Below are 254,807 nucleotides of genomic sequence, written 5' to 3'. Positions count from 1 at the left end.
ATGGTTTTCGTGGTGACAGTGGTCCCAGCTGCCTTGAGATCATTGACAAGTTCCCCCCTTGTAGTTGTAGGCTGATTTCTAACCTTCCTCATGATCAAGGATACCCCACGAGGTGAGATTTTGCGTGGAGCCCCAGATCTTTGTCGATTGACAGTCATTTTGTACTTCTTCCATTTTCTTACTATGGCACCAACAGTTGTCTCCTTCTCGCCCAGCGTCTTACTGATGGTTTTGTAGCCCATTCCAGCCTTGTGCAGGTGTATGATCTTGTCCCTGACATCCTTAGACAGCTCCTTGCTCTTGGCCATTTTGTAGAGGTTAGAGTCTGACTGATTCACTGAGTCTGTGGACAGGTGTCTTTCATACAGGTGACCATTGCCGACAGCTGTCTGTCATGCAGGTAACGAGTTGATTTGGAGCATCTACCTGGTCTGTAGGGGCCAGATCTCTTACTGGTTGGTGGGGGATCAAATACTTATTTCCCTCTGCAGAATGCAAATAAATTCATATACTTTCCACAATGTGATTTTCCGGATTTAATTTGTGATGTGCTATCTCTCACTGTTACCAATAACCTACCCTTCAATTATGGGCTGCTCATGTCTTTGTCAGTGGGCACACTTACAAAATCAGCAAGGGATCAAATACTTATTTCCCCCACTGTATATTGGCACATGGAGTCCCAGGCCTTCCTTTGTAGCACTATCTTTTGTGCTGTCTCAGGCCACTCTGCTAATCTGTTATTTTATGCAGCAGGAGAATGCGTCCCTCTTGGTAGGGAATTTTAAATGTGTTGGAGTCTTAGGATGTCATTGATTTAGCTGTATGAATAAAGCAGAAGGTGTGAAGTGCTGTTTGCTCTTTTCTGTCTCATTCAGGTGCTGTGTTGAACAAGTGTATGCCTCTGGTCTTATTCAAGCTGTGTCACTGACCCTTTGACCCCTGTGACTCAGTTGTAAACAGAGAAAGTGACAATAGGCAAGGATTGCAAGGTCACATGAGTCTGCCCATTCCTCCTGATCTCAGGCTCTACCCTTGTACCTAAACTGTACCTCAGGCTTTACCCCTGATGCTCGGGCATCCTCTGTGCTTAGCTGGGGTTTTACTCCTGATGCCTGGGCATCCTCTGTGCCTAGCCCGGGTTTTACTCCCGATGCCTGGGCATCCTCTGTGCTTAGCCTGGGTTTTACTCCTGGGCATCCTTTGTGCCTAGCCCGGCTTTGCTCCTGATACCAAGGCATCCTCTGTTGTTAGCCCGGGCTGACACGGCCTAAGTCTGTAAAATCAGGTTCACAATGTAGAATAGTGTTTCATGCAGGGCCTGTTTTGTCCCTACAAAATAATTATTGATCCACTTCTATTGACATTTCTTCCTGTGTGTGGTGGTAAGTAAATATATAAATAATGTAACTCTGCCTACAGTGACATACAGAAAAAGCACGGAGTAAGTAGACACTTGAAGTTTAGGAGAATTTGTCGTGGTTGTTACTCTTCAATTGAAAACATCACAACCATTCATGCAGTCCGATGTAGACAATATCATCTGAAAATGTTAGAAAGTTTGTTTTCAGGATCTATTTATTTCACACAACTTCCACTGCGTATATCTCAGAAAATTATGCATCAAAAATTGTAAATTATGTAAAAGGAATTATATATTTAATACAGTATAATAGAAGATGATAAGTCCCCTTTAGCAGTAAGGGGTGCAGTAAATGTGTGCTGCTTCAGTAGACCCCCCCCCCCCCTCAGGACTGACAGTGGCAGCCCGGGGTGCCTAGCTGGAGCTGGTGTAGGGTTAAGGCACTATTTAGCTCCTACAATCAGAGCGCAGTGCTCTGATTGTATGGGCGGAATATCGCAGAGCTCATGTAAATATAATTTAAATGAGCCCTGCGGTATTCCCTGCGCACTCGCGTCAGACGCTCTATGATCACGGACGCTGTGTAAATGTGGGTGGTAGTGGCTTCTACCACCGTCATTTACTTTTTTTAAATTTTTGTTACATTTGTACCCTGCGCTTTCCCACTCATGGCAGGCTCAATGCGGCTTACATGGGGCAATGGAGAGTTAAGTGACTTGCCCAGAGTCACAAGGAGCTGCCTGTGCCTGAAGTGGGAATCCAACTCAGTTCCTCAGGACCAAAGACAACCACCATAACCACTAGGCCACTCTCATTGAGGCCTAAAACACTTCACAAAGCTTAGTTAATAGTGGGCAACAAGCCATTACTTTTATGGCTCCACAACTGTCAGATAATGCTCTCTTGCCTTGGTCCTTATCAGTGAAATACCAAAAGCTGAAGGCAATTAGTTTACCTAATCAAACATATAAACGGCAAGTGACTGACTCACCTGCAAATGCGCCTCCACCAGCAGTATAGCCCAATAGGGAGGAGGGCTTGGACATGGGTGTGGAAATTGGAGGGGGAGGGGGCGGAACTGAGGGAAAACAGACGCTGGGGGGGGAGGGCAGGGGAGAGAGCAGGGTTGGTGGAGGGGGGGGGGGCAGGCCATAGGAAAACAAAAAACTAGCCCGTTGTTACGGGCTTAACGGCTAGTCAGGGAGTTGAGGAAGGAAGCAGGCAGCAAAGCTGCGATGGCAGATGGTTGGTCAGCAGGTAACCTCTCCCCAGCTGGGCAAGAGCATACGAGCAGGTGATGCCATAGATTAAGGGGCCTTTATCACAGGGGCGTAGGTACAGGTGGGCTCAGGCCCACCCAGAAGTACAGTCCCCCTGCAGTTCCAACACATCTGTGTCTCCCGACTCCCCCTCCCACACCTGCAGCGCTTGCACTTTGCTATCGGCACTGCCTGGAAGTTGCATCAGTGGGGCAGAGGGAAGGCCCCAGAGTAGGACGCTGCGTCTGTGAGTTGCTGCCAGGCAGTGTTGATAGCAAGGTGCAAGCGCTGCGGTGGGAGAGGGTGAGTATGACTGCAAAAGGGTGGCATCCACTAGCTGCTCGATGGCCTGTGGCAATGATATAATTCTTAGAAAGCAGCGTGGGACCTCCCAGTCACATTATTATTAACATTTGTATAGCGCCATGCACACAGCGCTGAACACCTGACACAGAGAAACAGTCCCTGCTCGATAGAGCTTACAATCTAAAAATACAGACAGATGACAATTAAGGGCGAGGAAAGTACTGGGTGAGAAGGAACAAGGATAGGGGAATTGAGTAGTGGTTAGGAGCCAAAAGCAGTGGTGAAAAGGTGGGGTTTCAGCATAGATTTGAAAACTGCCGAGACTTCCTGCTAGACAGCCTCGTACGGTATCCAGTTCTCTATATAGCCTCCCAAGGAGGTTTAATAAACTGGACTGGCAATGAGCCTATCTAGCCCAGTGTAAGCAAGGAAGCCAATTAGGGCGGTATGACTTTTCCCTTCCCAGCCGTCATCCCTGTTTACACAAAGCAAGCAAACATATGAGCTGCTGCATCCACATTGTTGTTTTATTTTATTGTTGGTCCATCTGTAACAAGTCTAAAGCTGTTTCAATTGGATAGGCAGTGCCTTAAAAGGTGGAGGACAAGTTTTTTTTTCCTTATTGGACAGCTTTTTAATTTATTTGAAAGTTTCCCATATGTAGACATAAATATGAAATAATTGAATATCACTAAAACAGCTTAAAAATTATTATAGCTGGTAGAAACAGCAATTTTAAACTGTATTTTGTGCTCATTTTTATACACTAAAAACTAAATAAATACACTGTATACAATACAGATGGCCAAATTTCAGTGAGGATATCCTGTTGCCTGATGGGTTCATCTTACTACAAATCATTTCTACAGCGCTATCAGTCGTATGCAGCGCTTCACAATTGAACATAAAGAAAAGAGTCCCTGCTCAAAAGAGCTTACAATCTAAATCAGGACAGACAGACAGGACAATAAGGGATAAGGGTAGAGCAGACAGATAGGACACATAAGGAAAAGGGGACTATTGAAGAGAGGAAGACAAGATAAAGGTTGTAATCTGCCTTTGGAAGCATGGTGATATAAAGGTGATGGAATATGTTGAAATTAAATGGAAGTAGAATTAAACTCTCCTTTCATTGGGGCACATATAATCACAGACCGTACAGGTCTTTATCTGCTGTCATTTACTATGTTACTATGTTAAAGTCATAAACAACACAGTTTATACCAACTTGTTTAACCACACTTTGGTTTTAATAAGCAATACCATATGCATGTAAGATCTAGATAAACATATGTAAGGTATTAAGGCATATGCCCTAAATATGCAATACTTGGTAGCAATAATTAAACAGTGATGGAATATTGGCATAGCAGGCAGCCAACAGATTTATTTTCCACTGATAATAATCAACTTTGTATAAACTTGGCGACTAATACTATGGTGTTTGCTATTTTGTATTTTGGCGGTGTATTGTTTGCCTGCATAATAAAATCGCACTTGCAAATATTTTTCTGACACGGCTTTAATTAACAAAAGCTACCAAAAGAGGCAGACACAATCATATAATTAACATAATTTTATTTGTATTTGGGTAATGACTGAGAAAAATTACATTACAAAGCATGAAGTTGGCTTGGTTAACTTCTGCTGTATATCAACCAGTAGTAAATAATAGTAATAAACAATATTAAGTGCATTTTATAATATACCACTGCATTCTTCAAAACAGAAGGCGCAAGTTCCCACAAACCATCTAGGCACAGGCAAAAAAAAAAAAAAAAAAAAAAAAGCTTTCAAATTCTCCCAGGTTTCAACCTAATACCAGTTAAACGTGGGGTATCAATGCCATAAATAAATAGAAACTCTGAATGTTAAGCACCTGATTCTCATAACATGATATCTGTTATAGTGGCCCATTACCAGAAGAAAACAATCTCTGCACGAATATAACACTAGGGTGTCCTTGTAACCAGCCCCTCCAATGACTTCTGATTTAAGATTTATAACAAATTACTACTCTACCTATGAAAAGTTATCCCATTTTTATGCTGCACAAACTGGCATGTTTGAAAATATAAGTGAGATTAAATAAAAATGCTGCCAAGTAAAGAAGGACAACGTAAATGCAGCAGCTGATAGGTTTGCTTGCTTTGTTTTGAGTATAGGGGGATGACGGCTGTGCGGGGAAGGGAAAGGTCAGACTAACGTACTTGGTTTCAACGTTTTGACGTCACTTCATCTTAAACCGCCTTGGTAGCACCATCACGTGCCAGTCAAAAGCCATGGGACCGCCCTCTCTGACGTGTCTGTAACGTTATAATTACAGGGGAGGGGGCGGGGTCTCGCAAAGGAAGAGGGAATGTCGCACCCCCTCCCCTCCTCCACCGCCGACAGCAGCAGCAGCCGGGTCCCGGCCACCCTCCCCCTCGCTCCCGGGGTGTGAGAGATGCCGCCCCCTGAAGCCGCCTCTGTCGCCCCCACCGGTGACCTGTTCTGTGACCCGGATTTCCCGGCCCTCAGCGCATCGCTCTCGCGCCGTCTGTCCGGACCTGTGGCTCAGCTGGACTCGGACATCACGTGGCTCAGACCGCAGGTGTGTCCGAGAGACTCATAAGGAAAAGGGTGACCCCCCCCAGGCTGATTGATTAGCACCTTTAATAATAATAATAATAATAATAATAATAATAATAATAATAATAAAGAAAAGGGTGACCCCCCCAGGCTGATTGATTAGCACCTTTAATAATAATAATAATAATAATAATAATAATAAAGAAAAGGCTGACCCCCCCAGGCTCAGTCTGCAGCGCCTTTAATAATAATAATAATAATCATAAAGAAAAGGGTGACCCCCCAGGCTGATTGATTAGCACATTTAATAATAATAATAATAATAATAAAGAAAAGGGTGACCCCCCCAGGCTGATTGATTAGCACCTTTAATAATAATAATAATAATAATAATAATAAAGAAAAGGCTGACCCCCCCAGGCTGATTGATTAGCACCTTTAATAATAATAATAATAATAATAATAATAAAGAAAAGGCTGACCCCCCCAGGCTGATTGATTAGCACATTTAATAATAATAATAATAATAATAATAATAAAGAAAAGGGTGACCCCCCAGGCTCAGTCTGCAGCGCCTTTAATAATAATAATAATAATCATAAAGAAAAGGGTGACCCCCCAGGCTGATTGATTAGCACATTTAATAATAATAATAATAATAATAATAATAAAGAAAAGGCTGACCCCCCCAGGCTCAGTCTGCAGCGCCTTTAATAATAATAATAATAATCATAAAGAAAAGGGTGACCCCCCAGGCTGATTGATTAGCACATTTAATAATAATAATAATAATAATAATAATAATAAAGAAAAGGGTGACCCCCCAGGCTCAGTCTGCAGCGCCTTTAATAATAATAATAATAATCATAAAGAAAAGGGTGACCCCCCAGGCTGATTGATTAGCACATTTAATAATAATAATAATAATAATAAAGAAAAGGGTGACCCCCCAGGCTGATTGATTAGCACATTTAATAATAATAATAATAATAATAAAGAAAAGGGTGACCCCCCCAGGCTGATTGATTAGCACCTTTAATAATAATAATAATAATAATAAAGAAAAGGCTGACCCCCCCAGGCTCAGTCTGCAGCGCCTTTAATAATAATAATAATAATCATAAAGAAAAGGGTGACCCCCCAGGCTGATTGATTAGCACATTTAATAATAATAATAATAATAAAGAAAAGGGTGACCCCCCAGGCTCAGTCTGCAGCGCCTTTAATAATAATAATAATAATAAAGAAAAGGCTGACCCCCCCCCCCCCAGGCTCAGTCTGCAGCGCCTTTAATAATAATAATAATAATAATAATAATAAAGAAAAGGGTGACCTCCCTCAGGCTCGGTCTGCAGCGCCTTTAATAATAATAATAATAATAAAGAAAAGGCTGACCCCCCCCCAGGCTCAGTCTGCAGCGCCTTTAATAATAATAATAATAATAAAGAAAAGGCTGACCCCCCCCCCCAGGCTCAGTCTGCAGCGCCTTTAATAATAATAATAATAAAGAAAAGGCTGACCCCCCCCCCAGGCTCAGTCTGCAGCGCCTTTAATAATAATAATAATAATAATAATAATAATAATAAAGAAAAGGGTGACCTCCCCCAGGCTCAGTCTGCAGCGCCTTTAATAATAATAATAAAGAAAAGGGTGACCCCCCCCCAGGCTCAGTCTGCAGCGCCTTTAATAATAATAATAATAATAATAAAGAAAAGGCTGACCCCCCCCCAGGCTCAGTCTGCAGCGCCTTTAATAATAATAATAATAATAATAAAGAAAAGGCTGACCCCCCCCCCCCAGGCTCAGTCTGCAGCGCCTTTAATAATAATAATAATAATAATAATAATAAAGAAAAGGGTGACCTCCCCCAGGCTCAGTCTGCAGCGCCTTTAATAATAATAATAATAATAATAATAATCATAAAGAAAAGGGTGACCCCCCAGGCTGATTGATTAGCACATTTAATAATAATAATAATAATAAAGAAAAGGGTGACCCCCCAGGCTCAGTCTGCAGCGCCTTTAATAATAATAATAATAATAAAGAAAAGGCTGACCCCCCCCCCCCCCCCAGGCTCAGTCTGCAGCGCCTTTAATAATAATAATAATAATAATAATAATAAAGAAAAGGGTGACCTCCCTCAGGCTCGGTCTGCAGCGCCTTTAATAATAATAATAATAATAATAAAGAAAAGGCTGACCCCCCCCCAGGCTCAGTCTGCAGCGCCTTTAATAATAATAATAATAATAATAAAGAAAAGGCTGACCCCCCCCCAGGCTCAGTCTGCAGCGCCTTTAATAATAATAATAATAATAATAAAGAAAAGGCTGACCCCCCCCCCAGGCTCAGTCTGCAGCGCCTTTAATAATAATAATAATAATAATAATAATAAAGAAAAGGGTGACCCCCCAGGCTCAGTCTGCAGCGCCTTTAATAATAATAATAATAAAGAAAAGGCTGACCCCCCCCCCCAGGCTCAGTCTGCAGCGCCTTTAATAATAATAATAATAATCATAAAGAAAAGGGTGACCCCCCCAGGCTGATTGATTAGCACATTTAATAATAATAATAATAATAATAATAAAGAAAAGGGTGACCCCCCAGGCTCAGTCTGAAGCACCTTTAATAATAATAATAATAATAAAGAAAAGGGTGACCTCCCCCAGGCTCGGTCTGCAGCGCCTTTAATAATAATAATAATAATAATAATAATAATAAAGAAAAGGGTGACCACCCAGGCTCAGTCTGCAGCACCTTTAATAATAATAATAATAATAAAGAAAAGGGTGACCTCCCCCAGGCTCAGTCTGCAGCGCCTTTAATAATAATAATAATAATAATAATAATAATAAAGAAAAGGGTGACCCCAGATAATGTAATGACTGCGTCATAACAACACTCTGTAAGCCACATTGATCCTGCAAAAAGGTGGGATAATGTGGGGTACAAATGCAATAATAATAATAAAGAAAAGGGTGACCCCCCAGGCTCAGTCTGCAGTGCCTTTAATAACAGTAATAAGAAGAAAAGGGTGATCATCCCCGGCTTAATGCACAGCACCTTTACTAACCTTAATTAATCCCCCATTATATAATGGAGATCACTAAACTGATGGGAGCCCCTCCGTAGAAGCTCTGGGGGGAGGGAACTGGTTAAAAAGGCAAAATGCGAAGTCCAGCCCCAAGGGGAGTGTTGATGGGAAAGTGCTGAGGGTAACATTTCTGGTTGTTGAATGACAGTAGGGGTGGACTTTGGAGTTTTTAAACGTTGATGGTGAGACCACATGGTCTTTGGTTGCCTCTACCCCTGCCGGGACCCATGCTGAGAGGGGGTGCCTGAATGGGCTTAATAAACTAACACCTATCTTTACTAAGTGGTGCTATGGGCGCGTTAGTGTTTTTAACACGTGTAAATTATTATTATTATTTATTGCATTTGTATCCCACATTCCCCCACCTATTTGCAGGCTCAATGTGGCTTACATAGATTTGATAACATTGTCATAACAGGATATCGGATACAATTAGTAATGTGTAGCGCTTAGGAAGGGAAGAGACTTGTTAGGGTAATTGTAGGAGGGGTGCGCTCATAGTTGAGTGGACTTAGTGAGGTTATAAGTTCTCATTATAGGCCTTGTTGAAGAAGAATGTTTTCAGAGAATGTTTACGTGCATTTAACGCTAACGTGCCCATAGAAATGTATAGACATGTTAGCGTTTAATGCACGTTAAAAGTACTAACGCACCTTAGTAAACACACCCCTAAGGCTGAACCAAGGAGGGTGTTCTCCTCGTCCAAGCAGTAATTGTGAAGTGGAGGAGTGCTCCAGGTAGGGAGCAGGAACAGGGAAGAGCCTGTTGAAGCCAGAAGCCTGCACCAACCCCAACAGTTCAGCAGGCTGCCTCTGAACTTGACGCTCCAGCCTTTCCAGACGTCAGCCCTCAATGAGCACATCCTGGCCAGTTCTCCATGAGCACCTGGCGGGGCTTATCCAACAGAGTGCATCGGCATCTGGGGTGCTTGCACCAGCCATGCTACTTCTTGCTAGCCCACAAGTCCATCAGCCTGCAGTGAGCTCTCTGATGGTGGTGCCATGTGCGATTCTGGTGTCAGCCACCCATGATGGCATCCTCTTGACTATCTGGGCAGAAACCCAAATCGTGGCAACACTCTGTACTACAAATCCCAGGGCAAGCAGTTACTTCCTATGTCTGTCTCAATAGCAGACTATGGACTTTTCCTCCAGGAATTTGTCCAAACCTTATTTTAAACCCACACACACTAACCACTATTACCACATCCTCTGTCAAAGAGTTCCAGAGCTTAACTATTTGTTGAGTGAAAAAATATTTCCTCCTATTTGTTTTAAAAGTATTTCTGTGTAACTTCCTTGAGTGTCCCCTAGTCTTTGTAGTTTTGGAACAAGTAAAAAATAGTTTTTCTTCTACTCGTTCAACACCAATCAGGATTTTGTAGGCCTCAAACATATCTCCCCTCATCTGTCTCTTTTCCAAGCAGAAGAGCCCTAACCTCTTTAGCCTTTCCTCATACGAGAGGAGTTCCATCCCCTTTATCATTTTGGTTGCTCTTTGAACCTTTTCAAATTCTGCTATATCTTTTTTTTTTGAGATAGGGTGACCAGAATTGAACACAGCACTCAAGGTGAAGTTGCACCATGGAGCGATACAGAGACATTATCACATGACATGACACTTACATCCCACACATACCATTGAAGTTCAGTGTGGCTCGCCAAAAGAGGAAAGTAGGTCATCTCCAGGAATTGTACCAATAATAATGAACCATATATTTATAAACTATGACTCGTACATTTTTAAAAACTTTTAAAATAACGTTTTCAATGGTTTTTGAAAAATCATGTAGTTCAACTGCCTTCTAATATCAGTTGATAATTCATTTCAGTGGCTGCCAAAAATGGAAAAGTACTAGCAAAAACCTTCTTATACACCACTTTTTTTGGTTCCGGATGTTTTAATATTAATTAACACCTTGGTCTTATTTTGCATCCCTTTCCTAATAATTCCTAGCATCCGGTTTGCTTTTTTTGGCCGCCGCTTCCCAGTGTCCAGAAGATTTTAGCGTATTTTCTACAATGACACCTGACTCCTAAGGTGGACCCTAGCATCAGGTAATTACGATTCGGATTATTCTTCCACGTATGCCTATCAAACAACACAAAAAGTACACAATTTTCATTAAATTTTCATTCTTGTTAAAATGAAACTTTGAGAAGGGTCTGTATTGCACAGTTTTTTTGATAAAATCCCCTTTTGCTTGGTTGCTGTACATTGAGAGTCAAACTTCTCTAGTTCAGGTTGCCATCTTCCTTTTTAAGATTTCATTAAACAACTGATAGCATTAGCCAGTAGCCTGAGGACTTAATTTCAGACACACACACACAAGCACCAGCTACACATACTACTACTACTAAACATTTCTAGAGCGCTACTAGGGTTACGCAGCACTGTACAATTTAACAAAGAGAGACAGTCCCTGCTCAAAGAGCTTACAACCTAATAGACAAGTGAACGGTCGGTCCGATAGGGGCAGTCAAATTGGGGCAGTCTGGATTCAGTGAACGGCAAGGGTTAGGTGCCAAACGCAGCATTGAAGAGGTGGGCTTTAAGCAAAGACTTGAAGACGGGCAGGGAGGGGTCTTGGCGTAAGGGCTCAGGAAGGTTGTTCCAAGCATAGGGTGAGGTGAGGCAGAATGAGCGGAGCCTGGAGTTGGCGGTGGTGGAGAAGGGTACTGAGAGGAGGGATTTATCCTGTGAACGGAGGTTACGGGCGGGAACGTAAGGGGAGATGAGGGTAGAAAGATAGTGAGGGGCAGCAGACTGAGTGCATTTGTAGGTAAGAAATATTTTTCTGACACGGCTTTAATTAACAAAAGCTACCAAAAGAGGCATACTGTACAGGACATGTTTATCCACTTCTACTCTATTTGAGATAATATTATAAGCACCTCTCTGACTGCGCGTTTAACGTTCTTTAAATTAGTTACCTTATTTTCTCCCTCCTCTTACTCTCTTACATATTTCTATGTTCCGTCTTTGCTTATACCCTACGCTGTCTATTAAAATGTTTTATTACGTATTGTGTTCACATTGTAAGTAGTATACTAGACCATACTTTGTATTATTTGAATATTTTTATTGCTGAAATTATCTATTGCTTATATTTGACTTATTCTTGCTGTACACCGCTTGAGTGAATTCCTTCAAAAATGGCGGTAAATAAATCTAAATAAACAAATAATCTTTGAATTAAGTGTACATGCCAAGAAATATTTTTGGTTTTGTTTTGTAGGTTGTGTTAACAGAGCACATATAAAATCTTCATTTGATTTCAGGAAATTTGTTCTGCTCCTCGATTATTTCCGGCTAACCCCCACGATGGGCAGGTGAAGCAAGGGATTCTGGGAGACTGCTGGTTCTTGTGTGCTTGCTCTGCTCTGCAGAAGAGTGAATATTTGCTCAACCAGGTAAAATCAAATAGACTAGGTGGGTGGTTGTTCTTTTTTTGTCATCATGTACTATGAACCTAATTCCCTCCACGTTGGGGTTTGATGATAGCTCCCAGGCAGCCACCTACACTGTGAGCTCTGTGCACAACTAACCCACAATCTCTACGGCCTTTCCTGTAGACTGTACCAGCCCACAGCCTCTTCCTGCCCTACCGGGTTGTTAAGTAAGTCTGTACTGTGGGCAGGCCTGTAGTCTATACTGCCAGTCAAGGCTTCTGTAATTTTTTTGGTTTTCCAAAGATGTGTACAGATAACAGACAATAAGCATAATTAAATAAACCCACTTAGCTTTTATTTATAAACTGAAGATTGATGTATCTCTGCAAACAGGTTCGGTGCAGCTCATTTTCCTGGAATCAAATGGACAGCATATTAGGTACAGCAGACTTCAAAGTCCATTCTGTCTGTCCTTGGAATTCCGCACAGCTTGCAGGATGACCTTGTATAAAAAGTCTGTAGCCAGAAAGCTAGGAAAAAAGGAACTGAAAACTTAAAATGCTCCAAAGTAGATTCAGAAAAGTAAAAAGCAGAGAGAGAGAGAGAGTTTTCTACAGCCAAAGGTACTGTAATGTAAGAAATATAACGTGAAGAGAAGTTCACAGCAGCAGGAAGTGCTGACAGTGATTAATGCAACCTCCCCCCCATGTCTTGAATGTGCTGCAAAACGGGCAAAAGGCGCCTGACTGTCTATAAGAGAAAAAGAAAAGGGATAATGGGAACCAGATGCAGCATATGTTCTGCTTTAAGTTAAAGGATTTATGGTATGGTACAGCTTGCCTGCAGCATGCACGTGATGTCAGGATTTATAAAACTATATAAGCAAGGTAGAACAAAGAGGTATAAGCATTTTGAATTTTTCTTTGTCTGTATATAGCATTTTTTGATTTGCCTTAAGCTTGCTGTATATTGCTTGTGTGTGTAGATATGCTTTGAGTACAGAAATGCTTCCTGACTACCCCTATTGATGGTAATCAGTTTGTAAACTAAACAAATGAGTAAACTTTTTATATTAAATATGAAATTCGTCTAGTCGTCTCTTCAAGTGGCGAGCCAGCCAGGAGCAGGCCGCACACGGAAAAGAGAAGGCGAGACGAATGACAAATTAAGTGTTTGTTGTTAATGAAGTTTTTTACAGGATTGAAAGCAAAGCAAGCGTTGTTTAAACCTGATTTCTGTGTACCACGTAAGTGGACGTGATCAACCTACTGACGTGGACATATAGGCTACGACTCCTGAGCTTGCTAAAGAGAAATAAGAAGACGCGTGAGTAAGCTTACATTGTGGACTTATTAGTGGTATATTTGTTTAGCTTTGTAGTTTTCTGTTTTGTATATTTTCTTTGTTTAGGTGCAGTAGTATATTTTTGTAGATTGTGGCTTTATAGGAGAAATTTTAATAGTCAGAATAAAATGGAAGGGAAAGGGGCAGAGAAGAAAGAAACTCCTGTATTTTCTTTGTATTTAGATTTACATAGTTCAAAAAAATGCACCCCTTTGCAGCATGTCATAGAATTATTCCCATTAGAAAAAAAACAGATTGAAAAAATACATGAGAAATGGATCAAATATGATGCAAAAGATTCTGTTTTGAGCTGGTCTCAGTATGGATCGTTTGATCGTCCAAAATTATTATCTCTCCTGACATATATACAAGAGAATAAGAAAAAGAAGAAAAGTTTAGAGAAGCATCTTACAATTTGGAATTTATTTTCTGTAGCAGCAGATCTTTTTCATGCTGATGTAGATAGGATACAAAAAGAGGCAGAAATGTATAAAAGAAATAACCCCCCGTCGTATGAATCAAGCAGGGACACGTTGTGCCCCATAAGGGCGACTGATAAAATGAAGGAATTAAAGTCAAAGCGCTCTGTGCCATGCGCTGGGTATTCGGCTCTTGATGACCCCCCCCCAGTGATTCAGAAAGTGAAAAGGGAGGGGATAATGAGGACAGTGATGTGGGGACTAGGGAACAGAAAAAGGAGAAAAAACGGGTAAGACAGAAAGAAAAGGAAAATCTAGTGCAGAATCAGGCACTTACCCTGATTTGAAAACCCTAATTACATCAGAACAATATGACCTGGCAACACAATTTGAAATTGAGGGACGGCTTCGGCTATGTACCGAGTCATCCCCTGAACCTTCCCTTAGAGTGGATCCTCAGACACCCACGTTTAAAATCAGGGAAACACCGCCCAAATTGACACCCAGACCGTCAAAGGCAATTTTTAAGGAAACCTATGTAGCTGCAGAACTTGTGAGATTGGATAAAACTAAATATGGGGCAGAATGGTGGGGAGTTACTAAGAACCTGTTGGAAGTTAAAAACCTCCTTTTCCCCTGTGATAAGGGAGGACCTACCTCACATGAGGATGTACAGAATTTGACAAAAGTAATAAATAAATATTGCCCCAAGGCGGGAAGCTTGGACTTTATTAAAGCAGGGCTGGAGTACTGGGACGATTGGTTTTACAAAATGAAACAGGCTGAAGAAGAGGTGGAAGAGGAAGGTAAACAGGAGATTTGCAGTGCTTTAGATAGTAGTGCTTTACACATGCCAGTTATGACGCGCTTAGACGCAGCTGGCAATCGAATACGTCATTACAAACCATACACCCCCGTAGATGTTACAACTTTAGTTGCAAAAATTCCCAGTATAGTGAAAGGAGCTCGTATGTGGTTAGATGGGATAGAACAGGCAACTGCAGGGACTCAATTGACTATTGGAGATTTTAAAGCCCTGTGTGCAGCATCAGGTATTAGTATATCTCAACTGGCAGTGCAGTGTGGATATCAGCGCCTGCCATCACATACTGTGGATGGGGATGTATACGCAGGGAATAGTAAGGCTGCTCTTTCTGCAGCTCTGCATGTGATGTATCCAACACCGATTGATTTTTCAGCCATAACAGCAAATAAATGGGACCCTAAAACTGATTTTTCGGCACATTTGACAAAATGTATAAATTTGTATAAGGCTCAAACAGGGCAAGATGCAGATGTGGATCATAATGTAGCAGTATTTTTACACCTATTCATGTCCACACTGCCTGATAATATGCGTAAGAATTTAGATGCTGTCATTGCCCTGTCCTCAAAGCCATGGCCAGAAATAAGAGAGACATTGATGCATTTTAGTAATGTGCATCGTAAACTGATAGAGACCCCACAGAAAGAACAGGCTAAATTAACTTCTAAGTTAATGACTATGCAGTTAAAGGATTTGGAAAGCAAGGAACAGGATAGAAACAAAAAACAGGAAACAATGGTAATGCCCTCTGCCTCACCTCCACAGGTCATTTACTATGTACAACCGGGATATAGCCGGCCGTACCAACCAAGGGGACGAGGCATGGTTAGAGGCAGGGGTAGAGGTCGAGGGATGCAAGGATCAGGACCATCACCTAATAGAAGGACGCATGTACAATGTTGGGGCTGTAATCAATTTGGTCACTATGCTTCAGAATGTTATCAGAATGCAGGAATGCCCCAAGTACAAATGCAGACACAGCAAGGATTAATGCCACAAGTAGGGATACCTGCGAGTGCCCCGCAGACTGCAATACAGCAGCCGGCAACGCAATCACAGGGACCAGGAGCGGCAGTACAGAGACAGGGTACTGTGAATGCCTTTCCAACTTGGCAGAATATTCCAGACCAATGCTATTGACTGGAAGCAGACCAGTGTCAGGAGGAGGGAATGATTTTCAGGTTAGACACAAGGGAGCCCTTTATTACATTGACAATTGGAAAATATGGAACTCCTGTGAGATTTTTGATAGATACAGGGGCGAGTACCTCTGTGTTATGTGCAAAACCACTGGGAGTTAAGCTTTCAAATCAGTATAGAACAACAGTGGGATTTACGGGGATAGAACAAAGAAAAAGGCTAACAGAACCCACTCTGGTGCGACTGGAATGCCAACCGCACGGTTCAAGGGAGGCTGTGGTACCCTTTTTAGTGGCACCTGATTGCCCAGTAAATTTGTGTGGTAGAGACTTGTTGTCTCAATTAGGACTGTGTTTAGATTTTGGAAATAAAGAAATACCAAGCTTGCTCACCATGGTTCAACAGTTGAATAATGAAAATAAAGTAAGGGTTATGGAAGAATTACCACAACATATTTGGAGTACAAGTGATTCACCATATGGACTAGCCGTAAATGCAAAACCCCATAAGATAGAATTAATAGAAGGGGCAAAGGGGCCGAAGCAAGACCCTTACCCCATACGACCTAAATTAGTATCCAAAACCCTGGAACACATTGGTAAATTATTGAAATGTGGTATTATTGAACCTTCAGTATCCCCGTACAATACCCCATTGTTTCCGGTCCCGAAAGGGGAAAACAATGTAAGGATAGTACATGATTTAAGAGAGCTAAATGAGATTACAAGAAATCAATTTCTGATTTGTGCAAATCCTGCTACTCTTTTGCATACCCAGAATATATATGCATATAACACTGTTATTGACTTGTCTAATGCATTCTTTTCAATACCTCTTCATCCAGAGTCTAGGGATTTGACGTCATTTATAGTACAGAATGAGGCATACAGGTGGACTAGGATGCCTCAAGGCTTTACTGATAGTCCATCGGTATTCTCAAAACAACTAATGATGGATTTAAAGGATTTCAGGAGTCACTTGCCTGACACAATGTCATTGTTTGTCTATGTAGATGATATTCTACTGTCTGCTGAGACTGAAACAGAATGTCTAGAATGGACTAGAAAATTATTTTTGTTATTAGGAGAGTTAGGATATAAATGTAACAAGGAAAAATGTGTTATAGCTCAGTCTACTGTCACCTTTTTAGGACAAAATGTGTCAGCAGAACATAAGGTCATTATACCGGAAGTTATATCTATTTTAAATGAGACTCCGGTACCGCAAACAGTTACCCAGTTACGTGCTGTTTTGGGAATGTTAAATTACTGCAGACAATGGATACCAAATTATACACAAAAAGTAATGAGACTTTATAAACATTTGAAACTGCCCGCAGCTACACCAAAGAATACTCTGATTGTATTGGAAGAACAGGATAAGATGGTACTGGCTAAGATTGTGAGGGATTTGTTATCTCCAGGACCTTTAGCAGTAATAGATATACAATCACCTGTGCATTTGTGGGTAAAAGACATGGGAAACAGTTGGGCAGCTATGATTAATCAAAATAATGAAGTAAATGCACCAGTAGCTTTTTTGTCAGGCTCTTTTAATCATGTGGAAAAAGGAATGAAAGAAATACCAAAGTTACTGACAGCTATAGTGGCTGCAGTAGGCAAATGGAGAGCACAAATGCCTTTTGTTCCTATTGTAATACATACTAACCACACGATTAAAACGCTGTTGAGCCCTAGCCAGACGGCATTGACAGCCACTAGATTTGGAAAATATCAAGCAGTACTTTTAGGACAAGATATAAGAATAATACCATTAACTAAAGAACAGAGAAATAAGATAGATCTGCTTTTTCCTGTTGATCAAGAGATTGAGATTGATACTATAGAAATCCCTACATTTCACTGTCTTACTTTTGAACCCTTATCTGATGGGTTAATATGGTTTACAGATGGAGCTTGTGAAAGGACTGTTGCAGGCTTTGCCTGCGTGCAGGTAGATGAGAATCTAAGAAAGATAATGCAAGTACAATATAAAACCCCTCCTGATCATACTGCACAGCATGCTGAACTTTTAGCCTTTATTACGGCCTTACAACACACTGATATGACTCAAAATGTCACTATATATACTGATAGTGGTTACGTTGCAAGTTCACTACAGTATCATATATTAAAATGGCAACGTAGGGGGATGATAACCAGTGCAGGTAAAAATCTACAACATTACACATATTGGAAATTGCTGTTTGAAATTTTGGCAAAAAGGGAACGTGAAGGTAGAAAAACTGCAGTTGTGTGGACCCCGGCCCACACTGAAAGGCCAACCTTTGAAGCACTAGGTAATGCAATGGCTGATGCAGCAGCAACGGAGGTGGTTAAGCAAAGTGAAAAGATTTTGTATAATACTAGACAGACATAGGAAGGGCCACTTACGAATGTAGATAAGATTGAAATGTGGCAGCCAGAGGGACAGGAAAGTGAAAAATGGTTGAAGAGAGGATGTATGAAATTGGGAAGTGAATGGTTTAATGAGGAAGAAGGATTACCTTGTATGCCAATGAGCCAGGCGATTAAGGTATTGACTGGGTGGCATACAACCATGCATTGGAATAAGGAAACAATGAGGCAACAATTTGAGCAAAGATTTTGGACTTTAAAAATTGATAACTTGGTTCAACAGGTTGTGCAGAATTGCATGGTATGCAATATTAACATACCTAAACGAGGTCCTAAAATATCACCTGGGACACTTCCAATACCAGAAGGCCCAGCAAAAGAATGGTATATTGATTTTACCGATATGATTGTTCCAGTGCAGGGAAAAAGATATTTGCTAGTTTGGGTGGATGCTTTCTCAAAGTGGATAGAAGCATTTCCATGTAAAAGGGAGACAGCACATGAGGTGGTACAATGCCTGATAACTCATATTATGCCAAGCCATGGGTGTCCGTCTAGAATAATTTCTGATAACGGGACACATTTTAATAACAGTGTTTTGAAAGAAATGGAAACGATTATGGGTTTAACACACAGGAAAGTATCAGTGTATCGCCCCACCTCCAATGGTTTGGTGGAGCGCTACAATGGCATTTTAAAAACAAAGTTGAGAGTCTTACTAAAATCTTTCAATAAAGAAATGGTGGGAAAATTATATACATGGCTTGATGTATTGCCATTAGCATTAATGACAATAAGGGCCCAACCTAATGGGCGTACAAAATTGTCCCCATTCCAAATTCAGACAGGACGTCATTTCTTCCCGATGCAGACAGCAAGTACTGATAATACAACTCAGTACTGGCAAAAGCTACAACCGATGTTGAACCTGACAAGTGATATGATCCGAACAAATGTAGCATCACAGGCAGGGATTACTAATGATGTTTGTGCTTTTAAAGTAGGTGATCTAGTACTGCGAAAGAACTTTACACATAAAACATGGAAGGATCCTGTGTATGTAGGACCTTTTGCTATCACAGCCCTTACTCAGACCGCTGCCCGTCTGGAAGGTCATACTTCTTGGATACATTTATCAGATATTCGACGAACTAATAATATTGAAGTGGACGAAGAATAAACGTGATGGTATTGGACTGTTGTTGTTTGTTAATGGACAATGAACACATATGATAATAGACTTGTTGCAGCGGCCAAGATGTTGAATTTGACTGATTGTATCATATGTGCCCACTGACTGACATCATCCTTGTCCTTGCCAGCTATGATATATGGGACTACAATGATAAAATCATGTCTGTTATCCCAATAATACTTGTGTAAGGGATGGTGGAAACCTTCATTGGACAAATGAGACTATTTATAAGCAAGCCTTGCTTATGGACAAGTACCCACAGACATCATGTTGGTGTCTGATTAATAGTATGACAACTGAACACATTCCCCCGATAAAGTGCACTTACATGCAGAATGTTGTAACAACTGATTCAATGAATGTTATGCTTTTAATTTGTGTAATTTTTAATGCCACATCAGCTAATGAAAAGTAAGAATGAATGACAGTGTATTCCCCTGTGATGAAGCTCACTGTCCTATAAATTATATACCTCAAGAGATATAAATTTTGTACCCTAGTACAATTGAATCTGTTTAATGCAACATGTATTAGCATGTTTGCAAAGATGTGCCAGGATGCTTTTAAAATGATAATGGTAACTGAAATCAAGAATGAATAGAACTTTAATATGTCAGAAGAAAATATTGAAAGACGTATGGTAAAGATGATGAAAAGACAGAGCTTGCAGGCATAGCATGCCATAAATAATGAGGGGGTGGATTAGAGGAGGTATGTATATGAATGTCCTATTTTCTAATCTCGCAGACAAAAGGAAGCCAGTACCAGACCCAAAAGAATACTTGCACGCACATAAGAAAGTGTGAGATCTGACAAGTCAGATCTCACAAGGGAGGATTGTAAGAAATATAACGTGAAGAGAAGTTCACAGCAGCAGGAAGTGCTGACAGTGATTAATGCAACCTCCCCCCCATGTCTTGAATGTGCTGCAAAACGGGCAAAAGGCGCCTGACTGTCTATAAGAGAAAAAGAAAAGGGATAATGGGAACCAGATGCAGCATATGTTCTGCTTTAAGTTAAAGGATTTATGGTATGGTACAGCTTGCCTGCAGCATGCACGTGATGTCAGGATTTATAAAACTATATAAGCAAGGTAGAACAAAGAGGTATAAGCATTTTGAATTTTTCTTTGTCTGTATATAGCATTTTTTGATTTGCCTTAAGCTTGCTGTATATTGCTTGTGTGTGTAGATATGCTTTGAGTACAGAAATGCTTCCTGACTACCCCTATTGATGGTAATCAGTTTGTAAACTAAACAAATGAGTAAACTTTTTATATTAAATATGAAATTCGTCTAGTCGTCTCTTCAGTAAGATATACCTTCAGTTCTAATTTTCTAGGTTGGCAATTAGCCGATAGGGAAATCCTGGCTATCGGCCAACGGAGAGTGCGTAACCATGTAAGGAATAGAGGGGGGGAAACCTGCATTCCTCAGCGACCCTCCAGACCGGTCAAGACGCGTGGGTTATGCACTCCTACCAGCAGAGGGAGACTGAGAAAACACTGAGCTTTGGATACTGTATATATAACCTGTGCAGTACACCCACTAGCCAGTATTTTCTCAGCAGAGGTAGAAGGACAGCCTGTGCAGTCTTCACTGGTCTGGTGAGGTAGTTTTCCTCATAGGAAGTAAGAATTGGGTGTTTGTTCCAATTTGGTTCATTCTGTGTCTCCCTGTACGTGGATAATTAAAAAAAAAAAAAAAGAAGAAGTAAAGTGTGCTTCGGGGCCCTGGGTCCGGTGGGGCCCAGTGTTTCCCCTGGGGTGTTACACCTGTGTTGCAGGTCCCTCCCCCTAAGCTGCTCTCCATCTCTGATTAAGTGGCAGCTCTGTGCCTCGGCTGCTTTCTCTGTACTGGAGCCTTGAGTGCCTCACAATTTTCAGCTGCCAGCAGTGTTCTGGGCCTTTAAGAGCCTTTTATTATTTATTTAGTGCGGAACGGAAGGGGAGTTCGGTTCCCTGCACTAGACGGGAGAGCAGTGCGAAGTTGCTTAACAGAATATTCCTTAGCGTCCCTCCGGACCGGACCAGGATTGGACTGATGGGTTGTGCTCGCCTACCGGAGGGACTAAAGGAAAGGAAATTAGCAGGTAAGATCTAATTTCTCCTTTGGCGCGAAGGCGGACTGTGTGTGTGTGTTATTATGGCCGGCAAGCTGCTTCGATGTCGCGCCTGTTCGCGGCGGGGGTTGGAGACGGCGGGCGGTCAGTGTCGCCTCTGTGGTGAGCCTAAACAGGCGATTTCGGCTCCCCCCGTGTTGGCCGCGGAAGTTCCGACGGGATCGCCGGTGTTGGTGTCAGCAGGATCGCAGGCAGGCGCGATGTCGGCGGGTGCAGTTTCGGCGGGAACGGCCGCCATTTTGAATCAGGCGCGATCCGTTGAGGCGCCGAGTGTGGGGCCAGCTTCCTCCGGTTTAGGGCAGAAAGTTCCCTCGGAGGGCTCAGGTAGTGTTGGTTTTCCGCCAGATTTTGTGTGGACCCTGTTCCAAGCCTGGAAGGCCGGGCCTCCTCAGGTGGAGGAGGGTCATGGCTCTATGCTGACTAAAAGACCAAGGTTGGAATGGTCAGAAGATGGGGACTGTTTGTCTCAGCTGGGTTCGGATGACCCAATAGGCATTGAGGAGGAAGTAGAGGGGTTTGAAGACTCTCTTAACCTTATTGATGCCTTACCTGGTGAGGACCCCTCTGTGGTCAGAATCTTCCATAGGGATGAGCTTGCGGAACTCATAGACCAGGTCACGGTGACACTTAAGTTTGAGCCTGAGGTGCCCGTGGGCGAATCTGGACAGGACCCTTTGGTAAAGGGTATTCACAGTAAGGCGCGGTCCTTTCCTATGAACAAGGACCTCCGGGAGATGATTTCCCAGGAGTGGAAGTCACCGGATGCTCCATGCAAGGTCTCTAAGGCAATGGCGCGGCTCTATCCTCTTCCTCAGCAGGACAAAGATTCCTTGAAGGCCCCTACGGTAGATGCAGTGGTTACAGCAGTGACTAGAGCGACGGCTATCCCGGTAGACGGCGGAGCCGCTCTCCGCGACCCCCAGGATAGGAGGGTTGATGCCTTCCTTAAGCGTAGTTTTGATTTGTCGGCGCTCGCGCTCCAGGCCTCTGTATGTGGGGGCCTGGTAGCCCGAGCATGTTTTCGCTGGGCCGAGAAACTCCTGGATGAGTCAGTGGAGGTGGGGGCCTCCGGAGTTCAGGAATTAGCCAAGCTAGAGATGGGTTCGTCTTTCTTGTCGGATGCCCTTTATGATTTGTTGAGGGCGTCGGCCAAGAATATGGCTATGATAGTTGGAGAGCGTAGGGCCCTATGGCTGAGAGGTTGGGTCGCGGATGCGGCTTCTAAAGCGAAGTTGTGCTCTCTTCCCTTTAAGGGAACCATGCTCTTTGGAGAGGATTTGGACAATTTGGTGAAAGGCCTTAGTGATGCTAAGATTCCTCGCCTGCCGGATTTACGTCCCAAGTCGGGCACCAGGGGGGTGTCTGCTCGTGGGCGTTTTGCTGAGGCCCGGCGGTATAGGCCGGGGCGGACTAGCGGGTCTTTTAGAGGACGTTTTTTTCAGCGCACCCAGTCCTTTCGAGGGAATCGTCGCGGAGGGCGTGACTTTGCCTCGAGAGGACAGTCTTCCGGACGGAATGTGCAATGAAGGTGTGCGGACCCAGGCTCTGGTACGAGTAGGGGCTCGGCTGAGTCGGTTTTACCAGAGCTGGGTCCAAATCACGTCCGATCAGTGGGTTCTCGAGGTGATTCGAGATGGTTATGCGCTGGAATTCGAAGAGTCGCCTCCCGAGAGGTTTCTGGAGTCCCCGTGTCATTCAAGAATCAAGAAAGCAGCAGTTCGAGACACATTGCGTCGCCTTCTTGCCCTGGGAGCAGTGGTTCCTGTTCCTCCCGCGCAGAGATGCTTAGGGTGCTATTCGATCTATTTTGTAGTACCAAAGAAGGAGGATGCCTGGCGTCCGTTATTGGATCTCAAGGGAGTCAATTCAGCGAATTCAGGGAATTCAGGGAAATCCTGGCTATCGGCCAACGGAGAGTGCGTAACCATGTAAGGAATAGAGGGGGGGAAACCTGCATTCTGACATGCATGCAAGAGAGCCTTTTCCTGACCAGGTAGGGGCGGAGAGTGGAAACTTGCCTTCAAGCATGTAGGACTTTTAAACAATGGAGCTTCTTTCCCCTTCTCAGTAGGAAAGCAATGTAAGGAATCTGGGTTTTGCTTTGCCTGTTCAGGGTTTTATAAAAGTATTCAGTTTTAAAAGGAAATATATTTCATACTATTATACTAATGATAACTAAAATAATATAATACACAGGAATACAATGTCATGCGTAAGCAACTACCTGGGCACCTTACAAAACTAAGCTAATAACATGGTATAATAATAGTACATGTATATAGATAGAATGATAGATAGATGTATGCATAAGCCAAAAACGGATAATTTGATATTACTTAGAACAGTGATGGGCAACCTTTTGAGCTTGGTGTGTCAAAATTCGCCAAAAAACCGAGCATAACTCGGGTGGTGTGTCACTTCGAGAAAAATCACTGCTACTAGGACTGCCCCCGGCCCCCCCCTACCCGAGATCGCTGCCCACCTGAGGTCACCGGGTCCCCCCTCCACCCGCTACCGGGCCCGGAACTAACCTTAAAGCCTTCTTTCACGTCGCAGCAGCAGGGCAGACCGCTCCCCCTTCCTTCTGTGCTCCGCCCTTGCGGACGTTACATCAGGCGAGGGCGGGACACGGAAGGAAGGAGTGGCCTGCCCTGCTGCTGCGACGTGAAAGGAGGCTTTAAGGTTAGTTTCCGGGAGCGAGGAGGGAGGGCAGACCACACTGCGGCGGCGCCACGTGTCATCGAAAATGGCTACGCGAGTCAGTGCTGACACGCGTGTCATAGGTTCACCATCAGGGACTTAGACGATTGCACTGACGAAGAACTGGGAATCACTCCTCTCAGTGCAGGCTGCACCAAAGAAAGTGGATACACAGTATCGTATCCTGAAGGCTCCTGGATTCGAGAGAGCCCAGCTGCCTCACCACTTTTTGGTTGTCAAATCCTCCCTCAAACAAGCCAGGAGTTCCAGGACTTGTGCCTCGGCTCCCCCAGGTAGAGAGGCTTGGACACTAGATTTGTTTGGGAGCAAGAGTTTTCAGGCCTTGATGCTTATTGCACACATCTAGTCATACCAGCTCTATACAACCTTTACTTCAAATCTTGCAGATTGTCTCCCTCAGGAGCAGGCCACAGATTTATTCCAGTTGGCCAAAATGCAGCTGGAATGTAAGAAGTATATGGCCAGGGGTGTTTACGAATCATTTGATATTGCATCTAGACCCTCCGCCATGGGTTTTGGGATGCGCAGACTCTAATGGCTGCGTGTCTCTGTCGAGAAGTTGGCAGATGTACCTTGCTGCGGAGACAATTTTGGGGGGACAAGGTGGAAGAGGTTGCTGACCTGATCAGAAAACATACCTCAGCCTCTTCTTCTAGGAGGTTTACGAGTGGGCCTAGACAGCGACCCTACTACTCTCAAAGGCATAGGCTTCCACCCCCTTCCCACTCTGCCCAGAACCCCCTGGCCCAACATTCTTAGCCTCATCAGTTCCAACCTTAGAAGCCCCAACAGGCTGTCCAGTCAAAGCAGGGGATGAACTTTTGACTGGCTCCAGGAGAACAAAGTGGCAGTACAAATAACTGTCCTGGACGGCCTACTGGCAGGGAGGAGGCTAAGTTTTTCCATCAAAGGTGGGCCCCTATAACCTCTGACCAGTGGGTATTCAAATAGTCCGTCTTGGCATCAGAGACTACCAAATTGCCCACCGAGCATCTTACATCAGCTTTCAGAACAAGCAGGTACTTGTAGAGGAAATCTCTGCCCTTCTGCAGACCAATGTGGTCAAACTCGTGCCACCAGGGGAAGAAGGGATTCTATTCCAGGTACTTCCTTGTGTCCAAGAAAATGTGAGGATTTTGTCTCATCCTAGACCTAAGGGCCCTGAATAAATTCCTGGTCAAAGAAACGTTTAGAATGATTTCCCTGAGCATCCTTCAACCCATGATTCAGGAACGAGATTGGCTGTGCTCTGTGGACTCAAAGGATGCCTAGACCTACATTTCAATACTTTCCAGTCACAGGAAATATCTCAGATTTCAAATAGGAAAACACCACTACCAGTACTTTTGTTTTGGGGACATTAATTAAAATAATTGGCTTTCTATATGGGACGGTTATATCCAATCGCTATCACCGAGGGCACGCAGTTTCATGTTAAATAGATTATGAAGGATGTCAAGAAATATATATATATATTAAAAAGTTTTTGTTTTTTTTTTACTTTTCTTTTCCTGGGGGGGGGGGGGGGGGGTGAGGGGGTGGCGGATTTTGGGGGGGGGGGAGGGGAGGAAAAAGAGGAACTGTTTTGTATAAAACTTTGCTGAAATGATAAGGTGCATTGTTATATCGAAAATTGTTCCAAGTTCTACCTGGTTGTTTTGAACCAAAATGTTGTACCTGTTTAATTAATAAAAGAAGATTTAAATTAAAATAATTGGCTTTCTTCTTTGTCTAGGTAATACCCTCAGGGCAGCCCTGCTGGACAGAGATTGGATACAGAGGTTCCTTTACCTGTCGGATTTGGCAGTTTGGCCAGTGGTTGGAGATCACTGTTGATGATTATTTACCATGCATTGGTGGGAGACTGTGCTTTTCTCGGTGCCAGTCCCAGGATGTCTTTTGGCTTCCGCTACTGGAGAAGGCTTACGCAAAGTATGTACTGTTTAAGTTTGGTGGTCTGGGATACTGCTTTAATTTTGAAGTCAAGGATGCAGAGCACTTCCTTCTGGTGTAGACACTTCCAAAGCAAAGGGGTAATGGATGCGTTTTCCTGGGGCAGAGATTTTCTAAGCAAGGGGGTGAATGCCAATTTTTTCAGAGCCTAAAGGGTGGAAGCTGCTTTGTTTGCCCATGGTCACGTTTTCCCAGGTCTTGAATATTTTCTCAAAAAAAAACTAAAAATCTGCTTCTTTGACTATATTCCTGGGTGTTGTAAATCCAGACTGTTACGCTAGGCTGTGCAGCTTTTTGTCGCTTGCTGGCCCTGTGGTTCCTTTGTACCCTGTGCCCTCAGCTTGGAAAAGTCTTGATTGAGTTGTGCTTTATTCTGACAGGCTGCATGGGACATATGAGCAGCTGTGGGCAGGACAGGTGGAACACGCGTTGGTTGATTTGACAGGAGGCCTTGCTGAAAGATGGACCCTGAGAGACCATACCGAAAGCTCTGAAAGCCAAAGAACTATTCCAGAAAAGATGGTATTTGAGAAACTGATGAATCTGAAAGATCGATGTGTTATAAGCTGTTCTGTCCTCAGCTCCAAAGAAGGTAACAACAGGCATGACACAACTTTTGATCATCCACTACAAGGAACCATCAGCATTTCTGGTTTTTTTTTTTTCTTTCACTTTCTGTACCTGTGGAGATATATACAGATATGCAGTAGAAATGCCAATGTGAACTCCTAGCCAGCATTTTCAGTTTGTCTTGGTTCTACTATGGGGCCCTGGGCAAACTTTTGAATGGATGCTCCCAACCTCATCGATCCCCATTCCAGCAGTGCCTTTCCTCCCACTGCCCCCCTGATCCAAAATTGGCCCTGCTTTCTTACCTCCCCTTCCTCCTTTTCACCCACTAGAGGCAAGTTAAGTACTGGAGGGTACAAGGCAAAGCGATGTTTCTGTACATAGTGCCCCAGGGAGTTCTCTCCTCCCCCTCCTCCACCAGCTACTGTGAGCCACCTAATAAAATTACCAGTGTGATTGATAGCATCGTTTAGAATCATGTCATATCGACCAACAGAGAAATATCCATTCCCTCAACAGTGGAGATCGGAATCTCTACACCTCATTGCTCAGCCTCCCTATCAGCTCAACCTGATCCCTTTACCCTCCTGTTGGAAGCAGGTGAACACTGAATGAGACCTCGGCTCCTGCTGCCACATGACTAATTTCGCAATGAGATTAGAGCTTTTATTGTGGGACTTTTCATTAAGCTTTCTTGCTGTAGCCGTGAATGAGGCTTGATGGTGGGTAGAAGGATTGGGTCAGGGTGATAGGGAGGCTGAGCAGCAGGAAGAGGGATGAGCGAAACAATCCAGGGCAAGCAAACCTTTATGTATATTTATTTGAATTTGATATGCCACCAGAGGTACAAATAGGCCACAGTGGTTTACCAAAGAGAATGGGAAGAGCATAAGAAAGCCCTATCCAACATGCATTAGAAGGTATTTCCTCCTCCCAGTGGGTACCCCCACCCAACCCCCCCCAAACCTCTGAAATAGATGCTATTCTCTTGTGTTTCCTTTTTACCTTTTTTTTTTGCATTGAACGTTTTATTGGTTGGGATGAGAATGTCCCAGTTGATCACAACTTTTTCTTTCTCCATAATTCTGTCAGGTTCATCATCCCAGTGCTTTTGTGGAACTGTGGTGCTATCATGTTTACCTAGTTTCCAGTGGATGAGATGTGTCACCTTATTATGTCTTTGTGTATAGAAGTTTTCTCCCATTAGAACTTTGCAGTGACAAAAGGGGGGGGGGGGAGATAACCATTTCCATCTTTTTGTTAAAGAATCTACATTTGTCTGTTTTTCTATGCCCTCTGTAAACCATCCCATCTGTATTCTGTTATCCTGTCCTGCAACTGTCAATCTCTCATCCCTGAGCTTAAGTTCAACTGTCCTTTAGTTCTCTCAGAGGCAGTGTCTGGCCTTTTCCAGTGCAAATCTTGTTCAGACACTTCTATTTTCTATGCAGGAGCCAGTGAACTGGGAGAGTTCCACGCCTTCGTCATCATAGACATTCAAGATCTGGGTCACGTCTCTGGTACAGAGTTGTTATTGCTCCGTATACGAAATCCCTGGGGGAGGCGTTGTTGGAAAGGACACTGGCAGGATGGGTGAGTCACAGGTGGCACAGAGGGAAGCCATCTCTTGGAGGGGTTATTGAGTCATGGTATTCAGAAGAGGGTTATTGTGCAGGAAGGGTGAGTCACTGAGGCATAGATGGCGGAGCTGGAAAGGTGAAATACTAGATACTGTAGTAGCCCAGAAGGAACAGTGATTCCCTTCCTCTCCCCTCAGCATGGTAGCAGAATTAATGGATAACCAACACTGACTTCTATGTGTGAAAAGTAGAAGTTAAATCCCAAAATAGTGTGGTATTATAAGTTCAAAACTAGAACTAGCCAAAATGTCTTTCTTCTAGAACTAGGAAACTTGGAGGTCCTGATATGGTCCCCTTCTTTCTCCTTAATTGAGCCCTTCAGAGCAAAAGTGATCCATGTTCACATTTTGCATTTCTAAGCAGAACTTTATCTTCACTTTTAGAAAAAGTGTAGATTGCTGACACATTAAAGCCAATTCAAGCATTGCTTTTTCATTTTACTGAAAGTTTGTCGTAAGGTGAGTGTTTATGGTTTCGTGTGCCCTTTGGGAGTATTCCTTTTCTATCATTTTTTTTCTTTGAAGATGGATTCATTTGCTGTGACTAAAGGAAAGAAAATTATCAGGTAAGGCATGATTTTGTGATTACAACAAGGTGGTATCTAGAGGGGAATGTTATCAATTGGTACATGTATCTTGAATATTTAGGGTATGTAGTGGGAAAGGGTAGTAGTGTGTGTGTGGGGGGGGGGGGGGGGGGGGGAAACCACTGATGTAAAAGAAAATCTTTGCATCTATTTGGCTGATCTGATTGTGTCTGTATGTCCAGGAGTTGTTCCTATATGTTTGGCTCTGTTATTCAGCATGTTCATTTATTTTTGGCTTTAATAAACTGTTCTATACTAAAGGCAAACAGAAAAATATCTTATGATTTTTCTAAAAGCAAAGGTAAAGTTCTGCTTAGAAATGCAAAAAGTGGACATGGCCCTCTTTTGCTCTGAAGGTCTCAGTTCTTTTCTTCCAGGCTCTTAATTGGAGGAGTTTTCATTTGGAATTCTGTCTCTTCCATATTATACCAGCAAACTCCTTAAGTCTCATGGAATTCGTTGCCAGAGAACGTGGTGAAGGCGGTTAGCTTAGCAGAGTTTAAAAAGGGGTTAGATGGTTTCCTAAAGGACAAGTCCATAAACCACTACTAAATGGACTTGGGAAAAATCCACAATTCCAGGAATAACATGTATAGAATGTTTGTACATTTGGGAAGCTTGCCAGGTGCCCTTGGACAGGATGCTGGGCTCGATGGACCTTTGGTCTTTTCCCAGTGTGGCATTACTTATGTACTTATGACTGTGCCTCCAGTCCTCAATGCCAACCCATGATTTTGCAGAGCTCTAATAATAATTTCTCTTTCATTAGCAGAGGACAGGCTTCCGTGTACCTTCTTATGTCAATTCTATGCTCAGGTATAGAAAGAGACCCAAGAAGGAACAATGGTTACAGTGATGTTTAAGAGTATCTCTGTTTATTTTAGATATTTATTAGCTACACAATCCTAAAGTACTTGGTTGAATTTCTCTACAGAAAATGTCTTTACCTTGCAGTTGTCCTCTGATACATTCTTCATTAGGTTTGTGAGAAAGTTAATTCCTATATATTAACTTCGCTGTATTTCTGGCAAGTTGTTTTATCGCTTGTAAAAATTTAAATGGTTATAAATAAAAAAAAAAAAAAAAAAAGGTTTGTGAGAAAGTGGAGCTCTGATTTGTTTTTTTGTTTTTATTTTAGTGGCGACAGGTGGAGGAAGCTGGATCCCGCAGTTGCTTCCAGACTTCTTACCCAGCTTGAGGAAGGAGAATTCTGGATGGAAAAGGCAGAGTTTTTGCAGGAGTTTGATGAAGTCACTATTAGTTATCCAGTCAGCAAAGAGGGCCATGTTCAAAGCATCCATTCAGGCATGTGCTTTATTCTAGATGGATATAGATGAATCACATACCAATAACATCCCCCCCCCCCCCCCCCATTTCACTGCTTTTACCATATTCCAGAACAATTGCGGCTGTTCTACATGTTGTGAATTAGTGGACACATAATGCTCCTTTCTCTCCTGGAGATATTTTTGAAAGTCCATGTGATGTGCAAAATAAGCAGGAAAACGCTATCCTGAGGTCGATCTATAGTGAGAGGGAGCCTCCAGAGCCTCCAGTTCTATCCAGACCATGGAGTGGTCTTACACCACTTCCAGGCCCAGGACAACTTCCATTACAGGAGGGAAAAGCATTCGACTTATCAGTATATAGTTGTCTTGTCCGCAAGGAAGGTGAGCCCTTAGGTCCCACAAGGCCCCGAAGGACCTCAAAGAACAGCCGTGCAACCCCAAGTCTTCACCCACGGCGACCGCCGTTCACCAAGGGTTGAACCCCCAGCTGCAGGCGGTCAGCGGGACTTCTGGAACCGCGGGGTTGACGAACTGACCCAGACTGGAACCAGGAGAGAAGAGGGCAGATGGAAAATGGAGACGTCCAAAAACAGGCAACAGGTCAGGGCAGGCAGCTAGCAGAGTAAGCCAGGAACAGTCCAAAAGTCAAAACCAGTAGAGCAAGGAAACCAACTGAGAACAGGAACAAACGGAGACTGGCCTCGGGAAACAGAACCTGAAGCAATGTCCTATCTCAGGCCTGCTCCTTAAATACTATCAGCATTCAACCGCCCAGCCCCCGTAAACATAGCCGGCCAATCAGAACCTGGTTACCGACAGAACCCTTCTGATTGGCTCTGTCCGACCTCCCAGGCGGGACTACAGCACTGGCCTCCCAATCTAACTCCTCTGAGGCGGAGCTTCGGGTTCCTGCGCCCGAAAGTGAAGGAGACGCCGGCCATCGCGCCTCGGCGCCATTCCCCCCACTGGCGCAAGCACAGACCCCATAGCCGGCGATCGAGAGTCCGGCAGCCGCGATCGCCGGCCCCCGGCCTCGGCGGCCATCACCGCGGCGAGCCCCGGCTCCCCGCCGCGGCCTCAAGAAAGCCAGCCTTCGCCGTGGCGGACGCCGGCTCCTGCTTCCCGTGGAGGAGCAGCTGGAGGGAGTGACGGATGTGACAATAGTCTAAGCAGGACGACATATGTGCTCGGGATCTGTGTGTAAGCTCACTCCTCAGGGTGTAGGAGTCTACAGGGGTCGACTAAGTCTAATGTCGTGAGAAAAGATTGAAGGACCCCCCCCTCCCCCGTAGGAGTGAACCTATGAGCAGTAGGGGCAGTAGTGCAATCAAGGGAAGGATCCAAGGTGAGATTTAAGTCCTCCAAAATCAGGAGTGGTGAGCTGGAATAGGGAAGGAACCATTTGAGCAGTGCAGGATAAAAGGAGTCTTCAAAGAGAGTGGGACCAGATATCTACCCCTCTCATCCTTAAAAAGTTCTATCACCTTATAACTCAGGTGTTTATTAAAAAGTACTGCAACTCCCCCCTTAAGACCACCTGAAGATGCATAATAAACATCCCCCACCTATTGCCTTTTAAGCTTCTGATGTTCAGCATTGGACAACCGGGTCTGTTGAAGACATGTGATGCCCATCTCTTTGCACGTAAGCGTTGCCAAAATTTTTATGCACTTAATAGGAGAAGTAATACCACCAATATTCCAGGGTGTAACGTGACAATGAGGAGCAGTCGTGGCACTTTCCAGGAAGCCCAAAGCCTGTTGTTTTGTAAACTTATATCCGGGCACCTGGGACACCTAGCCTTCACCCCAAGTCTCCCACTGAATAAAACTAGTGGACAAGTGGACTGCTGATCTAATTCACACTGAAAACATGTCCCCCTTTATGAGCATGACGCCCTGTTCCCATCTCCCTTTTCAAACTTAGTCCCCTTCAAACTGCCCTCTGCCCCCACCTACCCTCCCTCCCTCATCATTACCCCAACAATAAAGAAAATTAATGTCTCAGTCTCTATTTCTGACCAACGCACTAAGGTCGCTGCTCATCAAGAATTCTAACAAATAGAACAAAAGTGTTCCCCGAATGAACAGGGTAAAGTCAGTATTTTGCACCTGTATCTCTTATCATATGAAAAGTACCAACTATACAACAGAGAATACTGGGCACATTATTACAGAAGTCAAATTACAGCAGTCATCACTGTCCATAGTCTATAGTTAATCAGGTGATGTTCCTGATGGAGATGTGTAGAAACTCCTGCGCCTGATCCACTGAATACAACATATTCCACTTACTCTCATAGTAAATTTTGATCAGTGTGGGATAATTAAGCATAAAACGGATATTTTTATCTGCGAGTGCTGAACGTACAGGACCAAACTTACAATGTTTTTCAAGCAGGTCTGTGGAATAGTCCTGAAAGATTGTTATAGGGAGAGTGTCATAAGTTAATGAATCCCGCTTTGCTCGATATTAACGCAGCATCTCCAGGCAAAGTGATGTTGATGGCTGTGAAATTTTGTGATCGCAATGTAATTTCTAGTGGAATTACTCTTATGACAACCCACGTGGTGTGCTCTGTCAAGTTGCATTGGGCCCATAGCGTCACGCATCAGGAACTGGTTCGCAATCCGTTCTTCTAGTGCAGGTAAAATCCTGGAGTCCGGGATGGTTTCTGGAAAGCCCAGAAATCTCAAATGATCTCTGCGGGACCTATTTTCTAGTTCCTCTATATGGTGATGGTGTTTGAGAGCCTGTACCTGCATGGCCTCCACCTCTGCTTTCAAGGAAGTTGCTTTGGCCTCCACAGTGGACACACGGGCTTCTAAATCCGAGGTGCGACTAGCAACCTCTGACAAAAGCATCTCAAGGTGTGACATGTGCTCCGAAATATGTTCCAGTTAAGGCTCTAAGGGCCCTGTTTACTAAACTTCGCTGTAGGCGTGCTAACGTTTTAGCGTGTGCTAATGATGGAGACACCCATTATATTCCTATGGGTGTCTCTAGCATTAGCATGTGCTAAAAATTAGGACACACTAAAAGGTTTGCATGCCTACAGTGCAGCTTAGTAAACATGGCCCTAAAATCGTTGCTATTTCTGCTGTAAGCTCCAAGAGCACGATAGTTGTGAATTGAGAAACTGCGGTTCCTGCGCCGTCCGCCATGTTGCCTTCCGTGGTTTTCAGCCAGTCCTTCTCCTTATGAAGACATTTGCCTGCCATCAGTACTCCTGTGCGGGCTAGATATTTGTCCATGTGTTCTCATGCACTTAGGAGCGAAGAAGGGTATGTGCGAATCAAAATGGTCATGTTTCCAGTTATTTTTAGTTGAAGACTTGCTGTATCTACTACTACTACTTAACATTTCTAAAGCGCTGCCCGGGTTACGCAGCGCTGTACAGTTTAACAATGAAGGACAGTCCCTGCTCAAAGGAGCTTACAATCTAAAGGACGATATGTCAAGTTGGGGCAGTCTAGGTTTCCTGAGTAGAGGTATGATGGTTAGGTGCTGAAGGCGACATTGAAGAGGTGGGCTTTGAGCAAGGATTTGAAGATGGGCAGGGAGGGGGCTTGGCGTATGGGCTCAGGGAGTAGACCACTACTTGCTGGTAATTGCGGTGTATAAACTATTGCATTGTGGTGTTTAAACTGGTGTAGCAGTCCATCCCCCTCATGACCACAGCATCCGCAGTCTTTGCAACTCAAATGGCTTATTTTCACTTTTCTTAGTCTTCAAGGCTGACACATGATTTTGTTGAAAATTTAAATTTTGCCTCTGATTAGGAGAGGCCTTTGTGTCGTATGAAGAGAAATAGACTTGTGGCTTAAGGAATTCACAGATCTGGTCATTGTGTGATAGAAAGGAAACCCTTACCTTTCAATCTTTGCCCACTGTTATGGTTAGAGATACGTTTGTTGCATCTCTTTATAAGATGACAGTCTATGTATCTCTGTGCTCGGGAGAGGAGGACTAGCCTAATGGTTTAATGTGGCAGGCTTTGAGCCTGGCGACCTGGGTTTGATTCCCACTTCAGCTGCTTGTAACCTCCATTTCCCCAGGTACAAAAACAGATTGCGAGCTTTCTAAGGACAGAGAAAGTACCTGCATATCAAGTGTACAGCACTGCGTACGTCCGAGCACACCACCCGAACTCTCATCCACTCTCTCATCACCTCTCGCCTTGACTACTGCAACCTACTCCTCACTGGCCTCCCACTTAACCATCTATCCCCCCTTCAATTCGTTCAGAACTCTGCTGCCCATCTTATCTTCCGCTTGGACCGATATGCTCATATCACCCCTCTCCTCAAGTCATTTCACTGGCTTCCAATCAGGTACCGCATACAGTTCAAGCTTCTCCTACTAACCTACAAATGCACTCAATCTGCAGCCCCTCATTACCTCTCTACCCTCATCTCCCCTTACGCTCCTACCCATACAAATCCCTCCTCTCAGTACCTTTCTTCGTCAACTCCAGGCTCCGCCCTTTCTGCCTCGCCTCACCCTATGCTTGGAATAAACTCCCTGAGCCCATACGCCAAGCCCCCTCCCTGCCCATCTTCAAATCCTTGCTCAAAGCCCACCTCTTCAATGTCGCTTTCGGCACCTAACCGTTGTACCTCTATCTAGGAAATCTAGATTGCCCCCAATTTGATTGACTGCACTTTTTTGTCCTTTAGATTATAAGCTCCTTTGAGCAGGGACTGTCCTTCTTTGTTAGATTGTACAGCGCTGCGTAACCCTGGTAGCGCTCTAAAAAATAGTAGTAGTAGTGCTATAGAAATGAGGAGGAGGAGGAGTAGTAATTATTCTGTGATCTTCCCAAGCATACAGGCAATGGCTAACCGTTCCCTTTTGACCATTCCTTGCACCATCCAGCTCTACACAACAGACCCTCTGTGTGTCGCATTCTTGGTGCTGCCCAATGTCTAGAGTTGTTTGCTCTGATATCCCATAATACCATTAAATGGAATTAACACCAAAGCCACAGGGTCATCACTTTGCTGTTCTTTATTTCCCTACACTATTGTTGTATAGTGTACTTAGATTTTAGCAAAGCCTTTGACACAGTTCCACATAGAGAACTTATAAATAAGCTGAGTGCCTTTGTTATCGGCCCTAAAGTGACTGGCTTGGTTAGGAACTGGATGAGTGAAAGGCAACAGAAGGTAGTGGTAAATGGAGCTTATTCTGAGGAAAAGGATGTTACCAGTCATGTTCCACCACTTAAGGTTCAGTTCTTGGGTTAGTTCTTTTTAACATTTTTGTGAGCAATATTGTGGAAGGGCTGTCTGGTAAGGTTTGCTTCTTTGCAGATGATACCAAAATCTGCAATAACATAGACTCTCCAGACGGTGTGGATAACATGAAGAAGGACCTAGGAAAACTTGAAGAATGGTCCAGAATTTGGCAGCGTTGAGTCTATTGCTAAAAAAAATGCATGGTCATGCATTTGAACTACAAAAACTCAAGGAAGCAGTACAGTTTAGGGGGTTAAGTATTTCTGTGCACTAAAGAGGAGCAGGACTTGGGTGAGATGATATATGATGATCTGAAGGTGGCCAAACAGGTAGAAAAGGCGACGGCAAAAGCTAGAAGGATGCTTGGGTGCATAGGGAGACGAATGGCCAGTTGGAAAAAGGAGGTGATGATGTCCCTGTATAAGACTCTGCTGAGACCTCATTTAGAGTACTGTGTACAATTCTGGAGATGCACCTTCAAAATATATAAACAGGATGGAGTCAGCCCAGAGGGCGGCTACTAAAATGGTCAGTGGTCTTTGTCGTAAAGCCTATGGGGACAGATTTAAAGATCTCAGTATGTATACCTTGGAAGAAAGGTGGGAGCAGAGAAATATGATAGAAACATTATGCGGCATAAATGCACAGGTGGCGAGTCTCTTTCAGTTGAAAGGAAGCTCTGGAGTGAGGGGGCATAGGATGACGGTGAAAGGGGATAGATTGAGGAGTAACCTAAGGAAAGGGTGGTGAATATGTGGAATGGCCTTTGGTGGAGATGAAAACTGTATCCGAGTTGAAGAAATTTTGGGACAAGTATATAAGTATCTGTAAGGGAGAAGAAGGGATGGTATGGATGGGCAGACTGGATAGGCCAAGTGGTCTTCATCTGTCTTCATTTTTCTGTGTTTCTGTAGATAAAGTCTTGAGTCATGTGCAACAGCTCCCTGGATCCTGGGTGAAAGGTCAGTCTGCAGGAGGCTGTCGTAACAACAGTAGTTTCCCAAATAACCCTAAGTTCTGGCTGAGAGTCTCGGAGGACAGCGAGATCTGTGTGGCCCTTCTGCAGAAACATACCAAGCTTGAGGAACTTCAGGCAATTACCGACCAGAAGGGCAGAGTTCGTTGGCATCACTGCACAGAGCCTGGACAACTGTCCTCAGCCACAGACCAACAGAGGAATTCTTCCCAAGCTATTGGCCTGCACATCTGGAAGGTAAACAAGGGGAAGGCAAAATGGTTGCAGGAGACAGTCATATTAGCTTTATTTTTGAAAAAAATCATATGTTCAGCCTGTTGGTTAGCTCCTGCTGAAGGCTCAACCTTAGCAAAGGAGGTAAAAGGATTTCTGTTTCATTTTATAGTTCAACGTACTACAGTTCCAAATTAGGAGCAGATTATTCCAGAGCACTCCGAGGTTTACAGGATCCATTTTTCCAGCGTGCAAATCCTAGAATGATTTGTCTAGGGAGTTTGTGTGCGAGACTCTTATGTAAATGTAAGGCCTGTCTCGCTACAGAGAGAGCCTGAGAAATCCAACATTCATAGTGTAGTGTAATGTTCACTGGCTTTCCCTCTGTTCATATTTCCAGTGCCAGAATTAGGCAGTTTATGTATTGGGTCAGTATTGAGAAGCACAGCTGCCGTTCAACTTTAAACATATAACTTATGCATTTAAAGTTAAACAGTTCGAGTGGTACTATCTATTGTAAGTACCAGTAGTGAAAACCTATGTTTAAGTTTACCTATAGGTGCCTAGATGAATAATTTATATGTTCAGCAGAAAGTGTAAGTTTTTATTTCTTGCCAGCTCAAAAACACTCCTCGTTTTCAGTCACTTGATTGTGACCATTTTGGCAATAAAATGGCTGGAGTTTTATGATGAGACACCAGAAATTTAAAAAGAAATAAAAAAGCACTTTTAAGTGCTTTTGCATATTGGTCTCAAGTTTCTAGATAACTCTCTTGACTAAAAACAAGCTGCCCATAGCAGCTTACAAAATCTGTAAAAATATAAAACAGAAATCGTAACATGCAAAAGCAAAAATATATAAAAGAAAACAAACCAAAAGGAGGGTGGCATGGATGTTTTTTGGAGGGGGGGGGGGGGGCTTCTTTTGTAAAAAGGGAACTTTAAAACAATAGAGGAACGTAAGACCTTTGAAGTCAGAATGATTAAATATTTTGACACCCACCAGACAGGACTTAACAAAGATCTGGGTTTTCTAGCCCATTACAAACCATAAAATTGTACTGCTTTGTTTGGCACCCTCCTGTCTCCATGCATATCTCCCTGTCCCTCATCCACCCAACTCTTCCTGTCTCTCACCTATCCACCCTCATCCTGTTAGACTGTTACTGAAATGCTTTGATGTTTCACTTACATATACTGTCATCTACCAACATTTGCTTATTTCCGATCTGACGAAGAAGGGCAACCTTCGAAAGCTAATCAAGAAATGTATTAAGTTATGTCCAATAAAAAAGGTATCATCTTATTTTCTTTTCCATGTTTTATTTTGTTTGATTTCTATAGATTCTACATGGAATGTTGCTATTCCACTCGCAACATTCCATGTAGAAGTCGGCCCTTGTAGATCACCAATGTGGCCGCGCAGGCTTCTGCTTCTGTGAGTCTGACGTCCTGCACGTATGTGCAGGACGTCAGACTCAGAGAAACAGAAGCCTGCGCAGCCTTCTACATGGAATGTTGCTAGTGGAATAGCAACATTCCATGTAGAATCTCCAATAGTAGCAACATTCCATGTAGAATCTCCAATAGTAGCAACATTCCATGTAGAATCGCCAATGGTATCTATTTTACTGTCATAGTAATGCTTGAATGTTTTCACTTATATACACTGTCAGCTAGCACATTTGCTTATTTCCGATCTGACGAAGAAGGGCAACCTTCGAAAGCTAATCAAGAAATGTATTAAGTTATGTTCAATAAAAAAGGTATCATCTTATTTTCTTTTCCATGTTTTATTTTGTTTGATTTCTATAGATTCTACATGGAATGTTGCTATTCCACTCGCAACATTCCATGTAGAAGTCGGCCCTTGTAGATCACCAATGTGGCCGCGCAGGCTTCTGCTTCTGTGAGTCTGACGTCCTGCACGTACGTGCAGGACGTCAGACTCACAGAAACAGAAGCCTGCGCAGCCTTCTACATGGAATGTTGCTAGTGGAATAGCAACATTCCATGTAGAATCTCCAATAGTAGCAACATTCCATGTAGAATCTCAAATAGTAGCAACATTCCATACAGAATCTCCAATGGTATCTATTTTACTGTCATAGTAATGCTTGAATGTTTTCACTTATATACACTGTCAGCTAGCACATTTGCTTATTTCCGATCTGACGAAGAAGGGCAACCTTCGAAAGCTAATCAAGAAATGTATTATGTCCAATGCAAAAGGTATCATCTTATTTTTTTTCCATGTTTTATTTTGTTTTATTTCATTTGTAAAAACAAAAATCAAGGTTCCAAATTGTGCCATTTGCTGCGTTGAGGAACTTGTTTTGCATTGCCTTTGTATGATTCATGTTGCTTGTTTAGTCGTACTTCACGTTTTAGTACTTGTATCCTTCAATAAAGAGACTCTTGAAAACAAAGAAAAAACACGACCGAGACTAACATTGATTATATGCAATAGCAACGATGGAACCCTCCATAATCTGTAATGCTGTTGCAGGTAGAGAAGCAGCGATTTAATATGCAGAAGACCCTCCAAACACTCCCTGTGGCGAGCACCAGCTGCCATTCTTATAACCGAGAAGTCCACCTGTGCTGTGACCTTACACCTGGATTTTACCTGGTTATTCCCAGCACCTTCCTGAAGGATGTGGAAGGGCACTTCCTCCTTCGTGTCTTCTCCACAGGGACAGTCTCCTTGAGGTGAGCAGGAGGAGTGGGAGGTGATGTGCTGTCTGAAAATGCATGAGAGGGGATCCTGTGGTCTGACTGGGAGTAATGTTTTTACGTCAAAGAGGTTTCCTATGGCAGATGGCATTTAATGTGAGCAAGTGTAAAGTGATGCATATGGGGAAAAAAAAGGATCTAGGTGTCATCATTGATGATATTTTGAAACCCTCTGCTCACTGTGCAGTGGCAGCAAAGAAAGCAAATAGAATGTTAAGAATTATTAGGAAAGGAATGGAAAACAAAAATGAGGATGTTATTTATAATGTTATAATGCTCTTGTATCACTCTATGGTGCGACTGCACCTTGAATACTGTGTGCAATCCTGGTCACCACATCTCAAAAAAGATATAGCGGAATCAGAAAAGGTACAGAGAAAGGCGATGAAAATGATAACGGGGATGGGACGACTTCCCTATGAAGAAAGGCTGAAGCATCTAGGGCTCTTCAGCTTGGAGAAGATGTCTATAAAATAATGAGTGGAGTGGAACGGGTAGACGTGAATCGTTCGTTTGCTCTCTCCAAAAATACTAGGACTAGGAGGCACATAATGAAGCTCAAATAGTAAATTTAAAACAAATCAGAAAAAATATTTCTTCACTCAGAAGTGTAATTAAACTGTGGAATTTGTTGCCAGATGATGTTCTTTTGACAATAACTTCATTTTGTTGACATATTTAATTATTTTGGCGACTGCTCGCTAATCCTCTGAAGCAGGTCATGAAGACCTATAAGCGACAGGTGTTTTGAATGAGCCTCACGGCGCTGTTTTCCAAAAATGTGTATAAACTAGTCACTTGTTTTGCTTTTGCTCTGGACTGTTAGTTTTTTGCTGTTTAAAAAAAAAAAAAAAGATCCTGCAATAGCTCCTTTGCTTGTTCGTGCATTTGTATTTTATTAAAAGAAAATGGAAAAAAATGAATATAATAAATAAGACGTTTGAGGCAAGTAATTGATGATGCTCTAATGAGCTTGGATCTGAAATAGTTGTGGGCTATAAGAGGTCTGATAGCTCACCTTTATAACTATCTGATGCCTTTCTGTGTTATATATTTGTCATGCTTTGATGTATTAAGCACAAAACATTTTGTTACTAAGATTTAGTCATTATATAATTTTGTTGCCACATTTGTACTACTCCTGTTTGCTTTTTGATAGAGAATGTGGTAAAAGCAGTTAGCGTAGCAGGGTTTTAAAAAGGTTTGGATAATTTCCTAAAAGAAAAGTCAATAAGCCAGATGGACTTGGGGAAACCCACTGCTTATTTCTAGGATAAGCAGCATAAAATATATTATATTGTTTGGGGATCTTGCCAGGTAATTGTGACCTGGATTGGCCACGGTTGAAAACAGGATACTGGGCTTGATGGACCTTCGGTCTGTCCCAGTATGGCAACACTTATGTTCTTATGGATAAGTGGGTGTTTACCTGTAGAGAAAGCCTCTTGCACACTCTTTCCAACACATTGCAAGTAAAAGAGGCAGGGCTAGGGGCACATCAGGGCTATCCCACCTTAAGTGTTTTTTAACTTCTCATGGGTACTTCCAAGTGGGGAGTTTGTACTGGGCATTTGAGCCCCATAAAAAAACAAAAACATTGAAGGAGTTGTCTAATGGTTAGTGCAGCAGTTTGAGAACCAGAAAAGTTTGCTTCAAATCCCACTGAAGCTCCTTTTCATGTAGGGTAAGTCACTTTAACCCTTCATTGTCTCAAATCTAAGTCCTCCGTGGATTCACCCCCTCCCCCCCGGTACCTGAATGTAACTGGCCTTGAGCCACTACTGAAAAACTAAGTGTGAATTCAATCCAAATACAGTTATGTAGTCAGACGTGTGGCTGTTGGCTGTGTAAGTGCTTTTTCATTTCAATTTTCTGGCACAAACAATGTTCCTGTTATATCTCCTCAACACCTATTATAGGTTCGGAGTGGATCACAATTCAACTGTGTCCAATCAATAGGCCTGAGAGCTCACATTTGTAAAGTAGAACAAAAATAAACATAAAATGAGAAAATCACAGCAGTGTTTACCTATATTATGCAAATCTTCTAAATAGCTCTGTTTTTAGAAGTCTACAAAAAAAATCAAATGACAAAATTGAGATTTCACCAAAATTGGTAAAGCATTCCGGATTTGAGAGGCTTGGTATGAAAGTAAAGCTGTAAAATACACTGTTTGATCAAAAATATCTTATATAATAAAAAAAACTCACCCTCAACGTTCTGAGGACACAGACGTCACTTCTGTCATCAAAACGGGTTCGAAGGGTTCGTGGTGGTGAAGCCACCGAAATCGCCGTCTCGGGGCCCCGCCCTCGCGTCAAACGTGATGACGGCGAGAGCGGAGCAATGGCGTCACACCGAGGGCGGAGCAATGGCGTACCGTACGTTCAGGAGCTGCGAAGCAATGGCATCAGAACAACGAAGGGGTCGGTAGGTAGATAGGGAGGGAGGGGGTGTTGGGGAGGAAAACCTTGCTAGCGCCCGTTTCATTTGCTCCAGAAACAGGCCTCTTTTACTAGTATCTATATAAAGTGACTATAATTGGGGGCAAGGCCAGAGGTTGTATTCAGCTGCTCTCTGTATAATTCATACATTCAATAGCAGGTCTAATTTTATAACGGTATGCTGTCATATTTAGCGCTCAACTGAAATGCATATGCGCTGGAAATACCCAGAAAGGTCTGTATATCTGTTTGTGGTTGCTGGACTATTGAATATTGCTGTTCTTTCTCTTTGGAAAGTGTCCGGCAGTCCTGTCAAATGTACTCCAAGGCTCTTCCCTGCCGACCCTTCAGCCCAGGTGGTTGTATTTATTTTTGAGATCTTCTGGAATGCAGTGGAGGTCAGAGTGGGACTGCAGCCGGATGTTTTCGCTATTTTTAACTGCATATTCATTTTTCCCCTGTGGTTTTGAACAGTGAGATGAAAACACCTCTGCATCAGCTTTCCTGTGGGCAGAAGAAACTCAGCGGTGTCTGGGAGAGTGTGCAGCTGAAGGGGCGCTGGGAGAGCGGGTACAGTGCCGGAGGCTGCAGGAATTCCTCCGCTTATCATTGCAATCCCCGCTTCCCTCTCTCCGTTCGTTCTGATTTTGGAGACAGCAATGTTAAAGTTACTCTGCACCAGCATTGCCAGGATCACCCTATTGGCTTCCATATTTTCCAGGTACCATTTATTTGAAAGCTCCCTTATTTATTTATTTATAACACTTATACCCCGCGCTTTCCCACTCATTATATAACAGGTTTACAAGATAACACAAAAAGGATAACAGCTGTAATATAGTGAATAAAGAGGTGGATATGTAAAGTGGGTAAGGGAGGAAGGTGGTAGAGGTATGGAGTGGGAAGATGGTGTATATTGTGAAGTGTGGTGTTAATTAAGGAAGAATGTATGATGATGGCTGGAAGAGGGATAATTCAAGAAGGGTAAAAGGGGAAGGCATATTTCAGGTTGTCATGTATTATTATTATTATTATTTATTGCATTTGTATCCCACATTTTCCCACCTATTTGCGAGTTCAGTGTGGCTTACAGTATATTGTGAATGGTGGAAATACAGTTTGTTACAACTCGGTTATGGATTACATTGTGAGGGGTTATGCGAAAACAAAGTTAAAGTGTCGTTAAGGGAATAGAACAATGGAGAAGAACAATGGAACAATGGAAAGAGACAACGGGAACTGATAGGGCAACTAAACAGTAGTAGGAGAACAATTCGGTATAACATTTTTCTTTGAGTAGAGGTATAAATGTGGTAAAAATTACGGGGGATGGGAATTCAGAAGAGAATGTATTGTTGCATTACTAACAGTGTGTGCGGACTTAATGTGTTTTGATTCTTTCAGTAAATTTTATCAAAGAGATGGGTTTTCAATGATTTGCGGAAGTTGGTTAGTTCGTAGATCGTTTTCAGGTTGCATGGTAGTGTATTCCAGAATTGCGTGCTCATGTAAGAAAAGGTTGATGCGTGTAGCGTTTTGTATTTTATGCCTTTGCAATTGGGGAAGTGAAGGTTGAGGAAAGTTCGGGATGATCTTTTAGCGTTTCTAGGTGGTAAGTCTATTAAGTCAGACATGTAATCTGGGGCTTCACCGTGAATGATTTTGTGGACTAATGTAGTCAAATCCGGGTAGCGCATATGGACTCCAGTTTAAGTCAAGTCATTTGTATAGGCTTGCTTGAAGAGGTAAGTTTTTTAGCAGCTTCCGGAAGGGTAAATGGTCATTGACTGTTCGAATAGATCTTGGTAAGGCGTTCCAGAGTTGGCTGCCCATAACGGAGAAATTGAATGCATAATATGTTTTGTACTTGATTCCTTTACAGTTGGGAAGATGTAAGTTTGGATAAGTTCGAGAAGATATAGAACGATTCCTGGTTGAAAGGTCAATCAGATTGTACATGTAGTCTGGGGATTCTCCGTAGATAATCTTATGGATCATCGTGTGTACTTTGAAATTAATTCATTTATCTGTCGGAAGGTGCTTTGGGGGTTTTGGGGTCTGGGATATGATGATTTTTTTTTGTTACATTTGTACCCCGCACTTTCCCACTCATGGCAGGCTCAATGCGGCTTACATGGGGCAATGGAGGGTTAAGTGACTTGCCCAGAGTCACAAGGAGCTGCCTGTGCCGGGAATCAAACTCAGTTCCTCAGTTCCCCAGGACCAAAGTCCACCACCCTAACTACTAGGCCACAATTCAAGATGTGGCAAGGAATCTTGTTTTGGTGTGCGGCTCAGGTGCATATTAGTGAAATAGGTCTATGGTGGGGCTTTCAGGGGATGCAGAAGCAAAAGAGTAGGAAGAGTTGGCTCTTCTCAAATACCAGAGGAGACGTAATACTAACTGTATCTGATATCCTGGAATGACAATACTAACAAAACTATGTAAGCCACATTGAGCCTGCAAATAGGTGGGAAAATGTGGGATACAAATGCAATAAATGATGGAAATAAAGTCCTTTATTGCAAAAAAACGACTCAACACAGCAGCCGTGTTTTTCTTCCTCAGGAATCTTATGATGTACAGCTGATTATGAAAAAAAGATGTCTTTATTAAATCAATACACACAAAGCAATATAAATTTAATCTGAAGTTCAACAGGGAATAACATTGGACTGTCAAAATAGCTTCAGTGAAGAAACAAAGGGGCTTTCGGGGGTTCAGCACTGGGTGTATGATGGGTCAGTAGTGGCATTTGGAGAAATGTTGTGGGTATCGGTATGGTGACATTGCTAGAGAAATTGGGGGCAGCTGGAGGAGACTCGCATTTCTTTTCTAACCCCTTACAGGTGATGTACAAGTTCAAGAGTCTGCTCAAACCATTATTTATTTATTAGGATTTAACTGCTGTTGAAGAAATTAACACAGCAATTATACTTGTTGCTTCTTGTTATTATGCTCTAATGCTGATTTGTCGAAGGAACAATGCAAACTGATACGGTGTTTTTTAAGCCTTGAAGCCTAACGAAAATCTTTCTTGGCCATTGTTGGAAGCAGGATACTGGGCTAGCTGGATCATTGGTCTGACCCAGTAGGGTTATTCTTATGTTCTTATGAAAGCTTAATATATGGAGGTACAATTGAAGGTCCTAGTAGGTTGATATACGCCAACCCCTGTGTATTTCTGTCCCTTAGCCCCCACAGGGAAAGAAAGCACTACAGCCCCAACAGCTGGAAAAATAAGAAAGAGAACTTAGACTCCATTAGGCGCAGCCAGTAATTACCTTTATTATCACAGAGCCAAAAAATACAAACAATAGTTCTCTCCCTGAAGCAGGTTGTCAGTCAGCAAATGCGCATCCTGAAAGACAAGGACTGCTCAGCTAACACCTCCCGGACATCACATATATACTGTTGCAAATTCCATTTCTCATAAATCATGTGGTTTCCCATAAACTAGCACCATTAGGTTGCTTTATACCATATATGGATTGGTCTGTATTCTATCAGTCTCTCCTGATGTGTTTGCACGTGAACAGTCTGTGGCCATTGGTTAGTCAGTTATCAGTATAGCGTACAGTTAGTCACAGAGCAAAAAAATTACATAGAACAATACCCTTGTGTCCTCTCTCTACCTCCCTTAGCACTCACACTGTGTCCTCAGCCTGTTAGAAAAAACTGCCAAGGTTACCTTAGAAGAAAGGCATGATCTCAGCTCCCAGCTCCTGAGAAAAGCACTGTATGTTGCAAAGATGACTTGTTAGGCCATCTTGTGAGAACCAAACTGACAGTACAGGCCTTAGGCCTAGCCCTTAGTAACAGGCCTAAAAAGAGGAAAGAATAGACACCCCAAAATAATGGGAGCTCACTAAAAGCCTGACTTTAAAGGGGTGGAGACCTCAGACCCTATGTGGTAGTGACTTCCCATTACATTGGAAGGACAGAAGTTCTCTTAAGCCTCAGTAACACATCCCAGAATTCACCTTGTATGAAAAGGGCACTGGGTCATCTGGGGACTGTGGTAGAATTTAACGAACTGCAGGATCAATTACAGCTGAAAGGGGCCGAATATGTTCAATACATACAATTTCCTGAGAATTAGAAAGGTATGGAATGATTTAGTAAAAGATGCAACAGTGTGTGAGCGGGTCCTGCTGTTGGGGAAACAAAGGGGGGGGGGAGGAATCACAGCCCTTTACAGCATGCCCAATACTTCTCTGGAAGGGGAAGCAAAGCATTTATTAGCATGGAAAACAGATTTTGGATTCCCGCTGATGAGAGGATTAGCAGAGAATGAGTTCAAACACTTTATTGCTGGTATGATTACACAGATTGTGCCCCCCCACCCCCCGGTAGATGATCGTTTTTGGAGGGGACATAGAAGTAAAGGAACTTCCTATTTGATGGAAATAAAATCATACTGGTACCAAGCAGGGAAATTCATTACTGAATTGTTGTAAAAGGGGATCCCCTCCCCCCCCCCCCCCCGATAGTTTTTTTTCTAAACCATGGGACACCAGGAATCCAGAGGAGGTGGAGAGACTGATTGCCTTTCGTTGCACAGCTTATAAGTTGTGGAATCTTTCAAGTCATCACCACCAGTGACAAAAACCCAGCAAGATTTTTAGTTTGGCTTATCAGAGGAAAAGGCCTCAGTTATTGCTGTGGGTTCACATCTTTTAGATTCTGGAACTCTTAATGGTGTCCAGTCTTATCACCCAGCCATTCTCTTACAGTCACTGGCCAGAAAAACCTCTGTTCAATTTTAACAAAGTCCAAATCTTGCTTAATTTAATTTATCCACTTTTTGTTTATTTCATACTTCAACTTCTTTACTTCACTTTTACGTTTTTTTCAATTTTTGAAATTTTCAATAAAATCTACAATTTTTTTTTTACTGTAATGTTTATTCAACAATTGAAAAGTACAAATTTCCACAGAGGAGGTTTTCACCTCTGAGGCGTAAAGCTTCTCAGAAAAGGCCTGGAATTCTGCTGCAATTTCTGAATTTTTAACCACCTGCCCCTTAGAAGAAATCTCAAGCTGACTAATCCACTGGTCCATCCTTTTTTTTTTTTCTTTAATTGCCAAGCTAGCAACTTGTTGGCCTTGTTCCCATGTTACATATATCCAATATCCAGTTCTCTGCGTTTGGCCTGTAACTGAGAGAGAAGCCTCCTCCCCCCCTCTGAATTTTATGCTGAGCTTGTAAACCCTCAGTGGTTTCCAGTAAAGAATGCCTAATGGCTTCCCGCTGCTGCTTGCAAGCCTCGAAGATATGCCTTGCCCTCATCCCACAGACTACCTACACCCGTATCACCGGTATCATTCGTAGTCAGAAAATACGGCCATCGATCGCACAACCAAAGCTGTATATCCCCCCGCACCAGCAAACTAGTGTTAGCTCTCCAGGTTCAGTACTCCACTGCAGCGGGAGCCATATCCAGGCGCGCCAGCACAGGGTCAGAAATACAAATGGAGGTGATCTTCAGGGTGAATCGTTGATGGACCTGCGTTGCTAGACCAAGAAGATGATCCAGCCTAGAGTAGGAGTTAAATTGGGCAGAAAAATAAGAATAGTCCCAGGCACCACCATTAAGATGACGCCACATGTCCAAAAGCCACCCCCAGTTCTGCATACCCTCTCTCAAATCTTTACCCTCCAAAAGGTCCTGCCTACTAGCGACTCAGGAGCAATCCAGGCTATCCAAACAACAATTCATACCTCCCCCTTTAATATAAGTTCCTACAAAGTGCGTAAGATTTGCTAAAAAAGCGGTGGAAAAAGCCCCGTTTTCAGCCCAGTAGAGGCATAGATATTAAGGAGAGAAAGTTAAGCATCATCTATTCCTACTGGTCACCCACTCCCATCTGCCCTTGGAATCCTGGCCTGTGTCATAAAAGTACAAAAGGGAGTGTCCTTTTTATCATAATCACCACCCCCTCTCTTCTTAGAGCCACCAGAGGAACAGAAAATAGTAACATAGTAGATGACGGCAGAAAAAGACCTGCACGGTCCATCCAGTCTGCCCAACAAGATAAACTCATATGTGCTACTTTTTGTGTATACCTTACCTTGATTTGTACCTGTCCTTTTCAGGGTACAGACCGTATACGTCTGCCCAGCACCATCTCCACCTCCCAACCACCAGTCCCGCCTTCCACCACCGGCTCTGGCACAGACCGTATAAGTCTGCCCAGCACCATCCCCTCCTCCCACCACCGGCTCTGGCACAGACCGTATAAGTCTGCCCAGCACCATCTCCACCTCCCAACCACCAGCCCCTCCTCCCAACCACCGGCTCTGGCACAGACCGTATAAGTCTGCCCAGCACCATCCCCGCCTCCCGCCACCGGCTCTGCCACCCAATCTCGGCTAAGCTCCTTAGGATTCATTCCTTCTGAACAGAATTCCTGCACCTGCACTCAATTTGACAGCCTCAGTTGTAGTCAGCTTGGTTTCTTGTAACATCGCTATGTCCACCTCTGGAGTCTCTCAGGTGCTTCAGGATGGATCTGTTGATCCCACCTACATTCCAGCTAGCAACAGTATAGCAGGCCATGAGGACAACAGAAAAGACTTCAGGGTAAGGACACTGCCCCCAATCTCCCACCTCCACCATCCCTCACATGCTCTTTCCCAACAGGACAGCACTCCCCCAGCTCCCCAATCGCCCTGTCTGCAAATCGTTCCTTGCATCCTATCTCCTCTGCCAATTAGGCAGCACACATCAAAGCTGAACAGGAAAAGGAGCTGATACCCAAAGGCATACAGCCCCCTTCCCCCCAACCACCCCAGACACACCCTCCCATAGATGATCCCACTTGGCTTGCATGGACAATCCTGAAGGGGACCCATTAGCTTCCTCGGGGGATGTCTTCTCATGCTCTTTTTTTATTACAGGCGGCTCTTGTACTGCTCTTTCACAAGAGCCGCAATTAGTGGCTTGTAATAAAAAAAGAGCACGAGAGGAAGAAGCTAAGGGTAAAGTGAGTTCCCGTTGGGATCATCCATGCAAGCCAAGTGCAAGTTAAGTGCTTCCTTGTGCTTTCCAAGACTTAGTGAAAATTAATACTGAGAAAAGTGTTTTGGGGGGAAGTAATGTATGGAAAAATGGCGGAATCTGAACTTTGTAGATTTTGGGACTTCAGGTGGGTCATAATGGCGGTCAGATGTGTCTGATTGCTCCCCCCTGCTTGTGTTTTGAGATCTTTCCCATCTCACTGACTGTTTTGCAGTGCTGTAGTTGACATCTGGACTTTGCTGGGGTGTCGGGTCTTGAGGGGATCATGAAAATTTCAAATATTGGAAAAAATTAAATGTGAAGTAGAGAAATTGAAGTATGAAATAAACACGAAGTGGATAAATTAAATTAAGCAAGATTTGGGCTTTAACATTGAACGGAGGTTTTTCTGGCCAGTGACTGAAAGAGAATGGCTGGGTGCTGATAAGATTGCAGTTAAGAGTTCCAGAATCTGAAAGAAGCCCACCCGCAGCACTAACTAAGGCCTTTTCCTCCTATGAGCTGAATTAAAAATCTTGCTGGGTTTTTGTCACTGGTGGTGATGGTTTGAAAGATTTCACTATTTCAAGGAGTTGAGTGTTTGATACTACTTAAGTGGAAGCTGTTTCCAATTTTGGATCTTTACAGCTGATAAGTTGACCATAGCTGCTGCCTGGAAACAAGCTTAGCCTCCCTCCTGGGCAGACTATGACACATTTTCTGTATGTCAAAACTGATGATGCTTAAAAAACAAACAAACCAAATCCTTAGACTGTAAGCCTTGGGAAAAGTTTGGGCAACCTTTATTAATTGTACTGGTATTACCTGAACTACCAGACACCAAAAAGCAACAGTTCTTGAGTTGAGGGAGTTGAGGTTGAAGAGCGGAGTGTTCATTTATATATAAAACTTACCACCGGACGTCTCCGAAGGCATATACTTACAAATCCACTCTCTCAGTCACCTTAGATGTGGATCATCGGCCGGCACCATTCAGCGTCTGTCTCCTCACACTGGACTGTCTGCATTCACGGTCATGTGCACACCTTTCTTCAGTGTTTCAGGCACCACCCAGTTAAGGACTGGTCGGGATGTTATAAGTACATAAGTATTGCCATACTGGGAAAGACCAAAGGTCCATCAAGCCCAGCATCTTGTTTCCAACAGTGGCCAATCCAGGTCACAAATACCTGGCAAGATCCCAAAAAAGTACAAAACATTCTATACTGCTAATCCCAGAAATAGTGGATTCTTCCCAAGTCCATTTAATAATGGTCTATGGACTTTTTCTTTAGGAAGCTGTCCAAACCTTTTTCTAAGCTCCGCTAAGCTAACCGCCTTTACCACATTCTCTGGCAACGAATTCCAGAGTTTAATTACACGTTCTATTCCATGTCCACCACAGAATTGAAGGTCTACCGGCTGAGGCAATGTGCCCTATCCCAATTGCTCCTCACACAGGGCATCAAAAATGTTTATATATAGGGCACTCCCTTCTTGCCTCTGAAAGGAAGCTGAACAGAAGAGACTAGAAAAAAGCAAGCCTTTCTGGCAAAGGAAAAACACTTTAGAGTTGTTTTTTCTCTTTTATAATAATGCTAAAATTTATTAGTGTAAATGGTTACAATAAAAATTCTTTTATCCCAGTATTGCAGAAAATTGAATTACTATTTATATCGGTCCAAATTTCAGTATAAGGAAAATAAAATCTCTGTCTCTTTCTCTCTCTCTGGAGAAATGGTAGCAGAGGGTGATGCTTTGTTGTTACTGGGTAAAATGCATTGCTTTAAGTGAACCAATACATATTTAAATAAAAAAAAAAGAAATTGTAAGTTGCATAAGTGGAATTTTGGGGGATTGGGTCATAATATGCATCATTAACTTTTATGGCTTCATCTGAAAGGTGATGACATGGGGCTGATGCTGTGCCCTCTTGGAACAGTCAGAGAGACTCATGTGAATTTGTCCATTGCCCTCTCTGCAGGTTCCCAGCACTGCTTGGATCACAGGTCCTTCATCCTTTCAACACCTGGAGCCAGTGGTCAGCTGTGTGCCTCATTGTTATTCTCAGGAAGTGAGCCACGTGTGCCGGCTTTCTCTGGGGAATTATGTCATTGTGCCATCCACGTACTTGCCCAATCAGGAAGGAAGTTTTACCATCACTGTACTAACCAAAACAGGAACTGGTGCATCCTTTGGGTGAGTGCATTTCTCTCTTCCTCGATCTGTACAAAGTACTTCTTTATGACCTAGACCGACAATCCATTCATGTAGTTTATGATTCCTCTATTCTTGCTGATCTGAGCAGCCTGGTCCCCTCTGCGCCACTGTTCAGGAGCTCTGCCATTTGTCACTCTCTGTGCCTTTTTTTTTTTTTTTTTTAAACATGTGAAAGTTATTTAGGTTCCACTCAAACCAAAACGTAAATGACTTTTATACTTAAAAATAGAAGAGGGAGGTAGCCTGCTTGGAACAATAGTTACAACCCTAAAAACAAAATGGGACAGGGCAACTTGCATGGAGTGGCAGCTTCTGGGCAGACTGGATGGGACATTTGCTGTGGAATAGGCTCGGAGTTTATACTGACCCTCACCAGCCCCATTTTCTCATGATTAAATGAAATAGCAGAAATTCACTTTTCTTGAAATGTAACGTTAAGCACTCACCTCTGGATCCTATAAACTCGTGTGCTCAAATATATGCGTCGCACGCAAATTTCAGTGCAAAGGGTAGAGAATAAGGGCAGTGGTGCATGCAAATGAATTTAATGATTGGCTGTTAATTGGCGTTAATTGCCACTAATTGGTATTCATGCGCAGAATTGCCCTTAGTTGCTACATGGAGACAGGAGGGACATGGGTGGGTCAGGTATGGGTCTAGGAGTTCAGAGGAGTAGCTTAATGGTTAGTGACTTAACCCTCCGTTTCCCCAGGGACCTTGGATTTTGAGTCCAGGACCTGCGTATGTACGTCTAGTAGCGCTAATAGGGCTGTAGATTAGTGGCAGTTACGTACCTAATAGCAGTTTACTTGGCATAAGTGTTCGTGCCAAGCCACAGGCTGCTATTCTGTAATTTTTATTTTATTTATTTTAATTACGTTTGTACCCCGCGCTTTCCCACTCATGGCAGGCTCAATGCGGCTTACATGGGGCAATGGAGGGTTAAGTGACTTGCCCAGAGTCACAAGAAGCTGCCTGTGCCTGAAGTGGGAATCGAACTCACTTCCTCAGTTCCTCAGGACCAAAGTCCACCACCCTAACCACTAGGCCACTCCTCCACTGTTGCTACTATTTGAGATTCTACATGGAATGTTGCTATTCCACTAGCAACATTCCATGTAGAAGTCGGCCCTTGCAGATCACCAATGTGGCCGCGCAGCCTTCTACATGGAATGTTGCTAGTGGAATAGCAACATTCCATGTAGAATCTCCAATAGTAGCAACATTCCATGTAGAATCTCCAATAGTATCTATTTTATTTTTGTTACATTTTACCCTGCGCTTTCCCACTCATGGCAGGCTCAATGCGGCTTACATGGGGCAATGCAGGGTTAAGTGACTTGCCCAGAGTCACAAGGAGCTGCCTGTGCCTGAAGTGGGAATCAAACTCAGTTGCCCAGGACCAAAGTCCACCACCCTAACCACTAGGCCACTCCTCCACTGTTGCTACTATTTGAGATTCTACATGGAATGTTGCTATTCCACTAGCAACATTCCATGTAGAAGTCGGCCCTTGCAGATCACCAATGTGGCCGCGCAGGCTTCTGCTTCTGTGAGTCTGATGTCCTGCACGTATGTGCAGGACGTCAGACTCACAGAAACAGAAGCCTGCGCAGCCTTCTACATGGAATGTTGCTAGTGGAATAGCAACATTCCATGTAGAATCTCCAATAGTAGCAACATTCCATGTAGAATCTCCAATAGTATCTATTTTATTTTTGTTACATTTGTACCCTGCGCTTTCCCACTCATGGCAGGCTCAACGCGGCTTACATGGGGCAATGGAGGGTTAAGTGACTTGCCCAGAGTCACAAGGAGCTGCCTGTGCCTGAAGTGGGAATCCAACTCAGTTCCTCAGTTCCCCAGGACCAAAGTCCACCACCCTAACCACTAGGCTACTCCTCCACTCCTCTAGATTTTTGCATCCCGCTATTGTTCAAAGTGGCTTACAGTTTACATTTTGGTGGACTTACAGTAGTGTTGTTCAATGTGGAGAGGGCATCTATAGTTCGTGTGGTTATTCATAGAGTTTTTGAAGAGGAGAAGGTAGATGACGGCAGAAAAAGACCTGCACAGTCCATCCAGTCTGCCCAACAAGATGAACTCATATGTGCTACTTTTTGTGTATACCCTACCTTGATTTGTACCTGTCCTCTTCAGGGCACAGACCGTATAAGTCTGCTCAGCACTATCCCCGCCTCCCAACCACCAGCCCCGCCTCCCACCACTGGCTCTGGCACAGACCGTATAAGTCTGCTCAGCACTATCCCCGCCTCCCAACCACCAGCCCCGCCTCCCACCACTGGCTCTGGCACAGACCGTATAAGTCTGCCCAGCACTATCCCGCCTCCCACCACCGGCTCTGGCACAGACCGTATAAGTCTGCCCAGCACTATCCCCACCTCCCAACCACCAGCCCCGCCTCCCAACCACTGGCTCTGGCACAGACCGTATAAGTCTGCTCAGCACTATCCCCGCCTCCCACCACTGGCTCTGGCATAGACCGTCTAAGTCTGCCCAGCACTATCCTCACCTCCCACCACCGGCTGGCTCTGCCACCCAATCTCGGCTAAGCTCCTGAGGATCCATTCCTTCTGAGCAGGATTCCTTTATGTTTATTTTGTGTTCAGTTGTAGAGTTTTGGTGATGTTTATTCGTATAGTTTTTGAAGGTGACGATATTTTTGTGATTAGCCGTAGAATTTTTTTAAGAAGTAGATTTTCATTTCTTTTCATGGAACTGGTGTTATAAATTTTGCACTTAGGCTCCGATGCTGAAAATTCTGATGCTGTACAGAATAGTGCCGGAGTTCCCTGCCACAACAGTGGACAAAAATAACTTCCTCATGCTCGAGGATAATAGTTTACAAATGATATATGCACTGTGGCTTTGAGCATGAGAAAGTAAAGTGGCAGGATCATGCTAGGGGCATGCATACAGGAGCTGCGTGTGAGCCCAGCCCAATGGGGGAAGACAGCAGAGCAGCAAAGGCAGAGAACTGGCCCTGGAGAAAGCAAGGGGCGGTGGAACGGGAGCTGGGGACTGCAGCAACTTTCATGTCCTCGCTCCTTTTGCACGGCCTCCCATGGCCTCTCACATTCCCTGGGGGAAGGCAAGCAGCGGGTCTCTCCAAGCTTCAGGCCCACAGATCCAGAAGGAGAAGACCGCCCTTCAGCCACTGGTTTCCAGGACAGCTGGGCAGTTTTACACAGGGCCACCAAGAGGGGGGGACAGGGAGGACAAAATTCCCCGGGCGCCGCCGCCACAGTCCAGCCCGCCCGCCCTCCATCTCTCCCTGGCATTGAACTTAAGAGCCTCACCTTTGAAAGCGCAGCAAGCAGCGGCAGACCATTCCTTCCTTTCGTGTCCCGCCCTCACCTGACGTAACTTCCGTGAGTGCGGGACACGGAAGGAAGGAGTGGTCTGCCGCTGCTTGTTGCTGCACTTTCGAAGGTGAGGCGCTTAAGGTCAGTTCAGAGGGCCCGGGGGTGGAGGGGGGGGCCCCGGGTCTGGTCCAGTCTCTCGGTGGCCCTGGTTTTACACACCTAATGCCAGCTCTAGCTGGCGTAGATTTTGCATAGTAAAGGCAGCCTTCTTCAGGGCACTTCTTTCTGAGCATCAGAGGGAATGTGTTAGGACCTCTTTTGCCTATATGAGCATGGGATTAGCGCTAATCGCTGGCGAGCTCTTTTTTGCCGCGGTAAACACGGGCTCAAGTGCAGCACTGATGGCCTCTAGCGCCCGTGTTTGTTTCTCAGCGTGCATCATCTTGCACTGTTTCTTGAATCTACCCCATAGTATTCTGATGCAAACCAGATACTGTTTTGTTTTTAAAGGAAACCCATTCGGAGTCAGGAGAGGCTGGGACAGATCTTGGAAGAGGTGGGTGTCTTGTATTTGTTTTGGGGTGGTTGTTTTTTTGTGCTCTGTTGGTCGTTGCCGGCGTTGTATTGTAGAAAGAAGGGAGGGAGGGAGGTTTGCTTTGGCCAATTTTAGACTTTAGGAATCTGAAGAAGTTTCTTACAAAAGAAAAAGAACTTGAAGCTGTTCTTTTTAGGCTCTATACAATTAAAACACTCACATTCTCATTTACCCATATCACTGACAATTTCTGCAAATACCATATCCCTCCCCTTGCTTTAGCTTCTGACATCAAAGCTATCCACTATATACCTATAAGAAAATATTAAAGGAGAACGTCTGTCTGAGATTTAATGCAATGGGATGAAACTAGGCATGAGGGGAAAGCCCACTAAAAAGGCCTTGTTCGTTCTGCCCCTGCAGGTCACCTTTACAGATGTTATGAGAAGATAGTGTGGCATGCCGGACCGGGGGAGGCTTGAAGAAATATCATTCTTTGTCTCTGACAGCAGTACTGGAAGAAAGTTACTGGTGTTTGTGAAAATACGTCAAGATGCTGGATGTGCCTAGTTCAGTTCACAGTGATTATGCAGAAACCCCTGAAACCTACCTTCGGTCTCACGCTTTTGTTTGGCAAAAAAGAACTTCTTGCTGAACGAGGGGAGAGCTCCCTCAAATGATATAGGAAGTCTGATCCCCACACAAGCTCAACTCCTTACCACACATTTATTTATCAAATTTATATCCCGTCATTTCAATACATCTATGCAGGTTACAACATATGCTCATAAAAAGAAAACAAAACGAAAACATACAATGCAATAAAACAGACCGTGGAAAACATACAACACCCTCAGAATTGGCAACAGATACAGAATAAAGTGACTTCCAGAATCAGCATTTTCTGTCCTTGTCCCTCATTCTTTCCCCCCCCACACACACACACTTCACAGATAAAAGGCAGTATGTATTCAGTTCATTTGGTCTCCTGCTTTGCTTTCCCAATCTTCCTGCTTTCAGTGCACTGTGTTTGGAGGCTTTACCTTCACTGAGCACTGGGAATTGTAAGCAGTCGCTCACTTGCTCCCTCTAGGGTCCTTTTCAGTCCACTCGTGCCTGCAGCATGGTGTATAGGATATTTAGGCATTTAGAAGTGGACACTGAAGAGGTTGGGACTGTGCATTGATGCTGGAGTTTTCGCACATTCAGTCTTTCCTATAAATTTCATGTGTAAGACATCTGTATGTTAGGAGCTATTCATAATGGTGTTTCTGACACTGGTACACAAGATCTCCCCTTGAAATGGATATTGAGAATTAATTAAACAACTGGATAAATTGTCATTATTCCAACAGCTTGAAACGTAATAATAATTCCAACTCGTCCTGGTGCTATAATTAGCTCCAAATTGGAGAGGTCCTTGTCCATCTCTCATCCTCTGTTGTCTTCTAGTCAGCAAATAATTGTTTCATGGTCCCCTTTGAAATTTCATCTCATGGAAGTTCAGAAGTTATTATTGAATGATATAAATTATTTGTCAAGAGAACTGTTAAAATCCAGGAAAAGTTCTACAAAAAGCACAATTTACATACTGGCATTAAAATCAGGCAAATCTAAATTCTGATTAAATATATTTGGGAAGCTAGACCAATGATATAGTGACAGGCGTTGTGCATTGTCGGGCTGCCGGCCTGGGTTTGATTCCCAGGCCAAATGTCTCTTCAGACTAGACAAGACTGAGGATGCTGCAGAGGGCAGAGCTCGTGCCCTTGAAAAGGTGGGTGAGAATCTGGCATCACCCAGCAGTAACACCTTGTGATGGATTTAGGGTCCAAATTAACTGCCTTCCAGAAGGATCTATGTTTTGTGGACTTCGATGGCTTGGATATAAAACAACAAAAAACCCTGGGTAGTTCCTAATGAAGACTTAACAGTGTCTTGCACCTATAGCAGTCTGTTCTAATTGAACTGGAAGTCCATGGTAACAGAATAAAAATAGTATGCCCAAAACTCCAAAATGCATGGGACCAGGCTGCTGCCACTAATATTTAAAGTACAGCTCAAAAATTAGGCAATAATTATATCGATAATTTCTACTGGATCCAATATCATAATCATTCAAACATCATTCTATCCAGTTACAGTTCATCCACCTTCCTTCCATAAAAGTGTAAAGTAATTCCCAAATTTTCAACTTCCTGATAAATAGAAATATATATTTTTTAAAAATTTGCTTATCTTTGAATAATCTCTACTAAGTGACCTCAGTGACACTCACCATCCACCACCCTCATAGGAATTACATGGAGGTACCATAGAGCGTCAATCATCTTCACCGGTACACTTTTCTCATATTAATTTTTAACTCCTTCAATAATTATTACTGGATTTACTTATCTTTTAGATACTTTCATTAGTCGGACCAAGGGGTTCAAATGCCCGACATGTTTCGCTCGCTACACGAGCTTCCTCAAGGACAACCCCTATAACAGAAAAACAACTTATTAATCTCATCTCTACCCCAGCTTCAAAATTTAACAGATCACTAGGGTAGAGATATTCTCTCTCCACCTTTCTTATAAGTTCTAAATATCTTACCCTAATATTTAAAAGCTTCTTTTTTAGACTAATTGATGAATACATGGTTTGGACTGAGGCATCTGCGGGGGGAACTGGCAAAATAGGAACATTAAAAATTGTTGTGAACGTTGACATACCCAAGGCGCATTTCATAGGCTTGGGGGGGGGGGGGGGGGGCGCCAGCTAAGCCTCCCCAGCCTAAACTGCGATCTTTCTTTCCTGCTGCTACTGCCACCAGGCACATTAAAAAGCAATGGAGCTTTGTTGCCTGTATGGACAGTGGGGGAGGGGGAGTGACAAGCCAGGGATGGAGTGGGTCTTTGTTGAGAATTAGTTTTTCTGTTGATTGCTATAGGGTTGGGGGTAGGGGAGAAGGGTTGGGAGGAAAATGGCTGAGAATGCACATGTGTGCTGTTAAAGGTTAATGTTGGACAGATTGTGTGGGGGAGGGTTGACTTGTTGGGTAGGAGACACTATAGGGAGGGGAGGAATGGTTAGGGAAGACTTCTGGGAAGACTTACCCCGCTGGGAAACCCAGTGGGAAGATGCTGCTAAGATAGAGGGGAAGAGATTTGATGCAAGCACATAAAGATTTACTGGAATTAGAAAAGGTACAGAGAAGGGCAATGAAATGATAAAGGCAGGGCTTTTTTTGAGAGAGTACTTGGGGTACTGAGTACCGGCACCATTTCTAATGTCTGCTAAAATTGACCCATGGTCCCCAAGTTTTAATGAAAGAGCTCAGGCTCTACACACCATTTCTGCCTTGTCATAGATTCGTGACTGGTTGTGGGGGGCTTGGCTATTGTGGGGAGGGTTCCTCAGTGATCACCCTACCCTGAAATGAGTTCTGGCACCTTTTTTGCTAGAAAAAACGCACTGGATAAAGGGGATGGAACAACTTTCCTATGAGGAAAGGCTGAAATGGCTAGGGCTCTTCAGCTTGAAGAAAAGATAGAAAAAATACTGAGTGGAGTGGAACGGGTAGACGTGAATCGCTTGCTTACTCTTTCCAAAAATACTAGGACTAGCTACAAAGTAGTAAATTTAAAATGAATTGGAGAAAATATTTCTTCACTCAATGTGTAATTAAACTCTGGAACTCGTTGCCAGAGAATGTAGTAAAAGCGGTTAGCTTAGCGGGGTTTAAAAAAGGTTTAGATGGCTTCCGAAATGAAAAGTCCATAGACCATTATTAAAATGGACTTGGGAAAATCCACTGCTTATTTCTGTAATGTATTGTACTTTTTTGGGATCTTGCCTGGTACTTGGATTGGTCCCTGTTGGAAACAGGATACTGGAGTTGATGGACCTTCGGTTTGTCCCAGTATGGCAACATTTATGTATTTACTAGCCGTTGAGCCGTGAAAATGGACTACTTTTGGAAAGGGGGGGGGTTCCGAGCCCCCCCCCCCCCCGGAGTCGCCCCTCCACCCGGCCCGAGCAGCACTGTAAACTTACATCAGCACGCAGCAGCAGGCACATCAGCAAAGCTGCCGTCGGGCGGGCTTCCTTCTCTGCCTGTGTCCCGCCCTCGTGTGACATAACGTTGGCGAGGGCGGGACAAAGGCAGAGAAGGAAGCCCGATGGCAGCTTTGCTGATGTGCCCGCTGCTGCGTGGTGATGTAAGTTCACAGTGCTCGGGCCAGATGGAGGGGCGGCGACGACTCCGGGGGAGGGGGGGAGCGGTTCCGACGTCTGCAGCATGCCAGTAGAGACTTCCCTCTCTGTCCCGCCCCCATCATCACGTATTGAAGCGGGGGCGGGGCAGAGAGGAAAGTCTCTACTGCGCATTTGCGAGTGAGTACGGTCACTCGCCGTTTATATGTTTGATTATGGCTGATCTAAAGATACCCAAAATGTTGACGGGATTCACTCCACAAAAAACAACACAAAAAGAGTGGTGGAAAAACACAGAGGATTCCAAAATCTCAATGTATAGGACCTTTAATATAGTCTTACTTTATACAACAAAGAAGACAAGTCTGATCTAAGGTTGCACTGGTGAAGACGGATAAGTTAGTCCCTGAAAACTGAGACGAAACAGATGTGCTCTGTCGGGCTTGGCGGTTAATAAAGACTGTAAGGAACAAAGGAAATTAAGTTTTCCTCCAGTTGTTTACAAGAACCTTTTCGAAAAAGAACATATAATGTAAAAAATGGATAAATTTAGGATATATAACATGCTGTTTTTTTAAAGATCTGTGACAAAGGAATCTACTGACAAAGGTAGCTGAAAAGGCTACAAGCTGGAAACAGTGAAAGTTGACGTTCCAAGATCTTTTTGCCCCTTTAAGTAAATCCAAGGTTCAAATTAGTACCCCTGAGCATTTATCATTATCTTTAATATAGTCAGCAATTTCAACACATCGAGGATGGGATTCATTCCCCCATAAAAAATACTAAGTTGCTGGCATATCTCAAGAGGGAGCGAGTAGATGTGGCTTTCCTACAAGAGACACATCTGAATGCTAAAGAACATCAAAAGCGTCAAAGAGATTGGGTGGGGGAGGTGGTGTACTCTTCTTTTATTACTCTTCTTTTAACGTTAGACAATGGGGGGTGGCAATATTGCTCCGTAAAAAGCTGGTATGGGAGACAAATAATACAAGATAACCAGGGTAGGTTCATTATTCTTACAGGGGTGCTTCAAGGAAGGTGATGCTGTGTAATGTTTATGCTTCAAATGTATATAATCACTTGTTTTTCTTGGATCTATTAGTTCACATTTTGGGTGCAGAAGATTATTCAGTTGTGTTGGCTGGTGATTTCAGTTGCATCTGTGACCCAATGATAGACTCTAATCCACCTAGGGTAGGGGATTACACATATCTACACCCCAGGGTAAGGGATAAAGGGCTCAACTTTCTTATTGAGGAATTAGGATTGCTCGATGTGTGGAGGACTCTTCACCTGGACGAACAAGACTTCGCTTATTAGTCTGCAGCCCACAAGTCTTATTCTAGGTTGGACCACATTTTGCTGCCAGAGTCCCTGTTTGGCTCTGTAGCACAAACTCAGATTACAGATGTGTTTTCAGATCACTCAGTGGTGTGGCTGACTTTACGATGGCAGTCTGGTCCGGGAGACAGTATCTGGAAAACGAGTCCAACCTCATACTCTGATTTACATTTTAGAGAATATTTGCAGAAAGCTCAGGCAGACTACGTGACGGATGATAGTGTCTTGGGTGTAAGCGACACCATTTTCTGGGAAGCCGCTAAAGTGGTTTTAAGAGATAAAATTATAGCTTATGTGGAAGCATCAAAATAAGGAGCCATTACAGCTAACTAGAGAGCTATAAGTACAGCACCATCGCCAGATGCGAGGGGGGTGGGGAATCCATCTGGGAGAGTTATCTGCAAGTGCGGAGGGCGATTGACACACTGCTGACGGAATGGGTCCAGACTAACATAAACTGTACCAGTGGGGAAATAATACGGGGAAGTTTCTGTCAAATCTAATTTGCCCATCCCAATATGGGGGGGGGGGGGGGGTGGAGATGGGATGACCCATAACCCAATTACCACCACCACCTTCTGTTGCCTGCTGGTCAACCAGTTTCCAATCCAGTTCACCACTTTGGGTCCCAAGTTCATTGAAGTCAAGGAAGCATCTAGTAAGGCTACCAAGCTGGCAGCTCAGAGTTCTGTGCCCTTCTGTGTCTTAGGCAATAGCCTGTAGAAATTTGCAAATGGAAATGGGCCAAGGTGGCAAATGTAACGCTTAGAGAAAAAGGTGAACAGAAGCAATGCCATTGCCTTTTCTGTCCAGCAATTAATAAATTCAGAATCCATGCTATTCAAGTGGACTTTGCAAACAGTCATTGGGATTGTGGCATGTGATTCCTTGAACACCGACAGAACCAATCAGGCAGGCATTGTCCACAAGGTCATCCTGAAGGCAATGTTCTGCTTGATCTGGTCACTCTTTGCTGAAACTGGCTGACGGTAGTCACCATGTCTCAAGCCGGATTGAGCCTGTGCACAGTAGAGAATAAACAGGCAATGCAGTTTCTCTGTTCACCTTTGGCTCACAAAACCAAGGCTACAGCGGTTACACAAGTGCTAACAGACCAGCAGTCAGAACTTTATGGCTAAGTTTGGTTCAGTGATACACATGACAAATCAAAGCCCAGTTTCATTATTAGGCTCAGTTTCAGACAGCTGTCTCAAATGGTTTTCATTGATTCTTGGCGAGTAGGCAAACTTCAAAAACTGAGAACATCAACAAGTTATCTCAACTCAAATTTCTCAAGAAAATCATAGTCTCTTCAAAAATACTGATAATTTAAAAAGAATAATTAAAGAAGCTAACCAGTGATATTTAAACACCACTAAAAAGACTTAGGAGTCCTTTTATAAGACGGCAGGTATCCATACTGCTACTTTACCACAGAAGCCCAGCTATAATGCTTGCCTCCAATGTAAACCATTTCTGGGGCAGAAATGGGTAGTAACAGTACTTAACTACAATTGTCAGTACTTTTACTTGTAATGAGTTACATTTTTTGCTTGCCTCCAATGTACGCCATTTCTGGGGCAGAGATGGGTAGTAACAAAGTACTTCATTACAGTACTTAAGTACAATTATCAGTACTTCTATTAGATTGTAAGCTCTTTGAGCAGGGACTGTCTTTCTTCTATGTTTGTGCAGCGCTGCGTATGCCTTGTAGCGCTATAGAAATGCTAAATAGTAGTAGTAGTAGTATTACAGTACTTAAGTACAATTGTCAGTACTTTTACTTGTAATGAGTTACATTTTTTGCTTGCCTCCAACACACGCCATTTCTGGGGCAGAGATGGGTAGTAACAAAGTACTTCATTACAGTACTTAAGTACAATTGTCAGTACTTTTACTTGTAATGAGCTACATTGTTTGCTTGCCTCCAATGTACGCCATTTCTGGGGCAGAGATGGGTAGTAACAAAGTACTTCATTACAGTACTTAAGTACAATTGTCAGTACTTTTACTTGTAGTGAGTTACATTTTTTGCTTGCCTCCAACGTACGCCATTTCTGGGGCAGAGATGGGTAGTAACAAAGTACTTCATTACAGTACTTAAGTACAATTGTCAGTACTTTTACTTGTAATGAGTTACATTTTTTTCCAATACTTTTTACTTGTAACTCATTAAAAGTAAACAGTACTTTTGTACTTAGTAACTTCAGGAAGCAGGTGAAAGCTTGGCTCTTCAACCAGGCCTTTAATGGAAGAAGTAACTAACTCCTTAGTCTCACTCACACACACACACACACAAGGATTGACTCGGGCTGCACATACTGCAGCAGGACATGTTTATCCACTCCTACCCTAGCTGAGATAACATTTAACCATTTCTCTGACCTCATGTGCAACTTTCTTTGAATTAGTCGCCTTGCTTTCTAACTCCTCTTACCTATCTATATGTTCCATCTTTGCTTATACCCTACACTGTCACTTAAAATGTTCTATTAGGTATTGTGTTGACATTGTTGTCAAGCCTCTTAAGACTTGTTTAACTTGTGATAAGAGGCTGTCCTATCCGGGGTAGGCCACTAGAGGGCACTAGGGGAATAGATGGAGGTCGCTAGGACCGGGGAGAGCCCTGGGATGTCCACAGGTGTAGGAGGTTAAGGGCTGGATTCTATGTAGCTAATTAACCACTTTATACCCCATCTGAGTTGTGAAAGGAAGAGAAGTGAGCTGGCAGCAGAAGAAGAGAGATCCCCCTGGAAGATACTGGCTAACCTTTAGGCATATTTTCAAAGCACTTAGCCTTCCAAAGTTCCATAGGTTTCTATGGAACTTTGGAAGGCTAAATGCTTTGAAAATATGCCTCCTTATGGACTTGGGGGTGGACTGGGTGTCCAAAGGAGACAAGCAGGCTGAAAATCCTGGGGTAAGAAGTCCCTAAAGCATTAGTGTTGGACTGTGTGTCCTCAGTACTTATAGAACTGTGTGTTCAAAGGAGGAAGGACTGTTTGTCCCTAGTACTTGTAAAGAACTGTGTGTTCAAAGGAAGGACTGTGTGTCCCAAGTACTGGTAAAGAACTGTGTGTTCAAAGGGAGGACTGTGTGTCCAAAGAAGGAAGGACTGTGTGTCCAAAGAAGGGGGGGCTGTGTGTCCCAGTACTGAGAGAAAAAGGCTGCAAAGCCTGGGGTTAGAAGTCCCCAAAGTATTGAAGCTAGTACTGAGCCCATGTATCTGTGTGGGGAGGCTCAGTGTGAAGACCTATGAAAGCATAAAGTATTAAGCTATAAGAAGTGTGCCCAGGGGCTGGAATAAAGAGTTGCCTGAGAAATATGCAGTTGGTGAGACCTGTTTCATTTGCTTGGTGGGAACCAGGTCACCCTGAGCGAGAAGGGGTAGCACACTAATTTGCATATGATCTGCATATTAAGAACCAGGTCACCCTGAGTGAGAAGGGGGATATCACAAACTGTAAAGTCTCAATATCTTGAAGTATAATCTTGGCACACCAGCACACACCTGAAGTCTCTATATTTTCTGAAGTTTCCTTTATTGAATAAAACACAGATAATTTACTCACAGACAGATGTTCAGAAGTGTTGCCCCAGGGCACAGAGACTCAGTAATTTTGAGAGCTGTATCAGTGGTTGGAGGTAGAAATCTGAAGAGAGGCAGCTTTATTGCAGAGGTGAGAAATAGTTGAACAGATAGAAGTATCTCAGAGCTGGGTGACTGGAGAGTGCAATATCTCATTAGGAAGATATATTCAAGGAAAAAAAAAAGTTCGTTACAGGGAGTTTGAGGCAGGACAAGTGCTGTCTGAAGCAAGATGGAGAGAGGGAGGGAGAGGCTAAGAAGGGCTCACGCAGGCCCATGGAGGCAGGGGTAAATAGACCAATGAGGACAGAGCCTGCCATCGGGTAGCAAGGGGTGGTCCTAGAGGACAGCCCTCAATTGGAGGGAAAGGTCATACCTGGCTGACCTCTCAGGACAGAGATAGTAAGACAAAGGAGCCAAGCTTGGTTGAGAAAGGGAGAAGTCTAGGCAGCAGAACAACCAATGGTAACAGTTCTGTCACGATCCCAGGCTTTAAACAAACAGTCACGAACTCTGGAACAACGTGAGCCCTTGGCCTACTGTTATCGAGCGGCAGCAGGAGGCAAACCCCCCCCCCCAAGCAGGACTGGACAGGATTCAGGATACACTTGTCTAGAATCGGATTCAGGAACGGACTTGGCTGGAATTGGATTCAGGATACTCAAGCAGGATTCAGGATTTTCAAACAAGCTTGGCAGGAACAGAAGCTGAAAGCAAACAGGGCAGAGATAAGCAGGAAGGGGACTGGAGCTGAAGACAACCAGGGCAGACACAAGCAGGATACAAAGCTGACCCACACAGACAACAGAACTAAGGCTGAAGCTAAAGTAGAGGGGACTAGAACAAGCAAGGCAGACTAGGCAGGACACAAAGCTGACCCACACAGACAAACCTAAAACTCCACTACCCAAGCAGCAAAGCAGGGTATACACAAAAGTAGCACACATGAGTTGTCTTGGGCAGACTGGATGGACCGTGCAGGTCTTTTTCTGCCGTCATCTACTATGTTACTATGTATGTTACTATGTAAATACAAATCCACCTATACAACCAGCTTTTCCTACCTAAGCGCACAACTATGGAACGCATTACAAAAAGCAGTAAAAACTGCACTCGACCACCTAAATTTTCGGACAGCACTAAAGACATTCCTATTCAGAAGAGCATACCCCACCGACCCAACATAAAAATACCTGGTCACATGCGACACAATGTAACCAAAGACCCATTATCTGACTCTTCTTCCCCCTTTCCCTTTCTAACTTCCCCCCAACCGCACCACCATACATGTAACTACCTTACATGTACCTCATTCTACTACAATATCACTTTGTATTCATTCATACCATGTATTTGTTCAGACTGTTAACGGTTATATATGTAATCACATTGAGCCTGCAAAAGGTGGGAAAATTGGGATACAAATGTAACAAATAATAATAAAAAGAATAAAACAACAAAAATAAGGCTGAAACCAAGGTAGAGGAGACTAGAACAAGCAAGGCAGACAAGGCCGGACACAAAGCTGACCCAGACAGACAAACAACAGAACTATGGCTGAAGGTAGAGGGGACTAGAACAGCAAGACAGACTAGGCAGGACACAAAACTAACAAACAGAGAAGAACTGAAACAGACGTGTTCTCAGGCACCCTAAACAGAAGTGCCCACGGGCCCACAGGCTATGAACAAAGCAACAAGAAATCAAGGCAGAAGTGCCCACAGGCACACAGACAATAAACAAGGCAGAAGTGCTTTACTGCACACGGACTAACCTGGAGACCTTTGGCATTGCAATGGCACTGAATGAAAGTGCACCACTTCCTTATAAACAGGACAGAGGCAGGAAATACACACTGAATACCAAAGTGAGACTTGAAACACAGAGGAAGTGGAAACCCTACAGACAGTAGCCAGCACAGCAGCTGACCATCGGGACATAAGGTGAGTCAGAGAGGGATCTCGACCACAATCATGACAAGTTCTTCTCCAGACAGGCAAGTGTGGCTTCATTGCCTGTGGACTACATTACACATAATGCATTGCTCACGTGTCTTTGCAGTGGGAACTGCAGCACTGAAGATCCTTAGAAGTGAGAATGACAGTAAAGGCATTAAACACATTTTAGGGTCACATTATAAGCTAGTGCAAGGCTGTCAGAGGACAGAACAATTGTAAGTAGTAACTATACCATACTTTGTATCATTATTTGTATATTTTTGCTGCTGTAATTGTCTATTTCTCATGTTTGATGTATTCTTATTGTACACTGCCTTGAGTGAATTCCTTCAAAAAGACAGTAAATAAATCCTAATAAATAAAGTTAAGAAAGTATTTTTTTTAAGTATTTTTCCTTATCTCTGCTTTGCCCCCTCAGATGGCTTGTAACTGATTGGGCCCGAACTTCTGGACCCAAAAACAGCTGAGCTGGCACCAGAAGTTCAGGTCCAATCAGATGCAAGCCAGCGTCTGACGTCACATCACCCGCCAGTAGTGGAGCCTGCTGATGCTTCCCGCAGGTAGTGTAACTCGTCCACTCATCCTGGGTGCATGGATGTTTAAAAAAAAAAAACACGCCTATGTGCATGTGCCTTCCCGCTTGTGTGCTAAATGTAACCCGGTGGGTTATATTTATTTTTTTATTTTTACCTGGGGTCCGGAGGAGGCTCTGGGCTCCCAGAGATTGTTGGTGGCCAGTGCTGTGACTCCAGAAGCGGTTCTGGACTTCCTGCATGGAGCTGCACTGTCTGCGGCTTGCCCCAATGCTCTGAGTGTCGGATTTGTTTTTTTGAGTGAACATTTCTAGTTTTATAAGAGTTTTGACAGATTTATGACAAAAATGTCTGTAAATATATTTAAATGTGTGTTTAAACATATAAAAAATACACTGTATGTATAGTTTGATGGCACCAATGATTGTAAGATATTTTGATCTGATTGTATAGAAATTTTATGGGTTTTTGTCTAAAAATATAACTTTCTATTATTTCCTATGCAAAGTTATTTTCTAAAATGGAGATTGTGAAAAAATGTTAATTAGTTTCCATGAGGAAAACACCCTGTGTTCTGATACCTTATTGGTCAGCTGATGTCAGCTGGTGACTCAGAGACCCAGTGTCCCTTGGCACTAGCTTGCCAGGAAGTGGAGGAGGGGCTGAAGACAGGGACGAGGAAAGAAGATGTGTCTGGGAGAGCTCTGAGTGCATGACAGGATTTCTAGGCAGAAAAGTGTGTGAAAGTTAGTTTTTCTGTGAGCTTTGAATTCCTGAATGCAGGTGAAGAGAGTTGAAGGTGAAAAGTGTTGCATTTGAGCAGAGAAAGAAAGTTCTAAAACTGATGGTTTTTTTTTGTGTACTGTTTAAGTATCTGAAAGGGAATTTCTCTGCCAGTGTTTAGCGCTGAAACACTGAATGCAGGTGAAGTGTGCTGAAGGTGAAAGGTGTTGGATTTGAACAAGAGAAAAAAAGAACTAAACTGTTTTTTTGTTTGTGTGCTGTTTAAAAGTTTTACAGTTAAGACTGTGTTGGAGAGACCCTGTGCAAAGTTGTGTAAGATAGGTTTATGCAAGTGGATTTGTCCCAGTTAAGCCACTAGGAAAACTGGTCTCCAAGCTTAAGGTTGGCCTTGCAGTATGTGTGTTCACATGCTGGTGCACTAGAGTGGAAGATTGCATGAGTTTGGAGAGATAAAGTTGCTGTGAGCAGTGTGACTACAAGATCCAATGAAGAGTGCCCTTCCTTAGTTAGGGAACTCAGTACAAGTGAAGGAGTGGAACGCCGGTACTACCTGAATACTACTGACCACCAGAACAACCTCATGTTTTGTGCCTACTGATGGACTTTTACTTATGCATTCTACCTCTGTTTTTGGCTATTTGGCCACACCTTATTACTGCACTGGACATTTGTGCCTTATCCAGTTTTACTGTTTACTAACAAGACAAGTTTGCTGTTTACTAATGTACAGACAGAATGCAGGGCTATTAGATATATAGCTTGTAACAGTAGTTTGCAAGGCCTATACAAGACCAGCTTGCACGTAGCAACGCCATCTGAATAGGCGACCTTGGAGGGTGCTGACACCCCCCTGCATTCCTGAGCCGCACCTTATCTCCTGTGCTAGAAAGGAGCATTGTGTGTGTACAGAATAAGCTGCTAAGTTTCGTTTTTCTTGCCAGTATCATTTCAGTGTTATGACGTGTGTACGTACTGGGACTACAATTTTGTACTGTAAGAACTACAAATGTTTACTGCGCATGACAAGTATGACGTGTAAGGGGCCAAATGCGCAGGCCCAGTAGGGAAGTATAAATGTAAGCGTCAGATGATTTATGACACACAGTGTCCCGAGGCTACTCGGTGCTGTTCACTTGCTAGCAATAAAGTTGCCTTGTTTGGAACCAAAATTTGCCTTTCGTCTCCTGATTTCCCACCTGTTTCATTGGCGACCCAGATGGGACAGAAGTAGAAAGGGGAATCGGATTATATTCTTCCCTCCCCCACTGCAGTCGGATCGGGTCATCGATTCCCACCCGAGGAGGTGGTGAGTGGCCACCGCTGATTTCAGCGTCCATCTCCCGGAGGAGGGCCGATCAACTCTGCCTGACTGTAGAGGGGGCTGTGTGGTTCCGACAAGGCACCTTTTCTATTTCAGGGAGAAGCGCACGACGGCGCGGCCTGCGACCCCGGCGGACAGGCGAGTATACTCTACGTAGTGACCGGCCCAGTAAGGACCGAAGAAGAGGCGTGATCACCCTCTTTTAGCCAGTGACTAATACGGACTATTGGTATCCGACTAGGTCCCGAAACTCACTAGGCTCCGGCGACGAAACCGAGCGGCGAACGAACGGGGGGGTTTCTTGTGGCGTATGAAAGTGTGTGAGTGGGCTTGCAGTTCCAGGCCGGGCGACCGCGTCCTGGTCAGGCCGAGTGTTGACCCTTCTGTGTCTGGTGGAACGAGACCCCTTACTCCTCCACCTCCCCTTTCCCCCTTTGTCCGTCACCTGTCCTTTGGCACTCAGGTTAGGATGGGCGGGGGTGGGTCTTCACCGTTAGATTTAATGGCGGAACACTTTAGCGAAGTGTTCGACCTAGATAAATGTAGCAGGGCCAGGATGATACAGAGATGTCAATTTATGTGGCCAGGGCTAGGAATTGCTGGATGGCCCCCGGAAGGGTCATTCGAGTATGAAAAAGTGGCGGCGGTCATGAATATTGTTATAATTGAGGGAAACCCAGGCTGCCCCGAGGACATTCCATACATAGAAGCGTGGTTGGATGTAGTCCGGGATCCGCCGGCTTGGGCCCAACGGAAGGTAGAAAAGGCCGCCCTTATGTTGGTAAAGCAGAGAAAAGGCCGGAAAACCAAACTTAGAACCCTGCCGACCCATGCCTTCGCTCTCCAAAGCTCGGCAACCGCTGCCGTCCCGAAGGCCGCAGGGACCGCCCCCATACGGCCTACCGCCCCTAGCACTGATGCCACTGAGACCACGCCCCCTGCTACCAGAGTCAAGGCAGGAACTACGCCCAGTACTACCAACACACTTTCTAGGAAAAAAACCCCAAAGAAAACCGCAGGGAAAGTTCAGGGTTCGGCCGAGAAGAAGCCTCCAAAAGCCCCGATACTTGCTACGGCGGAAGCATACGAAGACGACATTGCGCCGCCGCCCTATGCTCCTATGTACCCTGACCTTACGGGCCTAGCAGAAGGCCCCGCTGACGCCGAGACTTCCGGGTCAGAGTCGGATGCCGGGGAGACGTCCCGCCCAGCCTCACCTGAGTCACCTGGCCTCGCAACCACACGGAAGAGTACACGGGTTGTGAAGAACATTACTCGGTTCCCCCAATCGAGTCCGCAACAGGCCCTTCCGTCCAGCCGAAAAGGGGGAACCTCTCACTTATTCCCAGTCCGACAGTCCACCACCTATACCCCTAACCCGGCAGAGGGGGGGGGCCAGCCCATCGAATCAACAGTCTATAGTCACGTTCCCTTCTCAAGTGCCGATTTGTATAACTGGAAATTCCATGGGCCGTCCTACGACCAGAAACCCGAGCAGCTGATAGAGCTGGTGGAAGGCATTATATACAGCTACAATCCAACTTGGGCCGACCTTAGGCAGTTGAGCGCCCACATCCTGACCTCTGAAGAACGCCGCCTTTTACAACAAAATATGGAGCAAGCCATCCGGGATGCGAATCCGGCCCATGCCAATTTACAGAACCTACTAGAAACGGAGGCGCCCATCGCTGCCCCCACGTGGGATTACCGAACCGCCGAAGGCCAAACCTTTATCCGCCGATACCAGCAGGCGTACCTGGCCGCCTTAAAGAAGGGGAAGCAGAAGGTTACCAACATGGGAAAAATCCACAGTGTGGTCCAACAAAAGGACGAGAGTCCAGGGGACTTCCTTGAACGACTTATGGAAGCATTTAGGAGGCACAGCCCGATAAATCCCGAGGACCCTAAGAACCTCCCAACCGTGGTTATGAGTTTTGTTAGCCAGTCAGCACCGGATATACGAAGAAAGCTACAGAGAACGGAGGGGTTCGAAGGGATGAGCCTAAGCCAACTGAAAGCTATAGCTGATCGCGTATTCGGATATCGCGACCAGGAGGAGAAGGTGGAGGCCCGGAAGGAATCGACCAGACGGATGCGGGAGAAGGCAGATGTATTGGCTACGGTGCTGGAAGAACGAATGAGGTCTAGACCAAAGGGGAGGGGCAGGAGAACAAGAGGAACGCGGTCCCCCATAGGGCGTAACCAGTGTGCAAATTGCCGACAAGAAGGACACTGGTGGGCTGATTGTCCAGAGGAGATACGGGACAACCCGAGAGAAGAGGAATCATGGGACCGGCAGAGAGAGGAGGAGACCGGCGACCGTACGGGGGCCCCTAGGCGAGGCCGTGGGAGGGGCCGAAGAGAGAGAGGACGGGATGACCGGAGGGAATGGCAGATGGCTGTGGACGCTACCCGAGACGGCACAGCATGAAGAAACCGGGAGGGCAGAGTCCCCACTGACCCTCTGGTGGAAATTCGGGTGGGGACAGAATCTATGAAGGCCTTACTAGACACAGGGGCCCAGCGATCTGTTATCACCACTGCCATAGCCCCAGCCACGAAAGAAACTATACCAATTGTGGGAGCCTCCGGGAAATCCCTTGCGGCCCCCCTCCTCAAAGAGCGCCAAGTCCAGATCGGGGGGACGATGGTGTCCCATCAGTTCATACACATCCCTGGATGCCCGGTCCCCTTGATTGGTCGAGACCTACTCTGTAAGCTCCAGGCCACCTTGAAGTTCAAGACTACGGGTGAAGTGGAAGCTCGCTTTGAAGATCGGCCAGTAACACTTATCTGTCCAGTAAGAGAAGAATGGAGACTACATGTTCCCCCAACTGTGGGACCCGGCGACTGCCGTTACGACCAGAACACCCCTTTCGCCCAGCAGAGGCGGGCCATAATGGATGAAGTGCCTGATGTATGGGCAGAATTGAACCCCGGCGGACTGGCCGTTAACGCTATCCCCATCTGGATTGAGCTCAAACCAAATGCTCAAGTTGTCAACCAAGGACAATACCACATCCCCTATGCAACCCGGCATAGTATGCATACACATCTACAGAAACTCCTTCAACAGGGAGTCCTTAAACCAATCAGATCCGCATGGAACACCCCATTGTTGCCCGTTAAGAAACCAGGAACATCCGAGTACAGACCCGTCCAGGACCTGAGGAAAGTCAACAACCAGGTAGCCGACATAGTTGCCCTCGTACCAAATCCATACTCCATCCTGGCCCAAGTGCCATCTCAGACCAAGTGGTACAGTGTCATTGATTTGAAGGACGCCTTCTTCTCCATCCCTCTTGCTGTTGACAGCCAAAAGTTGTTTGCCTTCACGTGGGAAGACTTACAGACGGGAACCAAGCAGCAATATACATGGACCCGGCTTCCCCAGGGGTTCAAGAACTCCCCCACCCTCTTTGGTGACCAGCTTGCCCAGGACCTGAAAACGTACCAAGACGAGTACGGGCCGGTCGTCCAATACGTGGATGACCTGTTGGTGGCCCGTGAGACGTACACGGACTGTGCAGAAGCCACCCTTTACCTCTTGAAAACCCTGGAAGCCCAGGGGTACCGGGCCAGTCGTAAAAAGGCCCAGATATGCGAGATCGAAGTCGAATACCTGGGTTTCCGCCTCCGAGAAGGAACCCGAAGGCTCGGTACCCCCCGAACCCAAGCTATCCGCAACCAACCCACTCCTGCAAATAAGAAGGAACTACGGGCACTCCTCGGAGCCGCTGGATATTGCCGCATTTGGATCATCAATTTTGCTATCCTGACCCACAGTTTGTATGCCAAACTGAAGGGGCCTGAACTAGAGGGCCAAGATCTCCGGTGGGAGAAAAGCGAACTGAAAGCCCTTCAGGACCTTAAGGATGCCCTTGCGGCCCCACCAGCGCTCGGACTACCAGATGTGACTAAGCCGTTCCACTTGTTCATCGACGAAAAGAAGGGATTGGCACTTGGAGTCCTCACCCAACTGGTCGGTACCTGGCAACGCCCTGTAGCATACCTCTCCAAGAGCATGGACAACGTGGCACGAGGATGGCCGGGCTGCCTACGAAGCATTGCGGCTGCTTGTCTCCTGATACACGAGGCCAATAAACTCACATTCGGCCAAACACTTTTTGTGACCACACCCCACACCATCCGCGGCCTACTCGAGAGCCACGGACCCAGATGGATGACCAACTCCCGATTGGTCAAATACCAAGCCCTCCTGTGCGAAAATCCGGAGGTGCGGATCCTGGACACGACCAACCTCAATCCTGCCACCCTCCTTCCGGCCCCTGAACCACCACTCCACGACTGTGAAGAGGTAATGGCCACTGTGCACTCGAGCAGACCTGACCTGAAGGATCAACCCTGGCAAGGGGGCATCACCCTTTTTACCGATGGAAGCAGCCAGGTGGTAGAGGGAATTCGAAGAGCTGGCTATGCGGTGGTGTCTGAGGACCATGTGATCGAGGCTATGGCTCTGACACCCGGAACATCAGCCCAGAAGGCGGAGCTGATCGCCCTCACCAGAGCCCTCCTATGGGCTGAAGGAAAAGTTGTCAACATTTACACCGACTCCAAATACGCTTTCCTCACCCTCCAGGTGCACGGAGCCTTGTACAAGGAGAGGGGATTTCTGACAGCTGAAGGGAAAGGACTTGCAAATGCCGCTGAGATCTGCCAATTACTCGAGTCGGTATGGAAGCCGAAGAAGGTGGCTGTGATGCACTGCAGGGCCCACACTGGAAGAACGGACCCTATCGCCCGGGGAAATCAGCGGGCAGACGACGCTGCAAAAAGGGCAAGTCAGCTCCCCTACTCCTCTCACCCTCCTGACCCCGTACTCGTCGTCCAGCTCCCTACGGAGACCCCTATCTACACCCCCCAAGAAACGGAATGGGCCCAACAAGAGGGTCTACAGTCACGCAATGGCTGGTGGATACTACAGGATGGGCGCATATGGATACCCGAAGCCCTGGCCTGGACGGTAGCCAAGGAGGCTCACGACCGCACCCACCTGGGCAGGGACGCCCTGGGGCGCTTACTTGAGAAGACCTACTACATCAACAAACTATCCCTATGGACCAAAAACGCTTCCAGCCGATGCGCGACTTGTGCCCGGAACAACCCTCGAACGGGGCCCGGCCCTATGCCAGGACATGTTCTCCGAGGCACCAGCCCTTTCCACGTGTGCCAGATTGACTTCACACACATGCCCCCGGCGCGCGGCTACAAAGCTATCCTCGTCGCCGTGTGTACCTACACCGGATGGATCGAAGCCCAGCCCACTAGAACGGAAATGGCTAAAGAAGTTACCTCCCTACTGCTTCATCAAATCCTACCCAGATACGGCCTCCCCAAGCAAATAAACTCTGACAACGGCCCCGCCTTCGCTAGTGAAGTAACACAACAGCTCAGTACCAGACTGGGCCTCGATTGGAAGTTGCATTGCGCCTGGAGACCCCAAAGCAGTGGAGTAGTGGAGAGGGCTAACCGATCCCTGAAGAACCAGCTAGCCAAGCTATGCCAAGAAGCAAAAGCCAAATGGCCCGACCTGCTTCCACTGGCCTTGCTGCATCTTAGGTGTACCCCCAAGGCTACCGGCCTTACTCCCTACGAGATGATGTATGCTAGGCCACCACCACTACCTTCCTTTCCCGACTCCTTGCAGATACAGGGTGAGAGTTCCTTAGTGAAACAAATGAGAGCCTTACACCAGGTAGTGCAAGACATCCAGCAGTACACTGAAAGAGTAGCTCCCTTGGTCCTCACCAATCCTACGCACAGGTTCAGGGTGGGAGACGAGGTCTGGGTAAAAGAGTGGGATGAATCTGACTGCCTCAAGCCAAAATGGAAGGGGCCCTCCCTTGTTCTCCTAACGACCTCCACCGCTGTTAAAATTGCAGGAAGCCCAGTGTGGATACATTGGACCCGATTGAAGCCTGCTGCTCCCACTAGCAGCACCCTGAAGCGTTGGACTGCGCACCAACATCCTGACGCTCCATTACGGCTGACTCTAAGAAAGACGTGAACCACCAGATTCATGCCTGCCCAGCAACAGGAACTCAGTTTCTGGACCCACTGCGTTTTTGGCTCTCTCTTTATCGCAGCCTTCATCGTGGGCCTCATTATCTTCTTGCTGCAAAAGCTCGGATACCTCCCACCACATATATAATGCTGACCATCTTCCTTCTCCTGTGTGCAGTTCCGAGCTATCATCCTGCCACCCTGAGCCTGAATTGCACTGAATGTTTGCGCCTCGTGCGCCACCGTATAGAGGGAGGATATCACCTAGTCACTACCCTCATTCACCAGACGCAGCCCCCGGAAGGCGATTGCCAGTTTCTCCCGACTTGTGCCCTCATCACTCCGAATGGCCTCCAACAGTTCCACAGATGCCTCCAAGGAAATCTCACTATCTGCCACAGCCCTACCAAACCAAGATACTACAATATCACCCTCAGCGTAGGACTACCTGCGTATGTGGCCGGACCTCCGGGAGTCGAGGGAGATGGCATTCTGTATTACATTAATTCTACTCGTATCCTTGTCGGTGGCATCCAAACTGTAGCAACCCTCACCTTCGATGTCTGTGCCGCCATGGACAAGCACCCTTGGTCTCGCAAGTGTGGTAGCCAGAGTTGGCGAGAGGCATACGTTAAGGACCACAAGTATGTCTGCCCCTTCAGTCCAGACATGAGATGCTGCTCCCCGTGGGTGTGGCTCCCATGCGCCGGCGACACTCGAGCCTCGGGCTGGGACCGAGTATGTGCTTATACGGGAGGAGGATATGCCGGATGCGCCGGCCTGGGCGAATTTCGTCGAGGTTCTGGTAACTATGTGTCCCTAGACTGGCCCATCCGAGGACACGACATGCCCTGGAGAGGAACGTGGGGCCTCGGCATTGACGGCGGAGGAATGGATCCGTTGACATATATTACCATATATCAGAGTCTCGAAACGAAGCCTCCTACGCACTACCAGACTACTGTTGTCGGCTACCAAGACGTATTTGATGAAATTGCTCGTGCTGAGCAGACCGAAACTAAATTCCCCATTTCCCCAGAAGCCCGAAATATGTTCCTCAATTTGGCTGAAAACATCGCCCTCTCCCTCGGAATTGCCAACTGTTTCGTCTGTGGAGGTACCGACATGGGTGAACAATGGCCCTGGGAAGCGAGAGAGATCCGACAACACACATGGGATGCACTTAACACCACTAACATTACCTTTCCCCAACGGCCGAAGCCGTACGAATGGGCCCTGAGAACCAATATCATAGGTACCCTCTGCGCTAGTCGAGCGCCATCGAAGCGTTACTCTGTACCAGTGGGAGACTCTGCTTGTACGGGGGTTCTTCAGTATAATGGCAGCCGGACGACCTGGTGGCAAACGGACAACCTGCCCGCCCCGGAGCCTATCTGGACAGAACCCACCTTGAACACGACATGGACATACGGAGGGAACGCTTCCCTCAAGTGGGTAGCCCCGGCGGGCTACTACTATATCTGCGGACGCAGGGCCTATGAACAACTCCCGACCCGCTGGTACGGTACCTGCCTCTTGGGCACGGTCCGACCTAGTTTTTTCCTTCTGCCCATACAAGTCGGCGAAACTTTGGGAATCCCCCTATACGTGGAAAAGGGGCCTGATAACCCTACCCGACGAAAACGGTCTTTCCCAATCATCAAGCCCAAAGTACAGATTGGAGACTGGAAGGACAACGAGTGGCCGCCTGAACGTATCATTCACTACTATGGACCGGCCACATGGGCTGAAGATGGTACATACGGGTACCGCACCCCTATCTACATGCTGAATCGCATTATTCGCCTACAGGCCGTACTCGAAATCCTTACTAACGATTCTGCCCTGGCCCTCAATATCCTAGCTCGACAGAACACTAAGCTCATTACCGCCGTCTACCAAAATCGCTTGGCTCTTGACTACCTCTTAGCCCAGGAGGGCGGGGTGTGTGGCAAGTTTAACCTCAGTAATTGCTGCTTACAGATTGATGACCAGAGCCATGTCATCAGGGAGATAACTGACCGGATGGTCAAACTAGCCCACGTCCCCGTCCAGACCTGGAACAGTGCGTGGGATTGGACTTCCTCCCTCACCAGCTGGCTCCCAACTTCCGGGAGCCTGCAAGGCCTCCTCGTCATGGGTGGCCTGTTTTTGCTGTCCTGCCTAATAATACCTTTGTCTCTCCCCTTAGTTTTCAGGTGTCTCCGCTCCACCATGGAAAGCATCGCTGACCGCCGTGCTGCTGCCCAACTTATGGCTCTCCAGATGTACTCCCCCATTCCCCAGTCTGATGAAGCTGACGATGAAGCACCTTGTGGCTGACGTGCACCACCTCCTGAGTCACTTAAGGGGCCATTACCCTTGTGTCAGCATAAGACCGGATACAAAGGGGGGGGGATTCCACTAGGGGCCCTCCGTCTCAACCCCGGCGAAGCAACCAACGGCTGCGCAAGGGCTTAGGGCTCGCTTGTTGCCTCCCTCGCTAACTATCCTTGTCCTTTCTTTCCTTTTTAGGGTTCATGGAGGTGATACTCTCCACCAGAATGGATGTTCAAGTATCAAAAGGGGGGAATGAAGGAGTGGAACGCCGGTACTACCTGAATACTACTGACCACCAGAACAACCTCATGTTTTGTGCCTACTGATGGACTTTTACTTATGCACTCTACCTCTGTTTTTGGCTATTTGGCCACACCTTATTACTGCACTGGACATTTGTGCCTTATCCAGTTTTACTGTTTACTAACAAGACAAGTTTGCTGTTTACTAATGTACAGACAGAATGCAGGGCTATTAGATATATAGCTTGTAACAGTAGTTTGCAAGGCCTATACAAGACCAGCTTGCACGTAGCAACGCCATCTGAATAGGCGACCTTGGAGGGTGCTGACACCCCCCTGCATTCCTGAGCCGCACCTTATCTCCTGTGCTAGAAAGGAGCATTGTGTGTGTACAGAATAAGCTGCTAAGTTTCGTTTTTCTTGCCAGTATCATTTCAGTGTTATGACGTGTGTACGTACTGGGACTACAATTTTGTACTGTAAGAACTACAAATGTTTACTGCGCATGACAAGTATGACGTGTAAGGGGCCAAATGCGCAGGCCCAGTAGGGAAGTATAAATGTAAGCGTCAGATGATTTATGACACACAGTGTCCCGAGGCTACTCGGTGCTGTTCACTTGCTAGCAATAAAGTTGCCTTGTTTGGAACCAAAATTTGCCTTTCGTCTCCTGATTTCCCACCTGTTTCACAAGAACAGAGAAACTATTTAAGGTTATACAATTATTTATTTTGTTAGTTAGCAAGCCACAGTTAACCCTGAATCCCAACTAGTGCTGTTCCTGCTGTTAGTCAGGAAGGAAGTTTTTTTTGTTCATTTCATTTAAAGGGTGAGGCAGTAGGTTCCCGTACTGAAAGAGAAGATCCTGAGCTCCAACATACAAGGGGGAAGAACGAAGAAGCTCCAAGAAGGACCAAAGATAAGTCTTCACTCCTATGCAAAAGGACACTGAAAGGTCACAGTTTAATCTGATTTACCTGTTGTAGAGACTGAATCTGGGTTTTCACACCTAAAAGACAAAGTCATTAAAAATAATTGATTCTTGAGACACACAATATAAAGGAAATTTATAGATTGAGAGAAACAAATAAGATACTTTGGTTAATACTTGTCTGTTGGTTTCACTGTTGTTGTTCTACTGCTGCACCTGTTAGAAACATTTATGTTATTAGTTTATGTATAAATGTATTTTTATGTTACAAAAGAACCTAATGTGTTAAGAACATCACTTTTTCCATACCCCAAATTGGGTTTAAATAAACAACTAGTAACTTAGTAACATAGTAGATGACGGCAGAAAAAGACCTGCGCGGTCCATCCAGTCTGCCCAACAAGATAAATTCACATGTGCTACTTTTTGTGTATACCTTACCTTGATTTGTACCTGTCCTTTTCCGGGCACAGACCGTATAAGTCTGCCCAGCACTATCCCCGCCTCCCAACCACCAGCCCCGCCTCCCACCACCGGTTCTGGCACAGACCGTATAAGTCTGCCCAGCACTATCCCCGCCTCCCAACCACCAGCCCCGCCTCCCACCACCGGTTCTGGCACAGACCGTATAAGTCTGCCCAGCACTATCCCCGCCTCCAAACCACCAGCCCCGCCTCCCAACCACTGGCTCTGGCACAGACTGTCTAAGTCTGCCCAGCACTATCCCCGCCTCCCAACCACCAGCCCCGCCTCCCTCCACCAGTTCTGGCACAGACCGTATAAGTCTGCCCAGCACTATCCCCTCCTCCAAACCACCAGCCCCGCCTCCCACCACTGGCTCTGGCACAGACCGTATAAGTCTGCCCAGCACTATCCCCGCCTCCCACCACCGGCTCTGCCACCCAATCTCGGCTAAGCTCCTTAGGATCCATTCCTTCTGAGCAGGATTCCTTTATGTTTATCCCACGCATGTTTGAATTCCGTTACCGTTTTCATTTCCACCACCTCCCGCGGGAATGACGTGTGTTGAGACTTTGGCAAATCCGCCATGACTTTACACCTGCCTAACTCAAAGCTCTAGTATGCATCGAATGACACAATATTACTTGTACTTACCATCTGTCTGGTTACTGGGCCCTAAAATCCTTTTAGTTTTCTTTCCCCTCCATGGTCTAGGACTTCAGAAGCGAGGTTAGTTTAATTGTTTCCGAGCTCTTCCTATTTAGTGGTCTAAGGAAGAGAATAGAATTACCTGACTGAAATAATTCCTACATATTACTTTCTCTGTATTTCCAGCAAGTTGTTTTATCGCTTGTAAAAATTTAAATGGTTATAAATAAAAAATAAAAAAAGATTTCGAACATCGTTTAAATACATCAGCTGAACTATTATACTCCTCTGTCTAGATTAACCAGCGATTTCTTCTTCTATCATGGTGCACATGCAAGATCACTTTACAGTTTTCTTGGCGGGTCTGCCGAGGTTTTGTTTGGGTCATGCTGTGTCCCACGTTGTACAAACGAGGCGCAATCGAGTGTCGGGAAATACAGGGCAACCTGGCTAATACATCGACTTACATTACACACAACTCCGTACTCTGATTAAGAATAACACATTGCTTTATTAATACGTGATCATGTACAATACTCATTGGGTTACCCAGCATTCACTCCACTTTTCTCAAGCACAACAGCTCACGCTCACATACACTCTGTTATTACATTCACCAACTGCATACCCTTTAACATAGACTGCTTCATGGCACAAACCAATTGTCCAACTCTCTTCTCAGTTCACTGTGACCATTATCATCACAGTGATTATGCACACTATAGCATGTACCCGAAATAATTGTCCTCACTTTGCCCCTTCCGGGTTAGCCAAATACAAAACCATACTCGAGATGTCCCAAGGGTACGCGTGTCACCAGTTCTGATTGAACTTTTATTCATGCTGCGCTGTGTCTTGGTCAAGAGAGACAATCTGTGCACCCTTCCACAACTTGAAACTAAGCGTTGATTTTATGCAGTCTTGTTCCACATCGACTTGCCATATGCTCTGGATGTCAGTAATAATAGATTGAAAAATTAACAAATGTTTCATCTAAAGCTACACCGCACGCCGTCGGTAAAGTTACGGAGGTGCTGTTATATAACAGTCAGAAGGTTGCCCTCCCCTACACCCCCCCCCCCCCCATATACATGCTTCCACCTCTTATTAATTTAATTGATCACGGGCTTGGCAGTATCTTATATTTCTGAATCACTTTTCTTAATTGTAACGATTTCAGGGCGGGCAACTAGTATTTCAAAACGCAGCTTGTCTTCTGGTTAATTGAAATGGCTGCACCTTCTGGGGTGAAATAAAAAGACATGCAGTGGTCAATGCTTAAACAATCAGTCTCACTTTCAGATTAAATGCCAAAAAATTAAATAACTGATTTAAATGAAAGAGGATCCCACTACTGTGAATGTGCTATGTAACGCAAGGAGGGTGCAGGGATTGTGGCGTTTGTGCCCCCGAGAAACGATACACAGAAATAGCCCCGTTATTGAAAACGTTTTGTGGTTTGTCTTTTTAAATGTCCAAAAAAACAAACAAAATCCAGCTATATCATGCGGTATTGCTGAGTGGTGCTGTGCGCTTATCTATGTTCTGTCGCCCAGATCCGTGTGTGTGCTTTTGCTAAGTTTGCATTTGCTGCTCTGTGGGAGCTTTGGCAATTCAGAGCCAAGGGTCTCTGTACTGTAAACAAACCCAGTGTTCCTCTTTCCTGAGATCCACCTTTTACATGTACACAGTGCCCTTGATCCGGGAGGAGGGAGTGTGAGGCAGCCTGCTGTTCCTGCCTCCAGGATCTGGCTCGGGAGGGGGGGGCTCTAGAGCGGATCAGATGTGCAATCAGCAAAAACAAACTGGAAAAGCAGCCATCGCCTAATGATGCTGGAATGGCAACATCATAATCACAGCAATACAAACCAAATAAAAAAAAAAAAAAGATCAGATTTTAATCAGTGTCATAACATGAAGACTTCAAGAGATCATGCTATAAAGGGTAGATTTATGAGAGACTGGCTATCTTTCTTTAAAATCTAATCAGCAAATGGGGGGAGAGAATAGATCGCTGGACATGGAGAGGAGGGGAGGGCAGTGGGAGAGAACAAATCGTTGGAGGGGAGGGCGGGGGAGAGAACAGATCACTGGACATGGAGAGAACAGATCGCTGGACATGGAGAGAAGGGGAGGGCAGGGGGAGAGAAAAGAGATTGCTGGAGAGGAGGGGAGGGGAGAGAGGAGAATTGCTGGACATGGATGGATGGAGGGGAGGGCAGGAGAGAGAGGTGAATTGCTGGACATGGATGGAGGGGAGGGCAGGGGAGAGGAGAATTGCTGGACATGGATGGAGGGGAGGGCAGGGGGAGAGAAGAGATCATTGGACACGGATGGATGGAGGGGAGGGCAGGGGGAGAGAAGAGATCGCTGGACATGGATGTATGGAGAGGAGGGCAGGGGAGAGAGGAGAATTGCTGGACATGGATGGATGGATGGATGGAGGGAAGTCAGGAAGGAGATGCACATGGATGGAGGTGAGGGAAGGGAGGAGAAATGCTGGACATGGATGGAGTGGAGGGCAGGGAAGAGAGAAATGTTGGACAAGGATGGAGGGAAGGAAAGACAAAGGAAGCAGATGCACACGGATGGAGTGGAAGGGAGAGAGGAGAAATGATGGTCATACATGGAGGGGAGGGCAGACAGAGGAAGTAGATGCACATGGAGGAGACTGGAGTGAGGAGAAATGCTGGATATGGATGGAGGGGAAATTGCTGAATTTAAGGACTGGATTGGAACACTTTGAGGGCAGATACTGTAACTGGAAGAAGGATAGGGACAGTGCTACAGATGGTAGACAGGATGCATAAGGACACAAGAGGATGGTGGACATGGTGAGGGAAAAATATCAAATGGAAAGAAGACACTGCATAAAACAGAAGACACTGAGACCAAAGCGAATAGAAAAACTAAATGATCAGACAACAAAGGTAGAAAACATTTTTTATTCAGAATTTATTAATTGGAATATATCAGCTTTTGGAAATGTGCATCTGTGCTATTTTGCATGTAAGTTTCGATTTTTCTAATATTGCTGCATGCTGAGTCTGACTTCTTGAGGTAACTTTCCAGTTCAGTATTTTGCCTTCATATCTGTTGTGTCATGTGTTTTTCATGCGTGATCAAGATACAGTATTCTGCTAGCGTGTAGTATTTGCAGCCCTTTTTTTTTGGTCACTAGGTTGTGTACTGGTCGGCAGTGGCGTAGCAAGGGCAGGGCGGTGGGTGCGGTCCGCCCCGGGTGTCAGCAGGTGGGGGGTGCTCTGCTTCCGCTGCTCCCACCCTCCTTTAAAAAAAACTTTGTGAAGTGGAGTTGCAGGCAGCGCCTCGCATCTGCCCTGCTTGTAAAAGAAGTAAATCTCTTCTCCTCGTCGTCGGTCTTCAATGTGTCTCGCCCTCCTCTGAGGTAACTTCCTATTTCCGCGAGTGCGGGACACAGTGAGGCCCGACGAGGAGGAGGAGGGTGAGATTTACTTCTTTTACAAGCAGGGCAGACGCAAGGCGCTGCCTGCAACTCCGCTTCACAAATTTTTTTTTTTATGTTTAACTCTTTTTTTTATTAAATGGCAATCATTGCTGACATCAATGGCATACATATATGTCCAGATACATTTTTGTGTTTAGCAGGTTTCTAATAGCTTCCACTCATCACAAAATTTTTATTTTTGTTTTGTATCATTACTACCCTCCCTTCCCCTTATTATTTCTTTCCAACAACAGAGAACTACATTCAGCACTTAATGAATGTTTGAACTTATTTACCTCTTGTTCCTATAAGGACCCCTACCTCCCCCCTTCCCTCCCATTTCTAACCCTTCTCATGCCCTCTATTCCTTCTTAGAAAGCGAAATCCGTCAATAATTGAGTATATGGCTACGTGCCGCAGAAGTCATTGTGTCCCAGAACGGGCTCCGTCTCTGTTGAAACTTCTCACCAACCTTTGACTCAAAATCTTTTACAGATATGCGCTCCATGCGCAACAGAGACACTGCCATGTGGGGTACCGGTGTGACAGTCACTCTGCCAGGATCACTTGCTTACCAATGATTATTGCTCGTAGTACAAATGCCATATATCCTCTTTTGGGTGACGCCCCCAATTTTGGGTGTCCAAAGAGCAGTAATGAGTCATAGTGCCAGGGTTGTCCCCACATTTTGGCAACTCGGGCTATAATCTGTTTCCAGAAGTTCTGAATGCCAGCACAAGCCCAGAACATGTGGCCCAAAGTAGCTCCAGGGGCGCCACATTTTGCACATTCTCCCCAGGGTGATAACCCCATATAAAATGCCCGTTTCGGTGGTATGTGCAAGCATAGAGCCATCTTATATTGTAATTCCCAGTGGACCGTAAAGTCTGTGATTCGTCTTATCTGCAGAATATGAGATTTCAGCTGTTGTTCTGTGACTGTTTTCTGCAAGTCTACGGTCCACAGGTGTGCCAATCTATGGTATTCCAGCTCTGGGGCTGTGTCCCGTATGTGCCTGTGGTGGTATGACATCGGTACCCGTTGTTGCGATTCCAACGTAAAGTTCCTCCTGCACATCTTCTATCAGCGATGTCCATGGTAGTGAGGAGACATATATGAGGCATATTTTCAGAGCACTTAGACTTACAAAGTTGCATAGTAACCTATGGAACTTTGTAAGTCTAAGTGCTTTGAAAATGAGCCCCTATAGTGGCTTAACTGTCCGTAATAAAATTTGTCACTGTCTGGTAATGCGTATTCATTCTGCAAGTCTGTAAATGTTCGAATGTGGCCCTCTCTAGTCACCACCTGCAACAAATACACTATTCCTTTTTGTTTCCACCTCCGAAATACAGAGTACATTTGTCCTGGCACAAAAGCATAGTTATCACATATTTGTAGATATGGTGTTACTTTTGCATTAAAGCGGTGTAGCCTGCACACCCATCCCCACACTGCCCTAGCAGTTTTTATAATCCCAGAGTTTTTCAAGGTATATGGTATGGCCACACCTGTGTTATGTAGGTAATTGCTAAAGTGTAACCCCGGTAAAAGGCTCATCTCTAGGGACGTGTTGGTGTAATCACTGGCATTCCTATACCAGTCGTTTATATGTCTCATTCCACTAGCTATATTTAAAAAATGTAGGCTTAAAAGCCCCAACCCTCCGTATTCCACTGGTATACTTAAGGAGGTAACAGGGAGACGAGCCTTTTTTCCCTTCCAGAGAAATTTTTGTAAGTGTCGGTTCAAGGCTTGCTCTTCCCCCTTTCTCAAATACAGTGGGATAGTTTGAAAAAGATCAAACCTATAAATGGCAAGTGACCGACTCACCTGCAAATGCGCAGTAGAGACTTCCCTCTCTGTCCCGCCCCCACGTCAAGACGTGATGACGGAACAGAGAGGGAAACTCTGCGCTGAGGAGGAATGCAGTCACTGCCACACGGACCGTCGACGCTGCCGCTAATGGTACCGCTACCCCCCCCCCCCCCGGAGGTCGCCGCTGCCGCTCCCCCCCTGCAGGTCGCCGCTGCCGTCCCCCCCCCAAGGTCGCAGCCAACCCCCTCCACCAGGCCAGGCCCTCTCTTCTACATTTAACTTACAGCGCCGAAACCGCAGGCAGATCAGCTCCCGTCGGCCTTCCTTCCCAGCCTGTGTGCCCCGCCCTCGCTGACGTTACGTCACACGAGGGCGGGACACAGGCAGAGAAGGAAGGCCGACGGAGCTGATCTGCCTGCGGTTTCGGCGCTGTAAGTTAAATGTAGAACAGAGGGCCCGGGTGGAGGGGGCCGGTGGCGATCTCGGGGGGGGGGGGGAAGGCAGGAGAAATGCTCAGAAGGAGGAGGGGGGGCCTTGCAGCTGGCTGGGAGGGATGGAGGGGGGTGCCCTTGGAGCTGGGAGGGAATCGGGCCTTGGAGCTGGGAGGGAGGGGCCAGTGGCGACCTCGGGGGGGGGGGGGGAGCGGTAGCGGCGACAACAGCGACCTCGGGGGGGGGGGGAGGGGAAGGCAGGAGAAATGCTCAGAAGGAGGAGGGGGGCCTTGGAGCTGCGAGGGAGGGGAAGGGAGGGACGGAGGGGGCCTTGGAGCTGGCTTGGACGGGGGGGCCGTGGAGCTGGGAGGGGAGGGAATGGGGCCTTGGAGCTAGGAGGGAGGGAGAGACTGGGGGCCTTGAAGCTGGCAGAGAAGGAGGGAGGATGCTGGACATGGGAGGTCAGAAGTAGGGGGGCCTTGGAGCTGGGAGGGATGTACAGAGGGGGGCCTTGCAGCTGGCTGGGAGGGATGGAGGGGGGGCCCTTGGAGCTGGGAGGGAATCGGGCCTTGGAGCTGGGAGGGAGGGGCCGGTGGCAACCTCGGGGGGGGGGGGAGCGGTAGCGGCGACAACAGCGACCTCGGGGGGGGGGAGGGGAAGGCAGGAGAAATGCTCAGAAGGAGGAGGGGGGCCTTGGAGCTGCGAGGGAGGGGAGGGACGGAGGGGGGCCTTGGAGCTGGCTCGGACGGGGGGCCTTGGAGCTGGGAGGGGAGGGAATGGGGCCTTGGAGCTAGGAGGGAGGGAGAGACTGGGGGCCTTGAAGCTGGCAGGGAAGGAGGGAGGATGCTGGACATGGGAGGTCAGAAGTAGGGGGGCCTTGGAGCTGGGAGGGATGTACAGAGGGGGGCCTTGCAGCTGGCTGGGAGGGATGGAGGGGGGCCCTTGGAGCTGGGAGGGAATCGGGCCTTGGAGCTGGGAGGGAGGGGCCGGTGGCGCCTCGGGGGGGGGAGCGGTAGCGGTGACAACAGCGACCTCGGGGGGGGAGGGGAAGGCAGGATAAATGCTCAGAAGGAGGAGGGGGCCTTGGAGCTGCGAGGGAGGGGAGGGACGGAGGGCCTTGGAGCTGGGAGGGGAGGGAATGGGGCCTTGGAGCTAGGGAGGGAGGAAAAGACTGGGGGCCTTGAAGCTGGCAGGGAAGGAGGGAGGATGCTGGACATAGGAGGTCAGAAGTAGGGGGGCCTTGGAGCTGGGAGGGATGTACAGAGGGGGGCCTTGCAGCTGGCTGGGAGGGACGGAGGGGGGGCCCATGGAGCTGGGAGGGAATCGGGCCTTGGAGCTGGGAGGGAGGGAAGGAGGAAGGGCGGGGAGCCGAGGGGAGGGAGGGAGGGAGTTATACATCAAAATAGAGCATACCAATACTTGCCCGTTTTAACGGGCTTAACGGCTAGTAAATCCATTTGGGGGCTATGATCATATTGAATAATGCTATCCTCCCTAACAGAGACACTGGGAGTGCACTCCAGGCTTGCAAGCTTAATTTTGTGTGTATAAGTAGCTTTTCTGTATTGAGCTCATATAACTGCGGCAAATTTACTGGTATGCGTACTCCCAAGTACTTAATAAAATGTTTTTCCCAAGTAAAGGGGAATTTAGTTTTCCAAGCATGGTGGTCTCCTTGAACTACTTCCATGGCTGATGACTTGGCCAGATTTAATTTGAGACCTGAGATCTGTCCATATCTATCTATTTCATTTAATAAAACCCTCATCGATCTAGGTGGGTCGGTGATGGTCAGCAGCAAGTCGTCAGCGAAGGCTAGTACTTTCACCTGTTGCCCCGCCATTGAGACTCCTACAATGTCCTTTTGCCTCACAAGTGTACGTAAAAGTGGCTCCAGTGATATCACAAATAGGGAGAGAGAAAGAGGGCAGCCCTGCCTAGTGCCCCTCATGATCTCAAACTCTTTCTCTCGTATACCATTAACCAAAACCTGTGCTCCCGGTTTACAATAAAGGGTCTGAGTGGCCCGCAAGAACCAACCTGTAATTCCCATGGTTGTCATAGTATGAAATAAATATTCCCATCCCACCCTATCAAACGCCTTATCGGCATCTAGGCTTACCACTACGGATGGGACCTCCCCCTCCTGGCAGGACGCCATCGCCAGCAGCAAGCGGCAGACATTATGTGTTGCTTGTCTGTTTCTGACAAAACCTACTTGCTCAACTCCTATTAGTTTGGGTAAATATTTTGCAAGCCTTTCTGCTAATATTCCTGCCAACAATTTAGTATCAACATTCAACAAAGATATTGGTCGAAAATCCTCTGCTCTGTTGTGAGGCCTTCCAGGCTTTGGTATTAACGTGATTAAGGCTGAGTTGGCATATTGAGGGAAGCCCCCCTTCTCTATCACCTCCTCATAGTAGTCTAATAATGCGATTTGTGCTTCTAGGGTAGGGTTTTGTAATATTCCCCGGAGTACCCATCGGGTCCTGGCGCCATGCGTAACTTGAGTCTTTTAATTGCCTGCTGTAGTTCTACTAAAGTCAAAGGGGCATTTAGCTTGGCCTGTTCTTCGCTCATCAACCTGGTAAGCCCTGCTTTGTCTAAGTAATCCTGCACCAAGCTCTTGTCTGGTGGAGTATCGGCCGTGTAGAGCGAGGCGAAATATTTGGTAAAGGCTTGTCCTATTTCTTTCTGTGTGACCACGGGCTTACCCTTTTCATCCCGTAACACGGCTACCACCTGGGGCCCTCCCCAGTTTTTTATTACTCTAGTTAACAGCCACCCTGTTTTGTTACCAAAACGATGTAGTTTATATTTATAGTAAATCAACGACCTGGTCTCATTTTCATGTAGTAAGGTATTTAGAGTTATTTGGATTACCTTCAGATTCTCTAGGGCAGTTGGCGTGGGCTTCTGTGCGTATATTCTGTTGGCTCTCGCTAGCTTTATTTCTAGTTGTAAGATATTCGCTACCCGGCGTTTCTTCTTCATGCTGCAATAGGCTATGATATCTCCTCGTAAGACTGCTTTCGAGGCAGACCAGAACAACGATGGGTCCGTTTGTGCATGTTCCCCATTATTAAGCGCATAGTCACCCCATTTACTTGCCAGGTAGTCCTGGAAAAGGGGGTCTTTATATAAGTATGCGGGATATCTCCGTCCTACTCCCCCTACACCATCACCCGGGGCCTCGAGGTCTAACCGCACTGAGGCGTGATCTGATATCTCTTCTGGTCCTATGTGGGTTGCCTTTACCTGCGAGAGCATGGACCGCTCTACCAGTATGTAATCTAATCTCGCTAAGGTGCTATGCACCCTGGACCTGTGCGTGTAATCCTTTTCTCCAGGGTGCAGCGCTCTCCATGCATCTACTAAGTTTAATGTTTTTACAAACAGTTTCAATTCTCTCGCCCTTTGCCCTGAGTAATGTGACGAGGTGGGGTTTGAGGTATCCTCCTTTGGATCTAAGACTAAGTTAAAATTGTTGGAATGTAATTGTATTTTACATGCATTGCCTGTCACCTATTATTTCTCTGTGATTACTCTGTGACCTCTGATGTGAATTACTTAGAGAGGTCACATAGCTATGTAACTTCCTGTGGGGGTAGATGCAGCACATGCAGCACATGGAGCACATGGAGCTCATGATCTCTCCTAACCTGAGAGGATCTATGGTGGTGTGAGCATCCATTACCATCTAAGCACATGGAAGGAGCTGATAATACAAATGTATAGTAATATGTATATATAAGCCTGTCTGATTATAATCTAACTACAAACTGTGAGTAAACAGATGTTTTGTTACTTCAACTTTAAAGTGACTCAGCAGTGAATTATTCAGGGGTGAATGAGAGAGAGATGAAGAAAGAAATTAACATTTCTAAAGCTGAAGCTGTGTGTACTAAAATCTGCTAATTATTTACTACAAATAATCCAACAAAAGGGTTATGGGCCCAGGGGCCAGGAATTGAAAAAGAAGAGAAATATTACCAGGCAGAAAAAAAAAGCCACATTTTTCTCTTAAGTTTTAAAGGAAAGATTCAGTCTGTCTCTCTCTCCCCCCACACAGCAGACAGAAGGCTAAGAAAATGGCTGAGGGAAGAAATTCACCATTGTTCTATTCTCTCAAGGTGCCTAAATTAACTGAGTTTAATTATCAGCAGTGGGAACTAAGATTCATATGTCTCCTTCGAGCAAAAAGATTAGATATATGCTTAGACCAAGACAGAACAGCTGAAAATATGGCTGAATGGGACAATGCAAACTATTATGTGAAGTGCATGCTTTTGGAAGCTCTCTCAGAGAAACAAGCCATATTAGTGGAGGGAAAAGATACACCAAAGGACATTTTATATAAACTGAGAACTATGTATGCAACTACATATGCAAAGCAGCAACCAATTTGGTTAGCAGAGTTGAATGAAACCAAATTAAGGGATAAAAGTAAATGTAATGATCACATTATGCATCTTATGTCTTCATTTCAAAAGTTAGAACTTTCAGGAATTCCCATGTGTGATGCATTGAAAAGAGCATTTCTTTTTACCTCACTATCAAAGAAGTTTGATGTTTTTAGGTCTGTAAATGAGGCCATTGAAGGGCAATCTTTTGAACAGACAACATCAAAACTAAGGCAGGAATGCATAATAAATGATTCTGAGGAGATGTGTTCTCAAAGCAAGTCAGAGAGAAATGAAACAAATTTCTTGGCAAAGAACAGAGGAAGGCGGAGCTATGGGAAAACTCCACCCAAGGGCAAGCTGATTTGCTACTCATGTGGAAAGGAGGGACATGTATCTAAATGGTGTAAGGAAACACAAAACACTCCCTCTAGCTCACCTAAGCCAATGGAACTAAAGAATTTTCAAACCAGGAAATGTATGAAGGACAAAGATAAACACAAGGGCTTTCTAATGGCAGAAAAATCTTTGACTATGGTAAATAATAATTCAAATGAAAGTACTTGGATTTTGGATTCGGGGAGCACATGCCATTTAACCAATTGTAAGAATTTCTTTCAGGAAATGTGTCCAGAGGAAGGTATTCTTAAAACTGCAAACGCAGGGACTGCTAAGATCCAAGCAAAAGGTATTGGATTCTTAAAATGCAAAGTGTCTAATGAAGTTAAAGAAATTCCTGTAAGTGATGTCTTGTATATTCCCCAAGCAGTTTGCAATATGCTTAGTGTATCTACATTAGATAAGAAGGGATTTGCGATTCATTTTGAAAACAGTAAGTGCACAATCTCTAAAAATGATGAAGTGTATGCTGAAGCTTTTATGCATAATGATGTTTATAAACTGAGCATTTCAGGTGAAGCCTCACATATGGCGCAAGTAAGGAAGAATGATGGTAAATGTAGTCTGGAAATCTGGCACCGCCGCCTGGGACATCGTGATTCTAAGGTGATCCAGGATCTTTACAGTAAGCAACTAGCCACCGGCATTCAGATAAGTGCAGATACTGGTAAAATGGAGAAATGCATAGACTGTGTTACTCAAAAAGGTGTGAGACCCTCATTTCCTGCATACACAGGAAATAGGAGTAATAAAGTGCTGGACTTAATACACAGTGACTTATGTGGACCGTTTAATATCCCATCATTGGGAAATAACAGATTTGTGCTAATATTCTTGGATGATTTCTCTAGATATTGTGTGGCCTATTTGCTGAAAGAGAAAAGTCAAGTCACAGACATGCTGAAGAAATACGTAGCCATGGTGAGCAATAAATTTGAAAGAAAACCAAAGGTTCTTCAGACCGACAATGGTGGTGAGTTCACTTCACAAAGCATGCGCACATTTCTAGAACAAGAAGGCATTCAGCATATCACAACAGTAGCTTATACACCAGAGCAAAATTCTGTTGCAGAGAGAAAATTTAGGTCACTTGTGGAAATGACCAGATGTATGCTGTCAGATAGCAATCTCCCTAAAAGACTATGGGGGGAAACCATTCTCACAGCAGTGTACCTACAAAACAGAATGCCAACTAAAGGCGCTGAGCGCACACCACATGAGACATGGCATGGTAGGAAGCCAAACCTGTCACACATAAGAACATTTGGAAGTACAGCATATGCTCATATACCAAAGCAAAGAAGGCATAAGCTGGATTCCACAACAGAAAGGGGCATTTTAGTTGGCTATGCTCCAGGACACAAAGGATATAGAATTTTGAATCTGAAAACTGGCATTGTTGGCATAAGACATGTTACATATTTTGATGAAAACAAAAGGGTTGATAAAGGCTGGATTATCCCAGATGAGCCTTATCATCCAGAATATGAAACTAGAACCATAATAGACATGCCAGTGTATATAAATGCCATACCAAGGCAGATGTCTGAAAGCAACTCACCTGTATCTAATGAGGAACAGGCAGAGGAAGCAGACACAGAAAGGATCATTGAAGAAGACAGTACAGTTGGAGAAGGGGAATCAATTGGAGAAGGACTCTCAGATTTAGAGGATGCGGAAAGGTCAGACCAACCTGTTGTCAGACGCTCATCCAGGGAAAACAAAGGTGTTCCACCCCCAAGACTGTCTTACCTAACAAAGTCAGCAGAAGCTCAAGAGCCCTTAACATGGGATGAGATTGAGAAAATGCCAGCAGAAGAAGCTGCTGAATGGCATAAAGCTGCACAAGAAGAAATTGATGCATTGGATAAAAATAATACTTGGATTCTTACAAAATTACCTCCTGGCAAGAAAGCTATAGGATGCAAATGGGTATTCAAGTTAAAAAGGAATGCACAAGGAAAAGTGGAAAGGTATAAAGCCAGATTAGTCGCAAAGGGATATCTTCAAAAATATGGAGAAGATTTTGATGAAGTGTTTGCACCTGTAGTGAAACACACGACAATCAGAACACTTCTGAGCATTGCAGTCTCAAAAGGCATGCAAGTCAACCACATTGATGTGAAAACAGCGTTTCTTCACGGAGATATAACTGAAGACTTGTACATGGAACAGCCAACAGGTTTCATAAATACAAAACAAAGACAGCTAGTGTGTAAATTAAACAAAGGTCTTTGTGGATTAAAGCAAAGTGCAGAATGTTGGGATGATAAATTGCATGAAATATTGACAAATTTAGGATTTAAGCAAGGTGAAGCAGATAAATGCTTGTACACTAGGTGCACAAATGGACAATATGCATACATTTTAGCTTTTGTTGATGATCTGCTCATTGCAAGCAAAAGTGAGCAAGAGTACAAGGACATTGTAAAATGTTTAAACCACAATGTTGAGATAAAAGAACTTGGTAATGTGTCATACTATCTTGGTATAGAAATTGAGAAACAAAATGATGGTTCTTATCTTCTAAGCCAGAAGCAGAAAATAAATGAGCTTATTGAAAGTTTAGGTATGCAAGATGCCCAAGTTGTAAGCACTCCCATGATCACTGATTTTCTGAAGGATGAAACAGTAAGAGAACCTTTACCAGATAACATCCAATATAGATCAGCCATAGGTAAGCTTTTATATCTAGCTACCACATACAGGGCTGATATAGCAAATGCAGTAGGAATTTTGAGCAGAAGGGTCAGCTCACCTACCAAATCAGATTGGACTGCAGTTAAAAGGATGGTAAGGTATTTAAAGGGTACCATTGATTGTAAATTAAAGATTTCAGCCAATAGTAATCCAAAACTAATATGTTACTGTGATTCAGATTGGGCAGGGGATCATTCTAATTATAAATCCACAAGTGGATATGTGTTTATGTATGGAAATGTACAAATTTCATGGGCCAGTCATAAACAAAGTATTGTGAGTTTGTCTTCTACAGAAGCTAAATACGTGGCCGTATCGGAAGCGTGCAGAGAACTGATGTGGATTGAAAAACTTTTGCTGGATTTTGGAATAGCTGAAAAGAGACCAATCCAGATAATGGAAGATAATCAGAGCTGCATCCGTCTGTCACAGAATGACAAGGTTCAGTCACGCACCAAGCACATCGCAACGAAATACCACAACGTGCGAGAGTTGGCAAAAGAAGGGGTCATCAGTCTACACTATTGTCACACCAGTGAGATGACAGCTGACATCATGACCAAACCATTACCCAGAGAACATTTTGTGAATCTGCGTATAAAGCTTGGACTTTGTATGAATAAATAATTGCATGACAGTTATGCATGAGAAGGGGTTTGTTGGAATGTAATTGTATTTTACATGCATTGCCTGTCACCTATTATTTCTCTGTGATTACTCTGTGACCTCTGATGTGAATTACTTAGAGAGGTCACATAGCTATGTAACTTCCTGTGGGGGTAGATGCAGCACATGCAGCACATGGAGCACATGGAGCTCATGATCTCTCCTAACCTGAGAGGATCTATGGTGGTGTGAGCATCCATTACCATCTAAGCACATGGAAGGAGCTGATAATACAAATGTATAGTAATATGTATATATAAGCCTGTCTGATTATAATCTAACTACAAACTGTGAGTAAACAGATGTTTTGTTACTTCAACTTTAAAGTGACTCAGCAGTGAATTATTCAGGGGTGAATGAGAGAGAGATGAAGAAAGAAATTAACATTTCTAAAGCTGAAGCTGTGTGTACTAAAATCTGCTAATTATTTACTACAAATAATCCAACAAAAATCACCTAGTACTATCAGTTTATCTAACTTATGCTGCAGGCATCTACTTTCTAGTGACTGGAAGAACTCCCGGTCGTGTTCATTTGGGCCATACACTCCTGCTAATAAAAATTCAATACCCTGCACCCACACTCTTAATATAATAGTACGGCCTTGTTCCCCCTTCTCCACCACTGATATCCTACATGCCAATCCTTTTCGGACTAATACCGCCACTCCACCTCGGCGTCCCCTGGCTGCCACTGCATAGCATTCTCCCACCCATGCTCTTTGTAACTTTGTATGTTCCACATTGCCGAGCCGTATTTCCTGCAGGCAGACTATATCAGCCTTATATCTTTTTAGGGCCGTTAATATTTTATTTCTTTTCATGGGGGACGTTATACCCCCCACATTCCATGATATTATTCTGATTGGCATACCCTTAGTATGATATTAACAATTCTGTCTCTATTGTTTCTTAGGGGCACTCCCTGAACCATCAAGCACATGTTGGAGCTCTCTGAAACTCCCGCACTCCGCACACACGCATGTCCTGCTTTTGTTTTCCTCAACAGATAACCTGTATTGACCATTTGATAAGGGCCCTTCTGCACTCCAACCCCCCTCCCGTCCCTGTACCCCCCAATTCAAACATGTACCCTCTTCCATGCACCCAATCTGGTCAGGCGCTGGAATAGAGACCCTGGCGAACACTGGAGACCCCAAACTCCACATTTCAACCAAACATTATACATACATTTACTCATAAGTTCCAAAACATTGCATCTCCTACAGATCGCTCCATCATACTGTAGTTAAGTCCAAGTTCAGACAGTTTCAATGATTTTGTTTTCTATTAAATATTTTTTCGCTTCCGGCATTGTAGGGAATATTTTCCACTGGTCTTGCACGAACACTTTCAGTTGGGCTGGGTATTGCAATGAAAAGCGGATATTCTTGCGTACCAGAGCAGAGCAAAGAGGATGATACTGTTTCCGCTTTTCTTGTACTATTGTAGAAAAGTCTTGAAATATCAGTATGCCTTTATTATTGTATTTCAATGAGTCTCGCTTATGTTTAAAACCTTGAAGGATTTCTATTTTGTGGCGGTAATTTAATATCTTCGCAACAACCATTCGTGGGCGATTACGATCTTCCATCCTGCGGCCCACACGGTGCACCCTTTCTATGATAACTGTGCCTATCGTGTCCGTAACCGCCAGCTCTTTTGAAAGCCACGTTTCCAACCACGTTTCAAGGTTTCTTTCAGGGAGCGCCTCGTCCAGACCAACAATCCGTAGGTTATTCCGACGTGCACGGTTCTCATATTCCTCCAGCAAGCTCCGCTGCTCTGTAAGTTGGCGTTTTAAACTTACAATGTCCGAGCTAAATCCGCAGGCGTTCGTCTTCAACTGCTGAGACTCTCATCTCCAGATCTTCTACTCGGATCCCCATCCCGTCCAGCGCCATCTGGTAGGTTTCTAATTTGTTGTTTAACGCCTCTCATTTTGGCTCCCATGCTTTTGCGATCGCTTGAGTGAGTTGCGATAGCTGAGTCTCAGTAAATGCGGATGCCGCTGCTGCAGCCTCTTCCGCCATTTTTACATCTTCTCTGCTTACTTTAGTCTTTTCGTTTTTCGTGGATTTTTGTGCCATATCTACTGGGAGCGTTCTGATGTACTTGTCCATATAACAGAACCGATCTGCAGGTTCCACCGCGTAGGAATTTAGACTTTGGTGGAGTCAGGGGTCTCGGAGCTTCGGTAGCACGCTGCTCCCTAGCTCATGACGTCACCGGAAGTCCACAAAATTTTTTTAAAGGTAGGGTGGTGGTGGCAAGGTTGGAAGGGGAGGTGCAAGACGGGGAGGGGAGGGAGAGGGGAGACAGGTTCGTTTTTAGTGATGATCGAAGTATCTAATCTACAAGACGGGGGGGGGGGAAAGGATGGGGGAGATAAAACTTAACATGCAGTTGATGTTGAAGGGCATTGTTGGAAGTTTAGAGGGAGGGAGGAAGGGGGGATAAGGGGAGGGGGGAATTCTTTTTCAAAAAGTTATTAAGATGTTATGGTGTATTATGATATTTGCATACAGCATGGTATGTTTGTGGAACTTTGCAGTGTATTGTTGACATAGTTGTAACGTGCTGAAGTTGTAATAAAAAATGCTTAAACATAAAGGTAGGGTGGTGGCAGGAGAAGAGGGCTGTCATTGAGTCGGGGTGTTGTGGGGGTTCTCAGATGGGGAGGGGAGGATTTTCAGATGGGAGAAGGGGATTGGGGTGGGGAGGGGTGTTTTGGGGGTTCTCAGATGGGGAGGGGAAGGGGTTCTCAGATGGGAGAAGGGGGGAATTCTCAGATGGGAGAAGGGGTGGGGGTTCTCAGGTGGGAGAAGGGGGGTGGGGAGGGGGCTCTCAAATGGGAGAAGGGGGCTGGAACTGGGGTCTGAAAAGGGGTCATGAGGGAAAATGGGGCATGCCTGGGTCAGGTGGGAGAATGGGTCGGGCTGAAAAGAGGGGCCCTAATGCAAGGCATGTGGATGAAGGGGGCTGAAAAGGAGAGTAGGTGGGATAAGGGGGCTACTACTGGGACTGGGGGCTGAAAAGGGGCAGGGGCTGAAACTGTGGGGACTGGGGGCTGAAAAGGAGACAGGGAGAAGTGGCTGGGGCTCAAGCTCGAGACTGGTGAGAGAAAAGGGCTGGGGTTGAAACTGGGGGCTGAAAAGGGGACAGGGAGAAGTGGCTGGGGGCTGAAGCTCAGGACGTGGGAGAAAAGGGCTGGGGATGAAACTGGGGACTGGTGGGATAGTGGGGCTGGAACTGGGGGGCTGAAAAAAAGGGGCAGAGAGAGGGGACAGATCCTGGATGGAAGGGGGAGTGAGAGGGAGGGCAGACCCTGGATGGATGGGAGAGGTAGGGCAAATGGTGGATTGAAGGGGCAGAGAGAAAGGGCAGACAGTGGATGGAAGGGATAGAAAGGGCAGACAGTGAATGGAAGGGGGAGAGAGAGAGGGCAGACAGGGGCAGATGGTGGATGGAAGGGGCAGAGATAGATGGCAAATGTAGATGGAAGGGGCAGGGAGAGAGGGCAGACATTGGATGGAGGGGACAGCAGAGAGGGCAGACACTGGATGGCAGAGAGAGAACAAAGACAGATGCTGGATGGAAGGAAGACAGTGAAAAGAAGATGAGGAAAGCAGAAACCAGAGACAAACTGTAAATAAAATATATATTTTTATTTTTTTGCTTTAGGATAAAGTAGTATTGTAGCTGTGTTAATAAATGTTTATAATAGAACATGTAAACAAGGTAATCTTTTTATTGGACTAATTTTAATACATTTTGGCTAACTTTTGGAGGACAAAACCCCCTTCCTCAGGTCAGGATCCTATCTAGGATACTGTAACAGCACTATACTGTATTGACCTGAGGAAGGTTGTTTTGGCCTCTGAAAGCTAAATGTATTAGTCCAATAAAATGGTATTATTTTATTCTCTATATTTGTTTTATTTCTATTTGTTAATTTGTAAAGTGGTGATTGGTACTTGTTAGTTTTTTTTCAAATTTACATCTGCTGTTTTTATATTTTGCACAGTACTAGGGGACACTTTCTGTTTCTGTGGTGTTGCATTGTATGCAGAGTCTGGCATCTTGGGGGTTCAGTTTAATTTTTGTCTAAATAGAAAGTTTAAATATTACTACTTATTCTATAGTGGATTAGGGTGTATCTGTGTTTGTGAAAAAGACATGGCTTTCAGTTGGCATTGACTGTGCAGGATCGACGATCTGTACTATTCTGTCTGGTTTCGTTTTACAATAGGTGAATTGATGTTCTAGTGCTCACTGTAGTGTTTTAAGATGTTTTCCTTTTCTTTGTGTGATTCGTAGAAATGACTGCTTATAGTATGGTAGAATTGCTCTATAGGTCCTGATTGTTTTGTATTCTCGACATGCCTAGTACTAGATTTTGGAGGGGGGTGTTAAAAAATGACCGGCCCCGGGTGTCAAGTACCGTAGCTACGCCACTGGACTAAGAAAGGATAAGGGAGGAAGGTGGAAGAGGTAGGGAACAGAAGAGGGTGTAAGTTGGGTAAAGTATTGTGAATAAAGAATGTATAATAATAGTTCAGAGATGGATGAATTCAAAAGGAAAAAGCATATTTAAATTGTGCCAAGTAGTCAGATCTAGGTATCGCAGATGGATTTCTAATTTAAGTCAAGTCGTATGTGTAGGCTTGCTTGAAAACGTGAGTTTTAAGTAGCTTCCGGAAGGGTAGATGGTTATTGACTATACGAATCGATCTTGGTAGGATGTTCCAGAGCTTGCTGCCTATAACGGAGAAATTGGATGCATATTATGTTTTGTATTTGATTCCTTTACAGTTGGGAAGGTGTAAGTTTAGATAAGTTCGAGAAGAATTAGAGCAATTCCTGGTAGGAAGGTCAATCAGATTATACATGTAAGTTGGGGAGTCTTCGTAGATAATCTTGTGAATCATCGTGTGGACTTTGAAATTTATTCGTTCCATAATAGGAAGCCAATGAAGTTTTAAACGGAGAGGTGTTGCGCTCTCAAACCACGACTTACCAAAAATAAGTCTGGCTGCCGTGTTTTGGGCAGTTTGGAGTTTTTTCAGGACTTGGGCCTTGCATCCAATAAAAATACTATTGCAGTAGTCAACATGGATAAGTACAGTGGATTGGACCAAATTGCGGAAGGTTTTTAGGGGAAGATAGGGTTTCACACGCTTTAGTATCCACTTCATGTTGAACATTCTCTTTGTCGTAGCTTTTGCTTGATTTTCCATGGTTAGGTGTTTGTCTAGTACTACTCCTAGTATTTTTAGGTTGTCTGATATGGGGATGGTGACGTCAGGAGTAGTCAGAGTGAGAGTAGAGTACTGGGATGTGAGGATTAGGCATTGTGTCTTCTCCTTATTCAGTTTCATCTTGAAAGCATTGGCCCAAGAGGCTAAGATGTTCATTCCCTTAACTATTTTATCAAAGATTTCTGCTATGTTGGATTTGAAAGGTATAAAAATGGTAACATCATCTGCATAAATGAAGGGATTGAGTCCAAATTTAGAAAGGGATTTGGCTAGAGGGATCATCATGAGGTTAAAGAGGATCGGGGAAAGAGGTAAACCCTGGGGCACCCCACAGCCTGATGACCAAGGAGAGGAGATTTGGTTGATTTGACTCAATAGGATCTTGAGGTGATGAAACCTTTTATCCATTTGATGATGTTTCCACCGATTCCAAGTTTGTCAAGTAGCTTTGTAAGGATATCATGATTCACCATGTCAAATGCGCTAGACAAGTCAAATTGCAGAAGGAGGCTGTTGTTTCCAAATGATATTTCATTTTTGAATTTGGAAATTAAGGTGAGTAATACCGTTTCTGTGCAGTGGGCAGGTTGAAAGCCCGACTGTGACTCATGAAGGATGGAGAACTTTTGTATGAATTCGTTGAGTTACTCTGTTTTCCAGTAGTTTGGTCAATAGAGGGATAGAGGCCACAGGGCGGTAATTGGTGATATCATCTGCAGGTTTCTTGGTGTTTTTTGGTATGGGTGTAAGTAATATATTGCCATGTTCGATGAGGAAGGATCCCTGTTGAAGGAGGAAGTTTAGGTGAGTGATGAGGTCTGTAATGAAGCGAGCAGGTGCATTCTCCATTAAGGTGGCAGTGTGCTTTAGAGAGTTTGGATAATGAAGTGGTGATTTCTTCAGTAGTAAGGGGGGTGAAGTTTGTCCAGGAGCGGTCGGCTGGTATTTGGTCAATATCTGGGTCCAGTTCATCAAGAAAGCTATCAATACTGGAATCATCTTGTGAGATTGATGATTTTATCTTTAAAGTATTTGGCTAGTTGGTTGGCAAATGGACAGTTTGAGGATGATGTTGTAATTGGGTCGGTGTTGAGAAGATTTTTTATAAATTGAAATTGTTTTCTTAGGTCTGTCCCGGAAGTTGTAATCTTTCTTGAGTAATAAGATCTTTTGACTTGTTTGATGGCTTTCTTATAATTTCTTTGTGATTGTTTCCAGGTATTAAAGGTGATGTTTTTTGATTTACACCAAATTTTTTCAAGTTTCCTGGTTTGTGACTAAGGCATTACAATCATTCTAAGATTAATTATTAACTTTGTAGAAGTTACATACGAATAATCAAACAATGTTTATATGACAGAGACTACAGAAGAAATCTGGTTTAAGAACGGAGATGAGATATTAGCCAAGAGATTGAAGAAAGAAGGTGACAGAGACATCCTGCAGCGCTGAAGACAAGATGCTAAGCATAGTTTTATTTTTATCTGTTCTGATTCTCTCTGTGCTTATTGCTCAGTTCTTGAAACTGCAGTGGGTTGGCAAACGGTTACCTCCTGGACCCACACCGCTGCCCTTCCTTGGTAACCTGTGGACTCTGCGTTTCAGGATTGACCGGGACAGTTTAAGTCAGGTATTTATCAGTATTTTCCACTGAAATGGGGAAGAGAGAAGTATCGTATGCAAAGAGGAAGAGTTTTCCTATGGCCAAAATCCTCTGTGGGTTCCTTATGTACTGGGCCTTCTATTGATTGGGGTGAGAGTTGCCCAGAATTTCCTTTTGAAAATTAGCCTGCTCTGTACGACCCGGGGCTGAGGGATAGCAAGCTCCACGAATAGTCTGTACATGTGATTGTTAATAAAGCAAAAGATTTATTACCGAGATATGCAGTAGGGATGTGCATGGGTTTGAAATGGTTTGGGTTATGGTTTATTGATTTATAATCTGCCCTGGGCCAAGGGAAATGTTAATGACTCACTCATCCAGTTGAACTCACCTTCCCCAGACTGAGTTCCTGTCTCTAGCTCACTCATCCTCCTCTCCAGGCTAGTGGCCTCATTCGCTCACACTCCTGCTTCCTTTAAACCAACCCTTTCTAGCCAGTCTGACTAAAACCAGCAGGAGAAAATGGTTGTGAAGCTTCCCTTAGCTACAGATGTAAAATATTAAACAGGCATCTTGTGTTGTGAACAGAGAGATGCCCCCTTAGCAAATCCCCCCTGATCAGTCTGTCACAGACAAGGCAATATCCATGCCAACACCCGCTGGACCACTTAGGCAATATTTTAATGTCTGCATTAATTAGAGATGTGATGATAAAAGTTACAGTCTGCTTAGTCTCTACCCTTCTTGTGAATACTACTACTACTACTACTATTTAGCATTTCTATAGCGCTACAAGGCGCACGCAGCGCTGCACAAACATAGAAGAAAGACAGTCCCTGCTCAAAGAGCTTACAATCTAATAGACAAGAAATAAAGTAACTTAAATATCGCAGGTTACCCTGCAGTGAATTAAGGGAATTAAATAAGTTCCTCAGAAATGGGCTCAAACTAATAAGAAACATTTTATTAAATATCCACAGGACACCCCTCTGAGCCCAGACATTTAGCTCCTGGATGTGTCTTAACCACTGGCTGAATTTTCATTAATGTGATAAAAAGCTTGTTTAACCCCAGGGCCACCTTCCTGCCATAGTGGCTGCTTACGCCATGCAACAGACAGGCCTCGGCACACCTTTAGGGTATTATTAGGAAAGGTATGGAAAACAGGTGTGAGGATGTTATAATGTACATAAGTACATAAGTACATAAGTAGTGCCATACTGGGAAAGACCAAAGGTCCATCTAGCCCAGCATCCTGTCACCGACAGTGGCCAATCCAGGTCAAGGGCACCTGGCACGCTCCCCAAACGTAAAAACATTCCAGACAAGTTATACCTAAAAATGAGGAATTTTTCCAGTCCATTTAATAGCGGTCTATGGACTTGTCCTTTAGGAATCTATCTAACCCCTTTTTAAACTCCGTCAAGCTAACCGCCCGTACCACGTTCTCCGGCAATGAATTCCAGAGTCTAATTACACGTTGGGTGAAGAAAAATTTTCTCCGATTCGTTTTAAATTTACCACACTGTAGCTTCAACTCATGCCCTCTAGTCCTAGTATTTTTGGATAGCGTGAACAGTCGCTTCACATCCACCCGATCCATTCCACTCATTATTTTATACACTTCTATCATATCTCCCCTCAGCCGTCTCTTCTCCAAGCTGAAAAGCCCTAGCCTTCTCAGCCTCTCTTCATAGGAAAGTCGTCCCATCCCCACTATCATTTTCGTCGCCCTTCGCTGTACCTTTTCCAATTCTACTATATCTTTTTTGAGATACGGAGACCAGTACTGAACACAATACTCCAGGTGCGGTCGCACCATGGAGCGATACAACGGCATTATAACATCCGCACACCTGGACTCCATACCCTTCCTAATAACACCCAACATTCTATTCGCTTTCCTAGCCGCAGCAGCACACTGAGCAGAAGGTTTCAGCGTATCATCGACGACGACACCCAGATCCCTTTCTTGATCCGTAACTCCTAACGCGGAACCTTGCAAGACGTAGCTATAATTCGGGTTCCTCTTACCCACATGCATCACTTTGCACTTGTCAACATTGAACTTCATCTGCCACTTGCACGCCCATTCTCCCAGTCTCGCAAGGTCCTCCTGTAATCGTTCACATTCCTCCTGCGACTTGACGACCCTGAATAATTTTGTGTCATCGGCGAATTTAATTACCTCACTAGTTATTCCCATCTCTAGGTCATTTATAAATACATTAAAAAGCAACGGACCCAGCACAGACCCCTGCGGGACCCCACTAACTACCCTCCTCCACTGAGAATACTGGCCACGCAATCCTACTCTCTGCTTCCTATCTTTCAACCAGTTCTTAATCCATAATAATACCCTACCTCCGATTCCATGACTCTGCAATTTCTTCAGGAGTCTTTCGTGCGGCACTTTGTCAAACGCCTTCTGAAAATCCAGATATACAATATCAACCGGCTCCCCATTGTCCACATGTTTGCTTACCCCCTCAAAAAAATGCATTAGATTGGTGAGGCAAGACTTCCCTTCACTAAATCCGTGCTGACTTTGTCTCATCAGTCCATGTTTTTGTATATGCTCTGCAATTTTATTCTTAATAATAGCCTCCACCATCTTGCCCGGCACCGACGTCAGACTCACCGGTCTATAATTTCCCGGATCTCCTCTGGAACCTTTCTTAAAAATCGGAGTAACATTGGCTACCCTCCAGTCTTCCGGTATTACACTCGATTTTAGGGACAGATTGCATATTTCTAACAGTAGCTCCGCAAGTTCATTTTTTAGTTCTATTAATACTCTGGGATGAATACCATCAGGTCCCGGTGATTTACTACTCTTCAGCTTGCTGAACTGATCCATTACATCCTCCAAGGTTACAGAGAATTTGTTTAGTTTCTCCGACTCCCCCGCTTCAAATATTCTTTCCGGCACCGGTGTCCCCCCCAAATCCTCCTCGGTGAAGACCGAAGCAAAGAATTCATTTAATTTCTCCGCTACGGCTTTGTCCTCCTTGATCGCCCCTTTAACACCATTTTCGTCCAGCGGCCCAACCGACTCTTTGGCCGGTTTCCTGCTTTTAATGTATCTAAAAAAGTTTTTACTATGTATTTTTGCTTCCAACGCTAATTTCTTCTCAAAGTCCTTTTTTGCCCTCCTTATCTCCGCTTTGCATTTGGCTTGGCATTCCTTATGATCTATCCTGTTACTTTCAGTTGGTTCTCTTCTCCACTTTCTGAAGGATTGTTTTTTGGCTCTAATGATTTCCTTTATCTTACTGTTTAGCCACGCCGGCTGACGTTTAGTCTTTTTTCCCTTTTTTCTAATACGTGGAATATATTTGTCCTGAACCTCCAGGATGGTGTTTTTAAACAGCATCCACGCCTGATGCACGTTTTTTACTCTGCGAGCTGCTCCTTTCAGTCTTTTTTTCACCATTTTTCTCATTTTGTCGTAATCACCTTTTCTATAGTTAAACGCTAGCGTACTTGATTTCCTAGTTTCACTTCCTTCAATGCCAATATCAAAACCGATCATATTATGATCACTGTTATCAAGCGGCCCTCGTATCGTTACCCCCTGCACTAGATCATGAGCACCATTAAGGACTAAGTCTAGTATTTTTCCTTCTCTTGTCGGCTCCTGAACTAGCTGTTCCATGAAGCTGTCCTTGATTTCATCAAGAAATCTTATGTCCCTTGCGTGTACAGATGTTACATTAACCCAGTCTATATGCGGGTAATTGAAATCCCCCATTATTATTGTGTTGCCCAGTTTGTTTGCGTCCCTGATTTCCTTTAACATTTCCGCATCCGTCTGTTCGTCCTGGCCAGGCGGACGGTAGTACACTCCTATCACTATCCTTTTCCCCTTTGCACATGGAATTTCAATCCACAGTGATTCCAAGGAGTGTTTTGTTTCCTGCAGAATTTTCAATCTATTTGATTCAAGGCTCTCGTTAATATACAATGCTACCCCTCCACCAATCCGATTCACCCTATCACTACGATATAATTTGTACCCCGGTATGACAGTGTCCCACTGGTTATCCTCCTTCCACCAGGTCTCAGAGATGCCTATTATATCTAATTTTTCATTTAGTGCAATATATTCTAACTCCCCCATCTTATTTCTTAGGCTCCTGGCATTCGCATATAGACATTTCAAACTATGTTTGTTGTTCCTAAGTACATCATGCTTAGTACTTGACAGTATTAATTGGCAATCTTTTGTCTGATTTTTATTGTTATTTAAAGATACCCGATCTACTACAATCTCTTTTGCAACCTCACTATCAGGATACTCTATCTTCCCTGTTATGGTGATATCTTTGAAAGATACCTTATCCCGAACCATGCTCTTTTGAGCGACTGTCGGCCTTCCCCCCATTTCTAGTTTAAAAGCTGCTCTATCTCCTTCTTAAACGCCGATGCCAGCAGCCTGGTCCCACTCTGGTTAAGATGGAGCCCATCCTTTCGGAATAGGCTCCCCCTTCCCCAGAATGTTGCCCAGTTCCTAACAAATCTAAAGCCCTCCTCCCTGCACCATCGTCTCATCCACGCATTGAGACTCTGGAGCTCTGCCTGTCTCTTGGGCCCTGCGCGTGGCACAGGTAGCATTTCAGAAAATGCTACCCTGGAGGATCTGGATTTCAGCTTTCTACCTAAGAGCCTAAATTTTGCTTCCAGAACCTCTCTCCCACATTTTCCTATGTCATTGGTACCCACATGTACCAAGACAGCGGACTCCTCCCCAGCACTATCTAGAATCCTATCTAGGTGACACGTGAGGTCCGCCACCTTCGCACCAGGCAGGCAAGTCACCAGGCGATCCTCACGTCCACCAGCCACCCAGCTATCTATATGCCTAATGATCGAATCACCAAGTACAACAGCTGTCCTAACCTTTCCCTCCCGGGCAACATTTGGAGATATATCCTCGGTGCGAAAGGATAATACATCCCCTGGTGGGCAGGTCCTGGCTACAGGAGTACTTCCTACTTCACCAGGGTGATGCTCTCCTTCTAGGAGACCTCCCTCCTCCAAGGTAGCACAGGGGCTACCTGACTGGAGGTGGAACTTCTCTACAACATCCCTGTAGGTCTCCTCTATGTACCTCTCTGTCTCCCTCAGCTCCATCAAGTCTGCTACTCTAGCCTCAAGGGAACGGACACGTTCTCTGAGAGCTAGGAGCTCTTTGCATCGGGCACACACATATGACACCTCACCAATTGGGAGATAATCATACATGTGACACTCAATGCAAAAGACTGGATAGCACCCCTCTCGCTGCTGGACTGCTGACTCCATCTTAGTGTTTTTTGAGTTTTTCCGTAATTTAAAACTTGCTGTTGTATCGCTCCATGGTGCGACCGCACCTTGAGTATTGTGTTCAATTCTGGTCGCCGCATCTCAAGAAAGATATAGTAGAATTGGAAAAGGTGCAGCGAAGGGCGACTAAAATGATAGCGGGGATGGGACGACTTCCCTATGAAGAAAGACTAAGGAGGCTAGGGCTATACAGCTTGGAGAAGAGACGGCTGAGGGGAGACATGATAGAGGTATATAAAATAATGAGTGGAGTGGAACAGGTGGATGTGAAGCGTCTGTTCACGCTTTCCAAAAATACTAGGACTTGGGGGCATGCGATGAAACTACAGTGTAGTAAATTTAAAACAAATCTGAGAAAATATTTCTTCACCCAACGTATAATTAAACTCTGGAATTCGTTGCCGAAGAAAGTGGTGAAGGCGGTTAGCTTAGCAGAGTTTAAAAAGGGGTTGAACGGTTTCTTAAAGGACAAGTCCATAAACCGCTACTAAATGGACTTGGGAAACATCCACAATTCCAGGAATAACATGTATAGAATGTTTGTACGTTTGGGAAGCTTGCCAGGTGCCCTTGGCCTGGATTGGCCGCTGTCGTGGACAGGATGCTGGGCTCGATGGACCCTTGGTCTTTTCCCAGTATGGCATTACTTATGTACTTATGTACTTATGACGTCTGGCTTTGTGAGACTGAGCTTGCCGGTACCTGGAATTAGGATGCTAGGATTTGTGCCTGCTAATGTGTGGATGTCTCCCTGAGTTCATGGAAAGGCAGATAAATACCATATGGCCTATCTAGTCTGCACATAGTATCATAGTAACATAGTAAATGACGGCAGATAAAGACCTGTATGGTCCATCCAGTCTGCCCAACAATCCATGCCATGTACTATTCCATCCTGTTCATGTCCCAAGCTTTCTTGAATTCAGATACACGGGCCGATATTAAAAGCGATTTAAGTGGGGAGACTCCTGCCCACTTAAATCGCTTGTAGCCACCTACCCACCGATACCCAGCGGCACAAAAGCAGGGCAGTGCCACTGAATATCGCCTCTGACCATCGCAGCTAAAGAAAGGGGCTGGACAGGAGCAGTATGGAGGGAAGGCAGCATTAGGGAGGAGCCCAGGGTTATGTAAGGTCGACCTAAATTTCATGATTTGGGCATCCCCGATCGTATTATCGAAACGAAAGATGGACGTCCATCTTGTTTTGATAATATAGGTTGCCCCGCCCCTTTATGGGGCCATCCTGCGAGGACGCCCTCCTGAAAACTTAGGCGCCCCGTTCGATTATGCCCCTCCACAGGTGATAGCGAAGGGTAAAGCAAAGATGTAATATATAGAAGGGTGAGAAAGTGGGAAGAGTTAGAAAGTAAGGTGACTGATTTGAAGAAAGTTGCACATGAGGTCAGAGAGATGGGTAAATATTATTTCAGCTAGGGTAGGAGTGGATAAATATGTCCCGCTGCAGTATGTGCAGCCCGAGTCAATCCTTGTGTGTGTGAGTGAGACTAACAAGTTAGTTACTTCTTCCATTAAAGTCCTGGTTGAAGAGCCAAGCTTTCACCTGCTTCCTGAAGTAGAGGTAGTCTTGTGTTAAGCGGAGCCTTTCAGGCAATGCATTCCAGAGTGTGGGGGCTACTCCGGAGAAGGCTCGCTTGCGGGTATCACATTGTGTAATGATCTATATTTGGCCACTTTGCTATGAGGGCTCTGGGCTACTCCCTAACGCTGCCTTCAGTACTGCCCCTGACCTGCCCCTTTTTTGGCATTTGTCAGAGATGATATTCAGCGGCACTGAATATGGGGGGGGGGGGGGGGGGGGGCGGGGAGTGATGACAAGTCTCTCTCCTTCCCACTTACATTGAATATTGGCCCCATGGTTTTCATTGTTTCTAACAGGGACAAACTTTTGCTGTGAGAAAAGGCTGAAGCATCTAGGGCTCTTCAGCTTGGAGAAAGACGGCTGAGTGGAGATATGATAGAGGTCTATAAAATAATGAGTGGAGTGGAAAGGGTAGACGTGAAGTGTCTGTTTACTCTTTCCAGAAATACTGGGACTAGGGGACATGTGATGAAGCTACAAAGCAGTAAATTTAAAACAAATTGAGTAAAGTATTTCTTCACTCAACTTGTAATTAAACTCTGGAATTCGTTGCCAGAGAATGTAGTAAAAGCAGTTAGCTTAGCGGGGTTTAAAAAAGATTTAGATGGCTTTCCTAAAGGAAAAGTCCACACACCGTTATTAAAATGGACTTGGGGAAAATTCACTGCTTATTTCTAGGATAAGCAGCATAAAATGTATTGTACTGTTTTGGGATTTTGCCAGGTACTTGTGACCTGGATTGGCCACTATTGCAAACAGGATGCTGGGCTTGATGGACCTTTGATCTGTCCCAGTATGGCAATACTTATGTACTTATGACCAGGCTAAATCCATTGAAGCAGCGTGTATGTTAGCAATGATGTTTAATATATTTTTATTACTACTCTGCAGATTGTTGAAATTATCTAGGTTTGAAATTTATATTGTGCGCAGATGATATTCAATTTCTGATTGAAATTGATAAATCTATAGAGGATGTGTTTCAAATGCTAAGACTTTGCTTGAATGCAGTAAATCAATGGCTACATGAAAATCTCTTAAAACGCAACATTGCAAAAACACAAATATTTTTATCTATTAGTCATCTCCTGTGATGATGTACCTGGAGATTTTGTGATAAACGACTTCTATTAATAATAGTATCCAGAATTTAGGGATCCTTTTTTATTCTTCTCTATCTATGAATCCACAAGTTACTAAAATAGTTAGGCAAGTATTTTTCAAATTGAAGATAATCAGATTATTTATTTATTTATGTATTTATTTTATTGCACTTGTATCCCACATTTTCCCACCTATTTGCAGGCTCAATGTGGCTTACAAATACCTGTAATGGCATCACCATTTCAGGGTACAGAAATACACTCTCTGTTTCCTATCCTTCAACCTGTCTTTAATCCACAATAGGACTTTCCTCCTATCCCATGACCCTCCAATTTCCTCTGTAGCCTTTCATGAGGTACCTTGTCAAACGCCTTTTGAAAATCCAGATACACAATATCAACCGACTCCCCTTTGTCCACATGTTTGTTCACTCCTTCAAAGAATTGAAGTAAATTGGTCAGGCAAGATTTCCCCACACAAAAGCCGTGCTAACTTGGTCTCAGTAATCCATGTCCTCGGATGTGCTCTGTAATTTTGTTTTTGATAATAGCCTCTACCATTTTCCCCGGCACCGACGTCAGACTCACCGGTTCCCCTGGAACAACACATTTACCATCATTTTCCTAGACAGTTTAGGCAGTATTATGTTATGTAAAATCCACAAATGTTTAGTCATAAAATTCAGCATTCTCCGAGGACAAGCAGGCTGCTTGTTCTCACTGATGGGTGACATCCACGGCAGCCCCTCCAATCGGAACACTTTCTAGCAAAGTCCTTTGCTAGTCCTCGCGCGCCGATGCGCACCGCGCATGCGCGGCCGTCTTCCCGCCCGAACCGGCTCGTGCCGGCCAGTCTTCTTTTGTCCGGGGTTCATCAGATCTAACTGCCTCTCACATCCATCTGAACAGTTATGTTCTTTGCGTCACAAGCGCAATGGTGTGGTGCAAATCCTCATTGAATCCACTTCTTATCATTCATATCACACTGTTTAATTTCCAAGTCGTATAATTTATGTAATCCAGCAAAACTGTTTTTAATAATAAAATATGCCCAACATATCTCAGTGCATAAAATTATCTTTAAATGACGGCAGCTTGTAAACGCTAGGGAACCCCCACCATTTCCAAAAACTGACATATTCCAATTAATAAATCCTGAATAAAATAGTTTTTTTCTACCTTTGTTGTCTGGTAACTTCGTTTTTCTGATCATGCTGGCTCAGTATCTGATTGTGCTGGTATCTGTCCTCTTAACTCCGTTTCCAGGGCTTCCTTTCCGCCTTTCTTCTTCATTTCTTGCCCTACATCCGTAAGTAAAAGCTGGGTCCTCTGCAGACTTGACTGTCCAGTGGATCCAGCTTCTGCCTATTTTCTATATCCATGTGCACTTTTTCTCCTCTCTTCCTTTTCCCTCACCTCATCGCTTCCTCACTCTTCCCTCGCCTCCATCCATGTCCAGCATTTCTATCTCCTCCATGCACCCATGTCCAGCAACCCTCCTATCCCCCCTGCCATCCATCTATGTCCAGCAACCCCCCCGTCCCCTCTGCCATCCACCTATGTCCAGAAACCCCCCTCCCCTGCCATCCACCCATGTCCAGCGACCCTCCTGTCCTCCCTGCCCTCCCCTGCCAACTGCCATCCACCTATGTCCAAACCCCCCTCCCCTGCCATCCACCCATGTCCAGCGACCCTCCTGTCCCCCCTGCCCTCCCCTGCCAACTGCCATCCACTTATGTCCAAACCCCCCTCCCCTCCATGCACCCATGTCCATCGACCCTCCTGTCCCCCCTGCCATCCACATATGTCCAGAAACCCCCCTCCCCTGCCATCCACCCATGTCCAGTGACCCTCCTGTCCTCCCTGCCCGCCCCTGCCATCCACCTATGTCCAGAAACCCCCTCCCCTCCATGCACCCATGTCCAGCGACCCTCCTGTCCCCCCTGCCATCCACATATGTCCAGAAACCCCCTCCCCTGCCATCCACCCATGTCCAGCGACCTGTAAATTTTAAAGGCCCTCTTTGCGCCCTAGGAATACCCTTCTCCAGGGACAAAGGGTCTGCGCTTCCACTATGTGTTGGGCCGCCTGCCTAAATCCTTTTGATATTCCATCCCAGTGATATCTCTGTTGTGTAGATACCAGAAGGCGTAAGTCTAGGATACTGTCCATGACCATGGCCTTCTGTCTATCAGGATCTAAGTGAATCCTTGGTCATCTATGTACCTACATGTATTCTATTAAAATGCAACAGTAATTTATATAGACATTGAGTGTTAGTTGTGTGTGTGGCTTAGTTTGTAGTATCAATGAAAGGTGAAGAATACTTGAAAATAAAGACAGAGATAGATTTCAGAGAGAAGGCTTTATTCTTACCAAGTTTTCAATTAAGTACAGACATCAAAACAGATTCTGGGTTCAATCGCATAGAGCTCCGCCGTCTGAGAAGTGCTGGGGAGGACTCCAACTCTCTCTCAAAATCTTATCTCTTTTATAGCCCCAAGTCCCAATACAAGTCTATTGTGAGGTACCTTTTTTTCTAATATTTCTCAATTTCTGAGATCATACTTTCTTATCCGGCCAGATGTTCATCTGTACCCAACTCTTTTCCGTTCTATCTATTTCTAGAGTTTCCACACTTCCGTAGATGTCAACATGTTTTTGGAACAATTTGTTTTTCTCGTTTACTAAAATATCTTTATCAGTTTCACATCTTCCTTTTGTAATACCTTTCATAACATCTTATGATCTGTGTGCCATCTTATGGTAAATAAGTCCCATTTTAAAAACTTCATTTTATTCCTTTTACCCATTATTCTTTCATTATAGGTGCTATATTCAATTAGAAAGTTGTACCTGGTTGTGTTAAGACCCATTGTTCAGACCTGCTTTTTGCAGATTCTCAAATATGACATCATTAGCTTGTTATTTGGCCTAGTCAGTACTTTTTCAGTTGCTTTAGGCTGTGTAGCTTAGCCCACCACTATTCCAGTGGTAGGTCTGAAGCTAGGCCACATATTAACATTCCCCTCTTCACCCTATCCCATAGGGTGACACCAGGGTTAATACACCATGGTACCATCCATTCCAGAAGGTATCCTATCAGGCCATCAAATTTTCTGAGTCTTACGGTTAACTGGTACAGTCTAATTTGTTTTTGGTTTGAAATTACCATCTTGGCACCACTTCAATTATCTCAATACTTCTTATCTACAGTATATCTATGGTTATACAAAAACTTATAATTACTGACCCTCCTGCCCTCCCCTGCCAACTGCCATCCACCTATGTCCAAACCCCCTCCCCTGCCATCCACCCATGTCCAGAAACCCCCCTCCCCTGCCATCCACCCATGTCCAGCGACCCTCCTGTCCCCCCTGCCAACTGCCATCCACCTATGTCCAACCCCCCCCCTGCCATCTACCCAAGTCCAGTAACCCCCCGTCCCTGTCCCCCATGCCCTCCACCCTTGTCCAGCACGAGACTCGTTTCCCTGCTCCCCCTCCAGGCACCTGAGCCCCCCTCCCGTCCGAGCCCCCCCTCCCCGCCAAACGACCCTCTTCTACCACCCGACCCGGCCAGCACCTCACCTGACCCAACATTTCAAAAGAAATCTTCAAGCGGCGATGCCTGCGTCTGACTAGAAGAAGAAAAACCGCTTCGCGGTTCGTCCATTGGCCGGCCTTCCCTCATGTCCCGCCCTCTGATGTAACTTCCGCAAGGGTGGGACATGAGGGAAGGCCGGCCAATGGACGAACCGCGAAGCGGTTTCTCTTCTTCTAGTCAGACGCAGGCATCGCCGCTTGAAGATTTCTTTTGAAATGTTGGGTCAGGTGAGGTGCCGGCCAGGTCGGGTGACAGAAGAGGGTCGTTTCGCGGGTCGGGGAGGGGGGGGCTCGGACGGGAGGGGGGCTCAGGTGCCTGGAGGGAGGGGAAGCAGGGGAACGCGGAGAGTCCCGTCGTTTGACATGGGTGGAGGGCGGGCGAGCGAGCAGCGGCAGTCGGCGGCGAGGCAGAGCTGAGGCGCGCCGCGCGGGGCCCCCTTAGGCACGGGGCCCTATGCGGCCGCCTCGGTCGCCTCTGCCTAAGACCGGCCCTGGATGCGCAGACTCTCATGGCTGCGTGCCTCCAACCTGGAGAATAGAATCCAGCAGTGGATTGCGGACTCGCCTTGCCGTGCGGATAATATTTTTGGAGAGAAGGTCGAACAGGTGGTAGAACAGCTCCACCAGCGGGACACCGCATTCGACAAGTTCTCCCGCCGGCAGCCTTCAGCCTCTACCTCTACAGGTAGAAGATTTTTTGGGGGAAGGAAGACTGTTCCCTACTCTTCTGGCAAGCGTAGGTACAATCCTCCTTCTCGACAGCCTGTGGCCCAGGCTAAGCCCCAGTGCGCTCACTCTCGTCAGCAGCGTGCGCCTCAGCAAGGCCCCTCGGCTCCCCAGCAAAAGCAAGGGACAAGCTTTTGACTGGCTCCAGCAGAGCATAGCCGACATCCAAGTGTCAGTGCCGGGCGACCTACCAGTCGGGGGGAGGTTGAAAGCTTTTCACCTAAGGTGGCCTCTCATAATCTCCGATCAGTGGGTTCTCCAAATAGTCCGGCAAGGATACACCCTCAATTTGGCCTCAAAACCTCCAAATTGTCCACCGGGAGCTCAATCTTACAGCTTCCAACACAAGCAGGTACTTGCAGAGGAACTCTCCGCCCTTCTCAGCGCCAATGCGGTCGAGCCCGTGCCATCCGGGCAAGAAGGGCTGGGATTCTATTCCAGGTACTTCCTTGTGGAAAAGAAAACAGGGGGGATGCGTCCCATCCTAGACCTAAGGGCCCTGAACAAATATCTGGTCAAAGAAAAGTTCAGGATGCTTTCCCTGGGCACCCTTCTCCCCATGATTCAGGAAAACGATTGGCTATGCTCTCTGGACTTGAAGGACGCCTACACGCACATCCCGATACTGCCAGCTCACAGACAGTATCTGCGATTTCAGCTGGGCACACGTCACTTCCAGTACTGTGTGCTACCCTTTGGGCTCGCCTCTGCGCCCAGAGTGTTCACGAAGTGCTTGGCTGTAGTAGCAGCGGCACTTCGCAGACTGGGGGTACACGTGTTCCCATATCTCGACGATTGGCTGGTGAAGAACACATCCGGAAAAAGTAACACTTAGCTTTTAAATGTGTTGGAACCAGGCACTCATCACTGTCCGTTCTACGGGAACCCGTTTCGCCTAGAAACATGGCTTCTTCAGGAATGGAGTGCTTTGGAATATGCTGAAAATCTAAAATGAACAAAAATCATAATTTGAAAGAAAACAATATAATAGTTGCACACCTAAAGATCACACCACGGTCAAACATACTATTAACCGGACATCTGCAATGCTTCAAGATGGCGCCTTAGCGTCCACGTACAATCAGCTGACTAAAATACTATCATGCACGTTATGGTCAGATGTTAATAGAAATTGTGCCAATCAATGGCATTGTTCAGCCCGTTAGGTTCTAAGGTATCGAATTCAAAGATCCACCTTGCTTCCCTTCTTAATAGAGTAAGTTTTCGATTGCCTCCTCGATGATTTGCTCCCACCTGATCTAATACTGAACATCGTAAATCTTCAAATTAGTGTTTTAAAGAGATACAGTGTTCAACGATTGGTTCTTTGACAGCTGATCTACGTAAATTGGATCTGTGTTCCATGATTCTCACTTTTAATGGTCTAGTTGTCATGCCGATATAGATCTTATTGCAAGGACAACGTAGGGAATATATAACATGATCAGAAGAACAGTTTGTGAATTGCGATAACTTATGAATCCTATTAGTTTTAGGATTCACAAACTGTTTAGTTTGTTCAGTAATATGGCATATCTGGCAATGTCCACATTTGTAATGTCCTAAGACTTGTTTCTTATTAACGATGGAAAGACTTGCGTCTGCTGGGCTGACAATCTCCTTGATGTTGTTCGTCCTGGCAAACGCAATGCGTAAATTAGTGTTTTCAAATGCGCTCATTGATCTCATGATATCCCATCTGTTTTTGACCAGATTCGCAAGATAGGGACTATGTTCGGTATATCGCATAACCATGGTGAAATTATTCTCTTCTGTTTGACATTTTGATGTACTTCTCAGAAGTAGATCCCTATCATTGCACTTAGCCCTACGGTATGCCTTTTTAAGGACAGACTTGGAATAACCCCTCTTCAGTAAGTTGGACATTAATTCTTCCGCCTGTGTTTTGAACATAATCGAGTCAGAACAGCTACGTCTTAGCCTTAGCATTTGGGAAAAAGGAAGGCTGTTTTTAAGATGTTTGGGATGACAGCTTGAGTTGTGGAGAAATGTGTTTCGATCCGTGCTTTTTTAAAAAACTTTGGTAAAAAAACCACTGACTGTCAAGGGCTGAGTATCCTTGGGGGGGGGGGGGGGGGGGAGTTGCTGTTGCATTTCAGAGCTTATGCACTGCATTCCTGCTTTTCTTGGCATGTCTATACAAAGAAGCACCTTTCCTACCACATCCTTAACACCACCCCAAGGTCATGCTCTTTGTGTGCCCTCAACCTCTCCCTGTAATTGTCATTTTTCTTGTCCTTTGCTGCTGTTCCTCTTTTTACTCTTACACTATAGACTCACCTATCGCTTCCCCCACACCTGCTCTTGATCAGAATATTATGATATCCCAGTCCTTGTCGGCAATCGTCGGCCATTTGCTCCTTGACCATACCTTCAACCCCATACTCTGGTTCCTGTGTCAGTCATTGCACCCTGTGCCCTTCCTGCATGGCCCCCGTCACAGCAACCTCTCCGTTTTGATCTGAATAATGCATGTTCTCCTTGACACAAATCACATCAAATCTCCAATCTTTTCACGACACACACTCGACATTCTCTGTGTTACAGAGACCTGCCTCAGCCTCGGTGATACTGCCTCTGTTCTCGAGACATGTCCCTTAGGCATTCTCTCCCTTCATGCACCCCGGCCAGCACGCTGTAGGGACATCATTACCTGCTTCTTTGTCTCTTCCCTTCATCTCAGGCTGCCTTTTTTTTATGTTCATAATTTTTATTAATTTTCAACAAACTTAAACAGAGGTATACTGTTACGTAAAATATAGCCACAAATAAAACATTTCATTATTTATTTATTTATTTTATTGCATTTGTATCCCACATTTTCCCACCTATTTGCGGGCTCAGTGTGGCTTACAATACATAGTAAATAATGGAAATGCAATTTGTTACAATCAGTTATGGATTACATTGTGAGAAGTTAAGCGAGACAAAGTCGAGGTGTCGTTAGGGAATAGGACAAGGAAAAGAACAATGGAACAATGGAAAGAGACAACGGGAAATTGCTAGGGTGATAGAACCTTAGCAAAAGAACATTCGGTATAACATTTTCTGTGAGTGAGGTTTAAGTGTGATGAGATTACGGGGGATGAGAGTTCAGAAAAGAATGTATTGGTGTATTTCTGGAATAGTGAGTGTGGACTTCATGTGTATTGCTCCTTACAGTAAATTTTGTCGAAGAGATGAGTCTTCAGTAGTTTGCGGAAGTTGGTTAGTTCGTGGATTGTTTTCAAGTTGCGTGGTACATTACATTATCTTCTGACTTTACATATTAAATGGCTTTCTTAGACCCCAAAATAAGAAGCTTAGGGGGGTTAGGAATTAGTGAAGTTTCACTTATTATAATATTTATTATACAAGAAAATATGACGCTGTATTTCTCAGTCTAATTTCCATTGTCTCTATCGTTGTTTAGAATCTAGGACCAACTTAAGCTGATCAGGTATATAGAATACAAGTTTGGCATTATTAAACCTCACAATATATTTGCATGGGTATGCTAGAACAAAAGAACCTCCCAAATCTATTATTTTAGATCTCATTGAAAGAAACTGTTTTCGCTTTTGCTGAGTTACTTTTGTCACATCCGGATACAGCCATATTTTTTTCCCACCAAAATTATGGTTCGCTGTTTTAAAATAAAGTCTCATTATGGCATTCAGGTCTTGTTGAAAAACAAAAGTTACTATCAGCGTCGCCCTTTCTATCGACTGTTCCAGGATCTCTGTAAGATTCTCCACATCGAGTTCATTTCCAGATTGAACATTATTTGCCTCATCCGCTTTTTTAATCGTATTTAGTATGAAGTAAATTTTATTTAAGGGAGGAATTGCTTCTTGTGGGTAATTTAAATTTTCTTTAAGAAATCTAGTAAATAGATCTAGGGGGGAAACCCCATACACTTTAGGAAAATTAAGCAGATGTAAATTCAGTCTCCTGTTGTAATTTTCAATTTGTTCAATCTTTCTCCTTATGTCCATATTATCTTTCAGCACTGCAACTTTAAATTCATTCTCAATTTTTTGTGAAAAATCTTGTTTGACCATATCCACAGATTCTTTCAATTCTTGCATTTTAATGCCTAGAATTTTTACCATTCCGGAAGACTGTAGTAAGGTTTTTTCCATCTATAGTAGTTTCAGCCACATTGTCCCCAGATTAACCTCCATTTCTTTCCCGGCTGGTTTAGATGTCATCGGTGAGTCGGTTGTCCCACTGGGTCTGCCAACTTCTGCCGTTCCGGTATCTGTTGGTTTCTCCTCTCGATTCACCGCAACTGCAGGGCTTGAAGGAATCATAGAGAGCGGCGGGGGTGGGGGGGGTTTACAGATATTTCACATTCCAGCGAGGGAGTTGCTTCACCAGGTCCTCCCACCAAGGAATCCACCCCGCTTACTGTCTGTCAAACAGCGGGGTAGAAACGCTTCAGACCCGTTCTCGCCGGAGTGGACATCCCGGTAGGTGGGGGAATTACCTGGACTACTCCTTTTCTTTTGGAATGAGGCATAATTTCGTAGCAAACAACTAAAGTTAACGGAGCTGGCTGGAGCGAACTCACCAAACGTCTGCTCATGGCGCCATCTTGATACGCCCCCCCCTCTCAGGCTGCCTTTTTAAGTCTTTAGTGATCACCGACACCTCCTCTGCCTTTCATCTGACAATCTTATATCAACCTCCTTCACCTTCTGTTGCCTCTTTGGATGAATTGATGGCCATTACCTCTGAATCCTGCACCTTGTTTTTCCTCATCCTGTTCCTTGGTGATTATGATATCCCTTCCTCTGGGTTCTCAGCATCTTTTCTCTCTTTTGCCTCAGCTGCTGCAGCGCTTTTTTTGTAAGAAAAAAGGTGCCGGTACTCATGCAGGGCAGCCTGGGGGGTGGGGCTACTATAAATGCTCTGCCCCATATATAGCTCCGCCCCTTCAGTAGCCACACCCCATTACCAGCCATAGAGCATATAAAAAGCATCTTTGAGAATATTACACCAGTCCCTAGAATACCAATACATCTCTTACTGATAAAACATAACAAACAGGATGTTCCACACAGAACTACATATCAGAAGATCTTGATGGAGTTACAATAAGTAATGCTGATCTTAGTGCCTGGGTATAATACTAACAATCTGACCTGCCTTATTCCAGCAGCATTAAGAACCTAAAAATGTAGAAGTCCATAATTCTGCTATAGATGGTATTTAAAAACACTGTAAAGTGCTATAAAATGAATGGACGAAAAAAGTACACAAAAAGGTCCACTAACATAACTTTCAGGAACAAATAAAGACCTTCCTTTTTTTCCCTGTGTAAATCAATCTATTTTAGTGAAGCATCATCATATGTGCAAAATAAATGTATAAACGGTGAAAACAGCATAGACCTAAACAAAGCTGATGAAAACCATTTCCTCTACAAACTGAAGTTTCATTATTTCTTCTCCAGCTTTACTAAGGTTTCTCAAGCAGTGACGAATCTTTCCTGCTATCACTTAGTTCTGCACTACCTGCTACCTATACCTGGATCAGTTCTGAACAAAAAGTAATAAAGCAAAATCTAAAGCATTTGTTAATTTCAGAACTATATCTAGCCATCCACATTGTGCTCTCTGTTTGTTTGCCTTTTCTGGCTCATAAGTGCCCTTAGCAATACATTTTATATACTTCATTTTCTTGAAGACCTAATCCTGTATTTGTGACATCAATCATTTCCAGAGCAAATTAGAGATCATGTTGGTGTAAACTGATGCAAATGTCAGTATCTTTATTCTTTAGCATAAGCTTTCTCTAATCTACTAGATGTAAATGCAGACCTTAGCAGATACCAAAACACATGCATTTGACTGCCTTCACACACACCAAGAACCAACCCGCGGTCTAGCTTCTCTACTACTACTAACATTTGTATAGCGCTACCAGGCGCACGCAGCGCTGAACATGAGACACATAGAGACAGTCCCTGCTCAAAGAGCTTACAATCTAGGTAAAACAGACAGTGTGATGAGCCTCCTACATGTTTACATTTATTAAATGCTTGATATACCGCACTCTCCAATCCCGTTACTATCCCCCCAACCGACAAAGAAGGGAAACAGCATCCATTCCCACAGTACTTTTGGGCTGTAAATAATCCAAGATTAGCAAAGCACACATGGCTGGCATCAGAGACCCCAGATAGGTGCAGAAGTACTGGTTGTGGGTATGGGGTACCTTTGTTAAACTGGTGGAGGAGGGGGGGACCACTATGAAAACCTTAACAAGAAAACAGTCATATGTGAAACACCTTCTAACACCCCCCCCCCCAATTCTACCTAGCCTCTGGTTACCACAACCCTGCTTCCTTACATCTCCTTTTCACTAAGCAATTTAACAGACATCATCTTGCATTTGTCTTATCCCTTCCTGCTATTTGTAAACCAATAAATATTTAAACAAATGGGCAGTGCCCATCCTCAGGCTTCCTGACTGGCAGCAGGTTAAGGTATTGCACTGTTTTGTACTAGCTAAGTGAGTCACACCTTAGCAATTAGACCAACTCAAGAGCTGAAGAGACCTGAAAAGTGATTGCTGGTTTCTCAGAGGCCAACTTCCTTCAGAAGGAATTCCCCACCAAAATTAATACCCATTATCCTTAAAGCTCTCCACATGTAAGAAATTAAGTTTGTGGTAACCCAAAGGAAATATTTTACCTCAGAACTTCTTTCCTTCCTTCAGTGTAACCCCCTGTTCAGGACGTGGAAAGGTCCTATATTCCAAGTCACAAATCGACAAAGCCCAAAGCTTCATAGAAAGCAACTTTTCTCTCCCTGTCTTCCACTCTCCTTCCCATCCCCCATCTCCCCCTCCACTTCTCTACCCCGCCCACGGTCCGACATCTCCCCTCTTTCTCAAGCTCCAGCTTGTCTTTCAGACCGCCGGCAACGACATTTTCTCTCTCAGGCTGTGGGCTGTGCTGCCCTAAACCAGCCTCTCTGATTTGTCACGGGGGGGGGGGGGGGGGGGGGGACAACAGGTGCCCCACTGCCGGTGCTCAGCTGTACCCTGCCTGTTGCAGGCATTAGGGCGCAGTTGTGCTGGTGAGCACTTGTTGACGGCATCAGTTGTTCTTCTTCTCTGTCCCGCGCGATTCGAGGCAGACAGGAGCAGGACCTGGCTTGACAACACGCACGCGCCATTGCCCAGGTGACCTCTTCGTTGCAGTCGGGTGCGTGCTGTTGCTGGGCCTGCCTGCCGAAGCTGATAGGGTAAGGGGTTGGTGACGTGACAAATTTCACCCGCCGCCACAGCAGCAGAGCCGCGCGCTCAGCAGAGGAGACTCAGACTTCCGCGAGAGAGTTCTGTCAGCCTGAGAAAAAAAGGTGCCGGTACGCCGTACCGGCGCAAGAAAAGCACTGGCTGCTGGCCTAACCCAGCATATCACATTCCCTATACGCTCTGCGGGTAACTCTCTACACTTGATTTTCACCTCATAAGTAATGCCATACTGGGAAAAGACCAAAGGTCCATCGAGCCCAGCATCCTGTCCCCCCCGACAGCGGCCAATCCAGGTCAAGGGCACCTGGCAAGCTTCCCAAACTTGCAAACATTCTATATATGTTATTCCCGAAATTGTGGATTTTTCCCAAGTCCATTTAGTAGCAGTTTATGGACTTGTCCTTTAGGAAACCGTCTAACCTTTTTTAAAACTCTGCCAAGCTAACCGCCTTCACCACGTTCTCCGGCAACGAATTCCAGAGTTTAATTACACGTTGGGTGAAGAAATATTTTCTCTGATTTGTTTTAAATTTACTACACTGTAGTTTCATCGTATGCCCCCTAGTCCTAGTATTCTTGGAAAGCGTGAATAGACGCTTCCAATCCACCTGTTCCACTCCACTCATTATTTTATATACCTCTATCATGTCTCCCCTCAGCCGTCTCTTCTCCAAGCTGAAAAACCCTAGCCTCCTTAGTCTTTCTTCATAGGGAAGTCGTCCCATCCCCGCTATCATTTTAGTCTCCCTTCGCTGCACCTTTTCCAATTCCACTATATCTTTCTTGAGATGCGGCAACCAGAATTGAACACAATACTCAAGATGCGGTCGCACCATGGAGCGATATAATGGCATTATAACATCCTCACACCTGTTTTCCATACCTTTCCTAATAATACCTAACATTCTATTCGCTTTCCGAGCCGCAGCAGCACACTGAGCAGAAGGTTTCAGTGTATTATCGATGACGACACCCAGATCCCTTTCTTGCTCTGTAACTCCTAACGTGGAACCTTGCATGACATAGCTATAATTCGGGTTCTTTTTTCCCACATGCATCACCTTGCACTTGCTCACATTAAACGTCATCTGCCATTTAGCTGCCCAGTCTCCCAGTCTTGTAAGGTCCTTCTGTAATTTTTCACAATCCTGTCGCGAGTTAACGACTTTGAATAACTTTAAATCGGTCCCTGGAGACAGAAATTGACCGGTTGGCTCAAGGAATCTTTGAAGGGCCTAACATCAGAGACTGGGGCAGATTTAGATGAGCTAGGCTTGGCTAGCCTTTGGGCGGAGACTGAGTTGACCCAGGATACATTGGGAGAGACCTTCATGGGGTTTCAATAGTTACAAACCATGTATGCCCAATGTGCTGGGGTGATAGTGCATTTCAGTGAGCTGGTCTAGACTTTAGTAAGCTCTGGTGCAATTTCATGACCTGCTATCTATTTAAAGACCTGTGACAGCTTGGGTCTGTTCTAGTGAGTGTCCCTGACATTTTTGGGTGAGTTCTAAATCCAACCATAAAGTCCCAAAGCAGGAGTGAAAATATTTATCAACTGGGAGAGCCGTGTGATTCACTTTCCCCTCCCATTAAAGAATGGATCATGGTACTGTCCTCCCTTGAAAGCCAGATTCCCTCTGTATTTCACAGTCATATCAGATGCCTTTTGCAGGTGTATAAGAATTTAATTGTGGAAAGCCCAGTGGCATATTACCAGCATTATCTCCAGTTGCTTTTCAGCAGTCAATTGGAGAGTCTGAGTCTTTTGAAACGGCTTCAGGAATATCCTGCAAACAGATTTGAAATACCAAGGGCTCCCTCTGAGAACTGGGGAGACATAATAGATCGAGAGGAACCATTAGGGCAGGATTGTCTAGTTTTGCCTCTACAGGAAGTATCCCAGAGGCTAGGGTCAGACCATTGTCAACAGGTCACCCCTGGGATGCCAAGACATTACTTGTATGAAAAGGATGCTAACAGAAAGGAAGGGTCCAGGCAGACAAGGCTGTGATGGGGTCAGAATCAGGAATAAGCATTCTCCTTACCAACCTTCAATCAAGTTATTATCAGTATTCCTGTCTCTCTAGAAATCATGCTTGTTTCATGTTTTATTTCAAAATTTGTTTATTGTTTTGCATGTGATTACAATAAAACATTTAACAAAATCTTCTCTCTCTCCATGCGAATCTATTCTAAAGTTATACATAGGTCTGGTTAGAGAAATTCCCCCTTCCCAGTCTCAGTACAGTATTCTGTGTAGTCACAAACTTTAAATTTAACTCTTTAAATCTTACCCCCCCCCCCCCTTCCACCCTCTCTATCCCCATCTCCATCCCCCCTCCCCTCCTCCCATCTCCCGCCCTCGTCCCTTTTAAGTAATGACTATTCTGCTTGATTGTAGCATTGACCATTTCTCATATATTTAATATATGTCCTCTACCCCCTGGGGGTATTGATTGCCAAAATGGGGTCCATAGTCTATAAAAGTCTTTGTCTGTGAATCTCCGTTCTCCTCTATAATCTGCTAATCTCTTTTCGAATTTCATGTAATCCATCAACAACTCACGCCACTTCTGCAGAGTCGGTTCTTTGTTTGTAATCCACTCTGTGAGAATAAGTTTTTTCGCTGCCAGTACAGCTCTACCAGTAAATCCCTTGAAGCCTGCTGTAGTTGGTTGAACTATCCTTGGTCTTCCGAACAGCAACAGCGGCCCTTTCTTCCATGTGGCGCCCCACATACTGGATGACATTTGTATTACTCTGGTCCAAAATCTTTGTATTTTTGAGCAAGTCCAGAACATGTGCCCTAGTGTCGCGCCCTGCGTCCCACACTTTGGGCATGCTCCATCTGGAGAGATGCCCATATGGAAGGCTCTTCTTGGTGGAATGTAAGTTCTTAATGCAAATTTGTATTCCATTTCGCAATATTGGATCATCTTTGATGATTTTTGCGTCGAATAAATGTATTCCTGTAGTATTTGAGGCGTTAAGGTCATTTGCAGTTCCTCAGTCCATGCCTGGGCCAGAGCTACATAATCTATTTCCTCTGTCATGTCTCTTAAATGTCTGTGATGCATCGTCAATGACACCCTGCCCTGTGCCTTAAATGAAAAGGCTGAGGAAATCTCCTCCTTTACATCTTCCGTGAGGCATTCCCAGGGCAAGCTGTTTATGTAATGTCTCAATTGCCAGTAGTAGAATCTATCTCTTTCATCAAATTTAAACTGGGCCTGAAGCTCCACGAAAGGCCTGGTTCTCCCCTCTGATGTCAAGACCTGATGCAAGTATACCAGTCCTCTCTGCTGCCATTGGTTAAATCTACGGTGTAGAGTTCCTGGTAGGAATTGTGGGTTATTGCAAATTGCTTGAAAAAGCGTAATTCGTCCAGAAAATTGATGGTGTCGGCAAACCCACTTCCAGACCGCCCTTGCCGTGGGCATTATATGCGATTGTTGTAGGACTTTGGGAGCTTGACCGCCTCCCACATGCAACAGGCTACTGAAATGTATTCCCTGTGTTAATGTTGTTTCCAGATTTGTTGCTGAAAAGTCTGAGGTTGATCTGTACCAATCCGAAATATGTCGCATGCCACTTGCTATTGTAAGATACCTGATGCTGAGCAATCCCAATCCTCCATATTCTCTTGGTATTTGCAACGTCCGTACTGGGAGGCGTGCTTTCCTCCCCTTCCACAGAAAGCGCTGTATATACCGGTGCAAGCGTTTTTCATCTTCTTTCTTAAGAAAAAGTGGAAGGGTTTGAAATTTATAGAGCCACTTTGGCACTATCATCATGTTATAAATAGCAATTCGTCCCATAAGGGACAGCGGATATTTCTCCCACAACTGTAGTTTTATGCGAGTGGTCTCAAGCAAGGGCTCGACATTTTCTTGGTATAATTTAGATAGATCTTGCGGTATGTTGGTTCCAAGGTATTTAATTTTCTCTTCCACTCTGACTATGGGGCAACTTTCCTTCTCCTGCTGGGTTCCACTCGGATATACATCCATTATTTGAGACTTTTTTTTATTTAGCTTGAAACCAGAAATCTGTCCAAATTCCTTTGTTAGGCTCAGCAGTTGGTCCAATGAGCTCATCGGGCAGGCTGATATTATCATCAGGTCGTCTGCAAAAGCTAGGGCCTTTATAGTATCCCCCCCAACTTTCACCCCGGGGATTCCCTCTGCTCTCTTTATAAGTCTCAGTAGGGGTTCTAATGATAGGATAAACAATGTAGGGGATAGGGGACATCCCTGTCTGGTGCCTCTGGATATTCTAAATGGTTCTGCTTTAACTCCATTTACTATCACCGAAGCAGACGGATTTGCATACAAGGATTCTATAGCTCTGTAATACCAGCCCCCAAATCCCATATGCCTCAGTACTTGGAACAAATATGTCCACCCCACCTGATCAAATGCTTTTTCAGCATCGAGTGAAATTATGGCTGTAGGGGTTTTTGTCAGCTGACCGGTCGCCATGGCTAATAGTAATCTGCGCACGTTTTTGGCTGCTTGTCTGGTCTTAACAAATCCCACCTGCTCCTCACCCACTAACCTGGGCAAAATTCCGGCCAAGCGATTTGCTAGTATCCTGGCCAGTATTTTTAGGTCAACATTGAGTAATGAGATGGGCCTATATGAGTCAGCCTGGCCCTCTGGCCTCCCAGGTTTTAGGATCAGGGAGATCAAGGCTGCGTTTGCATGATGTGGGAACTGTCCCTCCCCAACTACTTGTTCATAGTAATCGCTAATAACAGGATAAAATGAGAGTGGTAGAATTTTATAAAATTCCCCGGTATACCCATCCGGGCCCGGCGCGGATCCCAGTGGTAGTGACTTCACCACCTCCTGTATCTCCCTAGCCTCTAGTGGCTCTTCTAGGACTGCTCGCTCACTGTCTGTTAATTTCGGGAGCTCTGCCTGTTCCAAAATTTTTTGTATGTCTCCTTCCTCTGGGTCTTCAGGCGAACTATACAGTCTAGAAAAAAATTTTGTCAATATCTCGGCTATCCTTTCACTCTTATTCTGCAGGAGACCCGTCTCATCTTGGAGGGCTATTATCGGTTTGCGTGGTCCCCACGCCGAAACTAAGTTTGCTAACATCGTCCCTGGTCTGTTTCCAAACCTGCGAAATTTAAATTTCTGGTATGCTAGGTATCTCTTGCTTCGGTCATGAAGTAAGGCATTTAGCGTCACTTGCATTGCTCGAAGCTGGTCTTTATGTTCTTGAGTCTGCTGCTTAATATATCTGGCTTTTGCTTTTTTTAAGGATTGTTCCAGTCTCATTATTGCTATTGTTTGTTTTTTATTATGAGCGTGTACAAAGGCTATTATCTCTCCTCTGAGTACGGCTTTAGCTGCACTCCAGAACAGCCCAGGCTGATCCACATGTTCCCTATTATTCTGAACATAGTCCTCCCATTTCTTTTTGATATGTTCTTGGAATTCACTATTCTGGGACAAATAGTTTGGGAATCTCCAGCTGCTACCCTGCTGATAAAACCCTGGTACTTCCACGTCTATCCATATTATGGAGTGATCTGATATCTCCTCTGGTCCTATTTCAGCGGCCCGCACCCACGTAAACGCGGACTGGGCTATTAATATGTAATCTATTCTGGAAAGTGTGCCATGTGCTCTGGAAAGGTGAGTAAAGTCTCTCTCCCCAGGGTGTAAGCTACGCCAAGTGTCTACCAAATTGAGTGAGCGCTTAAAAGAATTAAGTACATGCGCTCTGGGTCCTCCTCTCGAAGCAACTCTCGGGTTTGAACAGTCTGCATTTGGATCTGCCACTAGGTTGAGGTCTCCCATTACCAGAAGCTGCTCAGGTTTGTATGGGAGGCACATCCGAGCAAGATTAGGATAAAATTGTGCCTCATAAATATTTGGTCCATATATTCCCAGAATTAGGAAGTTTCTCTGTTGTACCCATACCCGTACCAAAACATATCGCCCTTTCGGATCTGCTTTCACTAATTCAGATTTTGTACCTCTCCCTTTTCTTATCAGCACTGCCACTCCGCCTTTCCGATCCCCAGAGGATGCTGAGTGCACCTCTCCCACCCACTGCCTTTTTAGTTTGTTATGCTCCTCTGGCGTAAGTCTTGTCTCTTGGAGACATCCGATATCTACTTTCTGTCTCTTTAGATTGGATAAGATTTTTGCCCTTTTTATCGGGGTCGTTATGCCTCCCACATTCCAGGAGGCAAATCTGATGGTTTTAATGTGCATTTAACTGTGGGACTCTATATGGCAAATAATATTTATATGTCTGCCTCAGGTGCCCAGCCTCACCCGAGACACTATGAGTTGTTCTATTTACCCAGGTCTCTCTTGTTGTGCTATGGGACTTCTTAGAAATGTGTGGTGTCATGGTCAACGCTTGTTTGCTTCCCCCCTTCCTACCCTTCTGCCCCACCCTTTCCCTCCCACCCTCCCTTAACTCCTTACCCATCCCCGTACAAACCCTTCTATTCCCCCCACCTAACATAGGAGAGAAATAGTGAGATCAATGATGTGGGGTTTCCCCCTCCCCCGCCATTTACTTTATCTGTGGGCCCCTTTCCAATACCTCCTTAGATGGCTCTGGGCCTCTGCTTTGCATGCTGCTTAAATCCAGAGTCTGTTCTCTTTAGTCCTTTATTTATTTATCTCTGCTTTGCTGTGACTGAAGTGTCTCTGCCGCCCATTCTTGAGCTTCTTTGGGGGTCATGAACACTTGCCATTTGCCCTGGTGGTTGACTCGTAGCGTAGCGGGGTATATTAGCATGAACTTTTTGTTCGCTTCCACCAATGTTGTACAAATCTGGCTGTAGGCCCTCCTCCGTTCTTGCAGTGCGTAGGAGTAATCTTGGTAGATCCTCACCGGAGAGCCCTCGAAGGCCAAGGTTTCTCGTTTCAGCCGGGCACCTCTTAAAATTTCCACCTTGTGCACGAAGTTGTGTACTTTTACCATCACCATCCTGGGTTTCTGATTATTGTCCATTTTCCGCCCCACTCGGTGTGCTCGCTCAAGGCAAATGGCACCCATTCCGTCTGACAACGCAAACTCGTTTTGCAGCCACTTTTCTAGCACTGAAGGTAGTAGGCGCTCTGATACATTCTCAGGTATGCCTACTATTCTCCATCCTACTCCCCCTACACCATCACCCGGGGCCTCGAGGTCTAACCGCACTGAGGCGTGATCTGATATCTCTTCTGGTCCTATGTGGGTTGCCTTTACCTGCGAGAGCATGGACCGCTCTACCAGTATGTAATCTAATCTCGCTAAGGTGCTATGCACCCTGGACCTGTGCGTGTAATCCTTTTCTCCAGGGTGCAGCGCTCTCCATGCATCTACTAAGTTTAATGTTTTTACAAACAGTTTCAATTCTCTCGCCCTTTGCCCTGAGTAATGTGACGAGGTGGGGTTTGAGGTATCCTCCTTTGGATCTAAGACTAAGTTAAAATCACCTAGTACTATCAGTTTATCTAACTTATGCTGCAGGCATCTACTTTCTAGTGACTGGAAGAACTCCCGGTCGTGTTCATTTGGGCCATACACTCCTGCTAATAAAAATTCAATACCCTGCACCCACACTCTTAATATAATAGTACGGCCTTGTTCCCCCTTCTCCACCACTGATATCCTACATGCCAATCCTTTTCGGACTAATACCGCCACTCCACCTCGGCGTCCCCTGGCTGCCACTGCATAGCATTCTCCCACCCATGCTCTTTGTAACTTTGTATGTTCCACATTGCCGAGCCGTATTTCCTGCAGGCAGACTATATCAGCCTTATATCTTTTTAGGGCCGTTAATATTTTATTTCTTTTCATGGGGGACGTTATACCCCCCACATTCCATGATATTATTCTGATTGGCATACCCTTAGTATGATATTAACAATTCTGTCTCTATTGTTTCTTAGGGGCACTCCCTGAACCATCAAGCACATGTTGGAGCTCTCTGAAACTCCCGCACTCCGCACACACGCATGTCCTGCTTTTGTTTTCCTCAACAGATAACCTGTATTGACCATTTGATAAGGGCCCTTCCTGCACTCCAACCCCCCTCCCGTCCCTGTACCCCCCAATTCAAACATGTACCCTCTTCCATGCACCCAATCTGGTCAGGCGCTGGAATAGAGACCCTGGCGAACACTGGAGACCCCAAACTCCACATTTCAACCAAACATTATACATACATTTACTCATAAGTTCCAAAACATTGCATCTCCTACAGATCGCTCCATCATACTGTAGTTAAGTCCAAGTTCAGACAGTTTCATTTATAAATTTTTCATTTACATCAAACGATATAAAAATCGGCAATATCAGCAAAAAAAAATATAAGGAAATAAACAATACATCATTATCTAAAGTAAATAGTATTTCAAATTTGTCCACTATTAATTGAGTCAAGATACTAGGAAATCAAATATTAACAATAAACACATTATTTAAACGGAAGGGACATAGCAGATATTTGCAGCCAACTAAACAGCATTTCTAACTAGGGAGGCAAAACTCCAGGTACATTAGCACTCTGCTTGGAATCGATAAATTCTAGTAGCTTCGAGGGGGTAAAGAATATATAGTTAACAGATTCAAAGGTAATATAACATTTGCAAGGAAATTTAAGCAAAAAAGTGGCACCCATTTTAAGAACTCTATTTTTATAAATCAAAAAATCTTTCCTCCTCTTCTGCGTACTCCTTGCCAAATCTGGAAATATTTGTATTCTTTGACCCAAGAAGATATCAGTCAAGTGGCGAAAGTAGAGTCTCAAAATATTATTTCTATCCATTTCTAAAGCGAAAGTCACAATCAATGTTGTTCTCTCTGTGATAACTTCTAAAGAGTTCTCTAGAAATTCTGTCAAGTTTAAATCAGGTGAAGTTTGATCTTTTGGAGGTTTGGAGACACCCATAATATATTGGGTTCTCGTTATGGGGGGAAAACCCTCCATTGAGATTCCCAATATTTGAATAAAATATCTTTTAAGCATATCTATAGCTGGTACTAAGGGTGATTTTGGAAAATTAATTAACCTAAGGTTATTTCTTCGAGAGTTATTTTCCAAATTTTCCAATTTCTTTTCCTGAATTTCTTTTTCTTTAGTTAAGGAAAACGTTAGATTTTGAAGTTTTTCAACTTCAGCCTCCATCTTCAAGACTTTTTCTTTCTGTTCTTGTAAATTATTAAACAGATTATCACTGGTTTGTTTTAGTTCCTTAATTTCTCCCTTTATGGAAATATTCATTTGAAGTAGTGTGCTATTGACCCCTTGAATTGCATCCCATAATGAATTCATAGTCACCACTGTTGGTTTTTGTAATCCACCATTGTTCCCGATAGTAACACTCCGGGGAGCAGGAGCCTCGACCCGCAACTGCTCCTGCATTGCTGTTTCTTTCCCGGGGTTGAGGTGCCTGACGGTCCTCCTCCCAACGGTGTTGCGAATAACATTTCCAACTGCCGTGGTCCCTCAGGCACTCTTTCGCTTCCGGGTTGTGGTGGAACAGTGTGAGAAGGAGGACTCAACGTCGCTCCTTCAATGCTGCGGTCCGTATCCAAAAAGGTCGAACCCGTCGAAGCAGAGATCCGCTCGCCATGGGTCCCAATTCCAAAGACCTCCAAAGTCGGCTGTCGAGAGGTTGGCGTCGTCGGTGGAATCGTGGAGGTAGGAACCACCGTCTTCCCCTTTCTCTTCCCCATTTTAAACGGAGAAAAAGAGAATTCCCTCGGTAGTCTAACGATGGGTCTCGGGAGCTTAGGAACGCACATCCGTTACTGACGCCATCTTGACTCTCCCCCAAGTTCAGACAGTTTCAATGATTTTGTTTTCTATTAAATATTTTTTCGCTTCCGGCATTGTAGGGAATATTTTCCACTGGTCTTGCACGAACACTTTCAGTTGGGCTGGGTATTGCAATGAAAAGCGGATATTCTTGCGTACCAGAGCAGAGCAAAGAGGATGATACTGTTTCCGCTTTTCTTGTACTATTGTAGAAAAGTCTTGAAATATCAGTATGCCTTTATTATTGTATTTCAATGAGTCTCGCTTATGTTTAAAACCTTGAAGGATTTCTATTTTGTGGCGGTAATTTAATATCTTCGCAACAACCATTCGTGGGCGATTACGATCTTCCATCCTGCGGCCCACACGGTGCACCCTTTCTATGATAACTGTGCCTATCGTGTCCGTAACCGCCAGCTCTTTTGAAAGCCACGTTTCCAACCACGTTTCAAGGTTTCTTTCAGGGAGCGCCTCGTCCAGACCAACAATCCGTAGGTTATTCCGACGTGCACGGTTCTCATATTCGTCCAGCAAGCTCCGCTGCTCTGTAAGTTGGCGTTTTAAACTTACAATGTCCGAGCTAAATCCGCAGGCGTTCGTCTTCAACTGCTGAGACTCTCATCTCCAGATCTTCTACTCGGATCCCCATCCCGTCCAGCGCCATCTGGTAGGTTTCTAATTTGTTGTTTAACGCCTCTCATTTTGGCTCCCATGCTTTTGCGATCGCTTGAGTGAGTTGCGATAGCTGAGTCTCAGTAAATGCGGATGCCGCTGCTGCAGCCTCTTCCGCCATTTTTACATCTTCTCTGCTTACTTTAGTCTTTTCGTTTTTCGTGGATTTTTGTGCCATATCTACTGGGAGCGTTCTGATGTACTTGTCCATATAACAGAACCGATCTGCAGGTTCCACCGCGTAGGAATTTAGACTTTGGTGGAGTCAGGGGTCTCGGAGCTTCGGTAGCATGCTGCTCCCTAGCTCATGACGTCACCGGAAGTCCACAAAATTTTTTTTAAAGGTAGGGTGGTGGTGGCAAGGTTGGAAGGGGAGGTGCAAGACGGGGAGGGGAGGGAGAGGGGAGACAGGTTCGTTTTTAGTGATGATCGAAGTATCTAATCTACAAGACGGGGGGGGGGGGGGGAAAGGATGGGGGAGATAAAACTTAACATGCAGTTGATGTTGAAGGGCATTGTTGGAAGTTTAGAGGGAGGGAGGAAGGGGGGATAAGGGGAGGGGGGAATTCTTTTTCAAAAAGTTATTAAGATGTTATGGTGTATTATGATATTTGCATACAGCATGGTATGTTTGTGGAACTTTGCAGTGTATTGTTGACATAGTTGTAACGTGCTGAAGTTGTAATAAAAAATGCTTAAACATAAAGGTAGGGTGGTGGCAGGAGAAGAGGGCTGTCATTGAGTCGGGGTGTTGTGGGGGTTCTCAGATGGGGAGGGGAGGATTTTCAGATGGGAGAAGGGGATTGGGGTGGGGAGGGGTGTTTTGGGGGTTCTCAGATGGGGAGGGGAAGGGGTTCTCAGATGGGAGAAGGGGGGAATTCTCAGATGGGAGAAGGGGTGGGGGTTCTCAGATGGGAGAAGGGGGGTGGGGAGGGGGCTCTCAAATGGGAGAAGGGGGCTGGAACTGGGGTCTGAAAAGGGGTCATGAGGGAAAATGGGGCATGCCTGGGTCAGGTGGGAGAATGGGTCGGGCTGAAAAGAGGGGCCCTAATGCAAGGCATGTGGATGAAGGGGGCTGAAAAGGAGAGTAGGTGGGATAAGGGGGCTACTACTGGGACTGGGGGCTGAAAAGGGGCAGGGGCTGAAACTGTGGGGACTGGGGGCTGAAAAGGAGACAGGGAGAAGTGGCTGGGGCTCAAGCTCAAGACTGGTGAGAGAAAAGGGCTGGGGTTGAAACTGGGGGCTGAAAAGGGGACAGGGAGAAGTGGCTGGGGGCTGAAGCTCAGGACGTGGGAGAAAAGGGCTGGGGATGAAACTGGGGACTGGTGGGATAGTGGGGCTGGAACTGGGGGGCTGAAAAAAAGGGGCAGAGAGAGGGGACAGATCCTGGATGGAAGGGGGAGTGAGAGGGAGGGCAGACCCTGGATGGATGGGAGAGGGAGGGCAAATGGTGGATTGAAGGGGCAGAGAGAAAGGGCAGACAGTGGATGGAAGGGATAGAAAGGGCAGACAGTGAATGGAAGGGGGAGAGAGAGAGGGCAGACAGGGGCAGATGGTGGATGGAAGGGGCAGAGATAGATGGCAAATGTAGATGGAAGGAGCAGGGAGAGAGGGCAGACATTGGATGGAGGGGACAGCAGAGAGGGCAGACACTGGATGGCAGAGAGAGAACAAAGAAAGATGTTGGATGGAAGGAAGACAGTGAAAAGAAGATGAGGAAAGCAGAAACCAGAGACAAACTGTAAATAAAATATATATTTTTATTTTTTTGCTTTAGGATAAAGTAGTATTGTAGCTGTGTTAATAAATGTTTATAATAGAACATGTAAACAAGGTAATCTTTTTATTGGACTAATTTTAATACATTTTGGCTAACTTTTGGAGGACAAAACCCCCTTCCTCAGGTCAGAATCCTATCTAGGATACTGTAACAGCACTATACTGTATTGACCTGAGGAAGGTTGTTTTGGCCTCTGAAAGCTAAATGTATTAGTCCAATAAAATGGTATTATTTTATTCTCTATATTTGTTTTATTTCTATTTGTTAATTTGTAAAGTGGTGATTGGTACTTGTTAGTTTTTTTTCAAATTTACATCTGCTGTCTTTATATTTTGCACAGTACTAGGGGACATTTTCTGTTTCTGTGGTGTTGCATTGTATGCAGAGTCTGGCATCTTGGGGGTTCAATTTAATTTTTGTCTAAATAGAAAGTTTATGATTACTTATTCTATAGTGGATTAGGGTGTATCTGTGTTTGTGAAAAAGACATGGCTTTCAGTTGGCATTGACTGTGCAGGATCGACGATCTGTACTATTCTGTCTGGTTTCGTTTTACAATAGGTGAATTGATGTTCTAGTGCTCACTGTAGTGTTTTAAGATGTTTTCCTTTTCTTTGTGTGATTCGTAGAAATGACTGCTTATGGTATGGTAGAATTGCTCTATAGGTCCTGATTGTTTTGTATTCTCGACATGCCTAGTACTAGATTTTGGAGGGGGGTGTTAAAAAATGACCGGCCCCGGGTGTCAAGTACCGTAGCTACGCCACTGGACTAAGAAAGGATAAGGGAGGAAGGTGGAAGAGGTAGGGAACAGAAGAGGGTGTAAGTTGGGTAAAGTATTGTGAATAAAGAATGTATAATAATACTTCAGAGATGGATGAATTCAAAAGGAAAAAGCATATTTAAATTGTGCCAAGTAGTCAGATCTAGGTATCGCAGATGGATTTCTAATTTAAGTCAAGTCGTATGTGTAGGCTTGCTTGAAAACGTGAGTTTTAAGTAGCTTCCAGAAGGGTAGATGGTTATTGACTATACGAATCGATCTTGGTAGGATGTTCCAGAGCTTGCTGCCTATAACGGAGAAATTGGATGCATATTATGTTTTGTATTTGATTCCTTTACAGTTGGGAAGGTGTAAGTTTAGATAAGTTCGAGAAGAACTAGAGCAATTCCTGGTAGGAAGGTCAATCAGATTATACATGTAAGTTGGGGAGTCTTCGTAGATAATCTTGTGAATCATCGTGTGGACTTTGAAATTTATTTGTTCCATAATAGGAAGCCAATGAAGTTTTAAACGGAGAGGTGTTGCGCTCTCAAACCACGACTTACCAAAAATAAGTCTGGCTGCCGTGTTTTGGGCAGTTTGGAGTTTATTCAGGACTTGGGCCTTGCATCCAATAAAAATACTATTGCAGTAGTCAACATGGATAAGTACAGTGGAATGGACCAAATTGCGGAAGGTTTTTAGGGGAAGATAGGGTTTCACACGCTTCAGTATCCACTTCATGTTGAACATTCTCTTTGTCGTAGCTTTTGCGTGATTTTCCATGGTTAGGTGTTTGTCTAGTACTACTCCTAGTATTTTTAGGTTGTCTGATATGGGGATGGTGACGTCAGGAGTGTTGAGTGTAGTCAGAGTGAGAGTAGAGTACTGGGATGTGAGGATTAGGCATTGTGTCTTCTCCTTATTCAGTTTCATCTTGAAAGCATTGGCCCAAGAGGCTAAGATGTTCATTCCCTTAACTATTTTATCGAAGATTTCTGCTATGTTGGATTTGAAAGGTATAAAAATGGTAACATCATCTGCATAAATGAAGGGATTGAGTCCATATTTAGAAAGGGATTTGGCTAGAGGGATCATCATGAGGTTAAAGAGGATCGGGGAAAGAGGTAAACCCTGGGGCACCCCACAGCCTTATGACCAAGGAGAGGAGATTTGGTTGATTTGACTCAATAGGATCTTGAGGTGATGAAACCTTTTATCCATTTGATGATGTTTCCACCGATTCCAAGTTTGTCAAGTAGCTTTGTAAGGATATCATGATTCACCATGTCAAATGCGCTAGACAAGTCAAATTGCAGAAGGAGGCTGTTGTTTCCAAATGATATTTCATTTTTGAATTTGGAAATTAAGGTGAGTAATACCGTTTCTGTGCAGTGGGCAGGTTGAAAGCCCGACTGTGACTCATGAAGGATGGAGAACTTTTGTATAAATTCGTTGAGTTACTCTGTTTTCCAGTAGTTTGGTCAATAGAGGGATAGAGGCCACAGGGCGGTAATTGGTGATATCATCTGCAGGTTTCTTGGTGTTTTTTGGTATGGGTGTAAGTAATATATCCATGTTCGATGGGGAAGGATCCCTGTTGAAGGAGGAAGTTTGGGTGAGTGGTGAGGTCTGTAATGAAGCGAGCAGGTGCATTCTCCATTAAGGTGGCAGTGTGCTTTAGAGAGTTTGGATAATGAAGTGGTGATTTCTTCAGTAGTAAGGGGGGTGAAGTTTGTCCAGGAGCGGTCGGCTGGTATTTGGTCAATATCTGGGTCCAGTTCATCAAGAAAGCTATCAATACTGGAATCATCTTGTGGGATTGATGATTTTATCTTTAAAGTATTTGGCTAGTTGGTTGGCAAATGGACAGTTTGAGGATGATGTTGTAATTGGGTCGGTGTTGAGAAGATTTTTTATAAATTGAAATTGTTTTCTTAGGTCTGTCCCGGAAGTTGTAATCTTTCTTGAGTAATAAGATCTTTTGACTTGTTTGATGGCTTTCTTATAATTTCTTTGTGATTGTTTCCAGGTATTAAAGGTGATGTTTTTTGATTTACACCAAATTTTTTCAAGTTTCCTGGTTTGTGACTAAGGCATTACAATCATTCTAAGATTAATTATTAACTTTGTAGAAGTTACATACGAATAATCAAACAATGTTTATATGACAGAGACTACAGAAGAAATCTGGTTTAAGAACGGAGATGAGATATTAGCCAAGAGATTGAAGAAAGAAGGTGACAGAGACATCCTGCAGCACTGAAGACAAGATGCTAAGCACAGTTTTATTTTTATCTGTTCTGATTCTCTCTGTGCTTATTGCTCAGTTCTTGAAACTGCAGTGGGTTGGCAAACGGTTACCTCCTGGACCCACACCGCTGCCCTTCCTTGGTAACCTGTGGACTCTGCGTTTCAGGATTGACCGGGACAGTTTAAGTCAGGTATTTATCAGTATTTTCCACTGAAATGGGGAAGAGAGAAGTATCGTATGCAAAGAGGAAGAGTTTTCCTATGGCCAAAATCCTCTGTGGGTTCCTTATGTACTGGGCCTTCTATTGATTGGGGTGAGAGTTGCCCAGAATTTCCTTTTGAAAATTAGCCTGCTCTGTACGACCCGGGGCTGAGGGATAGCAAGCTCCACGAATAGTCTGTACATGTGATTGTTAATAAAGCAAAAGATTTATTACCGAGATATGCAGTAGGGATGTGCATGGGTTTGAAATGGTTTGGGTTATGGTTTATTGATTTATAATCTGCCCTGGGCCAAGGGAAATGTTAATGACTCACTCATCCAGTTGAACTCACCTTCCCCAGACTGAGTTCCTGTCTCTAGCTCACTCATCCTCCTCTCCAGGCTAGTGGCCTCATTCGCTCACACTCCTGCTTCCTTTAAACCAACCCTTTCTAGCCAGTCTGACTAAAACCAGCAGGAGAAAATGGTTGTGAAGCTTCCCTTAGCTACAGATGTAAAATATTAAACAGGCATCTTGTGTTGTGAACAGAGAGATGCCCCCTTAGCAAATCCCCCCTGATCAGTCTGTCACAGACAAGGCAATATCCATGCCAACACCCGCTGGACCACTTAGGCAATATTTTAATGTCTGCATTAATTAGAGATGTGATGATAAAAGTTACAGTCTGCTTAGTCTCTACCCTTCTTGTGAATACTACTACTACTACTACTATTTAGCATTTCTATAGCGCTACAAGGCGCACGCAGCGCTGCACAAACATAGAAGAAAGACAGTCCCTGCTCAAAGAGCTTACAATCTAATAGACAAGAAATAAAGTAACTTAAATATCGCAGGTTACCCTGCAGTGAATTAAGGGAATTAAATAAGTTCCTCAGAAATGGGCTCAAACTAATAAGAAACATTTTATTAAATATCCACAGGACACCCCTCTGAGCCCAGACATTTAGCTCCTGGATGTGTCTTAACCACTGGCTGAATTTTCATTAATGTGATAAAAAGCTTGTTTAACCCCAGGGCCACCTTCCTGCCATAGTGGCTGCTTACGCCATGCAACAGACAGGCCTCGGCACACCTTTAGGGTATTATTAGGAAAGGTATGGAAAACAGGTGTGAGGATGTTATAATGCTGTTGTATCGCTCCATGGTGCGACCGCACCTTGAGTATTGTGTTCAATTCTGGTCACCGCATCTCAAGAAAGATATAGTAGAATTGGAAAAGGTGCAGCGAAGGGCGACTAAAATGATAGCGGGGATGGGACGACTTCCCTATGAAGAAAGACTAAGGAGGCTAGGGCTATACAGCTTGGAGAAGAGACGGCTGAGGGGAGACATGATAGAGGTATATAAAATAATGAGTGGAGTGGAACAGGTGGATGTGAAGCGTCTGTTCACGCTTTCCAAAAATACTAGGACTTGGGGGCATGCGATGAAACTACAGTGTAGTAAATTTAAAACAAATCTGAGAAAATATTTCTTCACCCAACGTATAATTAAACTCTGGAATTCGTTGCCGGAGAAAGTGGTGAAGGCGGTTAGCTTAGCAGAGTTTAAAAAGGGGTTGAACGGTTTCCTAAAGGACAAGTCCATAAACCGCTACTAAATGGACTTGGGAAACATCCACAATTCTAGGAATAACATGTATAGAATGTTTGTACGTTTGGGAAGCTTGCCAGGTGCCCTTGGCCTGGATTGGCCGCTGTCGTGGACAGGATGCTGGGCTCGATGGACCCTTGGTCTTTTCCCAGTATGGCATTACTTATGTACTTATGACGTCTGGCTTTGTGAGACTGAGCTTGCCGGTACCTGGAATTAGGATGCTAGGATTTGTGCCTGCTAATGTGTGGATGTCTCCCTGAGTTCATGGAAAGGCAGATAAATACCATATGGCCTATCTAGTCTGCACATAGTATCATAGTAACATAGTAAATGACGGCAGATAAAGACCTGTATGGTCCATCCAGTCTGCCCAACAATCCATGCCATGTACTATTCCATCCTGTTCATGTCCCAAGCTTTCTTGAATTCAGATACACGGGCCGATATTAAAAGCGATTTAAGTGGGGAGACTCCTGCCCACTTAAATCGCTTGTAGCCACCTACCCACCGATACCCAGCGGCACAAAAGCATGGCAGTGCCACTGAATATCGCCTCTGACCATCGCAGCTAAAGAAAGGGGCTGGACAGGAGCAGTATGGAGGGAAGGCAGCATTAGGGAGGAGCCCAGGGTTATGTAAGGTCGACCTAAATTTCATGATTTGGGCATCCCCGATCGTATTATCGAAATGAAAGATGGACGTCCATCTTGTTTTGATAATATAGGTTGCCCCGCCCCTTTATGGGGCCATCCTGCGAGGACGCCCTCCTGAAAACTTAGGCGCCCCGTTCGATTATGCCCCTCCACAGGTGATAGCGAAGGGTAAAGCAAAGATGTAATATATAGAAGGGTGAGAAAGTGGGAAGAGTTAGAAAGTAAGGTGACTGATTTGAAGAAAGTTGCACATGAGGTCAGAGAGATGGGTAAATATTATTTCAGCTAGGGTAGGAGTGGATAAATATGTCCCGCTGCAGTATGTGCAGCCCGAGTCAATCCTTGTGTGTGTGAGTGAGACTAACAAGTTAGTTACTTCTTCCATTAAAGTCCTGGTTGAAGAGCCAAGCTTTCACCTGCTTCCTGAAGTAGAGGTAGTCTTGTGTTAAGCGGAGCCTTTCAGGCAATGCATTCCAGAGTGTGGGGGCTACTCCGGAGAAGGCTCGCTTGCGGGTATCACATTGTGTAATGATCTATATTTGGCCACTTTGCTATGAGGGCTCTGGGCTACTCCCTAACGCTGCCTTCAGTACTGCCCCTGACCTGCCCCTTTTTTGGCATTTGTCAGAGATGATATTCAGCGGCACTGAATATGGGGGGGGGGGGGGGGGGGGGGGGGGGGAGTGATGACAAGTCTCTCTCCTTCCCACTTACATTGAATATTGGCCCCATGGTTTTCATTGTTTCTAACAGGGACAAACTTTTGCTGTGAGAAAAGGCTGAAGCATCTAGGGCTCTTCAGCTTGGAGAAAGACGGCTGAGTGGAGATATGATAGAGGTCTATAAAATAATGAGTGGAGTGGAAAGGGTAGACGTGAAGTGTCTGTTTACTCTTTCCAGAATACTGGGACTAGGGGACATGTGATGAAGCTACAAAGCAGTAAATTTAAAACAAATTGAGTAAAGTATTTCTTCACTCAACTTGTAATTAAACTCTGGAATTCGTTGCCAGAGAATGTAGTAAAAGCAGTTAGCTTAGCGGGGTTTAAAAAAGATTTAGATGGCTTTCCTAAAGGAAAAGTCCATACACCGTTATTAAAATGGACTTGGGGAAAATTCATTGCTTATTTCTAGGATAAGCAGCATAAAATGTATTGTACTGTTTTGGGATTTTGCCAGGTACTTGTGACCTGGATTGGCCACTGTTGCAAAAGGATGCTGGGCTTGATGGACCTTTGATCTGTCCCAGTATGGCAATACTTATGTACTTATGACCAGGCTAAATCCATTGAAGCAGCGTGTATGTTAGCAATGATGTTTAATATATTTTTATTACTACTCTGCAGATTGTTGAAATTATCTAGGTTTGAAATTTATATTGTGCGCAGATGATATTCAATTTCTGATTGAAATTGATAAATCTATAGAGGATGTGTTTCAAATGCTAAGACTTTGCTTGAATGCAGTAAATCAATGGCTACATGAAAATCTCTTAAAACGCAACATTGCAAAAACACAAATATTTTTATCTATTAGTCATCTCCTGTGATGATGTACCTGGAGATTTTGTGATAAACGACTTCTATTAATAATAGTATCCAGAATTTAGGGATCCTTTTTTATTCTTCTCTATCTATGAATCCACAAGTTACTAAAATAGTTAGGCAAGTATTTTTCAAATTGAAGATAATCAGATTATTTATTTATTTATGTATTTATTTTATTGCACTTGTATCCCACATTTTCCCACCTATTTGCAGGCTCAATGTGGCTTACAAATACCTGTAATGGCATCACCATTTCAGGGTACAGAAATACACTCTCTGTTTCCTATCCTTCAACCTGTCTTTAATCCACAATAGGACTTTCCTCCTATCCCATGACCCTCCAATTTCCTCTGTAGCCTTTCATGAGGTACCTTGTCAAACGCCTTTTGAAAATCCAGATACACAATATCAACCGACTCCCCTTTGTCCACATGTTTGTTCACTCCTTCAAAGAATTGAAGTAAATTGGTCAGGCAAGATTTCCCCACACAAAAGCCGTGCTAACTTGGTCTCAGTAATCCATGTCCTCGGATGTGCTCTGTAATTTTGTTTTTGATAATAGCCTCTACCATTTTCCCCGGCACCGACGTCAGACTCACCGGTTCCCCTGGAACAACACATTTACCATCATTTTCCTAGACAGTTTAGGCAGTATTATGTTATGTAAAATCCACAAATGTTTAGTCATAAAATTCAGCATTCTCCGAGGACAAGCAGGCTGCTTGTTCTCACTGATGGGTGACATCCACGGCAGCCCCTCCAATCGGAACACTTTCTAGCAAAGTCCTTTGCTAGTCCTCGCGCGCCGATGCGCACCGCGCATGCGCGGCCGTCTTCCCGCCCGAACCGGCTCGTGCCGGCCAGTCTTCTTTTGTCCGCGCTCGGTACGGTCGTGTTTTGCCGTTCGCGCCCCAAAGTTGACCTCGCACGTCGTTTATCGACTGTGTCTTTAAAAAAAAAAAAAAAAGGTGTCGGAAGGGGACCTTTATGGTCTTCTCCCTTCCCATACTTCCAGTTTTTGCCCCGGTAAGTTTTCTTTTGTCGTCGGGGTAGGCCCTATTTAGGCCTCGGTCGAAGTTTTTTCTTCCCCCTAAATTTTGCGGTGCCTTTTTCGCCATTTCAAGTTTTGATCTCGCCGGCGCGATTTTTCCGCCCCCGAGTGCATCGAGGCATCGGCCCTCTGCATCGGGGCGTCATCGGAAGGCTGCGTCGGCGGTATCGAGACCTCCTCGTCTGCTGATGTCGTCGGACGGTGGTGCTTCGTCTGGAGTGCAGGTGAGGGCTGTCCATTCCCCTGCTGGTGGCGGTGAGCCTTCGGGTGGGTCGCCCCCCACCCTGAGGACTCCTTCGGTACAGCCCCCCCGAGACCGACCTCCTTCGGCCTCGGCCCCGAGGAAGAGACGGCTGGATTCTACGTCCTCCTCGTCGGTGCCGGGAAGCTCCGGTGACATGCTTCGTTCCAAGAAGTCGAAGAAGCATCGTCACCGGTCTCCTTCCCGTGTCGGCACCGAGAGCTCTGGGTCGCCGAGGGAGTCGGCACCCAGTAGGCATCGGCACCGAGAGGACCGCTCGCCCTCTGTTCAAGAGGTGTCGATGCGCTCCCCTTTGGACAGCCCGGAACAGCCTCCACGCCCGGAACAGACTCTGACATCGACGCCTGCATCGACTTCCATGCCTTTTTCTGCAGCCGCTCTGAACGAGAGCCTCCGGGCCGTTCTCCCTGAGATCCTGGGAGAGCTGTTGCGCCCTACCCCTCCGGTACCGGGGGTGCTTGCGCCACCGGTACTGTTGAGTGAGGCGCCGGCTGGCCCATTGCTCGGGGTGAGGTCTCCGGCATCGGTACCGACTGCGGTCGCCTCCCAGGAAGGCTCCCCGACTACGTCGGCGGAGGGAGCTTCGCCGGTGCGGGCGAGGGAGTCTACCTCTCGACGTTCCCACCGTGGCCGTGGTTCCACGGAGTCGAGCCGGGCACGGTTGCAGACACAGGTCCGTGAACTTGTGTCTGACACCGAGGGTGAGGCCTCGTGGGAAGAAGAAGAAGACATCAGATATTTCTCTGACGAGGAGTCTGAGGGTCTTCCTTCTGATCCCACTCCCTCTCCTGAAAGGCAGCTTTCTCCTCCCGAGAGTCTGTCTTTCGCTTCCTTTGTCCGGGAGATGTCTACGGCCATCCCCTTCCCGGTGGTTGTGGAGGACGAGCCCAGGGCTGAAATGTTTGAGCTCCTGGACTATCCTTCTCCACCTAAGGAAGCGTCCACAGTACCCATGCATCATGTCCTCAAAAAGACATTGCTGGCGAACTGGACCAAGCCACTAAGTAATCCCCACATCCCCAAGAAGATTGAGTCCCAGTACCGAATCCATGGGGACCCAGAGCTGATGCGCACTCAGTTGCCTCACGACTCTGGAGTTGTGGATTTGGCCCTAAAGAAGGCCAAGAGTTCTAGGGAGCATGCTTCGGCGCCCCCGGGCAAGGACTCTAGAACCTTGGACTCCTTTGGGAGGAAGGCCTACCATTCTTCTATGCTCGTGGCCAAAATTCAGTCCTACCAGCTCTACACGAGCATACACATGCGGAACAATGTGCGGCAGTTGGCGGGCTTGGTGGATAAGCTCCCCCCTGAGCAAGCCAAGCCTTTTCAGGAGGTGGTCAGGCAGCTGAAGGCGTGCAGAAAATTCCTGGCCAGAGGGGTGTATGACACCTTTGATGTTGCGTCCAGGGCCGCTGCTCAAGGTGTGGTGATGCGCACAGGGCCGGTCTTAGCAAGTGCGGGGCCCTATGCAGACCAATTTGGTGGGGCCCCATCCTAGCCCCGCCCCACTGTAGCCCCGCCCCCACCCTAGCTCAGCCCCATTGATACGATTATTCCATTTTTAGAACATTTTATAATGAAATTTCAAATAACGACAAATGAAGCTAAACTTGTACAAAAAAACTGATTGAAATAATAAGCACAATGCTATCATGAAACCCCCCCTCCCCAGAAATTATTCAGTTCAAGTCCACTACAATTAGTAGTTCCAATTCTCATAACAAAGGAGAATAAAGGAAAAATATTAAGAAAAGATTCAGTACTTTCAAATTCCCCTATTACTCTGTAACCCATATATGTAATAAAAGAAAAATGAAATGAAAAGATATACAATAAAATTAAGTGATGTGTAAAATATATTCCATATCATCAAGCTGATCAATCCATAGACTGGTGGGTTGTGTCCATCTACCAGCAGGTGGAGATAGAGAGCAAACTTTTGCCTCCCTATATGTGGTCATGTGCTGCCGGAAACTCCTCAGTATGTTCTCTATCTCAGCAGGTGGTGGTCACACACAGCAGCAGCTCTGGCTAGGCCTCCAAGCCTAATTTTTAGGTTTTGTTGAGTGCCTGGGGTTGAGGGCTCTTTTGAGCAAGTGCAAACCTGGTGGTGCCAGGTCCCTCCTTTTCTCCCCCCTCCCGCTGGCTCCGTTAAAAAAAAAAAAAAAAAAAAAAAATTTTGAACGTCCTCAAAGGCGTTTATTTCGACGTTTATTTAAACGTTTATTGCAGCTACTCACTGGGACACCAGGTCGTTACAGCTCGGAGCGGACAGCAGGTAATTTTTACCTTTTTATAGCGGGCAGGGGGTTCCCCGATTTATCTCCACGTGGCATATGGCGTCGGAGGGCGAGGGCGTAAAGAGTCGCTCCCCGGATCGCTTGGGCGCTTCTAGAGGGGATGCGGGGGTCTTAAAGCCTGATTCGCCCTTGTTGGGTGACAGTTTCGTGGCCGATGAATGTCCCGGTCCTTCCTCCGGCGTGGCGGTTTTTCCCGCCATAAACGCCCATCCCCCGCTCCTCGCCTCCGCCATCTTGGCCGGCCACGCGGCTCGGATGGCTTCTTCTTGGGCCGCCCTTGAGGTTGGAGACATTAATGCCATGAACGCCCTTAATTTGGGCGACGGCACAAAAGCGGCTAAAGTTAAGCGCCGTTCTTCCCGCGCGGCTCCTTCGCGGAGTGTCGCGCCGGACGCCATTTTGGATGCGCAGCATGTCTCTCCCCCGCTCTTGTGAGCGCCGGTTGAGGGTGCGTCTAGGGCTGTTGCCCAGGCTGTGGAAGTACACAGTCTGGGGGGTTTCTCCCCCGAGTTTGTTTTGCTGCTGCATCAGGCCTTCCTTATGCAAAACGCTGCCCCTGCTCCCTCATCTGGTAAAGAGGTTGAGGTTCCCAGAGGTAAACGCCCTCGGGTTGATTCCCACGTGCATGATGCCATGCACACCTTAATTGCGGCTCAATGGGATGTCCCGGAAGCGAGCCTTAAAGTGGCTAGGGCTATGTCCCGCCTCTATCCTTTGACTGAAAGTGAACGTGAGGCCTATCTGTGGCCTACCGTGGATTCTTTAATCACTGCGGTGACTAAGAAAAAGGCGTTGCCGGTGGAAGGTGGCACGGCCCTAAAGGACGCCCAAGACAGAAGATTGGAGGCGGCCTTAAGGTCGTCCTTTGAGGCAGCTGCTTTAAGTTTGCAGGCCTCAATTTGCGGCTCCTATGTGGCCAGGGCGGGCCTGACTATGGTGCAGCGGGCTTTCCCCTCGGATCATTCCTTGAGGGCTGATTGGCCGGCCCTGGAATCGGGCTTAGCCTATTTGGCAGACTTGCTGTATGATGTCTTGAGGGCCTCAGCGAAAGGCATGGCTCAGACAATCTCTGCGCGGCGGTGGCTTTGGCTGAAACATTGGTCTGCTGACCACGCCTCTAAATCCCGCCTGGCTAGATTGCCTTTTAAAGGCAAGCTGCTCTTTGGGGTCGAGCTGGACAAAATCGTGACCGATCTCGGCACGTCTAGGGCAAGAAGTTACCAGAGGTCAGGGCTCGGGCTAGTACTCGCCCTGGTACCTCCAGAGGACGGTTTCAGGAAGCCCGTCGGTACCGCCTGGGCAGGTCGGGCTCCTCTGCCCCCTCTTCCTTCAAGAGGAACTTCTCCCCCAAGCAGCATTCCTTTCGCAGAGACCGCCGTCCCGGAGGTGCTCCCTCCGGTCCTCCCCCAGGGTCTCGTACCCAATGACGGGGCCTTGGTCCACGCCCCAGTGCAGATTGGAGGATGGCTGTCCTCGTTTATGGGCGAGTGGACCACAATAACTTCAGACGCTTGGGTGCTGGAAGTCATCAGAGACAGCTACAAGCTAGAGTTCTGCCGACCCTTAAAAGACGGGTTTGTACTCTCTCCCTGCAAGTCTCCGGTCAAAGCTGTGGCAGTGCAGCAGACCTTGAACAATCTGATCCGCCTGGCGGCGGTCGTTCCGGTGCCAGAAAATCAGCTTGGCAAGGGACGTTACTCCATTTACTTTGTGGTACCAAAGAAAGGAGGTTCTGTACGGCCTATCCTCGACCTCAAAGGGGTCAATCGGGCCTTGAAAGTTCGGCACTTTCGCATGGAGACCCTCCGCTCTGTTATAGCGGCAGTGAAGGCAGGAGAGTTCCTGGCATCCTTGGACATCAAAGAAGCGTACTTGCATATTCCCATCTGGCCTCCTCATCAACGCTTTCTGCGTTTTGCAGTACTGGGCCGACACTTCCAGTTCAGAGCCCTCCCGTTCGGGTTGGCTACTGCTCCGCGGACCTTCCCCAAAGTAATGGTGGTCATCGCGGCCTTCCTGAGGAATGAAGGAGTACAAGTCCATTCTTATCTGGACGATTGGTTGATCCGAGCCCCTCTTATGCAGAGTGCGGCAAAGCTGTGAACCAGGTGGTTGCTCTTTTGAGCTCCCTGGGTGGATCATCAACTGGGAGAAAAGCCAGCTGCGCCCGACTCAGTCCCTGGAGTATCTGGGAGTTCGATTCGACACCCAAGTGGGCAGAGTGCTCCTGCCAGACAATCGGATTGTCAAGCTTCAGGCTCAGGTGGACCAGTTCCTAGTAGCCTCTCCTCTTCGGGCTTGGGACTATGTGCAGCTGTTGGGCTCTATGACGGCCACGATGGAAGTAGTGCCCTGGGCCAGGGCTCATATGAGACCACTACAGCAATTTCTGCTGCAGCGCTGGACTCCGATGTCGGAGGAGTATGCTGTGCGCCTTCCCTTGGTCCCAGCAGTGCGCAAGGCGCTGAGCTGGTGGACGCAGACAGTCAAGTTGTCTGCAGGAATGCCTCTGGTGACCCCGGAGTGGATTGTCGTCACGACAGACGCCTCTTTGACGGGCTGGGGAGCCCACTGCTTGGGAAGGACAGCGCAGGGGCTCCGGTCTCCTGCAGAGGCAAGTGGTCTATCAACCTCCTGGAACTCAGAGCCATTCGGTTGGCGCTGCTGGAGTTCATCCCGGTACTGGCGTTGAAGCCAGTACGGGTCCTGTCGGACTATGCCACGGCTGTGGCTTATGTCATCCGCCAGGGAGGTACCAAGAGCGCCCCTCTAGCCAAGGAGGCTATGAATCTCTGCCAGTGGGCGGAAGTGAACCTGGAGCAGCTGTCAGCGGCCCACATTGCCGGAGTCATGAATGTCAAGGCGGACTTTCTCAGTCGCCATACCTTGGAGCCCGGAGAGTGGCAGCTATCTGCTCAGGCGTTCTTGGACATCACGAAGCGCTGGGGCCAGCCGAGCCTAGATCTCATGGCGTCATCGGCCAATTGCCAAGTGCCGTGCTTTTTCAGCAGAGGACGGGACCCTCGATCCCTGGGAGTAGATGCTCTTCTCCAACAGTGGCCGACACAAGAGCTTCTCTATGTGTTCCCGCCCTGGCCCATGTTGGGCAGGGTGCTAGACCGGGTGGCAAGCATCCCCGGCAGGGTAATCCTGGTGGGTCCGGATTGGCCCAGACGTCCCTGGTATGCGGACTTGTTCAGGCTCTCAGTCGCCGATCCTCTGCGGCTGCCAGTGGAGCAGGACCTGTTTACATCAGGGTCCCGTGGTGATGGAGGATCCCTCCCCCTTTGGTCTTACGGCCTGGCTATTGAGCGGCAGCGTCTGAGAAAGAAGGGTTTCTCAGACAAGGTCATCGCCACTATGCTGACAGCGAGGAAGCGCTCTACTTCTACTGCTTACGCCAGGGTTTGGCGTATCTTGGCAGCGTGGTGTGAAGCAGGCTCACTTTCTCCCTCCACTGCTCCAATTTCTTCAGTGTTGGCATTCCTGCAAGAAGGTCTGGAGAAAGACCTGTCGCTCAGTTCCCTTAAAGTCCAGGTAGCGGCTCTGGCTTGCTTCAGGGGCCGCCTGAAGGGTGCTTCCCTGGCTTCGCAGCCAGATGTGGTGCGCTTTCTCAAGGGAGTTAATCACCTGCGCCCTCCTCTGCACTCAGTGGTGCCTGCGTGGAATCTCAACCTGGTGCTAAGAGCATTGCAGAAGCCGCCTTTTGAACCCTTGTCGAGGGCATCTCTGAAAGACCTGACGTTGAAAGCAGTCTTTTTGGTGGCTATCACTTCAGCCAGAAGAGTTTCCGAGCTCCAGGCACTCTCAGGTCGAGAGCCTTTTCTGCAGTTCACTGAGGCAGGAGTGTCTATTCGCACAGTGCCTTCCTTCCTGCCCAAGATTGTTTCTCGCTTCCATGTGAATCAGCAGCTCTGTCTCCCTTCCTTTCGTAGGGAGGTCTACCCAGAGGAATACTCTGCTCTCAATTTCTGGATGTGAGATGAGTCATCATCAGATGCTTGGAAGTGACCAATGATTTCCGGAAATCGGATCATCTGTTTGTCCTGTTTACAGGTCCTCGTAAGGGTCTGCAGGCTTCTAAGTCTACAGTGGCAAGATGGGTCAAGGAAGCCATTGCAGCGGCTTAGGTGGCCGCGGGGAAGGCCCCTACCTTTGCCAGGCATTACCGCTTGACTGTGGCTGCTCGGGCGGAGGCCCGGTTTGGAGCTTCAGTGTTGCGGTCAGGGATTTCTATGTCCCGCCCTGGGTGAGTACTGCTTCGGTACATCCCACCAGTCTATGGATTGATCAGCTTGATGATATGGAAGGTAAAATTATGTATCATACCTGATAATTTTTTTTCCATTAATCATAGCTGATCAATCCATAGCCCCTCCCAGATATCTGTACTGTTTATATTCTGGTTGAATTTTAGGTTCAAGTTTAGCCTTCAGTTACTTCAGGAGGACTTCGTTTTCAAGTTCTTCTTTCACCTGGATTCTTCAAGAGTTGAGACGAGTTTGTGTTACAGTGAGCTGCTGCATTCCTCTCCCCTCCGTTTTACGGGGCTGGATTGAGATTTAAATTCTGCAGGCACTCCCTCCCGCTTCGTGCGGCTGTAGGGCAGCTTTGTACCCCTCCCGCTTCGGCGGTGTTAGGGTCAGTCAGCTCCTCCCGCGGTTGCGGTTGCAGGATAAGCCAGATCCCCCCGCATCGGCGGGTGTGGTGTCCCTCCCCCGCTCCGCGGGGATGAGCTGGACGGATTCCCCTCCCCCACTTGTGTGGGGATGAGCTGGGTTAATTCCCCTCCCCCGTTTCGGCGGTGGTGAGCTGGGCAGAGTGTCCCTTCGTGGGTGTAATTCTCTAAGTGCTGAGTCCTGCGGATGGAGCTTTGATATCGACATACTGAGGAGTTTCCGGCAGCACATGACCACATATAGGGAGGCAAAAGTTTGCTCTCTATCTCCACCTGCTGGTAGATGGACACAACCCACCAGTCTATGGATTGATCAGCTATGATTAATGGAAAGAAAATTATCAGGTATGATACATAATTTTACCATGTACAATATAAAAACATATAGACCACCAAGGTATTAAAATTGTTTTAAAATATATACCACAACTCTCTGACTCAAGAAGACTCCGACTCTGTCATCCATAATTGTCTGACAACACACAGAAAAAAATAAGTAAAAATAAAATAGACACAATTAATACCTTATACACCAATATACCAGCCATACGGAAAATGCAGACCGTCAACAATATGAAGCTAGCAAGGGATCATAATATCACAATTCTCATGTAGAGCCACAAAACACCCTTTTAGAGATAGTGTGTCATGATTTAGGCTCTACACCCTTTCTGATGTTTGGTGCCACCTTAGTAAGGCCAACACACAATCTCTCCACTGCAAAACACTATACACAAACGTGTGCAAAAACACACTCATAACCTTCACAAACCATAAACAGCACTAATTCCAAGGACAGGACGAGCTACAACCTTATGCGTGACGTGGAAAGGCAACTGTAATTACACCGGGCTCTAAAACACCGGTGCACAACCTAGTGAAAAAAAACAAACAAAAAGGGCTGCAAACTATACGCTAGCAGAATACTGTAACTTCCTTGATCACACCTGAAAAACACATGAATGCAAAATACTGAACTGGAAAGTTACCTCAAGAAGTCAGACTCAGTATGTACAGTGGTGGAAATAAGTATTTGATCCCTTGCTGATTTTGTAAGTTTGCCCACTGACAAAGACATGAGCAGCCCATAATTGAAGGGTAGGTTATTGGTAACAGTGAGAGATAGCACATCACAAATTAAATCCGGAAAATCACATCTTACAGCTTCCAACACAAGCAGGTACTTGCAGAGGAACTCTCCGCCCTTCTCAGCGCCAATGCGGTCGAGCCCGTGCCATCCGGGCAAGAAGGGCTGGGATTCTATTCCAGGTACTTCCTTGTGGAAAAGAAAACAGGGGGGATGCGTCCCATCCTAGACCTAAGGGCCCTGAACAAATATCTGGTCAAAGAAAAGTTCAGGATGCTTTCCCTGGGCACCCTTCTCCCCATGATTCAGGAAAACGATTGGCTATGCTCTCTGGACTTGAAGGACGCCTACACGCACATCCCGATACTGCCAGCTCACAGACAGTATCTGCGATTTCAGCTGGGCACACGTCACTTCCAGTACTGTGTGCTACCCTTTGGGCTCGCCTCTGCGCCCAGAGTGTTCACGAAGTGCTTGGCTGTAGTAGCAGCGGCACTTCGCAGACTGGGGGTACACGTGTTCCCATATCTCGACGATTGGCTGGTGAAGAACACATCCGAGGCAGGAGCTCTGCAGTCCATGCAGATGACTATTCGCCTCCTGGAGCTACTGGGGTTTGTAATAAATTATCCAAAGTCCCATCTTCTCCCAGTGCAGAGACTCGAATTCATAGGAGCTCTGCTGGATTCTCTGACGGCTCTTGCCTATCTCCCAGAGGCGAGAGCCAACAACTTGTTGTCCCTCGTCTCGCGGGTGCGAGCGTCCCAGCAGATCACAGCTCGGCAGATGTTGAGATTGCTGGGCCACATGGCCTCCACAGTTCATGTGACTCCCATGGCCCGCCTTCACATGAGATCTGCTCAATGGACCCTAGCTTCCCAGTGGTTTCAGGCTGCTGGGGATCTAGAAGACGTGATCCACCTGTCCACGAGTTTTCTCAAATCCCTGTATTGGTGGACGATTTGGTCCAATTTGACTCTGGGACGTCCTTTCCAAATTCCTCAGCCACAAAAAGTGCTGACCACGGATGCGTCTCTCCTGGGGTGGGGAGCTCATGTCGATGGGCTTCACACCCAAGGAAGCTGGTCCCTCCAGGAACGCGATCTGCAGATCAATCTTCTGGAGTTACGAGTGATCTGGAACGCTCTGAAGGCTTTCAGAGATCGGCTGTCCCACCAAATTATCCAAATTCAGACAGACAACCAGGTTGCCATGTATTACGTCAACAAGCAGGGGGGGCACCGGATCTCGCCCCCTGTGTCAGGAAGCCGTCAGCATGTGGCTCTGGGCTCGCCGTCACGGCATGGTGCTCCAAGCCACATATCTGGCAGGCGTAAACAACAGTCTGGCCGACAGGTTGAGCAGGATTATGCAACCTCACGAGTGGTCGCTCAATTCCCGTGTAGTGCGACAGATCTTCCAGGTGTGGGGCACCCCCTTGGTAGATCTCTTCGCATCTCGAGCCAACCACAAAGTCCCTTAGTTCTGTTCCAGGCTTCAGGCCCACGGCAGACTGGCATCGGATGCGTTCCTCCTGGACTGGGGGGAGGGTCTGCTGTATGCTTATCCTCCCATACCTCTGGTGGGGAAGACTTTGTTGAAACTCAAGCAAGACTGAGGCACCATGATTCTGATTGCTCCTTTTTGGCCGCGTCAGATCTGGTTCCCTCTTCTTCTGGAGTTGTCCTCCGAAGAACCGTGGAGATTGGAGTGTTTTCCGACCCTCATCACACAGGACAAAGGGGCGCTTCTGCATCCCAACCTCCGGTCCCTGGCTCTCACGGCCTGGATGTTGAGAGCGTAGACTTTGCCTCTTTGGGTCTGTCAGAGGGTGTCTCCCGCATCTTGCTTGCTTCCAGGAAAGATTCCACTAAGAGGAGTTACTTCTTTCTGTGGAGGAGGTTTGCCATCTGGTGTGACAGCAAGGCCCTAGATCCTCGCTCTTGTCCTACACAGACCCTGCTTGAATACCTTCTGCACTTGTCTGAGTCTGGTCTCAAGACCAACTCTGTAAGGGTTCACCTTAGTGCAATCAGTGCATACCATTACCGTGTGGAAGGTAAGCCGATCTCAGGACAGCCTTTAGTTGTTCGCTTCATGAGAGGTTTGCTTTTATCAAAGCCCCCTGTCAAGCCTCCTACAGTGTCATGGGATCTCAATGTCGTTCTCACCCAGCTGATGAAACCTCCTTTTGAGCCACTGAATTCCTGCCATCTGAAGTACTTGACCTGGAAGGTCATTTTCTTGGTGGCAGTTACTTCAGCTCGTAGAGTCAGTGAGCTTCAGGCCCTGGTAGCCCAGGCCCCTTACACCAAATTTCATCATAACAGAGTAGTCCTCCGCACTCACCCTAAGTTCTTGCCAAAGGTTGTGTCGGAGTTCCATCTGAACCAGTCAATTGTCTTGCCAACATTCTTTCCCCGTCCTCATTCCTGCCCTGCTGAACGTCAGCTGCACACATTGGACTGCAAGAGAGCATTGGCCTTCTATCTGGAGCGGACACAGCCCAACAGACAGTCCGCCCAATTGTTTGTTTATTTTGATCCCAACAGGAGGGGAGTGGCTGTGGGAAAACGCACCATATCCAATTGGCTAGCAGATTGCATTTCCTTCACTTATGCCCAGGCTGGGCTGGCTCTTGAGGGTCATGTCACGGCTCATAATGTTAGAGCCATGGCAGCGTCGGTAGCCCACTTGAAGTCAGCCACTATTGAAGAGATTTGCAAAGCTGCGACGTGGTCATCTGTCCACACATTCACATCTCATTACTGCCTGCAGTAGGATACCCGACGCGACAGTCGGTTCGGGCAGTCAGTGCTTCAGAATCTGTTCGGGGTTTAGAATCCAACTCCACCCCCCTAGGCCCGTGTTTGTTCTGTTCCAGGCTGCACTCTCAGTTAGTTGGTAAATTTTTTTAGGTCAATCTCAGTTATGTCCTCGCCGTTGCGAGGCCCAATTGACCATGGTTGTTGTTTTGAGTGAGCCTGGGGGCTAGGGATACCCCATCAGTGAGAACAAGCAGCCTGCTTGTCCTCGGAGAAAGCGAATGCTACATACCTGTAGAAGATATTCTCCGAGGAGAGCAGGCTGATTGTTCTCACAAACCCGCCCGCCTCCCCTTTGGAGTTGTGTCTTCCCTTCTCTTTGTCTTGCTACATATGAGACTGGCCGGCACGAGCCGGTTCGGGCGGGAAGACGGCCGCGCATGCGCGGTGCGCATCGGCGCGCGAGGACTAGCAAAGGACTTTGCTAGAAAGTGTTCCGATTGGAGGGGCTGCCGTGGACGTCACCCATCAGTGAGAACAAGCAGCCTGCTGTCCTCGGAGAATACCTTCTACAGGTATGTAGCATTCGCTTTAGGTGGAGGAGTGGCCTAGTGGTTAGGGTGGTGGACTTTGGTCCTGAGGAACTGAGTTTGATTCCCACTTCAGGCACAGGCAGCTCGTTGTGACTCTGGGCAAGTCACTTAACCCTCCATTGCCCCATGTAAGCCGCATTGAGCCTGCCATGAGTGGGAAAGCGCGGGGTACAAAAAAAAAATAATGAACAAAACCTAAAGAAAGGTATAAATATTTAAAAAAAACCCTCTTTCTGCAGGGACTTCTGTGGATTCTCCACCTGCATATTAAAAACGAAAGGAGTTAAGCGATGAATAAGTTCTTCATAAGCTGCTGAATAATAAAACAGGAGTTGATTGTGATAGCGTGACTTGGCTGAGAGGCTTGAAACCCTCAGAAAACGCACCAGAGAGCAATGTAAAGTCAAAAAAGAAAACTTGGTTACTATATACAAGAGAAATGAACAAGCCTCACAGGTTCAGTACTGTTCATGGAACGCTCTCATTTTCATTAGCCTGCCTCTGGCATGGCCACCCTCTTCCATATACAAAACCAAGGGATTCTGAGCCTGCCTTGGCAGTCTCCTCTCTTACATAAGTACATAAGTAATGCCACACTGGGAAAAGACCAAGGGTCCATCGAGCCCAGCATCCTGTCCACGACAGCGGCCAATCCAGGCCAAGGGCACCTGGCAAGCTTCCCAAACGTACAAACATTCTATACAATCAAGTCATTGTGACATCACTAATGAGGTTGGCTCTTATTGGTGGAATGAGCCACTATGACATCACAATAGGTTAAATCACTGCTCTATGTAATAAAAGTGAGCCAAGGACATAAGTACATAAGTAATGCCACACTGGGAAAAGACCAAAGGTCCATCGAGCACAGCATCCTGTCCACGACAGCGGCCAATCCAGGCCAAGGGCACCTGGCAAGCTTCCCAAACGTACAAACATGTTATTCCTTGAATTTTTCCACGCACTCATCCCTGGAATTCCTTCAAGCATAAGCTTCAGACTTCTCACTCAGCGTACAAGGTCTGAGCTAGGGCCACCCTTCCTCCCTGGAACTATAACCTATGCCAGATCACCTTGCTCTCAGGACCTCTCCCGGAGACCTCTTGCTCAGGACCTCCCTGATCCACTGTACTCCAGGGCATTTAACCACCTCTCAGCCTGAGCCCCACTCCTCTGACTCACTCTCTGACATGGCAGATTAGCGCCACCTGCCATAGGGTGGTTAAACTGCAACCTCAGTGAAGGAGTGTTCTTAGGGACCCCTGCCGCTATACCACTCCCTCCCTCACACTGATAAATAAGAAGGAGAGTGTGATCCCTATGTGGATTATATGAGGCATAATATATTTTGTCCACTCAAGCCTCATCTGGAAAGAACAAAGAGGTACAAACAAGTTGCAGCAGAGGACCAAAAGACAAAAAAAAGTAGCAGCCATAAGAACCAAACTAGTAGCAAACAAACAGGCTGATATTCAGCCGGCGGCAGTCAGCATTTTTATGTCTGCTGTCAACTGTATTCCTGAATATTCAATGCCGGGCCATGTCCAGGCATCAGAACTGAATATCCGGTTTTCAGCTGGCTGCTAAAGCGTATGTGATTAAATGCAATATTCAGCCCCTGAACAGCTTACAGATAGGACTGCTTTTATGTGACCCAATTTATGTGACCCAATTTAAGTGGTTATCTTACGCGGTCAAGGGCTGAATACTGGCATTTAACCACGTAGGTGCCAACTTTGCTCCCAGAATGCCCACAAGTTAGCGCTAACCAGTTAAGTGCTGCTGAATATCAACGGTTACCGCAGACAAGTGATTTAAGCAGCTTAAGAATAGCCAAACTGAGTCAGACCAATGATCCATCCAGCCCAGTATCCTATTTCCAACTGTGGCCACTCCAGGTCAAATGTACCTGGCAGAAGCCTAATTAGTAGCAACATTCCATTCTACCGATCCTGGGACAAACAGTTGCTACCCCATGTCTGTCTCAATAGCGAACTATGGACTTTTCCTCCAGTAACTTGTCCAAAACCTTTTAAAACCCAGATACGCTAACCGCTGTTATCACATCCTCCGGCAAAGAGTTCCAGAACTTAACTATTTGTTGAGTGAAAAAATATTTCCTCCTATTTGGGTTTAAAAGTATTTCCATGTAACTTCCTTGAGTGTGCCCAATCCCAGTACAGATCCCTGTGGCACTCCACTGTTCACCATCCTCCATTGAGAAAAATGGCCATTTAACCCTACCCACTATTTTCTATCCAATAGCCAATTGCTAACCCACATAAGCCTCTCCTGTCCATTTTAATCATTTTGAATATTGACCAGAAGGAATTTATTGCAAGAAGCAATCTTTGGTAACGAAGCGTATTATGAACTGGCCTACCATAGGGGTGTTTCAGTCATCGCCCAACATGTTTCGGCAGCTTGACTGCCTGCATCAGGGACACATTCAGTCTTTATAATAGGAACAAAAGAGACACATTGAAACAAGATGTTCAAGGCATAAAGGTTGCCTACACTGGGCTCCTGAAGGCCAGTATAAACTGCTTCAGAACTGGAATAAAAATGTTGTTAAAGATAGCTTCTTACAATAAATTCTTTATTTGTTTGCCACTCAGTACTGGTCTCCGTATCTCAAAAAAGATATAGTAGAATTGGAAAAGGTACAGCGAAGGGCGACGAAAATGATAGTGGGGATGGGACGACTTTCCTATGAAGAGAGGCTGAGAAGGCTAGGGCTTTTCAGCTTGGAGAAGAGACGGCTGAGGGGAGATATGATAGAAGTGTATAAAATAATGAGTGGAATGGATCGGGTGGATGTGAAGCGACTGTTCACGCTATCCAAAAATACTAGGACTAGAGGGCATGAGTTGAAGCTACAGTGTGGTAAATTTAAAACGAATCGGAGAAAATTTTTCTTCACCCAACGTGTAATTAGACTCTGGAATTCGTTGCCGGAGAACGTGGTACGGGCGGTTAGCTTGACGGAGTTTAAAAAGGGGTTAGATAGATTCCTAAAGGACAAGTCCATAGACCGCTATTAAATGGACTTGGAAAAATTCCGCATTTTTAGGTATAACTTGTCTGGAATGTTTTTACGTTTGGGGAGCGTGCCAGGTGCCCTTGACCTGGATTGGCCACTGTCGGTGACAGGATGCTGGGCTAGATGGACCTTTGGTCTTTCCCAGTATGGCACTACTTATGTACTTATGTACTCAAGCCTCACCCAGTTTCTTATGCTGTTTTGTGGTAAATATGTCTCTTGTAAGCGATCTGAACTTTCCTCCTGTTTATGAACTGTAATATATCCCTTCTCTTGATTGGAGTTAAGTAAGTGCCAAATAACTTCAGAAGTCATCTAAACACAGCCAGATAGACATAGTAGATAGGATAACAACCCCAATAAGTGAATCACCAGCTGGGGCTGTAGTATAAGGGGAAAAAAAAATCTGTAACCTTAAATATTCTACAAATGCCAATGCACACTTTTCTCATTCCCCTCAAAGACAACTGTACCCCTAAACAAGCTAAGACCAACAACCCCATACCAACTCTTACACTGCATCAAGACCATGTATATCCTCACGAGTCACAAAGTGTCTCTTGATACACTGCATGTACGGGTAGCACCCTGTTATCTCCGTGAGAATGCTGTCTTTGGAAGAACGCAACCCCGAGAGACTGAGATATCCAACATGACGGTCATGATATGTGCAAAACAAGAAGCAAGAAGCCAGCAAAAGAACAGAAAGGCGCAGTGCCCCCTTGGGTGCACGGAGCCGAAGATAACATGGCGCCGTGCACCGAGGGGGCATGCGCGATCAGGCCAGCGCGGTGCCCAGGACAGGTACGAGGTGTTCGCCTGCCCGACCCAAAAAGGGCACCCCGCTGGGAGAAAGGAGGAGTAAAAACGGGGTATAAAAGCCCCGGGGAGGAGCCCGGACGCCCTCTTTCCTGTCTGGGCTCCAGGTGCTCACCTGCATCGCGACCCTGCGAACGGGCTCTCCAGCGATCCAGGCGCTCCGGCACGCGAGGAGACGGCGACAAAGGTAATAAACAGCCGGCGAAGAATCCCGGCTCCCCACACCAGTTCCGGCGTAGGGGAAGAAGAAAAACAAGAGAGGAGTTCAGCACGATCCGGCCCTGCATCAAACCGCCGAAGTCAACCGCCGAGTGTTGCAGTTGAGCCAGGAGGCCGAATCTCTGTTTAGATCCTTGTTTGTTGGCTACCTTGCATTACCCTCCCCCATCAGAATGGAAGCAGGTACAGACGCGATCGAAACCTGCACCACAGTAGGAATCAGAGCTGAGGACGGACGCAGAGCATCATCCATGCATCCCGAAGAGATGACGGCAAAAGAGGCGGACCTGAGCGACACAAGGGAGCCGTCACCACCGAGCACCGCAGACAAAATGAAAGGACAAAAGAAGCAAGCAAACAATAAGGCCGACGTCACCACAGATGCTATATCAGCAAAAAAAAGACAAAAAAAAGAAAGCCAAAGGAAAGCAGGATGCAGCCACTTCGGGAAGTTGGCCGTACCCACCAGCATTCCCGGGATGGACGATGCCTCAGACCTTAGTCACACAGGCGAAGGAGAGCTTGGGGCCTCTAGCGGGGCAAGGCCAGCACGCGATCGCGCCTCCATGGCCGTATGGGATAGGATGGGGCTACCCCCCACAGCCACCATACTATGGGGCGTGGCCAGGATTTGGCCCCCCCCCCCTTACCAGCCATGGGAAGCGACGGGTGCTGCTCAACACCCGGCGCACACAGGGGCCTCAGGCAAACCAGACCCTAGTAACTGGGGCATGAACCCGGTTAACCCGATACGGGACCCTACTAAGAGGGACGATACGCAGATGATGGACACTGCAGGTATGTGCAGTAGCACACTTGAGAATGTAAATGTTGATGTGAAGGAGGGGGAGAGAGCAGGTGTGTCAGAAGGGAGTAATGCAGCGAAGGTAGGGGAGCAGGGCGCACACACGGAAAGAGAGGGCACAAACACAGGTCAAGGTGCGCATGCCAGTGAGGTCAAGACTACAAATGACAAAAAAGCTAAGAAGAAAAAGAAAGGGAAAGGAAAGAAAAAGGCTAGACGAGGAGACTCCGACTCGGAGAGCAGTTTGAGTTCGTCGTTCTCATCTTCCTCTTCATCGGATGGGGACGACGAACCACAGAGCGCGGAGTTAGCGACAGCGGGCGCCAGGGACGAACGCCCACCCCCCCTAGCAGCGTTACCACACATATGGCGGCTGGTGCCCAAGTCCATACAGAAAAAGATAAAGAACAGGAAATACTTTGACATGTTTCAGGTACTAGAGGGGAGGAAGAAGAGTAAGATAAAGAGCAAAGATGCAAAAGAAAAGACAGTTACACGAGCAACCAGTACACCAAGATCGTTATTTAACTGGTTACTGGCATTCCTCAGGGTAATAGATGCAGCGGGACATGCCGACCCAAACCAATTTAGCCCGATGCTGGCATATGCACACAACATACTGTTGGCCTATAGGGACTACGAGGGATACAGATGGTTAAAATATGACGAAGAATATAGGGACAGAATGGATGGGAACCCTGCATTAGGGTGGGGTTGGAAAGATGCGGACCTGTGGATGTACACAATGACTAACAGGGGGGCGGTAGCTGGCACACAAGGTAGATCCTTTCGGCCCGGGGGGGCTACACGGGGCAGGGAGAGCAACTAGCCCACATGACGGAGTTTGCTGGAGATTCAACAGAGCCATATGTACTTTACCGAGCTGCAAATTCAAGCATGTTTGTGCCTCTTGTGGTGCACCGCACCCGGTCGGCAAATGTGTGAAGAAAGCCCCCGACCGAACCTCCGCCCAGATATGACACACAGAACAGGGTAAAAGCTCCTTCCCCGGTTAACCTAGCCGCTATGTGGCCGTGGTTAGCACTCTACCCCCGCAGGAAGGAAGCATTTTCAATTGAAGAAGGTTTTGCACACGGATTTAGAATTCCATATTACGGCACACAGCAAGGGAGAATTGCTAGAAACTCCCCCTCAGTAATACGTTTGCGGCAGTAAGCCAGGGCGCGTATTACTAAGGAACTAAGCTTAGGGAGAGTGGCGGGTCTTTTCCGTCATCAGCCTTTCGAAAAATTCATAGTCTCTCCGCTGGCAATCATTCCCAAGAAAGAGCCAGGAAAATATAGGCTTATACACATCTTATCATATCCAGCGGGCGAGTCAGTGAACGATTTCCTTCCCCCCGAGGCTACCTCAGTGCAATATGCCACTTTTGACATGGCGGTACAACTGTTGAGGCAATCTGGACAGGGAGCACTCATGGCCAAAGCAGACAACGAGTCGGCATTCCGGCTACTACCGATACACCCAGACAATTTCCCCATACTAGGTTTTAAATTCGAAGGGCAATACTATTACGATAAGTGCATGCCCATGGGTTGTTCGGTGTCCTGCGCCATATTCGAAACTTTCAGCACGTTCTTGCATTGGGTAGTTGAGAGAGCCTCGGGGAGAAAGAACATCATACATTACCTAGATGACTTCCTGTTCGTTGGACCGGCAGCCAGCCTAGCTTGCCAATGCACTCTTACTCATTTCCGTGAGATATCAAAATCATTCGGTATCCCCTTAGCGAAAGAAAAAACATGTGATCCAACTACCCGTCTACAGTTCCTGGGCATTGAGCTGGATTCCAGCAGCATGGTTTCTCGAATCCCGTCGGATAAGATTGAAAAGCTAAAAACACTGGTAGTGGGAGCCTTGAGTAAAGAAAAGGTCACCCTGCGTGAAATGCAATCATTAGTTGGCAGCCTCAATTTTGCTTGCAGAGTTATCATTATGGGTCGGACGTTCCTGCGCAGGCTATCCAGCTCAATGTCAACAGTGCGTAAATCATCACACCATATAAGGATGACGAAAGCCATGAAAGAAGACCTTAGAGTGTGGTACATGTTCCTGAGAGATTTCAATGGCAGAGTAGTTTGGCTAGACCCCCCTATATCCAATAGCAACTTACAGCTGTATACAGATGCGGCAGGCAGCATCAGCTTTGGGATATACAGTGGGGGAAATAAGTATTTGATCCCTTGCTGATTTTGTAAGTTTGCCCACTGACAAAGACATGAGCAGCCCATAATTGAAGGGTAGGTTATTGGTAACAGTGAGAGATAGCACATCACAAATTAAATCCGGAAAATCACATTGTGGAAAGTATATGAATTTATTTGCATTCTGCAGAGGGAAATAAGTATTTAATCCCTCTGGCAAACAAGACCTAATACTTGGTGGCAAAACCCTTGTTGGCAAGCACAGCGGTCAGACGTCTTCTGTAGTTGATGATGAGGTTTGCACACATGTCAGGAGGAATTTTGGTCCACTCCTCTTTGCAGATCATCTCTAAATCATTAAGAGTTCTGGGCTGTCGCTTGGCAACTCGCAGCTTCAGCTCCCTCCATAAGTTTTCAATGGGATTAAGGTCTGGTGACTGGCTAGGCCACTCCATGACCCTAATGTGCTTCTTCCTGAGCCACTCCTTTGTTGCCTTGGCTGTATGTTTTGGGTCATTGTCGTGCTGGAAGACCCAGCCACGACCCATTTTTAAGGCCCTGGCGGAGGGAAGGAGGTTGTCACTCAGAATTGTACGGTACATGGCCCCATCCATTCTCCCATTGATGCGGTGAAGTAGTCCTGTGCCCTTAGCAGAGAAACACCCCCAAAACATAACATTTCCACCTCCATGCTTGACAGTGGGGACGGTGTTCTTTGGGTCATAGGCAGCATTTCTCTTCCTCCAAACACGGCGAGTTGAGTTCATGCCAAAGAGCTCAATTTTTGTCTCATCTGACCACAGCACCTTCTCCCAATCACTCTCGGCATCATCCAGGTGTTCACTGGCAAACTTCAGACGGGCCGTCACATGTGCCTTCCGGAGCAGGGGGACCTTGCGGGCACTGCAGGATTGCAATCCGTTATGTCGTAATGTGTTACCAATGGTTTTCGTGGTGACAGTGGTCCCAGCTGCCTTGAGATCATTGACAAGTTCCCCCCTTGTAGTTGTAGGCTGATTTCTAACCTTCCTCATGATCAAGGATACCCCACGAGGTGAGATTTTACGTGGAGCCCCAGATCTTTGTCGATTGACAGTCATTTTGTACTTCTTCCATTTTCTTACTATGGCACCAACAGTTGTCTCCTTCTCGCCCAGCGTCTTACTGATGGTTTTGTAGCCCATTCCAGCCTTGTGCAGGTGTATGATCTTGTCCCTGACATCCTTAGACAGCTCCTTGCTCTTGGCCATTTTGTAGAGGTTAGAGTCTGACTGATTCACTGAGTCTGTGGACAGGTGTCTTTCATACAGGTGACCATTGCCGACAGCTGTCTGTCATGCAGGTAACGAGTTGATTTGGAGCATCTACCTGGTCTGTAGGGGCCAGATCTCTTACTGGTTGGCGGGGGATCAAATACTTATTTCCCTCTGCAGAATGCAAATAAATTCATATACTTTCCACAATGTGATTTTCCGGATTTAATTTGTGATGTGCTATCTCTCACTGTTACCAATAACCTACCCTTCAATTATGGGCTGCTCATGTCTTTGTCAGTGGGCAAACTTACAAAATCAGCAAGGGATCAAATACTTATTTCCCCCACTGTACTTCCATGGGGAATGGTGCGCGGGCCTGTGGCCGCCGACCTGGAAAGAACAGCCCATTATCAGAAACATCACTTTCTTGGAGCTATTCCCGATAGTAGTGGCAGTAGTTATTTGGAGCGGCAGACTACGCAACAAGAGGGTAGTTTTTTGGTCGGATAACAGGGCAGTAGTAGACATACTAAATAGACAAAACGCGCGCTGTCCGCGAGTTGTGGACCTAGCGCGCAAACTAGTCATGCTGTGCATATTTAATAACATATTGTTGCGCGCGAGACACGTGCCTGGCGCAAGTAACCCAATTGCTGACGCTCTTTCTCGTTCAAAGTGGGAAGACTTCCGGAAACTGGCACCGCAAGCTGCGGCGGAGGGAGAGCCGGTGCCCAGCTACCTCTGGAAGTTCGGAGCCCCGAGGCTTGGCAATTGCTGAAACAATCATTGGCACAACGAACAGGGGCAACTTACATAGCGGGCTACAGGAGGGTCAGCGCCTTCCTGCACACACGGGGATGGCAAGACGGACCAGTGTCGGACACCGCGATCGCGGAATACATAACACACACAAAAAAGGCGGGAGGGTCCCACAGTTCTGTATCCAGACACCTGACCGCATTCTCATTCTTCACAAAAATAGCAGGTTGGGGCGACCCAAGAAACAGGTTTCTAGCCAAAAAATTACTAGAGGGTTGGCGGCGCGAACGCGGCGCTAGACCAGATAGGAGACTACCAATCACGCATGACGTGTTGTTCAAAATCTGGCGTGCACTGCAGTCAGTGTGCACATCAGAATTCGAAACTCAGCTCTTCCCAGCAGCATTCACAATGGCCTTCTTTGGGGCATTGAGGGTATGCGAATTGGTAGCTACATCCAAGAAAAACGCTGTTGCTGCGGGCCTCCAGCTAGAGGATGTCAAATTGTCAGAAAATACACTACAGATCGTAATCTGCAGATCTAAGACGGACCAACTGGGCAGGGGGCAGTCAGTCACCTTAACCCAGGTGGATGCGCTACAGTCATGTCCCGTAGAAAATATCAGAAAGTACCTAGCGACGAGGCCCGCAAGCCGCGAAGCATTCCTAGTACACCAGGATAGAACCCCATTGACACTATTCCAGTTCTCCGCAGTATTGCGCAAGTGCTTGCTGAAGATAGGACGCGACCCAAAGAGTTTTGGAACGCATTCCTTTAGGATAGGGGCCGCCACATGCGCGGCAGCTTTAGGCTTCCCGCCGACATCCATTCAAAAATTAGGCAGATGGAAATCTGACGCTTACAAGGGATACATAAGGGATAAGTCACTGGGTAAGCCAGGTCCCTCTGGGTCCTAAGTAATATACACATTCTTGTATGTTGCAGGGTCTCCAACTGTGTGGATCGTCGGCCACTCATTCATTAAATGGGCAGCACGCAGAGCTCAGACAAGACCAGGTGGCGCACATTTAGGTTTTGCCACAAGAGGAGTGAGGATTCATTGGTCAGGCGTGCCAGGCATGAAATGGCCCCAGCTAGTGCCATTACTAAGACAGAAAGCCGACATCCTTGCACCCCCCGCAGCTGTAATAATTCACTTGGGGGGAAACGACATAGGAACACTCCCCTGCATAGACCTAGTCCGTGTTGCCGAACGAAACCTGTCAATAATTTCACAACTTTTTCCCAATACTAATATTGTCTGGTCTGACATAATCCCAAGATGGCGGCACAGACACTGGAAGATCTGGGGCAGACCCAGAAGAAAGTTAACAGGCAGATTGCTGCGGGGGTAATGGTTAGGGGCAGGTGGCAGATCACACACACATGGGCCGACGAACTATGCAAGGGATTATTTTGGAAGGATGGTACGCACCTATCCGCCATAGGAAATGACCTATTTAACAATGACCTACAAACTGTGTTAGAGGAGATATTTCCTGCATAACAGGCCGCAGCTTTTAGAGTGGGAGGTCCGGGGCAAGCTATGCTACCCCGGCCTGGTGGCGGGGTACCCAAGCCTGATGGTTGAAGCTAGGCAGCTGGGGCAGCTGCGAGTACGGTGGAGCCCCCTTGCTAGACGGTGGGGAGCGCAGGTTTACGATTGGTCAGTCCTGCTAGGACGGCGGACTGCGGATGGACATTGAGCCAGAGGCTGGAGGAGGCTTGGGTATGCCCATATGTAAGATGATTGTATATAAATAAAGCTGCGGCCAAGTTATACCAGATTAAATACATTGTGTCCTGTGATGATTAATGATGTTACTGCTAAAAATTTGCAAACCGAGGTCTCTCGGCTGCCTATGTTACAGAAAGGCGCAGTGCCCCCTTGGGTGCACGGAGCCGAAGATAACATGGCGCCGTGCACCGAGGGGGCATGCGCGATCAGGCCAGCGGGGTGCCCAGGACAGGTACGAGGTGTTCGCCTGCCCGACCCAAAAAGGGCACCCCGCTGGGAGAAAGGAGGAGTAAAAACGGGGTATAAAAGCCCCGGGCAGGAGCCCAGATGCCCTCTTTCCTGTCCGGGCTCCAGGTGCTCCCAACCCTCCCTGCCCAATTTATGCTATGTTTACTTGCATTGTTCTATACTGTCGCAGCTTTGGCGGGGTACCCAAGCCTGATGGTTGAAGCTAGGCAGCTGCGAGTACGGTGGAGCCCTCTTGCTAGACGGCGGGGAGCGCAGGTTTACGATTGGTCAGTCCTGCTAGGACGGCGGACTGCGGATGGACATTGAGCCAGAGGCTGGAGGAGGCTTGGGTATGCCCATATGTAAGATGTTTGTATATAAATAAAGCTGCGGCCAAGTTATACCAGATTAAATACATTGTGTCCTGTGATGATTAATGATGTTACTGCTAAAAATTTGCAAACCGAGGTCTCTCGGCTGCCTATGTTATCAGTTGGATCGCTACATGGCCCAGAGGTAAAAGGGGCACTCGGAAGACAAAGCCATAGCGGAGAGATTAAATGAAGTCTTTGCTTCAGTCTTCACCCAGGAAGATGTGGGCGTTAAAAGAATTTTATTAACAATACTCACGAATACAATGAGACCAATTAGGCCTAAAGCAGTTTTATTTCTTGCAAGGAGACAAGTTCGGCATAAACTCAGGAAGTTGTCTGACTTAAGCAATTCCTTCTGTCTTTATATACCTTTTTGTACATTTTCTACGTGCAGCCATGCATGAAGCAGTGAACATGTTACAATTTTTGACTGTTCGGAGGTTTTCACTAGCTGGGCAGAAGTTTATCTAAAACATTCAGTACTCACAAGGTCAGAAGCTGTTTCTTTTCTACACTAGCTAAGTTATATGTTGAAATGATTAACCCCATCATTTCTCTACAGTGGGAGAGAGACCGCTGCCAGAAATGGTATTCAAATGGAAAATAAGTTTGCCATCTTACTTATTGTTTAGAAAAGCTTTGAAGACGTCTTTATTTGAACAATAGTTTACTGTTGCTCCGTTCCTTTGCTGAAATGTATTTTTAACTGTACTTCCCTCATCCGAGTAGGCTTATCTTTCTGTAAACTGCTGCAAAAGCTGACGGTATAGAAAAGACTAAGGGGCTCGTTTACTAGTGTTTTTAACACATGCTAATGATTAGCATATGCTAAACGCTAGAGGCGCCTATCGAAATATATGGGCATTTCTAGCATTTAGCACAGGCATATTTTTAGCATGTGCCAAAAACGATAGCACGGCTTAGTAAATGATCCCCGAATAAGTACATAAGTATTGCCATACTGGGAAAGACCAAAGGTCCATCGAGCCCAGCATCCTGTTTCCAACAGTGGCCAATCCAGGTCACAGATACCTGGCAAGATCCCAAATATGTACAAAACATTTTATACTGCTTATCCCAGAAATAGTGGATTTTCCCAAGTCCATTTAATAACGGTCTATGGACGTTTCCTTTAGGAAGCTGTCCAAACCTTTTTAAACTCTGCTAAGCTAACCGCCTTTACCACATTCTCTGTCAACAAATTCCAGAGTTTAATTACACGTTAAGTGAAATATTTTTTCCAATTCATTTTAAATTTACTACATTGTAGCTTCATCACATGCCCCCTAGTCCTAGTATTTTTGGAAAGCGTGAACAGACGCTTCACATCTACCCGTTCAACCCCACTCATTACTTTATAGACCTCTATCATATCTCCCCTCATGCAAGTTTTTCACAACTTTGATATTTTTCATGTTCTACAGCCTAAAAACCGCAGGTACCTAAAGTGGGGTATGTCATTTCTGGGGTTAATTACTTTTTTATTGATAAAGGTTTTTCATTTTTTAAAGATATAATTAGCCCATGTCTGAAATGTAAGTTTGTGTTGAATGTATCTGCAGCTGGAAAAGACCTACGGGAAGATCTACACATTGTGGCTGGGGCAGAATCCTGCAGTCTTGGTGAATGGATATGAAGCCTTGAGAGATTGTTTGATCTCGTTCTCTGATGTGTTCGTTCTCCGGGCTCCAAGTCCTTACTTTATGAAAATCTTTGGTGACAACGGTACATGCTTCCAACAACTACTAGACTGACTGATGGAGGGACAATTAGGGGATGCCAAGGAATCAATACTGATAAATAATGAATGCAACCCTGTAAGAATACAGAGACAGCGTTCAGAATTCATCTCACAGTTACATTTAGCAAACGCTGAAACCTTCATATATGAAATTCTGAGTGTTTAAGACATAGGATGCTTTTATATGTTTGAAGTGCCAACTCTTACTCCTTCTGAATTCAGAAGGCCTTCATGCAGTGGGCTTTAGCAGATGGGTTGGGGGTTACAGAAAAGACCTCATGAGATTTCAGACTTATCTGCAACAACATTATTAAGAATAACAAAGGGATGCACAATGCATTCACATCCGAATGGTAAAAATAACAGGAAACATAGCAAATCCTGTGCCACAATGGCTGGGTCTCCCTTCCAGGGCAGCAGCTCTATGTGCTAATAAGCAAAGCTCAGGTCCGAGAACCCATACTGTGTTTCCTTCAGGGATATAAAGGCAGCTTATGCCAATATTAGAACCATAGATATTGGTTTGTTTAAAGAGAGAGAGAGATGAATGCCTTTACTCCCACCAAAGGACACTAGAGTACTAGAGGGAGGGAAAGTTAAGAATGGAGTAGACAATGCATTTTTGGTCAAGAGAAAGGGAGCTGCCCTCTTAAAAAGTGAAAGAGGGAGGAGAACAGCTCCTTAGATTTCCCAAGGACACAATTATAAATCATGCCATCTCCACTGTCTTCACAGGGATTACGTTTTCCAATGGTGAACTCTGGAAGCATAATCGACGCTTTGGACTGATGACTCTGCGGAACCTGGGACTGGGGAACAGGAACATGGAAGTGCGGATCCAGGAGGAGATCCGGTACTTGCTTAACAACTACGCTGCGAAGGAAGGTAAAAAGGTGATACTAGAAAGCCTAGAGTAAGAGGAAACTCCAATAAATAGAAAGAAGTGTTCCTCTAAAAGAGCTTTAAAATAGGAAGCAAAAGAAACATTTGAAAAAAAAATTACAATCTTAAGCATTAAATGACTTCCATAGTAACATAATAGAAACACAGAAACATAGAATCATGACGGCAGATAAGGACCAAATGGCCCATCCAGTCTGCCCTTCCTCAGTAACCACTAACGCCTTCTTTTCCTAAGGGATCCCACGTGTGCCCTTCCCCAGTAACCCCTGTCTCCTCCTTTTCTTAAGGGATCCCACGTGTGCCCTTCCTCAGTAACCCCTAACTCCTCCTTTTCCAAAGGGATCCCACGTGTGCCCTTCCCCAGTAACCCCTGTCTCCTCCTTTTCTTAAGGGAACCCACGTGTGCCCTTCCTCAGTAACCCCTAACTACTCCTTTTCCTAAGGGATCCCACGTGTGCCCTTCCCCAGTAACCCCTGTCTCCTCCTTTTCTTAAGGGATCCCACGTGTGCCCTTCCTCAGTAACCCCTAACTTCTCCTTTTCCTAAGGGATCCCACGTGTGCCCTTCCTCAGTAACCCCTAACTTCTCCTTTTCCTAAGGGATCCCACGTGTGCCCTTCCCCAGTAACCCCTGTCTCCTCCTTTTCTTAAGGGATCCCACGTGTGCCCTTCCTCAGTAGCCCCTAACTACTCCTTTTCCTAAGGGATCCCACGTGTGCCCTTCCCCAGTAACCCCTGTCTCCTCCTTTTCTTAAGGGATCCCATGTGTGCCCTTCCTCAGTAACCCCTAACTACTCCTTTTCCTAAGGGATCCCACGTGTGCCCTTCCCCAGTAACCCCTGTCTCCTCCTTTTCTTAAGGGATCCCACGTGTGCCCTTCCTCAGTAACCCCTAACTTCTCCTTTTCCTAAGGGATCCCACGTGTGCCCTTCCTCAGTAACCCCTAACTTCTCCTTTTCCTAAGGGATCCCACGTGTGCCCTTCCCCAGTAACCCCTGTCTCCTCCTTTTCTTAAGGGATCCCACGTGTGCCCTTCCTCAGTAGCCCCTAACTACTCCTTTTCCTAAGGGATCCCACGTGTGCCCTTCCCCAGTAACCCCTGTCTCCTCCTTTTCTTAAGGGATCCCATGTGTGCCCTTCCTCAGTAAACCCTGTCTCCTCCTTTTCTTAAGGGATCCCACGTGTGCCCTTCCCCAGTAACCCCTGTCTCCTCCTTTTCTTAAGGGATCCCACATGTGCCCTTTCTCAGTAACCACTAAATCCTCCTTTTCCTAAGGGATCCAACGTGTGCCCTTCCCCAGTAACCCCTGTCTCCTCCTTTTCTTAAGGGATCCCACGTGTGCCCTTCCTCAGTAGCCCCTAACTACTCCTTTTTCTAAGGGATCCCATGTGTACCCTTCCTCAGTAACCCCTAACTCCTCCTTTTCCTAAGGGATCCCACGTTAGCCCTTCCCCAGTAACCCCTGTCTCCTCCTTTTCTTAAGGGATCCCACGTGTGCCCTTCCTCAGTAGCCCCTAACTACTCCTTTTCCTAAGGGATCCCACGTGTACCCTTCCCCAGTAACCCCTAACTACTCCTTTTCCTAAGGGATCCAACGTGTGCCCTTCCCCAGTAACCCGTCTCCTCCTTTTCTTAAGGGATCCCACGTGTGCCCTTCCTCAGTAACCCCTCTCTCCTCCTTTTCCTAAGGGATCTCACGTGTGCCCTTCCCCAGTAACCCCTGTCTCCTCCTTTTCTTAAGGGATCCCACGTGTGCCCTTCCTCAGTAGCCCCTAACTACTCCTTTTTCTAAGGGATCCCATGTGTACCCTTCCTCAGTAACCCCTAACTCCTCCTTTTCCTAAGGGATCCCACGTTAGCCCTTCCCCAGTAACCCCTGTCTCCTCCTTTTCTTAAGGGATCCCACGTGTGCCCTTCCTCAGTAACCCCTGTCTCCTCCTTTTCTTAAGGGATCCCACGTGTGCCCTTCCTCAGTAGCCCCTAACTCCTCCTTTTCCTAAGGGATCCCACGTGTGCCCTTCCTCAGTAACCACTAAGTCCTCCTTTTCCTAAGGGATCCCACGTGTGCTCTTCCTCAGTAGCCCCTAACTCCTCCTTTTCCAAAGGGATCCCACGTGTGCCCTTCCGCAGTAGGTGATCAGGGAAGTGAAAGCCGTAGCGGAGAGATTAAATTAATTCTTTGTTTCAGTCTTCACCGAGGAAGATTTGGGTGGGATACCGGTGCCGGAAATGGTATTCGAAGCTGATGAGCCGGAAAAACTTGATGAATTCTCTGTAAACCTGGAGGATGTTATGGGGCAGTTCTACAAACTTAAGAGTAGCAAATCTCCTGGACCGGATGGTATTCATCCCAGAGTACTGATAGAACTGAAAAATGAGCTTGCGGAGCTATTGTTAGTAATATGTAATTTATCCTTAAAATAGAGCATGGTACCGGAAGATTGGAGGGTGGCCAATGTAACACCGATTTTTTAAAAAGGTTCCAGAGGAGATCCGGGAAATTTTAGACTGGTGAGTCTGATGTCAGTGTCGGGCAAAATGGTAGAGACTATTATTAAGAACAAAATTACAGAGCATATTCAAAAGCAAGAATTAATGAGAGAAAGTCAACATGGATTTAGTGAAAGGAAATCTTGCCTCACCAATCTACTACATTTCTTTGAAGGTGTGAACAAACATGTGGATAAAGGTGAGCCCGTTGCTATTGTGTATCTGGATTTTCAGAAGGCGTTTGACAGAGTACCTCATGAAAGACTTCAGAGGAAATTGGAGAGTCATGGGATAGGAGGTAGTGTTCTATTGTGGATTAAAAACTGGTTAAAAGTTAGAAAACAGAGAGTAGGGTTAAATGGTCAGTATTCTCAATGGAGAAGGGTAGTTAGTGGGGTTCCCCAGGGGTCTGTGCTGGGACCGCTTCTTTTTAACATATTTATAAATGACCTAGAGATGGGAGTAACTAGTGAGGTAATTAAATTTGCTGATGACACAAAGTTATTCAAAGTCGTTAAATCGCGGGAGAATTGTGAAAAATTACAAGAGGACCTTCTGAGACTGGGAGACTGGGCGTCTAAATGGCAGATGACGTTTAATGTGAGCAAGTGCAAAGTGATGCATGTGGGAAAGAGGAACCTGAATTATAGTTACATCGTGCAAGGTTCCACGTTAGGAGTCACGGACCAAGAAAGGGATCTAGGTGTCGTCGTTGCAGCAAAGGGCGACTAAAATGATAGTGGGGATGGGACGACTTCCCTATGAAGAAAGGCTAAGGAGGCTAGGGCTTTTCAGCTTGGAGAAGAGACGGCTGAGGGGAGACATGATAGAGGTATATAAAATAATGAGTGGAGTGGAACAGGTGGATGTGAAGCGTCTGTTCACGCTTTCCAAAAATACTAGGACTAGGGGGCATGCGATGAAACTAGTAAATTTACTAGTGTAGTAAATTTAAAACAAATCGGAGAAATTTTTCTTCACCCAACGCATAATTAAACTCTGGAATTCGTTGCCGGAGAACGTGGTGAAGGCGGTTAGCTTGGCAGAGTTTAAAAAGGGGTTAGACGGTTTCCTAAAGGACAAGTCCATAAACCGCTACTAAATGGACTTGGGAAAAATCCACAATTCGGGAATAACATGTATAGAATGTTTGTATGTTTGGGAAGCTTGCCAGGTGCCCTTGGCCTGGATTGGCCGCTGTCGTGGACAGGATGCTGGGCTCGATGGACCCTTGGTCTTTTCCCAGTGTGGCATTACTTATGTACATTGAAACCTTCTGCTCTGTGTGCTGCTGCGGCTAAGAAAGCAAATAGAATGTTAGGTATTATTAGGAAAGGAATGGAAAACAAAAATGAGGATGTTATAATGCCTTTGTATCGCTCCATGGTGTGACCGCACCTCGAATTGTGTACAATTTTGGTCGCCGCATCTCAAAAAAGATATAGTGGAATTATAAAAGGTGCAGAGATGGGCAACGAAAATGATAAAGGGGATGGGACGACTTCCCTATGAGGAAAGGCTAAAGCGTCTGGGGCTCTTTAGCTTGGAGAAAAGGCGGCTGAGGGGAGATATGATAGAGGTCTATAAAATAATGAGTGGAGTTGAATGGGTAGACGTGAAGCGTCTGTTTACGCTTTCCAAAAATACTAGGTCTAGGGGGCACGCAATGAAGCTACAATGTAGTAAATTTAAAACGAATCGGAGAAAAACTTTCTTCACTCAACGTGTAATTAAACTCTGGAATTCGTTGGCAGAGAATGTGGTAAAGGCAGTTAAGTTGGTCTAAATAGAAAGGAAAATTAATCTTATAACCTGGTTGTATCAGCCTGGACATTAACTGGTCTGCACACAAACGGACTTTTAACTAAAGAAGCAAGACTGCTGAAGTGTACATTTTAGATGAGATGCTTGAGAAATGTAAAAGATTCCGTGGAAGTCTAAAACGAGTGCTCAAACGCTAGCACTCCTCGCTTACCACATTCCAAAGAACAATTAAACTAAGTACTCTACCATTGTCTTTCAAATATCTTGCCCAATCAAGAGCAACCTCTCCCATTTGGGCCAACCTGCCAGCAACTAATGATAGTGTTTGGGCCTGTTGGTGCTGTGTCTCGGAACCAAAACTCAGTGCCTCAACCCCACAAATTCCCCAACTGATTATTTAGACCCTCTGGCTTGATAAGTACCAAAAACAACTATACAAGAGAAGCTTCTTACATTACCAAAGTTTTATTCTTACCCAAGAACATGAAAAATAAGAAATAATAAAATTAGGAGCAGGCACATAAGAAAGGGTGGAGCCATGGAGATGGTCGCATATTCCTTAATCTATTGAGATAGACTGAGGAAGATTTTCATCGACCCCCTTTGTCTTCCAGACCAGGCAGTTATATAGGCTGTAGTACAAAGAACTGGTTCTCAGGAACACATCATACGTCATACAGGATATGCCATTTGTTTCTTACATTTGCCCACATAAAAATATATATTGCATTTCCTTAAAAGTTACAACTTCAGCACATTCTCAAATAAAAGCAATCTGTATCTCACGTCAAAGGATTCAGGACTCAGTTCCCAGGACCCCCACTGCAATAGCATTTTTTTATCCCGTCCTGACTGCAGGATTTTCTGTCCCTCTCCTCTTCTTGCCACTTCGCTTTGAGATGCATCCTAAAAGTCTCTCAAAAGCTAATAAACACACTGGTGTAAACAGTGAATGGCAAATGGCTCATTGTCTTACAATTGCTTGGTCAGAGGAAGGTGGGGAGGAGGTGGGGGGTACTTGCTCCACACCTGGCCTGCTCAATACCATTCTAATTTACAGAAAAAAAAAGAAATTTCCACTTCTCATCTTCTGGATATTAATTCTTAGATTGTCACGTTCCTCACCTGTTTGGCGCTCCCCCCGACTGGGACCGGCCACGGGCTCCTCAGAAAAAGAGGAGGATCAAGCTTAGGAAAGGTTGGTTCGGTTTCCTAAGTCCGGCAGCTGTCATCTAGCTTGGAGCAAGACCACAGACAGCCATCTTGGTTAACTCAGAGGATCAGCCATGTTTCGGTTTTCCTAGTCCAGCAGCCATCATCCAACTTGGAGCAAGGACAGCAGCCATCTTGGCTAGCTCAGGAGGGGGCAGCCATCTTGTAGTAATGAGAACAGGAAGGAACTCCATATTTGGTCTTGGGAGGATCTCCTATGGGGGCAGCCATGTTGGATACAGCTGAGTATGGTTGGCTCTGATTACTTCTCTATTTAAAGCCCTGCCGTCAGTCCTTCTGTGCTTCGGCTACTACTCTGTTCCAGGGAAGTTGCAGTGTGTGTGGGTCTGTTGTCTGTATTCCTGGTTCTGGACTTTACTGTTTGTTCCTGACTATCCATGTTTGCTGCCAGCCCTGACTACTGCTTGTTCCTGACTATCCATGTTTGCTGCCAGCCCTGACTACTGCTTGTTCCTGACTATCCGTGTTTGCTGCCAGCCCTGACTACTGTCTGATCATCCCTGCTTGCTCCTGCCTCTTTCTTCAGGCCAGTCCGCCAACCCCTGTGCTTCCTGAAGTCCTGTTGGCTGCTTGCAGCTGGGGGCTCAACTCCCGGTGAACGGTGGTCGCCGCGGGTGAAGTTAGGGGTTGTCCGGCTGTCCTTTGGAGGCCAGTGGTTCATCTGCCTCCAGCAGGACCCAAGGGCTCACAGTATTCAAAACGAGACATAGATATTGGATATTTAGCAGTACTGAAACTGCTTGGTCTAGGCCTTCATAAGTACAAAGTACACCTCCACCAACAATAGCCAGTTGCATATGTGACACCTCTCTGTTAAATACCTGAAAAATGCAAAGTGGTGTGCATTAAAGTTCATAAGTGACAGATTAATAAGATTACTAGATATGTTCAGGATTGGTGGAAACATATGTAGCTGGATCAAGGGCTTCCTAACTACAAGTACCTACCAAGTAAAATCAAACTCTAGGATCATCACTATCACCAATCCTCTTCAACCTAATGATGACCCCACTAGCCAAGTCCTTATCCACCCTAGGTCTTAACCCTTTCATATATGCAGATGATGTCATAATATACATCCCATACAAATCCAAACTGACTGAAATTACCAACGAAATCAAACTCAGCTTAAACACCATGGACTCATGGGCAAATGCATTTCATCTAAAACTCAATAAAGAAAAACACATTGCCTCATCCTCTCATCCCAACACAGTGCGGACAATCCCACAACTATCAACACCCCAGACTACACCCTTTCTATCTCAGACAGCCTGAAAATGCTTGGCGTTACAATAGACCGTAACTTAACGCTAGAGAGCCAAGTGGCATCCATAAGAAAGAAAATGTTCCACTCAATGAGGAAGCTCAAACGCTTGAAACAATTCTTCCCGTGGGAAACATTTCGCAACATGGTACAATCAATGGTACTGAGCCACTTAAACTACTGCAATGGAATTTATGCGGGATGCATAAAGAAGCTTCAGACTGCTCAGAACATGGCAGCTAGGCTTATATTTGAAAAAATGCGATATGAAAGTGTAAAACCCCTACGTGAAAAACTACACTGGCTCCCAATCAAAGAACACATTGCCTTCAAAATCTGCACCCTGGTTCACAAATTTATCTACGGTGAAGCCCCTGGATACATGACAGACTTGATTGACTTTCCAACTAGATACACATCCGAGTCAACATGAATATATCTAAATCTACACTACCCACGCTGCAAAGGCCTCAAATACAAATCAACTTACGCATCCAGCTTTTCCTACATAAGCACACAACTGTGGAACACATTATGAAAAGCCTTAAAAACGATGAATGACCACCTAAACGTCCGGAAATCACTAAAAACTAACCTATTCAAAAAGGCATTCCTTGCCGATCAAACCTAAATGCCTGATCTCTGCGACACAACAAAACTAAAGTACGTAATGGACATAACTCAACTCCTCCGTTGTACGATTCCCTAATTGTGGCTGTGCCACATGAACTTTATCCCACCACTACATCACTTTGTATTTGTTCTCACCGGAGCCGGCAAACGCCTCTCCAGCAGAAATGGAGCCAGGTTGATGGCGCGGGGGGAGCGAAAGCGGACTTCTGCCAGCGCTGGTGCACATTTTCAGTGCAACACATTGTGAAAAAAAAAGGTGCCAGTGCCGGCACAACTCCATTTGGGGGAGCGGCCGCTCCCCTGGCACCCCTCCTAGCTACGCCACTGCTCTCCGGTACTATGTAAGCCACATTGAGCCTACAAATATGTGGGGAAATGTGGGATACAAATGTAATAAATAAATATCCTCACATAGATGTTGATATGGTGGTTACCATTGATGTTCTCAACCTGTATGTTTAATAATAAAAATGCATCCTCCTGCTGGGCATAGTTGCCACTTAGGTGTTCAGTTCTGCATCTGTCTCAGAAAAGGATCCATGTCAGAAGACTCTCTTCTAAGCTCTTGTGAAAGCCCAATGTATTTATTTATTTATTGATTGCATTTGTATCCCACATTTTCCCACCTTTTTGCAGGCTCAATGTGGCTTACAATGTATCATTCTTGGTAGTAATAGATTAGAATGTAATCAATTATTGTTACATAGAGATTTTGAGTAACATAGTAGACGTTTAACAAGTAGATATTATAAAAATAGTTCTGAGTAAAAGGTATAGGAGATGCATGTATATGTTGTTCTATGTGGTATGCCTTATTAAAAAGATGGGTCTTCAATGACATTCGAAGTTTGTTAGTTCGTAGATCATTCTCAGGTTGTGCGGCAGTGCGTTCCATAGCTTGGCACTCAGGTAGGTAAAGTTTGATGCATGCGTAAGTTTGTATTTTAGACCTTTGCAGCTTGGGAGATGAAGATTAAGGAACGTGCGGGCTGATCTTTTGACATTCCTAGTCGGTAAGTCTATCAGGTCTGACATATAAGCTGGGGCTTCTCCATGGATGATTTTATGAACTAGGGTACAAATCTTGAACGTGATGCGTTCTTTGAGTGGGAGCCAGTGTAACTTTTCTCGTAGTTACATCTCGATTCTGGTTTGTACACCCTTTCTAAAATAATGCTCCACGTGCTCAGCAGTTGAGGAAATTTAAACTCAGAGCTTTTAGAATATCAATGAAATGCTTTGATGTCCCCATATACCCCCACCCTCCCACTCTGTCAGACTGTCAAAGTAATGCTTTAATGTTTCTCTCATATATACTATCTGCTACCACATTTGCTTATTTCCGATCTGAGGAAGAAGGGCAACCTTCGAAAGCTAATCAAGAAATGTATTAAGTTATGTCCAATAAAAAAGGTATTGTCTTATTTTCTTTTCCATGTTTTATTTTGTTTGATTTCTATTGATAAACTCAGAGCTTTGTAATTCCCAAAGCTACCCTGGCAAAATGCTTTGCACACAGCTACTTTGGTTTCCCTGGGGGCAGGAGGGATTGGGAATTGGGATCTAACATGTCACCGTGCTACATTTTGAAATACTGATGAGCAATAAAGTTATCTAGTTCAATTCATCCAGGTACCTTCAGCCAAGTATAGTCAATGGCACTTTTAGTCAGTTCAAGTTATCTGGGTAACTTTATCCAGATAACTTTGTCACTCTGTATCTTGCTGAATGGTGGCCTGATTAATTCTAAAACTGTTGATCATTAAAAGCAATTTCAGTTTGATGTCAGTCTCAGAATTTCTAATCATCTGATATGTTCTTCTGCCCTCAGGAAGGCCTATGAATCCAGATTTGCCTTTGAGGAATTCTGTGGGCAATGTCATGTGTGCTGTGGTATTTGGACATCGCTTTGACACTGATGACAAACACTTCCTGCATTTCATGAAAGTCTTTGATATGGTGATCAAATTCCCAGGCACAGCATGGGGCAAGGTGAGCTCTCTGCCTTCCTCAGAAATCTTTGGCCTAAAAGCAGACCCTCAGTGCTCCAACCCGCTCCTGCTCTTACCTACAGCAGCCTTTAAGCCTCATTTTGCATGAAGGTCAGAAAAGGGACATACAAATCAGGATGTTTAAAAATTTCCTGTATAAAAGGCTCATTGAATATGGAGCCTTTTGTAAAATCTACATAAGGATATTAGCCAGCACTTAGAAAATGAACAACCATTTTAGAAAAAAACAAAAACACGTGTAGAAGAGAAATGACATCACCCAGGGTGTTACATGTACAATATAAGGGTGAAGTTAGCAGTTAAGATGTGCTACTTTACTGTTAACCCCAGTTATTAGTCAAGGCCCTGAGTACCTGAAGAATAGGCTGATCCTCCACACACCGCCAAGGACACTAAGGTAATCCCACTATCCACACCCTCTCCAAAAGACATTACACGATGTGATACCCGCAAGCGAGCCTTCTCCGGAGTAGCCCCCACACTCTGGAATGCATTGCCTGAAAGGCTCCGCTTAACACAAGACTACCTCTACTTCAGGAAGCAGGTGAAAGCTTAGCTCTTCAACCAAGCCTTTAACGGAAGAAGTAACTAACTTGTTAGTCTCACTCACAAACACAAGGAGTGACTTGGGGCATGTACTGCAGCAGGACATGTTTATCCACTCCTACTGTAGCTGAGATAATATTTAACGATCTCTCTGACCTCATATGCAACTTACTTTCTAACTCTTCCTACTGTCTTACCTATCCATATGTTCCATCCTTGCTTTACCCTTCACTATCAATTATAATGTTCTGTTACATATTGTGTTGACATTGTAAGTAGTATACTATACAATACTTTGTATTACTATAATTGCTTATTGCTCATGTTTGATCTTTTCTTACTGTACACCGCCTTGAGTGAATTCCTTCAAAAAGGTGGTAAATAAATCCTAATAAATAAATAAAAATGGTAACTAGGTCTCATTGCATACTAGGACTAGGGGGCATGCGATGAAGCTACAATGTAGTAAACTTAAAACAAATCAGAGAAAAGTTTTCTTCACTCAATGTGTAATTAAACTCTGGAATTTGTTGCCAGAGAATGTGGTAAAGGCGGTTAGCTTAGCGGAGTTTTAAAAAGGTTTGGATGGCTTCCTAAAGGAAAAGTCCATAGACCGTTATTAAGTGGACTTGGAGAAAATCCACTATTTCTGGGATAAGCAGTATAAAATGTTTTGTACATTTTTGCGATCTTGCCAGGTATTTGTGACCTGGATTGGCCACTGTTGGAAACAGGTTTCTGGGCTTGATGGACCTTTGGTCTTTCCCAGTATGACAACACTTATGTACTTATACATAAAATGAGACCTGTGCTAAAATACTTGGCTGACTTTATTTATTTTATGCCCTTTATTCCCCCACATTATCACAATCAATCTTTTTTTTTAAAGTATTTTTATTACATTTTTAACATACATAGAACATATGCTAATAACAACGATTGAACCATTTTTCTGAATGTTCTATCCTCTATCGCCCACCCCCCTACCTAACACATAATATTGCTAATGACCATTATGTCTACATGGTGCTTCTTTGTCCTAGCACCATATTATGGAGCTATTATGAGTCTGGGCGCATCCAATTCCACGCGCCAGCTGTTAGCCTCCATGCTGTATATTTGTCCCAATGTTTATAGAATTGTGTAATCCGCCCTGCCTTTATAGCAGTCATTTTAGACATTTGGTAGAGGTAATCCATCTTATGTACCACCTTTATCACTGGCGGCATCATGGGCTGTTTCCATGCCGAGGCCAATGCAATCTTCCCTGCGACCAGCCACACCGAGGCCAGTCGATGTGTTATTGATGGAATGTCTGTCGGTTGAAAATGCAATAGGCACGTCTCAGCCTTAAAGTCATATGGTTTCCCTACGATTTTTCCTAGCGTCTGGATTAGCTCCAACCAATACACCTGCGCCTTGGGGCATGTCCACCACATATGAGCCATATCACCCGTTTCCCTGCACCCCCTCCAGCACCAACCGTTTCCTTTCCTATACATTTTTGCTATTTTATGAGGAGTCAGGTACCATTGATACAACATTTTATATCCACTTTCTACTAGAGAACTAGAGATGGAAACTTTTAGCATATACATCAGTGCCTTATCCCACTTTTTGGTATTATAGTTTATCTTTAAAGCTTTTTCCCATCTTTGGGTGTAATATACTAGTAGATTATAATATGATCCTAACGCTCTATATAATCGAGATATACACCCTCTTTGACATCCTCCTCCCAAAGCCATTTCTATGGCAGTATCCTCTGTCATTAGTTCCTTTTTAGCTCGCCGATTTACATAGTCCCGGATTCTATTATAGTGATACAGATGGGACCCTGGTAAATCAAATTCTTCTTGCAATTCTGCAAATGGCACCCTACTCCCTTCTGCCCATATTTGGTTTAAAGCTACCAACCCCTTTTGTTTCCATATTCGAAACACATTGTCTGCTGCCCCTATAGGACAGCCCATAGCTGTCTGTATCTTCATACGCCTAAAGTGTTTCCTGCCTGGTAGGAACTTCTGTCGCTGGGTACTCCAAGTTTGTAGGGGGAAACATACTGTGCGGGCACCTGTCTTATACATGTTAATAATTGTCTCTGCGGGGCCCATAGTATAGCGTGTAATTGCTCCATACCCAACCAATGCTTCTCAATTTATATCCAGGGCTTTACGATGTTTGAACCCCACGCCGCCAGCACACATAACTGCGCGGCTTGATGGTATTGGATGAAATTAGGTACTCCCATGCCCCCCTTGCCTTTAGGTTGAAACATTATGGCTGCCCTCACTCTAGGTGGTTTATGTTGCCACTAGCCGTTGAGCCCGTTAAAACGGGCTACTGGGTCGCCACTGGCCCCTCCCCCCCGAGTTCGCCGCTGCCGGTACCCCCCCTCCTTCCCGAGTCGCCGCCGGCGCAGGCAGATCAGCTGAGCTCTTGTCGGCCTTCTTTCTCTGCCTGTGTCCCGCCCTCATGTGATGTAACGTTGGCGAGGGCGGGACACAGGCAGGGAAGGAAGGCCAACAGCAGCTCAGCTGATTTGCCTGCTCCAGAGATGTAAGTTGAATAGTGAAGAGACGAGCCGGGTGGCGGCGGAGACTCTGGGGGGGGGGGGAGGGGGAGCGGTGGCGACCTCGGCAGTTCCCTCCCCTTTGCGCAGTTTCCCTCTGTCCCGCCCCCCCACCATCACGTATTGACGCGGGGGCGGGACAGAGAGGGAAGTCTACTGCGCATTTGCGAGTGAGTACGGTCAGTCGCCATTTATATGTTTGATATGTAAGCGAATACTTTGCAATGTAAGTGACAAAAGAATTGTTTGGTGATCGGCAGGGGCAATGCCAGAAATAGATATAGAATCTTTGGCAAGACCATCATTTTTACCACTGATATCCTTCCCATCCATGATAACTCCAGCCCTTCCCACCTCTCTAATTCCTGGAACAATTCTCAAACTTTGTGGGGAAAATTTGCCTCATATATATCTGCTATTTTAGCTGTAAGATTGATCCCCAAATATCTCAGTGACCGAGTAACCCAGCGGAAAGGATATTTCTGGCACAGCGATTGCTCCACAGCAGGCCCACCCCCATTATCTCTGACTTGTCCATGTTCACCCGGAATCCCGATAGCCTCCCAAATTCTTGTAAGCTTTTCATTACCCCTGATAGTGATTCCTGAGAGTGAGTTAGTGTAAGCAGGATGTCGTCCGCAAACAACATTATCTTATGGGTCTGAGTGCGAACAACAGTGGAGATAACGCGCGCCCCTGGCGAGTTCCCCTTCCTAGATGTATTAGCTCGGAACTCGATCCGTTAATTCGCAGTGAGGCAATGGGATTGACATACAGCAATGCAAGCCATGAGGTGAACTGTCCTGAAATGCCCATCTGTTCCAGTACTGAAAACATGAACGTCCATCGGACCCGATCAAACACCTTTTCGGCGTCTAGGGATAATAGTAGTGTTGGCTACTTTGTGTCCCCCGCTTCATGGATTAGATGGATCGCTCTACGTATACTGTCGAATGTCTTTCTCCCTCTTATGAACCCTGTTTGGTCAGCAAGGACCAATTTCGGCATCACCTGTTGTAATCGGTGGGCTAGGATTTTAGTGAAGGTTTTATAATCTGACCCTAGCAAAGAAATCGGGCGGTAAGACCCGTGTTTTTGAGGATCTTTTCCAGGTTTGCCAGTCGCCACGAATATGGTAGCTCTGATTGAGAGTCAATTTCATTAAATACTCGGACCAGTACCGGGGCCAACAGATTACTATACTTTTTGTAATATTCCCATTCGGTAGATCTTGGATGGCCCACTGCACCTCCTCCAACGTGATTGGGTTGGATAGTGTCTCAACCTCCCCGGCTGTCAGCTTTGGGAGTGCTGCCTGTTTTAGATAGTCCTGAGCCTCTTGCGGTGTTGCTAATTCTTCAGCCTGGTATAGCCCCTGATAAAATTTATAGAAGACTTCCTTAATTTCCTCAAGTTTAGTACATGTTTTCCCCTTGTCTGTGCGGATTGTATGTATACATCTCCCCTTACGCTCCTACCTGTAACCTCCGCTCACAGGACAAATCCCTCCTCTCAGTACCCTTCTCCACCACCGCCAACTCCAGACTCCGCCCTTTCTGCCTCGCCTCACCCCATGCTTGGAATAAACTCCCTGAGCCCATACGCCAGGCCCCCTCCCTGCCCATCTTCAAATCCTTACTCAAAGCCCACCTCTTCAATGTCGCTTTCGGCACCTAACCATTATACCTCCATTCTGGATATCTAGACTGCCCCAACTTGACATGTTGTCCTTTAGATTGTAAGCTCCTTCGAGCAGGGACTGTCCTTCTTTGTTAAATTGTACAGCGCTGCGTAACCCTAGTAGCGCTTTAGAAATGTTAAGTAGTAGATAGGAGTTTAAAGCGTGCTTCTTTAGCTTATATGCTAATAGTCTCGATGTTCTATTACCAAATTCAAAATGTGTTTGTCTGACCTGCTGTAGTCGTTCTGCTACGTCCGCTAATTGTAGTTCCCTCAGGGCCAGCTGAATAGCATGTATATGATTTTGGTCGTGTTTTGATAGAGGTTGCTGTTGAGCTTGCAATGTCAAGCCTAGCAGTTCCGCATGTAAAGCTTGTGTATGAGCATTCGCTTGCTTCTTTGTGTGTGCCTGTATCGCTGCTATTTTCCCCCTGATTACTGCTTTTAGGCCCTCCCACAATATCTGCGATGTTACCTCCCCATTATCATTAATAGCTAAATATTCCTTTATCTCCGCTTCTAGACGTGTAATCACCGTGGTGTTTGCTAGCAGCTCATTGCTGAAGCCCCATGGTGGAGTCTCAGGGGTTCTCAGCACCCACTCTAACTCCAATGTAACTGGTGCATGGTCTGACCATGTTCTAGGGAGTATTGATATTCTACGTTGGAGGATATATTGGGAGGCCCCAGCCACATATCTAGGCGTGAATGTGAGTCATGAACCACCGAGTGATATGTGTACCCCCGGGACTGTGGGTGTCTTTGGTGCCATATATCTATTAAGTGCCAAGTACCCAGGAACTTGTGCAACTGGGCTCTATCTGATTGAGAATATAGCACTCCTCCTGACGAGTTATCTAGCTTTGGATGTGGCATCAGGTTAAAATCTCCTCCTACTAGTAAAATGCTATAAATATTCTTACTCAGCGCCTTAGATACTTCCTTATAAAAAGCACCTTGGCGTTCATTATGGGCATATATGTTTAATAAAGAAAGCGTCTCAGTTCCCAGTCGCACTATCAATATTAAATATCGGCCCTTTCTGTCCCTTATTACGTTCTGCACTTGCCAAGGGTACTTGTTGGTTAGTATGATGACTCCCTTTTTCTTTTTTTTCTTTGTGGTTAGATGCAAAATATATATGTCGGCCTTTGCCCCCTTGACAAAGATGTTCCCTATCTGGGAGCAAATGTGTTTCTTGTATAAATGACACATCTGCCTTTAGGCGCACTGTGTCTCTTTAAATAGCAGCTGGCGTTTCATAGGGGAATTTAGTCCCTTAACATTAAGGGTCATCTCCAGAACTTGTAAAAAAAATCTATGGTTTAAGCCCACTGACTGATAGTTCACCATTAGTTCCCTTATTATGCTACATCTGGTCATCAATTCTTCTTCATTGTCCCTTCTACCTCCCTTCCCCCCACCCATCCCATTCTCCCTCCTCCCTCCTAGTTGGCACATCTGTACCCCTTGCATAGGTGTGCCTTTGGGGAAGAGACCTCACCCCCCTCTTTATGCATGCAAATATTTGGCATAACCCACCTGCTAAACATTATCAAACCAGCAGACTTTTAAATAAAACAAACCTGCCCCTTTCCATAAACAGAATGTACATCTTATATCAGAGCAATTTTTCTATTAATACCATATCTGTAAGTCTCAGTCTGTGGATGATCTTCTCAATTCAGCTGTTCTTCTTTGATTTTGGTTTTTTTTTAATTCCTGTTCTTCCTTGCTTCCATCGCAGGTCTTAATTGGGGCTCCGAGTACTGCCGCTGGAGGCGTCCCTTGCCCTTTGTCACTCTTTGCCATCGCGGTTTGGGCGGTTTAGCCGTGGCTGATTGTTGAGCTGGATTCCCTTCCTTAGTGCAAGAACCATCTGGCAATATCTCTCTTGTTTCCTCAAAATTTCGTATTTGATGGAGCTTACCATCTTTGTAGAAGCGTAAAGTGAAAGGATAGCTCCATCGGTACTGGATCCCCTCTGCTTGTAGCAATTGTGTGAAGGGTTTCAATTCCACACGCCTCTTCAAAGTACAAGCTGCTAAATCTTGATAGCAATTTATAGCATAAGAACTGGAAATCTGACGTCGCCCGGGACGCCTGCATGATCTTTTCTTTTAGTTTAAAGTCATCAAAACATGCAATGAGGTCCCGCGGCTTGTTTGCTCTTGGCGGTCCCAGCGCCCGATGGGCGCGCATGATCTGAATCTCTGAAGGTTGTTTGTTGATTTGTATCGTTGTCAGTAGTGCACTTGTGATCTTTTGTGCCACCATTTCACAATCAGCATATGTCGGTACTTCTGGGAGCCCTCTAAACCTAATGTTATTCCTTCTGCTGCAGTTCTCTAGGTCCTCCAGCTTGTCCCAGATCTGTTGTGACTTGTTTAAACTCAGCTGCCTGCCGATTTAAGCCCTGGATTGCTTCAGCCTGCTCCTCCAACCTTTCCTTGTTCTCTGCCATGCAGACGCCGAGCGCCTCTATCTCCCCTCTCAGGTCCGCCCCCAGCGCCGCGAGGTCCGAGCGCATGGCCTTGAGGTCTGATTGTATTTCTTTCACCCAGGAGCCGATGTCCCGCAGGGTTGTTTCCTCCTGTCCTGGACCGTCTCCCAACTCAAACAAAGGTGGGGAATTATGTGTTTGCTGTTCTACTGGTGAGTCGGGTGGCTGGTCCGCCGGGGTGTCTCCATGTTTGTTCATGGTTGCGTTCGCGTATGCGAACGCCGACAAATCGACCATGGAGGCTTGTGATGCCATTATTTCTTTCTTTGCTACTGTTTATTGTCGCCTGTCTCTCTCAGCTCCCTCAGAAAACACTGTTTTAGTGGGGTGGTTTTGTTATTTCTGCTCGGGGCTCGTCAGAGCTCTTGGCTTAGGCTGCCATCTCCGCTGGTGACGTCACTTCCTCCTATCACAATCAATCTTGAGTTCAATGTGGCTTACAATAAAAGAACAGAATTAAATAATTATATAGAGAAAGTCATAACTGTACTAACAATATGTTAAATACAAAATAAGCAGGAAAAATTGTTTATAAAGATAATACACAAAGCAACAAGATAAAGGGCACAGGAAATATGCAGAACCTGGCAACAAAACTAGATTAAGTTAAAGGACCATTTTCTCTTAATAAGAACTTAGCAAAGAGGTAAGATTTCAGAGTCTTGCAAAATTTCAGGTCATCTTGTTGGCTTCTAAAAGCTGCTGGCAAAGAGTTCCACCACTTGGCACCCTGATAGGTAAAATTGTCAGAGTGCACTGATCTGTAAATCAGTTTCATGTGTTTGGGAAATGTAGTCTCAGGTAGTTCCTTGCAGTAGGCAAGGCATTGTACAGAGGAAATTTAATCACCGGTTGCATATAATCTGATGCTACACCATGTGGAGGGGCCTACAAACATGTCATCCCCATGGCTATCGGAATGCGGAGTGCCACAGGGATGTCCGCTTTCTCCAGTTCTTTTTAACCTAATGATGATTTCTCTGGCCCGAGCACTAGCCAAATATGGCCTCAATCCCTTCATCTACGCTGACGACGTCACCATATTCATCCCTTTTAAAACTGACCTATCTGAAATCTCCAATAAAATAAACACAGATGTGACCACTTTAACCTCCTGGGCTGATGCTTTCAGGATGAAATTAAATAAAGAGAAAACACAATGTTTAGTCCTATCTTCTCAACATTCTCCATGCATCCCAACTACTCTTAGCACCCCAGAGGTTAATATAATGTGGATTTTGAAAAGAGTGAACTCATATCTTCCATTAGACACCATAGTATTTTTCTAGGTTGTAAGTCCCTAATATTGAAAAAGTTCCAGACTTCCCAAAACACGGCAACCAGACTTATTTTTGGTAAGTCAAGATTCGACAGCGCAACACCTCTTTGAGAGAAACTTCACTGGCTCCCCATCAGAGAAAGAATTAACTTTAAAGTCCACACAATGATTTACAGGATATTACACAGAGAAGCCCCCAACTACATGAATCATCTTATTGACCTCCCAACCAGGAACAGAGTAGTAAATCACCGGGACCTCAACCAGGAACAGAGTAGTAAATCACCGGGACCTGATGGTATTCATCCCAGAGTATTAATAGAACTAAAAAATGAACTTGCGGAGCTACTGTTAGAAATATGCAATCTGTCCCTAAGATCGAGTGTAGTACCGGAAGACTGGAGGGTAGCCAATGTTACTCCGATTTTTAAGAAGGGTTCCAGAGGAGATCCGGGAAATTATAGACCGGTGAGTCTGACGTCGGTGCCGGGCAAGATGGTGGAGGCTATTATTAAGAATAAAATTGCAGAGCATATACAAAAACATGGACTGATGAGACAAAGTCAGCACGGATTTAGTGAAGGGAAGTCTTGCCTCACCAATCTAATGCATTTTTTTGAGGGGGTAAGCAAACATGTGGACAATGGGGAGCCGGTTGATATTGTATATCTGGATTTTCAGAAGGCGTTTGACAAAGTGCCGCACGAAAGACTCCTGAGGAAATTGCAGAGTCATGGAATCGGAGGTAGGGTATTATTATGGATTAAGAACTGGTTGAAAGATAGGAAGCAGAGAGTAGGATTGCGTGGCCAGTATTCTCATTGGAGGAGGGTAGTTAGTGGGGTCCCGCAGGGGTCTGTGCTGGGTCCGTTGCTTTTTAATGTATTTATAAATGACCTAGAGATGGGACTAACTAGTGAGGTAATTAAATTCGCCGATGACACAAAATTATTCAGGGTCGTCAAGTCGCAGGAGGAATGTGAACGATTACAGGAGGACCTTGCGAGACTGGGAGAATGGGCGTGCAGGTGGCAGATGAAGTTCAATGTTGACAAGTGCAAAGTGATGCATGTGGGTAAGAGGAACCCGAATTATAGCTACGTCTTGCAAGGTTCCACGTTAGGAGTTACGGATCAAGAAAGGGATCTGGGTGTCGTCGTCGATGATACGCTGAAACCTTCTGCTCAGTGTGCTGCTGCGGCTAGGAAAGCGAATAGAATGTTGGGTGTTATTAGGAAGGGTATGGAGTCCAGGTGTGCGGATGTTATAATGCCGTTGTATCGCTCCATGGTGCGACCGCACCTGGAGTATTGTGTTCAGTACTGGTCTCCGTATCTCAAAAAAGATATAGTAGAATTGGAAAAGGTACAGCGAAGGGCGACGAAAATGATAGTGGGGATGGGACGACTTTCCTATGAAGAGAGGCTGAGAAGGCTAGGGCTTTTCAGCTTGGAGAAGAGACGGCTGAGGGGAGATATGATAGAAGTGTATAAAATAATGAGTGGAATGGATCGGGTGGATGTGAAGCGACTGTTCACGCTATCCAAAAATACTAGGACTAGAGGGCATGAGTTGAAGCTACAGTGTGGTAAATTTAAAACGAATCGGAGAAAATTTTTCTTCACCCAACGTGTAATTAGACTCTGGAATTCGTTGCCGGAGAACGTGGTACGGGCGGTTAGCTTGACGGAGTTTAAAAAGGGGTTAGATAGATTCCTAAAGGACAAGTCCATAGACCGCTATTAAATGGACTTGGAAAAATTCCGCATTTTTAGGTATAACTTGTCTGGAATGTTTTTACGTTTGGGGAGCGTGCCAGGTGCCCTTGACCTGGATTGGCCACTGTCGGTGACAGGATGCTGGGCTAGATGGACCTTTGGTCTTTCCCAGTATGGCACTACTTATGTACTTATGTACTTACCTCAATCTACACCTCCCTAACTGCAAAGGTATTAAGTACAAATCCTTCCACGCATCCAATTTTTCCTTTTTAGGTAGCCAGCTTTGGAATGCTCTACCAAGATCTATCCGTATCATTAATGGCCTTCTGCCCTTCAGAAAAGCACTGAAGACCCATCTCTTCAAGATAGCCTACCCTAACGATCCAACCTAATCAAAACTTGCCCATATGATTATTATTGACAATAGTTATATTCTTACCATGTTCCCCATTATCCTACTACCCCATATCCATTCCTTTCCATCTTTCTACGCCTACCTCCCAACACTCTTTTCCTTCTGAACCCAATTCCTCCTATGTTTAACTTACTTTCCGTTAACCCCATTAGTTTTGCGTTTACCACAAACTGTATATTCTTCTTACGACTTTGTAGTTATTTATATTGTTACTATGTAAGCCACATTGAGCCTGCCATGTGTGGGAAAGCGCGGGGTACAAATGTAATAAATAAAGAAATAATCAAACGGGGCGCCCAAGTTTTCCTGGGGCCGTCCTCGCAGGACGGCTCCGTGAAGTGGCGGGGAAACCCGTATTATCGAAACAAGATGGGTGTCCATCTTTCGTTTCGATAATATGGTCGGGGACGCCCAAATCTCATCATTTAGGTTGACCTTAGAGATGGTCGTCCCCAGTTTTCAGCGATAATGGAAACCGAGGACGCCCCTCTCAGAAACGACCAAATCCAAGCCATTTGGTCATGGGAGGAGCCAGCATTCATAGTGCACTGGTCCCCCTTACATAGTAACATAGTAAATGACGACAGATAAAGACCTGTATGGTCCATCCAGTCTGCCCAACAAGATAAACTCATTTTACATGGTATGTGATACTTTATATGTATACCCGAGTTTGATTTGTCCTTGCCTGTCCTTGCCTAAATATAATCCTTGCTCTTATGGGAAGCCAATGCAACTTAAGTAATAAAGGGGATATCCTATCAAAACATGATACTCAGTAGACAAATCTACCTCCAGTATTCTGAGCAGTCTGCAGTCATTTCAGAAAGCCCACCTTGCAGCCAGCATAAACGGAGTTACAACAATCAAGTTCAGTTAAGACTAGAGATTGTACAAGCAACCTCAAGATTTCGGAGGAAGGATCTTATATGGTTCAGTTTCCAAAAGGTCTTAAAAGATTTGTTGATTACAGAGGATATCTGAGATTCAAAAGCTGAATGCTGATCTATACATATAGATACATATAGCAGTGATTTCCATTTCTAGAGACATTTCTCTTTTTTTTTAATTGGGGGGGAAGTTATCATTGTAGGCTAAAAGTGTTATTTACTTTTAAAGCTGATCCGGTTGAGTTGATACAGTTCTGATGTTTGGTCGGACTGATTGATTCCCAGCGATGGTGTGCTATAGATAATATTTTTAGTGTAACAGCTCCTGAGGACGCCTATTGAGCGAAACACAAGATTGGTACGCCAATTGAGCGAAACATATTGTTTGTGTCAAGCTGAAAATGAACTGAAGCTGAAAATGAGCTGAAGCTACATGATAAACAACAAGGATTTTGAGCTGGATAAAGAGTTGAAGTTATTGGATGTGAAGAGTCCTGTTGGACTAGTTACTAGATTTCAGACTGTTGGAGTTCAGTCTTGTCCCGTGGAGGATCTAATTCCCTACAGCTGGACAGCATCGGATGTTGAATGCCGCTGAGATATTAAGGGTTTGGACACTATGATGTTTTCCCACGGGATGATTTGACTGTTTGATGCCTTTTTGGCCTTTTGGCTTTTTATTGGTTATGAATGAAGGATGAATGGTTATTTTAATATGAGATTTTGATATGTGTAGTAAAGAACAATAAGTTAAGTAATTGATTATTGTGCTTATATTTGTTTAATACTAATAAAGATGATATGTTAATTATATATAAAAAATATTTATATTTTCCTAATTTGTAGCAGCTTACTAAGGTGACATCAACACTTTAAATTAATTTTAGTTTGTCATAACATCAGACATGGTTTTATAATATTTTGAAGGATCTGATGTTGAATTGTTAAAGGTATTAATTGTGACTATTACTTTTATTTATTTTTTCTGTGTGTTAGACAATTATGGATGTAAGCCCCACCCCTGGCCCCACCCCTAACCCCGCCCCCTTTAGCCTCCCCAAACAGTTGGGCCACCGACCGCCTATATCTTTGCCGGAGGATGTGGTAACAGCGGTTAGCGTATCTGGGTTTTAAAAAGGTTTGGATAAATTCCTGGAGGAAAAGTCCATAGTCTGCTATTGAGACAGACATGGGAAGCAACTGCTTGACCTGGGATTTGTAGTATGGAGTGTTGCCACGATTTGGGTTTCTGCCAGGTACTTGTGACCTGGCTTGGCCACTATATGGAAAACAGGCTACTGGGCTAGATGGACCATTGGTCTGACCCAGTATGGCTACTCTTATGTTCTTATGTTATGGTATGTTATGTTAACGTTAGCCCATGTTGATAACTTCCCCCCCTTAGTGTCAAAAGTTTCAGTCTCTGGCAACCAGAGGTGATATTGTGATATCATAACGCCTCATTCCACCAATATATTGATTAAGAGATTGGAGTCAATTGGGGTGGGTGGAAATGTTCTGAGCTGGTTTTCATCATTTATACAGGGTAGACAATTTTGTGTGATACAGGGTATGAATAAGTCAGAGTTCGATATTTCAACAGAGTACTGTTTAATATTGAGTTGAGTGGGAGTCTAAGCAGACAACATTCAATTTATGTTTCCAGTTGATGACCAGATTGGGATAGTTTTTGATAAATTGAGAATGTATTTACAAGTAATTCACAGACGGGTGATAGCAAATCATTTCAAACTGAATATCGCCAAAACACAGATTCTAATCTTGGCAAGTTACCCCTGTGATGATGTGCTTGAAATGATTCCGATTGTTTCTAAAATGGGCAGTTTGGGAGTAATAGTGGATTCTACTTTTATGTTTAATCATTTTTATTAAAGATCACAAAGACATTTGTAGAACATTGATACATCATCATTGTAGAAACTCCTATACATTCCAAAATACTAGCAACTGTGAAATACAAACCATATTAACTTTTATTCCCCCCCCCCCCCCCACTCTTCCCTTCCTTATTGATTCAGCTTCTTTCACTATGGTACTTTGAGCTTTGAAACCCCCACTCCCTCCCTTCCCCCCAGCCCTCCCACACAGGTGAATTCATTAATCTTACCCCACCTCAACCAGCACCAATCTATTGTGTAAGTGAATTAACCAATAAGCTACGAGCTCTACTTGAGAGCGCCTGCACGTATGGTTCCCAACCTCCCAAAAGCGTCGTCTACTTCTAGGACTATTGTGCACACTATGTGCCTCCATTGTTGCCAGAGAATGCAGCATATTTCTCCATATCCAGTATGAGGGCCCCACCTCCTGGGTCCAATATTGTAATATACTTTGTTTCCCAATCAGAATAGCCTTATAGATAAATAATCTCTCCACATGTCGCAAATCTCTCCCACTCCCACCCAGTCCTAACACTATGCTTCGTGGCATCAAACTTATCTTTTTATGTATCACTGTCTCACAAAATCCCATAATTTTACCCCAAAACTTCCTGATTTCAGGACATTCCCACAACATATGATATAAGGAAGCTCTCTGGAAATTACATTTGATACACTTTGGCTCTTGTATATTGCCCGTATAGTATGCCTGTATGGGGGAGAAATAGCCTCTCAAGATAATTCTAAATTGTATCTCCCGATGTCGAGCACTAGTCACTTTATATGCAATCTCCTTCAAAAACTGGGCAATGTCACCACTGCTGACCTCCGCCCTCATATCCGCAGACCACCTCCCAGCCACCTCTCCATAATCTCGCTGCACAGATATCATACCCAGCTGTTTATAAAGCATAGACACCGAGGTCTGTTCTCTGCCCTGAGGCAAAAATAAGTTCGACAATAAGGCATATATTCCTCTATGCAAGTGCGATATATAACTATGTAGCTGGAAATAGTCATACCAATTCACATGCTCTGCTCCCACCATATCCACTAAGGCCTCCCGAGTAATAATCTCCCCCGATTCCTGTATCACATCCGCCACCAACACTACTCCTTCCTGTGCCCAGCTAACTAACCTCTTTTGGTTTCCCCCCTTGCCCAAATTCTGCATTCCCCACTAGTGGAAGCATATCCGTGCTATGTGGATTCTTATTCAAACGTTTTAATATATACTGCCATGTACGTCTCATAGGTTGTAATAATATATGTTGACTCCATCCCTTAGGTAACACTTCACTCTTGGCGTGTAACATATAATATGGATGATAAGGCCAAAACAGCTCTCTCTCATAGCTCCATGCTGTATACTCTTCGGTTTCTAATATCCAATCCGCTAGGTGTCTCGATAAACAGGCCCAATTATATTGTTTTATGTCAGGCAATCCGAGGCCTCCCTCTACTCTTCTCCCATACAGATATTCCAACTTAACTTTAGCCTTCTTCCCTCCCCAGCAAAACCGGGACACCATTCTACGGAGTTTCTTAAGATCTTTAGTTAGTAAGAGAATTGGCAGCTGTCACATGACATAGAGCCATTTCGGAAAAATCATCATGGCAAACAAGCCTACCCTACCACTCAACGATAAAGGCAATCCCTCCCACAAAGCCAACTGAATTTTCGTATGATGTAACAGTTCATCCACATTCCTTCTATATAATCGGCTCAAATCCCCAGTTAGCGTGATTCCCAGATATTTAAACTCCTTATCCGCCCATCTCAACGGGAACTCACCCCTCCATTGCTCCCTTACTTTATTGGAAGTGGGCAAACCCTCGGACTTTTGGGTGTTCAATTTAAAGCCTGAAAATGCCCCATATTCAGTGAAGACCTCCATCAACACCGGCAGCGACTGCTCCAGTCTAGCCAGATGAACTAAAATATCGTCCGCAAAGGCCGAAATCTTAAATTCTCTACTACCCGATTTCACTCCTTCGATCTCTGGATTCCCTAAGATTTCCCGAATCAAGGGATCCAATGTGATGGCAAAAGGTAAAGGGGACAGGGGGCATCCCTATCTAGTTCCTCGATTAATCACAAAACTTCGAGAGTACGACCCATTAACCAACACTCTCGCTGCCGGATTCTTATACAATATTAAGATCGCTTGAGTGAAATATCCCTCAAATCCATACGCTCGCATTGAAGCAAACAGAAATTCCCACTCAACCCTATCGAATGCCTTTTCAGCATCGAAACTTATTAATAATGAATCCCCTCCTTCCCTACGAATCCTTTCCATTGTGGCTAAAATCATCCTAATATTTTTCACACTCTGTCTCCCCTGAACAAACCCGACTTGAGGGGTCGCCATTATCCTAGGTAATACTCTAGCCAATCTCGATGCTAGTATCTTCGCCAATAACTTAGCCTCGTAGCTGATTAATGATATTGGCCTATAGGAGTCAGGTAATGTCGGATCCTTCTCTGGTTTCAGAAAAACCATAACATCCGCAAGTCACAGGGACTGCGGGAGCTCCCCCAAGTCAACAGAAGTATTGAAAGCATTAACCAGGGATTCTCCTATGTCTAGCATTAATATTTTATATAGTTGATTCTACTTTATCAATGAAATATCATGTGCAGAAAGTGATTAGAGATGTTTTCTTCAAATTGAAGATTGTTAGAAGATTGAAAAGTCTACAATCAGTACAATTCAGGTATTTAAGAACAAGGGTAATGAAAAGCATTCAATAATAACAATGTGATAAAGTAAGCAAATAGGAATGATTCAATCTTAGATAATTGTAGTCCAGATCAATGTCATGTTTTAAGAAGGATCACTATGATAAGTCTCTTTGACCAGTTTAGTCTTTAATAATTTCCAGAAGGCTGCCAAATCATGTGTTGTTTTTATGGCACATATGTAAAGTAGCTTTTTACTCGTCTACCTGCCACCTGGTCTTTCCCTCAGTGTCTCCCATATCTTTCTTCCTGTAGGTCTATGATGCTTTGTCATCATTGATGCCTCTACTCCCTGGACCCCACAAGAAACTTTTTGCATGCTGGGAGGAGGTTCGTTCTTTCGTAAGAGAAGAAATCAAACTCCATCAGGAGAGACGGGTAGCAGGTGACCCACCGGAGGACCTCATAGATTACTACCTGGATGAGATGGCCAAGGTTACCTTCTGTTTTCATGTACTGATTCTTTCAGTCCCTGCTGTCATTTCTGGTACATTTGAGTTTATTGACACGAAAGAAATTGTAGGATGGAGTGGAACAGAGCAGAGCAGTGGCTGTTGGGCTGCAGGGATTCAGAGAAGCTTTCTAGGTGTAGAACTCCGGATTAGAGGTCAAAATCACAAAACACAAGCACTATAAAACCAATGAAAAATAGTAGTATCAAGAAATTAAGGGGCTCATTTTCAAAAGGAAAAAAAATGGCACAAGGGGCAGATGGACATTTTCTCACACAAAAACCTTTAAACCATATAATAAAAACAAACAAAAAAGGTATAAATCCAATATTTGCCCAGAGAAGCATTTTGAGAGTGGCTGTTTGGGGACGTGTCATACGCATTGGCTGGACAGTGTTACATGATGTACTTTTCTTGTGATAACAGATAGCAAAACTATTTCCTTGTGCCAGAAAGAAAAACATTGTCAATTAGACCTGCTTTAAAAGCGGCTAGCTCAAAAGCAAGCCTGGCTTTGGACCCATTTGTGATTGTGAAAAGGAGTGGAGAGTTGCTGAGTGGTCCATCACCTCTGAACCTTTTGACCCTCACGTTTTCTGCTTTGCCTCCTCTGTGTCTGACCTCCTCAAGTCCTTGATAATGTCTACCAGCCCCCAGGGACACTCGTCCCTTGTATCTCACCCCTTCCCCCTTTTACGTAAGTAACTGTGAACTTTGTGTTTGTGAAATAAATAAAAATGCAAACAATGTTACTGGGAACAAAAATCAGTCCATGGCCTTCATTCAGGCTGGCGCTGCTCCTCATGGAGTAACCTCCGCTTGTTGAGGATTTGACACTGTATGCTTCGTAGGGCTGCCAACTCTGCACAGGCCTGTGACCTGCAGCAGGAGCTGGCCTAGGGTGGCATGAGGGAGGGCTCAGTGACAGGCATGGCAGCCGTTTCCAGGGAGGCTGAGATGCAGTCAGGTGCTGCCTGAGGAGGCAGTTGGGACCATGTCCTTCCAGAAATCTTCTTTTCCCTCCTTAACATCCTCCTGCTGTGTGGCCCTGTTGTGGGGTGAGGGGAACCTCCCAGGAGCAGGGCCAGTTTTAGCAAGTGCGGGGCCCTGTGCAAACCAATTTGGTGGGGCCTCATCCTAGCCCTGCCCTGCCCTAGCCCCACCCCCACCCTAGCTCCACCCCATTGATAAGATTATTCAATTTTTAGAAAATAATATGCTGAACATCAAGTGCCACTCAGTAGAACCAGCCCGTCACTTTACTATGGCCCAAAATATTGACCTCTTATTTGCTGAAGGACATAAGGCAGGCAGGGTTAGTTCTAATTTTTAACTAAACAGAAAATTTGATATAGTAGTCAATGTAAAATTAAATGTTTACCCAGCAGCATAAAAGCAAAATTAATATGCAATAAAATAAAAATGAAATGAAAAGATATACAATAAAATAAAGTGATGTGTAAAATATAATGTACAATATAAAAAACATATAGACCACAAAGGTATTAAAATTGTTTTAAAATATAGACCACAACTCTCTGACTCAAGAAGACTCTGTCTGTCACTCTGTCTCTGACTAGCTGCGGCTGGAAGCTCAAACTTGAACTGGAACTCTTAACTCTCTCTGCCCGTCCCACGCGGCCCGCCCTTGAAGATGGAAGTTGTCACAGGGGTGGGCCACATCATCAGTGACAGAGCAGGACTGTCTGTCACTCAGGAGGACCGAGCAGGATGGATCTACTGCTCTGCTGCAGACAGTCTGCGGCGCTCACGCACGCAGCATGTGTCACGACCATCACGCCATGCGGCCCCGGGGGGGGGAGTCAGAGGTGCGGACTCACTCAAGAGGAGAGGTACGGTCTGGAGTGGCGACTGGGCGAGTAGGGCCAGGAAGCGCTGCAGCCCGGCTGCTGCAAGTCTCTGGCGGACAGCCAGCTCACGCGCAGCAGAGCAGTCTAGCTGGGTCTGGGTTGCGGGTGGTTGGCAGCGGACTGTGAGCGCCGGTGCGGGAGCAGGATGGAGCGGAGGCAGAGTTGAGGCGCACTGCGCGGGGCCCCCTTAAGCGAGAGGCCCTATGCGGCCGCCTTGGTCGCCTCAGCCTAGGACCGGCCCTGCCCAGGAACCAGGGTCCATGACCACCTCCTTCCAGGCTCTCTCAGCTGCTGGCTGGTCTGAGGCACCCTGTGCGTCAGCTGGAGGGACCTGTATGTTTAAAAGGTTTGCAGATAAGATCAACACATCCTACATGACTTGCATAGTTGTGCAGCTGGCTCTCGGCAGGCAGAGACAAGGACAATGAAGGCTGCTGGTTGTTACTTAGGGGACATCTTATCAGTGGCGTACCTAGGGTAGTTGACACCCGGGGCCGGTCATTTTTTAACACCCCCCCCACCCCCAAATCCAGTACTAGGCATACCGAGAATACAAAACATCAGGACCTATAGAGCGATTCTACCATACCATAAGCAGTAATTTCTACGAGTCACACAAGGAAAAGGAAAGCATCTTAAACACTACAGTGAGCACTAGAACATCAATTCACCTATTGCAAAACGAAACCAGACAGAATAGTACAGATCGTCGATCCTGCACAGTCAATGCCAACTGAAAGCCATGTCTTTTTCACAAACACAGATACACCCTAATCCACTATAGAATAAGTAGTAATATTTAAACTTTCTATTTAGACAAAAATTAAACTGAACCCCCCCAAGATGCCAGACTCTGCATACAATGCAACACCACAGAAACAGAAAATGTCCCCTAGTACTGTGCAAAATATAAAGACAGCAGATGTAAATTTGAAAAAACTAACAAATACCAATCACCACTTTACAAATTAATAGAAATAAAACAAATATCATTTTATTGGACTAATACATTTAGCTTTCAGAGACCAAAATCTCCTTCCTCAGGTTAATACAGTATAGTGCTGTTACATTATCCTATCCTGACCTGAGGAAGGGGGTTTTGTTCTCTGAAAGTTAAGTCAAAATGTATTAAAATTAGTGCAATAAAAAGATGACCTTATTTACATGTTCTACTTATAAACATTTATTAACACAGCTATAATACTATATCCTAAAGCAAAATAATTAAAATATATATTTACAGTTTGTTGTCTCTGGTTTCTGCTTTCCTCATCTTCTTTTCACTGTCTTCCTTCCATCCAGCATGTCTTCGCTCACTCTCTGCCATCCAGTGTCTGCCCTCTCTCTCTGCCCCTTCCATCCACTGTCTGCCCCAGTCTGCCATCTCTCTCTCTTCCTTCCATCCACATCTGCCCTCTATTTCTGCCCCTTCCATCCACCATCTGCCCCAGTCTGCCATCTCTCTCTCTCCCTTCCATCCACATCTGCCCTCTATCTCTGCCCCTTCCATCCACCATTTACCCCAGTCTGCCCTCTTTCTCTCTCCCCCTTCCACCCACCATCTGCCCTTTCTCTCTGCCCCTTCAATCCGTCTGCCCTCCCTCTCCCATCCATCCAAGGTCTGCCCTCCCTCACGCTCCCCACTTCCATCCATGGTCTGTCCCCTCTCTCTCTGCCCCCTCTTTTCAGCCCCCTTATTCCACCTGCCCCTAGTTCCAGCCCCAGCCCACATCTCCCACCTGCCCCCATTTTCAGCCCCACTATCCCACCAGTCCCCAGCCCTTTTCTCCCATCAGTCCCGAGCTTCAGCCCCAGCCAGTTCTCCCTGTCCCCTTTAAAGCCCCCAGTTTCAGCCCCTGCCCCATTTCAGCCCCCAGTTCCAGTACTAGTCCCCTTATCCCAAATACCCTCCTTTTCAGCCCCCAGTTCCAGCCCCCTTCATCCACCACATGCCTTGCATCCCCCCTTTTCAGCCCCAGACCCATTCTCCCACCTGCCCCAGGCATGGACCCATTTTCCCTCCTGCCCCCTTGTCAGACCCCCAGACCCCTTCTCCCATCTGAGCACTCCCCTCCCCAATCCCCTTCTCCCCTATGACCACCCCCACCCTCCCCAATCCCCTTCTTCCCTCTGAGCACCCTCACCCTCCCCAATCCCCTTCTCCCCTCTGAGCTCCCCAATCCCCTTCTCCCCTCTAAGCACCCTCCCCAATCCCCTTCTCCCCTATGAGCACCCCCACCATCCCCAATCCCCTTCTCCCCTATGACCACCCTCCCCAATCCCCTTCTCCCCTCTGAGCTCCCCAATCCCCTTCTCCCCTCTAAGCACCCTCCCCAATCCCCTTCTCCCCTATGAGCACCCCCACCGTCCCCAATCCCCTTCTACCTATGAGCACCCCCACCCTCCCCAATCCCCTTCTCCCCTATGACCACCCTCCCCAATCCCCTTCTCCCCTACGGTATGAGCACCCCCACCCTCTCCAATCCCCTTCTCCCCTCTGAGCACACTCCCCAATCCCCTTCTCCCCTATGAGCACCCCCACCCTCCCCAATCCCCTTCTCCCCTATGACCACCCTCCCCAATCCCCTTCTTCCCTCTGAGCACCCTCACCAATCCCCTTCTCCCCTCTGAGCCCCCCCTCCGTCGAGAGGCCTGAGCCCTCTTCACCCTAAAGCCACCACCCTGCTTTATTTTATTAAATCCGTGCAGCGATGCAGGCAGCGCCTCGCGCCTGCCCTGCATGAACTAAAAAGAGGAAATCGCTTTGCTGACGTCGGGCCTTCCCTCGCTTGTTGTCCCGCCCTCGAGGAAATAGGAAGTTACCTCAAAAGAGGGCGGGACAACAAGCGAGGGAAGGCCCGACGTCAGCAAAGCGATTTCCTCTTTTCAGTTCATGCAGGGCAGACGCGAGGCGCTGCCTGCATCGGCGATCGCTGCATGGATTTAAAAAAAACTGTCGGCTCTCGCAGAGCACCCCCACCCGCTGACACCCGTGGCGGACCGCCCCCACCGCCCCCCCCTTGGTACGCCACTGCATCTTATCTGTGGAACCAATGAGATGACATAGCAGGGGCGTAGCTATGGGGAGTCTCGGGGGCCCAGGCCCCCCCCAACATGGTATAAGAGGCTGTCGGCAGTGGCTGCAGTGATTACAGCAGTCACTCTTGGCTTTCTCAGTCACAGACTGGTATGGTGCTCCATGGGCGTCCCGTCGACTGATGTGGTATGCAGTCCCTCCTCCCTCCACTCCCACCCCAGACTAGTGCATTATCACTCTCCCTCCTCTCTCCATCCCCGCCGCGCTGTGCAGGTCTCCAAGCTTCCAGGCCCACCAGCAGTGATGTATAAGTGCTGCCTTAGGCCTGCCCCAGAAGCCTTCTCTGTTTGCAAAACAGGATACTGGGCTGGATGGACTATTGGTCTGACTCAGTATGGCTACTCTTCTGTTCTAACCCACTGGACCCAGCGCTTAACTTTACACAGTGGCCACCAATATTGGGCCCAATGACTTTCTCAGGAGGTAAGTTGTCCTTAAAGAGAGACAATTGTTTTGAACTCTGTATCCACATGTTGGTCATGACAAAAGAATTTCTAGAATCTGTATTTGCAAAGTATCTAACCTTATTCTACCACTTTTCATCTGCAGACCAAAGATAACCCCACCTCTCTGTGTAATGAAAACAACCTGAATGTCATCGTGGCGGAGTTCTTCTTGGCAGGGATGGAAACAACCTCTGTAACTCTGCTCTGGGCACTGGGATACATGGTGGATTACCCTGACGTTCAAGGTGAGAGGAGAATGGGGAGAAAGACATTTTATGATACTAATCATGTCACAGTGAGCATATGTGTACTGTAAAGCTTTAATTAACTTAATTTAAATTAGCACGTGTGGGGGGGGGGGGGGGGCATTTTCGATATGGCGTCTAAATCTGATTTTGGATGTTTGAGGAAAAATGTCTAAAAATCCAGTAGCAAACATGGCCATTTTCAAATCAGGAAAACATCTAACTTTTTGTTTTGAAAATGGCCATTTGCTAGATGTTTTTGTGCTCAGTCCCCCGATATTCAAAAGCATTTAACTTGCCAGGATTGGCACCTGGCCACTTAAATGCCTCATAACCTGCTATCCGCAAGTTTTCAATGGGACATGGCTAGCCATCACCCAGTGAAAATTTGCGGTTATCAGATAGCCGGTTATATCACATGATATAACTGTCTATCTGCCGATTTTCAACATAACTTTGGCGATCGGCCGCGTGAATACCAGGCCTATCTTTGGCCAGATCAGACTTAACCAGCCAGCACTGAATATCGGGTTGGCCGGTTAAGTTTGAACTGACCAAAAACAAACCAGATATTTGATGCTGGTCACCGGGAAAGGCCTAGCATTGAACATCTGGAGTTAGCTGAACTAGCTCCCACAGTCTGAATTTCGGGCCCAGTGCGTCTATCTTGTAGGACTATTAACAAAAAAGGTCCAAGGGAAAAATGCACAAAAACAAGCCACTGGTATGTATCGGGAAGCCAGCATTTTTAGGAGACTGGCCACACAGACATCCCAGCAGAGCAGTGAGGCACATAAAAGGTCCCAGGTACCCACTTAAATTGTATGGGGAGCCCTCCAAAACTCACCAAAAACCTACTGTACCCAACTGTACACCATTACAATAGCTCTTATGTCTGCAGGTGTCACCTATATGTAGGTACAGTTGGGTTTTGTTGAGTTTTGGAGGTCTCACACTTTCCACCACAAGTGTAACAGAGTGGATTAAAGGCCTGGGTCCCCTTCTCTACAGTCCACTGCACTGACCACTAGGCTACTCCAGGGACCTGCTTGCTGCTGCTGTAATAGGACTGGCCATAACATCTGAAGCCGTCATAGAGGCTGGTATGTACTCCTTTTCTCACATCTTTGGAGGGGTGGGAGGGAGTTGACCAGGGCCGCCAAGAGAGGAGGGCAGGGAGGACAAAATTCCCCAGGCCCGGGCCTCCAAGGGTGGCCCGGTGCTGGGGTCAGGCCGCCGGCGCTGCAGTCTCCGGTCTCACCTGCCTGCCCTCGGCTCTGTCTGCCACCGGTCCCCCTGCATTAAAATCAGCAGCGCCTCAGCTGAGCTCCGTTTGGAAAGGCAGATTGCCTCTCTTCGGGCTTTCCCTCACTGTGTCCCGCCCTCGTCTGATGTAACTTCCGGTTTCCGCGAGGGCGGGACACAGGGAGGGTCCGAAGGGAGGCGATCTGAGTTTCCAAATGGAACTGAGGTGCTGCCGATCTTAATATAGGGGGCCTGGTGGTGGATGGAGCTGAGGGCAGGCAGGTGAGACCAGCAGGGACTGCAGCAGCGGCGGGCGGGGGGCGGCAAGGCCGTTCGTGGGGGGGAGGGGGTGTCCACAGGGGGTCGGCCTTGCCCCAGGCCTGGCATAGTCTCTCGGCGGCCCTGGAGTTGACCACTGGGGGAGTAACAGAGGGTCAAGCCTTAATTCTTCCAGTGGTCATTTAGGGCAGTGTTTTGTGGCTTAGTAAAGATTGAAACAGATTTAGACCAAAATGTCTAACTTTTAGCCCTGGACATTTTAGCTTTGTTCCATCATGGCAGAAAAACGACCAAATTCTGGGAACACCCAAATTCTGCCCCCAAAACATCCCCAACAAGCCGCCTTGTGATTTGAATGCACTGTTTACAAACTTCATAGCAAAATGTCTTAAAAATGGGTTTCAAAAATAACAATTTGGGCGTTTTGGCAAAAAAAACTCCATCCATCTGTCGCTTTGTACCACTCTTTGGATATTTTTCTGTTTCCAAAATGAGCCCCTTTATGTTTCACACGTAATCCGATGTTAATTGCTCATTTCTGAATTTCGGATCGGAAGTAGAACGTTTACCTTTGAAAGCTAATGAAAAAATATATTGTTAGTCCGATAAAAAAGGTATCATCTTATTTTCTTTGCTTTATTTTATTTCTATTTATTACCTTTCAAAGTGGACTAACACAGCTACCACTTCACTCATTATATTCAGGGGTCCTTTTACAAAGTGCCAGTAGGGCTACCATTTGTGTTCCACATGGCCAAATTGACGTTATTGTGCCCACACGGCGTAGTTTTGAAGTTGGTATACACTGTGTCCCCCGGTAGAAAATATTTTTCTATTTTCTACCACTGGGGGGGGTGTCCCGGCAGTAATCGACAGAGTGGCCACATTGGCGCATGCTCTATGAGTACCACGCGTGAAGCGTGTGAGCCCTTACTGCGAGTTCAACGGGTGGCGGCAAGGACTCAGGCAGTAAATAGCCACGTGCTACTTTCAATTCTGCACACGGCCATTTACTGCCCCCATTTAAAAAAGCATTTTTCCCCACTGCAGCAATTTATCTGCTCTGTAGAAAGGTCCTTTCCTCTGTGCTGAGCTGTGATCCCCTTTCTTACTCATTATAGTGATCAGATTTCTCTTCACTTTTCTTTGCAAACTGTTTACAGACTTTAAATTTATATCAAGTTGTTTTCTTGCTTTCAGTGAAAGTGCAGAAGGAACTGGATGCTGTCCTTGAACCCTCAGAGATAATCCGCTATGAGGACCGGAAGAGGCTGCCTTACACTAATGCCGTCATTCACGAGTTGCAACGCTTTGCCAGTATTGTTCAAGTAGGGGTGACCCGCATGAGTATTAAAGACACAAAGTTCAAGGGGTTCTTCATTCCAAAGGTGAAGAGTAAATCAGCTTCTAAGAATCATATCAAATTGTATGTAATAGGGAGGGAGCATTTCAAGATTGAAGCTTACCCAGACCAACAAGAGTCAGGTCCATAGGAGCTAACTGTGTGAGTCAGTGGCGTACCTAGGGTAGTTGTGCTTATAAATACAGAACACAGTTATCAATATATAAGTCAGAGTTCTTCCAGACAAGGAGGAAAACGCCTCAAAAACAAGCCCCTCCCACAGATGTAAATGGGATAAGGGCTACAAATTCATCATCACAGGCGCTCCAAAAACCTCCTAATTTTAAAATATTTTTTTGAAAAAGTTTTTTTCTTAATACTAAACAACAAGAGTGCTCTGCCTGGTAAGCCATAAAGTTTTACTTAGCTTCGGCAGGTTGCAAACTATCTCCTCCCAGACCGTGATTCAACTGTGGTCAACGGGTCCCGTTTCACATTGCGCTGCTTCAGGACCACAGCAATTCAGTCAACCAATTCAACGGTCATATGTCCTATTAAAGGGGGAGAAAAAAGGCTTAAATATTTGTAAATTTCCACAAAAAATCAGTCTATTAAATACTGATTATGCTTACGTTCCGTTCATAATGCCAACGGTAGCATGAAGGGCAGGTACAATTAAACATGGCGGTCCTATAAATACAAACTGTGACGTCACACGCTGTCATCAATGTCCAATCACAATACTTTAAGCAAACCAAGGCGTACCCACATTACTGAATGAAGATCAAAAATAAAATATCAGAGAAAATGCATCCATTCGATCTTCCCATTTAGACCCGCAGGATTCATTGATTTTAACCGAAAAATCCACTATTGTTCTTTTCTTAACAACCACACTCAGGCTTCTTCTCCCTGTAGACGCCAATCCACTTGCTGTAAAACTAAACATCTAAGCGAATTGAAGCTATGAGAAAATTCAGTACAGTGTATGGCCAATGGAGACGTAGTTTTCTTTCTTGAGAAAACACTTTTATGTTCAATAAGTCGGACATACAGTTGTCGAGTGGTCTGACCAACATAGATCTTGCTGCAGGGACCCTGAATACAATAAATAACTCCCTTAGATTTGCATGTAGTGTTTGTATATAAAGCAAATCTCTGTCCAGCGGTAAGATTCACAAATTCCTTTGTCTCGATCATGATAGAACACATCTGACAATTGCCACACTTTTTATGTCCATTAAAAATCATATCTTTCTAAAGGTCCGGTCTTGATGAACACAGAAGCTCCTTTAAATTACTTCCTCTGCTATAAGCCATCCTAACTGCAGAATTCGCAAATTGAGGTAAAGTTTGAACAATGTTCCAGTGTCTCCTGATAATATTGGAAACACTGTTCACTTGCAAAGTGTGTTTTAACACATACGTATAAACCATTCCCTCTTGATCATCTTCTCTCACCTTAGGCTGCAATAACAACTGTCTATCAATATATTTTGACCTTTTATAAGCTGACCTCACAACGTTCTTGGGGTACCCTCTTTCTAAGAGGCTGTCTTGTAAATTTCGTGCTTGACGACAAAAATCATTTTTGCTGGAACAAATCCTCCGGTATCGTAAAAATTGAGCAAATGGTAAGTTATTCTTCAACGACTTTGGATGACAGCTAGTATAATGTAGCAGTGTGTTTCGATCTGTGTTCTTTTTATACACTGAGGTCTCAAAATGATCAATTTGTTTATGCACTTTCACATCTAAAAATGTAATTTGATCCAAATTCACATTCATAGTGAACTTAATATTGGGATGACAATTGTTTAGATAGACCAAAAACTGATCCAATGTCTCCCGATTGCCTAGCCACACTAAGAAAACGTCATCAATGAAACGTGTCCAGATTTTAATCATCTCTTTAAATGTACAATCATATACAAACTGATCTTCAAATTCTCTCATAAATAAATTAGCTATCGAGGGAGCCATGGTTGCACCCATGGCTACCCCTGATATCTGTTGGAAAATCTTCTCTCCATAGCCAAAATAATTATATTCCATTGCTATGGAGGCTAATGCTACAACAAAAGATATTAACTGTTCACTATGCATGGAAGATTGATTCAAAAACCTCCTCATCACTGCTAAGGCTTCTTTCTGTGGGATAACTGTACCTAGGGTAGTTGACACCCAGGGCTGGTCATTTTTTAACACTCCCCCTCCAAAATCCACTACTAGGCATACCAAAAGTACAAAACACTCAGGACCTATAGAGCAATTCTACCATACCATAAGCAGTAATTTCTATGAGTCACACAAGGAAAAGGAAAGCATCTTAAACACTACAGTGAGCACTAGAACATCAATTCACCTTTTGTAAAACAAAACCAGACAGAACAGTACAGATCGTCAATCCTGCACAGTCAATGCCAACTGAAAGCCATGTCTTTTTCACAAACACAGATACACCCTAATCCACTATAGAATAAGTAATCATAAACTTTCTATTTAGACAAAAATTAAACTGAACCCCCGATGCCAGACTCTGCATACAATGCAACACCACAGAAACAGAAAATGTCCCCTAGTACTGTGCAAAATATAAAGACAGCAGATGTAAATTTGAAAAAACTAACAAGTACCAATCACCACTTTACAAATTAACAAACAGAAATAAAACAAATATCATTTTATTGGACTAATACATTTAGCTTTCAGAGGCCAAAACCTCCTTCCTCAGGTCAATACAGTATAGTGCTGTTACAGTATCCTATCCTGACCTGAGGAAGGGGGTTTTGTTCTCCGAAAGTAAAATGTATTAAAATTAGTCCAATAAAAAGATTACCTTATTTACATGTTCTATTTATAAACGTTTATTAACACAGCTACAATACTACTTTATCCTAAAGCAAAAAAATAAAAATATATATTTTATTTACAGTTTGTTGTCTCTTGTTTCTGCTTTCCTCATCTTCTTTTCACTGTCTTCCTTCCATCCAGCATCTGTCTTCGCCCTCTCTCTGCCATCCAGTGTCTGCCCTCTCTGCTGTCCCCTCCATCCAATGTCTGCCCTCTCTCGCTTCCATCCACATCTGCCCTCTATCTCTATCCCTTCCGTCCACATCTGCCCTCCATCTCTGCCCCTTCCATCCACTGTCTGCCCTTTCTCTCTGCCCCTTCAATCTACCATTTGTCCTCCCATCCATCCAGGGTCTGCCCTCCCTCTCGCCCCCCTTCCATCCAGGATCTGTCCCCTCTCTGTGCCCCCTCTTTTTGGCCCTCAGTTCTAGCCCATTATCCCACCTGCCCCTAGTTCCAGCCCCAGCCCACATCTCCCACCTGCCCCCCTTTTCAGCCCCCAGTTTCAGCTCCACTATCCCATCAGTCCCCAGTTTCAGCCCCAACCCTTTTCTCCCACCAGTTCCGAGCTTCAGCCCCAGCCACTTCTCCCTGTCCCCCACATTTTAGCCCCCAGTCCCCAGTTTCAGCCCCAGCCCTTTTCTCCCACCAGTGCCGATGGGGCACATTCAAACTGAATGAGCTTTGTCAGTATTACCTCATTGGCAGCCATAGCACAGCTTGATAAAAGGGGGCCTTAGTGAAGTAACTATAGTTTATGTTAAACTGCTTTTTTAACAGTTGGCACCTAACCCTGCTAAAGATGTACAATTAACCACTGAGTGGGGTTGTTTTCAATTATTTATTTACAAAGAACCTATGGGGTCAATTGTATTAGAACTTTTCAGTATTACTCTCTTGGTGTAGAAATCTAATTTCAGTGTTTCATTCCTCAGGGCACTCCCCTTTTTGCAAATATAGACTCTGCTCTGATTGACCCTGAGCACTGGGAGACCCCTCAACATTTCAACCCCAACCATTTCCTGGATGAGGACGGGAACTTTGTGACCAAGGAGGCATTCATACCTTTCTCTGCAGGTACGTGATTTTATATACATATATATATATATTGGTCACATATAATTTATATGCTGGATACGGACCATTGATGAATCTCATTTGCTTCGTGCTGTCTGAGAAGTACTTGCAGAACCATGAAATTTACGTGTGCAAGTGTCTACTTGTATTCTCTTTAATGCTGCATGCCCCAAGTGTCTTGCAGAACCCCAAAGGGGGCATGGCCATGACAGAGGCATGGGTGGGTCAGGAGTACAGCGTTATAGAATACCGGGGTTACACGCCAGGATTTACAGCAGATGTCAGCCGACATAAGTTCTCGTGAACAAAGGTGCCAATGGGAATCCTCTCTAACTGCCCTTTATAGAATAGGGCTTAGCACGAATTTTCCCAGCACCTAAATCTGAGTGCCATGTACTAACTCTGCCCATATAAGTATAAGTTAAATCAAGCTCTCGTTTGATAGGTGACAAGGTAATAGATCAAAAAAATATCCAACCAAGGACTTAACCCCTTTGGGCCACTGCCGAGGAGCGGCAGGCAAATCACCCAAACAGGAGGCAAGGCAGACCACAGACAGACGGACACTGGCTGGAATGTAGCAGCTGGACTGGAACAGAAGCACTAAGCAGAAGCAGGAGAATAGTCCATGAATCAAACAGAGTCTTACCGGCAGGCAGCAAAGCAGAAGGGAAACCAGGAACCCAACAGAGTCAATAGGCTGGCAGCAATCAGTAGTAAACCAGGAAACAAGCAGAGTCTTGGGCAGGCAGCAGACAATAGAATAAACCTGGAAACCAGCAGAGTCTTGGCCAGCAGACAGTAGAATAAACCAGGAAACCAGCAGGGTCAAAGACAGGCAAAGCAAGCTTTCAGGGCAGGAACCGCAACAGACCAACAAGGACAAGAACACAACTGAAGACCTCTGTTGCCAAGGCAAAGTAGAAAGTTTCCAGGTGGTTAATAAAGGCAGCATACAAGGGAGTTCACCAGGTAAGGGTGCTGCTTAGTTCCAAAAATCCCAAGCCAGTCTGGAAAGCTGGAAAATCCAAACCGGACTGGCATGACTTCTGGAACATGGGAAACAGCAAACAGACAGTCCATCGCAGCCACCAGGTCTAACCACCAGGTGGCGAGATGCATGAGAGCCTGAAACATGGGTATAATTGTGACAGAAACTCAAACGAATAAAACCTTTCTTCCTGAGGGCAATATTGTGCAACTTGGTACAATCAATGCAGGATGTAAAGAACAAATCATAAAGAAACTCCAAACCACTCAAAACACCGCAGCCAGACTGATTTTTGGGAAAACGAAATACGAAAGTGCCAAACCCCTATGCGAAAAACTACATTGGCTCCCGATCAAAGAACAGATTGCCTTCAAAATCTGTACTCTTGTGAATAAAATCATCTATGGTGAGACCCCGGGATACATGACAGACCTCATTGACCTTCCAGCCAGAAACACCACAAGATCAACACGCACTTACCTAAACCTACACCACCCAAGCTGCCAAAAAATTAAATACAAATCAACCTATGCATCCAGCTTCTCCTTTATAAGCACACAACTATGGAACGCACTACCAAACACCTTGAGAACAACGCACGACCTATCAAACTTTCGGAAATCACTAAAAACTTACTTATTCAAAAAGGCATACCCTAATGACTCCAAAGAAAAAAGCAACACTGGGCCTTCAGAACTAGGACAACAGGAGTACTTTATTGATCAATGACCCGACACGGGCCGTGTTTCGGCGCTGACAGATGCGCCTGCTTCAGGGGTCGATATGTTGCCGCAATAGTGTGCGGATGACAAGGCGCGTTGGCCTTAAACCACCGGGAGATGGTCGTTTATGATGACAAAAAAGAACGCAGATAGCGCTTGCAGTATCTCCTGTGTTCTGATCCGGAAAGCGCTAAAAAGCGCTACACCCGATTGAAAATGAGTTCTCTCGAAAACAAGGGTTTAAGAAACCCTTGTTTTCGAGAGAACTCATTTTCAATCGGGTGTAGCGCTTTTTAGCGCTTTCCGGATCAGAACACAGGAGATACTGCAAGCGCTATCTGCGTTCTTTTTTGTCATCATAAACGACCATCTCCCGGTGGTTTAAGGCCAACGCGCCTTGTCATCCGCACACTATTGCGGCAACATATCGACCCCTGAAGCAGGCGCATCTGTCAGCGCCGAAACACGGCCCGTGTCGGGTCATTGATCAATAAAGTACTCCTGTTGTCCTAGTTCTGAAGGCCCAGTGTTGCTTTTTTCTTTGGACTTGTTTGCCTGTATACTGTAGTGCCCTCTTTGTCTGTATTATACCCTAATGACTCAACATGCCTCGATCGCACAACAAAATGAAACTAAGACTCAAATTGATCACAACTCAACCCTTCCTCCTTATTCCCTGATGTGTTTATCCTACACGAACCTTCTACATTGTCAGTCCGTATCTGCTATACCGGAACTGGCGATCGCCATCACGGTTACTATGTAAGCCACATTGAGCCTGCAAATAGGTGGGAAAATGTGGGATGCAAATGCAATAAATAAATAAAAATTGTTAAGTCCATGATTAATTCTGCTGGACCAATCTCCTCTAATTGTGACAATATCACTAGTGCAGGAGATTTATTACAATTTTTCAAAGGTAAGAGAGAAAAGCTACAATGACTGAATTATCCTATTCCTGTTAAGTTAAATATGGCCATGGGAGGGGCCGGGGCATTCCCTTAAAATTGTCACAGTGGTGAAAAATATGGCCACCAGATTGATATTTTCTGCTAGAAGATCTGACTCTTTATTACTCAAGAAATTACATTGGTTGCCTGTGCAAGCTACAGTACAATTTATTTATAACATTTGTATCCCACATTTTCCCACCTATTTGCAGGCTCAATGTGGCTTACATAGTTCCGTAGTGGTGATCACCAGTTCCGGAAAAAAGAAATACATAGTTAAGGTAGAGGAGACAGAATGGAGTAGGTATTCAGTTAGGAAAGTTCATCTTATAATAAAATCGTGATAACTTAGCTTGAACAATCATGAATATTAAACTTCAAAATTAGTATGAGCGATTAGGAAATAAAAAATTAAATATTGTGAAGTCCAGTGTACATCTTGTTAATTGACAATTAGGGTGCATTATTATGGTAAGCTTTCTTTTTTTTTTTTTTTTTTTTTTTTTCAATTTTAAAGTTTTTATTGAGAGCTTAACAAGCATAACACCACAAAATACTGAACACGTATTACATTCCTTATTGAACATTATTCCTCCAAAGTCAACATTTACATATATGGGTGCATAGTTCTCTTTTCAACCTACCCACTCTCCGTTTTTATCCCCCCCTCCTCCCTTCCTTGATCTGTTTATTCCCCTCCCCCTCCCTCCTTTTCCCATATGGTAAGCTTTCTTGAATAAATTGGTCTTCAGTAATTTACGGAAATGAATTATGTCATGGGTTGTTTTTATGGATTTTTGCAATTCATTCCAGATTTGTGTGCCTATGTAGGAGAAACTAGATGCAAATGTTTATGTTTCAGTCCTTTACAGTTGGGATAGTGTAGATTCAGGAACGTACGAGATGAGCTGGTAGAGTTCCTGGTTGGTAGGTCAATGAGGTCTGACATATATCCCGGAGCTTCACCGTGTATGATCTTATGAACCAGGGTACAAGCCTTGAATGCAATGCGTTCTTTTAATGGAAGCCAATGCAATTTTTCTCTTAAGGGTCTGGCGTTTTCATATTTCATTTTGCCAAATATGAGTCTGGCTGCCGTGGTTTGTGCAGTTTGAAGTTTTTAAATAATTTGTTCTTTGCACCCGGCATAGATAGCATTGCAATAGTCTAGTTGGCATAGTACCAATGATTGTACCAGTCTGCAGAATGTTTCTCTTGGGAAAAAAGGTTTTGTTCTTCTGAGTTTCCACACTGAGTGAAACATCTTCTTTGTTGTGTTTTTTGGTTCTCTAGTGTAAGGTTTCGATCGATTGTTAACTCCTAGAATTTAAACTCTGTACCTTAGTTTTTCAGATTTTGTTTGGTGATGCTGCATTATATCTAACTGATTGGGTAGTTCTTTCCAGTGGTGTTGGCAGCAGGACTCGTAATTGAATGTTACTTTGTTTTCCATCACCTAAACAGGTTAAAAGATTTAAAAAGTTTGATTCTTCATTGTACTATCAAGTTGCTTTTGTGTGGAACTGGCTACCACAGCTGATTTGTGTTCTATCAAACTATTTGATCTTTCGTAAGAATCTCAGGACCCATCTATTTGGTGAATATTTTTAATATTGGATTATAATCAAATTTTATTGTAATTCCTGGTTTATTGGTCCAGTTAGCGTGATTATGTGATCCGCAAAGAACTATTTTTGGTTATTGCAGAATAGAAAAGTTGTATAACATATCTAAGAATATGGAGTTAAACATGCCAGGAATATTCTCTATCCCCCTGCCAGGAGACATTAGATCTTTAGTAAGGAATAAATTCATCTTTTCATTGTCAAATCAACATCTGTCTGACTTATTTGATGAAATAAGCATCAGTACAATGTATAGATTGTCTCATCTTTTGGCTAAAAGAATGGTTAGGAAAGGATGAATTTCTGAAATATTTGAGTGATATTATCTTGACACCAATTTCTAAGAATCCTACACTTAAGCAGAATGAGACTGGTGACATCTATCCCAGGGGCGTAGCCAGACACCCAATTTTGGGTGGGCCTGAGCCTAAAGTGGGTGGGCACGAGAATCCCATCTGGTATCTCTCCGTCCCTCAGGCGACCAATAATTTCTCAATTCCACCCTCTCCTCCTCCCCTTGGTACTTTTTCAAATCTTCAGTGCTTCACTCTCAGCAAACAGTGACCCATACCCGCTGCTCTCACCAGTCCAGAGCCTTCCTTCTGACCTGGTACCACTATTGTGGAAGCAGGAAGTCACATCAGAAGGAAGGCTCTGGGCTGGCACGAGCTGTGGGTATGAGTCGCTGTTCATGAAACATTGAAAAGGTACAGAGAGGTTGGAGAGTTGAGGTGACAGATGCCAAAATGCCTGTGGGTGAGGGGAGGGAGGGATGCCGGGAGTCTGCTGCTGACGAGGCTTGAGGAGCCTTGCCAGCCACATCAGAGTTGTGCCACTTATGGGTGGGCCTCAGCCTAAAGTGGGTGGGCCTGTGCCCACCCAGGCCACCGGTGCCTACGCCACTGATCTATCCCAGTTCTAATACTGGCTGCTAAACAACTTTTGCAATTCCCTGAATTTTTAAAATATCCTTCATGTATCTCAGTCAGGCTTTAGGAGTAATTATAGTACAGAAACAGTTTGCGGTGCTCTGGTTTCTCAAGTCAGATCTCTGATTAGTACAGGATAACAGGATAACAATTTGATCTTTCTAGTGTGCTTGATCTAGCTGACCATGAATACAATCCTGAGTGACTATGGCATTGTGGGAAATGTCTGGTCTTGGCTGAAGGACTTTTTGATATTTAGAGCCAGATTGAGTAAAGGGAGCTAAAAATTCAGTGCCCAAAAAGTCAGCAATGAATGATATTGTAGAACAGGCGCTCTTAATAGAATACTGTGTAGCACCAGGGTCCAAGCAAGGAGCTCCACGGACTGAAACCAGGTGTAAATTTCAGCACGCAAGCTGAGCATGGATCTGCACTATTTTGGAACACTGAGTGCATTTTAAGGGAACGTCCCCTGCCCCAACCATGGCCATGCCCCTTAGGTACTATTCTATACATGGGCGCATGTGTTTTCCTGTGGATCTGCCCTGTTTCGGCACCTTGCATCCATTAGAACACTTTCTGTGCCAAAACTTCGGTGTGGAAGTAGCACCTAATTTTCGCTGCTATATATAGAGTTAAAATCAGTGGCATAGCCAGAGGGCCATTTTGTGGTGCCCCTGAGCCCAAGGAGGGTGGACCCAAAGATTCATCTCTTCCTCACCCCCCTGCCCGATTGCCACCCACCGTCCACCGCTGCAACCCCCCCCAAATAAATACCTGAGCTGGTGGGGATCCGCAAATCCTGCCAGCTGAAGACCTCCTCCATGCAGAAAGAGCGCTTAGACCCTGTGTCGCCACCAGCAGTGTACCAAAATCGCTGACTCAGCCAGCCTTCGGGAACACTGCAGCTGACTGTACAAGGTGTAAGGGTCTTTCTACCGCGAGGTCTTCAGCTGGCGTGACGGAGCTTGCGCATCCCTGCCAGCCATGTCAATGGAGCACTGATTTCGGGTGGGCCCCAGCCCACCTGTGGCTACGCTGCTGGTTAACATGAAGGGTCAGGTATCTGAACCTTGGCAGATAAATTTTGGAATGCCACAGGGTTCATCCATCTCTCCTATTTTGTTCAATTATTTAGATGGCGCCCTTTGATTCTAAGGTATCAGCATTAGGTTTCAGGATTTTTTAGCAATGCAGGTGATGTAACTTTTTATATACCTTTTCTGAAAGATATAATGAGTCATGTCTACAGTTGGTAGACAATTAGTCATTTCCCATAGCTTGAAATTAAACAAGGAAAAAAGGGAATTCCTAGTTGTGAGGTCTCCCTATCAATTGAAAATAACATGGGAGCAGATGAGAAATTGAAATAAGTTCACTCTAGTTGAGTAACTGAAAATTTGGGGGATAATTTTAGATTTATTTATTTTATTACATTTGTATCCCACATATTTGCAGGCTCAATGTGGATTACATAATACTGTAAAGGCATTCGCCAAGTCCGGTAAGGGACAAGTACAAAGATGTATAATGGGATAGGGAAGATAGGATACAATCAAGTTGGGTTAGGGTAGAAGGGTTTGATAATGTCAATACCATCTTTGATAATGAAGTGTTGCAGGGTTGAGGCATTTAAGTTGGATCATTCGGGTATGCCTTTCTGAATAGGAGCTCAGTGTTTGGACTACGATGGAAATTGTGCTATTTCAGTTTAGACCAATATTAGCTGGTGGTCCAGGCTTTAATTTTAGCTCATTAAACTACTGTAACATATATCTATCTCTGTGACAAAGCTTACTCCGCTGTTACTTAACTACCTGCCGTCCCTCACTTGTTTCCCCCCTGTTGTTCCCCCCCCCCCCTCCACATGTTGGTCCTTATTCCCTGTTCCGCCCTAGAATTAGTATGATGTAATTTCTCTAACTGCTGTTAGCCACATAGAACCTGCTATGTTGGGAATATGTGGGATATAAATGTTCTAAATAAAAAAATAAATCTACTTATAAAATACTTCAAACACTTGAGAACACTGCAACCCAGTTAATATATCCAGTATCTAACTATGACAAAGTATTTTCAAAGCACTTAGACTTACAACGTTACAGAGTAACCTATGGAACTTCGTAAGTTTCAGGGGTCCTTTTACCAATCTGCGGGAAAAAGGGACTTGCGCTAGCGGTGGGGGCCATTTTTCCTGTGTGCCAGGGCCCTTTTTACTGAAGTGGATAAAAAAAACCCAGACACACATGCCATGTGATGAGATCTCTTACCGTGTGGCTAACGGGAAGCCCTTACCACCACCCACTGAGCTGGCAATAATGGCTCCCGCGTTAACCCGGTGGTAACCCGGCAGTGCACAGTGATGCCCAGTTACCGTCGGGTTACCGCCGCGCAAACCATTTCTGAGGGTTTTCTTTTTGCCCCCCCGGAAATGGCGTGCACTCGTGTTGGGCCGGCAGTGGTCCTGGAAGAGCAAGTGGTCAGCCCGCGTTGGGCTTATCGCCACTCTGTAACAGGGCCCGTAAGTGTTTTATTGGCGTCCAGTAGGGGTCAGTGTTGTTTTCAAGCTATGCATCTTAACATTTTTGATTTTACATGATCAAGGCCCTCTGTATGATTTATTGCCAAATTCAGATTATAGACAGTTTGAGATATAATCTTGACCTGTAAAACGGCACTTAACTCAATCTTTTCCTTTGTCTATACAAGATCAGTTGGTGAATGTGGAAGTGTAACATAGTAACATAGTAGATGACGGCAGAAAAAGACCTGCATGGTCCATCCAGTCTGCCCAACAAGATAAACATATGTGTATACCTTACCTTGATTTGTACCTGCCTTTTTCAGGGCACAGACCGTACAAGTCTGCCCAGCAGTATTTCCCGCCTCCCATCACCGGCTCTGGCACGGACCGTACAAGTCTGCCCAGCAGTATTTCTCGCCTCCCATCACTGGCTCTGGCACAGACCGTATAAGTCTGTCTTCCACTACCCTCGCCTCCCAACCACCAACCTCTCTTCCCCCACCTGCTCCGCCACCCAATTTTGGCTAAGCTTCTGAGGATCCATTCCTACTGCATAGGATTCCTTTATGCATATCCCACGCATGTTTGAATTCCGTTACCGTTTTCATCTCCACCACCTCCCGCGGGAGGGCATTCCAAGCGTCCACCACCCTCTCTGTGAAAAAATACTTCCTGAATCTTTCCTGAGTCTGCCCTCTTCAATCTCATTTCATGTCCTCTCGTTCTACCGCCTTCCCATCTCCGGAAAAGATTTGTTTGCGGATTAATACCTTTCAAGTATTTGAACGTCTGTATCATATCACCCCTGTTCCTCCTTTCCTCCAGGGTATACATGTTCAGGTCAGCAAGTCTCTCTTCATACGTCTTGGAACGCAAATCCCATACCATTCTCGTAGCTTTTCTTTGCACCGCTTCCATTTTTTTAACATCCTTCGCAAGGTACGGCCTCCAAAACTGAACACAATACTCCAGGTGGGGCCTCACCAACGACTTGTACAGGGGCATCAACACTTCCTTTCTTCTGCTGATCACACCTCTCTCTATACAGCCTAGCAACCTTCTCGCTACGGCCACCGCCTTGTCACACTGTTTTGTCACCTTCAGATCCTCGGATACTATCACCCCAAGATCCCTCTCCCCCTCAGTACCTATCAGACTCTCACCGCCTAACACATAAGTCTCTCGTGGGTTTCTACTCCCTAGATGCATCACTTTGCGTTTCTTCGCATTGAATTTTAATTGCCAAACCTTAGACCATTCTTCTAGCTTCCTCAGATCCCTTTTCATGCTTTCCACTATGAATCAAGTGTTTCCACTGTGAATCAAGTGTTAACTGTGAATCAATCAAGTGATGCTTGATTCACAGTTAACTGTGCAGTTTGTAGGTCTTGAAGGTGGTTCAGTCTTCATTTTCCCAGCTTCAGATGTTAAGTAGATTAAAGCCTATGCTCCCTTTGTCCGATTTTTGGACTGTGATACAGTCTTGTGTTATCTCAGGCTAGGTGCCAGGCTCTTAGGTTGTACAGAATACAGCAAGACGTATGTTGGCGGAATTAAGTCATTTGAAATTGCTAACAGTTGCTTATAGAGTGCTAAAAAGTGACCTGTGCTATTTTTTCTTGTTGGTTTCCCATGCGCTGAGGCTACTTTTAGCATGGCAGTAAAATGGCTGCAATTTCTATTTTCCCAATTAGCACATGACCCTTCTACCTGTTTACTAGGTGGTAAGGGATCCTACGCTAACCCCATGTTAATCGAGCAGCACACGGCCATTCACCCATGCTACCCCATTAGTGCAGGGCATGCTTACTCTCCAAACACGCCCCCCAGCGCTAAAAACGCAGGGTTGGCGCGTGCTGATCCCAGAAACAACCGCAGGAGACGGGCCTGCCTTTCCAGTCTGTGGTAAGCTTACGTTAGTGTTTCCTGCCACTTTGCAAAAGGCTCCCTTTATTTAGGACGTCCTAAAACACTGAGGCCAAAATCATTTTGAATAAGGTAAACAGGAGAGTGTGACCCATTTTTTAACATCATTCCATTGGCTTCCAGTTTTTGTAAGAATACAGTTTTAATTGCTTTGTTTTACATTTAAGATTCTTCAGGGCCTTGGTCCAAGTTATCTTTCATCTTACTTGTATTTTCAATTGAGATCTCGATCTTCTCATTCTGTTCTTCTTAATAAAATCCAAATTCCTTCTACCTTGGTCTATATGAAACTTTATACTCGTAAAGAAATGCTGATATCGGTTGCTCCTGAGCTTTCAAATTCTTTTCCTCTGAAATAAAGGTTAGAAGATGATTATTGGTGTGATTATTTACTAATTATGTTTCTTGATTATGCTTGTTTTATTTGTTGCTTTGGAGTTGTATTTTGTATTGTAAAGCACTCTGAGCATTCTTTAAAAGCTGGATGATGATGAAAAGCATTTTTCTTGGCATGCAGCTAAAACATCACTTGTGTGTTTTTCTTTTATTTATTCAAAGGTAAGACAGTGCAATGCAATAATCAGCAAGTGATTTTCTCACTATAGTGTTGGTTGTAGATTGCGTTCTTGAACTGTACTTCCCTCCCCTGTTCCTGTGGTCTTGGTATCTGAATTTACTATAGAATCTGGTGATATAATTCCGAGAACCAGATTTAGCATTTGGAAATGCTGACTTCCCATCCTTCACATTCTACTACTACTACTACTTAACATTTCTAAAGCGCTACTAGGGTTACGCAGCGCTGTACAATTTAACATGGAAAGACAGTCCCTGCTCAAGGAGCTTACAATCTAAAAGACAGGTTTACAATCTAAAGACAAGTGTACAATCTAAGAGACAAGTGTAGAGTCAATCTGATAGGGCAGATAGATTGGGGGGCATACTATATTTCTCGAAAGGTTAGGTGCTGAATGCAGCATTGGTGAGTTTTAAGCAGAGATTTGAAGATGGGTAGGGAGGGGGCTTGGCGTAGAGGTTGAGGAAGATTGTTCCAGGCATAGGGTGAGGCAAGGCAGAATGAGCGGAGCCTGGAGTTGGCAGTGGTGGAGAAGGGTACTGAAAGGAGGGATTTGTCCTGTGAGCGGAGGTTACGGGCGGGAACATAGGGGGAGATGAGGGTAGAGAGGTAGTGAGGAGCCGCAGACCGGGTGCATTTGTAGGTAAGGAGGAGAAGCTTGAATTGTATGCGGTAACTGATCGGAAGCCAGTGAAGTGACTTGAGGAGAGGGGTGATCTGAGTATATCGGTTCTGGCGGAATATAAGACGTGCGGCAGCGTTCTGAATGGATTGAAGGGGGGATAGATGGCTAAGTGGGAGGCTGGTGAGGAGTAAGTTGCAGTAGTCAAGGCGAGAAGTAATGAGAGCGTGGACAAGAGTTCGAGTGGTGTGCTCAGAGAGGAAAGGACTCTTGAGTTTCCCTTCTCTAGGCTCCCATCCCTTTTTCTTATATTTGCTGGTGACTCTGAATACATCATTAGCTAGTGTTACTGGCATGATCTGTCACATCCAGGAGGTTGTTTAGAACAGGGTCTAACCATCTCCTTTCCTCCTGCAGGGCTCCGTGTATGTATGGGGGAGCAGCTGGCTCGGATACAACTCTTCCTGTTCTTCACCAACCTGCTCCGGGAGTTCACCTTTCACTTACCAAGGGAAGAGAAGAGGAAAATAACTTCTGATTACATATTGGGATCCACCTCCAAACCGCATCCATATCAGATCTGTGCTGTTTCTCGTTAGGCAGTAGCACACCACAGTGGAGGCTTCTTGTTAATACTAGCTTTGAACTGGCTAGTGATAAACAGCTGTCAAATCATTAAGGATCACGCAGATAGAAGTAATTATGTAATGGAACCTTATTAGATATGGTGATCACAGATTATTGAATAAACTGCTTCTGTTCTTCTGTATATCTTTTATGTGTTGCTCATGTATCTCTGGACATTACAGTATGTGAACATTTTGAGGTCCATTATTCTGTGTGGTTTAATTGCCCATTTAAACCACGCTCAGTGAGCCATGCCTGGATATTCAACATTATCTAAGCACACAGTGCTTCTGAATAACGTCTACGCCCACCCCGGTTAATGCTGAGGTGGTCCTGGGTAGCGTTGGGGAGGAGCTGGCACTTATGCAGGCATCATGATATTCAATATCAGTGTTCACCAAGCACATAGGACCACACAAAAGGCAGGTCCTACTTTTGCCTGCTTAGCTATGTGGTCTTGAACATCAGCCGAGACTCGCATAGCTTCTGGGTTGGTGACCGACTCAGATATTCAATACCCATTACTGGATATGGCCCTGGCATTGAATATCTGGGTTAGATTAAACCCCCGTGGTCAGCAACTTTAAAACCACTGACTGTAGTGTAATATATGGTAACATATATTAAATGTTTTTTTCCTGGGGCTCTGGGGGGGGGGGGGGGGGGGGGCTGTTCCAGGGTTTTGATGGATGCTGCTGGCTGGAAAAGGTTTAAAGTTTAGTTTGGGAATTGTTAATGGAGTTAGCTGAAGAAAGTGTGAGATGTTTCTTAAATATGGTTTTATTTTTCAAGGAATAAACCATGATTAGGTGTGGATTGTACTTTAAAATGTTCCTTTCTGGTTTGGGTACAAGTCAGGTTAAAATTGACTTTGAAATTCTCTGTATAGGAAGTTTTGCATTTACTTCTATGGGGGAGGGAGATTCTAAACCAGTGATGGGCAACCTTTTGAGCTTGGTGTGTCAAAATTCGCCAAAAAACCGAGCATAACGAGTGACGTCACCGGAGAGCATGGTTGCCTAACTTCTGTGCTCCCGAGTACCCGAGGTGAAAATAGCGCTACCCGGCACTTATAATAAGCAAGGAGGGCAAAGAAACAGACGCCACTTAAGAACGAGGAGCGGAGGAGCCCAGAGACGTCCATGCAAAGGCGATCAACGCCGCTGAATCTATCTAAATTCGCTTATAAAAAAGGCGCGACGAAATCCAATATGGCGGCCCGAGCGAATGAAGAAATGGCGGAGCGAATGGATGCGGAAATGCAGCCGTCGGGTGACATGTTTGCATCGCAGACCCAGGGAGAGCTTGAGGGGGCCGGGCTGCCGGAGTTGTGCGCTTGGATCCAGGAAATCCGATCGGATCTAAAGGCCATGAGGTCAGAGTTGGCGACGCTGGGAGCTGCCTTAAGAGGGGAGATAGCTGAGCTCGGACACCGGGTGGAGGAGGTGGAAGGCCGAATAGATGACCACTCGGAGTCCATAGGCTCCCTTGAGAGGCAGATCGCGGATGAACGAATAGGGCAGCAGCTTCTCTCTGAAAAACTGGAGGATCTGGAAAATAGGAGCAGGCGCTATAACATCCGCATTCGGGGCCTACCGGAGATTTCAAAGTATCAAAATAGCGAGCAAGTGGTCCAGCAAATCGCTAGCGATATTCTAGCAAACACGGAGGACCCGATTCCACCAGAAAAAATAAACTTGGACAGAGCACATCGGGCCCTGGGGGCTAATAGAAAGAACTTACCAAAAGATATAATAGCATGCTTCCAGGACTTCAAAGTGAAAGAGCGGGTCATGGCAGCGGCAAGACAAATAAAGGATTATAAATGGGACACCAATAGGGTGGAAATATACCAGGACTTGGCGGCTGCCACCCTGAAGAGACGGGCTGATCTGAAGCCGGTAACGGCAAAGTTGCGAGAACTGGATATACGCTATCGCTGGAGATATCCGTTTGGGCTAGCATTCTATAAGGATGGGAAACAGCACATGGTCAAAACCCTGGCAGAGGCGCAGAGAATACTGCAGGGAGATTATCAGATGGATACACCCTCTACAGTGGAGCGCCCATTGATGGCAGCGGATCCCAGGACCCACCCCAGATGGCAAAGAGTGGGTCAGAGTCGACTACAGCGCCAGAAGTCAGCGGGACGCCTTACCTGACATGGCATGGCAACATTGGGTGACAAGAACCCACTTGTTTAACAGGAGGCGCCCTTGCGGCGAATATGCCAGGTGTCCTGGACTTGGAGAGCAGTAAGCTGACCTGGTCGAAAGTTATTGTTGACTATAAGGTGCAGTAGGGTAATATAGAACATTGGTTTAAACAGGGAGTAGGATAAGAGTTAAGTTAAAGATATTAATAGCTAAAAATGTGAAGGGGTACTAGTGAGTTACAACACCTCCGTGTTGCACCATCCAGAATATGGTAAAGGTGCTAAGGTTCTGGGGAAGGGAAGGGGAGACTAGGGGGGGAGGTGGAAGGAAAGGAGCGGAGGAGAGAAGGGGAGGGGGAGGGAAGAAGGGTGGGAGGGATGGGTGGTCAATATTGAGATATGTTATAATGTTGTTGATGACTGAAGATGCTATCTGCCTGTACCATGGTTAAATGTGTGACTATAAATGTGCGGGGCTTGAATACTCCGCAAAAACGGAAGCAGGTATTTAGGGAAATGCAACGCCAGCAAGCTGATGTAATGTTTCTCCAGGAGACTCACCTTAGAAAAGTCCATGAATACTTAATGAATAATAAACAGTACCCATATATAAGATGTGCATCAGCCACAGAGGTTCAGAAAAAGAGGGGAGTTTTGATAGCTCTATCCCGGTCCCTACCCTGGCAGGTACATACAACGGTCAGGGATAAAGCGGGCAGATATATATTGATGGTGGTCTCCCTTGCTAAGGAATATTACACGCTAATATGTGTATATGCACCCAATGAGAATCAGAGGATATTTATGCAGGAACTGGAGAGGATCTTACAAAAGCATGCTAAAGGGTATTTGATGATAGGGGGTGACATGAACTTGACACTGGACCCGAAGCTAGACAACTCAGGGGGGGTGGCAAAATATGCACAGGGTGATAGAGTAGCCTTCCAGTCCTGGCTGGCAAGGTGGGGGTTGACTGACCTATGGAGAGACACGCATGGGACCGAAAAAGATTTTACCTACTACGCCCCCCTACACAAAACCTACTCGAGAATTGATTATTGGTTGGGCGATGTGATGGTGAGGAGGCAGGTTGAAAGGGTGACCATTGAGCCCTGTAGCTGGTCGGACCATTCTCTGGTGGTGTTAACATTGAGTATGGGAAGAAGACCTATTGGCCGTCCCCATTGGAGGCTAAACGAAGCTTTACTACTAGAGCCACAGAATATAGTTGAATTGGAAAAGTACATAAAGGAATACATAGAACTTAATGATAATGAAGAAGCACATCCGACCAGTATTTGGGAGGGAATGAAAGCGGTATTAAGGGGTCAGATTATAGCATGGCAGGCACACATCGTCAGGGATCATAGGGAGAAGGAGGACACAGTTAGAAATAATATGGAGGCCAGTGAAAGAAAGCATAAAGAGGACCCGTCCAACACGAAAAAATTGCAGGAGGTGCAGCAACTCCGAACGCAGCTTAATGATCTCCAGATGACGGAGATAGCAGGGCAGCTTCAGCGGGTTCGGCAGGAGCATTTTGAATTTGGAAATAGGGCTGGCCGGATATTAGCAAATAAATTGAAAAAGCAAACCCAAAGAAATTATATTGCAGGAGTTTATAATGCATCAGGACAGGTAGTAAACCGCACAGAAGAGATACAGGAAGTATTTCGAGATTACTATGGCCAACTGTATAAATCGGACCTGAGGGGCACGAGGGAAGAGATTGCACAATACCTACAGGAGATACAAATCCCGGGCCTTACGGAGAAGGAGGTGGAAGAGTTGTCCTCCCCCATAACGCTTGAGGAGATAGAAAAGGCAATCGCAAGTTTGCCTAACAATAAGGCGCCTGGGCCAGATGGATTCCCAGCGAGCTTCTATAAGCAATTCTCTAAGTGGATAGCGCCATTGCTGTTGAAGGCCATCACAACATTTGACAGCGTGGGGGAAATGCCCTACTCATGGAGGGTGGCAGAGGTGGTTTTGATACAAAAGCCGGATAAGGATCCCCTATGTTGTGGATCATATAGGCCCATTTCTTTGTTAAATGTGGACTATAAAATTTTCACTAAAATTCTGGCTAGGAGACTGCAAAGGGTACTCCCAAGAGTGGTTCATGAAGATCAAGCGGGCTTCATAGAGGGCCGGCAGACGTTCGATAATATTAGGTGTCTGCTTCATGTGATTCAGCAAGCTAATGAAGAACCAGAATCGGTTCTACTCCTCTCGGTGGATGCTGAAAAAGCGTTCGACCGGGTGGAGTGGCCTTTTCTTTTCGGGGTCCTAAGGCAGATGGGGATGGAGGGAAGAATCTTAAAATGGTTCAGCTTGCTCTATACTAATCCTTTGGCAATAATAAAGATAAATGGGGCATATTCGGAGCCGATAGGGCTAGGTAGGGGGACGAGGCAGGGGTGTGCGGTATTGTAATACATGGGATTGAAGGTCAGCTGGGGATGGAATGAGTGGAATGTTTTGGCTGTAATTATGTGTTGATATTCTCTGTTATGGGAAACAGGCTAGTTGTTTAAGGGATGCCAGCACCTTTGGGAAAGGCACCTTCAACCTGTGCAGGTCTGGGGGAGTTATTCTCTGTTATGGTGGTTGTTTAAGGGATGCCAGCACCTCTGGGAAAGGCACCTTCAACCTGTGCAGGTCTGGGGGAGTTATTCTCTGTTATGGTGGTTGTTTAAGGGATGCCAGCACATCTGGGAAAGGCACCTTCAGCTTGTGCAAGTCTGGGAAAGGCACCTCTGTTTCACACTATAAAAGAGGCGAGAGCACCGGACTTGCTTTAGAAGCTTGCCTGAACATAAGGGACGCCTTGTTCAGTGATGTCCCTGTAATCTCTGAGGAAGAGCTAGTGCTTCCCTGGTGGTCTTCCCAGATGCTGACTGAATTGCAGGTGCTGTAAGTATCTTGGTGTATGTGTTCACATATGTATCACCAATAAAAGCGATATACCACATATTGTGTCTGGTGGCTTTTGTGTTGTCATAAGCACAGCGCCCCCTAGTGTTACAATTTGGCGTAGTCGGCAGGATATCGCATTGTTGATACGGTGATTACATTTGTGAATATATACTTGTTTTATTGTTTTATTGTTTTGTGAATATGTTGAAGAAAGGGAAGAAGAGCAAATCTCATCAGGAGGCTGTGCAGGCACAGCTTCCGAAGCTGTTTGCAATTCCTGGATGGGATAAATACCCATATCAGGCATTGGCAACAGAATGGGCAACAGATACGGGGTTGAGTGAGAATTGGGAGGTATGTTTGGGAGAGGGAATGTGTGAGGATGTGTTGAAATGTTTACAAAATGCCCCTGTGGTTAAAGGGAAAGAATTAAGAACTGTGGGTCGGAGAGGGTGGATTTTGTTGTCGGCATATCGCCTGATGCACCAGCAGAATCTGTTATTACAACAGAAGCTGTTGGAATCACAGGCTGAGATTCTGACATTGAAAAGCGACTTGGTAATGTCACAGTGTCAGGGCAAATTGATGATGGATAAGTGTACGGGGTACCAGCAAATTGCTGAGCGGGCGGCGGTGCGAGTAGCGCAGTATAAGTATCGGAAAAGGAGAGGGCGTGTGAGTAAGGTAAAGGTTGCAAAGGTGATGGCTACTGCCACACAGAATCCTAACGGATGGGATCCTGAGACGTGGGATGGGGATATCTGGTCTTCCACACCCGAGAGTGAGTCAGGGGGTGAGGAAAGTGCTGCTCCGGAAATGAAGCCGATAATTCGGCGACGAGCACAGTTGGGTGGGGCAGCACCAGTGCGCATGGATTTAGCAGAAGACTATACGCAACAAGAAATTCTCAATATCATGCAGCAATTCCAGCAACGTCCAAATGAATCCCTTATTGCTTGGTGTGTAAGGCTGCATGATACTGGGGCAATGGGGATACGGATGGACAATGAGGACTGTTTGAAATTTATACCTTTATCTCGAGATGCTATAATTCAAAGTGCATTTCGGGAACATAGTTTAGCAATGCCTGATGGGAATGGGTCAGAGGCTACTACTCTGATTGAGTTAGTGGGAACAGGGTGTCGTAGAAAGTACCCTTTAGAATCAGATTGGCCTGGGGATGACAAGCCTTGGTATACTTTGAAAGATTGTATCCAGCGATTAAAGGAAGAGGCAATGAAAGTGTGTATTGTCACAGGACAGATGGATACACTTACCCAAGTGCCTATGTCAGCGGCAATTAGAAACAAAGTAATTAAAGGGTCTCCTCCAATGTATAAACAAGTTATTTTGACACTGTTGATGAATGAAACAGATAACCCGTTGGAGGGCATTATGGATAAAATCGAGCAATTAGGAGATTTGGGGGATTGGAGTCTGAAGCTGACAGATAGGAAAAATAATGAGGGGCAGAGAATTGGGGAAGGGCCGAAGGGGCAAGGTTCAGAGGTAGAGCGAGTATCTCGTAAGGATATGTTTGCCGCTCTACTACAAGCGGGGGTGGCTCGGGAGAAAATAGATGGAATTCCCACTGGAGAGTTATGGCAGCAATATAAAAAATTAGGATTGGATAAGAGAGGGATGAAACCGGTTCGGAAAACCCGGACAGTGGGAAAAGAAAAACTTCCTTCAGCCCCACCTGTGGAGGGTCCGGACTATTCAGATTTGTATCATGAGGTCCGTACTCTCCTGCAGAGAATGACATTTCCATCCACTACTACTCTGCCCCCATCTAAAGCAGAAACCAATCCGTTTAGAGAGGATTGACTAGTACGGGGATGCAATGTAAAAATTGATCCACGTCCCTATATTGATGTTGTAATACAATGGAGTCCGGGAAATTTTCAACAAGTACGAGCTTTGATAGATACTGGAGCAGAAGCAACGATTATAGCTGGTAACCCTTCTAAGTTTAAAGGACCAAAGTGTAATATTGTAGGACTAGGGGGGAAGAGTATTCCTGCAGTGGAAACACAATTGGCTATGCAAATTGGGGATTTACAGCTCCAAAAGTATGCTGTAATGATTACCCCAGTGCCAGAATATATAATTGGTATGGATATTCTGAGAGGTTTAAAACTTACTATTGAAGGGGGAAGTTGGCAATTTGGAACGTCTCCCGCAGTTCCCCGGCGTTTGAAGTATATTTCCACTTATAATATTCACGCAGTATTAGTGGGAAAAATTGTTGATGAGCCTCTCACCATACCAGCCGCCACTCAATTAGTTGCACAAAAGCAATATCGGATTCCTGGTGGTATTGCAGAAATTACGCGAACAATACAGGAATTACAAGAGGTAGGGGTTATTGTCCCAGTTACTACCAAATGGAATAATCCAGTATGGCCAGTGAAGAAATCTGATGGATCCTGGCGGATGACAGTAGATTACCGTCAATTGAATAAGGTTACACCCCCGTTGCATGCTGCAGTCCCCGACATTGTAACTTTAATTGAGAACATACAAAATAGAAAAGGAAAATGGTATGCAGTGATAGATTTAGCAAATGCCTTCTTTACAATAGCCTTAAAAGAGGAATTTTGGGAGAGGAAGTGACGTCACGTAGCTGAATGGCCGCTTGATCTTCGAGCTCCGTCCTTCCCCACCTTTAATTAAGCATTCTATGTGATAATCTCGATCATTTTCGGCCTGAAGCGCTAGAAAAGTGAAGACGATCGCTCCAAACGTCGCAAATGAGTAAAAAAACCAGCCTGCCGCCTCGCGATGGCGAACGACTCGCCACGAGGCAACTGCTACGAGGCCTATCCCACCCTGCTTCCCCCAAACCGCGGAGCTCACCAGAGACGGAGCCGTCCTGCTCCCGGGCAGATCGCGATGACTCGACTCCAATGTCGGCCCTCCCGTCAGAATTGACGAAGTGCCTCGAGGTAATTCGCGCCGAAATCCAGGCTTCTAAGGAAGAAATATTAGAACATGTGGATGCGCTGAGTGTGGACCTAAGGGAACTGGGAGGCAGGGTGGAAGCGCTAGAAGAGAGAGCAGACGAACAGATGGAGAAGAATGAGGAGGTAGACAGGAGAATGACCAAGATGGCTGAACAAGCTGAGGACTTTAGATTCCAGTTGGACGATATTGAAAATAGAGGTCGCCGCCAGAATCTCCGGTTTAGAGGCGTCCCGGAGAATGGTGGGAAGGAGGATGTCCAGACAGTGGTGCGGGCGATCTGTGAAAAGCTGATGGGAGAAAACTTCGATGTTGGAGCAATGGGCATCGATAGAGCCCATAGAGCGTTGGGTAAACCTAGAGAAAACAGACCGCGGGACATGGTCGTCCGATTTACAACATATGCCAGTAAAGAGCAGATATGGCAGAAAGCGCGCCAGACCAACATGGTGGATTATAATGGAGCACGTGTATCGATATACCAGGACCTCTCTTTATTCACTTTAACCCAGAGAAGAACAATGAAACCTGTTATCGAGATCCTGGTGAAGGAAAAGATACCCTATAGATGGACTTTCCCATTTGCTATCTGTTTTGAAATAAAAGGAGAACAAGTACGCTGCCGTAAGGTAGAAGCAGCATGGCAGTGTTTGAATGTGGCGGGCTTGGCCCCAACTGAAACTATGTCGCAGGAGCTGGCCCCATCTACAAAAGCCAAATTGCAGCAGTGGAAGCGAGTAGAGAAGGTTGGGAAGAAAAAAGCACTGCAAACATGAACATGGGTAACCTGACTTGGAACAACTTAAACTGTATTTGTGGTGGGCTGCTCCCTCTTGAGACCAATGTGAGGAGAGTGATCAGATCACGAAAACAGGAGGTTGCCAAAGGCTGGAAGGTGGAGGACGCATAGAGCTGTATGTGTGGAAAATGTGGTGGGGTTGGGGGCGGGGTGGGGGGATTAGGCGAGATAGGAAATGTACTTATAACTAGTTATTGTTTAAACACGTTGCACTGTTTGGCTGGTGGAGTTACTTGCTCTAAGTTCCCAAGAGGTGCGGTTGCACCAGTTGGTGGGTAAAAGATAGAGGGGAGGGGAATAGAGAAGGGAGGTGGGAGGGGGGAAGAGAGGATAGGGGAGAGGGAGGGAATAAGTGGGGAGGGGGGATTAGGGCTAAATCCAAACCTTTCATCATTGAAATGTTATGACATGAGTAAATTCAATGACGGATTTTAAATTTCTTACTTACAATGTAAAAGGGTTAAATTCCCCATACAAGAGACATGCAATTGGCCGTGAATTAAGTGTAATGCAACCACAAGTGGTTTTTCTTCAGGAAACCCACTTTTTGAGGAAAAATGAGGGCTTGCTCCGCCTCACGCAGTACCCGAAGGTATATTGTGCATCAGATGTAAAGGGGACTAAAAAAAGAGGAGTAGCCATTATGTTTCGAACAGATGTTCAAGTGCAATTGAAACATGTAAAAAGAGATCCAGAGGGGAGATATCTCATGCTGCATGTTCTTTTGGAGCAGGAGGAATACACTCTGGTCAATGTGTATGCTCCAAATGAGCGCCAGGAGTCATTTTTCAGGCGGCTCCAAAGGGAATTGAAAAACTTTGTTAGAGGCAAGCTGCTGATGGCAGGAGACTTTAATGCCACCATGCAACCGAGACATGACCGCTCGGCTCCTCCTGCTCCAATTGATTATAAGGTATCTCAGGCATTGAAAGATTTAGTGGAGGCGATGGGCCTTTATGACTCGTGGAGATTGAGACATCCTAGGGGGAGAGACTACACCTTCTACTCTCATGTGCACCTTTCCTACTCTAGACTTGATTATGTGTTTATTGATAGGACCTTATCAGAGGGAGGAGGGGACTCACATATTGGACACATCACTATCTCAGACCACGCCCCAGCTTGGGCCATAGTACCATCCCTGACAGATGAGGTGCGGCAACGCAGGTGGACGCTGAACAACTCCTTGCTGTAGGACCCGGACATTGTGGCCAAATTTACCCCAGTTTTGCAAGAGTATTTTGATACCAATGTGGATTCGGGTCCTGCACTGAGTGTAGTGTGGGATGCGTTTAAAGCAGTCTCAAGAGGCTACTTTATTAAATGTGCTAGTCAGAAGGCTAGGGTGCGGAGAGAGCGTTTGGCACAGTGTGTGGAGAGGCTGGGGGGTCTGGAGGCCCGGTATAAGGCCACGGGCTCCGTGGCGGACTTCCGAAGGCTCCAAGCGGTGCGACTGGAGTTGAGGGAGATATATGAGGAGAGTTTGAAATATGTGCATGCACGCCTAAAGCAAGTATATTATGAAAGCACAAATAAACCTGGTAGATTGCTGGCCCACAAATTACGAAAGATGAGAGCAGATAGACACATTCTGAGAGTGAAAGATGAGAAGGGTAAGATGCTGCATACATCAGGTCAGATTAGGGAACGATTTGCTCAATATTATGAAACCCTATATAGAAGGGATGCTGCTGTACAAATTGGGGAAATTGACAACTATTTAAAGGAGAGGGGTCTCTCGGTCTTGTCAGAACAGCAGAAGAGAGAACTCGACACCCCAGTAAAGGCGGAAGAGGTGCTCCAGGTGATTAAAACACTACCAACAGGGAAGGTCCCAGGATTAGATGGCTTTACAAACGAGTTTTTTAAAAAATTTGCTGGTCAGCTAGCGCCATACTTGGCCTTGGTCATCAATTCGGTAAGAGACGGGGCTCCACTTCCTAACACGATGATGGAGGCTTGGGTGGCGGTTATACCAAAACCAGACAAGGACAAAACTGAATGTGCATCGTATCGCCCCATTTCAATACTGAATACGGACGTTAAAATATTGGCAAAGGTACTGGCGAATCGTCTGAGTAGAGAACTCCCATATCTGATTCACCCAGATCAAGTGGGGTTTGTGGCTAAAAGGCAGGCAGGGGACAATATAAGGAGAACTTTGGATCTGATTTATGCAGCGCAGGTGAAGGACAGACCACTGGTGATGTTAGGATTGGACGCAGAGAAGGCATTTGACCGGGTCCACTGGGGATTCCTGGACAAAGTGTTACAAAGGGTAGGGATAAGCCAGTTCTACAGATCCTGGATACAAGCCTTTTATAAGACACCACAAGCCTGTGTGAGAGTTAATGGGGGGAACTCCGGAGCTTTCCTTTTGAGTCGAGGCACCAGACAGGGATGCCCACTATCCCCCCTTTTATTTGCACTGGCAATGGAGCCTTTGGCGGCTGCAATTCGGGAGAACGTAGATATTGCTGGAGTTCAGATAGGAGCGCAAGAACACAAAATAGCGCTATTTGCAGACGACGTTCTCCTGACCTTGACTAAACCATTGACTTCTCTGCCAAATGTAATGCAAGTGATAGAGGAATACACTAGAGTCTCTGGGTACAAACTCAATGCCAGTAAATCGATTGGCTTAGCGATGGGAGTACCAGCGGAATTGATGGAAACGTTAAAGACATCTTTTCCTTTCGTGTGGGAAGACAGGAACTTAAGATATTTGGGAGTCCGCATTCCTGGGAACCTGTCAAACCTTTTTACAGATAATTACCCGAGCCTTAAGAAAGAAATACAGAGGGATCTAGATCGATGGATGTCAATGGGACTGTCCTGGCTGGGGCGCATTGCGGCAATTAAAATGAATGTCTTACCCCGGATTTTATATCTTTTCCAGGTACTTCCTATGCATTTATCTAGATCCTTCTTGTCGAGTTGGCAGGAGACCTTGATGAGGTTTATCTGGAATGGGAAACGCCCACGCTTGCCCCGAGCGTTACTATATAAGAGTAAAAGGGATGGAGGCTTAGGGGTTCCTAACCTGTTTTGTTACTATAACGCGGCACAGTCTAAAGCAGCAATTGAGTGGTTTAGAGCAGAGGACCACAAACTGTGGGTACATATGGAACAGGCATTGATAGGTTCTCGCAAGCTGGGGCACCTGATGTGGATAAATGGGAAGGCTAGAAGCAGGGTGGATAAATTCCCACCCACAGTGCAGGCCACCTTTTACTACTGGGACCAAATGTTTAGGGAACGACAGCCACCAACATCGGGATTGGCGCCAATAGTGGACAACCCGAAGTTTGAACCGGGACTGGGGCATACCATATTCAGTAAATGGGCAGAAGCTGGACTAGATCTAATGGGGCAGCTACATGTGGGATCCGATATAATACCATACGAAACATTAGTGCAGGACTATGGACTTGGAGCGAGTGATCACTACGCTTACTTACAGCTCCAACACTTTCTCCAGGGGCCCATATACTTGGGATGCATGGCTAGAGAGATACACCCACTGGAGGAGGTGTGTGTTGCCTCACAAGGTATGAGAGGTATGATAACGAAATTATATGCATATTTGATAGCACAACTTAAACCCTCCATTTTACATCGTGTGAATTGGGAGCGGGAATTACGGTTTACCCTATCAGAGGTAGACTGGCTGAAACTGGAGAGAGGGATATTAAAGTCCTCAACGGCAGTAGCTATAAAGGAAAGCGCCATAAAAGTCTTTTACAGGTGGTACCTTACACCTTTGCGACTGAACCACATGTATGCTAATGTGTCGCGAGAATGTTGGAGGCAATGTGGAGCAGTAGGCTCGATGGGACATATATGGTGGACATGCCCTAAGGCGCAGGCCTATTGGCGGGGAGTGCGTGCAAGATTGCAGACGTGGGTGGGGAAATCTGTACAGTGGCATCCCTCGATTTTTCTATTAGGACAAAGACCAGAGGGCCTCACCTCGAACCAGTGGCTTCTGGTGAGAGGAGCTCTGCAAGCTGCCCGCATCAATCTGGTTAAGAATTGGAAGGTGGTATCAGTTCCTCCAATTGCAGGATGGATTACAAAAGTGAAATATATATGTGAGATGGAGAGACTGACGGCTCTAAAAAGAAAAATACTGCATAAATGGGAGGGGATTTGGGGGCCCTTTGTTAAAGCTTATCCTGGATAAAAGACGAAGGGTTTGAGAGGGGAGGGGAAATAGAAGGGATGGGGACAGGGAATTTGGGAGGGGGGGGAGATATTAGAGAGGAGGGTGATAGGTAGGGAACGGGGTGTTACTTATAAATAAAAAGTAAAAAGTTGAAGTATAATGTGTATTTGACTACATATTGAATACTATATGGTAGATTCTTTGTTATGCAATTGTCACATTGTTATGTGTATTTTTGAAATGAATATGTGTGAGATACGCTATGTTCAGAATTAACAATGTTCAATAAAGACTTCTAAAAATTAAAAAAAAAAAAGAGGAATTTTGGGAGCAATTTGCATTTACGTGGCAGGGAAGGCAGTACACTTTTACACGGTTGCCACAGGGATGGTTGCATAGTCCTACAATTTGTCATAGGGTGGTAGCGCAACATCTAGATGCACTATCGTTGCCACCAGGGCTAGAGTTAACCCACTATATTGATGACATACTAATCCAAGGGGATACAGAGGAGTTAGTGGCCTCTGGGCTAGAACAACTAGTACAACACATGAAGAATAAGGGTTGGGAAATTAACCCAGCAAAAATCCAGGGACCCGCCCAGACAGTGAAGTTTCTGGGAATTAATTGGAATAAGGGACACCAGGAAATTACTGAGAAAGCACTAAACAAAATAGCAGAATTTCCGGTACTGGTTACCAAACAGCAAACACAGAAATTTATTGGGTTGTTTGGATTTTGGCGTAAACATATCCCACACTTGGGGCAGGTGTTACAGCCATTATACAGAGTAACACGAAAGAAATGTGTATTTCAGTGGGGTGCTACAGAGCAACAGGCTTTTGACCAAGCCAAGTTAGTAGTACAACAAAGTGTCAGTCTGTGGCCAATACGTGCCAATGATCCAATTGAATTACAAGTATCAGTGCATGCAGAGTATGCCAATTGGAGCATGTGGCAGAAACAAGATGGGAAACGTTGTCCGTTAGGATTTTGGACACGTAGATTACCCGATGCAGCTCAACGATATATACCCTTTGAGAAACAATTGTTGGCTTGTTATTGGGCTCTTGTGGAAAGTGAACAACTAACTTTGGGGCATGAAGTAATTTTGAGACCAGAAATTCCAATTTTAACTTGGATTAATAGTGAACCACATACTCATAAAATTGGCCATGCACAGGAGGCATCTATTATAAAGTGGAAGTGGTACATCCAAAATAGGCAGACTAAAAGTGGTCCCAATGGGGTCTCGCAATTACATGAACAAATTGCTCAGATTCCCGTAGGTGAGGGGGAGGAAGTATTAGTGTTTGGGGATGGTAGTGGTAGTGCCACCCATCATGTTGCTAAATGGGGAGTACCTTACGACCATAGTCTTTTACATATCATAGTAGATGACGGCAGAAAAAGACCTGCACGGTCCATCTAGTCTGCCCACGATAAACTCATATGTGTATACCTTACCCTGATTTGTACCTGTCTTTTCCAGGGCACAGCCGTATAAATCTGTGCAGCAGTATTTCCCATCTCCCAACCACCAGTCCCTCCTCCCATCACCGGCTCCGGCACAGACCCCGTATAAAAAGTCTGCCCTCCCCCATCCTAGCCTCTCAACCACCAACCCCTCTTCCCCCTGCCTCCCAATTTCAGTTAAGCTTCTGTGGATCCATTCCTTCTGCACAGGATTCCTTTATGCCTGTCCCACGCATGCTTGAATTCCGTTACCGTTTTCATCTCCACCACCTCCCGCGGGAGGGCATTCCAATTAACTATTGACCAACGTCAGTATGCCTGGTTTACTGATGGTACAGCCAAGTATACTGATGGTAAGCGGGCATGGAAAAGTGTGGCGTACAATCCTCATACACAACAGATATTGCAGAGCACGGGCCCAGATGGGAGTAGTCAATATGCTGAATTATATGCAGTCTATCTGGTACTTAAACAAAATGCGCCAGAGGCATACATATATACTGATTCATGGGCTGTGGCAAATGGATTAACAACCTGGTTACCTACATGGAAACAGAATGATTGGTATATTCATACTAAACTGGTTTGGGGATCACAGTTATGGCAAGAAATTAGTGAATTTTTGCAATCTACTTCTGCCTATGTCTATCATGTTGATGCACATGTTTCCCCTATAACCTCTGATCATATTTTTAATCAGACAGCAGATTCCTTAGCTACTATTCACACGAATGTCATCTCTGGAACAGATGATTCTACTATTCATCGGGGTGAAGAAGAGACCGGTATTGCAAGCTGGGCACATCAAAAATGTGGACATCTCGGAGAGCAAGCCACCTATCACTGGGCGCGGCAGCGTGGGTTAGCATTGTCTCTTTCTACCATTAAAAATGTTATTGCTCACTGTCCTGTTTGTCAACATTTGACTAAACGCCCTATACCACACCCAGTCAAAGGTACACTTGCTCGAGGTAAGTTACCTGGTCAAATTTGGCAACTAGATTATATTGGCCCTTTACCAATTTCGCAGGGATGTCAATATGTCTGTGTTGCCGTGGATACTTATTCAGGATTTTTGCTAGTCCACCCTTGTCGTAGAGCTACAGCTCAGCAGACTATTGTTCTTTTGGAATCCATATGTAGACATTATGGCGTTCCACTGCAAATTCAAAGTGATAATGGCTCTCATTTCAAAAATCATCCTGTTACTGCCTTTTGCGCCCAATTTAACATTGAATGGGTTTTCCATATTCCCTATTATCCACAAGCTGCTGGTCTTGTGGAACGTATGAACGGTCTGTTGAAAACACAGATCCGGAAATTAACTCCTACTCACACTCTTGCGCAATGGCGCAAATATTTGTACCCAGCAGTTACTATCCTCAATAATCGTCCAATAGGGGAGAGTGAAACACCATTGATGCGTATGTTGACTCCCCGTCTTCAAGTCTTGCCCAGTACACATGTCACCCTGGGAGTTAAGCTCTTACATCCGAAAGCTGTTATACCGCTCCGTCATACGATTGACGCTGCTGGTTTTGATCTTGTAGCCCTCTTTGACACTCTTTGTGCGTCCCGAGTGGTGACAAAATTTCCAGCCGGGTTTGCTTTATCTCTCCCAGCTGGCCATTATGCTCAGATTGTGGCCCGTTCCAGTTGGGCTCTTCGTGGCTTACTTCCTGTGGGAGGTGTCATTGACAGAGATTATCAGGGGGAGGTCATAGTCCTTCTGATGAATCACACTGAGGAGGATGTAATGGTGCAGGCTGGGGATAGGATAGCACAATTGTTGATAATTCCTGTCAATTCCTCCTCTTTTACTCAAATTTCTGATTTTGTGGGAGTCACTGAGCGAGGTACACAGGGGTTTGGATCTACTGGGAGGGGTGTGGGTGGTCGGGTATGGCATCAAGACCCTGCACACCCAGGTCCTCCTCAACCTGCTGAAATTATAGCCCGAGGGGAGGACAATACTGTTACAGTAGTTCAGCCAGGACAACAGAGTTGGACGAATGTTCCTGCTGATCATTGTTATTTAAGGGAATAGGATTTATATGTGTTTCTCTATTTCTTTTTCTTTCAGGGCATACTGTTTCTCTGTTTGGGTTGGGAACTCGATGCCCGTACTCCCGGCGAGCGGGTGCTGGGAGTGACCTCGCGTGTCCACTATTGGTGGAGCAACAAAAATAACTCAACCTTACAGCAAGATAATTATACATGTCATACTGCATGTCCGGTATTGAACGTAACTGCTTCCCAAGCTGTGTTTCATAAAACTGAACAGCGCTTTGTAGTCGTTTCATCCAGTTTTGTGAATGTGACTATCCATAATGCTACGTCCTGGGTTATGTGCATCCAGCCTATGGGATTCCGGGACCAGATATGGAGACTATGGAATCGGACACGCAAAATGCAGTTCCTCCAAACTTGTAACAGCTCTATAGTAAATATTACTTTGAATCGAACTGCTGAATGGATTTTCACTAATGCTACACCAATTGCAAACCGTTTTACACCCTGGATGGACTTCTTGCATGTGTTGCTTGCTGTTAGTAATATGACTAATCCTGCTCCACTGTCACGCATTCCCACTACATGCAAAAATATGTCTATGCAGTATAGAAAGACAGTATTAACTTACAATGTTACATTTCCACACTTGCCTCGCTGTACTAGGATACGGCGAGCATGGTATGATACTATTTTGGAGGGTGCGGGAACTGGACTGGGAATTCTGAATACTGTAGATACAGATACTCTGTTTAGTAAACTACACTATCTAGGTAAGGACTTGCATACTGAACTGAATATTTTAGCCAATTGGTTACCTGCCATTCCAGGAACAGGACAATTAATGGTGCCTGCGATAGCAGACATTAATAATTTATTAGCCCAAACTTTTAAGTTTGAAAATTATACTGACATTACTTTGACAAAAGCATTGAATTATACTTGGTGTTCATTACAGACGTTGTACGCTTTGCATCAGCGGGATAGAGTCCAGATGGCTCTACAATTGGGGATGCATACCCAGTTGCAGACCCTTTTCGCTGGATATATTCCGGTTGATGAGTGGTTGTTCCCACATTCAGAGAGTACAGTCTGTACTGATCGATTCTGTACAGGGGTTTTATCTTCATATAAGATTTTCCATACTCATATAGTATGTAAGTATTATATATCTCCAGTATTAGTGAATGTTTCTGGTATCGTAACCTTTTGGGCCCCGCATATGAATGGGGAGTATATAACTGTATATAATGAGACATATAAATTGGATATGTGTAATGAGCAGGGAAATCGCATGATTTGTCCTTTCCAGCCACCACAATTTGAACCTTGCTTATCCCCACGTTTTGGGGAATGCACATTTACTGTTTTCCCTGCCAACTATGAGTTCTTTGTAGAAATTAGTCCGCGGACATTATGTATTTCCACTGCTAATTTCACAACTTTGTCAAATAATACCTTCCTGACCGATCTGTCAGGAGTCAGTTCCTGTTTTACTAGTATATCAGTATTTTGGTGGAAAGGACAAAAGTATGTATTATATCCGGATTTATTTAATTCTGCTTTCATACAGTACAATTATACCTTCTTTACGGAGCCAATTTTAGCTGTAAATTATAGTAAGTTGACCCACATGTTGCATATATCCTCTCTTATTAATGAGTATATTCAAGGTGTGAATCACACCTTAAGAGTCATGCAAGTAGATGCTCAATTTGACAATCACACTGTTCGTATAGTGGCGGAAAATATTCGAAGTAAATTACATCATAATTGGTGGGATCCATTATTGGGACATTCTCCTAGTGCAGATGCTTTCCTAAAATGGATCACTCATCCTTTACTTGTAGTACTATTAGTTAGCATCCTGCTAGTGATTTGGAATTGTATTTTGACTTGTAAAATTTGGAAACGACCTACGGTGGTCCATAATACTATGTATACTTCTGTCTCCTCATAAGCAGAGAATATCAAGGGGTGGAATGTAATACATGGGATTGAAGGTCAGCTGGGGATGGAATGAGTGGAAAGTTTTGGCTGTAATTATGTGTTGATATTCTCTGTTATGGGAAACAGGCTAGTTGTTTAAGGGATGCCAGCACCTTTGGGAAAGGCACCTTCAACCTGTGCAGGTCTGGGGGAGTTATTCTCTGTTATGGTGGTTGTTTAAGGGATGCCAGCACCTCTGGGAAAGGCACCTTCAGCTTGTGCAAGTCTGGGAAAGGCACCTCTGTTTCACACTATAAAAGAGGCGAGAGCACCGGACTTGCTTTAGAAGCTTGCCTGAACATAAGGGACGCCTTGTTCAGTGATGTCCCTGTAATCTCTGAGGAAGAGCTAGTGCTTCCCTGGTGGTCTTCCCAGATGCTGACTGAATTGCAGGTGCTGTAAGTATCTTGGTGTATGTGTTCACATATGTATCACCAATAAAAGCGATATACCACATATTGTGTCTGGTGGCTTTTGTGTTGTCATAAGCACAGCGCCCCCTAGTGTTACAGGTATCGCCCCTGCTGTTTGCACTGTCTATTGAACCATTAGCTCAGAAGATTAGAGAACACAAGAGTATACGGGGTGTGGTTAGAGGTCAGAGGGAGCACAAGATTATGCTGTTTGTGGATGATGTATTGCTGACCTTGGCACAGCCTAAACAATCGCTGCAGCAGGTTACAGAAGTGATCTTGCAGTATGGGGAGCTCTCGGGCTTTAAAATTAACACCACCAAATCTGAAATACTTAATCTTACGGTGCCGCAGAGGGAGGCCCAGGAATTGCAGAAATTATACCCATTCAAATGGGCAGCGAGGGCGATAAGGTATCTTGGGGCTATGATTACTCCAAGAATAGAGCTTTTATATCAGGAAAACTTCCCTAAGAAGATCAGGGAGCTTTTTGGAGAACTGGATGGGTGGGAGGGCCTCACGATTTCGTGGTTGGGCAGAATACATGCGGTAAAAATGATGCTCCTGCCGAAGCTGCTTTATCTATTTATGGCGCTCCCGATTCCCATACCGCGCACCTTCTTCCAACAGCTGACTAAAAAGGTATTTGCCTATATTTGGAGGAAGCGGCCACCCAGGGTGCGTAGAAGTGTAATGTACCAAAGGCCGAATAAAGGCGGCATGGGGGTCCCAAACTTTTTCCTCTATTACCAGGCAGCACAATTAAGGATATGTGCTGAATGGTACCCGACCAATACTAAAAAGTGGCTACACTGGGAGCGAGCATGGATGGGGACTAGATACATAGGGGACGCACTCTGGAAACCGAGAAATGAACTTTTAAAGACAATTGAGAGGGTCCCGGTGGGCTTGAGCCACATCTTACATACTTGGCTCCAATTAAGAAAGCGAGCATTTCCAGAAAGGAAATATTTCCAACAGATGGCAATACAGGATGCACCAGGGTTCCCCCTGGGGAGGGAGGAGAGGATTTTTCAGATATGGGCTAGAAGGGGTCTCTGTCAGCTGGGGCAAATTTGGGTTAACGGGGAGATGCGGTCATTTGAGGAGCTGCAGGAGGAGTATGGACTGGAGGAGAGGGACTTAGTATATTATAATTGTATCAGAAATTATATACTCAAAAGAGCTAGGGATGAACTGGAACTGGCAGAGACGGAGGTGGAAAAGGCAATGAGACAAGGAGGGGGTAGGGGTGGTATAACGAGGATATATAGAGCTCTGCTTCTGCTTTCGTCCCCACTGGGCTTTTACACTAGGAAGTGGGAGGAGGAACTCCAGGGTAACTATACGGAAGAGTGGTGGTCACATAGCTATAGACATCTATTGAAACCCTCCATCGCCCAGCCTCTGGCAGAGAATGGGTACAAGATCTTATACTGGTGGTACTATACCCCAGTTAGACTACAGAAGTTCTGCCCACAATTGTCGACAAATTGCTGGAGAGACTGTGGAGGGAGAGGCACATTTTGGCATATATGGTGGAAATGCCCAAAGGTCCAAAAATATTGGACGGAGATCATGGACAGGGTGAAGGAAATGACTGAGATTAGCTATCCGAAAACGGCAGAGACTTGTCTTTTGCATGTAAGACCTAGAAAGAGCCCCATACATAGTCATAAGCTGGCCATACATGTCCTAGGAGCAGCAAAACTGGCGCTCGCTCGGGCGTGGAAGCAGCAGGAGACCCCAGCCATGCAGGTGGTGATGGGCAGATTACATCACCTGTATCAAATGTCAAAGTTGACGGCATTGCAAAAAGGCCAGCTCCAAAAGTTTCAAAAAATATGGGAGCCATATGAACAATGGAAAGGAGTGGGATGAAGTAGGATGTTGGGCACCCGAGGGGGGGGGGGGAGGGGAGGGAGGGGGAAAAATTGAATGGGAAAAGAAATGAGCATTTGAGCTGAATGTTATTCATTGTTTGTATGTAGTTGATGTACTAACCTCACCAGAAGCTTGTATTAGTAGAGCTTGTTTAACTTTGATAAAACCAATAAACAAATATTAAAAAAAAAAAAAAAACCGAGCATAACTCGGGTGGTGTGTCACTTCGAGAAAGAAAACCATAAATTCACGATACTTATAGTTTAAATAACAAAAATGTATAATTGTAATATATAACTGTATTTAATAAACCAAAAACTAATTATTTAACTTACCTGCTTAGTGACTTCTTTGTTCATCTGTCAATCGGTTTCTTTTGTTGGTCTTGGTATTATTTAACTTGTGTGGGGTGCCGTGAACTAAGATAAGTGAGGGGGAGGGGGAATTCTTTAACTAATCTGCCTATTAGTGACTTTTTTGTTGCTGAATTTCATTGGCTAAATCTTCAATTGAAGGTTGGTACTTTGTACACTTCAAGCCCAAGCAAGCGCTACTAACTTCATCTTTCAATCTGTTTCTTTTGTTGGTTTTTATATTATTTAACGCTGAGAATAAGGTTTCACAAAAGTACGTAGAGGGAAAAATTGTGAGTAAAGCCATTGCTATATTTTTCAGGGTGCTAAAAGTGTCTGGTAATCGGATCCAGGCACTCCAAATTTCCTGGTAACTCAGATATTCTCTTAATAATTGCATCTTTATTCTGCATATCGTGAAATAGAACTGGTGCACATCTTAGGAGAGTTTCTTTAATAAATTCTCCCTCACTGAGTGCTTTTCCATGCTGAGCTATGGAGTGAGCAATGCTCAAACTTGCAGATGTTAAATTTGTAGAACCTTTTACAAATGTAAGGATGGAATTAGATTGGCTCTTATAAAAGTGTAGCTGCCTGGAAATGTATTCCTTCCTTTCATCCTCACTTTTTTTCAAGAGCTGGGAATGATTAGTTTCAAAATGTCTATTTATATTCCACGTTCTGCTTACTACCGTTTCAGTACATAGAACGCAAAATGATCTGCCATTTTTTTCTATAATGCCATACATCTCGGTCCATGTCTCTTGAAAGGGTCGGCTACTGCTACTACCACTTCCTTTACTTAACCTTGGTTTTTTATTTTTTGGGTTCTCCATCAGGGGGGCAGTGACAGAAGATAGAATTATAGATAGCCTGTTAGCCCTGCAGGCAATTAGGGGTTAACTAGCCTAACTGACCACCTTATGTAAATTAAGATGGCTGCCGCTATTTCTAATGGCGGGAAACGGCACCCATAGCACATGCCCTTGCCTCTCCCAGCCTCCCCCTCACCTATCTCAGTAATGATGGTCAATTAGAAATCCACGACACCCCAGAACAGTAGATTGGATGATGGTTGCTGTGGTTATGTGGTTGCTGGTAATGGCGATCACAGGGCCCTCAGAGATGCGTCCCCCACGGCATTCCGCTGCTCTCTGCTCTGCCGGCCGGAAGTGAGGTCAAACGGCCGTGCAGGAGCCGGGGCAGAGGGAGCAGCAGGGAGGGAAAGAGCGGAGGACTCGGAGAGAGCCAATAGGAGCGCACACGGGTAAACATGCACCGGGGGGGGGGAGGTCGCGCTGCACCTTGGGGGGGGGGGGGGCGCATCGGCGATCCGCCCGGGTGTCAGCAAGGAACGCCGCTGCTTCTCTGTATGCGGCCACATGCGGCCACGTGTCATCGAAAATGGCTACGCGTGTCAGTACTGACACGCGTGTCATAGGTTCGCCATCAGGGTTCTAAACAGATCAGAGAAGAAAAAACAGTCTTTAGCTGACAAGCTGATTGGTTGAGGGACGTCAGGTGTTCCTCTAGGGGGGGGGGGGGGGTGAGTTGCCAGGGAGACTGCTGAGTGAACTGAAGACCAGAGCAGGGGATAAGTGGGAGAGAAACGTATGCTGAGTGTGTGAAATGTAAGAGGAATAAAAGTATATTTTATGAGTTTAAAATGAAATAAGTGACATTGAAAAAGGGTACTTTGATATTGAAAGTGAGCTGAGTGAATGTTCCAGTATAGCCCTGAATTTCCAGATATAAGTGATTTACCATTTTGGGGTGAGAGAGGCTTTGATTTGTGGTGGGAATTGTACTACATGAGAAAGCCTATAAGGATATCAGGAAAAAGTGTGTAAGGATTTTAACTGTGACACAGGGGAAGAACTGAGAGGTGAATCTGATATTTGGAAAAAGAAGTCATTAAGCTGTGTCTGTGGGAAAGGTGTGTTGTTGGTGAGAGTTCTGAGTTCAGTACAGGGTTTGGAATCAGACTGCAGATTAAAGAAAATCCAGCACTGTTTTTGTATGAGTGTGCTGTATTCTCCAGATTGATCTGATAGCTGTGCAGGGAAATGTTATGTTTATATGTGAAGTCTGTGAGATGCAATGTTGAATCACCATTTGAATATGGAATGGGTTACTGTGTGAGATCTCTGAATGCAGTGTGAAGCTTGCTGGATTTTAGAACAGGGAATCAACAGAGAGAAATAGGTTTTGTAGTGAGAAAACCTTTAACTTATTTTATTTCAATTAGAGAGTGTGGCCACAGTATTGAGAACTGATTAATTGTCACCAGAGTGGAGTCAGTTCCTGGACAAGCAGGGAGTGTTAAGGGCTTTGCTTCCATTTATTTTCTTTATAAGTGAGGTTTTAGGAAGAAGAATTCTGTAGATCATCCGCTGAAGGATTTCCAGATGAGCTCCAACGCAAGAAAGACATCATCTAAGTAAATTCAACTACAGCTAAGTGACAATGCTAAGGGTGTTGAACGGAATATATATATTTTTTTCACAACATTTTAAGGGAAAACAAAGGAACAGACCATCAGATATTAAAAATCCATGAGATCCCTGCAAAAACACCAATAGTGCACACAAAGAGACCAATTTTTACATCAGGAAAGAGAATAACCACAAATATCTGATTTTGATAAAAAGACTATTTAAATACTTATCTGAAATGGTTCTTTTCTGCCTTTTTAGGTGAAACAGACAAAGTTAAGGGTATACATGTAGTTCTACATTTGAATGTTGAATATGTTATTGCAGTTCTATTAAGCCTCACACTAATTGTGAATTTGAGTTTATTTGAATGAAAATTTGCTTGCATTTGTATTCAATAAAGAAAAAGATAATTTGTAAATCTGAAGGTGCGGTTCTTCCAGTTCAGGAACAAATCCTAAATTTAGCTTCTTTTCCTCCTTTATTCTTTGAGAGTAAAGGACGAGGTTAGTTTATTTGTTCCACTCCCTCGGCTGTGAGTGTGTATTCCCTGGATTTTCGCCACGACTACAACCATCAGGTACCTGGGAGCACATCACTACAGTCCAGCCGAGAGGGGTGGTAACAATAGGGAGAGTGGAAAGATGGTGACCTGAAGCTCGTACGCTCAACGGCCCAGCTGTCCTCTAAAGTTTTGTCTTTGTTTACTTGAAATTTCCTCTTTGCACCTGCAGTTACTTTAACTGAGAGGAAGGGGACAATGGGGGGGGGGGGGGGGGGGTCAGCCACCGATGGCCAGCATTTCGTCACCTGTGCAGCAAGTGTGGGACCGCTGCGCGACGAGCTGCCCACAGATGACTGGGTTGATGAGTCCATTGATTAGCACCGGTGAAGGACAGTCGATGCTCTTGGACCTGGAAACAACTTCATCGCTCTCAAATCATTTAACCACCATGTCCAAAGGAGTGGAGGAGTTAGGAGTGTCTGCTGAAACGGAAGTCATTTACAGCTGAACCCATGTCAGCGGTGCCACTCCTAAACCCGTAAGAGCTATCAGCTTGGAGTTTTTGGCTCCCATGGAGGTTACATTGAATATCATCTGGAAGGCGCTGCAGGACCTAACGGTGGTAGTAAATAATTTTGCTTCAGATATAATCTTATTAGTGAGCCACATGGATAATCTAATCGAATCCTTTGAGAATGAAAAATTGATACAGCAAATGAAGTTCTACAGGAATAGGAAACGGTTAAGATTTTGAAAATGTTAATAGACCAGAAAATTTTGAATAAAATGAATATTGTTACAGATGATTAATATCGAGATTGTTGTTTTCCCAGAGTTCCGGGTATGACTCCTAAAGTTTTTTTTTCCTCTGAAATGATTCCTCTTAGTATATTAATTCAAAAGGAGTGAAGCCTGTGAAACTGGGATTACTTTAATCAGTGGGAATTGGATCAGAGATTCAAGTGTTTGTATTGTTAAATAATTTCTGGTTTTAAAAGGGGGAAAAAATGAAATCAGGTGTATTGTTTCCACTAATATTGGACAATAAGTATATTTCCAACGAAATTAATTGACTATACACCGTTTTGGGTTTGAGGAAGCCAATCAGATGATCAATGTGGAATAATGATTCAGATAAATAATAACTGGGGATAATCAGATTAATTGCAAATACAGTCCAACTGAACAAAAGCAGTGTGCTAGAGCAAAAAGAGTAACCTAATACCAAAAAGACCGCTCTGGCAAAAAATTAACTAATTGGTGCTTTTTTAGAAAAAAATGGAGAAAAAAGCCCTCAGAAACCGTAGGCCAATCGCCTGAAGGTTTTAAGCGTGGTTAGAGATGATCTTACATCAGCTTGTGACACACGCTACAGTTCGATCATTGGGCCAAAAAACTCCATTTTGAAAAGGGGCTCAAAATTTTTTTTAATCGCCTCAATATTATATAGTTAATAAACAAAATGAATTTCTTTCAATTGATTCATAAATAGAATGAATTTCTTTCAATGAGTTCAAAATCATTCAAATACTTTTTCAAAAAGAATTGTCACAACAGCATATCGGAAAAAGTAACACTTAGCTTTTAAATGTGTTGGAACCAGGCACTCATCACTGTCCGTTCTACAGGAACCCGTTTCGCCTAGAAACGTGGCTTCTTCAGGAACGGAGTGCTTTGGAATATGCTGAAAATCTAAAATGAACAAAAATCATAATTTGAAAGAAAACAATATAATAGTTGCACACCTAAAGATCACACCACGGTCAAACATACTATTAACCGGACATCTGCAATGCTTCAAGATGGCGCCTTAGCGTCCACGTACAATCAGCTGACTAAAATACTATCATGCACGTTATGGTCAGATGTTAATAGAAATTGTGCCAATCAATGGCATTGTTCAGCCCGTTAGGTTCTAAGGTATCGAATTCAAAGATCCACCTTGCTTCCCTTCTTAATAGAGTAAGTTTTCGATTGCCTCCTCAATGATGTGCTCCCACCTGATCTAATACTGAACATCGTAAATCTTCAAATTAGTGTTTTAAAGAGATACAGTGTTCAACGATTGGTTCTTTGACAGCTGATCTACGTAAATTGGATCTGTGTTCCATGATTCTCACTTTTAATGGTCTAGTTGTCATGCCGATATAGATCTTATTGCAAGGACAACGTAGGGAATATATAACATGATCAGAAGAACAGTTTGTGAATTGCGATAACTTATGAATCCTATTAGTTTTAGGATTCACAAACTGTTTAGTTTGTTCAGTAATATGGCATATCTGGCAATGTCCACATTTGTAATGTCCTAAGACTTGTTTCTTATTAACGATGGAAAGACTTGCGTCTGCTGGGCTGACAATCTCCTTGATGTTGTTCGTCCTGGCAAACGCAATGCGTAAATTAGTGTTTTCAAATGCGCTCATTGATCTCATGATATCCCATCTGTTTTTGACCAGATTCGCAAGATAGGGACTATGTTCGGTATATCGCATAACCATGGTGAAATTATTCTCTTCTGTTTGACATTTTGATGTACTTCTCAGAAGTAGATCCCTATCATTGCACTTAGCCCTACGGTATGCCTTTTTAAGGACAGACTTGGAATAACCCCTCTTCAGTAAGTTGGACATTAATTCTTCCGCCTGTGTTTTGAACATAATCGAGTCAGAACAGCTACGTCTTAGCCTTAGCATTTGGGAAAAAGGAAGGCTGTTTTTAAGATGTTTGGGATGACAGCTTGAGTTGTGGAGAAATGTGTTTCGATCCGTGCTTTTTTAAAAAACTTTGGTAAAAAAACCACTGACTGTCAAGGGCTGAGTATCCTGGGGGGGGGGGGGGGGGAGTTGCTGTTGCATTTCAGAGCTTGTGCACTGCATTCCTGCTTTTCTTGGCATGTCTATACAAAGAAGCACCTTTCCTACCACATCCTTAACACCACCCCAAGGTCATGCTCTTTGTGTGCCCTCAACCTCTCCCTGTATTTGTCATTTTTCTTGTCCTTTGCTGCTGTTCCTCTTTTTACTCTTACACTATAGACTCACCTATCGCTTCCCCCACACCTGCTCTTGATCAGAATATTATGATATCCCAGTCCTTGTCGGCAATCGTCGGCCATTTGCTCCTTGACCATACCTTCAACCCCATACTCTGGTTCCTGTGTCAGTCATTGCACCCTGTGCCCTTCCTGCATGGCCCCCGTCACAGCAACCTCTCCGTTTTGATCTGAATAATGCATGTTCTCCTTGACACAAATCACATCAAATCTCCAATCTTTTCACGACACACACTCGACATTCTCTGTGTTACAGAGACCTGGCTCAGCCTCGGTGATACTGCCTCTGTTCTCGAGACATGTCCCTTAGGCATTCTCTCCCTTCATGCACCCCGGCCAGCACGCTGTAGGGACATCATTACCTGCTTCTTTGTCTCTTCCCTTCATCTCAGGCTGCCTTTTTTTTATGTTCATAATTTTTATTAATTTTCAACAAACTTAAACAGAGGTATACTGTTACGTAAAATATAGCCACAAATAAAACATTTCATTATTTATTTATTTATTTTATTGCATTTGTATCCCACATTTTCCCACCTATTTGCGGGCTCAGTGTGGCTTACAATACATAGTAAATAATGGAAATGCAATTTGTTACAATCAGTTATGGATTACATTGTGAGAAGTTAAGCGAGACAAAGTCGAGGTGTCGTTAGGGAATAGGACAAGGAAAAGAACAATGGAACAATGGAAAGAGACAACGGGAAATTGGTAGGGTGATAGAACCTTAGCAAAAGAACATTCGGTATAACATTTTCTGTGAGTGAGGTTTAAGTGTGATGAGATTACGGGGGATGAGAGTTCAGAAAAGAATGTATTGGTGTATTTCTGGAATAGTGAGTGTGGACTTCATGTGTATTGCTCCTTACAGTAAATTTTGTCGAAGAGATGAGTCTTCAGTAGTTTGCGGAAGTTGGTTAATTCGTGGATTGTTTTCAAGTTGCGTGGTACATTACATTATCTTCTGACTTTACATATTAAATGGCTTTCTTAGACCCCAAAATAAGAAGCTTAGGGGGGTTAGGAATTAGTGAAGTTTCACTTATTATAATATTTATTATACAAGAAAATATGACGCTGTATTTCTCAGTCTAATTTCCATTGTCTCTATCGTTGTTTAGAATCTAGGACCAACTTAAGCTGATCAGGTATATAGAATACAAGTTTGGCATTATTAAACCTCACAATATATTTGCATGGGTATGCTAGAACAAAAGAACCTCCCAAATCTATTATTTTAGATCTCATTGAAAGAAACTGTTTTCGCTTTTGCTGAGTTACTTTTGTCACATCCGGATACAGCCATATTTTTTTCCCACCAAAATTATGGTTCGCTGTTTTAAAATAAAGTCTCATTATGGCATTCAGGTCTTGTTGAAAAACAAAAGTTACTATCAGCGTCGCCCTTTCTATCGACTGTTCCAGGATCTCTGTAAGATTCTCCACATCGAGTTCATTTCCAGATTGAACATTATTTGCCTCATCCGCTTTTTTAATCGTATTTAGTATGAAGTAAATTTTATTTAAGGGAGGAATTGCTTCTTGTGGGTAATTTAAATTTTCTTTAAGAAATCTAGTAAATAGATCTAGGGGGGAAACCCCATACACTTTAGGAAAATTAAGCAGATGTAAATTCAGTCTCCTGTTGTAATTTTCAATTTGTTCAATCTTTCTCCTTATGTCCATATTATCTTTCAGCACTGCAACTTTAAATTCATTCTCAATTTTTTGTGAAAAATCTTGTTTGACCATATCCACAGATTCTTTCAATTCTTGCATTTTAATGCCTAGAATTTTTACCATTCCGGAAGACTGTAGTAAGGTTTTTTCCATCTATAGTAGTTTCAGCCACATTGTCCCCAGATTAACCTCCATTTCTTTCCCGGCTGGTTTAGATGTCATCGGTGAGTCGGTTGTCCCACTGGGTCTGCCAACTTCTGCCGTTCCGGTATCTGTTGGTTTCTCCTCTCGATTCACCGCAACTGCAGGGCTTGAAGGAATCATAGAGAGCGGCGGGGGTGGGGGGGGTTTACAGATATTTCACATTCCAGCGAGGGAGTTGCTTCACCAGGTCCTCCCACCAAGGAATCCACCCCGCTTACTGTCTGTCAAACAGCGGGGTAGAAACGCTTCAGACCCGTTCTCGCCGGAGTGGACATCCCGGTAGGTGGGGGAATTACCCGGACTACTCCTTTTCTTTTGGAATGAGGCATAATTTCGTAGCAAACAACTAAAGTTAACGGAGCTGGCTGGAGCGAACTCACCAAACGTCTGCTCATGGCGCCATCTTGATACGCCCCCCCCCTCTCAGGCTGCCTTTTAAAGTCTTTAGTGATCACCGACACCTCCTCTGCCTTTCATCTGACAATCTTATATCAACCTCCTTCACCTTCTGTTGCCTCTTTGGATGAATTGATGGCCATTACCTCTGAATCCTGCACCTTGTTTTTCCTCATCCTGTTCCTTGGTGATTATGATATCCCTTCCTCTGGGTTCTCAGCATCTTTTCTCTCTTTTGCCTCAGCTGCTGCAGCGCTTTTTTTGTAAGAAAAAAGGTGCCGGTACTCATGCAGGGCAGCCTGGGGGGTGGGGCTACTATAAATGCTCTGCCCCATATATAGCTCCGCCCCTTCAGTAGCCACACCCCATTACCAGCCATAGAGCATATAAAAAGCATCTTTGAGAATATTACACCAGTCCCTAGAATACCAATACATCTCTTACTGATAAAACATAACAAACAGGATGCTCCACACAGAACTACATATCAGAAGATCTTGATGGAGTTACAATAAGTAATGCTGATCTTAGTGCCTGGGTATAATACTAACAATCTGACCTGCCTTATTCCAGCAGCATTAAGAACCTAAAAATGTAGAAGTCCATAATTCTGCTCTAGATGGTATTTAAAAACACTGTAAAGTGCTATAAAATGAATGGACGAAAAAAGTACACAAAAAGGTCCACTAACATAACTTTCAGGAACAAATAAAGACCTTCCTTTTTTTCCCTGTGTAAATCAATCTATTTTAGTGAAGCATCATCATATGTGCAAAATAAATGTATAAACGGTGAAAACAGCATAGACCTAAACAAAGCTGATGAAAACCATTTCCTCTACAAACTGAAGTTTCATTATTTCTTCTCCAGCTTTACTAAGGTTTCTCAAGCAGTGACGAATCTTTCCTGCTATCACTTAGTTCTGCACTACCTGCTACCTATACCTGGATCAGTTCTGAACAAAAAGTAATAAAGCAAAATCTAAAGCATTTGTTAATTTCAGAACTATATCTAGCCATCCACATTGTGCTCTCTGTTTGTTTGCCTTTTCTGGCTCATAAGTGCCCTTAGCAATACATTTTCTTGAAGACCTAATCCTGTATTTGTGACATCAATCATTTCCAGAGCAAATTAGAGATCATGTTGGTGTAAACTGATGCAAATGTCAGTATCTTTATTCTTTAGCATAAGCTTTCTCTAATCTACTAGATGTAAATGCAGACCTTAGCAGATACCAAAACACATGCATTTGACTGCCTTCACACACACCAAGAACCAACCCGCGGTCTAGCTTCTCTACTACTACTAACATTTGTATAGCGCTACCAGGCGCACGCAGCGCTGAACATGAGACACATAGAGACAGTCCCTGCTCAAAGAGCTTACAATCTAGGTAAAACAGACAGTGTGATGAGCCTCCTACATGTTTACATTTATTAAATGCTTGATATACCGCACTCTCCAATCCCGTTACTATCCCCCCAACCGACAAAGAAGGGAAACAGCATCCATTCCCACAGTACTTTTGGGCTGTAAATAATCCAAGATTAGCAAAGCACACATGGCAGGCATCAGAGACCCCAGATAGGTGCAGAAGTACTGGTTGTGGGTATGGGGTACCTTTGTTAAACTGGTGGAGGAGGGGGGGGACCACTATGAAAACCTTAACAAGAAAACAGTCATATGTGAAACACCTTCTAACACCCCCACCTCCCCCCCAATTCTACCTAGCCTCTGGTTACCACAACCCTGCTTCCTTACATCTCCTTTTCACTAAGCAATTTAACAGACATCATCTTGCATTTGTCTTATCCCTTCCTGCTATTTGTAAACCAATAAATATTTAAACAAATGGGCAGTGCCCATCCTCAGGCTTCCTGACTGGCAGCAGGTTAAGGTATTGCACTGTTTTGTACTAGCTAAGTGAGTCACACCTTAGCAATTAGACCAACTCAAGAGCTGAAGAGACCTGAAAAGTGATTGCTGGTTTCTCAGAGGCCAACTTCCTTCAGAAGGAATTCCCCACCAAAATTAATACCCATTATCCTTAAAGCTCTCCACATGTAAGAAATTAAGTTTGTGGTAACCCAAAGGAAATATTTTACCTCAGAACTTCTTTCCTTCCTTCAGTGTAACCCCCTGTTCAGGACGTGGAAAGGTCCTATATTCCAAGTCACAAATCGACAAAGCCCAAAGCTTCATAGAAAGCAACTTTTCTCTCCCTGTCTTCCACTCTCCTTCCCATCCCCCATCTCCCCCTCCACTTCTCTACCCCGCCCACGGTCCGACATCTCCCCTCTTTCTCAAGCTCCAGCTTGTCTTTCAGACCGCCGGCAACGACATTTTCTCTCTCAGGCTGTGGGCTGTGCTGCCCTAAACCAGCCTCTCTGATTTGTCACGGGGGGGGGGGGGGGGGGGACAACAGGTGCCCCACTGCCGGTGCTCAGCTGTACCCTGCCTGTTGCAGGCATTAGGGCGCAGTTGTGCTGGTGAGCACTTGTTGACGGCATCAGTTGTTCTTCTTCTCTGTCCCGCGCGATTCGAGGCAGACAGGAGCAGGACCTGGCTTGACAACACGCACGCGCCATTGCCCAGGTGACCTCTTCGTTGCAGTCGGGTCACGGTGCGTGCTGTTGCTGGGCCTGCCTGCCGAAGCTGATAGGGTAAGGGGTTGGTGACGTGACAAATTTCACCCGCCGCCACAGCAGCAGAGCCGCGCGCTCAGCAGAGGAGACTCAGACTTCCGCGAGAGAGTTCTGTCAGCCTGAGAAAAAAAGGTGCCGGTACGCCGTACCGGCGCAAGAAAAGCACTGGCTGCTGGCCTAACCCAGCATATCACATTCCCTATACGCTCTGCGGGTAACTCTCTACACTTGATTTTCACCTCATAAGTAATGCCATACTGGGAAAAGACCAAAGGTCCATCGAGCCCAGCATCCTGTCCCCCCCGACAGCGGCCAATCCAGGTCAAGGGCACCTGGCAAGCTTCCCAAACTTGCAAACATTCTATATATGTTATTCCCGAAATTGTGGATTTTTCCCAAGTCCATTTAGTAGCAGTTTATGGACTTGTCCTTTAGGAAACCGTCTAACCTTTTTTTAAACTCTGCCAAGCTAACCGCCTTCACCACGTTCTCCGGCAACGAATTCCAGAGTTTAATTACACGTTGGGTGAAGAAATATTTTCTCTGATTTGTTTTAAATTTACTGCACTGTAGTTTCATCACATGCCCCCTAGTCCTAGTATTCTTGGAAAGCGTGAATAGACGCTTCCAATCCACCTGTTCCACTCCACTCATTATTTTATATACCTCTATCATGTCTCCCCTCAGCCGTCTCTTCTCCAAGCTGAAAAACCCTAGCCTCCTTAGTCTTTCTTCATAGGGAAGTCGTCCCATCCCCGCTATCATTTTAGTCTCCCTTCGCTGCACCTTTTCCAATTCCACTATATCTTTCTTGAGATGCGGCAACCAGAATTGAACACAATACTCAAGATGCGGTCGCACCATGGAGCGATATAATGGCATTATAACATCCTCACACCTGTTTTCCATACCTTTCCTAATAATACCTAACATTCTATTCGCTTTCCGAGCCGCAGCAGCACACTGAGCAGAAGGTTTCAGTGTATTATCGATGACGACACCCAGATCCCTTTCTTGCTCTGTAACTCCTAACGTGGAACCTTGCATGACATAGCTATAATTCGGGTTCTTTTTTCCCACATGCATCACCTTGCACTTGCTCACATTAAACGTCATCTGCCATTTAGCTGCCCAGTCTCCCAGTCTTGTAAGGTCCTTCTGTAATTTTTCACAATCCTGTCGCGAGTTAACGACTTTGAATAACTTTAAATCGGTCCCTGGAGACAGAAATTGACCGGTTGGCTCAAGGAATCTTTGAAGGGCCTAACATCAGAGACTGGGGCAGATTTAGATGAGCTAGGCTTGGCTAGCCTTTGGGCGGAGACTGAGTTGACCCAGGATACATTGGGAGAGACCTTCATGGGGTTTCAATAGTTACAAACCATGTATGCCCAATGTGCTGGGGTGATAGTGCATTTCAGTGAGCTGGTCTAGACTTTAGTAAGCTCTGGTGCAATTTCATGACCTGCTATCTATTTAAAGACCTGTGACAGCTTGGGTCTGTTCTAGTGAGTGTCCCTGACATTTTTGGGTGAGTTCTAAATCCAACCATAAAGTCCCAAAGCAGGAGTGAAAATATTTATCAACTGGGAGAGCCGTGTGATTCACTTTCCCCTCCCATTAAAGAATGGATCATGGTACTGTCCTCCCTTGAAAGCCAGATTCCCTCTGTATTTCACAGTCATATCAGATGCCTTTTGCAGGTGTATAAGAATTTAATTGTGGAAAGCCCAGTGGCATATTACCAGCATTATCTCCAGTTGCTTTTCAGCAGTCAATTGGAGAGTCTGAGTCTTTTGAAACGGCTTCAGGAATATCCTGCAAACAGATTTGAAATACCAAGGGCTCCCTCTGAGAACTGGGGAGACATAATAGATCGAGAGGAACCATTAGGGCAGGATTGTCTAGTTTTGCCTCTACAGGAAGTATCCCAGAGGCTAGGGTCAGACCATTGTCAACAGGTCACCCCTGGGATGCCAAGACATTACTTGTATGAAAAGGATGCTAACAGAAAGGAAGGGTCCAGGCAGACAAGGCTGTGATGGGGTCAGAATCAGGAATAAGCATTCTCCTTACCAACCTTCAATCAAGTTATTATCAGTATTCCTGTCTCTCTAGAAATCATGCTTGTTTCATGTTTTATTTCAAAATTTGTTTATTGTTTTGCATGTGATTACAATAAAACATTTAACAAAATCTCTCTCTCCATGCGAATCTATTCTAAAGTTATACATAGGTCTGGTTAGAGAAATTCCCCCTTCCCAGTCTCAGTACAGTATTCTGTGTAGTCACAAACTTTAAATTTAACTCTTTAAATCTTACCCCCCCCCTTCCACCCTCTCTATCCCCATCTCCATCCCCCCTCCCCTCCTCCCATCTCCCGCCCTCGTCCCTTTTAAGTAATGACTATTCTGCTTGATTGTAGCATTGACCATTTCTCATATATTTAATATATGTCCTCTACCCCCTGGGGGTATTGATTGCCAAAATGGGGTCCATAGTCTATAAAAGTCTTTGTCTGTGAATCTCCGTTCTCCTCTATAATCTGCTAATCTCTTTTCGAATTTCATGTAATCCATCAACAACTCACGCCACTTCTGCAGAGTCGGTTCTTTGTTTGTAATCCACTCTGTGAGAATAAGTTTTTTCGCTGCCAGTACAGCTCTACCAGTAAATCCCTTGAAGCCTGCTGTAGTTGGTTGAACTATCCTTGGTCTTCCGAACAGCAACAGCGGCCCTTTCTTCCATGTGGCGCCCCACATACTGGATGACATTTGTATTACTCTGGTCCAAAATCTTTGTATTTTTGAGCAAGTCCAGAACATGTGCCCTAGTGTCGCGCCCTGCGTCCCACACTTTGGGCATGCTCCATCTGGAGAGATGCCCATATGGAAGGCTCTTCTTGGTGGAATGTAAGTTCTTAATGCAAATTTGTATTCCATTTCGCAATATTGGATCATCTTTGATGATTTTTGCGTCGAATAAATGTATTCCTGTAGTATTTGAGGCGTTAAGGTCATTTGCAGTTCCTCCGTCCATGCCTGGGCCAGAGCTACATAATCTATTTCCTCTGTCATGTCTCTTAAATGTCTGTGATGCATCGTCAATGACACCCTGCCCTGTGCCTTAAATGAAAAGGCTGAGGAAATCTCCTCCTGCACATCTTCCGTGAGGCATTCCCAGGGCAAGCTGTTTATGTAATGTCTCAATTGCCAGTAGTAGAATCTATCTCTTTCATCAAATTTAAACTGGGCCTGAAGCTCCACGAAAGGCCTGGTTCTCCCCTCTGATGTCAAGACCTGATGCAAGTATACCAGTCCTCTCTGCTGCCATTGGTTAAATCTACGGTGTAGAGTTCCTGGTAGGAATTGTGGGTTATTGCAAATTGCTTGAAAAGGCGTAATTCGTCCAGAAAATTGATGGTGTCGGCAAACCCACTTCCAGACCGCCCTTGCCGTGGGCATTATATGCGATTGTTGTAGGACTTTGGGAGCTTGACCGCCTCCCACATGCAACAGGCTACTGAAATGTATTCCCTGTGTTAATGTTGTTTCCAGATTTGTTGCTGAAAAGTCTGAGGTTGATCTGTACCAATCCGAAATATGTCGCATGCCACTTGCTATTGTAAGATACCTGATGCTGAGCAATCCCAATCCTCCATATTCTCTTGGTATTTGCAACGTCCGTACTGGGAGGCGTGCTTTCCTCCCCTTCCACAGAAAGCGCTGTATATACCGGTGCAAGCGTTTTTCATCTTCTTTCTTAAGAAAAAGTGGAAGGGTTTGAAATTTATAGAGCCACTTTGGCACTATCATCATGTTATAAATAGCAATTCGTCCCATAAGGGACAGCGGATATTTCTCCCACAACTGTAGTTTTATGCGAGTGGTCTCAAGCAAGGGCTCGACATTTTCTTGGTATAATTTAGATAGATCTTGCGGTATGTTGGTTCCAAGGTATTTAATTTTCTCTTCCACTCTGACTATGGGGCAACTTTCCTTCTCCTGCTGGGTTCCACTCGGATATACATTCATTATTTGAGACTTTTTTTTATTTAGCTTGAAACCAGAAATCTGTCCAAATTCCTTTGTTAGGCTCAGCAGTTGGTCCAATGAGCTCATCGGGCAGGCTGATATTATCATCAGGTCGTCTGCAAAAGCTAGGGCCTTTATAGTATCCCCCCCAACTTTCACCCCGGGGATTCCCTCTGCTCTCTTTATAAGTCTCAGTAGGGGTTCTAATGATAGGATAAACAATGTAGGGGATAGGGGACATCCCTGTCTGGTGCCTCTGGATATTCTAAATGGTTCTGCTTTAACTCCATTTACTATCACCGAAGCAGACGGATTTGCATACAAGGATTCTATAGCTCTGTAATACCAGCCCCCAAATCCCATATGCCTCAGTACTTGGAACAAATATGTCCACCCCACCTGATCAAATGCTTTTTCAACATCGAGTGAAATTATGGCTGTAGGGGTTTTTGTCAGCTGACCGGTCGCCATGGCTAATAGTAATCTGCGCACGTTTTTGGCTGCTTGTCTGGTCTTAACAAATCCCACCTGCTCCTTACCCACTAACCTGGGCAAAATTCCAGCCAAGCGATTTGCTAGTATCCTGGCCAGTATTTTTAGGTCAACATTGAGTAATGAGATGGGCCTATATGAGTCAGCCTGGCCCTCTGGCCTCCCAGGTTTTAGGATCAGGGAGATCAAGGCTGCGTTTGCATGATGTGGGAACTGTCCCTCCCCAACTACTTGTTCATAGTAATCGCTAATAACAGGATAAAATGAGAGTGGTAGAATTTTATAAAATTCCCCGGTATACCCATCCGGGCCCGGCGCAGATCCCAGTGGTAGTGACTTCACCACCTCCTGTATCTCCCTAGCCTCTAGTGGCTCTTCTAGGACTGCTCGCTCACTGTCTGTTAATTTCGGGAGCTCTGCCTGTTCCAAAATTTTTTGTATGTCTCCTTCCTCTGGGTCTTCAGGTGAACTATACAGTCTAGAAAAAAATTTTGTCAATATCTCGGCTATCCTTTCTCTCTTATTCTGCAGGAGACCCGTCTCATCTTGGAGGGCTATTATCGGTTTGCATGGTCCCCACGCCGAAACTAAGTTTGCTAACATCGTCCCTGATCTGTTTCCAAACCTGCGAAATTTAAATTTCTGGTATGCTAGGTATCTCTTGCTTCGGTCATGAAGTAAGGCATTTAGCGTCACTTGCATTGCTCGAAGCTGGTCTTTATGTTCTTGAGTCTGCTGCTTAATATATCTGGCTTTTGCTTTTTTTAAGGATTGTTCCAGTCTCATTATTGCTATTGTTTGTTTTTTATTATGAGCGTGTACAAAGGCTATTATCTCTCCTCTGAGTACGGCTTTAGCTGCACGTCTGCATTTGGATCTGCCACTAGGTTGAGGTCTCCCATTACCAGAAGCTGCTCAGGTTTGTATGGGAGGCACATCTGAGCAAGATTAGGATAAAATTGTGCCTCATAAATATTTGGTCCATATATTCCCAGAATTAGGAAGTTTCTCTGTTGTACCCATACCCGTACCAAAACATATCGCCCTTTCGGATCTGCTTTCACTAATTCAGATTTTGTACCTCTCCCTTTTCTTATCAGCACTGCCACTCCGCCTTTCCGATCCCCAGAGGATGCTGAGTGCACCTCTCCCACCCACTGCCTTTTTAGTTTGTTATGCTCCTCTGGCGTAAGTCTTGTCTCTTGGAGACATCCGATATCTACTTTCTGTCTCTTTAGATTGGATAAGATTTTTGCCCTTTTTATCGGGGTCGTTATGCCTCCCACATTCCAGGAGGCAAATCTGATGGTTTTAATGTGCATTTAACTGTGGGACTCTATATGGCAAATAATATTTATATGTCTGCCTCAGGTGCCCAGCCTCACCCGAGACACTATGAGTTGTTCTATTTACCCAGGTCTCTCTTGTTGTGCTATGGGACTTCTTAGAAATGTGTGGTGTCATGGTCAACGCTTGTTTGCTTCCCCCCTTCCTACCCTTCTGCCCCACCCTTTCCCTCCCACCCTCCCTTAACTCCTTACCCATCCCCGTACAAACCCTTCTATTCCCCCCACCTAACATAGGAGAGAAATAGTGAGATCAATGATGTGGGGTTTCCCCCTCCCCCGCCATTTACTTTATCTGTGGGCCCCTTTCCAATACCTCCTTAGATGGCTCTGGGCCTCTGCTTTGCATGCTGCTTAAATCCAGAGTCTGTTCTCTTTAGTCCTTTATTTATTTATCTCTGCTTTGCTGTGACTGAAGTGTCTCTGCCGCCCATTCTTGAGCTTCTTTGGGGGTCATGAACACTTGCCATTTGCCCTGGTGGTTGACTCGTAGCGTATAGGGGTATATTAGCATGAACTTTTTGTTCGCTTCCACCAATGTTGTACAAATCTGGCTGTAGGCCCTCCTCCGTTCTTGCAGTGCGTAGGAGTAATCTTGGTAGATCCTCACCGGAGAGCCCTCGAAGGCCAAGGTTTCTCGTTTCAGCCGGGCACCTCTTAAAATTTCCACCTTGTGCACGAAGTTGTGTACTTTTACCATCACCATCCTGGGTTTCTGATTATTGTCCATTTTCCGCCCCACTCGGTGTGCTCGCTCAAGGCAAATGGCACCCATTCCGTCTGACAACGCAAACTCGTTTTGCAGCCACTTTTCTAGCACTGAAGGTAGTAGGCGCTCTGATACATTCTCAGGTATGCCTACTATTCGCAGGTTGGCTCGTCGCGAGCGATTTTCAAGGTCGTCGATTTGTTGAGATTGCTTTTGCACCAGGGATCTCAGTGCCTGAAGCTGTGTTGTTGTTCCGGCTCCTTCGTCTTCTATGGCGGACACTCTTTGTTCTAGTTCGCCTGTGCGCCTGGTCGTATCGGTGAGTAGGTTTTCTACTGAAGTTAATTGAGTGGCTAACTGTTTTAACTGGGGATCCAGCGCCAATTTTACCGCCTCTGTTATTTGTATCAGTTGCTGATTTGTGAACATCGGCTCTGGCGTCTCTTGGGGCGGGCTCGCCGCCATCTTGCTTTCCGCAGCGCGGGGCCTCTCAGCTTCTTTCTTTACATTTTTCGGCGGCATCCTTGT

General features: G+C 45.2%; 2 protein-coding genes across 4 annotated transcripts; both read left to right on the top strand.

Annotated features, from left to right (window-relative positions):
• The first annotated feature begins 5,267 nt into the window (after window positions 1-5,267).
• On the top strand, window positions 5,268-55,622 carry CAPN10 (calpain 10). The gene is made up of 12 exons (XM_030216136.1): window positions 5,268-5,521; window positions 11,872-12,003; window positions 25,841-26,037; window positions 26,439-26,650; window positions 28,080-28,221; window positions 29,993-30,159; window positions 36,298-36,596; window positions 39,082-39,284; window positions 42,228-42,474; window positions 50,743-50,957; window positions 54,815-54,860; window positions 55,263-55,622. Exons 1-12 carry the CDS (start codon window positions 5,375-5,377, stop codon window positions 55,290-55,292), a joined length of 2,037 nt encoding a protein of 678 aa, XP_030071996.1. The 5' UTR covers window positions 5,268-5,374; the 3' UTR covers window positions 55,293-55,622.
• Window positions 55,623-77,910: 22,288 nt separating this feature from the next.
• Window positions 77,911-215,790, top strand: LOC115479154 (cytochrome P450 2J5-like). 3 transcript variants are annotated; one of them, XM_030216933.1, is made up of 11 exons: window positions 77,911-78,065; window positions 99,658-99,927; window positions 134,711-134,980; window positions 164,515-164,677; window positions 165,429-165,578; window positions 174,815-174,975; window positions 191,504-191,683; window positions 197,218-197,359; window positions 200,084-200,271; window positions 204,014-204,155; window positions 215,439-215,790. In XM_030216933.1, exons 3-11 carry the CDS (start codon window positions 134,810-134,812, stop codon window positions 215,618-215,620), a joined length of 1,479 nt encoding a protein of 492 aa, XP_030072793.1. In that variant the 5' UTR covers window positions 77,911-78,065; window positions 99,658-99,927; window positions 134,711-134,809; the 3' UTR covers window positions 215,621-215,790. The 3 variants fall into 3 exon arrangements, with proteins under 3 accessions (XP_030072793.1, XP_030072792.1, XP_030072794.1); XM_030216932.1 differs by lacking the exon at window positions 77,911-78,065 and having other exon boundaries at window positions 99,598-99,927; XM_030216934.1 differs by lacking the exons at window positions 77,911-78,065; window positions 99,658-99,927 and adding an exon at window positions 125,167-125,185.
• Window positions 215,791-254,807: the final 39,017 nt, after the last annotated feature.

This window comes from Microcaecilia unicolor, chromosome 10 (assembly GCF_901765095.1).
Source record: "Microcaecilia unicolor chromosome 10, aMicUni1.1, whole genome shotgun sequence".
Taxonomy (NCBI): domain Eukaryota; kingdom Metazoa; phylum Chordata; class Amphibia; order Gymnophiona; family Siphonopidae; genus Microcaecilia; species Microcaecilia unicolor.
Note: the sequence above shows the minus strand (reverse complement) of the source record. Positions and strands in the feature narration are given on the sequence as shown.

Coding starts and splice junctions, on each gene's coding strand:
- LOC115479154 (XM_030216933.1), top strand. CDS start 134,810: ATGCTAAGCACAGTTTTATTTTTATCTGTTCTGATTCTCTCTGTGCTT. Junction 164,678..165,428: donor GAAAATCTTTGGTGACAACG/GTACATGCTTCC, acceptor CTGTCTTCACAG/GGATTACGTTTTCCAATGGT. Junction 197,360..200,083: donor GGATTACCCTGACGTTCAAG/GTGAGAGGAGAA, acceptor TCTTGCTTTCAG/TGAAAGTGCAGAAGGAACTG.
- CAPN10 (XM_030216136.1), top strand. CDS start 5,375: ATGCCGCCCCCTGAAGCCGCCTCTGTCGCCCCCACCGGTGACCTGTTC. Junction 26,651..28,079: donor TGTCCTCAGCTCCAAAGAAG/GTAACAACAGGC, acceptor TTTTCTATGCAG/GAGCCAGTGAACTGGGAGAG. Junction 28,222..29,992: donor AAAGGACACTGGCAGGATGG/GTGAGTCACAGG, acceptor TTTTTATTTTAG/TGGCGACAGGTGGAGGAAGC.